The sequence below is a fragment of the Indicator indicator genome, chromosome 13, assembly GCF_027791375.1.
Source record: "Indicator indicator isolate 239-I01 chromosome 13, UM_Iind_1.1, whole genome shotgun sequence".
NCBI classification, from domain to species: Eukaryota; Metazoa; Chordata; class Aves; order Piciformes; family Indicatoridae; genus Indicator; species Indicator indicator.
Window position 1 is genome coordinate 24,992,383 of NC_072022.1, and position 284,946 is coordinate 25,277,328.

Consider the following 284,946-nt stretch of genomic DNA (forward strand, 5'->3'; position numbering starts at 1 on the left):
ATAAGGAAAACAGTAAAAGCGGAATCTACCTAGCTATTGCTGGCTATGGAGGGCTTTGGGCCAATTTCAAAGACAGCACAAAACTCTGACTCAGGAACAACGTGGACGTTGATAGGGCTAGGATGGCTCCTGAGTGAGAGGGAACAGGTCACACAACCAGATCTGACATCTGCATCCAGGTGGAGAAGGGTCATGTCTTGACCTGAGTATCCTGAGGTACATAAAGCAGATGGATGGCATGAAGCAAGACCAGGCCCTAGTGCTTCCTGATGCTCCAGCTTGGCACAATTTGGGTTCAGCGCCTGAAATTTGACAGCTTTTCCCACCAGACTTGACAGGCACAACTGGTCTGGCACTGGGGTATGGGTGCAGGTAGCCTGGATTTTTCTGCCGATGATTTGTCATGGAGGGGTCTGTGTGCTAAATAAACCCTTTGTGGGGCTTTGCAACGAGCTGCATCAGAACTGGAATCCTTCAGGACATACAGTATGGTTCTCAGAGGCATGGCACCTTGGTCCCAGTCAGTGCATTCCTCCAGAGCGTATGGTGCCACGAGTAAGCAGTACCCACTGCTGAACCATCCTCAGCTCATCATCGTGGCCAGCATGGTGACCACGGTGGATGCAGCAGCTGGCAATGGAGCCCCATCAGGCAGAGGCAGGGCAGGGATAGAAGATCGAGCCCATCAGGGCAGGCGCTGGGGCAGGCATTGGGGCAGGCAGGGTGAAGGACCGACCCCCTCAGAGTGGGCACTGGGGCAGGCAAGGCAAGAGGACTGAGCCCGTCAGGGCAGGCAACACAGCAGCAAGGCCCGAGACCCCCACGGCTGCCGGTGCGCTAAGCGCGGCCGCTGGGCTCTGCCCGCGGGGCTCTGCCCGCCCTCTGCCCGCCCCCGCCCCCTGGCGGCGGGACCCGGCGCCGCCCCCGCCCCGCGCCGCCGCCGCTGCTGCCGCTGCCGCCCCCTCCCCGCTCCGTGACAGACAGCTCCGGCGGCGCGCTCGGCCGGGGAGGCGATGCGCCGCCGCCGCCGCCATCCCGGCGCAGCCCGCGGCGTGCCCTGCCTGCCGGCAGCCCGCGGCCGACCTTAGCCGCGCTGCAAGGCGGAAGGGCAGGGGCGGCGGTGGCGGTGGTGGTGGTGGCGGCAGCGGCTTCTCCTTCCCGGCGCTCCGCATGCGGAGAGGCGTTAAATAGCGCCAGCGCCGCGGTGGCCGCCACTGCCCGCTCGGTGGCGGCGGGGCCGCCTGGCCGGCGGCGGAAACATGGCGAGCGATTCGCCGGCGCGGAGCTTGGACGAGATCGACCTTTCGGCGCTGCGGGTAAGGCGCAACGTGGGGTCGGGCCCCGGGGTGGGGGGATGCAGGAGCGACCCTCCCCATCCATCTGTCCATCCATCCCTCCCTCCCTCCGCGGTGTGAGGGGTGCGGTGGGGTGCGGGGGCTGCGGCTGTATGTGTATGTACGGCTGCACGTATGTAAATATGGGTATAGAAACGTGTGCGCAGGCATGTGCGTGCCCGCAGCTGTGTGTACGCATGTGTGTGTGCATGTGTGTGTGCATGTGTGCATGTGTGTGTGCATGTCTCCGCACAGATGTGTACCTGCCCGCATCGCACTCTACGCGGGCAGGTGTGCGCACAGGCACACAGGAGCCGCCGGGCGCCTTTCCGTGCGGTGCAGGCTGCCCGGGACTTGTAGGGGCCACCGGGAGAGCCGCCGGGTACGGTCCCCTGCAGCGGGGGCTGAGGGCACCGCGGAGCCCCCTTGTTCGGCGGTGGGGCTGGGCAGTGCCGTCGTGCAGCACGCATCGTGCACCGTGCAGCACGCATGCACAGACGGACGGGGTCGGTGGCAACTGCCGGCAGCGCCCCAGATCCAGCTCTTCCACCCGGGCGGACCCCGCAGCCTCCATCCATCAGCCCCCGCCGTGCCCCTTCGCTCTGCCTCCTCCTCACCCCCCGAGCCCCCGCTTGGAAATGAAGCTCGTCGTGTACCCTTGAAATGTCGGGCTCGTCAGAACGTGTCAGCCTCTGCGTGGGCTGTGGCCTGATGTCCCCCCCGGTCTATTTTTCCTGTAACTTTCTTCTTTTCCCCCCATTCTTCATCCTTTTGGTGGAGATAATAGCTATTTGGTAACGGGGATGGGGAGGCATTTAGAGAAACAACGTTTGGTGGGGAGGCAATGGCAAGGCTGCTTCTGTCAACCTGCTGCCATAGAGAAATAAATAAAATTAAGCAGAATCTGCCAAAGACTTGCACAAGAGTATTTTTAGAAATATTATTTTCTTAAGTGCAAAGAAAAAAAAGCCAAAGAAGTGTCTCTTGATTCACTTGCCCTACTTTCTTCCTGGTGAGTTTCTAGTTGATGAACAGTGTGAATGATTGCTCAGCAATACACAGTGTAGAGGAGATTGGAGCTGGAGGGGGACACCGCCTGCCTTAAAAACAGACCTGGAGCTCTTGTTTCCCCTCTTGGGTGCAAGATGCCTTGGTGGGGAGGTTGCTGAAGCTGGTGGAGTTAATCCAGGAAAGCAGTATCACTTCTCTCCTTCTCCCTCACCCCTTCAAAATAAGATTTATTTATTATTTTTAACATTTGTGCTAGGAAGTTTATTTGAACTAGGGCACTATTTTATTTTCAAACTGCATCCACACGTTTAGTTGTTTGTTTGTTTTCTTTTTCTGCTGTGTTTGTGGCTTTTTAAATAGCAGTGCACACCAGATACAGTCAGGGGTTTGTTTTCTCTTTAGGAGGAAATGTGTATTCCCTCCCTCCCCCGAGACCCACTGGTCTGCGAGCAGAGCCGTGCTGGCGTTTCAGAGTAACTGGAGACGAGGGGACCTGAAACCCTGACCAGTGGTGGGGTGGAACTGCAAAGCCATGTCCCCTTTTCCCAGCCATGTCCCTCTCTTTCCCAGCAGTGGCTTCTCTGGTAGAACCCCAGTGCCAGTGCTTCTGCTTCTGGGGCATCTGCCTCCTGTCAAGGGGAGAAACCTGCTTATGGTGCCTTCCTGTAAATGATGAGAGATGGCTTGGTTTGTAAGCGAGACAAGAATAGGAGCTTAATTTGCCAAGGTATAGATCTTCTTCTAAACTAAGCTCTTTTAGCACTTAGACTAATTGTTAAAGGTCATAAATTCAGCAGATAGGGCAAGAAGCGTGATTCATTCAATGGGGTCTGAATCAGAAATCAATAGTAAATTTGCTGCCTGAGCACAAAACATAGCAGGGAGGAGTAATTCCCCGAGCCTTGCAAAATTTCATTTATCAGAAACGAAGTGTCACATTGCAGCGGGTTTGTAGATGAGCCTGAGTGGGGGAGACGCTGCTCTTGTGCCTCCAATTTGAAGGGCTGAGGGATGGCTGTGTGAAGCCCTGGGAGCAGGTAGTGACTCAAAATCTGGCAGGGGGGATGATTTGTTCTCAGCAGCAGGGAAAGGAAACAAATGCTCGGGCCGCTTATCTCCAAGTTTGAGTCACTGAAACGTTCCACGAGGCTGAGTTTTATGAACAAGCAAATGCATATAAAAAAGGTGGACCTTTGACTGCTGGCTTGCCCCATCCCTTGATTTGGCTTCCTTCCTCCTGTCACAAGGAAGGAAGGAGGATTTGCAGAATGACAACGTGCCGTTGAGGCTGGGCACGGCTTGGCACACTATCATTCATGTCAGCTCGCCTCTGCCCACTAGCCTGCGGGGCAGAATTTGTGGGGCTGGGCTGAACGGGCACAGAGGAGGTCGCAGGAGCTTCTGCTCTTGCCACGCCAGAGTTTGTCTTGGCCACGCAGTTGAGCTCCACCGCAGCAGAGCATCTGCGTGGCGTGCTGGCAGCTGGGCCAGGAACAAAGCACTGAATTCTGATTAAAATGCACGGCCTGGTGCAGCGAGGAGAGCGCACTTGGGGCTTGCTCCTGCCTTCCTTCTAGTCGTCGTCATGCACCGTGCTCATTGCCACGGTACCTGAGTGTCCCTGCATCTGTGCAGAGGGCTGAGCATGTAAGGAAGGGCAGGTTGGTGCCTTCAGCATCAGAAGGATTCTTAAACTAGAGATCTTCCAGTGGTGGTGCTGGTAATGAGGGTTGTTAATGTTGCAGAAAACTGTAATTTAAAGTGACGAGGCCATTGAACAGGTAGCGCTGCATATTACACTGACAAGGGGAGAAGATAAACTACATTATAATGTTCTTTTGTACGGGCTGGGAGATCTTTTCTGCTAGTCCACTCAGCATGTTTAATAGCCGAGTGACCCGGCAGTGCTATTAGCAGAATAATGATTAACATGAGGATTCACATGGGATGTTGACAGGCATGTTTCAGAAGCAGATTTCGTGCAATAAAAGGAGAATAAGCATGAGGAGGGATGGATGCAGTGGGCCGTGCTCTGGTGGTAAATGCATAGCTGATCCCAAGCAAGCAGAGAGATGGGGCTGGGTTTGGGGATTTTTTCCACCCTTTATTTTTGTCTCAGAGAATGCGAGAGCCTGTCATCTCTTGCTGAAGGCAATGGCCTTGATCCTTCTAAAATATTCAGGTCAGTAGCTTTTCCTCTGCTGCATCTGTCTGCAGGGCTGGGCCTCTGGCTGATGGACCAGCAGTGGCAGGAGGCTCTTCTGCAGTAGCTGCCACAGCTGAGTGCATTTTGGGTGCTCTGCCAGGTGTGTATGAGGTGATAAAAGCTCTCTGGGAGGAAAGCCTTTCTCGGGAAGCAGGTAACCTCCCAGTGGGACTGACTTGGGGCAAGCAGACTTCTCCTTCCCACAGTTGCTCCATGTTTGCTGGATGAGGGATTCACCCTGGGTTTGAGCCCCAGTTGAAGGCTGCTTGCTTGTGAGGCTCCCCTGAATTGTACGGCTTGGCTGTGGGTTTCCTGCAACTGTGGGGATTGAAAAGGAGCATTTTTTGGTAAGGAGTGATTGTTTTCTTGTGTACCTGGATGTTGCCTTTGTTTTGAACTCATTAACAAAGCCCAAGCTTTTGTTATTTACTTTAGCAAAGTGCTGACCATGCACTTTCTGGAAACTGGATCCTAAAATCGTTAGTTGTTTTGGAAATGCCTGGCCCTTAATGCTCAGGCTTGGAGAGGAGACAGCACAGAATGAAGGAACTGGTGGGTATTAGCTGTTGCTGGGAAGAATTGGATGAAACCCAAAAATGTCACTACTCTTCCTTTAGCTTTGCTTTGTATAGAAGTGAAGTTTCAGGGACCATTTGTTTGCATTAGTTGATCATTGTCAATGAAGATAAAAGCTCTCTTATTAAAAAAACCACAGAACCCAAATAAACATGCTGGCATTGTCCTGTTTCCAGAACTTCAGCAGTTTATGGCATATTTCAGCATCATTAAAGATTTAGGAGAAGTTCTAATGGGGGATAAGCGCTGCAAGCCACCACTCAGGAGCATTATCCTGGCAGCAAAATGTTAGGTTTCTTCTTCCAGCACCTCTTAAAAAAACAAAAACAAACCCCCAAACTCTGTAGCTCGACAGAATTTGGGCAGCTGTTGCAAAGGTCACCTTCTTCCTAAATAGAAAGAGGAACAAATTTGACTAGAGAGGACTACTGGAGATTAAAAAAAAAAAAAAAAAGCTATGAAAAGCTTCTTTGTGCTGTGTTTTACATGATAATGCCCCCATGCAAAAATTGGGACATATCTCTGACAAATAAATATGTATAACCACAGTTCCTGAGGATGGACACTCTCAGGAGTCTTCCATCACTTTGGGACGTGGTTTAGTGGTGAACTTGATAGTGCTGTGGACTCAATGAGCTTAGAGGCCTTTTCCAACTTCAGTGGTTCTATGATTCTCTGACTTCTTCTGCCCTCTTCCAGTGTGATTCAGTGCATGTGTAAGCTGTGGACCATGACTCTGTCCATGTCCATTGTATATTTTTGAGCCTTTTTTTTTTTTTTTAACCATAAAACCTTGGCAGCACAATAGTGGTCTCTGAATCATCCCAAAGGGGAGACAGTATACAAATCTAAGCCTTTGTTTCTGCATCTCACTTCCGTTCCTTGAGCCAGGAGTGCTGATAGTGGTGCAAACATTTATCTTCTATGCATGCAAGCATATTCTTCTGTTTGTGCTCATGTAAAGTTACAGGAGAGGGGGGAGAAAAAATTCTGTCTGATTCTTCTGCATGGTTGATTATTTTTTTGGCTGTTTGGAGCTGTGCAGCCCAGATGCTGCTCCTCTGCAGTTTTCCATGCGTCCTTCCACACTGGTGCAGTGATTCCTTATCTTTGGAGGTCATAGACTGGTTTGGGTTGGAAGGGACCTTAAAGATCATCTAATTCCAACCCCCCTGCCATGGGCAGGGATACCTTCCACTAGCCCAGGTTGTTCAAGGCCTCATCCAACCTGGCCCTGAACACCTCCTGGGAAAGGGCATCCATGACCTCCCTGGGCAACCTGTCCCTCTACCTCATTACCCTCACTGTAAAGAATTTTTTCCTACCCTCCAGTCTGAATCTCCTCTCTCCCAGCTCAAAGCCATTGCCCTTCATCCTGTCGCTCAATGCCTTGGTAAAAAGTCCCTCTCCAGCTCTCCTGTAGCTCCCTTCAGGTACTGGAAGGCTGCTCTAAGGTCTCCCCTGAGCCTTGTCCTCTCCAGACTGAACAGCCTCAACTCTCCTAGCCTGTCCCCAGAGGGAAGGTTCTCCAGCCCTCTGAACACCTTTGTGGCCTCCTCTGGACCCACTGCAACAGCTCCATATCCTTCTTGTGTTGGGGGCACCAGAACTGGAGGTCTTCAACAATGTGAAAATGTGTGGTGATTTTAGAGGCATGGTGGTGATTTTATGGCTGGTCAGCTGTAAAACTTAATAATTTGGAGTGAGTTTATACCAAAACATGTGCTTGAACAGGTTGAAGTTAGAGCTCAAGCATTTTGTTGCATCAAGGTTTGAAGCAACAAAGAGCATCTGGTTGGTGTGCATGAAGTGTCTGATTTTTAATCCATGCAAGAAGGGGTAGTCAGAGGAGGCTTCTTTGCTGGTAGTTTTTATCTGCAGGCTGTAGTAGATATAGTGGTGCAGTTTGTATGGGGTGACAGGGGGAACTGTTTCCATTTGATCTCTATGTAAATCTCCTGAAATGAATCACCCAGCTTAAGGAAGAACTGTCCTAGGAAGTCATCATTCACGTGGGGCCAGGTTACATGAAAGCTATTATCACCTCCTGGGCTCCATCTCCCAGCTGCTCCAGGCAAACCTTCGCCTGACTCCTCCTAATGCATCCCCAGTCACTTTGCAAGGGTAATTATAGACATCAGCAGGAGTTCTCTGCCTCTGACCTGCAGACCAAGGACAGAGTATTGATCCCTGTCTCATTTCTTCATGCTTCAAATATAAATGGGAAGAATTCTGTTAGATTTCCCATGCTTCCCCCAGTAAAAAGCTACAAACAGGCAAAAGGGTGCATGACATAGAAGAACAGTGTTGGAAAAGCTGTTGTGTAGTGGGGTGGAGAGGATGGGGTTGAGAGTTCAGGACCTGTGTTCCAAAGAGAGCTGCTTCTCCAGGGGTACGTGGCACATGCCATTTCCCCCTTGCTGCCAGCTGCAGAGGAGTTCAGGAGTGTTGTGGGGCACAGCACAGACACGCAGCAGGGCTGTGCCGAGTCATCACCATTACCTCTCCCAGGGCTTTGACTGACTCTCCGTCACCACTGGTGGTGATTTCTGCCCCAGCTGCTCTGCAAGTACCCTGCTTTACCCACGGGAACCATAGAACCTGCATGATACGAGGTTTCCATTTGCTGATGCTCAGGCATCTTCTTTGTTACCTTTCACAGGGCCATTAAATCAGGATGCAGGTCAAAAGCCACTAGCCTAAGTCATTGATAGCTCCATTAAATGAGGGGTTGAGTTTCCCACTTAAAAAGCCAGTAGCTTTGATTTCCTTCCCCACCATCCCCTCCTCCTGTCCCTTTTTGCCACTTTGAACCATTTCTGCACATGGAGACCAATGGACTGTCTGCTCTGGCCTCAGGAAAACAATTTATGCAAGTGAGGTTTGATGTTCTCCATGTAAATCATTCATGATTCCTAAAGGAGGATTGTCTAAGGAACATGGTCCTTGGGAAACAGATTCTCCCTCTGCTGTGTTCCCCTTCCAGGGTGGTTTTAAGATGAGCCCTGTGAGGGGCTGAGCATCCCTGCAGAGGGATGAGGATGCTCAGCACGTAGGACCCCAGCCCTGGAGTGCTTCTGCAATGGCTCATTAGTGAAAGGAGAGGAGAAGCCACCAAGGTTGGAAAACACTGATAAGAAGTTTAGTGGAAGCTCAGTTACCTCTCTGCATGCCTGATTTTGTGTTGTGATGGCAAATGAGAAAACCTTTGATTGAGAACGGTGCTTTTCCCCTGTTAATTTTCTGTGGTGTTTTGCCAGAAGTTCAGGGTTGTGTGTTGATAGTAAATGATGGATGATTGTAATCAGGTGGGCAGCCCTGGAGTCTCCAGATGCATCTTGTGTGGCTGAGAACTGCCATTTCCTCCTTGCCTACTCGGTGAGCAAACAGCTTGTACTGCCCCATGCTCAGCTGCCGAGTTACCCTGCATGCAGCAGAAGGCATGCGCTTTGCTCTGCTGCAGATAACCACCTCTCCTCTGCAGATAACCACCTCTCCTCTGCTGCAGGAACCTTATTAGATATTAATGGCTTCGTGCAAACACCACCCACTTGCCAGTGAGACCCGAGTGGTGGATGTGGTCCCATCCTTCCTCCCTAACCACTCGGGCTGAAACCTGCCGTGGCCTCTGGCAAGCGCAGTAGCTGCTTCGTTTGTGCAGCAGGCTGTGAACGAGGAGTTGCTCTTCTGAGTAAAGCCTTAGCAGCTTGAGTGGAACATCCTCTTGGTTCTCAGCGCTGCTGCTGCAGCGAGGGTGGGTGGCTGTGTTTCTGTTCACGTGTGGTTTTCAGCTTCGCAGTGCATGAAACCTTTTGTTATGGTTTTTTTGCTTGCTTCCTCCAGCAGTGGCATTTCAGAGTGTAAAAAAGGAAAGAAACTGCTCTGAAATCAACACTTTTTAGAAGCCAGGGATATGGCATAGGGTGTGCATTCCTTCCTGGACTAACAAAGAATCAGAAATGTGGTTCAGGTGGTTAATGCTTTTCCCCTCTGCCTTTAAAAAACTCTTTGCTCCTAATTTTGAAACTCAGCAGGAAAAAGCCTGCTGCCAGCTGAGTCATGTGTTCAGTGCGTGACAGAAGTGACTGTTGGGGACCATGCCCCTAATCTGCTGGATGGAGACTTTAGGATGCATTGGAGGCCACAGAGCCTCTGCTGAGGAAGAGCTCTCACAGCTTGAATCTAATAAAATGTGTCTAATACCCGCTGTAGCATGCTGCAGAAATACAAGAGATCAAAGATTTAGAGGCATTTATTTTCATAATTTGTGGGTCAGATCCTTGCAGGACTAATTGGGGGCTGTTTGATGTCCAGGCAACAATAGAAATCTCTGTAAATTGGAATGTATTTGCCTTTTCCCTTCTCTTTTGCGCACAAGCATGGAAGCTTAGCATGATTTTGAGAGATGCTGGTAAAAGTGAAGGCACAGATCTCCTCTCTGCTTCACTGCCATCTTTCTTAGGTGTGTCACACTGTGGGCCTTAGATCTGACACAGTCACTTAAACAACTTGCATCTCCTTGTAGCTGGTGGACCTTCTGAGGTTGGTGCTCCAGGAGCTCTAAACCTCCTGGTTATTGGAACGGACTTCCCGGGGAGGTGGTGGAGTCACCATCCCTGGAGGTGTTCAAAAAAAGATTGGATGTGGCACTTGGAGCTGTGGTTTAGTTGTCAGGAGGTGTTAGGTAATAGGTTGAACTTGATGATCTCTCAGATCTTTTCCAACCTGGTTGATTCTGTGATTGCTTACCATGCTTCTGCCCTCCACATCATGAACTGAGATGAAAGCAGAGAACAAGCTTGGATGGTGCAGTTTGTAGGATCTCCCTTGTGGCTCCCTACTTGTGGTACCCAGGTAGTATCTGAGCTTTACCAGGTGGTCACCCCCAAAACACAGCAAATTGAATATGCTCTGTGCTTTGTGGGGGCACTTACAAAGTACTTGGATATAAAAATAATACACATCTATATATAGATATATAAAAATATATCATAGAATCAGTCAGGGTTGGAAGGGACCACAAGGATCATCTAGTTCCAATCCCCTGCCATGGGCAGGGACACCTCACACTAGATCAGGCTGTCTAGAGCATCATCCAGCCTGGCCTTAAACACCTCCAGGGATGGAGCCTCAACCACCTCCCTGGACAACCCATTCCAGGCTCTCACCACTCTCATGGTGAGGAACTTCTTCCTAATGTCTAGCCTGAATCTACCCACTTCCATTTTTTTCCATTCCCCCTAGTCCTATCACTACCTGACATCCTAAAGAGTCCCTCCCCAGCTTTCTTGTAGCCCCCTTCAGATACTGGAAGGCCACAAGAAGGTCACAAGAAGGTCACCTCGGAGCCTTCTCCTCTCCAGACCGAACAGCCCCAACTCTCTGTGTCTCTCCTCATGTATATTCCAAAGTGTGGATCTAACTGCTCTCCCTTGAGTGGAGCTGGGTAGTGTGGAGGGCTGCTGTGCCTGTGAATGGCACTGCCTGTGTCCCTGTACCTGCCACGTAGACCTTCAAACCATAGACCAAAATTTCCCCAATCTACTCATTTACATGGAAGGTGTTGAATTAGCCAGGCACCTGTTGTGCATGTGAAACATGGCTGGAAAGGAAGGGACACTGCACTTAAACTTGTGGTTTTTTTTTTTTTTTTTGTGTCATATCCTTCCACTGAATACTCACAGTAGGTGTTTGTGGAGGAGCTCCTCTCAAGTGCCTACAGATGCCACCATCTGGGGAGGAACAAACGATGGGTGTGCAAGGAAACCATAGTCTTGGAGCAAAACCAGAGACCCAGGCAACAAAATTAATAGGGCTTTGAATGCATTTTCTGGCTATGCAGACAAGCTGTCTTAGTGCAATAAATCTTCAGTCTTTACATATTGATTAGCATCAGCAAACAGTGTGATGGCTCTGCTCTTCCCATTGCTGTTCCATGGGGATGGGTGTGTTGGTATGGTGAAGAGGCTGTAGTAGCTAAATGGGATTCCAGCAGTGAGAGTAGCTCTCAAATGCTCTGGAAAGTGAACCTCCCAGCCAGTGTGACTCTTGTCTGGCTTTCTGTCTGCTGTAAATACAAACACAGTGTGCTCCAGTGGTGACCAGGCTGGAAATGGCTGTCTCCTAATGGGCAAAACTATGTGCCCAAAAGCCACTGTGCCCTGCCCTGGTAGTGCTGCTGTCTTCTCCTGGTTCTTTGGTTGGGGAGCTGTGATGGGTATGTTGTGTGTGGGGTGAGTGAAAAGAGCAGCAATGCAGTGGGGAGGCTGGAGTCCAGCTGACAGAGAATCATAGAATTGTTTTGATCAGGAGACACCTTTAAGATCAGGGAGAGAGAGCAGGGGAACAGGCTGCCCAGGGGGGTTGTGGAGTCTCCTTCTCTGGAGACTTTCAAACCCCACCTGGATGCATTCCTGTGTGGACTACCCTAAGTGATCCTGCTCTGGCAGGGGGGTTGGACCTGATGATCTCTTGAGGTCCCTTCCAGCCTCTGCCACACTGTGATACTGTGATCATTGAGTCCCACCATCAACCCAACACCACCATGGCTGTTAAACCACCTCCTCAAGTGCCATGTCCATACATTTCTTGAACACCTCCAGGGCTGTTGACTCTACCACCTGTCTGGGCAGCCTGGTCAATGCCTGACTACTCTTTCAGTCAAGAAATCTTTCCTACCATCCAAGCTAAACCTCCCCTGGTGCAGTTTCAGGCCATGTAGGACTACTTGTGTAGAAAATGAAAAATGGCTTGAAAAGCCTCCTTTCCTACCTGCCCTGCTCATGGCTTAGTTTCTTCATTATTCACATGTCACTGGGCACAGTTCAAAGTGATTTTGTTTGCTGGGCTTTGTCCCTGTTCTCAGAAGCAATGTGTTGTGGTAGACTAAAGGTGTCTTGAGCAAACCCCAGGGCCTTGGAAAACATCGTGATAAAGTATGAGGAGAGCAGGAAGGTAGCAGGGACAGCAGTGTGAGAAGGGGTGGAGAGCTGGTTTAACTACTGTATCTTAAAACCCAACCAGAAGACTTCCCAGCTGGACTTAGGGAAAAGATTGTTTACTGCAAGTGTGGTCTGGCATTGGAACATGCTGCCCGGGGAGGTGGTTGAGTCACCATCCCTGGATGTGTTGAAGAGCCATGTAGATGTGGTGCTTGGGGGTATGGTTTAGTGGTGGACTTGGTAGAGTAGGGTTGATGGTTGGAAACAACGATCTGGAAGGTCTTTTCCAACCTAAATGATCCTGTGATTGGCATGCTCACGTTTGGTGACAGCCTATAACTGCACAGTGCTGGAAAAGCTTTTGCAGAGGCAGTTTGGACCATGAGGTGAAATCCCAGGTTGCTCTGGAGACAAGAAGATGGAAAGCTAGGATGGAGCAGATGTAGAATTAGCATAACTATACCTTTAATTCAACTCCAAGGAAATAATTGAAGACTAGTTGTCGCTTATGCTGATGACCTCTGCCAAGATGACTCATGCTGCAATATAATATGAGTCACTTGTTAATGGTGCCCTGTTAAGGAGAAAGTGCCAAATCCTGGTAACTTCTTCCCTGTGCAATGTAAAAGCCAGGATGAAGAAAGGTGTTCAGGATATTATTGCCTAAAAATAACTGGTATTTAAGAGCACTGAAGCACCTTTACTTGGCTCTGGGGGACTCTGGAATGAAAAGGCAAAGGCCCTGAGCAGAAATGCTTGCTGCTTCTGTGGCTTTGCTTTAAAAGAGCTCCATGAGACGCTTTGTACATGTCCTCCCCCAGCCTTGTGCATTGACGTGGTGATGTTGCCCGAGGGTGGGGACCCTGATGGCTCTTCCTCCTGCCAGACAGCTGGTGGGTAGGTGCAAAGCTGTGCAGTGAGCATGGAAAACCATGGCCACCTTAGCAAAGGCTCTCTGGCAAGGGCTTAGCATGGGGAGGGAGGTCGTAGGGGCCACCTGACTGATTGGAGAGCAGGAAATAGGAAAAAAGAGCTTCCATGGGAAGACCCCAGGGGATGCCACTTGATGGGGAGTGCTGGAATGTTGGGCTGGAAACCCAGACTTAGGATGCTGGGTGGGAGGGAGGTGAAGATCTTCCCAATCTGTGTTGACCCCTGCAGCGAGGGCTTTGCCAGGCAGGATGTCTCCATGAAGTCATCTCCTCTGAGGTTTGCCAAATGGGTGCAGGATGAGAAGTTTGTTGTTTTGGTTTTTTTTTTTATGGCTGTAAGGAACTGGTGGTGCTCCTGCAGCACTTGACTTGAGTGCTCGTTAATCATCTACTAGCTGTCTTAAAAGCTTCCTTCTGTTGGCCTCATGTTTTCCCTCAGTAAATGGAGGTTTTGCTATCTACAGAAGAAAGCGAGAGCTTGGATGGAAGGTGCTTAGGGCCAGAGGCAGGAGCTCACCAAGAAGCCATGGATGGGCTAGCTCCTGGGCTCAGCCTGGCTGGTGGTGCCTCAACCATGCTGCTCTTTGTCCTTTCACATAGCAGAAGGACAAGAGGAAGGCACAGCAGTGAGAGACTTTGGTCCTGAGAAAGGGTTTCTAACTCATCAAAAGCCTGATGATCTTGGCTGTGGTTATGAAATCCTGTGAAGTCCAGACACCAGCAGTTAACTTCAGAGGGGGAGTATTTTTTTCCTAGCTGTCATACTTGTAGAGAAGCATGGAAAAAAAAAAAGCTTCCTAAAAGAACACAATCCAAAAGTCAAGTAGAAGACTCCAAGTCTGAGTGATGCACCCCAAGAGCTGGATATCCCTAGGCTGCTTCTGCCATGTTTTTCATTTGCTGGGTGAGAAGCTGGTGACCTCCACCATCCCTCACCCCTGCCATCTGCTTTAAGGTGTACCTTGACCTCTGGACCTTGCCTGCTTGCAGTCCACACTGGATTATAAGATCCTGCTATGTTATGCAGCACCAGTGTGGTCCTCAGGCAGATAGGAGGGTGGTGGTGAAGGGCTGTGGAGGAAGGTTGAGGCTTGAGGAGGTGAGAAGGGGAGGACCTGAAGGAGGAAAGCTTTGCACCCAAATGTTGCTGTCAAAGCAATCTGAAGAAACCAAAAGATACCAAATGTGTAAGTGGTTGCCTTGCAAAAAGCTGGTGAGAAATAGATCTCTCTGAGGGATAGAGGAACACCTCTTTCTGAAAAGAAACTGCAGTGGGATCCAAATCATTCTTTTGTTTTACTTATTTGGTAATTATCATCCTCTTCTTTAGCAAGTTCTCACCATTAGCATAGTGGTCTTGCAGCTGTGGCAGCTTTTGGGGGCTCTTCTTGTGCTGCTCTTGCCAACCTTGGCAGCCTCAGCACTAGAGGGGACACACAGTAAGAGGGGTTTTGCTCTTTGGTACAGCACACCAGTGCTGTTGGTGTTCACTGAGCAGCTGGATCCTGGCTGCCAGGTCCTCCTGGGGTAATCTTCAGACTGGCCCAGGACCTGAGGTGCCCTAATAAGACCATAATTTCTTTGCCATGAGTGGTGTTGGGGTTGCTGCATTGGGAAAGGCCAAAGAATGGGGCTGAAGGATGATTGAGTTGCATCTCCATCACTTCTTAGCCATGTTCAGGCTTAGGAATGCCAAATGTCCTTTACATGGAGACTTGTGTACCAGCTTGCACCCTCTGAGAAGTGGCTGGAGTAAAAGCATGACACTTTTTGAATAGGTAGTGACTTTATCCTGTGGTTCAAAGGGAGGGATGCCTTGTAGGTGGTCAGACCATACCCCCAAAACCCAAGTGGTGTGGTTGGTGAGGGAGGTGAGGCACAAGTTCAAAGCTGGAGTTGCTTCAAGACCCTTTCACAATAAGTTGTGGTTCTGCTTTAGCTGGTTAATGGTGACCTTTTCCATGCTGCTGGTGTAAAGTACAGTGCCTGCACAGAGGAAATGTCCTCAAGAGAAGATGCAAGAGCTCTGCTCATTATCAGAAATGAGTAAAACTGCTCCCAGCTAATCTTGCTGCCTAAAAATAGAAGTGGTGGTAGGGGGAGGGGCTGTCTTCTGCCTTCGCTTGCCCTTGATTTTCCTGACATTTTGCTGCTCTATATTATGTGTCTTGGAGGGGAGACTCTGTGTCCTGGTCACACTGGAGCAGTTCATGAGAGCACGTGCTCCTGTCAGAATCCACTGGGGAGGAAGGCTGAGGAGCTTGTTCAGGGTCTGGTAGCTAACTTGCAAAGTGCAGTTATTGAAGTTTATTCTCTCATTTTCCTGCTCCTTGCAGGGTCACAGGATCACAGGATGTTAGGGGTTGGAAGGGACCTCCAGAGATCAAGTCCAACCCCCACCCTTGGTGTGATCTCGAAGCCTCCCCTGGAGCAGATCTGAAGTGATTTTGACCAGCTGTGGGGTGGGATGGATCCCTGGTGCTGAGAGGTGGTGGGGGCAGGGGGCACCCATCATGTGTGCACCTTGCCAGAGAGGGTCATGCTTTGGCTGAAAGTTGTAGCAGTTAAGGAAAAAAAGAGAAAGGGAAAAAAAAAAAACCCCAACCAACCTAGAAACAAACAAAAAACACTAAGAAAAAACACTTTTGAGACTTAACTGCTGTGTTATTATTAGTCAGCATTTAAAGCCCAAGTTTCATAACTGCCTTGTGATATCAGCATTTATGTTCTTTGTCAGAATTATGCAAGCAGCTCACCTTGTGATCATGAAATAGTGATGTGTACTGTCTAATGCTGGCCCTCTGTTTCTCAATGAGTCTATAAAACCTCTTCTGCTTTGCATTAGTTGTGGAACAATAGGACGTTTTTCTCTTCTCTTTGAAAAAGGAGCTGAGCCTTTCCTCCCCCTCACCCCCCCCCCCCCCCCCCCCCCCCCTTCAAGTTCTTGGACCAGTTGCTCCTCTGAGACCTTTCTGTTCATGTGGCTAGACCAGGATGGACTTCACTTCTGGTCTTCATTACACTGTGTTTAGCCACTCGAGGGGAAGCAGGAGGTTTGTGAATCCATCTAGGAGCAAAGGTCTTGTTGTACTGGAGTAGTCCCAGCTGGTGCAGTGGCTATTACTGGCACTGGTAATGTGATCTACCTGCAAGGTTAGCTGAGGCAACTGGGAAGGATGGGAACAGGTTGGGGTGGGGTGACTTCTGTTCCTCCCCCCAAAAAGCTGAAATACTACCTTGTCTGTAGATTCTCAGTTATTTTCGAACTGGAAGTGTCTCTTAACACCAGAAGAAAGCCTTCCTGCATCCCACCAAGAGTGCTCAGAGTGTCCCCCAAAGGCTGCAGTGCCAGAGCCAAGCAGGGCAGGAGATCTGCTGTGGTTGAGGCTCAATGAGCTGGGCTCTGGTCCTTATCCGTGGGAGTGTCTGTGCTAGGGCTGGGTCTTTCCCCACCTCCACACCCAGCTTTTGTAGGACAGTAAGACTAGGCTTCTAGTTTTAATTCTGCCACTCAGTGGCATCCAGAGCAAGAGTGGGGGAAAGGGAAGGTGGTTCTGTTTTGTGGTGTTGGCTACATGATAATTCTGCAGGTGACTGGCTAGAGGTAGTGTGGTCCCTTGATACTTCATTGGAGGAATCTTGCATGATCTCATTGACTTCACAGAGACCCTGAATTTACTTTCTCCCTCTGAGCTTTCTCAAGCAGAAATAAATGGTCAGGGTTTTGTTTTTTTTTTCCCCGCATCCCTGTAGAAGGAAAGAACTGAAATGTTTCTGTAAGCACAGATGTGGAGTGCAGTGTGGTTGGGTTTGCCTGAATACCCTGCAGAGGATGTGTCTCCAGGCTCCCTGGCCAGCCTGCTTCTCCACTCTTTCAGCCTGCTTCCCATACACATCCGGAGCTGCAGAAGGCTTTTCAGATGCTAATGAGGAGTTTATAGATAAGATCCCCTGTGAGGAAAGGAATGCTAGGATAGACTCATAGCAGGGGAAATCAAGGTGAGAAGGGGTCAAGCATCTTCCCTAGATGCACTTACAAGTGATGCAGCCCTGGCAGAGTTGACAGTGGAAGTCAAAGCCTCTGGCCTCTCATCTTGTGCTGTAGCCATTAAACTGTGCTCTCCTAAGATTAGCTAATGTGTATTTTTGGTATCTTCAAGACTTGATGAGCAAATTCCTTTGAATAAAATGCTTTTCTTGTATACTTGCCAACACAGAGTGAGGTTTGGGATGTGAAGGAAGGGAAATAGCTCACAGGTGTCGGTTCTCAGGAGGGAAATCAGAGGAGGAGATAATACCCAAAAGGTCAGAGTTCTCGGGAGGACTCAGTGGTGAGGATCACATCCTGCATCTCTGTTTTAGAGTAAGTGATGTGAGGAACCCAAGGTGTCACCATGGTGTCAGCAGCCTGCTGGGAGTTTCAGTAGCACTGGACAATCTGGATCTCTGGCAGTGGTGAGACATGGAACTGGAGTTTGTTTGGGTCCCAGGATGGATCTGAAGGTAACAAGCTTAGCTTTATGCCTGAATGTTTGGGTTCTTGATGGATCCAGTTGCAGAACTCTGGCTTTCCATGGTGTGAACTGTAGTAGCACAGCACTTGGTGTCACCCCCACTCCAAAGTCCATTCTGACTTCAGAGCTCTTGCAGGCTGGGGAAATTCTGAGAGCTGAGCTGGTTTCCCAGTATAATGAAATATTCCTTTCCAATACATGAGGCCTTCAGGAGGAGGGAAGGATTACAAGGCCATCTTCTTCTCATAGTAATTTGTCTTCCTCACTGTAGCCTGAGGCTGTAAGGTGGACTGGAGCTCAGCTGAGCCTGAGCTGCAGTTGGCTTTCAGTGCTGCAGCTGCCCTCCTCTCTGACCAGGACAGATGGTGACCAGTACAGCCAGGTCTGCTGGGTGGAATGAGGTGATGCTGTCTGCTGGCTGACAGCTCTGAGGATTTAGGGTGGCCTGGTGGAGTTTGTGGTGCTCTTTATTGAACTTTCTGAGACAGTGATGGTGTCTAGTTGCTGAAGCTCTTGCATGGATTTGATTTCTGGTTATGAGCTTCTGTAGCCATTAGCTTTATGTCTTGCCTGTGTGGGAAGCTCTAAGTTATTTCATCCCAAAAGGCTTTTCTTATCAGCTCTAACACTTACCTGTGTAGAATTCAAGTGATTCTAGGAACTGTAAAAGTGGAGATGAAACTTGGGAATTACAGCTGAGAAGTTGTGCTCCTCTTCTCCTCATAGAGCATGGAGATGCCCATGGACAGTATGAATCTCTCCAGGGCTGAGTTCTTGGTGCTGTGTCATGCTGAGAAAGAAGCACCTGTCCTAAGACTTCTTTCCCTTTCCTTCCTTACTTTGTGCAGCATCATCAAAATGTTCCTTTTGGCCTTTCCAACTCATCAGTCTGCTTGTGAAATGCTCAGAAAAGCTTGGGCTGAGTCTGCATCACTGTCAGTGGGTTGCATCCTTTTGGAGTGGCTTTTATCTTGCTTACTCCGTGCTGAGTAATTTACACTCCTCTCACAGGAGCAGCAGCTTCAATGGCTCAGCAGCCCTCTGAGAGTCCTGGCCCTTGCAGGCTCTCTCAGTTTCTCCTACTGGTAGGCATTTAAATGGCATTAAAGCTGCTTATCTGATCCTTATGCTTTTTTAGAGTCATTAACACCTCTGCAAAGAAAGTGTAAAACTCTAGTAAGTCAGCTGGTGGTACTTTGCAATGGTTTGAATGGATACCCAGAGTGCAGGGAACAGAGAGCTGGGTTTCCCATACTGCTGAGGGTGCTGGTGGTGGCTGCAGTGCCCATGGGTGAGCAGCTGGTGCTTCCATGCATGATGGGCATCACCCCTGGGGGATGTTGTTCCCCTTTGGCCAGGGGTTGGGGTTCCCTTCTGGGTGTGAGATTAGGCATCCTATGATTTATTGATTCCATGCACCCCATTGTGCCCCAGGACTCAGAAATGTCCATCTCACCTCTTTGCTGTAAGGCACCTTCCAAGTGATGTTAGCAGTCTTCTTTTAAAGGATTGGTGCTGTTCTGTTACCTTCACAAGGAAACATTGCTGCTCAGGGGTGATCCTGCCATGAAGACAACTGAAAAAAATGAAGCTGGCTTTATTCTTCACCTTGAACGTTGTCCTGTGCAGCAACAGTGCCACAGTGGTTTGATCTTCCTCATGGCCACTGAGAGGTCCTATTCTTGCTCTCACTGCTTGGTCACAGTAGTTTGATCTTCCTTGTAGCCACTGGGAGGTCATACTCTTGCTCTCCTTTCTTGGTCACAGTAGTTTGATCTTCCTTGTAGCCACTGGGAGGTCATACTCTTGCTCTCCTTTCTTGGTCACAGTAGTTTGATCTTCCTTGTAGTCACTGGGAGGTCATACTCTTGCTCTCCTTTCTTGGTCACAGTAGTTTGTGATCTTCTTCATGGCCACTGAGAGGTCCTACTCTTGCTCTCATTTCTTGGTCACAGTAGTTTGTGATCTTTTTCATGGCCACTGGGAGGTCCTACTCTTGCTCTCATTGCTTGGTCTGTTGGGCCAGTTGAGCTCTGCATTGAATTATCATGACTAACATTATGCTGGTAGAAAAACTAATAGAGGTGAATTATAGCACCAGATACATGGAAATCAACATTCTTCTCCTTGGAGGCTGTAGATGTAATCCACTTAATATTCTGTGGAACACAAGATTAATTTTCTTCAGCATAATACATGTGAGGGCTTTTCTTTTGAGTTTGCTGGCAGAGGCCTCGCTGCATTGCTAAAGCTGAAGGCAGGGGATTAGGAGGGGGGAAGGATGCTGACCCAACTTCCAGAAGATTCAGGAGCAGCAAAATCTGGATAGAGGAGATTAAATTTCTCCCTCACTGGCAGGACTTTTCTGCAAGAAGTGTGGCTGGGAGTGAGTGTCTCTCATTGGGGTAACCCTTGTTGTGTTTGCTCCTTGGGCTTTGCTGTGTGGGTATCTTTCAACTCTCTGGTGTCTGAAATATTGGAGAATAGATCTGATTTGCCTGGACTGTGTGGTGAGGCTCTCCTGGTGTGTTAGCAGCATAGGAAACCAGCTCCAGCCTTGCAGTTGTCCTCCTTCACAACATACCTTTGCTGTGATTTAAACTCACAGGACTGCTCAGCTTTGTAGAGGTTCCTTTAAAATAACAATAAAGCAAACTCCCTGTTCTTTTTCTTCCACAGGATGGAAAGAATGCAGTGACTTGCCAAGCTTAAAGAGGAGTAGATAGAGCAGAAATAAATAAATCAAGTCCATTTGTTTTAAGTTGATTAATCTGATGTATCCTTAGTTTTCTAACAGAAACTCTGGCCCCAGTGAGTTTAGCAAATCAAATAACGAAAGTGGTAATTAATTTGGAAGTGGTTATGAATGTTTCCCATCCCCTTCTCATATCCCTACACCCACATGATTAATCTCACCACTTATGCCTGTGGGCCAAATCCTGCTTGGGGATGTGCAGTTGTCTCTTTGGAGTTGGAAAAGGTGTGCCTGAAGAGCTTCCTCCATGCCTGAGCATGGGGAAGAAGCATGGGCAGGAATGAGATGGGCAGATGGTGGATGCTGGGCTCCTAGGGCACACTGCTGTGGGGTGGGATTTTTCTGTTGAAAATCTGGGTGCTGTGGATTTCTTACAGAATCATTTAGGTTGGAAAAGACCTTTGAGATCATCAAGTCCAGCCACACTAGTTCAGCATTGTCAAGTCCACCACTAAAGCTCATCACTAATCACCACATCTCCATGTCTTTTCAATACCTCCCGGGAGGGTGGCTCCACCACTTCCCTAGGCAGCCTGTTCCAGGGCTTGACAACCCTTCCAGTGAAGAAATTTTTTCCTAATGTCCAACCTATACCTCCCCTGGCACAACCTGAGGCTGTTTCCCCTTGTCCTATTGCCTTGTTTTCCCATTTTCAGATTGGTTTACAGCAGGCTGGTACCTGTGGTCTTACAGGGCTCACTTTGCTGCTGTGTGTGTTGTGTTAATGTTTCCAGCCTGCTTGTGAGAGCTGATAGATTAAAGTGGAGCTCTAGCAAAGAGTGTTTTGCTAGGCAGAGGGCATATAATGTCATGAGTGGCTCCAGGGACCAGAGCTAGCAGAGAGCTCCCAAGGCAGGGAGATGTCACAGGGCTGTAATTTGACAGGGAGCTCAACTCATCTTGTAAATCAGAGAAAGGTGATGGTTGGGTTTATGGGGCATCATGGTGACTTGCAAAGCAAAAGCAGCACATTTTCTTGGGATGCCTGTGTGAGAAAGGTTCCTCTGTGATGCATATATCAAATGAGCTAAATTAAATCATCCTTGCCCCTACCCCAAGCTTAGTAACTGGAGGCACTGGCATTTAAAGTAAAAAGCAGCTTCCTGAATTTGCAAGCATCTCACAGCATAAGAAGCCACCAAGAAACCCAGAAGCCTTACAATGGGCAGTAATTTACAACCTGGCCAAAAGATTGTTGCAAATCATTTCAATGACTCTGGATTGTCTCTGACTTTCAGGTCATTTTCTTTTTTCTGGCATGCGTCAGGCAGGAACTTGCTTTTTGCTGTGTGTCCTTGTTTCTCCCCCTTGCCCCCTCCCAGTTTAAAACCAAACCTTCAGACTCCCTGCTGAGTCTGGCATTACTGGAGGCAGGCTGTGAAATGTAGGAAAAAGGTGAGAAGCTTTCCTTTCCCCTTCCTTACAACTTGCTAACTTTTAGGTGAGAAAGACCTTTCCAGATAGGAAACACACAAATTAACATGTGCTTGATAGTCTTTTAAATGATTTTGCTGCTTGTCAAGACAGTTCTATGTAAAAATGTGTTTCTAATGCAGAGTTTGGGGAGCTTGTTGAGTGTAGCTGTGTTTTTTGCAGTCTGTTGGCTCCATCTTGCAGAGTTCTGCACCTGGTTGAACACTCAACAATTCGATGTGAGTTGCTCCCCAGATTGTCCTTTTGCAAACGAATTGTTGCTGGAGGGTTCTCTGATCCTCCTCTGCTAACCAGTAGGGCCAAGTGTGAGGAGCTGATGACAAGTGACAGGCTGTGGGTAAACTCTGAAAAGCACTAAACCAACCATGTCCAGGTGATCTGTGAAGATCAGACTGGTGTGAGAAACTCAATCCAGTAGGAAGGTGATATTCCTCCAGGCATATCATAGAATTGTTAGGGTTGGAAGGGACCTCAAGGATCATCTAGTTCCAAGCCCCCTGCCATGGGCAGGGACACCTCACACTAAGTGAGATTGCCCAAAGCCCCATCCAGCCTGGCCTTAAAATCCTCCAGGGACAGAGCTTCTACGACCTCCTTGGGCAACCTGTTCCAGTGTCTCACCACCCTCATGGTGAAGAACTTCTTCCTGACATCCAATCTGAATCTCCTCACTTCTAGTTTTGTTCCATTCCCCCAGTCCTATCCCTACCTGACATCCTAACAAGTCCCTCCCCAGCTTTCTTGTAGTCCCCTTCAGATACTGGAAGGCCACAATAAGGTCTCCTTGGAGTCTTCTCCTCTCCAGACTGAACAGTCCCTAACTCTCTCAGCCTGTCTCCATAGGAGAAGGTGCTCCAGCCCTCTGCTCATCCTGGTGGCCCTGCTCTGGACACCTGGCCTCCTGTAACAGAGGCTCCAGAACTGGACACAGTACTCCAGGTGTGGTCTGAGCAGAGCAGAGGGGGTGAATCACCTCCCTTGCCCTGCTGGCTATGCTTCTCTTGATGCAGCCCAGGATGTGATTGGCTTTCTGAGCTTCAAGTGCACACTGGTGGCTCATGTTGAACTCCTCATCCCTCCTCATCCACCATATATAGGGACTCTGCCTTGTTTGCAACCCTTCTTTGTAAGTCATGGCAATCACTTTTAAACTGAGGTGTAATGGTTTTGAATGGGCAAGGATCTCCACTCAAGGTTCTCTCTCTTAAGACCAAGGTGTAACTCCTGATCCTGTACTGTGCAGATGGCATGGAGGGTTTCCAGCAGCTCCAGAAGGCCAAGCCCTCCTCAACCACAGTATCTTTGGCAGTAAGGATCATCTGCTGCTGCTAGTTGGACACGAATGGTCACGGCTCTTGCTCAGATGCCTCCTCAGCTCTCCCTTGACTTTAAGGATCTCTGAGGCTCCTTGGCGTGCATGCATACATGCATATGTTGGTTGTTGCACACATCCCTGCTGTTGAGGGCTGTGGTCTATAGGTTGTTGTTGCTGCACTGACACAACTGTTTCAATCCCATCAACTCCTGCCTGGTCAGCTCAGCCCATAACTTAAAAAACACACAGGAAAGTGGAAAAACATCCTACTTCTACAAAGCAAAGGGTTTTAAGATTTCTTGATTATTATTTTTTCCCCTTCTAAAGGCATCTGGAGGTGAGAGATTCTCCTCTTTTAAGGCGTTCCTTTGGCTACAGCTCTCATTATAAGGAAGGAGCAAGGCTGACCTTTTTTGACAAAGGCAATCCCAGATGGCTGATGCCAGCAGGCTCCTGTGAGAGCTGCAAGAGCTGGGATGTCCAGTCTCTAGTGACTTGGAAAGGTACAAACTGGCTTCTGAGCCATCATCCCTGCAGCCAGCCAGATGCCAAGCCACAAAGATGACCTGTGGTTGGAGACTGGATTTTGGCTGTGTGTGAGAGGCAGCTCTGCTTTTGGTGTGAGCTTGGCAGCGACCTTGCTTTTCAAAGTGTGCCTCTAGAAGTGCTATGTTAAGAGGCTATAGTTCTGAAACAGCTGCCTTGGTAAGTAATTAAACCAACTCCTCTGAGAGCCCATAAACCTCTGACAGCATTTACCTAGTAGGGAGCAATTTCAGCTGGGTGCAAACATTTGCTGGCTGAGGTGAAGCTCTTTATTTCACAGATTGCATCTGGCTGGGAGGGAACCTCAAAGGTCATCTTCTCTAACACTCCTGCAGTCAGCAGGGCCACCTCCAACTAGATCAGGCTGCCCAGAGCCACATCAAGTCTGATCTTGAGTGTCTCCAGGGATGAGCCTTCAACCACATCCCTGGGCAACCTGCTCCAGTGTTTCACCACTCTCATTGTAAAGAATTTCTTCCTTATGTCTAACCTAAATCTGCCCTGCTCCAGTTTCAAACCATTGCCCATGATATTCTCAGAGGGATGAGATCTAAACATTTAGGAATAATGTCTTACTGGTCTGAAACTGCAGATAAATGACTTCCAGTGAGGAGAGTGACCAGCTGCTGTGCTCTAATTGATGTCTGCATCCAAAGAAGTGTGGTACAATACTAGTAGTGACTTCAGATCTTCCGGGGGACTATAGATATGATTTATAATTGGCTTTGTGGCTTTTTTAGAGATGCTGAGCTTAGCCAAGCCTTTTATATATTGTCCTGTTGAAGTTGTGTGCTTGAATTAGGCGTATGTTGAAGTGGCAGCTTGTACTGGGGCTGCATTCATCTGACAGGGCGTTGAAAGCCTCGGGGTTCACTTAGCAGCAGTGCTCTTGCTGGTGCTTCTGTGCTGATTGACTTCTAACTCTTGTAGATGAACAGTTTTCTGTGAACTGCAAGGAGGGCTTACCATACAGCTGCAAACAATTTGTGGAGCCCAACCTGGGGGTTTGTGGGATGTGCTGCAGAGCTTTAAAAATGAGGGAGGATTGTCTGATTTGGAGGGATCTTCAAATGAAGAATGATATTGTCTTTGAGGGATATGGAATGTCTCAGTTGGAATCTTTCTGCCTTGGTGAGACTCATGGAGATCAGAGGTCAATCTTCACTAAATTCACAGAATCACAGAAACATTCAGGTTGGAAAAGACCCTCAGGATCACCAAGTCCAACTGATAACCCTACTCTACAAGGTTCACCCCTAAACCATATCCCCAAGCACCACATCCAAACGACCCTTAAACACAAGTCAGAACTTCCTGCTTCTTGCCTGAGTGACATCAAAATGGGATGGAGTCACCTTGTTATTAGGGATACTTTGGTCAGGCTTTTGAAGGAATGGAGGAGAGGCCTGGACACTTTCAGTTTTCATTTGCATGCATAGCTTGTGGGTGGCTTTTGCTGAGACTGAAGTGTTCCAGCATGCCCTTCTTGGGCAAGGTTAGCTTTATGTATCTCAGTGTAGTCATTGTTGACCTCTCCTGGTATCAATGCTGCATTTTGGGCTGTGGGACCCAGGGTCTGCAGTGGTACAAATGCATCATTGTGGTTTGGTCAATCTTTGTTTCTTGATCTATACATTGCTTACTGACTTGGAGCTCTGTGTTTGTGGAGAGTGTAGAGAATAGCTGCTTTTGCTATTGACATGCTAGGAAGGAGAAACTAGGTCAGTGTGTGTGCAAGTGCAAGTCTATGAGCAGGAATTCTGGAAGAGGTCAGTGTAGCTTCAGTGGTTTGGCCTCAGCAGGACCAAGTGGGACTAGGCTGTGTGTGTGCATGAGGAATTTCCCTTTTCTTCCTTCATTCATGCTGTTGGCTATACCTTTTCTGGCTGATGGCTACAAATCCACACTCATGTCCTAAGCTGGTCAGGTAATAGTTGAAAGAATGATCCAGCTTTTTATAGACTGAAAAGCCCAACGTGCTAATTAGTTCATATTTAATTTTGCTGTTGCCAGCTATTGGCAGGTCTTGACACTTTGGTTAGGGAGGAGGTGCAAGTGTGGTGGCTGGAACTTTACTGCAGCAAGAAGCTAGGGAGAGGAGTAGTGGAGATGCAGGAGAGCTGATTTATAGCTTAAGAAGAGGAGATGGGCAGAGCACTGAAGTGGCTCTCAGTAAGTGCTGGAAGAACAACTCCTTGTGAGATGCTGAAGAGGAATGGTTCAAACAGATTTGTAAACAGGCTTCTCTCAGCTGTCAACTGGAGAATTTTTTCTCCTGTTAACAACTTAGCCTTGACAACAGTTTTTCTTACGCTGTTCTTGCCTAACATCTTCGTTTAAAATCTGGAGCTGGGTGTTTGGGGGTGAGGGAGAACAAACTGCTTCTTGAAAATGAAAACAAACCCCTTGGAGAGTTCCTTATTACTCTTCCAAGTAGAGCAGCTTGTATTGCTTGAGTAGGCAGGAGGTGCAGTGGAAGATGGCATTGATGATAGCTTGTCTTGTGAGTCTTTGGATGGGTGGGCGACGGAGGGGAAAAGAACCAAAGCTAGGAGGAGAAGACGTGAGATTAAGCAATGAATGTAAGGGCTGACTAGCATCCAGTAGTCCAGCATGGTTCTACTCCAATACTTGGTTATAGCCAAGCAAAGCAAAGTGCCTTAAAGGAACCAAAACCAAGCCTGTGCAGCCTGTTGAGGTTTCTTTGCACTACTTTAATGCTTGGTTGAGCTTAGGGCTATGCCTATGTGATGGGAAGGCAGTGTTTGGAACTCAAAAAGGTAATGTTCTCAGTCTCTCTTTCCTGGAAATTCCCAGTGACTTGATCAATATTTTGTTGCCTTGGCTTTTGTCTTTCTGCTTTGCTTGCTGTTGTTTGCAGCTTTATTGGCAATTCTGGCCTAGCTTGTGAAGTCCATCTTCATACTCACAGATGCATCAGGTAGAAAGGGACCCTCAAAGATCATCTTGTCCAATCCACTGCACTGAGCAGGGACACCTGCAACTAGGTCAGGCTGCCCAAGACCACATCAAATCAATTCTTCACAGGGCTGTTAACTAGAAGTGTCTGGGAGATGGGGACACCTAGGAGATTACTAAGAAGTAACTGTGTCTTTAGGTATCAAACCCTCCACTTTTTTCTCTTCATTGCATGCCATTTGGGGTGACGTCCCCAAGGTGATTTAGACCTTGTGCTGTCAAATCATTCAAGTGCTTCAACTCCTGTTGTAGGAGCCAGTGTAAAAGGTATGGCAAAATGGGTGAGGTGATGTGTCTCCAGAGGGAATAGCAACTGGTGTTTTAGAGCTTGAGATTGCTCAGGTCCTGATGGCTGTCTACAGAGCTTCTGACTTTGCTAACAGGGATGTCTTCACAGACTATGACCCAGCTCAGGCTGGGAAACAAAATCTGAGCAAGTATATAGTGTGTGAACTAAAGGCTTGATCTTTTTACTCATTCCTCATAGTGATGGTTTGCATAATCAGAAGGACGTTACCCAGACAGCAATTTTCCATATTGAATTGAATTGCTGAAGGGCTTTTCACTCCATCCTGCATTTCTTGTGAAGGCTTTTCTCACACTCTGAATTAGTCATCTTCTTCTCCTGGCTGGAGCTTGATGAGGTTAGGACAACTTTCTGCAGGCAGTTGTGGATGTACACTACATCTCAAGACAACTGCTTGTGTTGAGAGTGCTGTCCACTGCCGTCATGTCAAGCTGTGTGATGCTGAGTGGGATTATGAGCTTTCTCTGTGCCATGACATTGCCATAAATTTGCAAGAGCCATCTGCTGCAATGGGAAGGACCCTTTGGTGCTTCCCAGTATCAAAAGTCTCTCCTTGGACTGCCAGGTCTTGCCTGAGCAAAGGCACCTGCTCACAGACAGAGCTCACTGGTCTGGTATTGAGGGTCATGAGTAACTGGCTTTGTAAGCCTGCTTTGGTTCTTGAGGTTGCCTGATCAGTTTAGTGGGATCTCCTGTTCAGGTTGCTTTATTGTGGTGCTGTAAGGCAGAGGCTCATAAAATCTTGATGTTTGGGAACATTAGTTGCACAGGGTTTAGTCTTAGTGGAAATGACAAAAACCCTCCTAGTGCCATGGAGTTGTTTCAGCTAGCTAGTGCCTGGAGGTGCTGCTCTGCTACTGACCCATAACTGTGCTGCCTCCAGTTGCACAGAGCATTTGCCTTTTCTAAGGTTATAACATTTGCTTTATGACTGGTTATCTCCATGAGTTTTTTTTGGCTGGAAGATGTCATTAGCAGCTCAGAGTTGAGGGACTAAGTGTGCAACGGTTGTAGAGGCTCTGATCTCTCATTTCCCCTCCTGTGCATCCACAGCAATCACGGTTTAATTGGTGTGCCACTCAGTTTCCCCCCCAGCACCTTTCCACTGTCTCCTCATGTAACCCTGTTGCATATCTTTGGGGCTGGAAGACAGAAAAATCACAGAATCATAGAAGCAACCAGGTTGGAAAAGACCTCAGAGATCAAGTCCAACCTACCACCTACCACCTCCTGACAACTAAACCAAGGCTGCAAGTGCCACATCCAATCTTTTTTTGAACCCCTCCAGAGATGGTGACTCCACACCTCCCTGGGCAGCACATTCCACTGCCCAATTACTTGTTCTGTGAAGAACTTTCTCCTCACCTCCAGCCTAAACTTCCCCTGGTGCAGCTTGAGACTGTGTCCTCTGGTTCTGTCACTGGTTGCCTGGGAGAAGAGACCAATCCCCACCTGGCTACAACCTCCCTTCAGGTAGTTATAGAGAGCAATGAAGTCTCCCCTGAGCCTCCTCTTCTCCAGGCTAAACACCCCCAGCTCCCTCAGCCTCTCCTCACAGGGCTGTGCTCCAGACCTCACCCCAGCCTCGTTGCCTTTCTCTGGACAATCAAGTATCTCAATGTCCTTCTTAAACTGAGGAGCCCAGAACTGGGCACAGTTCTCAAGATGAGGCTCAAAATGAGGCTCCTTCAAGGAAAACAAGCAAGTTTGGTCCACAGACTGTGTATAAATGCTGCTTCTTTGTGTGGACATCTGCATGGATGTATTTAGGGACAGCTAACTGGTGACCCACTACCTTGGTGGCCTCCTGATACACAGCTGCACCCCTCAGCCCTTAGTTGACTTAGCCCTGCATATGGCTATTCCCTAAATAGTCTCCTGAAGCAAAGTGTTGGCCCTTTCCTGCCTTGAACTCATTGAGACATCACAGTGTGTAGGTGAGGACATCTTTCAGCTGTAGTTTTGCAGGGTCTGGGTTAGAGCAGAGTGGTTTTAACCAGAAGCTTGTTCCTGCTCTGAGCCCTGCTGCATGCTGCTCACTGATAAGCCCTTCAAAAGGGATGCTTGTTTGGTTGCTGAATTTTGGATACTTCCTGCTTTATCACCCACATACAGAAGTCCCTTTTCTGATAATGCAGCAGTTTAAAATATACTGTTTATTGAAAGAAAATGGACTTTTTTTTTTTTTCCCTCCCCCATGATACTGCTGGAAGTGATGATGCTCTTGCCTTGTTCTGTGTCTCCAACTGGTTTTAGCCACTGAGACTTTAGTGCCACTGATTTTTTTCCTGGGAGATGAGTGAGGGCTATTAACAGTTTTCCCCTGGAATTTGAGCCTGTCCTGGCTGCAGCTGTGGAAGCAGGGCTGATCCCAGTGTGAGGACTTGGGTGCCAGCCTGTCCCTGGCCAGAGGACCACGGGGTCTGCAAAGCTCTTGCCATTGATGCTACTATATAAAACATTTCCCATCCCATGAGCAACTGAGAGATCTCCTTGTTGAGTGTTTCATTGTTTTATGAAGAGCCCCATGCCTGAGATTGCTGCTGTGTCTTCTGGCATAAGTTCAGAGTAACTTGTCCTCCTCAACAAGGCTTTGTGTGCTGTGGTGGGTGAGCTGGTGGCCAGTGGCACCTTCCTATAGGAGAAAGCTACAGCTGGGCCCTTCTGGGAGGGGAGTGCTGAGCCTTCACCACCCCTGAAAGCTTTGTTAACCTAAAAATAGTCTCATTATTTCCATAGCAGGAAATGGTCAAGCTGTGCAGCACTGCAGGTCTGAAATGGTTGTAGCTGGTGATGTGCAAATGTCTGCTGGTGTCCCTACAGCTCTGCCTGGGTTAGTGCTGCCCTTGCCCTGGTCACCCCTCCTGGAGCTGGTGTGGGGGTTGTGGATACTGCTGGTCCCTGTAGACCTAAGATGAGGTTAGTCTGGTGTGAAAGCAGCCCTGCCCTGCTGCAGTGCATGCATGGTGTTTGGGTCTCCCAAGCAGAGCCTCTGCTGGTGCTGGGTTTTGCCTCTGTCCCTGCCTCTGCCTTTCTGCTCCCCTCCTTTTCTCAGGCAGGAGTTGGGGGACCCTACCTTGGTACAAGGGCTCTTAGCAGAGCCCTGGTGCTGCTACAGACATACAAATCCTTTTCTGTCTGAGGCTAATGTAGGGCTGAATATGATTTGTGGGTTTGTCTTCAATGCTGGTCCTTCTCCCCCCATTTTAAACAGCACATCTTCTTGTCCCAACAAACAGATTGCCTCAGTGTTTTCCTTTTTGTTTGTGGCCTTGTTATGTAGTCCAGATGTTCCCAGCTGAAAAAAAATAAAGTACAGTAGTGTTTGTGCAGCCAGTCAGGGTGTGGGAAGAGGAGGCTGCCATAGCAGGGGGGCTGCAGGCTCACCAACCCTATGTCTCTCTTGGATGGGGAATGGGCATCACCAGAAGGTGGTAAGTGCTGGGCTGGAAGCAGCTTCATGCAATGAGCTTTGAGGCCACCTCCAGCGAAGTGCAGCCCAGTGTGCTGCTGTGAGTCCTGATCTGCAACACAGACTACAGTTGGCTTGGTCTGGATTGGTCCATGTCGGAGCTCTTCAGGATGAGTTTCTTTTCTTCTGGCTAACATAAAAGCCCCCATGCAATGTGTCTTCATATGTTCTTTTGCTGCCCATTCCAGCCTGCCCATGCTGCTGTCAGTGCTCTCTGGTATCATCCTGAAGCATCTCAGCTAGGGCTTTGTGGGCTGCAAGGTGCAGGTGTGCCCCTGGTACCAGGAACAGCAAAGTTCTTTGTGTAGGAACCAGTCTAGGGGAAGTCAGTGGAAAGAGGTTTGGGGTTTTTTTTACCCTATGCCTAACCCATCCTTTGCTGTGTATTTTCTGGAAGGGCTGTTAACAACATGTTAAACCTGGGCACTAACAGTGACATTGTTGAATTAAAATTAGTGTGGTAACCAGGACTTGGGCAGAGGTCATCCCACTGTGCTTGGTGTTGGTGAGGCTATGTCTTGCATACTGGGTTCAGTTCTGGGCCGTTCGCTGTGAGAAGGACATCAAGGTGCTGCAGCCTGTCCAAAGAAGGGCAGTGAAACCAGTGAAGAGTGTAGAGCACAAGTCTTGTGAGGAGTGGGTGAGGGAACTGGGGTTGTTTAGCTAGGAGAAAAGGAGGCTCAGGGGAGATCTCACTCTCTACAATTGCTTGAAAGGAGGTTGTTGAGATGTGGGGGGTTGGTCTCTTCTCATAAATAATAAGTGGTAGTTCAAGAGGAAATGGCCTCAAGTTGTACCGGGGAGGTTTAGCTTGGACATTAGGAAAAACTTCTTCCCCAAAAGGGTTGTCAAGCCCTGGAACAGGCTGCCCAGGGAAGTGGTAGAGTCACCATCCTTGGAGGTATTTAAAAGATGTGGAGATGTGATGTTCATCGACCTGGTTTAGTGGTGGACTTGGCAGTGGTGGGTTAAGGGTTGGGCTTGATCATCTTAAAAGCCTCTTCCAAGCAAAAAGATTCAGTGATTTGACTGCCTGCTGCAAGGGAAGAAGCAAGGCTGAGGATGTCAACATGACTGGGAGGAGAGAGATCAACCCCTCTGCTCGCTGAGGACACATTGCTGGCATTCCTGATGTGTTGCCATGGCTGTCCTGAGCTGGGGCTGCCGCTTGTGGCAGCGGTCAGGGCAGAAGTAAGCGCTGTGAGATGCCAGGTTACCTTGGCAATGCTTCTGGAGAAACACAAAGATGAAACAGGATGGAGGGGGGAACATGAAGCAAAGGAATTGCTTGGTGAGTGGGAGCTGCAGCAGGAGCTGGGGATGGTGGGGGAAAGCCCTCCTAGTGCACAAGCTGCCCCTGGCGAGCTCAGAGCTGCCTGTGCCACAGTGGGGTGGTGGCAGTGGAGGCAGGCATGGAGCTGGCAGGTCTGCAACCAAGTGATGGATGGTCTTGGATAAACCTGATGGAGCTGCACCACATCAGATATCTGCACATATTAGAGGAGTGAGAAGTGGCCTGGGATGGTGGGAGGAGGTAGTTTTTGGCTTGAGGATCTGTGGAAAGAGATTGGAAAATGTATCATGAAGAGCAGTTCTCTTTATCAGAAATGGCCAGCTGCATCCCTGAATGTTTCTCCAAACCTCCTGATCATCTGCCCTAGGCACAGCTTTCTTCTCCCTTAATCTCCTAGAGAATATTCAAAAATAGATATACTTGTAGCACTGGAAAAGCCTCTTTCAGAGTTACAGCACTGCAGAGAACAACCCTTAGGAAAGAAACTCAAGAAATAAACAGCTGCAGCTGCTGCCATATTCTCCCCCTACCTCCCTTTTCTTGCTCAGTTTGTGGAAACCAAAGTACCACTGGTTCCCTTTCCCATCCATTCTTGGCATTTCCCTGCCTGCTCCCAAGGCAGTGGGATGCCCACACCTGGCTGAGATGCTGCATATTCAAAGCCTGTTTTGCTGCAGCTTCACCTACAGTGCCTGACTGAACAGTTGAAGGTTAGTCGGGGTATGTTTGCATCAGAGCAGACACATCCCCAGTGGTCCCTGAGCCTTCTACGGTGTGAATTTCCTACTCTTTACTGCAGATGGGATTTCAGAAGACTGAGCTTGGGCTCCCAGCCTTGGAGCTCCCAGGGGCTTTCCACAGAGCAGCTCAAGGAAGCTGGGCATATGGCAGTGAAAAGGGCAGGAGTTAGGATGTGGTGCTTCTGCATGTATTGGGTGATCAGAAGGGTTGCTGTGGCATTGCCATGGAGGTGTGCTGAACCCTGGCTGGGTACACATCAGCGCAGGTTCTGGGCTAGGTGGAAAGCTGTCTCAGTCATGCCAGGACTTGGATTGATGTACTTGTGGCATTATTAATGTGTTGAACCTTGCATCTCAGCTGCTCACAAAGACCCAGTGTTTGACTTCTGGACCCAGAAGTCCTCTTGAGCTGATGCAGGCTTTGTGATGAATGAAACCTTTATGTCCATGGGGTGGTGGTGGGTGTCCCTCTCCTGTCTCCCAAGGAGTGCTCTTGCATGACCCTCCTTTGCCTGTTAGAGTTGTTAATCCAGCTGGCAGCCCCCTGCTTGCAGGGAGGCCAAATCGTTGGATACCTCCCTCCCCTAACTGGAAATCCAGCAGGGAGGGTGGTGGCAGTGAGGGACCAGGGTCACCCCTGCCGTGGGGGAGCGCAGAGCTGCGCAGACCTCCGAGGTGCTGGATGCCTTTGCATCCATCAGCTTCCAGGGGGATCACACTATCCAAAATTGGAGTGATGAGTACAGGAGAATGAGGAGGAGCGGAAGAGTATAAATAAAGCTTCTGGAAGGGGAAAACCCACCGAGAGGAGAAAATAGCAGCACTGGTTTATTCTTTCCCCACCCTCCCTCGTACCTCTCGGCTTGTATCATTTTTTAACTCTGCTGCCGTGTGCACTCCAGCTTCTGCACGTGTGTGCACTGGTGTAAGGCTGCCCTTCCCCCAGCTGGGCACACACACTGGCTGAAGGGGGCCTAGGGATGCTACCTTCCAAACCATTATGTCCTCACATAGCACTGCCCTGGATCCACTCATCTCAGCTGGCAGACCGGAGCGTCCAGGGCCAGGATGCACCGAACCAAAAATGACATTTGGGCCAAGTAGCACTGATGCTGCTGACCTCAAGAATAGACCTGAAAACCCTGGTTTGACCCCAAAGATGACATCTTGCCAGTTAGCTTGTTTTATTCCTACGCTGATACTTAAGAAAACCTAAGTTTTAATAGCACACAACTGCTGTTGCACTTAAAACAGACTGAGCATTTACATTTCCAGCAGATGACAGTTGAACAGATCAGTGCTCTTCCATAGGCACCTGCCCAGTATCTCTGGAGGTATCTCCTGGCATCTCTAGATGCTGGCAGCTGCCTATACTGGGAGGCCTCAGGAGGGCTACCACCAGTGCAGTGCCAAGCTGCTTTGACCTTCCAGTACCTGAAGGAAGCTTGCAAGAAGGCTGGAGAGGGACTGCTTACAAAGGCCTGTAGTGATACGACAAGGGACAGTGGTTTCAAACTAGAGAAAAGTAGATTGGATGTTAGGAACTTGCAAGTTCTTTACCATGAGGGTGGTAGAACAATGGAACAGGTTGCCTGGGGAGGTAGTTGAGGCCTCATCCCTGGAGATATTCTCAAGGTGAACTTTGTCAGGGCCCTGGGGCAACCTGATCCAGTTGAGGACTAGGTGACCTTCAGAGGTTCCTTCCAACCCAAACCATTCTGTGATTCTATGCTGTTCATTGTTGCTGTAATGCTGATCCAGGGGCTGCAAAACATTTGTCTGTGAAATCTTGATCTGCCTTTGTTGAACATTTGATTTTATAAGAAATTATAAGTACTGCTTAGTAAATCCATCTTTTTCTTCCTTTCCTCCTAGGATCCTGCAGGAATCTTTGAACTGGTGGAGCTTGTTGGCAATGGTACCTATGGGCAGGTCTATAAGGTAAGGGCTCCACCTGAGGTGTGATCCTGTTTGTCTCGACTGCGTGTTGGATGTGGAGCGTCCCAGCTCGTCGTCTTGGCTAGGCTTGACCTGTTTCAGGCCTGACAAGAAGCCTTGCTGAACTCTGGCTTTATGGTCTTGTGTGCAAGCACCGTGTAGCACACAGAGCTCTCATAATAAGCAATTCATATGAGTTCTGAAACTGTCACTACAGAATAAATTGCCGTATTTTTTTTCTCTTCCCCCAGTTGCTTTTTATTGATTATATGATGAGGAGGGAGTGAAAAGCCTGCACTTCAATAGATAAATCTTGATCTCTTCTAAGAGCTGGGTTTAGGGCTGCAATAGGCTGCCAAATGAGTTTGCTACAGTCTAATGCTCCGCTCGCACACGATCCGGCTGCTGCCTTTTCCACCAGCAGAAAAGCTGCTGCAGCAGGAAGAGTACCACAGTCAGTAGGCTTGCTGTGAGTTTCTGTAAATGCCTGGAAGCCGCTCTCCAGATGAGGATAGTGAGTGGACTGTAGAGAACATGGGCTTCTTTATGAGAGTATTTTAAATAGTCCACCCTCTGGTAATTTACATCACCTGTCCCAAACACCAAATATGCCATTTTGTTTGTCCTGTGGATGAGTCTTGTGGGGTTGTGGAGCCACAAAGATGATCAGAGCCTATGGGGATAGGCTGTGAGAGTTGGGGCTGTTCAGCCTGGAGAGAAGGTGGCTCTGGGAAGACCTAAAAGTGGCCTTCTGGTACCTGAAAGAAGCCTACAAGAAAGCTGGGAAGGAGCTTTTTACAAGGGCTTGTAGTGATAGGATGAAAGGGAATGGATTGAAGCTTGAGGAGGGCAGATTTAGTCTGGGTATTAGAAAAAATATTCTTTACAGTGTGGATTGTGAGACACTGGAACAGGTTGCTCAGGGAGGTCACGGATGCCCCATCCCTGGTGGTGTTCAGGGCCAGGCTGGATGAGACCTTGAGTGACCTGATCTAGTGTGAGGTGTCTCTGCCCATGGCAGGGGCGTTGGGACTGGATGATCTTTAAGGTCCCTTCCAGCCTGAACTGTTCTATGAATCTATGAAGTCTTTCAAAGTTTGGGTTTCTGTATGCTTAGTATATGGTGGGGAGGTGTTTCCTGAGCACAGCTGTATGAAGAATGTGACTGGGACATAATAGCTCCTCTGGGCCCCATTTTCCAAAAACTTCTGTGTAGCTGAGCATGAGTTAGTTAATGCAGAGTTTGATAATGGTTGGACTCAATGATATCAAAGGTCTTTTCCAACTAAAACAAGTCCATGCTTCCAGGTTCTGTATATGATATGTCTACTCCTCATGTGCATGTGTGCACACAGAGACCAAATCTCCCCATTGTGCCCATATTATCTTTTGACTATAAAAAGAATATATTCATGTGTTCTTTCTCTTTCACTTTGGAGGCACAGCTCTTGCCTGTCATCTGGTAACAGACAGCAAGGAGGAAGAGAAGGGCTCTTGCAGAGCTACCCACCAGGAAATGTTTATTCTGAGTTGTGGTTCCCCCATCCTCCTGCTGCTGTAGGCTAATCCGGTCAGTCCAAGGGACTGAAGTGAACTGAAGAGGAGCTGGAACTTCTGGAGTTAGAAATGTGTGAATTTTTGAGCTGGATTAAGTTTTTTTAAAAAAAAAGATATATGAAACAAAACCAAACAGAAAATAAAAAAAAAAAAAAAAAACACACCCACCCCAGAAGCTTTCTTACCAAGGTTATCACAGTGTATTAGAGGTTGGAAGGGACCTCAGAGATCATAGGGTCCTACCCCTCTCCCAGAGCAGGATCACTTATGATAGTTCTCTCAGGAGTGCATCCAGGTGGGTTTTGAGAGTCTCCAGAGAAGAGACTCCACAAACCCCCTGGGCAGCCTGTTCCAGTGCTCTGTCACCCTCACTGGAAAGAAGTTTCTCCTCATGTTGAGGTGAAATCTTTTATGGTCAAGTTTCAACCCATTGTTCCTTGTCTTATCACTGTGCACCACCAGAAAGAGCCTGGCCCCCTCCACTTGACACCCACCCCTCAGATATTTGTAGACATTGATCAGATCCCCTCTGTCTTCTCTTTTCAAGACTAAACAGCCCCAGGGCTCTCAGTCTCTCTTCATAGGGGAGATGCTCAAGTCCCCTAATCATCCTCGTGGCTCTCTGTTGGATTCTCTCCAGCAGGTCTCTGTCTTTCTTGAACTGGGGAGCCCAAAACCACCTATGTGTGGTCTAACCAGGGCACAGTAGAGAGGCAGAAGAACTTCCCTAGACCTGCTGGGGACACCCTTCTTGATGCATCCCAGGATACCATTTGCTCTCTTGGCCACATACCAGGGAACCATCCCCTCTGGTATGGGTTGTTTTTTCCACCATGCGCTCCCTGCCATGGGAGCTCCCTTCTGAACTGTTGGGTTTTTTTTTTCTTCTCTTTTTCTTCTCAGCTGCTAAAATAATGGTAGAGGGTGGGTGACCTAATTTTAACTGGTGCACATTTCTCACAATCAGTGGAAACTATGTGCCTTTAACAGCCTTTTGAAAGCGTTGTGTGTTTGTGGAGAGCAGAAAAGGGAAACAAGCTGCCTGGTGCTGGTGCTGCTGCTTGCAGGGCTCTGCTGCTCGGCTTTCCTCTTTCTGTGTTTGATTCCCTCGGTGCATCTGTGTATTATCTCAAAGCAGGAGCAAAAAAAACCACCCAGAAAAGTCCAAGTGTTGGTTTTCTGCGAGGTAGGCAGTTCTGCCTCCCCTTTTTTTCCCCCCTCCTGCTGTACTGTAGTAGTTTTAGGCTATGCCTTTAAAATCTTTTCACAGATACTTGAATAGAAAGTAGTAGAATGTAAATAAATCACTATTGGGTGTAAAAAGGAAAATAATGATTATTATAAACAATCCTATTGGAGATATATCTACCATAAGATTTGGTTCCCGAAACAATTTCTCTCCCTTCTCACTTCTTAGTTCTGGGAGAGACTAAGTGGATTACTGACCTTGGCTGCATTGTTTTGGCTAAGTCTTTTGTCTCTGCTTCTGTCTCTTGTTCCTTTTGTATGGGAGAGTAAGGTGAGGCAGGGAAGGGAGAAGCTGTTGCAGCTCCCCTAATCATTGTCCAGGGGGGTCCTTGTGCTGTTTGTTAATTGTAAATATCTGTAGATATTGTGTATTTGTACCTATTCATTGCATTCCGTTGTAGATTGTAGCTTTGCTTGTAAACACAGCTTTCATTTGCTTCCACCTGTGCTAGTCTGGCAAAGTTAATGTTGGGGGGGAATTTTCAACCCACCACATGTACAAGAGGGAAAAAAACACAAAAATCCTCCTCTTCACTGTTTTTAACTCACTGGAGTAATCGGATTGTCCTCGGTGTGATTCACTTGGTAGCGGTGCCAGACGGGATGACGATGATGGGGGTGGAGGGGGAAAACGCTGCTGTCCACACCAAACTAGTGAGTACTGAGGTATGAGTTCAGGCTAGGACTGACTTCAGAGCTCTTCTAAACTGCAGTCTTGGAGTAGCACCCACTCTATAAACAAAAGGAGACTTTGACAGAAAGCATACACAACTGGTTTTGGTGTCCCACTGTAAAACCCAGCGCCGAAATAAGATCTCTGTGATTCTTTTCCTCCAGATACCACTGCTGTATTTATCTCTTGCAGCAAAACAAATGGATCAACTTTCAAGACACACAGACCTTCTGGCTCCCTTCTAAAACAGCCTTTAAAAGTGGTCCATACCTAGGAGCAGTGTCCTCTATAATTAGGTGCTTGTTCCACCACCATGTCAAACCCATCCCAGGCAGGGCTGGGGTGCCTGCATTAGCAGAAGGGTTGGACTAGATGATCTCCGGAAGTCCCTTCCAAACCCTACCATTCTGTGATTCTGATTCCCACACCTCTGGGGAGGTGCTGCCTGAGGTGCACCATTGCTGTCCTCTTGGAGGCTGTGTTGGATTTTTAGATGTGGAATGAATGGTTGATTGTGGTGCCTGCTCTGGGGCTGGCCTCCCAGCCTGGGCTTTGCAGGCTCGACCCCTGTGTTCCTCTGCTGGATAACCTGGTCAGCATCACCTCCACTTCACAGGGCTGGTCCCCCTCTGAAATAAGAAGAGCAGCTCTCCCATTGGGGAGAGGCAGAAATGAGATGCTTATTCCAGGCAGAGGACAGCAACTTAGGTTTGTGTGCTGCAAGACTGTAAGAAACAGGACTGCAGCTCTGATGGCTCCCCCAGAAAACCTGACTTAGCAGCCAGCACTGACGGTGCTTCATGGTCCTATTTGTGTTGGAGACTACAGGTGTCCTGGTGGTAACAAGCTGGTCTGCCCAGGGACCTGAAGGAACCGTGTGCAAGGTTCAAACCTCCATGGGGTAAAGTGTAGAGTTGTATTGTTCTGACAACTGAATTGATAGCACAGCCTGACAGAATGGGCAGCCTGAGCAGTGCCAGAAGCCATCAGAGCCAACTTCAGGATCTGCTGTGTTGGGGAGCCTCTGCCATGGCACTTGCGTTCTCCTTCCTTGTAGGAGAAAAGATGTTTTGGCCAAGTCCAGCATACATTAAGAGCTCCCAAAGGGAGCACATCCCTCTGCCAAAGCGTGAGCACTGGGATGAATCCAAGTTGCTTTGATGCTGCTTTCTGGGTCATGATTTGAAGGTCCCTTTCAGGTAGTACACAACGTTTCTGTAAATCAAAGCCTTGTACTCTGAGGCAAAGGTAACTTGTTTGGATTGATCTCTGTGTTCTCAAGGAAGGGCCTTTCTTTGCTCAGGAGTGCAGGTTAGAGCAACACTTTGTTGTTTCCCAGCTCTGGCCATACCCCAGGGATGCCTGACTACTGCAGGAGCCCTCAGCAGCAAGCCACTCTGCTCTTTCTCCTCTAACCCCAACCACAAGCTCTTCACTTGGGCTAATTGCAGGGAGAAATAACATTCCTTGCTCTCTGCTTAACAATCTCTTGTGAATAGCTTGATTTTTATTTTAATGAGGGACTGCACTGGTGATGGTTTATCTCTCTAATTGAATCGGAAGCTTCTCTTTATTTCGTAATAATCCTGCATCTAATGTTACAGATTGTAAACTGGTCTTGATAAAAGGCTGAGAGCTTGCTAACTCTTGTACCAGAAATTGTTGCAGCAGTGGATTTTTGCATCCTTGGATTTTCTTTTCTTTATTTAAGGGGTTTAAAGAACTGGCTAACAGGAGCACAATGAATTGGAGTTGGGTAATTGAGCTGTCGCCTTGGTGGGGTTTTTGAGCAGGTAGCTGATGGCTGAGAGCAAAACTATAAACACAGAAACCACTAGGACCCTTTAGAGCATCATCTGAAGTGTGAGGAAATGCTGGTTTTATGTTTCAGAACATCCTTATTACTGTTTATCTCTACTTTGAATTGGAGAGCAAGCAAAAAGTCCTTCAAATGCTGTGTATGTTTAGATTGCCTGGATAAAGCCACAACATGTCAACACACCAGCAATATGCAAGTTGAAAGTCAAAGGACACCGAGTTACTCAGAAAAACCTTCCCAAAGGTCATTGCAAAGCTGAGGGAAGACTTGCAGCGAGCTACTTGCTGTGCACTGGGCATGTTAAAAGCCAAAGTAATCCCCTGGGGTTTTCACACCTAATGGGTGTTCACACATGGACCCATGTACAGCATCACCAAAGCTGGGCTTCGATGCAGCTTTTACAATAGTGGGAAAAAAAAAGGCAGTAAGTAGGTCAGATAGCAACCTTTGCCTCTCTCATCTAGTGTAGTTGTATAACATTGAACAGGGAAATAAATGAATTTGAGATAATACACTCACATGCTTCTTCCCAACCATACCAGGAGGACAACGGTCGTTAATGCCAAGTGCTGCTTTGCTGAGTGCCCTGAGGATGCAGCTCTCCATTTACAGCTTTTGCAAGGTTTTATTTTACAAGGTACAAGACAGTCCTGTGGGCTAACTCAGTAACTGCACAATAACTATTGATCGTTTAATTAGCTGGTAAATGCCATATAATCACTAAGCCATTACGCAGCATTATTCTGCGCTCTAATTTAGAGCCTGTGGGAGCTGCAGGTCTCATGGCTGTGGTTCCCCAGGGAGCTCCTCTACCACCATCTCAGGGTGGGACAGAGCAGGGGTCACCCCTGCGAGGAATCACCTTGAGGTGCCACCAGCCACCTCCAGGCAGGGCGTCTGGCCACAGGCTGTTCCTGTCCCCTGCCAGCCCAAGTTAGGCAGCTATTTGAAGAGTCATAGAATATGTCAAGTTGAAAGGCACCCATAGGGATCATCAACTGCAACAACCTGCTCCTTGCAGGATTACCTAAACCTAAATCATATAACTAACAGCATCATCCAGATGCTTCTTGAGCTTGTGACAGGAAGTGGGACTTTTTGCAGTTGCTCGTTATTGCACTGTTTTATCTGTTTGGGGTAGAAGAAGAAATGGGTCCTGAAGTCTTTGGTTGAGATTTATTTATTTATTTATTACCCGGCTGGCATGTCCCAGAAGCCAGCACTGATCCACCTGGAGGTTTGACCCAGTAGATGAAGATTTTTGAGGTGTGTGTGTATGAGAAGGTGAACAAAGCATTTGAAATCCAAGGTTGCAGGTTGCTGGAAAGCTGAGAGCAGCAGAGCTACTGAGACACTTTGGTCCCTGAGTCAAACTTGAAATATCTGGGGCACAAGCCTGTCTTTGGTAACCATCCTGAAGTTTGCAGATGTTGAACAAGGAGGGATAACCTGTGACCTGCACTGTGGGGTGCTGTTTGTACCCTTTCTTGCACAGCAAAATCCTTCCTGGCAGCATCTCTGGGCATCACACCACTGCAGGCAGAATGTGTTGAAGAAATGGTTTTGGAAGGTTGGGTTGCTGGTTTGTTTGTGGTTTTGTTTTTTCCCTTTTACATCTTTTTGCTGAGGGGGAGGTATGAGAAAACTCATGTGCAGCCTGTGCCCTGTTTCAGCCTGCCCAAGGTCTGGCTCAGCCAGGCTGCTGCTGATCCAGCACTGGGCCCTGGTGAGAAGAGAGACTCTGCAGGTTCCTGGGTCATTATTAGCAGTTCAGATAATGAGCCTGACTCAAGAATGACATTAATTGTTTTTAATAATCAGTTGGTTTATTGTCTCTCTTGCTGAAAGGCTGATGGCCACTAGTTTGGTAATTGATCACTGTTGCTTTTAGCTGCGTGGAAGAAGTTCCTGTGCTGCACACAATGAACATTTCCTGGGGATTGTTGCTGTAGAGAATGAATCTTGGTTTGCATCCACAGCTTTGGAAGCTGCAGGCTGCCTGCTGTGCCCTGTGCCACAGAGCCAGGCTGAGTGCATGCAAACCACATGCACTGCCCACAGACTGGGTCGTGTTGCTGGCCACCCCTTGTCCAGACACCTGTCCCGTGGTGGTGGCTTCTGTGTGGTGGTCATGAGCACGCCCAGGGCAGCTGCTGCCTGCTTCCACAGGCTACTGAAGGAATTCAGAGCTCCATTGTCTTGCAATCTAAACGAACAGCTCTAATCCTAGACAGCCAGCTGTTGCAGGTGCTTTCTAAACAGTTCCCTTTTCCCACCTTCTTGTTGTTTATAAGATGATGTGACTTGAGCCAGATAGGTTCTGCTAGCATCATATTCTTGGCTTTGAGTCCTTCATGTTGTTCTCTTCATCTTCAGTGGTGACTTATGCTGCCTGGCAGAGCAGTCTGGACAAAGCCACATATGAGTGTATGCATATGGCCATCCCATGCCATGGTCTGATGATCACTGCAGACCAAGGCCAACACATGAAGGGTTGGTCCCTTCTGATTTGGATAGCTCCTTGTTTTTTCTCATCACAGTATAGTGGGGGTTGGAAGGAAGCTCTGGAGATCATCTAGTCCAAGCCCTCTGCTAAAGCACCTGGAGTAGGTTGCCCAGGAACACATCCAGTCAGGTTTGGAATCTCTCTGGAGGAGGAGGCTCCACAATCTCTCTGGGGAGCCTGCTCCAGTGCTCCAGCACCCTCAAAGGAGAGAACTTTCTCCTTATGTTCAGATTGAACTTCCTGTGTTCCAGTTTGTGCCCATTGCCCCTTGTCCTGTTGTTGGGCACTACTGAAAGAATCTTGCCCTGTCCTCTGGACCCTGCCCTTTAGATACCGGTGAGCATTGATAAGATCCTCTCTCTGTCTTCTCCAGCCTGAAGGACTGGTTCAGTGCGGTGCCACGAGCCTGCTCTGTAGGGATGAGGTGGGGAAGCACTTTGCCTCTGCCCTTTGGGGTAGCCAAGGGGTTACCCAGCACTGAGCTGCTGTGTCCCATCCTGGGCTCTTCATTGCACCAGGATGATTTTGACAGTGGCTGGCACTGCTGACATCCGTGCCCAGATACGGACCCGTGTGGGCGGGCAGCGGCCACCCGGCATCCCCAAGGTCACCTCAGGGCCATGGGAGTGTGAATGGATTTACAAGACTTAGCAGCTGCTTTATAATCCTTCCGTATTACAAGCAGAGTATTAAACATTAAGCCATTGTTTCCGCTGGGATGGCTCCCTGGGATGGCTGCTGTGTGAGGATGCTCACCAGGATGGGGGGCTCGCTGCTCCCCTGGGCACCAGCCTGTGGGTGGGGCTGGGCTGTTATCAGCTCTTACTGGGTTGCAGGAAGGGGCTAGGCTGGCATACTGGTGTGTGATAACATGTGCTTGTGTTATCAGAAGGAAAAGGGGTGACCTCAATTTATCAGCTTCCCTGCGATGTTAAAATATCTCTAGAAGAGAGGGCCCTTCCCTTGCTGACTCAAATGGGGGGGGGGGGGTGTGTTTCTGAAACAGGGACTTGTTTTTGCCATGCAGGCAAGGAAATCTTGACTGGAAAATACTTAAAATGATGTTTCACTTGAAGGGGGGGAAAAAAAAGGGAAAGGGGGGGGAGAAAAAAAAGAAAAAGCTTTGTTACCAGAGCAACTGGTACATCTTGTGCTGCTTCATTTCTCTGAAACACAGAGAAGAGCCCTCAGCCTTCCCTCCCCACAAGAAAGCAGCCCACACACACCTACGCACCAATATGTCACATTAACTTCGCTGCTTTCTGAGAAATATGAGGGAAAGGTGCTTTTTACATCTCAGTCCTATAGAACACAGGTTACAAAAGGTGCTTACAGATATTCCTGTATTGCCTTTTAGTCTCGGTCCCCTTCTTTCTCCTCCAGTTTGTGATGAGAAAGGGCAGGGTGAAGGTCAGGAGGAGCAGAGCAGTGTGTCCATGAAGTGACATTTGTTTGCTCTCTCTTACATTCACAGATTGCATTGGGTTGGAAGGGCCCTTCAAAGGTCATCTTGTCCAAGCCCCTTGCAGTCAGCAGGGACACCTCCAACTAGATCTGGCTGCTCTGGGCCGTATCAAGTCTGATCTTGAAAGTCTCCAGGGATGGGGCCTTAACCACATCCTGGGCAACCTGTTCCAGTATTTCACCATTCTCATTGTGAAGAACTTCCTCCTTTTGTCTAACCTAAATCTCCCCTGCTCCAGTTTCAAACCATTGCTACTCATCCTATTGGTACAAGCCCATATAAACAGTCCTTCCCCGGCCTTCATGTAGGTCCCCTTCAGATATCAAAATGCAGTTACAAGGTCTCCCCAGAGCTTTCTCCTCTCCACATGCTGCTGGATGCTCTTATAAATTCTGCATAGTTTTGCAGGATTAAAAAATAACTGCCGTGGAACAGGGTGGGGGAAAGCTACCTTTGAAGATACTAAGGAATGTCAACAGTGTGCAGCACAGAATGGAGGGGCATGGTGGTGGGTCTTGCAGGTCTGTTTGTGTGAGTGCCAGGCATGGATAGGGATGGAGGGACTCTCCTTGACTTACAGGGTTTAAAAGATGCACTGTGCAAGTACCTGCTCTGCAGATGATGTGAGAAAACACTGTGTCTGGTACCACTTTCTCCTGTCCTGTAGGAATGACTTGACTGGGAACTCAGACCTGTATTTTCTCAGGTGTTCTGTGAGGACACTGGTTGGCTGTACAGCTCCAGTATCCATTGGTTTCATGGTTGTGGACTGGTGCTGCTGGATGTGTGGCCTGCTTTCTGCAAGCAAAGCTGCAGGAAGATAGTCTGGGATGACAAGGATGTGGATGTAGCTGTATTTAAACTGAGGTCTGAGACGACTTCCTGCCTGGAGGTCTTCAAGCTCCCTAGGAGAGATTGGTCCCTGTGAGTTGTCAGGCTTGTCTGTGCTTGTGTGGCTGCTCTTGAAGTTACTCAGAGTGCCTTGATTTGGTCAGGTGCTTTGGGTCCAATCGTTGTGATGTACCTGGGTATGCAGCTGCCATCTGTGCTGCAAAACCTGGTAGATGGGGGGTGTGGATTAGGGTTCTAACCCTGTTGGAATCAGGGTTACTGCTTGTGAAAGCATCACTCTTCCTTTCAGGGAGTGCAACTTCTTGTCCTATTGAAGCTTTCACTGCTCTGCCCATTATAATGAGCAGTGGTGTAGTCATGACCAGTGGGTGAGATGTGGATGCTGTAAGGCTTGGGTGGGCTACAAAAAGCATTTGCTCTTAGGATATGTTGATCTAATGCTGCAAAGCAGCAGGTGAGGAGCATCTTGCTCTAACTAGAGTCTGGTACCTGCTGATTTTTGTCCTTGACTTTTTATAGTATTTCAAGAGTATCAGGTGAATCATGAGTTGGAGCCTTGTGCAGTGTACAGGAAGCCTCAGGCCAAGTTCCTACTGTTGCAGACTTCTCTGGTACATGACTCCTCTCTTCTTTCCCATCCCTGTCCTCACCCCTCTTCCCTCCAGCAATGCTGAAGTATGCTGGGGGCAGGGGCAGAGCTGGGAGCTGGTTGGTGGTACCAGCATTAGAAGTCCATCCATGAGGAGATGGTGTGGTAGGTGCCCCTGTACCAACATCATGAAAGCAAAAGGTTGGGGGTGAGGTTGGTTCTCAGGGGAACAAAGAACAGCAGTAGTTAGCTGTTAGTAGGTCAGCTCAGCAAAATGATCTAAAGAAGCACTGAAAAGTAGGTTTTGGAGCTGGGAGGTCTTTTGTTCCTCTTGACTCTGAAGGTGCCACCTCCAGCTACGAAGGCAGGAGAGGATGTTTTGGAAGGTTCAGAGAAGGAGATGGGAGGAGCAGTAGCCTGGAAACTGGGCCAGGCATTCACAGATGCTGGAGTGTTTGTCTTCAGAGACATTTCTTGCTTGTCTGTTTTATCTGTCTTCCAGTTTTGATGCAGCTTGACTTGTGGCTAACCCTGAAGACTTGAAGGCAAGCAGTTCCTACAGGGAGCCAGTTGGAGCTCTGCATCTTCTCATGGTTAGGCTTGAAAGGCTCACTGCAGAGAGAAGTGCGACTCTCTTGAAATCTGCAGTTTATTCTTAGGTTTACCTGGGAAGCCCTTTACACTAATTACCTAAAGATGGAAAGTGCCAAGTAAACACAGCCTGCTTCCAAATGTTGTGGGGATTTTTCCTCCCCTTGCATAAGAATGGCAGATGGGTGTCATTTTTGTGTTTTGTTTTGTTTAGGTCTTCAATTTTATATATTTTTTTGGTGGGTGCCTTTGGGTCTCTCGGTTGTTGTGTTTGGAATGTGCTCATGGAAACGTGTGGCTAGGAGCCCAAATCCATCCCCACATATCCTTACCATACTGTGCTAGTCCTTCAGCCCCTCTCTCCCTCAGCTTGCTCCATAGGTGACCAAGAAGGAGGTCAATTAGGGCTTCAGATAGCACTGCAGTCAGACAGAGGGTAGCACAGGGGAACTTGAACCATCATGAGCACAAGCTGTGGCAATCCAGCCCAGGGGTGCTGTGTGGTACCAGGAGCAAGGCAAGGTGCCATGCCCACCCCTCCCTGTGCCCTGGTGGGAATGTGGGGCTCAGGCAGTTACCTTAAAGCAGAAGTGTTGATACATGCTCCTTTTTCAGATATCACTGTATTTTTACCAGCAGAGAGGATATGAAGTATGGGATGCATCCAGGAAATGTAGCTGTAGGCTACAAGTCTGGAAGAGGATGAGAAATTTAGGTGCTGGGTTGGGGCTGATGTGCTCTCTCTATGTGAACCTCTGCTTGTTTGTGGCAGTTAGACTCCGGGGCTGTTGTAGGAGCCTCCTGGATTGTTGGGTTACATCAGCTGCATAGCTGGGGGGGAATCACCAAGGGCCACAGCAAGAGCACCCCAGGCTGGGAGGAATGCAGCTCTGCCCCAGTTTCTCCTGGTTTATAGGAGTCCTTGTGGCCTGTGGCAGTGAGTCCCCAAAACAAATAGCTTTCTGCAGGTCATGCTATTTTATTTTATTTTATTTTGTATTCCACTGTGAAGCTGAAACTGATGGCAAATGATGCTTGAAATGACCTGGCTGTGCAGGGGCAAAGAGGGACAGGAAGGTAGCCCAGCCCAGTGTGTCTAAAACCAGGCGCTGTAGAGGGCTGAGCACCATGCAAAGGACAGAATTGGATTTCAGATGTCCACAGTTAAGTTTATGAAGCTACTCACAAGTCCAGGCTGGAAGCTATGCTGGTTTTGTCAGCTCTCTGTGGGCATTAAGGATGGTCAGAAGGACCTTACCCGGGCAAGACCCATAAGCATGACCTGTATCTCACACTGGAGGTGATGCTTCCCCTCAGCTGCAGGGAACAGGCAATGCACCACGCTCCTGTCTGATGGCATTGCAGGGGATGTTGCCTCAACTTGCTGTCATTTTTATTTCACCCTTTCCCAGCTAGAGCTGAGTGGGGAACATATATTTTTTTCCAAGAAGTCTGACTATTGAGTTCCAGACAGACAGCTAGTGTTAGCTCATTGCAGTTCCTCTGCTCCCTCAAGAAACAGTTATTAGCAGGGTCAGTGTGGAGAAATGTATTTGGTGTTTGTCTGCATGGCACTGAGATCAAATGAAATCAGGCTTGTGCAGGAGAACAGCTACAGTTAAAAAAACCTGGGTCCCTCCTTATAGTTGAAAGGTGGGATTTGTTATTCACACCTTGGCATGGTGTTTTCCTTGAAAGCTTCAGGGTGTCTCCTCCATCTGGGCAAGCAACCCTGGGGTGTCTGCAGTGATTCTTGCTGAGGGGATCCAAGATGAGGGGATGGGACAGGATGAGATAGAATGGCATGGAATGCCATGGCATGGAATGGGAGCCTCTCCTGTCAAGCTGTCATCCAAGCTCCTCCTCCACATACCCTGTTGTCATGGTAAATAGTGATCAGCGTGCCAGACAAAGGCTTGGAAAGGGACACTTGGAGTCATTTCAAAGATTCTTCTTCCTGTTTCTCCTTTCTCTTCCTCATCCTTGATTTTCCAGCTAGGAGTGTGGCAGCCAGGGCTGTGTGCCTGCAGCTGGGTCAGTGGCTTGTGTGGCAGTGCTGGTTTGCATTTAAAAAAAAAACCCCAAACTTCCAGGTGACTGACGAAGGGTCAAATGTGTTAGCCTTGATGACCAAAAAAACTCAAATTTAAGCAGGCTTTTTCTTTCAAACTTTTTTTTAACTACATGTGTTGGATCAGCCAGGACTGAGGCCTGGCTGCAGAGAGCAGTGCTGCACTTACCTCTGCTGTGATTGAAGCTGGTTTGCTTTGTGCCAAGGAGTAGAAAGAAAAGCAGGTCGCTGCAATGGGACATTGATGGTAGCAGTCCCATTTTCCATGAATTACTCAAGTCTCTGCCCACGTTTTCTAACACCTCTGTATCCACACTCAGACCTACTAGGTTTAATCCTAATACTTCACTGCTCCTGTATGACAAAGACAAATTAGCTACAAAGCATAGTGAGGAGCTGAGCCTTCAATTTATGGTGTGATCTTCCAAGTGCTGAACAGATGATGGCATCCATGGGAGTCAGCAGCACAGTGTGCCATCCTTGAGCTCCAACACCAGCATCCCTGGGCTCCAGCACAGTGCTGGTGCCAGTGTTGAGGTGCAGTGAGTAGAGGAGACCATCATCTCTTCTACCAAGATCTCTGGAGCCAGCCTTACAATGGCAGTGGTGAGATACATACAGGGAATCGTTTTGCCCTTCCATTTTATTCTTCCTTTCTTGCTTTGAGTCCCATTTTGTAAGGATGGGATGCTTCTGCTCCTGCACATCTTGCAGTTGATAAGTCTTTGTGCTGATACTTTCCTTGGTGTTGAATTTTGCCCCTGAGCAATACCATTAGTTGGGAATGTGATGTCTTATTAAGTGTCTGACTTGGAGCATTCAGAGGTCTCCAGCCAACCGCTCCCCTCCCTGCCAGGTACATAAAAAGCTCTTTTGAGTTCGAAGCTCATATGGACAGCATGAAAGACTGGAAACATGTTTTACAGAAGTAGAAATTCACATGTAAGGAACCATCAGAGCTTAGGAAGAACTGCAGATACCACTGGAGCTGCCCTGAGTCTCTTGTTGGAGCAAAGATGCTTGTAGCCCAAGTGGGCAGCGCTGCTGGTGTGTGGTGGGAAAGCCTTTGCCTTCCTGTGCTATGGAGATTTTCACTTCCACATTTTGATTCAGCAGGTCCAAGATTGAGGCCAAAGCTTTTCTTCTCTATGTAAGTAATAGAAAGACAGCCAATTCAGCAGAATTTCTGTAAATAGCCTGTTCCAGATGAATTGAGAATTGTGTAACTGAATGCCAATAGGGCTGACACCAAGGGGTAGATTGCAAAAGGAAATGGGAATCTTGTGGTAGAGGAGCAGGCTTCTGAAAAGCAACATGAAATTACACTTTTGGACTTTTTGCAAAAATATTGTTTGCTGTAGTCATGGAACTGCTCAAAATGCAGAAAACCAAAGCCTTGATTTCTGGTGCTAAGGGGCAGCATCCAGTGGGTGAATCCTTCAAAATGCTCAGCATCTCTTTAAAGCCCTATAGCAGCCAAGCAGTGAGCTGGTCCTGCAAATGTCTACCAAAAGAACTCCACCACTACTTTTTTTAATTTTAATTGGTAAAGAAGAACATCTGTTGGGAAAGAAGAGCCAGAGAAGGGCAGTGAAGCTGGTGAAGGGTCTGAAGAACAGCTCTTACAGGGAGTGGCTGGGGGAGCTGAGTTTGAGCCTAGAGAAAAGAAGGCTGAGGGGAGACCTTCTCACTCTCTACAACTACCTGAAAGGAGGCTGTTGGTCTCTTCTCTGTGGTAACAAGTGATAGGGTGAGAGCCAATGGCCTCAAGTTGCACCAGGGGAGGTTTAGGTTCGATGTTGGAAGAAACTTCTTCATGGAAAAGGTTCTCAAATACTGGATCAGGCTCCCTGGGGACGTGGTTATTCACCATCCCTAGAGGTGCTTAAAAGACACAGAGATGTGGTGCTAAGGGACATGGTTTAGTACCAGACTTGGCAGAGTTTTGGAGTACGATTTGGCTCGATGATCTTGAAGGTCTTTTCCAACCAAAACTATTCTATGATTCCTTTCAGGTAGTTGTAGAGAGTGGTAAGATCTCCCCTGAGTCTTCAGTTCCCCAGGCTGAACAACCCCAGGTCCTTCAGCTGCTCTTTGCAAGACTCATGCTCTACACTTTTCTCCTCTTTCCTTGCTCTTCTTTGGACATCCTTCAGAATCTCAATGTCCTTCTAGTAGTGAGGGGGCCAAAACTGAGCCTAGTATTTTAGGTGTGATCTCACCAGCGCCCAGAACAGAGGGACAATCACTGACCTGTTCCTGCTGGACAGAGTATTTCTAGTACAATGCTTTCTCCTAACCTATCCCCTTTCTTCCAGAGAGAACCCTCCCTCTGATACCTGGGGTTGTGTTGAGTGAGGACTCAGTATGTCACCCACTGAATTTAAATGCAGCACAGGGGGAAACTGAGGCAAGGGCAGTGTGTGAGCCCCATCCTGGTGCTGGCTGAGCCCCTGTAGTGGGATATTCCCACTGGTGAGGGTCTGGGAAGCCCTGGCTGGGCTGTGGGGAGGAGATGCAGCTCCTGGCTTAGCTAAGGCATTGTACCTTTAGTCTCTGCTAATTTCTGCGTTCAACCCTATTCCAATACTAGGGATCATCACTTGGGTTGTGTGAGCCTGCAGATATGTTGGTATGGGGGAGAAATCCAATGATGAGCAAGAGCAAATGCTCTTGAAAGCTCCAGCTTGCACCCCAAGCATTAGGAGCTTTTTTTATTCCCTTATTGGTGACTGTTCGCAACCTGTTTGGGAAGGCACTTGAAGAAGAAATAAGCTAATTACACAATTTAATGAAAGATGTGAGAGTACCAATCTAAGCATGCCAGCAGTGTTGGAAAATCTGGGGCTGCAGAACAGGACTTACCTTGCCTGGGAGAGATTAATCACATCAGCTCCTGGGGGACAGGGCTGCCAGAAAGGTGGTTGAGTTGGATGCACTGTGCCTATTGTTAAAATTAGGCTGTGGACAACAACTAATAAAAGCAGGAGAAAGGATTTCTAGCAGAAAGGGATCAATAGCTTGACAGCATTTTTAATTTAAAATTAGAAAAATGAGACCAGTTATGGGCAAGGAGAGTATATTAATAAAGGAAAATGAGTATTTGTTACTGCTGGTGCGAAATGAGATAATTTAAGAGAAGTGCTCCAAGTGCCTTTTGTCACAGTTAATGCCTTTTGTTAGATTTCCAGGCAAAATGGAGCCTGTGACTTTCAATTTCAGGGTCCTCAGATGATCAAAATACCGTGGGGCAGTCTGATCATCTCATACTTTACTGGAATGAGGTCATCAATAACTTTTGCCTGGGTGTGATTTACACAGTTGTCAGTGTCTGAATTGCCATAATATGTCTCTGCCTGGGAAAAAATGCTGCATTTGGAGGGAAAAAAAACACAAACCAAAACAACCCAAAGCAGTAGCTCTCTGGGTAGCTGGTTCACTGCTAATAATGGATACAGAAAAGTGATTACTTGAGATCCATTCAAACAGAAAGGCTCAGGCTCTAAAGCTGGAGGCATGGAAGCTGTTACAAGGTCAAGCAGTGTCCTTTAAGGAGAAATAGGTGGTAAATAGTGAGCTGCAGATAAGAACATCTGCAACATCACGAGAAGTACATCTGAAATTAAGATTAAAGGTGCTTTGCACTCATACAGAGAGAGGGGGAAAGAGAAGATAGAGGTGAAATCAGAAAAAAAGAGGATTAGCTTTTGGTGGGTGACAAGCGATAGCTCTGGCCAGGGAGAGATTTAAGCACCAAAGTGCTCAGTAACCTGGGGAATTATCAGAGGTTTCTGCAGCTGCTTCCAACTGATGGTCTTCAACAGCCTGAAGTTCTTTGTGTTCCAGCCTCTCTCTCACCCCATGTCTGTGTGCATTGTACATGCACATGCAAAATCTTGTCTGCAGCCCCATGTTAGGCTGGGAATCCAAAAAGCAGAGCCCCTGGTCATCCATGCTTGCAGAAGTCTGCTTTAATTTTAGATGCCTTCACTTACAGGGAGGCAGAAAAGGACCTGACCTTCAGCTATTCTGGTGGATGACTTTCTTTCATTGACATGTGCTGTGGGTCAGGGTGCTGAGAACTTCTGAAAACAAAGTCCTTGTGTCTTGGCAGACGTTTGCAAGTTTCTGCTTTGGTAAATGGGGCTAGGAAGCTTTGCTGAAGGTCCTGCAAGAGAAACTGTATGTCTTGACTGATGGATGTGAGCCAAAATTAGCATTTCTTACTATGTTGAAGAGGGTAATACTGTAAGTTCTGTCAGTCCCACCATGCTGAGAAACGTTTGTGAAAACAGGTTTTTGGCTATAACCTCTCTGAGGAGCAGAAGGGCTCAACACTTTAGAACCATGACAGTGTCTTTGCAGATGGGAAACTTGAATTTGTGCTCCAAATTTAGAGTATTCCCCAAGGAAAGCACTTGCCCTGAAGCGGAACAATCAAGATCTAAAGGGTCTAATGGGAAAAGACCACAGCCAACCAAAACCTGTGGAGTTTTTATTCAAGTTGGACTCTTCTAGGCAAACTTCATTCTTACAAAAACTTCCAAAAGGTTTGTTTTGTAGTGGAAAAAACCAAATTGCAAGTCTCTAGCATTTTGGGGAATTGCTGGTGGTGTCCTGGGGTCAGCAGTACCTAGGACCACATGTCTGCTTGATTCCTCTGTGGCTAGATGCTTGCTGACACCCAATTCATCATGTCTGTAAACACCCAGGCATCTAGGAGACCTTACTGGTGTCAGGGCTCTAGCTGAAATTTCATTGTGCTAGCAGAAAATGAAGGTTAACCTTCAGATGAGCAGACTGCAGTGAAGATTGCACACCATGCTACAGGATAAAAATAGAGATGGAAACTGGAAAGGGACAAAATCATATCTGTTATGTACCAGTGACCAGACCTCACCCTGATCTTGGAGAAGCTTTACCTGCATAAGAAAATTGTGTATGAACTGTAGTGACCTCTCATGTGTCCTTCTTGTACATACATGGACCTTGCCTTCTCTGTATAGGCTAAGCAAGGAGTGGCTCCAGAGCAGTCTTATGGAGAAGGACTTGGGGGTGTCAGTTGATGATCAACTCATCACGGGCTGGCAATGGTCACTTGCAGCCCAAAAGGCCAACTGTGACCTGGGCTGACCAGCAGGATGAGGGAGGTGATTCAGGTGGAGTCTCACAAGAGCAGAGTAGAGCTCTGGTGCCCTCATCTTAAGAGGGACATGGAGCACTGGAGTGGGTCCAGAGGAGGGCCATGAAGATGATCAGAGGGCTGAAGCCATCTCCCTTACAGGGACAGGCTGAGAGAGTTGGGGCTGTTCAGCCTGGAGAAACGAAGGCTCCAGGGAGATTTAGAGCAGCCTTTCAGTACCTGGAGGGGGCCTCCAAGAAAGCCAGGAAGGGACTTTTTACAAGGGCTTGTAGTGGGAATGGATTGAAGCTTGAGGAGGGCAGATTTAGACTGCAGATTAGGAAGAAATGCTTCACGGTGAGGGTGGTCAGGCACTGCAACCGTTTGCCTGGGGAGGTCGTGGATGCCCCCTCCCTGGAGGTGTTCAAGGCCAGGTTGGATGAGGCCTTGAGCAGCCTGGGTTGGTGGGAGGTATCCCTGCCCATGGCAGCAGGTTTGGAACTGGGTGGTCTGTAAGGTCCCTTTCCAACCTCAACCATTCTGTTTTCTCATCTGCCCCCAGCAGCCTTGTCAAAGGAGCAGAGTATTTAATCTGAGGCAAGCAGATTAAGGGTTTTGATAGTCTGGTACCAGATTCTTTCCATGTTTCTTGGCACGTAGTTATTAATGAGGCGTTAGTTTGGTTTGCTTTGGAACCCCCAAGCAGCTAGCACATGTGTGCTGTGCAAATTACTTGTGGTGTGGTTAAAATACTCTTTTCTCTAGGAAGGGCAATGACTGAAATTTGGAGAGGAAGAAATAAGTAAAGGTTAACCCTCTGCAGGTTGTTTCCTCCTTAATTGTTTTGGTTGTTTGGCTCTTGTGGTGGCATTGCACATGCCACCCTTAACAGTGATTTGGGGCCTCAGCTTGCATGGTCACATACCCCTGAGTGCTCACTTTGGGTGGCAGTGGTCCAGAAAACTGCCAGCCTCCTAATTAACACACTTTTTCAATGGACAATATTAATATTCATACTATTAGACTGCAAAATGAGTAATTTGAATAGACAGGATGTCTTGCACTCTCTTGATCTCTGGTGGATTGACCTACAAAAGGCCACTGGCACTCATTCTTTCAGGCCTTAATGGGTACAGAGTCTTCTCATGAAACTGTGTGGAGCAGGAGGTACCTAAAACCCTGTAGCAAATACAGTGCATCTGATGTGGATGTTAATGTTTTATTAGAGCAGGGAAGGAAAATGTGAAGGGAAATGTTTGTAATAGATGAGTACCTCTGGATGATGGAGGAGTAAGGCAACTCTTGGGGGCGACTGGTGCTACAACATCCATCTAAATGATGTCAGCCCAGCAGCAGTGATGCAGAAGTTCCCCAGCTGGTGCTTAAAGGAAAATAGTACTGAGAGGGAGAAAGGAAATATATGTTTGACTGGAAAACAAAGGACTTGACAAGCTGGTCATGTTTTATTGATGCCCACCATTAAGGGCTACCACAAGATGTACTCCTGGTTTTAGCAAAAGGAATGGAAGTGCCAGAAATGCTGTGAAAGGAAAGAGATTCACCCAGTGGAAAAAGCAGTGGTGCAGCTGAAGCAGAAAATGCTGCTGCATGTATTTAGCAATTAGGTTAAGAGGCACGGAGGCTGCAGGATGTGTTTGAGTAAGGACCAACTCGTTTACTGCAGTGCTCTATTCACGTGAGATTGGATTCATGCTTAGATTGGGTATTAGAAAAAAATTTCTTTACAGAAAGAGTGGTCTGGCATTAAAACAGCCTGCCCAGGAAGGTGGTGGACTCACCATCCCTGGAGGTGTTAAAAAAAGGGGTAGACGTGGCACTTTGGGTCAGTGTTTAGTGGGCATGGTGGTGTTGGGTTGGTAATTGGGCTTGAGGGTCCTAAGATCATCAAGGTCTTTTCCAGTCTTAGTAATTCTTGGAGATACATGCCCCATATGTACAAAACACATCTTATAGCAGATGCTCTCTTCTTCTCCCAAGATCCCATTGACCTTGAGTCCTCAGGGAAAGGGAAGCTGGCTTTGGGATTGTTAAAGAGGGAAAACCACTGCTGAAAAAAAAAATGGTGAGTCTCAACACATCTTGGATTCAACATTCAGTATAGAGTGGGCTGTTAGCTGGAGGGAGTGAGCTTTCCCAGTTACTCCATCCTCTAAAGAGCCTTTGCTGGTGCAGATAGTGCAATGGAAGGAGGCCCCTTTGTTAGTGGTCGATTTGGCTATGGTCCCTGCAGGACTTGAGCTCCTACAGGGATGTTGATCTGTTTTCAGCAGCAAAGGAGAAAGCCTGCTTGAGTGCAGAATTGGTGCTAACAAGTTGTATTTTGACTGGCTTGGCATAGGAACAAGATCAGATTGAGGAGAATCAGGGGGTACTTTGAAGAATTGATAAAAGGGAGCCGAGTGAGAGGGCAGCTGTGGAAACCAATTACCTGGACCCAGGATGGTTTCTGGTGGTGTCACATGCAGTCTGTGCATTTGCAGGGCCTGGCACCAGCTGTGGTCCCTTATGGAGGATGCAAGCATGTCTTAGATCTCAACAGGCAGAAGGCATCTGTGAAGAGCAGCATTTTTCTGAAGAGAAAGGTGACTCTGTAGTGCCACGAGGTTCACTGTTTAAAACTAATTTGGTTCATATGCAGGTGGCTTGGACTTCTGGATGAAGGCTTAACCATGGAAACTGGAGCTGCAGCTGCCAGTCAGAGCAGCAAACCTCTTTCTGCAGAGCCTTGCCTGACTCTGCTCTGGTGGTGGCACCTTTGTCTCTGTGCCTGTGGCCTGTATAGGCTGTTGGAATGGGACAAACCTCTCTTTTTCATCAGCCCCTCTGCCAGCAGCCAAGGTGGGAGACAAGACTTAATTACCCAGCTGACTTTAGATGCTGCCTGTCAGCTGGAGGTAAGAACTAAAGCATTTGTCTGTGTCTGCCTAGATTGTGGCCATCAGATGTTTAAAGATAGCTTCAAATACCTCTTTTTGTGGTGTACTCACAATGAGTGCTTACCATTGGTAGCACCCATGAGATCTTTCAGTAAACTGGGACATGCTGGGTCCTGTGCAAACACTGAACATGAATGATGTGCACACACCTTTGCCCTTTCAAACCCCAGCATTGTTGGATTGTGCATCCAACCACAATACCAATGGCTGCATTGGCTGACATTTGGTCCACTGTGTCCCAATTGAAGTATGTCCCCAGCCTGCCTCTTCCACAGATGTCATCCTGAGAAATGGTCTCATAGCACACAGATTTGCACTGAGCTGTGGTATCTGAAGAGCAACACTGTGAGTCTGTTCCCATCAACTTCCTACCAGCAGGAGTGCCACTGTAGGGGTGCTGAGTCTTCCTGAATCTGTGAACTTGGTTTAATAGTAAAAAATAAACCAAAATCTATAATAATTAAGGTGAGTGGAGAAGGAAAAGATTGTCCTTAACCTGTGGCAGAGGTTGCTTGAGTCCCTGCACAAAGGAACCCATGGGTGAGACTGGAGACTGCTTCCCATTAGCTGGGAGCTAATGGAAGACTTAGTGGCTTTTAGAGCCTGAGTCAGTGCCGTGAATCAAGCACTGAAAAGGTGCTTTGTTCTTGCAGCTTGTAGCACATCTCCTTCAAGGAGCTTCTGTGATTGAATGAGTGGAAAAGAAAAGTCTCCATCCCTCATGCTTCTTTACTGCAGCCATGGCTGGAGCTGGCAGGCTCCTCCATCAGCCCTGACTTGCGCTCTCTGCAGAGCAGAGGATATTTTGGCTAGCAGTGAAACAGCTGGTGAGTCAAAAAAGGGGGAGAGGGGAAAAAAACCAAAACAGCAAAGAAAGGAGAAAGGAGTAATAATAATAATAAAAACGATAGTGGAGCCAGTGGGAAGGGGAGGGCAGTGAGTGGTGCAGAGCTGTGACTCACAGGCAGCTCCGCTCCCGACGCGTGCGGAGCCAAGCGAACGCAATCCTGCAGCAGCTCTGCTGATGGGCTTGGCAGCTCCCCGGCAGCTGGGCAGGCAGTGAGGCCAGCGGCCTGGGCTGCTTTCCCCATCCACTTCATCCCTCCTCTGCTCTCCTTTCTGTCCAGTGCCTCCTGCCTGGATCAGCCCTTGCCTCTTCCCCGAGGTTGTCCTTTGCTCCAGCTGCGGTGAGCAGTGAGATCGAGGAACGGTGATTGTGGCACTGCAGTGAGATGCCTGTTGCTGGGTGGCACAGATACCCTCCTGCTGGGTCCCTGCATATGATAAGCTGAGCTGAGTTCCCTTGCTGCTCCTTCCATCTGCCTGTGTCTCTGCTGCCAGAGTTCATAGAAGTACCAAACTCTGTTTTCCTGCTGACGCTCACTGTCCTTATGTGTCCTTTGGTGAAGCACTTCCAGAGTAACTGATTATTTTTTGGAATTTTTGGAAAAGGTCCCAAAGAAGTCCTTAAAATAGAGAGATCATGTAGGTTTAAATATTCTCGAGGAAGGCTGGGAAAATATTCTGCAGCCTGCTCTGTGACCTCTTCATGTCTCCTAGGAGGCTGATAGCAACTTCCTTTTGAATAATCCCCTGACTGCATTGAAGAGATGAAAAATCCTCATTTGTATAGCTGTGTGGTTTTGCTTCAAGGTGACAGAGGTAAGGTAGGTCTTAAATGTATCGACTGCTGGCAAGCCAGGGCTGATGCCAAGAGGGTATCTGTGTCCAAGACACAGGGCATTTTTTGTTTTTATTTAATCTTCCTTATGAAAAAGCTAGGGTTAGCCAGGCCAGGCCTGAAGGTCAGTCTCTGCTCAGCCTAAAAGCTCGCATGGCATTTTATCCAGCTGAGCCTTAGAGGGGTTATTGCTTCATTTTCTAGGCCCAACCCAGAAATTATTTTCTCTTTTCTTGGATGAAGGACATTTTCTCCCAGATCCTTTTCTTTGGTGATGGGGGGAAGGAAAGTCTTCTTCTGGCAGAAAATATTCAAATCATGATTTCCTGGTGGAAAAATAGAACTTTTGTTTGTTGTGGGTTTTTTTTTTTGGTGGTTGTTGTTTTGTTGCGTTGGGATTTTTTGTTTGTTTATTTGGTGGGGTTTTTTGTTTGTTTGTTTTGTGGATGTGGTTTTTTTTTTTTGTTTTCCTGTCCCCAAGTATGTACATAACACAGTAGCTGTCTGGGAAGCGTGCACAGTTTTTGAGCTTTGCTTTGCTTTCTGGGATTTTGCTTTGTTTTTCATGTGTCTCTGCAGTGAGAGCTACCTCTCCTCACTCAACATGGAGACAGTCAATGAGAGGTCTTCCAGGGCTTCCCTTTCTCAGCCACATGCCTTTCCCTGGCCTGAGGTTAAGCATTTCAGCTCCTGGAGGAGCATAGGATTGTGCCTTCCAGGAGCAGCTAACTGCTGGTGGCTGCGGAGGTGCCACTGCCCTTCATCTGCCAGCTTGAGCCAAGCTGTTGCCCAGAGAGCACAGCAATGAACTGTGTCTTCCAATTGCTATTATTTTGGCAGATGCTTCTGAAGGGCCTGTAACCAGCCTCTGCTCTGGTAGAGGACTTTAGCAAGCAGTGGCTTGCTCCAGCCATGGTTGCAGAGAGGTGTTGCCCCAGTACAGCAGTCACAGCCTTTGCCAAAATCCTGTTTCTTACTCATTTTGTGTAATGCTGTGGGAGATGCTTGAAGCTGGGACTGAGCAGCCAGTGAAAACTGCAGCAGAGGGTTCCATGTGTTCATCCTTCCCTGCCCCATGGGATCTCTAGCTGCCTCAGGTCACGCAGGGAATCACAGGGGTTGGAAGGGGCCTGTGGAGATCTAGTCCATCCTCCCCACCAGAGCAGGTTCACCCAGAGCAGGCTGCACAGGAATGCATCCAGGCATGTTTTGAATGACTTGAGAGATGGAGATTCCAGAACTTATCTGTCCAACCTGTTCCAGAGCTCTGCCGCCCTCTATGTAAAGAAGTTCCTTCTCGTGTTTAGATGGAACTTCCTGTGTTCATGTTTGTGCCTGTTCCCTCTGGTCCTGTTGCTGGGCACCACTCAAAAAAGCCTGGTCCCATCCTCCTGGCACCCATCCTTTAAGTATTTATAAACATTAAGAAGATTTTCCCCCTCAGTCTTTTCTAGGCTAAAAACCCCGAAGTCCCTCAGCCTGTCTTAAGAGAGATGTCCTAGTGCCCTAATAATCTTCATAGCCCTTTACTGTACCCTCCCAAGCAGTTCCCTGTCCTCCTTGAACCAGGGAGGTGAGAATAGGGATGCTCCTTTGGGCTAGCATCTTTGATGTCAAGGCTGGCCTGTGAAAAATGTCAAAACACACATTGTTTTGAACAGATTGAGGTGCCTGCTTGCAGAGCAAGCAATTTCTGTTGGCTAACTTGAGCTCCTCACAGATTTTGGGCTGTGTAGAGGTGAGGCACCCAGCTTGGTGCTGCAGTAAGGAGAGGACATGGGCTCTGCAGTTACGTACCGACAGCTGGCTCGGTCTTGCCCAGGTTAGTTTCTAATGTGGTTATTTACACAGCATCACAGACCTTTAGGGGTTGGAAGGGACCTCCAGAGATCATTGAGTCCAACTCTCCTGCCAAAGCAGGATCACCTAAGGTATGCCTCACAGGAACACATCCAGGTGGGTTTTGAAAGTCTCCAGAGAAGGAGAATCTACAACCTCTCTGGGCAGCCTGTTCCAGGGCTCTGTCACCCACACCATAAAGAAGTGTCTCCTTTGGAGTCAAATGAAGCTGCTTAGGTGTCTTAAGGGTGAATACTGTGGGAATGTGTTGTTCCTACAAGCTTGATCCAAGGTAACCTTGCTCCTCTTTGTTTTACTGTCCCTTATGTGGTCAGGAACTAAAATTCTATTACATTTTTCTCCCAGAGAATGTATGGGTGTGTTAAGCTACAGCCAGGTACAGATGTACCTCAAAGAAGGAAGCCTTTGGCACAGGTGGTGGCCAGGGAGACCTTGCAAACCCCCATGCTTCAGTACAGCAGGGAGCAGATGCTTGAGTCAAAATGGAAAATCACTTTCTGCAGCATTTTATCCCAGTTACTGCTCCAGGACTAGTTGAGAGTGATGAAGAACTACAAGCCAGTGGAATATTTCAAATTCCATTTTTCCTCTGGAGACAGGAGAAAAAAAGAAGCCATTTTTAAGCTGTCAGGGCTGTGTCAATTACCAAAGAGTAAGACGGTGGGAGAGATGCCAGAGTGGTGTTACAGGGGCCCTGGCCCTGTGCCCCAGGGTCACATGCTTGACCTGTCAGAGCAAGCAAGCACTGACATCATTGTTCCTTTGTTGGGCAGGCAGGGATCCATGGCAGTTGGGCACCTGCAGGACATGCAGCTGAGTCACAGCTGCAGCAGGGGGATGCTTGAGGAGGAGGGAGCGTTGCCCTGGTCCCCACTTTGAGCTTCTCTGCCTGCCCTGCAGGGTTTCAGGTGGGCTCAGAGGGTGTTTGAGGACAGCAGAGAGGACATTACCTCCCACGATTAAGCTTTTCCTCCTTCCCATCATCGTTCAGTTCTGCAGCAACATTTACATTCATACCCCTTTTTTCTCCCTGGCTGCTGGGAGGTTTGTGCCAAGGGGACCTTTTTGGAGAATGCCTCTGACAGAAATGTGTTTTCTTATCCCTTGAAGCTGAAAGCCATAAAGCAAAGAACGACTTTAATGATCAGACCTTGCCGAATCACCACCTTGAAGCTCTCGCCGCTCATGTGAATCAAAACCTGCTGAAAGTAGGTCATATAGTAAAAATGAATTAGGTTTACTTCACATTTTATTGACTCTGCCAGTTTTTCATTCATAGAGGCTTATAGTCAGGGCTGTATCTTGTCTTTTTAATGCCAGGCTGAGGGAAAAGCGGAAAACACTGTTCTTGATTCCTCCCTTTTAGCTTGCGTGTTTGGGGTGGTCAGGTAGATGATGGCAGCGCTTTCTCTGTTCCCTGTTTGTCTCTTCTTTTATTCTCCTGCACTGAAGAACTGCTCAAGTGGTGATCAAACTCCCACAGTGCGTTCACAAGTTGGGAATTCAGCCTGCTCCCAAAAGTTTTTGCAACACCTGAATTCATCTTAAAACTTTGGTGAGGGGTTGAAGCAGCAATGTGGTGCCTGTCTGGAGGCAGGTGGATTATACTGCATCTCCTCCTTAGTGCTCCACTGAACCAGGGAGCCTTGCTCCATTTGCACCAGAGCTGTTTGTGGTCTCCAACACTGTTTATCTTGTTGTATCACAGTAGATCAGAGGTTGGAAGGGACCTCAAGAGATCATCAGGTCCAACCCCCCTGCCAGAGCAGGATCACTTAGGGTAGTCTGCACAGGAATGCATCCAGGTGGGTTTTGAAAGTCTCCAGAGCAGGAGACTCCACAACCCCCCTGGGCAGCCTGTTCCAGTGCTCTGTCACCCTCACTGGAAAGAAGTTTCTCCTCATGTTGAGGTGAAATCTTCTATGTTCTAGTTTGAACCCATTGTTCCTTGTCTTATCACTGTGAACCACCCAAAAGAGCCTGGTCCCCTCCACTTGACACCCACCCCTCAGATATTTATAGACATTGATCAGATCCCCTCTCAGTCTTCTCAGGACTAAAGAGCTCTGTAACATTGAGAAGATCCTGGGTGGCTGCACCAAGGTGGGCTGTGGGGGGACGTTCACAAGTCTAGAGGGTGCCATGTCTTTTCAAAAGGGAGATTTTCTTGTTCCCCCTCATTTGTATGACTCACTTTAATTATCAGGGAGAAGCACAAATGAAAATCATCATAGATGCTTGTTTGATGGAGCTGCAGGCTAGATTCTGCTGCATGCAAGGGAGGAAGAGGGACCCAGCTGTCCAGCCTTTGTGAAGGTTTTATCACCAGCACAGAAGCCTGTGGCAATCCTGGGAGTTAACCTGAAGTTTTTTAATTGGTATTTGGGCTGCATTTATTACAGTATCACTAATTTAACTCCTCTTTATTTGTTCTGGCAGTGTGGGGCTGCAGCAGCATGTGCCACTTCCCAGAAATCTCTGTGGGCAGGGTGAGGGAACCTTGGTGGTTTTGGGCACTGAACAGCTGAGTATTTGGGAATGTAAGGAGCATTTCTCTTGCTAAAATGCAGGACTTTCAAGACTGATCTGCCTGGGGTTTGGATTGAATGCTCTCACTTGTCCCTGTACCTTTGATAGGACAAATGTGACTGGTGCAGGCTTGATGTGGGAAGGGTGTGCCTGGTGGGTTTCAGATGACCTTGGTGAGTTTCAGATACCCTCTGTGCCCTGTTTTGTTGCCGTGTGATCAGATGAATTATCTTTTACTTGCAACATTAAATGTCAGTCAGTGTGGCTGGCTTGCAGTAGTGTGGTGGGATAACCACGTACAGGTGTGGCAGTGGGACCCACAAGTGAGTCGCTGTAGCTCAGACCCCATTCAGATGAATTCAGAAGGACTTTCTTCCAAGGCCAGTTGGCAGGATACATACCTAAAATAGCAAATTAAAATGGCAAATAACTCCTGGAAACATCTAGACCTGGCATTTCTAAATGATCCAGCACTGACCCCTGGAATTCTGAGTCTGGGGAGCGCGAACCGCGTTCCCATGGCAGTGCACAGCAAAGGGAGGGATGAGAGTTGGGCTGGAAAAGAGGGGATGCAGTGGAGAGGATTTTCAGCGTCCAAGCACCTTTGCCATGACTATTGAGCTTTGTTAGCATACTTGTAAAGTACTTGTACTCAGGACAAACTGGTCAGATTCCTCCCCGAACAGCCCAGTCCCTGTCCTTGTTGCTGTGGGGCCATGACTGGTAGGAACACTCATGGACCAGTTGAGGTGACTTTGGGAAATGCTGAGAGGAGAGGTGAAAACCACAGCACCATAGCTAATTCTTCAAGGGACTCAGCCAGTATTTGAAATGACATGCAATACATCTTGGAGAACATGAGGGATGGGTTTGAACTACCAAAGGTGGTGTTGAACAAGGGGTAGTAAGGATACAACCTTCTACTTAAAGGTGTCCCTGCCCACGGCAGGGAGCTAGATGATCTTTAAGGTCCCTTCCAAACCATTCTACAATGAACAACTCTGTCCTTGATACCTGTTGCTGGCAGGGCTTGGGGCTGGCCATACCTTTTTAGAAGGTTGGAATTAATTTTCATGTTTTAAGGATGATGAAGTGATTTAATGACATGATGGATGTTGTTGCCCTGAGATACTGCAGTGGAGATGAGGCAGGTCTTGACCTCCAGTGCTAGTGTGATGACAGAGTGCCTCTTGGGCTTTTACATTTTTTTTATGTACTAATTAGGATTTGAGACTGCAGCTCCCTAAGTTCATTTATCCATCGAATTACAGTTTCTTTTTGACAGGAATTCATCCAGGGAGGATGTTTGTCTGGTGGGAAACATAAAAGGGAACTGTAGGCCAGATGTTCACCTGGTGTAAGCAAGGGCAGTTGTGCTGGGTAGCACCTGCCTGCCATCCTGAGGCTGGGGAACTGTCTGCTTGAAACATGAAGGTGTGAGAGCTCACCTCAGTGTTTGGCCCCCCTGGGCCAGGCAACAGGCCAGTGTTGCTTGGGTCAGCATGGAAAGGTCCTCTGCTCCCAGCCTCTCCCCAGGTGGGACTGCCACCTTGTGAAATAGTTTTCTGATTTTGTGAAGTCCTGGGGTTTGGGGCAGTCAGTCAGACCTACCTTGTCATCTGGTAGATGATGGATTCTGCCCATTAATTTCTGCAGCATGAGCACAAGTGCAGGTTGGGCACTTTATTCAGATCCAACTTTTAATTCTGCTGTAAAGCCTTCAAGCATCAGCAGTTCCACTGCTCCTCCATTAATCCCTGCTGGTGACTAATTACTCCCTATTGAAAACAATGCACTTTATTTCCCATTAGACATTGTCCATCTTCATTTTGTAGTTGTTGGGTCTTGTGGTCTTTGTCTGCCAGGTTCTGCTCCAGTCTGGTACTGCTGCTGAAGTTTAATAGTCTGGTCTTAGCTTTAGCAAAATGTTGGAAGAGGATGGAGGGAAGAGCCATGAGGATTAGGGGACTTGAGCATCTCCCCTATGGAGAGGGACTGAGATCCCTGGGGCTGTTTAGTCTGGAGAAGAGAAGACTGAGAGGGGATCTGATCAATGACTATCAATATCTGAGGGGTGGGTGTCAAGTGGAGGGGGCCAGGCTCTTTTGGGTGGTTCACAGTGATAGGACAAGGAACAATGGGTTCGAACTAGAACATAGAAGGTTTCACCTCAACATGAGGAGAAACTTCTTTCCAGTGAGGGTGACAGAGCACTGGAACAGGCTGCCCAGGGGGGTTGTGGAGTCTCCTTTTCTAGAGACTCTCAAAACCCTCCTAGATGCATATCTGTGAGGACTACCCTAAGTGATGCTGCTCTGGCAGGGGGGTTGGACCTGATGATCTCTTGAGGTCCCTTCCAGCCTGTGATGTACTGTGAAGGTGGGATCTCGTGGCTTTGCATGTGTGGTGTTCTTCATTTAAAAGATGTTTTTAAGGGAGATGTGCAATAACACACAGCATGGAGCTTTTACCCTGCCTTTAGGATTTCTCTTGTAGCTGATGGCAAAACTGCAAATGAGGGCAGCTTCTCTAATGACTGAGGATTCTCACCCTGCCCCCCACCTTCCTATCTCTTCTGTCAGCTGTAGATGGTCTATACTTTGAGGGGGTGAAAAATCCCTACTGATAAATTAGAATTCATTTTGCAACCTTCTCTCTGCAATTATAGCTAACTGCTTTGATCTCAGCTGAAGACCTTTATCCAGTGGCAGAACATAAATCTCTACCTGTGGTTCCATACCTTGAATAAATACAGCCAGGAACAGTCTGGGTAGGAGGAGAGAGGGGCCCCACTGGCAGCCCCTGTACCAGGCTGCCTGGGGTGGGCACAGCAGAGAGTACAAGTAGCCTCTGTCCTTTTAGTGACTGTTGGAGAAGTCACACATTACCTAAAATCCCAGCTTGAAAAAAAAAATGAACTATTTAATCTTGCATAACACAATGTGACCTACAGACCAAGGCCTGTAAGTAAAGCCCTCTTCTGCTCCAGAAAAGACCTTTCATTGACTATTATGTGAATAATAAATCTTTCATTTTCTCTAAGAAACAGTAATTGCAGAATCTTCAGCTGCAGTGGGTCTCTCCTGCTGACAATAAAGGTCTGTCCTTCAGCACATCATTGGTATCTCAGTGATGGATGCTGGTGTGGACTACACTGTGGAGATCACATAAAATACTCTCTGTAGTATGTACTGGCAGCACCCCCCCCCTTTTTTTTTTTTTTTTTAAGCCTTGTGAGTACAGATTGGGATGGTGCTCTGTGTATCCAGGAACATGTCTTGTTTGTCACACTTTCTTTTTTTAACAGTTCCAAGATATTTTTGCTGTCTGGATCTTGGTTACTAGCAAGGAGCTCCAAGGAGATCAGCTCCACTATTTGGTAGGTAGGAAGCTGCCTCAGCAGTTGCAGCAGAGAGAGGGATGACCTGTTTCACTGCTTCACCAGCAAAATCCAAGTGGGAAACCAAGTGGATCAATGGGAGCCATAATCCAGTTTTGCAGCCTAGAACTGGGTCACAGGGAAGTGCAGGCAGGCAGGTCAGAGGCTTTGCTGCTGATCCTGCCTGTGGCTTCTGCTCCAGTGCCCAGAGCCAGCTCAAGGTCATGTTCAACTGCTGTTCTTTTCAGTCCTGATGAGGTCCCTTTCAGTCCTGATGAGCACCAACTGTCCTCCAAAGGGGATTGGTTTGTGTAGCAGATGAGGAGATGGAAAAGGAATTCTCTTCAATATGTCTCCTTTAGGGCTAAAGGCAAATATGAAGTGTCTCTGGCAAAGGACCTAGAGCTGGAGGCTTCATCTCTGCTACCATCATGCCTGCATCCTTAGGCACAATGTATTTGGTTGCTGAAAAAGAGAGACACTGACTCTGGATATTGTGGACCTAGCTGAACAACTTGACTGTAAGCAGCCAAGTGTCAGAAAATCAGCTCAGTGTGACTGTCTCCTTGCAGTAATAGCCAAGAGCTGAACTTCTGCACATCATAGAAAGGTTCCTGCTACTCAGTGTCTGCAGCTGTCACATACAACATTGGGTGGATTTATGTTTCTTAAGCACACCTCCTCATGCAGGCAGGGTCCAGGCAGTGAGTTGTGCTGGGCACTGGGGAGAAGCCTCTTTCCCTGAGAGACAGCAGTCCTGCTGTAGACACTGCTTGACACTTCCAAAAGTTCTCCTCAGGGTTAGTTCCTGATGGAGCTTGTTGTGATGAGCTGGTCTTGAGCAGAAGGAGAAGAATAAATGTGACAAGGTCCAGACAAGCAAGGAAATGTTGCCAAAACCTTGCAAAGTGCAGGTTTTAAAAATACATTCTTCAGCCTTAGTTGACCACCATGCTTCAGTCCTACTTCCAAACCATCCAGTACACCAAGGGCTCTCTGGTTTTAAAACTGGATTCCTTTTTTTTTTTTTGAAGGAAAATAACTAATATTTCTGGACATGGAATGCATTTAATCTGTAGCTCCTGAATGTACATACCCTTGAGACAAACAGAAAACCAGAAGGGATTTGTAGAGAGCATCATCTCTCAAATACTCTTCTTAGAAAGCAGGAGTGAGTCCCTCTTGGGTGCTCAGCTGGGTACCCTGAACAGCAGGGACCTTTGTGGTGGGGTTGTTTTGGCTTGGTGGATGGGGGACAAAACTCAGTGACTGTTTGCTTGAGCTGGACTCTGGATTTAATACTGAGAAGGATGAAAGGATAAAGGCCTGGAGCTAGGTGGGCTCTGCATCTATTTTTTAATCTCAGTCTGATTCTTGAGAAAATATTTCTTGAAGGGACTTGCAGCCTTGTGAAATAGCTGCAGATCTGAACTTCCTGACAGTTCTGAGATGTTTTATTTTGGTTTTGTTGGTTGGGGTTTTTGTGGGTTTTGTTTTTGGTTGGTTGGTTTTTTTACCTAGCTTTTAACATTCTGTCATCCCATGGGAGTTTGGTAGAAGCTGAGCCTCTTGTTTTGGAGAATGCCCAGGTAGATCTGATTTTGTTGGAGTCTCATTAATAGCAGAGCCTCTTTGAATCACCTGGAACTGGGAGTCAATCAGGGTCAGGAATCAGGTTGTTGCCTGATTTGGCTGTCACATCACAGCACAGACTTTCTCCACGCATGGTTCATATGCTTGAGACCTGAAACCATTCTGTTAAACATTGGGAGCTATGTGTGTGCCTCCATCAGTGCTGCTGGGGACTTTGGCCAAGTCTTGTCTGTGGTTCTGTAAGATTTAAAAAGACTGCAGCTGGGCAAGCAGATGCTGTGCTTTGACCCTGCCGTCTTCTCTCTCTCTTGCTCATAAACAACTGTGCAGTGAGCATGCAAGGGACACAACGTTGGTTCGAAGAGAGCATCAAAGCATTGAGAACCTTTTCTTCCCTGAAAGGGTTCTCAAACACTTGAAGAGGCTCCCCAGGGAGGTGGTTGAATCCCCATCCCTGGAGATGTTTAAAAGCTGCAGAGATGTGGTGCTGAGGTACATGGTTTAGCACCAGACTTGGTAGAGTTTGGTTATGGTTGGACTCAATGATCATAAAGGTCTTTTCCAACTGAAATGATTCTGTGATCAAAATAGGCAAATAGCCAACTCTTGTCTTAAGTAGTTGCTGCATTTCTTGCTTCTCTTTCCTCTTGTATAGTTTCTCTGTTTTTTTGTTTGTTTGTTTTGTTTTGTTTCCTTTGGGATTTGTTTTTTCTTTCCTTTTTCCATTTCTTTCTTTATTTTGATCTTTCCCTAACTGTAATTGCCCTAGTTACAGCTGTCAAGATCCTAGTTTTGTGGTGGTCTGATTTGGCAGCCCCTACTCCCTCATCAAACTTGCAGACAAACGGTGGCATTTAACTTGCAGCATCCTCTGGTTGCTCTCGAATGTCACAGCAAGATTAGAGTAATTCAGGTGAAAGCAGAAAACCCAACTGCCTTCTAGGAAGAAAGAACAGGAAGGTGGAGCAGTTTTTGCTGGAGAGCCAGAGCTCCTCTAGATGCATGCCCCTGTTTAAGCCATGTCAAGAGTCCACGGCTTCCTCGGGTGGTTTTGTGTCTGTCCTCTGCTTGTTTTATGGAGCCACCTCCATAACTGGGCACCATTTGATTGCTGGCTGGTTTAAATCCCAGGTTGAATTCAATTGTATTGCTCCTTGGAAATGAGGGGAAGTAACTTGCTGAGAGGGCTGCCTAAATAATTTACTCTTGGAGGAGCATTCTCTGTGTGCTCACTGAAGCAGTGATGAGGAAGGAAGTAGGACACTTCTCCTGCACGACAGCACCTTGAAAAGCATCTCCACTGCTTTTACAGTGCCTTGAACAAATCTTGCAGGCCATCTTAATGTTCTGCTACCTCATGTCCAGTGACTGATGTTTCATATTATCCAGTGTTTTTCTTCCTGTCTGGAGCAAAAATTGGCCTTGCCTTTGTGGCTGGTGACAGAGGAGCTCCTGGAATTTCCTGAGGTGACTCATCTCTTGCCATGTTGATGCATTTGGGATGACTTTTGGGTTCTTTGGTGGTTTGGTAATTAACTGGGCATCTTTCCCTTTTTGAAGGGAAAAGGGCTTTCAGTAGTGACTCCTCCTGATTTTGGTTTTTTGCCATTTTAAGTCATTCAGCTGTGGTGATGAAAACCTTTTGTTCGTGGAAAAGGGAACTTCTGGATTTTCCTTGCTGCAGGATTAGTCAGTGGTCTACAGCTTGAAAAGGGGCAGATGTATGTGGTTAAAGCACAGGACTAAGACTGAAGAGCTGAGTGTGTGTGTGTGGTGTCATGTGTTTGCAGTATGATCTGGACTGTTGACCTTTCTTGGCTCATCAGTCCCTCAGCCCAGTGGGGGACATTGCTCACTTGGTTACTTTTCATGGGTGATTGATACCAAACCCACATTTTTCCCGTCTCCCCAGGGAGTTGCCAAACAGGCTTGTCAGCTTTGTGAAGCTCTAGGTGGTGAGTCCTTGGGGTAGTGCATAGGGTCTGGTTAAGAAAGGAGTTGTGGAGTACCTGGGTACTCAGATGCAGCAGGTCTCTGCAACCATTTCTCCCTGCAGGCATTGGTCCCTGCAGATGTCTCTCAATGCAGAGCAGTGTGCCTGAAGCTGAGCAGGAGCTTCCCAGCTTTCAAGGGGCTGTTGACAGCTCTGAGCTCTGGCACTGGTGCTGCATTTGGGGGGAGATCACATCCCTCATGGAGAAGACTCAGTTTTGGACCCATTTTTGGCAGCGTAGATGGAGGCTTGGGTTTAGTGAGCAAATGTACTTGCTCCTGGGAGGGAGCAGAGGATTCTCTTGCTCCCATGGATTTATGGCACATACCCCACCACAGGAACAGGTTTTAAAACCCAGGAAGCGTGGCAGTGTGTTGTTTGGGGACAGACTTGGTTACAGGAGCAGCCTTGTGCTCTTCTGTGAAGCAGTCCATAAAGGAAAGGGTAGGTCTGTGATGAAACAGATGGATCTGGGTACTAGCATTGCACTAATTACCATGTGTAATACTCTGTTAGGGACCACATTACTCAGCCTCACCATGGCCCCACAGGGAGAGTGCAGAGGAGGAGGAGCAGCTGATAGATGACTGCGGTAGGAGCAAGGTGAATTTAGCTGGAGGTGATCTGGGAAGCACTCTTACAAAAATACTGACATGGATAGAAAAACTTTTGTGCTGGTTTAAATGGAGCAAGTGGGGTCAGAGCTGTCCCCATGCCCTCTACACAGTTGGTGTCACCAGGGTGGCTCCTGCTCTGTCGGTACCTGGGTGCATCACTGTAAGGAGAAGGGAGTCCTTTGTCAGCATGGCTTTGAAAGGTACTATTTTTTTTCTGACTGAATACCCAGGACTTAGCTGTGATCTTCCCAGAATGGCAGTTTGATTTGGAACCTTGGCTGTGCCACTTTAAAAAAAGCTGTGATTTTTGACAGAGGCTGGAGTTCGTGGAAATAATATGAGAATTCTGTTTATTGTTAATGCATGAAAACCCACGATGGAGATGAAAACTCATCTTACAAACTGCTCTTTAAATTACACTCATATGGTGTTTGAAGCATTCTACTCAGCCCTTAAATCCTAAACTCTTTGAGGCTTTGCATCCCTCTTTTGTTTCCTTGGCTGTTTGCTTAGAACATATTCCCTCTGTTGGGAGGAATGACTGAATTCTGCTGCTCCTTCATCTCCCAAACGTCCAGGGGTGTGTTACTTTCTGGAGATATGTGATAGTGTGGGTTTGCTGTAGAAGCAACATGATTTCTGGTCCCTTTTACCCACTGAACAGCAAAACCCAGTGGGTACCATGCTCTGACCCTGACCCATGGGTGGATTCAGCCATGGCCAGGTAAAGTGTCACCCAAAAAGCTTTGGGTATTACACATACTTCTTTCTCCTGGTTTGTTTTGTTTTTTTGGTTTGGTTTTTTTTTTTTTTTTTTTGCAAACTGGTCGCTTTTGGGCGAGGAGAAACTGATGTTGACTTCAGGGAAGACCATCATAGCATTGTGGTCATCATTCTTTTTGGTAAGCATCACTCTCCGTGGGGTTTTCTCCCCCTTGTCTGTAAGGGTAGGGTTGTTAGTAGCACTGTGGGTCGTGGTGCTTCTCCGAGTGCTGTCAGCATCGCTGCAGCAGGGTCCTTGCTGTCAGCGCTTGGAAAGCAGTCAAAGGCTTTGATGTGTCAGGTCAGCTGAGCTCAGCGTAGCCTGGGGCTTCATTTCTGCCACCTAAATAAACAGCATTTTACCCAGTCAGCTTTGCTTTTCCTGCCTGCTTTGAGAACAGCTAGGGAGGGTGTCTCTGAGAACAAAAAGGCAGCAGTGATGTGAATTGATGAATGAGTGACTCCTCTGATCGACAAGTGACCCATTGCAGAAGGACCTGGTGGTGGACCCTGAGCATTGCTGGTGTCTGCCCCTGATATAAGTGGCAAAGCCCTGCCTGTGAAGTTTTCTTGTCCTTCTTAATCCCTTGATCCCTGTTTTCTTCTCAGTACCTTGGGAATGAATGGCATCAGTCCCAGGATCGAGGTTCAGACAAGAACCTCCTGTAAGACAGGATACTCTCGTGAGCTTCGTGCATCTGTACTGTAGGACTAGGGGAGCAAGCAACTGTAATGAAAAAATGCTCAGATGAACCACCATGTTCTCACACAGTTGCAGGAGATTCCCAGAGCTTGTTCAATTATGTGCAAGAAATAGATGGGCAGAGGGGACTGTAAGTGGGATGGGTGCTCTTATATCACGCTGAAGGAGCGAACAGTCTCATACTTGATGTTCAGAGAGGCAGGATGCACCTATATTACAGCAGCAAATTGAAAAGTCATGGGTAGAAGATTAGGTTTACCAGCCTGGAGAATACCTGCTGGAATTTGGATGCAGTTGTGCCAATAACAGAGCATTAAAATTTGATAGCTCTTGGTTTTATTGAAAGTCTGTGTCTTCAGCTAGTTACTGGAGTATGCTGTTGACCTAGGGGAGGTGCTGGCTGGTGGAATGTCAACCAGCATCTCTGTGCTGCAGCCTTGCTCTCTCGTGTGGGTCATCTCTGGCACCTGGGTGGGGGTTGGACCTTGCATGTTTGAAAAAGGAAAAAGAGAGGGAACTGCTTTTGCCCATGAAGTCAGCAGGTGTGAGTAGCTCTGGCTGAGCAGACAAAGTCTTTCTGACCATCCACACATCTGAAGTGTATTACCAGCAGCAGCAGGCCTAGGACAGCCAGCTGAACATCCCATTCCTGCACTGTTGGTCCCATGGCTGGCCAGCTGAACATCCCATTCCTGCACTGTTGGTCCCATGGCTGGCCAGCTGAACATCCCATTCCTGCACTGTTGGTCCCATGGCTGGCCAGCTGAACATCCCATTCCTGCACTGTTGGTCCCATGGGATGCGGTACACGTTCCCCTCGTCACTCTTTCACCTATGGACGATGACCAGCCACAGGGAAGTGAAGGGAAGATCTTAGTGTCATGTCAGGCACCATCACCTTTTGCTGGCAGTGCTGGCCAGCTACCAGCCCCAGCTCAAGCCTGTGTGGTGTTTCCAGCCAGGGCTGGAGGTGGGAGCAGCAGAGCTGGCTGGGCACACCGCATGCCTGTGCTCGGCGCGGCTCAGCCGACTGCTCGCTTCGGAGGGTTTATTATTTTTAGACAAAGCAGGAGATGGGAATGTGCTGAGCTGGCTCCTCAGGCCTGCCAAAAAAAGAATGTCTTTCAGGACTGACTTTAACTGCCAGCCCTGTCTGGACACAAGGGTGATCTACCTGGAGTTGATAAGTGATATTACGTAGGGGTCAGTAAGGCTTCTGTAGCACACGCTCTCATGGTATGAAATACATTGTTAAAGGAAATCTGTCAGGGTAAGCATCAGGCTAGAAAAATAAAGCAGGGGTTTTACACTCAAAAAAATACAAGTACTGCATTTTGAGTACTAGTATTAAGTACTAAGCAAGTCTAAATTCTCATTGCTGAGGGATGAATTCTGGCAGCTGTATTTGCATTGGGTTGTTAATGCTCAGTGCCTGGCTGAAAGGCACACAGCCCTCTGAGTGAGGAAAACGGTGGAAAAAGCCAGCCTGGGGCAAGGACAGGCAGAGCTGCTGGCTCTCCTGTGTATGGGATTGGGATTTTCTTCATCTGTAGTTCCCTTAGTTTCATGAGTTAATCTCATGAGTTGTTAGAGTGGGTCCAGAGGAGACCACAAAACTGATCAGAGGGATGAAACATCTCTACTCTGAAGAAAGGCTGAGAGAGTTGGAGTTGTTCAGCCTGGAGAAGAGAAGGCCCCAAGGAGACCTTATTGTGGGTTTTCAGTACTTAAAGGGGCTGTTAGAAAGGTGGAATCATGGAATCACAGAATTGTTTTGATTGGAAAAGATCTCTAAGATTGAGTCCAACCATCAGCCTAAGACCACCATGGCTGTTAAACCACGTCCCAAAGTGCTATGTCCACACATTTCTTGAACACTTCTAGGAATTATGACTTCTCCACCTCCCTGGGCAACCTACTCCAATGCCTGACCAGGATGAGAGCAAGCATTTCAGCAGGACCTGTTGTGGCAGGAAAGGGGTGATGGTTTTAAACTTGAAAGAGGGAAGATTTAGCCTAGATGCAGGGAAGACATTTTTAAACCCAGAGTGGTGAAACATTGCCATAGTTTGCTCAGAGAAGTGGTAGAAGTCCTATCCCTGGAAACATTCCATTTCAGGTCAGGTTGTTTGGGGCTCTGAGCAACCTGATCTAGTTGAAGATGTCCCTGCTCGCTGCAGGGGGGGGATTGAACTAGATGACCTTTAGAGGTTCCTTCCAACCCAAACTGTTTTAGGATTCTGTGAGTTGTTTCATGCATTGTTCAGTGATGCTCCTCAGCTTTCTGAGCCCAGATGATGCTCTGAAGTTGTCTCTGCTCCCACAGAGCAGGGGGAGCCATGCAGGCAGCGGGCGTGTGCCGCAGCCCCGCCTTGTGCTGCAGCCCAGCAGCAACTGCAGAGCAGTTTGTGTGACAGGAGGAATGTGAGGCTTCCCTGGCCAGCAGGGCTTGGCATGACGTGCACCTTCAAATATGCTCTTTTATTCTTGGCCCTTGCAACCAGAAGATAAACTCCTGACTTATAGGGTAAGGAGAAACACCCGAAGCACACCCTTGAATTATCGTCTGTGACATTATTGCTGTGGTGAAGTACCTTGCAAGGACATTATCACACTGATCTGCTCCAGCAGAAGGACAGCAGTAGAGGGCTGAGGAGGGAGATGGCATTTTTGTGTTTCTCAGCCTGATAATTTGCATTCAAAGCTTTCAAGACCTGTTACATTAGGAGTACAGTTAAAATGTCTGGAGTAGAAACAGCTTCCCTATGTGAAACTTCTTGTATGCTTTATAAGCAAAGGTGCTCCATGTAGCCATGATGAACCAAGGACAGAAGAGAAGCCAGGTATGTAGGGAGAGGTCATGTCTGTTGTTAGAACAGCCAGCAGAGCTGCCTGAGCTTTAGGGCTGCTCAGTCCTTTCTTCAGTTTGGAAAAAATTGGTGGAAATATTTTCAGGAGACTGCAGGCCACGTTAGGCAGCGTCCCAGGTTGGTGATTCAGAGTGGCAAAGGCTGGTCCATCTGCCTGCAGGATGGATGAGATGAGATTTATCCACCTCCAGGAGGAGATCCAAGATCCTTGGGTTAATGGCTGATGCAAAATCCACCAAGATTAAACTTGAAGGCATTAGCAATCACTTGGGTTTGGAGATAGAGCCTGGGCAGCTTTATTTATGTCCTTGTCTGGCTGCTCCCACAGAAGACAACTTGCAGGTGTCCCTAGGAGGGGGAGAGCTGGCTGAGCAAGCTTAGCTTTCTCCTTGGCTATCAGTGCTTTGCTTCCATGAGTGAATGTTTTCTGCCAGAAAAATGTTCCCAGCTATTTTTTTTCCCCACTGGCTTTATGGAAACACTGTGCCTTTCTTCTCCTGGCATCCCAGCTGGTGCCTGCCCTTCCTGTGCATACCAAGTCCTCCCATCGACACTGATAGGGGTTGCTCAGACACTCTTGCTCAAAACTGCTTTGCATTTAGGGGAGGGAAACCCCCCCTCCCCAACACTTTAATGCAAATTAAAAGTTTGCTTTCTGTGGAGAGGCTTGACTTTGTTTTCATGTAGTTTGTTGGAAGGGAGGGTATGGAGTGAGTATGTGTGGCTGAAATCCAGAGCCTGTAGGTGCCACTCCCATGAGATGTGTCCCACGGCCAAAGATGGGCTCCTGATCCTCAGCAGCACCCTGCCTCTGAGTGAAATGCTTGGAATACTTTATGTGAAATCTTTCAGGATGTAAATTCCTCTCAGAAATGAATCTGAATGACAGGTTTTTTGGGGGGAGAGAGGGGGTGTTTTTGTTGGTTTTTTTTTGGTTTGGTTTGGTTTCTTTTTTTGTTTTTATGTTGGTTGTATTTTTTAAGCCATCTTTACTCAGTGCCAGCATGGAATTGAGCATGAAAGTGATGAAATTCTTTCTAGCTGAATTTCCTGAAGAAACAAAGCTGCTGCAGCTTGCATGGCTATCATTGAGACTCCTTTTCTGTCTCCAAGTCAGGGAGATTTCCAGCCTCCTGACTGATCCCAGCCAGATTTGACAAAAGAGTAGAGGTCTCTGAGACAGGCAGCTCCAGCAGATTTCCCAAGGGCAGGTAATCAGAATAAACAAGAGACCCTCCATGCTGAGGAGGCAACAGCTGCAAACACTAAGCTCAGCTTATTGGAAGGAGAAAAAAAAAATCCAAGAATTCATATTTATGAGTGGCAGAAAATAGGCTTCATAAAGTGTGGTGCTTGTTTCTTGTTACCTTTTTAATGAGCAGAACCACTCGTTTGTAAAAGATGCTTAAAGGACCCTCTGTGCACCACTTATTTAACAGCTCAGAGTGAGCCTTGATGGGAAAGTGACCTAGTTCAAGTCCCCAGAGGCGACTGCAATAAAAATGATTATGAATAAACCTACTTTTATCACCATATGGCAGTTTCAGGCATTGCATACACACACACACAGAGTCTGCAGTGGTTTTGTCCAGAAATGGTGAGTGTTCTCTTAAATAAATCTACCCAGCGAAGGCAGAAGAGGAGGGGTTGTCATTATTAGTATTCTTCCCTGTGAACTGGCTGCAAAAATCCTCAGTGGCTGGAAAGGGGAGGATGGGTTTTGTTCTGCAGGCTGCCCTGGATAACGTGCTTTGGGGAGCTCAAATCCTCTGATGGAACAGAATCTGTTTTGCAGGTGCAGAGCACTTTACTTTTTCCTTATAAGCCCAAGCAGAGATTTAATTGCTGCTCTTCAGAAGTGCAAAACAAGAGAATGTAATAATTAGAGCTGTCAGGGTGTCCTTTCTTTTATGCTGATGCTGACATTAGCTGGTTTGCAGCCTATTTTTAACCTCTGCAGAGTTGAAGCCTTACTGTGTATTTTCAGTCTGGCTTTATTTGTTTCAAACTTTGTAAATTGGAGGTAATGTAAACTGGAGGAGGCGGGGGGAAGAGCGAGGCAAAACTGGGTGAAAATAGGAAGGAAGGAGGAAAAACGAACCAAAATAAATGACAGACATGTCAGTAAATTATGTCCACCTTACTGTGAGGTGGTTATTTTTTTCTTTTTATGATCCTGCAAAATTCCTTCGAACTGGAAGCTAAAAAAATCTCGAAACATTAAGCCCTTGAGTGCCTGGTAAGATAAATATTGTGTTTAACATACCTTCAGACAGGGCCCTGGATACTGCAGACAGCAGGAGGACCATTTTTCTGCTTAAATAGTCATGGTTTTAGCAAACTTCACCCCTGACCCCTCTGGGGCTTAAGGTGTTGAGCCAGCAGCAGTAATATGCCTGAATGTAGAACAGGTGGAACGTGCTGTTGTGGTGCAGCACTTTGTGTCTGTCATATATATGTTCACATGTATAATAGATACATAGATGGATGTAGCTGGATAGTAAGTTTTGAGAGTGACTTGCTGCTCTCCTGCAGCTTTATTGAGGTAATGAGGAGCCACTGGTTTTTATTGGAGACTGGAGAAGGCTGAGCTGGTGAAGATGTACCCATGCAGGGTGCTGAGGACTTTGCCATAATGTAATGAAGGATTCCTCCTTATCCTGAGTGGATAAACCCAATTTGTACACTGAAGCTGGAACTTCTCGGGATGTTAGAAAGGTCACAGTCCTCTGAGGCTGGTCAAGTGTCTTGTTTAAACCAAGACAAGGATGGAAGAAGAGCCAGCACAGTTGTGTGGTGTCAGTCTTGCTTAAATGAGTGCCAGCATGGGATGCTCAGGCATTCTGACCACATGGCTTCATCTAGGTAGATTTAGATTACATGTAAGGAAGAAAATTCCTTAGGTTCTTCCCTGTGAGGGTGGTCAGGCACTGAAACAGGTTGCCTAGAGAAGTTGTTGATGCCACATCCCTGGAAGTGTTCGAGGCTAGGTTGGACAGGTCTCTGAGAAGCCTGGTCTAATGGAAGGTATCTCTGCCCATGGCAGTGGAGTTGGAACTAGATGATCTTTGAGGTCCCTTCCGAATGAAATGATTCTATGATTGTATGATACAGGGTTTTCCTCTAGCAGGCATTTAATTATTTTAACTTTTTTTAGTACCTGTCAGAGCTGTCAGAGTCTTCAAGGAGAGGTGGGAATGATTGGCCAGTGGAAGACTCCTCTTAGGCTTAATCCAATGAGGGTGGATTCTGCTACACTGCAGGGTAGGTGCTCAATTCTTGTGGCTGGAGCTGGAGCATCCCAATGAAGGCTGTGGGAGACTGCACAGAGGTGTGTGTTAGCCCCCCCTTGTGACAGGAGAACACAGAGGGTGGTGTTTGCAGCAGCTTTATTACATGTTTTTGGAGTTTCTTGGCATGGGTGGCTCGTTCTGTGTTGGCCCTGTTGGTTCCTCATGGATGCATTAGAGTGTCATTGTGCCACTGCGCCTGGCCCTTTCCTCACACGAGGTACTGACATCCAAAATACGGATTTCTAATCCTAAAATTACAACCTGCCCTTCCATAAAACAAAATTGCTTAGTTAATCTCCAAACAGTTCCCCAGCCCCTCGTTAATCACTTTGTGCTATTATGTTCTCAGCAAAAGCTTTAGCCAGGCACTAAAGCCTGCATGTTAAATACACCCACTGCTGGGCTGAGCCAGCTCTCAACCTGCAGACCCCAAACCAGGGTGAGGTAGCAAACTTATGGAGCTTTCTGCAGATGGAGTGAGCACAGATGGACTTAGTGCTGCCTTTGGGAGCTGGTGGCTTTACCTTCACCTCAAAGCCTATTGGTGTGCATTGTTACAGAATCACAGAATTCTTGAGGCTGGAAAAGACCTCTGAGATCATCAAGTCCAGCCTATGACCTAACACCATGACATCAGCTAAACCATGCTACCAAATGCCATATCCAAGCTTTTCTTAAAGACCTCCAGTGATGGCAACTCCACCACCTCCCTGGGCAGTCCATTCCAGTGCCTGATCTGCCTTTCTGTGAGGAAGTGCTTCCTAATATCTAACCTGAATCTCCCCTGGCACAGCTTCATACCGTGCCCTCTTGTCCTGTCACAAGTTGCCTGGGAGAAGAGCCTGACCCCCACCTGACTACAACTTCCTTTTAGGGAGTTGGAGAGAAGGATAAGGTTCCCTCGTGAGCCTCCTCTTCTCCAGGCTGAACACTCCCAGCTCCCTCAGCCTCTCCTTATCAGCCTTTTCCTCCAGCCCCTTCCCCAGTCTCATTGCTCTCTGCTGGACCCACTCCAGCACCTCAATATCCTTCCTGAAGTGAGGGGCCCAAAGCTGCAGACAGTACTTGAGGTGAGGCCTCATCAGTATTGAGTACAGGGGCAGAATTCCATCCCTAGTCCTGCTGGCCACACTATTCCTGATTCCTTCCATGCTGCTGGGGCACACTGCTGGCTCGTGTTCAGCTGGCTGTCAACCAGTGACACCCAGTGATCCTGACTTTCCTCTTTCATGGGGGAAAGTGAGACACTGGAGTCACGGGGAAGCACTGGTGTAAATCTGACGTGAGAACCAAGGCTGAGAACTTCTTCCCATGGGGCTGGCCCAGCTGTAGTTTGTGTTTTGTAACCACAGTTAAGCCAGAGCCTAACTCCCCCATCATGAGCTGGAGTTACTTGCCCATCATGAGTGCCCTGTTTCTGGAAGCTCTTGAGTTTTGGTTGGGTTTGTTGCTGACTTCTTCTGAAAGAACAAACTAGGACTGTGCTAGTAAGATTACTGATTATTTTTTTCTTATCCCTCCTCCAGTAATCACGAATGAAATGGGAATTTCTGCAAGCACCAGAACTAATAAACCTGGTTTCCTCTGTATTTATGTCTCTTGGTTGATTGAGTACTTTCCTAATTAAATTAGGATTCTATTATGTCTGCTTGTACCTATAGTCTCTCCTTCCCATTACTTTTCCTGGCAACACAGAGGCTTCTGTAATTGACTGGAGAAAGGGGGCCGATGGGATTAAAAGCTGTTGGAGATAAACCTCGTGAATGGCTGCATCCAGCATCCTTCACCACCCAGCTGCCTGTTTTCCATGAAGTGGGTAGAAAATAATTAGCTTTGATGTCTTTGAACCTGGCTAAGAGCATTAAAAACTCACACGCCTGCGTGCACCCACCTTGAGTGGAGACTCGGGGTCAGCTTCTTCCTGGGAAGGCTGGGCTGAGGTGGTGGAGGGTTGGTGTCTCTTTAGTCCACGCTGAGCACTCAGGATTTTGGGTTGTGAGCTTTGCTTCAGAAGGTAAGGAATGTGATCAGTCAGCACGTCAGAGCGTGGCTTGGCAGTCGTGAAACGGCAGCGTGCTCCGTGTGCTTGTGCTGCAGCAGCACTGCTGGTAAGGGACGTGGGCTGGCAAGTGAAGGCTGCGCTGGGTTTGTCTCAGCACCAGCTTCCCAGCTGGGCTCTGTACCCAGACTGTGCCTGAGCACCAAGGTAAACCTTCCTGATTTTGAGGCAGCTGAGAGGTGGTTGAGCCTGTGTGGAAGCAAAGCTGTTTCGCTAGGAGCAGTGTGGAAATCAACAGGACCAGAGGAGAAGAGAAGGCTCTGAGGAAACCTTATTGTGGCCTTCTAGTATCTTAAGGGTGCCTACAAGAAAGCTGGGGAGGGACTTTTTAGGGTGCTGGGTAGTGATAGGACTAGGGTGAATGGATCCAAGCTAGAGGAGGGGAGGTTCGTATTGGATGTTGGGAAGAAGTTCTTCACCATGAGGGTGGTGAGACACTGGAAGAGGTTGCCCAGGGAGGTGGTAGAAGCCTCATCCCTGGAGGTTTTTGCAGGCAGGCTGGATGTGGCTCTGAGCAACCTGATCTAGTGTGATGGTCCTTGAGGTCCCTTCCAACCCTGACAATTTTATGATTCTAAATGACCTCAGCTTGCACCAGGGCAGATGCAACTTGTGGTCATTATTAGAGAAATACCTAATCATAGACTAGATACTAGGGAGAAGTTCTATACAGAGTGGTTGGTGAGACACTGGAAAGCTCGCCCAAGCAAGTTGTGGATGGTCCTCCCTGGAGGTGTTCAAGCCCAGACTGGGCAGGGTCTTGAGCAGCCTGGTCTAGGGGAAGGTGTCTCTACCTGTGGCAGGGGAGTTGGAACTTGATGATCTTCTAAGGGCCCTTCTAACCCAAACCATTCTATGATTCTTTGGAATTGGGAAAAGTGGGATGTGAGAAGGGAAAGGAAAACGGAAAAATTAAAGGAGAGGAGGAAGGCAGTGAGGAGGCAGCAGGAGCTCGTGGCGCTTAGAAAGTTGGAAACAAGCTGCTGTCAGACAATGCTGCAGGAAGCCTGAACCTGTATTTTTAGGGACACTTGGTTTTATACTTTACTGTAAATAATGGGTTTGGGGGTGGAGGAAAGAAATGATTGCTCTTCCTGCCACCTGCTCCACTAGGCTTTGTTTCACTTCTCCTTTCCTTCCTTCTGACATGAGCATTTGCACAGCGAGAGGTGTTAGCATCCTCCCACCCCACCATTCCTGGCACTTATCCCCAGCATGGCAAAGCATTTCCAGGTGGCATATGAGCTGGGGAGCCATCACATGCTGCACGGGGTGGGCAAGGACCCAGCCTGTCTCCTGGGTGTCTGCTTTGTTCACTCAGTCATTTGTTACGACTTACCGCATCAGCCACCTCTTGACACTCAGGAGCAGGTTTGCTGGGTGTCAGAAGATTTTCCTTTACTTTTTGAAGTAAATGTTTGCGTTCCAAGAGGCTCTCAGCTCAGAGCAGAAGAGCCAAGGGCTGGTTAATCCAATCTCCATTGAAGTGCTCAGGAAAACAGGGTGCCTGTGTGTGGAAGGACGTGCAGGGTGGTTTTGACCTGTTCACTGAGCTTGCAGAAGGAGAGATGAGTTCAGATTTCCTCGAGGTGATTTCAGGCTGCCCAGGAGTTTCAAGGAAGACCAAGATCTTTTTTGGTTTTCCCTTTTTTCTGACTGACTCTTTAGCAGAACTGGGGCAGGTTTACATTAAATCACATCCTTGTGTGTTACTGAATATTTTGTTTAGGGAGGTTCTAAGAGTGCTTTGAAAAGACTCTTCCCCCATCACCATTTAAGACAGGCCTGTGAGGATGGCTTTCATTTATCATCAGCGTAAGCCTTTTCAGGGGGACAGAACCATTGCTTCAGAGCACATTAAGAGACTGCTACAGATGGTGTGTCCTGAGCAGGGGGATAAGGAGCTTTTCCCAGTCTCCCAAGTGCTACTGAAATATTTTATCCTTAACTCTCCTCCACAACCCTGAAATCCAACTCCTCCTCAGCCTTTGCTGTAAGGGACAGCCTGGCTTGACCATCGTTCAGGTCAGCTTGGTGGCTGACCTTTTCGGGTGGTTCTTTATCCACACCAAGATTCTTTATCCCCTCTTCATTGCCATTTATTTCTAGGCTAGTTTTATTAGCTGAGTCTCATTTCTTTCTGGTCCAGCACATCAATGATTTGAGATCATGAGGAGACAAAGATATCACAACAGAAATTGTAGGGGTTGTGTGCGGGGTGAATAGGGACTAGAGTTATTGAAGTCTCTGCTTGTTGATCTGAAAGGCACTGGGAACAGCAGCCTTCAGGGAATACTTCAGCTCATCTCTTTCAGAGATGGGTGGGAATTTAGAAATCTGGAGGAGGGAAACAAAATGTGAAAAGCTTAAAAACAAAGAAAAGAAGAAAGAGACTTTTATAGCACAGGTGCCTAATCCAGTCCAGAGAGTTGTGTCAGACGTTTTGATGAGGGCTCAGTCTTTTGTCTGAAATTACTCATCTTCCTTCTTTGTTTGAAGTGCTGAAAGCTCAAGGCTTGTAGGCAGTGCTGAGGACTTGTGGCTTGGTGCTGCTGGTAGTGCCAGTGACTTCACTCCTAGGTCATATCACCCATGTTAAGCATTAACCACAATTATTTGCTTGTAATTAAATAGCCAAGATGGATTTGTAACGGTGGTGTGGGCTCTCTGGCATGAGCTTGGTTGGAGGCAACACCTAGAGAAGTTATGTTGGGGTCAGCAAGTGTACCTGAGTGAAAGGCAGGAGCAGGGGGCTGGAAAGGAGAGCCTGAACTGGGGGACATGTCTGTGCTAGGTGTGCTCTTCACCAGCTGAAAGATTTCTCTCCGTACTTACATGTTTTATTTGTGAGAATTAGCTTGTGCACCTTTGAAATCCTCAAATAGTGGGAAGGAGAGGAGGAAGGCCAGATTGATGGAGGCCAGGTCAGGTGCTGAGGAGCACTTAACATCTGTCCTGAGTGGGCTTTGAAGACCATTTTGTTTGGGGAGTGATGGTGGTACCATAAATAACTGCAGGTGAGGAGACTGATAGATCCCCCATGCAGAAAGTGGCCCCAAACTTTACAGTGGTGTTAACCTAATCAGTACTGATCTGAGAGCTGCCAGCCTGAGGAAGAGGTGTGAGGACCCAGTGCTTGGTAGGGTGGTTCCTGCATCCCACATACTTCCCATTTACTGTTGTCTCAATTTGCATCAGGAAACACTTGTTTGAAAAATATTCCTCCTGATGTCTTCCCTCTTGAGGGTGATAATCTGAATACAGACAAGTTGGGCATGGGGAGGAAACAGAAATGGTCTGACGAGTCTGTTTTGTTGTCTATGTTGTCCACTGTCTGATCTTCCAGTTTTGTATGGCTTGCTGAATGGCAGATGGACTTCAGGAGTACTCTGCCATGCCCTAAACACAGATTCTGTCTTGCAGATCTGATTCTTGGGTTTGACTTTGTCTGGGTGCAGCTCTGTGTCCTTGTAACATGACAGAAATCTGCTGCTACCCATTTGCTTGTGCTGCACTTGGTGTGTTAAGAACCTGTGTTCCTGTGCAGCATGGACTCAACTTTGTGGCACAAAATAAACCTCTCTTGGAAAAGCTGTTTTGTTCAAAGGGATCTGCAGGGTTGTTTGTTTTTTTTTCTTTGAAGTGAGGAAGGGAGCATCTTTCATCTCTCATGAGGACCCAGGTCATACAAGTGCACTGTGAAGAACAGGAGCAGAGTGACCAGATGTAGAGACACGTCTAGAGGTTTAAGTTCTTGACCTCCTGGTGCCTTTCCTGTAAGTGTCCTCTGCTTCTGTCTCAACAAATGCAGCCCTGGCATTCATTACCCATTAGGTGTCTCTCAGTTACCTTCACCTGCCCAGGGTGGTCAGCTAGATGGAGGGGCTGTTGAGGAAAGCAAACAAAAGTCATACAAGGCAGCTCTAAAAGATTGGACTGCTCTAAAAGATGAAGAAACTGGAGAAGAGAGCCAGATTCTCAGCAATGATTTACTGGTGGGTTGCAAGGTGGTTCCTGTCTCATCTTTTGCAACTGGCTTGAGCTGATCTTGGGATCCCCTTGGGTTTAGGTAAGGACCCTGCAGACAAAAGTGCCCTGGACTACCATGCCCTGGTCCACTCTGCCTCCCCCTCGGTGTTTCTGATCCCTTCTGCAGGCAGGGACACTTGCTCAGCAATTTCTTTGGAGATGCTGGAGACCAGCAGGTCCTTGTGTCTAAAAGGGAGGGAGCCAGGTCTCTTGCATTCACTGTGGTGCTGGCACCCTTGCTGGGCTTGCCAGCTGTTTATGTTGAGGGTTTTAATTTGAGGCTTTGAGCCTTGCCAGGTTCTGTGGCGAAATACTTTCACTCTGTGACAAAGTTTCTCTGATTAAAATCTTTAATAAAAACAGTTTCCCTCTTTGCAGAGCCGCTGTCTCCAGTGGTGGAGAGGGGTTTGTTCCTTTGCTCTCATGGGTTGCTCATTTCTCCTCCAATGCCACCCAGAACTTAGGTGATAACAACCTCATTTTATCTTTTGCCCTTCATATTTAAGCAAACCTTCCCCTAATCTTCAGTAAACATTGGCAGCTCACAGTGTGCTGTTAGGAAATAACCATCCTGACTTCTATCAGCAATAGTGTGGCCAGCTGGGCTTGGGCAGTGATCCTGTCCCTGTACTTGGCACTGGTGAGGCCACTCCTTGAATACTAGGTTCGGTTTTGGACCCCTCACTACAAGAAGGGCATTGAGGTGCTGGAGCATGTCCAGAGTTAAGGGAACTGAAAGTGTTTAGCCTGCAGAAAAGGAGGCTTAGGGGAGGACTTTTCTCTCTCTGAGAGGAGGTTGTAGTGAGTGGGGTTGGTCTCTTCTACCAAGTAACAAGCAAAAGGACAAGAGGAAACAGTGTCAAGTTGTAGCAGGGGAGGGTTAGATTGGACAGGAGGAAAAATTTCCTTCCCAAAAGGGTTGTCAAACCCTGGAATAGGCTGCTCAGGGAAGTGGTGGAGACACCATCCCTGGAGGGATTTAAAAGATGTGTAGATGAGATGCTGAGGAACGTGATTTAATGGTGGCTTGGTAGTGCTAGGTGAACAACTTGACCTGATGATCTTGAAGGTCTCTGTGAACTGAAACAAATTCTACGATTCTGTTCTATGAAACTCTGCTTCTCTGGCAGACAGAGCTCTCTGAGGCTGGGGTTGAAGCCTGGAGAAGCCTGAGTCATCTCGTAAAGACCATCAGCTTTTTATTACAATTTCCAATGCACTTCTTAAGCAGTCTTGTGGAAATGCTGTGTAGGAGCATTTGAATTACAAATGTAAAGAAATTATGCCTTTTTTCTATAGCCCTCTGTTAGAGGGAAAAAAAAAAAAAGAAAAAGCCAAGAGAGAGAGAATAATTAAGAATTTATAGAGCACTATTGTTTGAAGGTACAGATCAGGGCCCTAATGGTAAGTATGGCTGCATGAGGAACAACTTTTCTTCCTAAGCATGCTTGTACATCTAGGCAAGGCTTTGGAGGCTTCTTGCACTACAGCATCAAGCATTGCATCATCTTTATGGGGTGGCTGCAGTACTATTTTATCCCTTTTTATTGGGGGACAAAGTTGAGTGGCAAAGAGCCTGGTGTCTCACCTGAGGCTGAGTGCAGCTGGTAAGGATCTAGGAACAGTGCCCAGCTGGTTGGCTTGGCCTTGGCCTCAGTTCTCAGGAGATTGGCCTATGCTGTGCATCACCAGCCACAGTTTCCCTCCTTCCTTCAAGTTTCAGGCTTGGTGGTGTACCTAAAAAACAACATTAATTTAATTAAGACTCTAATATAAAGGGAACGTATCCATCATGATAAGGATGTATCAATACCTACCTGCAGCTGTAGGGGGTTCAAAGGAGCAGGCAAATTGACAGGGGGATTTTTTTTTTTAACCTGGAAAAATGTGAGGAGGTTTTTCCCTGCTCCTATGCACTGATGGCCTCACACACGTTGCCTTTGCCAGCTCCATTCCAGCTGCCCAGACCCTGAATACCAAGCAGCAGAACCAAAGTGGTTTTGTCCTGCAGCCAGGTGTCTCAGTTGGGAGAGATCTTGAATTTTAATATGACTTTGCCTCTAACATGTTGGCAGCTCTTAGTGCTTTATCCTGCAGGGAAATGGTTAAAAGCCTGCAGTGGCCTTGGAGGGCTGGCCTGTGGTCCTGGCTGGATGGGATGGGCTGAGTGGGTGGCCTGAGTTGCCTTTAGGTAGGAGCAGGAAGCAGCTGGAAAAGGAGGGATGCTTATAAAGCAGTATCTTATAATTTTCTTAGTGCAGCTGAAATTGCAGGTCCATGGCACAAATCCGATGGAGCTCCTGGCCTTGGGGCCTTCCTGACGTGCCTGCAGCCTGGCATAGTCCATGTGGATTAGCTGTGGATGAGGTTTCACGCCGAGCCTTTCAGATTTCCACTGAGATCTTTATCCAGGGGAATAAAAGGCCATCACCCCCTGCCCATATGTGTTCTCCCTGCAGAGCTGCAGGCAGCCTGTGAGCTGCCCACGTTCCGGCAGGCGCCCTGCCTGCAGGCAGCTTTTCGGGCTGCGGGGAGAGCTTTCTCCTCTGCTTTTGTTGCACTTGGCAAACAGCAGCGAGTCAAATCCATAGCCTTCAGGTTTCACTTGAAACCCTGCGGCATCGATTTGTGTCTGTAGCAGTTATTTCTCTGTAAATAGGACCCTTAATGGCCAGATAGGCCTCCTGCCTTGATAACCACATCAGGCAGTGGCTGAGGTCCCTTAATTACCAAGTAGCAACGTGCTGCACCGGTGCTCAGCTGGTCCCTTGTGTCCTTGAGTGCGAAAGGTAGCAGGAACACTCGGTCCTTTCTGGCCTCCTCCCACTCATCCCTGAGCTGTATTGTTCCCATAAACCTAGTACTGGTTTAACCTTCCTCTGCTAAGCCCAAGTCCTCCTCCTCTCCTTCCTGCTTAAAAACTCTCTGGCTAAATCCCCTGCCTTGGCTGTGCTGTGATGCTGGATGGGGATTGTGTGTGGGGCTTCAGGGGGGCGTCTTTTGCCTTGTTTGTTTTTTTTTTTTTTTCAGGGCTCTCTCTTTTCCTAGAGGAGCTCTTACACCCCAGTTTCTCAATTTTGCAGAGCAATGAGCGCTGCTGAGCACTGGGTGTCCTGGGAGGAGGGTCCTTGCCAAGCAAGGGCAGCATATGCTGTTGCTGTGTAGGTGTGATGGGGTCCATGTTGCAGGTCTGTCAGGGAACACAGGGAGAAGCAGTGATCCACCTGGCTGCCTTATTTGTTAACAGAAAAGCTTTGTCCAGGCAGCACAAGGGTGAACTCCTGCTTGAGGTGGAGAGAGGCCAGAAAATTGAGAGGCTATAAAAGCGACACAATTTAATCTGTTGATCAACTCTGTTGATCTCAACCTGCAAGGCTGGCTTAGAAGGTGAGCCTCAGTGGGGCTGTTTGGCAGCAGAGGCAGAAATCCCACTTTTATCCCAGACAAAGCAGCGAATGCACGTGGTGTACATAAAGCAAACACAAGGATAAAGGGTCCACATGGCATTTCTTGGGCTCCCTTTTCCAATAAGTGGTTCTAAAATTTTACTACCCAGTAGTAAAGCAACTTACTTAAAGCAGCAATCAAGATGAAAGTCTTGGTGTAGCCCTGTGCAGCTGAATTAGTATGGATAGCACATCAGGTTGCTGTAGGCATGGCTGAGTCTTCTAAACCAGTAGAACACAGGCAGTGCAAAATGTTTATTGACTACTGACAGTAAGGGACTTCCAGAAAGATAGGAAGGACAGTAAGTTGTCAGGGCTGCTCAGGGCAGACAGAAACCCTGGAGGCAACTCTGGATAAAAGAGAGTGTGATGCCCATCTGCCCTCAAGTATGTGAAGTCTAAAACTGAGCTGACATAGATAGAGATGTGCAGTGCAGGGTCTGCAGTATCTTGAGTTAAAGCCTCTGGGCTTAGGGGAGCACCTCAGCCCTCTATAGCATTAGATGTGGGGTTACTTTTGTCATTTTAAGGTTTATTTTCCTAATGCTAAGACCTAAGTCACCCCAAGAGATGTATATGAAACCTTTTGGCAGCTGTGGCACAATGTCCTAAGCTCCATGAAGTGAATCCCTTTATCAGCTTAGTTCCTGCTTTGAGACAGGGACTTGGAGTCTTGCTTGTGAGTGATGAATGTATGGAGCCTGAAAGGACAAGCTGGCTTAGATACCAGTCAGCCTTGCCACATGGTCAGGAATCAAGGTGGTTAGACCTGAACCTGTTAGCAGGATTGGAGAGACTCAATGAGCAAGGCTGTAAGGATGTCTTGCTTAGAAATTGGTTGAAGATACCAGATAAATGTCCTGGTGTCTGCTGTGCAGGTTCAGGCATTGCCAGCAATAGCACTGGACACAAAACTTCTGATTTTGGGGCAGTAGGGTTGTTGCACAGAGGAACCTGGTGGGGTTTTGTTCAGGGCTCCTTTCTACAAGCTGAGAGACGTGGGGTGGGTGGGGTGAGAGAGAGGAGAGCTCCATTTAAGTGCCTCAGTGACCACTGCTGAAGTGTCTGCTTATGAAATCCGGAGAGATCCAAGGTGAGACCCCATGGGCTTGTCCTGGGTCATCATGTCTGCAAAGAAACACAGGACCATGCAGGGATGGGGGCAGCATATGCAGCTAGACCATGCTGTGAGCTGAGATAAAAGAAACACTGCCCTGCAGTTGTATGGAGAAACAAAGGGAATGGGGAAAACCTGGGCTAGGAAAGCAGGCTGGGCTGCTCAGCTTGGATAATTCACATGGACATGGACATGTGTTTTTATGCCACTGGCAGCTCAGTGAAATGTCATGGAAGCCCTTCATGGAAAACCATGAACAGCCATGAGTTAAATTTCCTGGATTAAATGATGGGGAAATCACAGGGAATAGATTTGGGCTTTCCTTCAATACTCAGTTTTCCTTTTATAGGGACAAAAAAAAAATCTATAGATATATTTATATCTCAGTCAACTTTCCATAATGGATGCTTCCATGTTACCTGGCTCCTGTGGCTGTCTCCTGGCAGTGAGAGGATGCTGAGCACTCAGGTTCATGAGAGGTGGTTCTCCTTGCTGTGTTTGTTGGTTGAACCACCTTGTGCTTTGCATGCCACCTCCCAAATTGGATCTTGCTACTATGAAACTAGAGCTGAACTCAAGCAGATGGCAGCGAAGAGGTATTTCAAGAAACCACATTTCCATCAGCATGTGCGGTGTTGTCTCTGCAAGGGCTATGGTTTTTTAACTCAGTTGCAGTTTGTGAGACAGTTGCTGATGTGGGACATGGCTTAAAGAGCAGGTGAAGCTTCAGGTGTTGCAATGCAGCTGTTTAATGTGTGACACAGGTAAAGGGGGTACCAAAAGCTGGTCGAGACTGAGGGCTTACCTGCATCTGCCCAGTGTTCTGCCAGGGGAGAGGCAGCAGCATGGCTTTGCAAGTATTGAGCCCCGTCTGCCCTGCAGCAGGGAGCAGGTTAGGAGCAATCTGCTTTGAAGGGATTGGGTTTTCTACAAACACAGGAAAATGAGCAGCAGCCCTGCCAAAGCACGTTGCGTGGTGGAGACTGGCTGAGGAACACGCTTCAGTGGTGGACTTGGCAGTGCTAGGTCAGCACTTGGACTCAAATGATCTTAAGGGTCTTTTTTTCAACCTAAATGATTCTGTATCAAGCAGCAAGAGTCTGGAGGGAGGTGTGAACTGGCAGGATATCTTGGCCCATCAGAAGAGGTTGTCTGTCTTGGGCAGCCCTCAAAAGCCGAGCAGCAACCTGCAGAGCACTGGGTGGTCCCAGCACACGTGGGCAGCACCGTTCCCTCCAGGGATCAGTTCAACCTGGTGCTGCTGTCAGAGAGGTGGCCTATGTGAAAGGATGCCTTGTGGGTCTCCTAAAGGGAGATGTAATTTTAGTTATGAATGCTGCAGTGTTGAATAGGCAGTGATGTGAAACAGAAGCACAGTGGGGGTGTTAAAGGATGGTAATAACATGGCTGTCATGAACTCGTGTTACTGGGAACAGGCTGTGCTGCCTTCTTTCAGCTGCAGAAACGTGCACTTGCAGAGGAGCAGGGGAGCTGGGGGCAAAGGGAGAATGAGCTGTGCTGGGGGGGAAGGAGCATCTCCAGGGACTGGCCACTGCCTTACTTGTCCCCCTGCGGGGGGCTGGGCAGTGGGCTGCTCCCCACCATGGGGATTGTCCCCTACACTGGGAGCTGCTGGGTCAGACCCGCATGTGCTGGGGTCCTGGAGCAAAGAGCAAAGCTCCTGGAGGGCCTGGGAAAGCTGCAAGGGGTCCAGCAGTACAGCACATCCCTTCTCTCCTCCATCCTGCTGATGCTCCTTTTATTCCTGCTGCCTTCAGTGTGGGTCCAGCTATGGGAATGTTTTCTTAAGGCACTCTTTGTCCTCTCTTTTTTTGATCATTGCTCTTAGAATCACAGAATGCTTCGAGTTGGAAGGGACCTCTGAAGGTCATCTAGTCCAACCCTCCTGTAGTGAGCAGGGGCATCTTTAACTAGATCAGGTTGCTCAGAGCCCCAGACAACCTGACCTGGAATGTTTCCAGGGATGGGGCATCCACCACCTCTCTGGGAACCAGTGCCAGTGTTTCATCACATGCATTGTAGAAAATGTCTTCCTTATATCTAGTCAAAAATCTTCCTCTTTTAGTTTAAAACCATCACTCCTTACCCTGTTTCAAGAAGTCTTGCTAAAAACATTGTCCCCATCTTTTTTAAATGCTGCCTTTGTGTATTAAAGACCACATTAAGGTCTCCCCAGAGCCAGAGGTTTTGAAGGCCAGGCTGGATGTGGTTCTGGGCAACATGATCTAGTGTGAGATGTCCCTGCCCATGGCAGGGGGGTTGGAACTAGATGATCTTTGAGGTCCCTTCCAACTCTGACAGTAGTATGATTCTCTTCTCCAGGCTGAACAGCCAAACATTCTTCATATGTCCTCACAGAAAAGGAGTTCTATCCCCCATCCTCTGTCCGTAATTCAACAGGTCCTTGTCTCTCCTGTGCTGAGGACTCCAGTGCTGGACCCAGCACTGCAGGTGGGGTCTTACCAGAGCTGAGTAGAGGGGCAGAATCCCCTCCCTTGACCTGATGCCCATGCTGCTTTTGATGCAGCTCAGGATGTGGCTGCCCTTCTGGGCTGCAAGTGCATGTTGTTGGCTCATGTCCAGCTTTTCATCCATCAGTACCCTCAAGTCCTTCTCCACAGGGCTGTTCTCAATCACATCACCCCCAGCCTGTGTTGAGAGAGATGCCAGGGACATCTCTCCTTAGTCCTTTGGTGCCTCAGGTTTCCATAGGGGACTCCTCAAACCCACTTTAGGTATATTTGCTGTCTCTCTCTGCTCCATGCTGTTACGCTTGGTCCACTCATCTTCAGGGCTAGACCTGTGCTTGTTGAGGCTTTGACCTCCCTTTAGGAGACCAGTGTTGGTTTCTGTATTCTGGGAAAACCCTGCCAGATGCAGGAACATCCTGAAATCTAGTCTGCCTCAAGGTTTCCTATGACCATGATGTGCTTCAAACACTTGTGGACAAAATCTGTGCACAGCCCTCTGTGTGAGCATGAGGCAGATACCCAACCCCCCACTACCCAACCCCACACTGCTGGTGTGCAGGGGGGGGAAGCACTTTCTAAACAGTTGTTCTCCCTTGGGGGGGCATGCAAGCCACATCTAGAAGAACTGTCTACAGAAACTTCTGGAAGGATTTGGGATCTTCCAGATACTGATTTAGGACTTCTTATGCAGGTGGTTTTTATTTGGAAGAGGGAAGCCTCTTCCTGAGCTGGAGGAGGGCTGGTGGCTCCAGGCTTGTTTGAATTAGAGAGAGGGGAGATGGAATAAGGGCAAGCATTGGTGTGAGGGATGGGGTTCCCATTTATGTAAGGGAATATAAGATGATAATGTTGCTCATTTATGTGCTCTAGTGAGTGTTACTTCTGGAGAAGAATGATATGCAAATTTGACAACTGAGCTTGTTAATCTAATAATCCTGCCTTCTGTACTTAACATCAGACCTGTTGTGGAGCTGCAGTACAATCGTAGAATCAGTCAGGGTTGGAAGGGACCACAAGGATCATCCAGTTCCAACCCCCCTGCCATGGGCAGGGACACCTCACACTAGATCAGGCTGGCCAGAGCCTCATCCAGCCTGGCCTTAAACACCTCCAGGGATGGAGCCTCAACCACCTCCTAGGACAACCCATCCAGGCTCTCACCACTCTCGTGGGGAAGAACTTCTTCCTCACATCCAGCTTTATTCCATTCCCCCTACTCCTGTCACTACCTGATATTCTAAAAAGTCCCTCCTCAGCTTTCCTGTAGCCCTCTTCAGACACTGGAAGGCCACAAGAAGGTCACCTCAGTGTCTTCTATCCTCCAGACTGAACAGCCCCAACTCTTTCAGTCTGTCCTCATAGGAGAGGTGCTCCAGCCCTCTGCTCATCCTGGTGGCCCTTCTCTGGACACCTTCCAGCATGTCCATATCCCTCTTGTAATAGGGGCTCCAGAACTGGACACAGTACTCCAGGTGGGGTCTCACCAGAGCTGAGTAGAGGGGGAGAATCACCTCCCTTGACCTGCTGGCCACACTTCTCCAGATGCAACCCAGGATCTGGTTGGCTTTCTGGGCTGCAAGTGCACATTGACAGCTCATGTTGAGCTTCTTGTCCACCAGCCCCCAACTCCCTCTCCTCAGGGCTGCTGTAATGGAATTGCAGCTCTCCCAGCTGCATGGCCCTGATCAGAACTCGGATTGATACCAGGCAGTAGAAGCAGTTCAGACCAAAGGTCAGCTTTGTTCGGTTGTCAGGGAGCAGTAGCTTGGCCCTATGCAATTAGAAGTGTCTGTGCTGGGAGAGGATTTCTGCCTTTCCAAGGGGAAGCTCTGGTTCTTCAATTCGAACTGAAGTATAAAGGAAAATGCCCAGCTGAGAAAAGGGGGAAAAAAATCCACTGTTTGTCTTGGAGATTTTTTTTTTTAATGTTTTCCAGGAGTTTACTTTTTTTAAAATGTTTGGAAAAGTTGACAGACATAAGGGAGGATTGACTTGGAGTGAAATTTCTGCTTGTTCTACCCCCATGAAGGTCTTCTGCTCTCCAAGTGCAGCCTAAGTGGTAGCTGTAGGCTGGTCAGAAGTAAAGATCTGTGCTGAAGTGAGCAATCAGCTTTCTGCAGGAGAGCTCAGGAGGACAGAGGAGCAGCTCTGGAAACATCAGATGGCTAGCAAGTGAAATTATAGAATCACAGAATTGTTAGGGTTGGAAGGGACCTCAAGGATCATCTTGTTCCAACCCCTCTGCCATGGGCAGGGACACCTCACACTCGATCAGGCTGGCCAGAGCCTCATCCAGCCTGGCCTTAAAAATCTCCAGGCTTCCACCACCTTCCTGGGCAACCTGTTCCAGTGTCTCATCACCCTCATGGTGTAAAACTTCTTCCTAACATCCAAACTGAATCTACCCTCTTCTAGTTTTGCTCCATTCCCCCTGGAGTCCTGTCACTACCTGACATCCTAACAAGTCCCTCCCCAGCTTTCTTGTAGCCCCCTTCAGATACTGGAAGGCCACAATAAGATCTCCTCAGAGCCTTCTCTTCTCCAGACTGAACAGTGCCAACTCTTTCAGTCTGTCCTCATAGGAGAGGTGCTCCAGCCCTCTGATCATCCTTGTGGCCCTTCTCTGGACCCGTTCCAGCACCTCCAGATCTTTCTTGTAACAGAGGCTCCAGAACTGGATGCAGTACTCCAGGTGGGGTCTCAGCAGAGCAGAGCAGAGGGGGAGAATCACCTCCCTTGCCCTGCTGGCTATGCTTCTCTTGATGCAGCCCAGGATGTGATTGGCTTTCTGAGCTGCAGGGGCACACTGGTAGCTCATGCTGAGCTTCTCATCCACCAATGTTGAGCATTGAATCTACCTTTTCATCTTTTCCATAGATTTCCCATTTCTGGTGTCGAAGTGCTGGAGTTCCAGGCTTGCTGCCTATACAGGGGGATGCCATTTGCAGAGGGTGTTGAAGCCTGCGAGGAACAGACGATGGTTTGGGTAGCCCCTTAAGCAAGTGGAGTTTGCCCTAGGTGGAAAGAAACAGCATCAAGTCAACTCTCGTGCTTTAGTGTCTTGAGGCAGTGGAGGTGCTCTGAAGCTCTCCCAGAGTTGCTTGTGAACCCAAGCAATGATGGAGAGGTGGAAGTGTGTGTATTGGAGGGAGATGCACTGCTGTTGTTCTCAAAGGGCAACACACCCTCCCTCTACAAAGGGCAGAGGTTTTGCTGCAGTGTTTGGTGCCAAGATGGGGCTGAGGACCTGGTCCCCAGTTGTTGTGCTGAGTTCCCACTGTTGAAATCTCCCTACTAGTAGCAGGGGTTAAGTGTGGGCTGGAACGATAAGGTTTGGCTGTGTTTTAATCAAACAGATACTTTACTCTTTGTTAAAATAAACATTTTCCCCGTCCTGTTCTATGACTCATTTTTTCTTACACTGACCTGATATTTAGAGTATCTGATGTTTTAATTACCTTCTCAGAGACAGGGATTTATTCCAGGTACCTTTTATAGAGATGTATAAACCAAGTGCGGAGCCAGAGAACAGAATTTATACAACAGCTTCTTTTGGAGATTGCAGGATTTTCACACTAGGATAAGCCTGGGTTTCCATCAATAAGTAGTTTTTAGCCTCTTAAATGAGTTGGGGAGGGGGGTGGCCCCCTCAAGATTGTTTTCCATGGGCAGTGCAAGATTATTTTCCATAAACATGCCTACAGTCTGTAAAAGCTGAGAACAGAGCACACCAGGTGCTATAAAATGGTCTAATTTACTGCAGCATTGGATGCACAGCTCCTGTTGGAAGGCAAAGTTCCTTCTCCCAGGAAAAAATGATTGCAATTTTCAGTGTGTAAGTGCTAAAGTGCCTTTGTGCTAAGAATCTTGGACCTAGTTCCTGAATTGCCTTGAACTACAAGGAAAAAAAAAAAAGGAATTGTCAGGGACCTGCATGAAGTTCTGGCCCATCCCAAGAGAGCATTGCTGTGGATGGTAGGTGATGGAGAAATGGAGTCCTGGGGAGGTGAGACTCCGTGGTGAACAGCTTGGTGGGGTGCCTGCGGAAGCAGGGCTTGAGAGAGAGTTTGTCATAGATAGCAGATATCAAAAATGGTTTCATGTAGAAAAATGTACTGATGATTTCTCACCTGTCACAATCACAGAATCACAGACAACATCCAGTTGGAAGAGACCTCAAAGGTCATCCAGTCCAACCCTCGACCCAGCACTGAAAGGCCAATGCTAAACCATGTCCCCAGGCACCAGGTCCATGTGCTGCTCGAACTCCTCCAGGGATGCAGCTCTGCCCTGGGCAGACCATTCCAGTGTTTGAGAACCCTTTCAGTGAAGAAATATTCCCTAACATCCACCCTGAACCTCCCCCAACACAGCTTGTAACCATTTCCTCTACTTCTGTCCCTTGCTACCAAGGAGAAGAAGCTGCCCCCTCCTCACTCCAACCTCCCTTCAGGTAGCTGAAGATCTCCCTTCAGGTAACTGAGATCTCCCTTCAGCCTCCTCCAGACAGAACACCCCCAGCTCCCTCAGACACTCCTCATAGGCCATGTGCTCCAGGCCCTTCAAGAGCCTCATTGCCCTTCTCTGGACATGTTCAGCACCTCCATGTCCTTCTTGTAGTGAGGGGCCCAGAACGGAATGCAATACTCAAGGTGTGGCTTCACCATTTTTGAGTACAAGGGGATCATCACCTCCCTGTTTCTAATCCAAACCAGGATGCCATCTCTGGTGTCCCACACTGTTCCTGTGGTAGGAAGGATATGTGTGTGTTGGAGCTGGTGGTGTCACAGTTGTGCTATCTAACAACATGATTCAAAGGCAGAAGCTGGCCAGTCGCTGGGTTGCTTGGCATCCATTTGGGTTTTTGACTGCAACAAACTGTAATGGAAAAAATAAGTTGGGAGACTTCTGTCCAGCCACAGTGGTAATATTCAGACATCTCCGAGATTTTCTTTTGTGATTTGTCTCAGGTTACTGAGATTTCTGTATGAAGTGAAGTGTTCTTCAGCTTATGCTTTCTCAGTGGTGAGGAGTGGTGGTGTGATCTGGCCTCACCAAGGCTGTTCATGTCAACCTCTCCTATGAGAACAGGCTGAGAGAGTTGGGGTTGTTCAGTTGGGAGAAGAGAAGGCTCTGAGGAGACCTTACTGTGGCCTTCCAGTATCTTAAGGGGACCTACAAGAAAGCTGGTGAGGGACTTTTTAGGGTGTTGGGTAGTGATAGGACTAGGGGGAATGGATCCAAGCTAGAGGAGGGGAGGTTCAGTTTGGATGTTGGGAAGAAGATCTTCACCATGCAGGTGGTGAGACACTGGAACAGGTTGCCCAGGGAAGTGGTAGCAGCCTCATCCCTGGAAGTTTTTGCAGGCAGGCTGGATGTGGCTCTGAGCAACCTGATCTAGTGTGAGATGTCCCTGCCCATGACATGAGGTTGGAACTGGATGATCCTTGAGGTCCCTTCCAACCCTGACAATTCTATGATTCTGTGAACATGTCTACAGTGCCTGGCAAGAGCACCATAATCTTGATTTAACATTTCTGTGTTACATGACTAAGGGCATTGCAGGATGGCTGGATCCCAAGTGCTTTGCCTTAAAATATCACACATGCAACAGGGTTACCCCATGAAATACCTACCCACAGTGGGTTTGGATTGCAGATGGGTGCCCTGGCTGGGAGATTTAGGAGATGATTCTCTGCCTGGCTGAAGGAAACAGGAGCTCTGCCTTTCTCAAGATTCTGGTTGTGTCCCATTGGTTGCAGCAGGTGCTGGGTCATGTATTTTGTTGAATGAATGGGAGCAGACAGCAGGGTGGGATACATTTCTGGGTACAGAAATTGCAGTTGAAGGTGAAATCTGTGCTTGTGCAAGCACAATTTTAAAAAGCAGCAATCAATCATCTTCTTTCTGTCCTTCAAATGTGGACTGGAAATTTGGGCTGGGCTATGCAGTTTTTGTGTACAAAGGCTGATATTGAGACCAGGTTTTATTTATTTAGTAAACAGAATGCCTGAATGCATCCATTGATGTTTAAAAGCATTTTCCAATGTTCCCATCGTCTGCCACTCCACTACGCTTTATGGAATGTGAGGACCACAACCTTTGAAGAAAAAAAAAAGCAACAAACCAAACTTCTGGTGCCTGCTTCATTTGCAGAAATTAGTCTTAATGCTTGACATTAGCAAGTTAGTGATAGTTGATACAACATTTTGGGAGTAATTAGGAGCATGAATTTATGCTCAGATGGAGGTTTAATTAAAAACGGTGGCAGCTTTGATGTTCACGCTTGAAGAATCTTGAGGCTGAAATGGGGGTTTACACCCAAGTGAACCTTGGCAGCAAATCTGGAGAAGGGGAAAAATAATGCTTCAGCAGCTCAGTTTTCCTGCTGTTTGTTTTACACCATCAGGCTGTCTGTAATGGTGGTGAACTGATGAAGGTGAAAGCAGACTGAGCAGTTCAGCCCAGATGTCGCACAGCCAAGTGCAAAACCTGCTTCAGGGAAAGGAGCAGGGAGGTGCTGGAGGATACTTGTGTGCTGGAGAGCCCTGGGAGCTGAACCCCAGGTGATGCTGGCAGTGATCCTTTGAACTTTGCAGTGCTTACTCTTGGAAGCCTCTTCTCCTTCCTTTCCTTGAAATCCTGGGGAGTTCAGTCACTGCTTGTGAGTGGGGAGGGAGAGGTAAAGCCATGTTGTGCAAAGCAAAGGATATGCCATGCAGGAGTTTGAGCCCTGTGGCAGCAAGGGGCTGGTGGTGGGATGGCATAAATTCACAGAATCCCAGGTTGGGAGTGACCTCAAGGATCATCTTGTCCAAAGTTGTCATGACAGCTTGGTCTCTGGGAGGATGCTGGTCCTGTTGCATCTCTCACTGTTCTGTAGGAGCAGCTGGGAGCAGCTCACCCACCACCAGCATGCGGAAAAGTCCTGAACAATGCCAGGAGGCAAAGAAGGAGAGAAGACAAAATGTTACAGATTGCTAAAGGGCAGAGCAGCTGCTTTTGCATAGGCAGGCAGATGACCCAGGGCTCTTGGCATTGATTATTAAGCAGCCAGGAGACAAGGAAGGGCGCAGGGAGCAAGAGTGGCTGCAAAGATTGTTGCTCCTCTTGGAATTCCTTCTCTCCTGACCCCAAAAATGGTGGTGGTGGTATGGTCTGAGGCTTGGAAGTCCATGCTTTACCATGGAAAGGAGTCCCATCCCTCTGAAAGCTTTACCTTGGGACAGCTGCAGCCTTTGCAGCATCCCCAGGGTGAGCTCCCAGGGACAGGGGCACCAAAAAGGAGGGATTTTGAAATAGCAGAAAATTTCTCTTGAAATTCTTTGTAGGCACCTGCAGTCTTTTGACCCACATCATTGCTGTTGGGGGAACAGAATCGACCTCAGGAGCAGGACCTGGACTTATTTGTTTAGGTGGTTTTCTAGTGGAGACCTCTGCTCTGGGTGTTGATTTGAAGTAAAAAGCCAGCAGGTTTTGGTGTGTGGAGGACATGCAGGAGGTATAAGAGCAAGGGCTTTCTGCTGCTTTGCTTGGTCTTGCTATCCCAATCTCATTTATAGCTTCTTCACAGCAGTGCAAGGCTCCCACTTGAGGATTTAGTGCTTGCCACACATTAATTAACAATATTGGCTTGCCTTGGCTGTGGCAGAAGTGGTTCTGCTGCCTGATCCAGCTGGATACCCTGGGAAGGCTGCAGGGGCATGGGCACTTCCACATGGCCAATGTGCAGGAGGAGGTTGGTGTCTAATGCCATCGAAAGGGCTTGTTGTTGCCATGACATCTAGGTTGGATGCTGATTTTTCTTCCTGTACTGGATCTATCACTCTCAGCTGTGTGTCTCTCCAGCCTCTCTGTGTCTGTACTGTAAACCCAAGAATGCCTGCAGTAGGGTGAATCTCAAGTGGCTTTTCTAAATATGTGCTGGTTTCACTGCAGGTATCAATGCTGAGCATTAGGTATGTTGAATAAAAAGGGACAGTTAACTGGTGAGGAAATGCCTAGTTTCCCTGGATGGAGATGGAAGTCTGTTGGGATGTAGCTCAATAATCCATCACTGCAAACAGACTTATACAAAAAGCAGAGTTTCGAGGCTGAATGACTTATTGGTTCTATTTCACTTGGTTTTTCTTTGCCTGGCTAAGTGTCTTCATGGCTTACGTAAATGTACATTTCAAAGTGTTTTGTTTTGGGAACTGCTTACACAATAGTGAGATTCTTACCTTCCTCTGTAAATGTTGAAATGATGTGTGGGGTAGTGACAGATCCCTGGGAGAGAAGGATGATGTGGGCACATGAGGCTCCTTTTTCCTTGATCAGAATCAGAGGTATGCAGCAGCACTCTAGAATCATAGAATTATCAGGGTTGGAAGGGACCTCAGGGATCATCCAGTTCCAACCTCCCTGCCATGGGCAGGGACATCTCACACTACATGAGGTTGCTGAGAGCCATGTCCAGCCTGGCTGCAAAAACCTCCAGGGATGAGGCTTCCACCACCTCCCTGGGCAACCTGTTCCAGTGTCTCACTACCCTCATGGTGAAGAACTTCCTGACATCCAATCTGAACCTACTCACTTCTAGTTTTGTTCCATTCCCCCTAGTCCTATCACTATCCAACATCCTACCAAGCCCCTCACTCTACTGCAGCAGGGCTGTGGCATTTCCTTAACAAACAAAACGAGGAGCTGATGTCTCAGATGGAGGTGGGTGAAACTAGCAAGGGCATGACTTGGAAAGCCTCATCTCCCTCCTCCATTACATTGAAGATGTAGTGTGCCATGGTTGTGTCTGAGCACATCCCTTGCTGGTGCTCTGTTGGCTTTAATTAAAGAGTCTGTGCATGTGGAGCTTCCTGGCCAAGCAAAGAAAGATGAATTTAGGAAGGGGGGGATTTGGTTTTTCACATCACACTGTCTAAATAGAGGGTGCCTAGTAATGTGCCACTCCTTCCCAGTGGTCACATCAAGGGGATGTTTCAGCTGCAGCCCAGTGCTGCTGGGCTGCCCTTTATTTTATGATATTTTATGTTGCACATTTTAAAATAAAGCTCTGTTTTTCCGCTGGTAGAACTTGCAGTTGCTCAGGACACATAAATTGTGTTAATAAACGAGTGAGGAGCCCTGGTGGGTGAATTGGCTTCCTGGAGAAGTCATAAATTTGGAGAGGATGATGCTGCCTTGCTCCACAGCCAGCACGTGGGTTTGGTTCCCAGCACTGTGCCTGGAAACTCAAAAGGCTGGGGAGAGGTCCCTCTGGTAATTTGGGATTCTAGCTGGAGGAGACAGAGTGTGAAAGACCATCTCCAGCCTGGAGGGCTGGGAAGCCTGGGCACAAACCCCAACTCATCAACAACCACACTGGCTGGGGGGCTGAGGGAGACTGCAGTTGAGGAAAATCTCATCTTTTCCTCCTCTTTCTGCTGTGCTTGTCCCCTCTCAGCCTCTGCTCTTCATCGTGTCCTTGGTACATTAATTCTCAGTGCTGCAGGGCAGGAGCTGCCATTCCCTGTGTGTTCCCCATGCTGTGTCTCATGTAATGGGGCCTTGGGCTGCTCCCCTAGTAGAAAGTGAAATAGGGATGCTTCCCTTAGCCTCCTGGCTCTCCTGCTAGGATACACATTTTCTGGTCTTCCTGAGGAAGAAGCATCTTTTCCTCTGACTCTACCCAGTTCATCAGCAGGGCACGTGTCCTCAGATGGAGGGAGGGGTGGAATGTTTTGATGTGAGCACTTTTGATGCAGTGTTGGATGATGCTTTCTGGAGACAGGAAGAAAAGCTGGGAGCTGGCTTGCTTGACAGCAGTTGTGTTGCTTTTAAGACCCCCATCAACAATCTGAGCTCTTTTATCGTTTTCCCCATCGCTTCCAGGCATTTTTCCCTTAGGATTAACATAGTCAAGCACTCTGCAACAAGAAGTTCATTGCAGTGGTTTGCTGATTTTTCAGTTGCTGCAAACCAAGGAGGCCATGTGTGTCAAGGAGCTTCTGTTTCCATGCTGGCTCTTGAGCATCTCCTCCAGACACAGGCTTGTGCCAGCACTGGAGGCAGGGGTGATTCCATAAGCCAAGGAGCAGATCTGATTGAAAAAAAAAAAAACTCTCTTGCCTGGTAACCAAGGCTTTTGCACAGGAAATAAATACGAGGGTAGAGTGTATAATGGTGCTGTGCAGGCTTGGAGTCCCTGGTGTGGCCTCAGGACCAAAGTGGAAGCTGTGTGGGTGCCCCAGCCAGCACATTGCCATCATCAAAGCCCCAGCAGATCATTTCCAGCCGAGTCATGCTCTGTGCTCAGGAGAGGCCCTGAGCTGGTTGTTTTTGCATGGCTGAGCATTAAAGGATATTTCCAGCAGTTGTTTGCCAGGAAAACAGAGCATTGAAGGCTCTCTACTAATTAATTGTAATGGCAGGAGGAAGGGAAGGGAATTGCTTTTTTCTCATCATGGCCACTGTGAAGATGCTCTTGAAAAAGCACGCAGAAAAGAAAAAAAAAAAAAAGGTGTGGGGGGGAAATGTAGATGCTGCCAGGATGAGGAGATTGTTTAAGGATATTGTGCACTGTGAAGAAAACATTGGCACCAAGCAAAACAAACAAACTTCTCCCTTTTCTTTTGCAGGGTCGTCATGTTAAAACAGGCCAGCTTGCTGCTATTAAGGTTATGGACGTCACCGGGGTAATGTATCCTCCTCCTCCTCCTCTTCCTCCTGCATCCTTGCATTGCTGATAAGAGGGGAAAGGGGACAGGGTGTGATAACCTGTGGGGGCTGGTGGAAGGTTTGTGTTCCTGAGAAGCAAATCTGATTTGCCTTAATGTGAAACGTGCTGTTAAGAGGGTTTGGGTTTAATGAATGTGTGAGGGGAAAATAAATCTGGGAGGGTTTTGGAGATTAAGTAATTTTATGCTGAAAAAAAAAAAAAAGGGCAACACCCAGTCCCAGCAGTGGTACTTTCGAATGTGGTCATGCAGTCTGAGGAAATTGTAGCAATACAAGCACAGAATGCTAAGGGTTGGAAGGGACCTCGAGAGATCGAGTCCAACCCCCCTGCCAGAGCAGCATCACCTAGAGTAGGTCACACAGGAACATATCTGGGTGGGTGTTGAATGTCTCCAGAGGAGACTCCCAACCTCTCTGGGCAGCCTGTTGCAGTGCTCTGGCACCCTCCCAGTGAAAAGGTTTTTCCTTCTGTTCACCTGACACCTCCTGTGTTCCAGGTTGCACCTGTTGCCCTTTGTCCTGTCATTGGACACCACTGAGAAGAGCCTGGCTCTGCTCCCTAACATTCATCCTTCATCCTGTATAAACATGGATGAGGTCACCCCTCAGTCTCCTCTGAGCTCAAGAGCCTAAGCTCCCTCAGCCTTTTCCTCATAAGGGAGATGTTCCACTCCATCATCTTTGTGGCTCTGTGCTGGAGCCTTTTGGGATGGTGCATTCTTAACACATTCTGGGTTTTCCAAATCCATGTTTTTCTATCATGTTTTGGTTTCACCAAAACTACCTGCAGATATTACAAAGAACAACTTGATCAGGCAGATGAAATGACTCCTGTCCATCCTACTGAGAAAGAGGGAAAAAAAATGCCCCACCCTGGCTGCAGAAATGTGGCTCTTCTGAGACTTGTATCAGGCTAAGAGAGACAAAAGTGTACAGGAGATTCAATGAATAACAGCATTTAGGGGAAAGAATGGTTTCACCATTTCTGCTGGAGAGAGTCCAACAGAAAGCCACAAGGATGACTGAGGGACTGGAACATCTCTCCAGTGAAGAAAGGCTGAGAGACCTGGGGCTGTTGAGTCTTAAGAAGAGAAGGGATCTTATCAGTGTCTCTGTCTGAGGGGTGGGTGTGAAGATGAAGGTGCCAGGCTCTTTTCAGTGGTGCCCAGTGAGAGGACAAGGCACACAGGTACAAGACAGAACAAATGGAACAAAGCTGGAAGTGGGTAGGTTCAGGCTGGATGTAAGGAAGAAGTTCTTCACCATGAGAATGGTGAGGGCCTGGAATGGGTTGTCCAGGGAGGTAGTTAAGGCTCCATCTCTGGAGGTGTTTGCAGCCAGGCTGGATGAGGCTCTGGCCAGCCTGATCTAGTGTGAGGTGTCCCTGCCCATGGCAGGGGGGTTGGAACTGGATGATCCTTGTGGTCCCTTCCAACCCTGCCTGATTCTGTGATTCTATAACACAGGAGGTTCTGTCTCAACATGAGGAGAACCTTCTTCATGGTGAGGGACACTGGAACAGGCTCCTCAGAGAGGTTGTGGAGTCTCCTTCTCTGGAGACTTTCAAAACCTGCCTGGATGTGTTCCTGTGAGGCCTGCCCTGGGTGATCCTGCTTTGGCAGGGGGGTTGGACTTCATGATCTCTGGAGGAACTTTCCACCCCCTAACATTCTGTGATTTCCCAGTGGCCATGGAATTAAAAAATGAGTGTAATGACTCTAAAAACCTACAGAGGTGCATTTAGGAGGCTGACATCAAAGTGCTTTTTCTTGAATAAAAGAAATTAACTTTTTAAAAATGCAGTATTATACCTCCCAAAGTTCCTCCCTACAAAAGCAGTGCCAGGTTTGGGAGTAAGAAGGTGTTTTGTTTTCTTTTCTCTTTTTCTCTTTTTCTCTTTTTCTCTTTTTCTCTTTTTCTCTTTTTCTCTTTTTCTCTTTTTCTCTTTTTCTCTTTTTCTCTTTTTCTCTTTTTTTCTTTTTTTCTTTTTTCTTTTTTCTTTCTCCTTCTCCCTCAGATAACACATTTCAAAATTTAGGATTCAATTCCAATCTACCCACCTTTTTTTTTTGTGAATTAATATTTTTAATTAGCTTTCCGGAGTTCAGCACATACAGAACTGACTCATTGTGAAAGCAGTCAGCTGGCCTCTGGAGTGTGTTTTGAAATCCTGTAGCTGGTGTGCCCTTGTGCCAAGAAGGCCAATGGGATCCTGGGGTGCATTAAGAGGAATGTGTGCAGCAGATCCAGGGAGGTTCTCCTTCCCCTCTGCTCTGTCCTGGTGAGACCTCACCTGGAATATTGCATCCAGTTCTGGGCTTCCCAGTGCAGGAGGGATAGGGATCTACTCGACAGAGTCCAACGAAGAGTTACCAGTATGATTAGGGGACTGGAGCACTGCCTGATAAGGAGAGCTGAGACCCCTGGGGCTTTTTAGTCTGGAGAAGACTGAGAGGGGATTTAATAGATGTTTATAAATATCTGAGGGCTGGGTGTCAAGAGGGAGGGGACAGACCCTTCTCCATTGCACCCTGTGATAGAACAAGGGGTATAAACTACAGCACAGGAGGTTCCATCTCCACATGAGGAGGAACTTCTTCACTGTGAGGGTCACAGAGCCCTGGAACAGGCTGCCCAGGGAGGTTGTGGAGTCTCCTTCTCTGGAGACTTTCAAGCCCCATCTGGATGCATTCCTGTGTGACCTGTGCTGGATTCTGTGGTCCTGCTTTGGCAGGAGGGTTGGACTCGATGATCCCTGGAGGTCCCTTCCAACCCCTAACATCCTGTGATCCTGTGTGGTGTTGATATCTACAGGATCTTCATCCAGGTTCTTTTTGTGCTAATGGGTGAAATGATGCATGGAAAGATGCCTGTAAACATGAATGAGATTTGTTTCTGTTTCCTTGCCTTAGCTACGAGAGCCATTTCTCTGGTTCTCGTGGGAAGCAGGCTCTAAGGGAATGGACAGACCCACCAAATGCAACTTCATGGCATAAATAGCAGGGAGATTCCCATGGGATGCAGTCTGAGGTTACAACCAATTTCGTCTGAGGAATCAAAATGTTGCTTTGAGGCCAAACTGGGGCTTAAATTTGAGTCTACACTTTGTTTGGGGATTTTAAAATATTATGACTTCCCAGTAAAGATGTTGGAGAAAAGGATTCCCCATCTGATCCTGCCCAACAAGTAATATTTCCAGCCAGCTCTTTAAGTAGACCACACAGGCTCACAGGATGTCAGGGCTTGGAAGGGACCTCTGGAGATCAAGTCCAACCCCCCTGCCAGAGCAGGAGCATAGAATCCAGCACAGGTCACACAGGAATGCATCCAGATGGGGCTTGAAAGTCTCCAGAGAAAGAGACTCCACAACCTCTCTGGGGAGGTTCCAGTGCTCTGTGACCCTCACAGTGAAAGATTGAGGTGGAACCTCTTGTTCTGTAGTTTATATCCATTACACCTTGTCCTATCCCAGGGTGCAGCTGGGGTGAGCCTGTCCCCTCCCTTCTGATACCCAGCCCTCAGATATTTATAAACATTTATTAAAATGCCCTCTCAGTCTTCTCTTCTCCAGACTAAAAAGCCCCAGGGCTCCCCAGTTCAAACTTGTGCCTTCCAAAGCAGGGTCTCACATCTCTGAATGTCCAAAGCTGTAAATCAGCTCTTTGGTACAGACTGTGTTGTTTGGATATTCAGTGATTTTTCCCCTTAAGCTGCTTTTAGCCACATTACACCACAGTGGTTATTTTTCTTTCAATATATAATATGCAAAGTTTTGAAGTCAGTCCTCTAGGAAAGAAAAAAAAAACCTGACTGAACTTCTGCCCTCTTCTACTTCTCCATACCCCACTGAATACCCTGTGTGGTGACCCCAATATTGCATGAGTGGAGACATAGCTATGTAGCACATGGCAGGAGGATCAGCTGGGGGGCAAAAGTGGGATGCCACTAGTCCATAGTCACCAACAGAAGGCTGCTCATGAAGCAAGACTAGGCTTGGGCAGAATGGGCAAATACCACAGTGAAGATAGAGCAAACCTCTGACATGGTAGTGGACTGAGTGTGCTTCATAACTGTTGATGCTGAAGTCAGATCTAGAGCCATGTCCTCCAGACACCACAGGAATGGTTCTGGGAGTCATTTCAAGAGGAATTTCTAAAGGTGGCATCTGAGTCATGCCTACAGACATGTTTGTCACCTGGACAGGTTCAGTGCAAAGGCTGCTGGTGAAAACCCAAATATGTCCACTCTGTTCCTTCACTACCTTCTGTTTCAGTTCATTTTATCCAAATCTTCCATCCCACCCATTTTTCCAGGATCTCCCTGGTGAAGTGTCTTTCAGAAGCTTACAGAGAAGAAATCTAGTGTGGGCATCCCAACCATAGCCATCTGCAGGTTCATGGAGGAAGTTTCTGGACTGTAAAGCCTCCATGTTTTAAGTGAGCTCCCAGCCAGCATCTCATCCTGACCACATGCCTTGCACTAAATCCCTCAAGGCTCCTGACAATGATGCTTTGTTTAACTCCTCTATGCTTTTGCTAATTATCTGTTGGGGAAGATTGCAGTTTAGAAGCCCTCAAATTACAGCAGTTGATCAGCTTGGGCAGCCACTCTCTCTGAATTAAGAATTCAGATTCATTTTCCTGGGGCTGGTCCTGCTTGCCTACATGACCTACTTCCAGCAATTGATCTAACAGAACTGATTGATGGAGGCAAAACCTGGTCTGTGGGTTTTGTCAGTTTGGAGGTTGGAGTAGTGACAGCAGCTTGCTATAATAATTCCTTTTTCTTCCCTCCCTTGCTGGGTTTGCTGGTGGTGCTTGTTGCCCATAGTCCTGCTTGGGAGCAGGAGGTTGGGCTTGGAGACCCCTGAGCCTGGCCATGCAAAACCTATCCCCAGGTGCCAGCCACAGCTCTGATGTTTTGAAGTGGCTCTTTTCCCTCATTTTGAATGCTTAAACCTAAAGAGAGACTTGAGATAAAACCTCAGCCCAAGTGTCCCTCTGGCTTGTCTCCATTTTTCCTAGAGAGCCAGGAATGAGGCAGGAGATTACTGAAGAACTGGCTTGTGGTAGCCAGGGAGCTGCTGGGGTTTTGCACTGGCTGCTCCTCCTTACTCCTAGCACTGTTAAGCATCCAGCTGCTTTACTTGTTGCAAAGGGCTTCAGTGAAAGAAATATCTCTGGGGCCTGATAAAGTGTTGTATTCCATGGTTTCCTGGGAAAATGAGAATAAGCAAGGTTGTGTTGCCTGCTTGAATGAAAGAAGTGACATAGGTCTTCCAGAATAGTCCCTGGGTTTTTCTTGTAACACTTGGGCTGGTTCCTCATCTTGTTTGGTGCTTGTGCCCTTCACGTTCTTTCCAAAGATAAAATTGGAGGTTGTTTTATACAAGCTCCACTTAGCTACTTCCATTTGTTCCTCCTGTCCTCATCTTCACTGTTCTTCCCTGAATTCTCTCTGGAGGACTGTAGTCATTTTCCATGGTAGTTTGGGCAGAAAGCTATGTTCCTGTCCCTGTTTTGTGACACTTGGTCAGGGAGCATCACTCTTCAAGAAGAGCTGCTCCTGCAGCTTTGCTGTTCACCAGGGTGTCTTGTCCTTTGCCCATTTGTAAAACTGAGGTCAGGATGAAGCAGGTGAGGGACATGAGTAATAAAGAAGGCTAAGGAAGTAATAGCCCTTCTGGTCCTTTTATAATAAAGCTCATTGGCATCCAGGTGCTAACTGCTCTCCACAGCCTGTGGAATTACAGCAGGCTGGGATTCAGTGGGCTTAAAATAAAACCAGGGCACATCTGATGGTCGTGAAAACAAAGAGCTAGGACATCAAAACAGGCCTTGGTACAGTTCCTCTGCACTGGCTGCTTCAGCTATGCCTGCTTTGCACATGGGACAGAGAATGGGTTGTTTTGGAAAGGACCTTAAAGCTAGGTGCTCCACTCCTCCTCCATGCACAGGGACACTTTCCACTGGACCAGGTTGCTCAAAGTCCCATCCAGTCTGGCTTTGAACATTTCCAGGCATGGGGCAACCACAACTTCTCTGGGAAACCTGTTCCAGAATCATGGTGACATGCACAACCCACCCGTGGGAGTGGTGCTTGCCACCAGGACCTAGTTAGTCTGGCAGAGAGCTTGTGGACTGGCATTGGTCCTGTGCCCACCACACCACTTGTGTAACAGTGATCATCGAATCACAGAATGGTTTTGGTGTAGTTCCAAACCCCTCCGATGGCCAGGGACACCATCTCCAGACATCAGGGTGGGCAGGAGCAGTCATTGGGCAGCTGGGGTGCACAGTGCAGGGACACTTCTGCCATGCAATGGTTTCTAGAAAACCACTTCCTGGGGCCTTTGATGGGTCTAGGAGGGTGAGCTGATACACTACAAGGGTAACACAGGTACTGCTGAGCTTCAGAGTGACACAAGACTGATGGACAGCATTATATGAGTTATAAAGGAAATAAAAAGAAGGAGGAGTGTCTGAACTGCTGAAAATATGTAACTTGGCTGTGATGTCAAAGTCTGGCACTGGTGCACTTCTGGGTGGAGAGCATGTCTGCGTATGAGGGCTCAATCCTGACCAGCCCGCCCTTTGCTTGGCCAGTCCCTCCTGGTGGGTATTGACACCTGTAGATAATCAGCTGTTTGGGAACCTTCTTGGGCCTTGATGCTCCCACCTGTGCTGCAGGGTTTGAAGCAGCACATAGGGATGGTGGATTCTTAAACCCATGTGAGAGAACTGTTGTCCACCTTAAACTCTGCCAGCACCTCTGGGATCCCATTCAGGAGGGGCTGCCATCATCTGAACTATTTGGGAACAACCCAATTTCCACATTGCCTGAAGATCTGTCCAGGTCAGGGTTCAGAAATGCAGCAGGGAGTGTGGCAAAGCATGTGCTTTCTCCTTAGCTTTTTGCTCAAGTGGCAACCCAGTAGTCTCCAGTCCAGACCTCAGACTCCCAGGGCTCTGCTACAGAACAAGTAACTGTGAAAAATGATGCCAAAGAACTTGGGAGAGGTCGGTCAGGAGTGGGGTGCTTAGAAGTTCACCCACGTACAAAGAGAACTGGGAGCCTGTGAAGTGCAGCCTCTGAGTGCCTTTGGTTTGGTTTTGGTTTTTTTTCCTCATCCCAGGATGAAGAGGAAGAGATCAAACAAGAAATTAACATGCTGAAGAAGTATTCTCACCACCGAAATATCGCTACGTATTATGGTGCTTTCATTAAAAAGAACCCACCAGGAATGGATGATCAGCTGTGGGTAAGTTGCTTTCTTCTCTGTAAAATAACTGGATTTTCACACAAATTATTTACTCCCTGTTGGCCTTTTACCATGACCTGTACTGCACAGAAAGCCCTTCTTCTTGCAGCCATCTTATTTTTTCAAAGTGGCTTTGAAAAGGCTCTTCCTGTGCTGCAAAATGCTCCTCCAGTGTTCCATAAAATCCTTGCAGGCTGATGCTTAAAAACCATTTTTTATTCCGAATTGTCATTAACAACATCTTTGTGACAGTATTCAATTGCAAATGATTTTTGTCCTATGAAAATAAATGCATAAAAAAAAAACCCAACAAAACCAGTTGGAGGGAGCTGGGAGAGTTGCTGGGAAGCTGGAGGCTGGGGGGGATACTGGCTGCACGTGATTCCTTCCAGCTCTCAGCATTGCTTCTCGTGTTTAATATTTCATGGAGCCAAGGCAGGCAAATCAAGAGGAGGGGGATGGCAAAGGGAGGGCAGGGAGGTCTGTGGCTGTTCAGCCATTTCAGTGAAGATGCCTCACGTTGCTGAAGGGCTGCAAGCTGCTTTGCCTCTCCATAAATCCTTGCCTGCCTTCTCCTGCTGCTTCCCTTGTCAGTGGCTTCTTGGTTATTAATTCGGCATTCCCAGACCGTGGAGGATTAGGGCAGCGCTGAAGGGAAGGCTGCCTTAGAGTTATCTTAAATATAACAACCTGGATGTTGGCCTGCAGTCTAAACAGTTTATTTCCTCATAGTCTTGTAAATGCAGTCAGTTCTGAGTTATCCACAGGTAGCTTCCAAAGCTTTTCTTTACCTGGGCAAGATTGCCAGACTCCAATTCTTCAAGGGTAGCAAATACCTGTGGAGGTCGTGGAGATGCTGAAGAGCAGCAGAATGTTCTTTCCTTTAGTTTCCCTATAAATTAGGCTTTGTTTTGGGAAAAGCTTTGGTGGCTTTTGCCCTTTTATCCACATGCCAGAGCATGGTTGTGGGAACCAAGGGGGTTTGGAGGACATTCCTCCATGTCACATGGGATGAACGTGGAACTCATGGGCATCTGTGCTGCTTTGTCATGCAAGGCTTTGTGGTAGATCAAATTATTGGAAAGACTTGGGGGCTTGGACTCCAGGAGCTTTTCTTCCTTGGGTGTAGGGGTTATTTTTGGTGGGAACTCTTAAAGAACATGTTCTATGCAGCTGGCCTGGGCTTCAGCAAGGAGAAAGCTGTCAAGCTGAGAAATGCCTTTGAAATTCCATTTGGCTTCAGCTGGTGTATAATCTGTTTTTTAAAAAAGTAAAATAGAAAACCAACCCACAACATTTCCCCTTGTGCTGTTGGAGTGCCTGTGGGGAAAAAAAGCAAAACCCACCAGCTGTGTGCCAAAGCCCTCAACAGCTGGAGGAGCTTTCTCCAGATCTGGGCTCTGCTCAGTGCCTTTATACTCCTTGGGTCTGGAGGTAGTACAGTGTGACCAGGGAAGAGGATTTAGTTTTTTTTCCTTTTCTCCATCTCCAATGCAAAGAGCTCTTGACATATATTACTGTTTAAAAATAATGATTTTTAAACAATATGCCCATCCAGAGCAGCCCAAACTTCCAAAGAGAAAAGCTCTATAGAAAATTCCTTGGATTATCATCAGTCCCCATCCTCATGAAACAGCAGAGGATGCTGTGTGTGCTGTGTCACTTTCAGGTGCCCTAAGTCAGGAGGAGAAACTGAGCTTTCCCCAGAAGGTCACCCAGCCATGCAAGGGGAGATCTTCATCACCCAGCTGTGCTTCTTGGCTAGGGAATCTGAATTCCCTTCCAGACCACTACCCTCACCTCTTGATTTTGGAGCCTTTCTCATGGGCTAGTGTAGAAAAAACTGTCGGGAAAGCTGCTTTTCTTGCACCAAAGAGTGCTGGAGCGTGAGGTTTATTTAAGTCTTAGCCCAGTGCTGAAGCTGGTGGAGTTATTCACGGGAAAGCACCCAAATCATGGAGGAGAGGTGTGCTGGTGTCACTGGTGTTAAATAGCTGTGGTTTCGGGATCTGATTGAATTAGGACTCGCAGGAACTCTATCAGTCTTGCCGCCCAGATAAAGGCTTGTTTATTTTTCATTGGCCCTTTGTTGAAATGAAACGGTTTCTGATAATGCCCAAGTAATTCTTTTTATCGACATTCAGGAGGCTGATACGGAAATAAAAAACCAGGGAGCTCTTTCAGTGGAGATTAAGATCTCTGGGAAAGGCGGCAGGCTTCTGACATGAGGCATTGTCGCCGCTTCTGCCGCGGTGATGAGCAGGTCTTCCGCTGCTGCTGCTCCGTTCCAGGGCAGCCACTCACCCTGAAAGATGAGCAGCTGAGTTCTCCTGACGTTAAAGAGCTGCAGGGAGGATATTTTGGCAGATGAAAGCAGAGGTGTGCATCGCAAATCTCTGATCCCTTAGGAAAAAAAAGGGCAGGTAAAGTCGTAGGGACGAACCTTTATGGAACGTTTGAAAATAAGCAGGAGGCTTCTCCCTGTGCTGGATCAAGTGTTGCTTTACAGTGGACCTTTGGGAGGCATTGTGCCCATCTCTAACTGAGTTAAGGGAGTCCTGCCTGAGGGTGCAAGTGGGCAAAGAGAGGGTGGGCTGCAGAAACTGGGGAAGTGGGCCAGGAGATGATGGAGACTCAGTTAATCAGGTAACTGTTGCTTTTCAGAGTTAAACTCATTAAATTCCCCTTGCTCGTCTCGGATCTAAGGTACAGGTTACCAGGCTACGCAGAACTCAGTGGGGTTGTTTTGAGATATTTTTGGGATGGGTTGGCAGTGGGAAACGGAGTATTCTTTAGGAAGTGTGAACTTGATGATAGGTGGTCCCATCTGAAAGGGCCCCTCCCCAGCACATCACCTTCCCTGATGGTTGTTGCTGGAAGTTGCAGGCCTTCTGCTTCATTCCCATCTGTTAGCCACTGTATAGATCCCCAGGACAGTAGGGGTGCTGCTCAGCTGGGTGTTTGTCATCTGCCCTTGCCATCCACTGAAGCTATGAGTGGAGATGCCCTGCCATGCATGGGCAGCGGGCAGAGCAGGGTTTGCAGAACAGGGGAACTGAGTGGTGGCTGGTAGCAACCAGAGGCAGAGCCCACTCAGGGCAGAGCCCACCCAAGGGCAGAGCCTGCTTGGCAGTGTGGTCCCTGGGGGCCAGCAGTGCTGACTGCCAGTGGATGATGGATGGCTGCCATGGCAACCTTGCCTGTGCCTGGAGCTGCATCTGTCATCAAATGGAGAAAAATTGCTAACAGGCAGGATGCCAAATACCTGCTGGTGGTGAGCACAGTGGGGTGGCCTCCAGTCTGTCCTCTGCAGCAGGCAATCTGGGGCAGTTGGGAGGAAGAAGGGATTGGGGTGATTTAAGGCCAGAAGCTATGTCGGGATGGCACCACCGCAGCCATGCAGCTCTCAGGGCTGTCACTGTGTAGCTGCAATGTGCTTTTGCGCCGTGTTGAGCTGTAGGGGCCCATTGAATAGCTGCAGGGTGGTACAAACAGAGTCATGCCTGGCATCTGGAGAAGAAAAATGGGGCCAGTGAGGCTCCATCAAAGCACTGGGTTGTACCTGTGCAGCTCAGAGCAGGCTTGCTCTTAATCTGCTTACAGGCACTGAAGAATATTTTTGAGTGGTTGCTGGTGCCTCACATCACAGGAATTAAATCATTAAAACACTTGAGAGGGGACAGTTTTCATCTGAGCTGTAATTCTCTCCAGTACTGCAGTCCTGAGAAGGTGTGGGGGGGGCAGAGCTGCTCCTCCAGCCCCCAGCTGAGAGCCTGGGGTTAGCAGAGAGGCTTTCTGCTGCTGTCTGGCTGAGTAAGCCAACGCTGTTTCCTTCTCACTCCTCTTCAAAACGATGTCAGTTCTGTAAACACTGCAAGGCTGTGAGCCTGGCTCCTTTTGCTGCCATCCCTAAGCCCAAAGCTTTCAGCCTGCTCACGACCCGTGGTGGCAGCTGCCCGCCGGCTCCCTGAGAGGCACAAATTACTTGGCTGGCCTGGATGTGCAGGGAGGTGCAGGCAGGGCACAGCCAGGAGAGTCATTTAGCTATGAACATGTGCAAGAGCAGTTTGATGCCTCCATCAGTGTGAGGAAAGCAGAGCAGTGCTGGCCCTGCTGCCCCCACCCAGGCATCCTGATGTAGCACCGACACAGGCAGTTAGAACTTGTGCTTATCTTTCTACAGAACATTTTAGTTGCTGCTAAATGCCAGTCCAAGCAATATTTCTGTTTCTGAAAGAGTCACCAGCTTTTCTGCTCATCCTCCAAGTGAGGGTCCCTCGTTATTTTTATGCTCCATCGCTGTCTTCACGTGTTATGATGTGTGCAATGAGGGAAGCTTTTGTGAAGGAGCCAGGCTGTGACGTGTGACAAGAGGCTTGGGTGGAAGGAACTGCATTGCACTTGGATTGTGTTTTCATACACAGCAGGACGAAGGATTTACAGCAGCACTTAGCCTGGGGGTGTTGTGTGCTTGTTTTCTGTAAAAGAGAAGTAAAATTGTTCATAGGCCGAGGAATAGGAACACAGAAGGATTTGGCTTGCAGTTGGATGATTTTGAGGGGTTCCTCTGGGCAAGGTGGGGCCGTTTACTGTCAGCCAGACTGAGGTTTATGTACTGGGGATGCTCAGGTTTGAGCCCTTCCCAGGTAATGTGCATCAGGAATTGGGACAGAGGTCTTACTAGCTATTCCCAAACTGTCGAAGGTGATGGTTGAATTGAAAGCTGCAAAGGCTCTGGAATCACAAAATTCATGCGACAGCAGGACACAGCAGTTTACAGCTGCTGCTTCTGAATTTGCCTTGCTTATGAAGCTTGCTGTCACTCTGATATGAAGAGCTCAGTAAATGCTAAATGAACTGTATTTAAAAACACTTCCTCAATAAATGGCCTTGCAAATTAAATTTCAGGAGATGATCTTACCTTTAGCCTATCTTGATGATAATTTTAATTACGTTTAATAAAAGTTCAATCTGCGTTTCGAGTTTATTGTCTTTCCCCATCATGACTTCATCCTTTAACAAGGTTGGTAATGATGCAAGTGTGTGCAGGAAAACCATCACCTGGAGTCTCCAACTACAATTCTTCTCTTCTTCCTTGTGGAAGAGGTAGTTCTATGGCTGGAAGGCTTATCTGACCTTGGTAAGACCTCTGGTACAGGTTTCCTATCATCCACACCCCCATCAGATTGGCTGCCTTCCAGCAGGGTCTCACATCTATTTCTCAGAGGCACCTGGAGGGGTGAGAGGTGGGCAAGGAGTGTGCTCAGCTTTGCCAAGGCCATGAACTTGCCTCAACTTACCCCTTTTATTTGGGCTCTGTCTTCCACCTGACAAGGGCAGGATACAGAGGCCCCTGGGTGCTGTCTGGTGGGTGCTCCCATTTCTCTTGCAAGGAGGGCAGAGCCTGGCTCCACCAATCTATGTCCCTCTCACACTCCCTTACAGACCTCAGCCTTTCAACCTCCTCTTTCAGCTCAGCCACCTAGCTGAGCAGATCATTTACCTGCTCGCAGTGACTACAGGTTTTGCTTCTGCAGCCTGCCATTGCCTTCAAAAGGCTGTGGCACTCCCTGCAGCCAGGGGCCTGGGCACCTACCTGTTTATGTGGATAGAAGACTTGATCTTCTTTCTGTACCTGTTTCAGTGTGCACTGACTGCTCTTGAGCTCCATCATCCAGCAGGACAGGTGTTACTGTAGATGAGATCTTACCAGGCCTGTTGCCATGACTCATTAGCCATCATCTGTGTTTCCTGTCTTTGGAGACTGAATTGTATGGGCTGTGGTTGGGACTTCTGTAGCATCCTTCCATCTGAGGAGCACAGGAAACTAAAAGCTTAAGGAGCTCACAGGGATGCTGAGCATTGCAGCAGCCAGCTTTCCTCCCATTCCATCCAAACCTTCTGGAAGGGTGGTTTTTCACATCAGATGTCCATCAGCTCTCCATTGCAGACAGAGATGCTCAGGCAGCTTTGCCATCTTTCTGCTGCTCATTTTCTTGGAGAGCTCGTGGCAGAGCTTTCGGGAAGTGCCTTGCTGTTAGCAGCACGTTCACACTGCAGAGCCCCCTTGGCCTCTGCCCAACTGGACCTGGAGCCTGTTGGTGCTGCTAGAGATCTGCTAGTGCTGGATAATTTTCTTTTAGATGTTGCTGGACTGTGCAACTCTTAAAAAGCCCAGTTGGAAACCCTCCTCCTGAGAGTTTCTTGTTCCCTCTCGCTTTTCCCTTTCTCTTTAATCTCCAGGAGATTTCACAATTACAGATTTGGGATACATCAGCAGGTGGCTGCATTACTCACCTCCTGGTGCAAAATTAATCTTTGCCCTGTGGAAATCAAGGACAGGGCAGAGGACCAAGTGAACTGCCAGCTCCATAAAGATAATCTAGCAAATTAATGGATACACTGTGTACTTTAAATGGGATTTCTTCCATCTCTTAAGCATTGTGATTGCTGTGCACAGCATAGCAGGCCCTTCTCTCTGCTCCACGTCCTGGTGAGAGCCTATGGATAAATTTCCATGGAAGGAAACTGGAGAGGGCAGCTTTTGGGTTGGAATGTGTCTGTGGTTGGCTTAGCTATCCAGGGTTTTTGTTTCTAAGTTTGCTGCTACGGTACCCCAAATGTTCATTTAATAAAAAACATGGAAATGCTGATATTCCCCTGTGGCAGTGAGAGAAGAAAGAGAGGAGAAGCAACTCTGAAACCAGGTGGTCCCTTGTTCTCCATTTGGTGAGCAATGACAAACTCCTGACTTAGGCTGTGTCCCAATGACCCAGCTGGATTGCTGGTGTAAGCTGTAAGAACTTGCCTTTGCACAGGGCAGGCCTTGGCCACTCATCTGTTTCTTGAAGCCAATTTCCTGATGTAACTGAGATAGACAAAGAATTTTTCACGTCAGTTTAGGAAGGGAAGAGAAACTCAGTATCAAAACCAAAGATAGGAGCATGGTCAAAGCCAGCTAAGGTATAGTCTGCTCAAGTATTTTATTTAACCTGAAGGTTTATAGCAGTGCTATGTCTGGATTTTGTGGTTGTTCATTTATGATATCTGAGCAATGTGATTGGGAGTAACCCTTTTGCAGTTTCCTTCTCTTCTTGGCCTATGAATTTAATTAAAGTGATGCCATTTGCTTGCAGGACATTAAATGCCATGTAAGCTTCATCTGATAAGAATCTTTCAACATGTGCATTGAAGGATCTGGCAAGGCACAGCTTGTAAGGGAATATCTTTTAGTAGCAAGCTGGTCTAATTGGAAGACTTGGGGTTTGCATCTGAGAGAAACTCATGCACAGGTCTTAGTTGTGTATGTGGGCTGTGCTTGCTTTCTGGAGCATGCTGCTGGCTCCTGCACTCCCTGGGGATCTGTGATGTGCCTGGGAGGCACACACACATCCCGTGCTATTTTTATAAGGTTTATTTCACAGTTCCTCAATGACAAGATGAAGTTTGGGCCTGGGTTAGATCTTTGTACTTCTACATTTGTTATTGTGAAGCTTTGGAAGTGGTACAAGCAGTGGTGCCCAGTCTCATTTGAAGCGATCTGAGCGGTAGGACGTCAGCTCTCTGTCTGCAAGCCTGAAGCTGCATGGCAAGCTTCTCCTCCAGGAGGGCTTGCTGGTCAAAAAGGGGGTCAAAACCAAAGACCTCCTGGTAGAAAAAGATAAAAATTGAAAAGTATACTTGATTCCCAAGTTTGTAGGAAACTTTTTCCAAGGTTGTAGGAAGCTTTTGAGTAGCTGTCTTGTTGCCTTCACATTTTCAGAGATGAAGATCTTCTATACAAGAGGCAGTTTTGCTTGCATCGCTGTTGATACTAAGCACTGATGATAAGTGTGAAGTAGGGTATGTAGCAGTGGGGTCTGAGATTTCAACGTTTCCCGTTTCTCCTGCTGATTTTCAGCACTGGAATGATTCCTGTTTCTTGTTCCCAGCCTTCTGGAGAGGAACAAGAACTTCGAATCCTTCCAAGCCTTCCACCCTTAATATGGTTTCATTTTTATAACAAAACCCACATGGATCTTAAAGCTGATAAGTTCAAGATTATGTCTCGATGGCTCTGCATAGCACTGTGGTGTCCCTGCCAGCACCAGGGTCCTGCGCTGGGGGTCAGGAGCCCTCAGGATGGTGTCCCTGCAGTAACTGCATTTTGGTTTTGTTTGGCAGCTGGTGATGGAGTTCTGCGGCGCAGGCTCTGTCACCGACCTCATCAAGAACACGAAGGGCAACACCTTGAAGGAGGAGTGGATTGCCTACATCTGCAGAGAGATTTTACGGGTACGTGTCCAGAGGGAGCTTGGCTTTGTGGGGTGCTGGAGTGTCACACTCTGTGCCTGGGGACACAGAAAGCCTTTGGCTCTGCAGCCTTCGTGGCTGCCGTGCTGCCATGGGCTGGAGCCTCTCTGGTGCCGGTGGGCATGAATGATTCATGTGCTTGCATGATGCATAATAAACAAGTCTTCTTTAATGCCCTTTAGCTCTTTTACCTCCTTGACTTTTAACCCTCGTTTGCCTCCAGCAAAAATATAATTTCCTTCAGTACTAATAGAGCAAAGATTTATTTGTGTTACAGCTGTATTTTCAATTAACAGAAAGGTGAGGACTAATGATGTCTGTGGAAAGAATCTTCCTGCTTAAAAAGCACCCTATGTGTTATTAAATCCACATGGCTCTGGCTTTAATGAGGATGCTGCAGCTTTTATACCCACAAGATAAATGTTTGACTGCAATGTCTTAAAATGGACAGTGCCAGAGTTTCATGTACTGGGAGGAGGCAGCTTCAGCAAGGGTTTGCTGGCATCTTGCACAAGCAAGGTCAGATGGTGTGATCATAATGGTTGCCCAACATTAAAAATGCTTCATGAACTGAGGTTTTGTACAAGAGAAAACAGAAATGTTGGGCATGTGAAGGAAACCTATAGAAGAGCCATTCAAGTGATAGGGCAAGAGGAAATGGACTCATGTTGTGCTAGAGGAGTATCAGGTTGGGTATTAGGAAAAATTTCTTGCCAAAAAGGTTGAGAAGTCCTGGAACAGGCTGGCCAGCAAACTGGTGGAGTCCCCATCCCTGGAGGGATTTAAAAAGTTGTGTAGATGTGGCACTTAGAAACATAGTTTAATGGAGTGCTGATTTAACAGCTGGACCTGACGATCTCAGAGGCATTTTCCAACATAAAAGATTCTATCATTCTATGAAAGAAAATGAAGCAAAATGAGTGCTCCAAAAGGTGGTGTCTGACACTGCTGCTGAGGCTGCCATTGGTGTCCAGAGGTGACACAGCACTTCTCTGTTGACCCTGAGTGCCACTGTCTGCTCCAACATGATGTGCAGAAGACGCTGGCACAGTAGTGAACCAGTTGTATGGACACTGTTTTCCATGCCAGAAAACCACAGTCACACAGGCTTGTCTTAAATGTATGAGCTCTGGGAGCCTACTTCCTAAAATAATCCCTGGCAGTGCGTCAGAACCCAGCCAGTGACTCATGTCCCAAGGCCACCATCGAGTGTCATCGCTTGCATTTTGGCTGCGTGTTGGAGTGCTTGCTTGGTGACCTCTGTAGGGTTTCACATGACGAAAGCTTCCCCCAGTTGTGCTGCAGAAGGTGGCTTAGTCTTGTTTCAGGTGTTGACACTTGCTTGTAATTCCAACATGAGGCTGGATCCCACATTATTTAAAGGATTTAATGAACTCCAGTGGAATTTTGGCTTTGCCTCCAGTGCACAGAATTGCCTCTAACCAGGATTAACATGGCTAAAAGAGAGTTCCTCTACAGATACAATCTAGTCCAACCCTAACAATTCTATGATTCTATTCCATGGTGGTGTCCCAAGGTAATGAGCATAAAATAACTAACAACTGCCAGTAGTGATAGCAGACACGATTTCCTTCCTCAAATATGAATGTTTAATGTGAAATATAAACCTAATGTAAAATCAGGTTTTGAAGTGATCCATATTTTTCCAGAGCTGGCAGCACAGGTGGAGGTTGCTTTGAATAAGAAATAAGAAGTAAGAAATGAATGAAATAAAAATGTAGGTGGCAAAAAGAAATTAATGAGCTAATAAAGAAAAAAAAAAAAAGAACAAGCACAACAGGAAAGCTGGTTTACCTTTAACCTTTGAGACAGGCTTTTTCATTTGAGCTATATCTCTATTAAGGGTATGTACAAGTGATGACATTTGTGTTTGCCATGGTAGCTTTTTATTGGGGGGGTTTGTTGTTTTTTTGTTTGTTTGGGGTTTTTTGTTTTGTTTTGTTTTGTTTTGTTTTTTTTATTTGTTTTTTTATTTTTTTAATACAAGCTTCTCAGTGGATTCCAGTCCAGCTTATTGGCCTGGTGTAACAAGAGAGTTGTTTCCTCCCAGTTTCTAGATGATGGAAATAGAGAAAGGAGACAAAACCATTCTATTAATTCTGCCACAGAAATGACTCCCCAAGGCGAGGGAGCGCATGAGGGGAAAATATGTCTAGAGCTACGGAGGAATTTGGGTTAGTATGGATTCCTGCAGGAGCAGAAAGAGTGGGTTTAATCCCTCTGGAATTGCTGGTTCTGCAGCGGAGGGCACCCACTGCAGCACGTAGAGGCCGTGGGTGGGCGTCTTGCTCGCCGGGCATGTCCTCCCAGCGTGTGACACAGGACAGTGCTTGGAACACAGGATGACAAATAACAACATTCTCCAGTGCTCGACTCCAACTGTGAATCTTTTAATTTCTGGAGCCTAATTGGGTGAGGAGGAATGTCAGAAAATAACATGCTTTGAACTTGGACTCCACTAACCTTTCTCTGCATTCTCTAGGGTTTGAGTCATCTACACCAGCACAAAGTAATTCATCGAGACATCAAGGGACAGAATGTATTGCTGACAGAAAATGCAGAGGTTAAACTAGGTAAGTGGAGGGTAGAGCCCTTGGAAACTGCCAGTGGGCTGGCTGGAGAGAAGGGGCAAAACTGACTTGTACATGACTTGGGGACAGAGGATGGATGCTAAGAGCTACTCTGTGTTTTGTCTCATGCTGGCCTCAGTAATGTGACCTTGGGTGTTGACTAAGTGCTGTACAGCCAACTGTCAGTGATTGGTGGCCAAATTCTGCATGCAAAGATGCACTTCCAGTGGTGTTTCTGTTCAGACAGATATTCTGGGTACCTCTGCCACCAGATATATTTCCTCATGCCCCAGACTGAAAATTGCCCTGTGTGCATCCCCAGACGTTATCGAAGGCTGTTCACTCTCAGCTCCATAGCAGTGTCCTGTAGGATCATAATCCATCCAGTTCAGTGTGGCATTATCCAAATTTGTTTTCCAAGCTAGCTTGGTGGAGAGAACTTAATTTGCAAGAACTCCTCTGAATTTCTTATGTGGTGTTAGTCACTCAGGAGAAGACCAGGCAGTCATGTGAAGATCATATGGAAGACAGCAGATGAGCACAGGTGATGTGCTAATATTCTCAGTTGTCCAGCACTGATGTCATTAAGGCTCTCTTTATGCCACTGGTAAAAGATCCCTTACACTGGTAAAGTGAGGTGCAAATCTTGTTTTCCCATGCCTCCCCTCTCTCTTCACAGCAGAATAAAACTCCAGCTTAACAGATGGCACCACCAGCTCATTTGGAATTATGCTGGTGAAGATTCTCCTCTAAGGGGAAATTCTCCAGGGTGAATCTCCAACCATTGTGTTGCACAAAGTGAACTTAGTGGACCGTAGAGTATTCTCTCACTGATTTGATTTCATCAGTTTTTGCTTCATTTTGCAGCTCTTTGCTTGACATTTCCCTGTGGGCCTGTGTCCTTGGCCCTTGGTTTCTTAAAGTCTTTTGCATTTCTGCCATTTCCAGCAAGAGTTTAGGCAGAAAAATGAAGCTTCTACCAATATTTGGCAGGCTTTCATTCAAATGAGAACGCATAGAACAAAGGCTGCTCCTTATTCATGTTGCTAACCCTGTTTCTCATTAGTATGAGGAGCTGTGATTTCTTTTCATTGCCTCCTGGCAAGGAGGAAAAGGCACAGGGTTTCATACAAAACCTGCACATCAGATGATCAGGTTTGTCCTTGCCTGACCTCTGCTGATCCCTGCAAAGACCAAACAGGAATGTCTCTGACCGCATCTTTCTTTCCCTGACCCTGCAGAGGATTCAGGCTGAATAAGCTCACTGTTTTCCATTCAAGAGCAGAGTGGTGCTCAGGTTTATCTCTGACCTTACCCATGCCCTCTTGTCTCTCTGATCCACAGTGGATTTTGGTGTCAGTGCCCAGCTGGACAGAACGGTGGGCAGGAGAAACACCTTCATTGGAACGCCTTACTGGATGGCCCCCGAGGTCATTGCCTGCGACGAAAATCCCGACGCCACTTACGACTTCAAGGTACCTAACTGAGCATCTTCCTCCTCTCCTGTGTGTCATTGCAGGTGGAAGTCTGCAAAGTTAACAACGTTTACTAATAAGGCAGAGAAGGGATGAAAGCAGCACTTACTGGTGCAGTGCCCCATTGCAGTGGGAGTTGTGATCATAAACATCTGAAGAAGGTGCTTGGTGTCATCTCAGCTGTTACACCCCAGTGCCATCAACTTGAGCACTCAGGAATTCTGTGTGTTCTTGCAGCTTTGAAGCATACATTGGCAAGCAGCATAGTCTGCTCCTGCTCTCTGGCTGTTGGATTTTGAGATGCCAGTTCAGGTCCAATGTGAATCTTTGTCGTGCAGCTCACATATCCAAATTGACTGTGAAGAAGCCTTTCCCTATGCCGAGAAAGGTGTCAGACTGAGGCTTCCTACCTGCTAGTCTGCTTTTCAGTGCTGCATGTTTAAATACTACAGTCAAACATGCTGTATTTGCTCTATTTACTCTGGAGAGAAGTCAGGTCAGGTTTAGAAAGGGCAAAAATCACATCTTCTGGCCTGCAGGCTGGTACTCGCAGGGAGATCTGAAGGCTGCCACACAATCAAACGTTTGGGGGGCTGACCTACTTTTCACATGTCTCTTTAGCCTGTTTGAAGTTTATTTTTGTATCAGTGGCAGCACAACATTGCTGCTGAGTTTTAGCATGGCACAGGGCCCTGTGCCATGCAGGAGGTCTACAGGGAGGTTATGAATCCCACCTGCCCGTTCAAACTACAATGAGGTCTGGTGTTTAAAGCAGGGAGGGCTTAATGTATTTTATTCTGCCTCACTGCAAGTCTCTGGAGACAGAGCTCTAGAAATTTCCCTTGTTTTTTTTAAAGCAGCCAAAACTTGAATTTCTAGCTCCAAAGCCCCTAAGGTCCACTCAGCATGTCCAGAGAGGAGAACAAGCCACTGACCCATGAGCTTTGGGTGGAAAAGCTCAGATATGTGTAAAGCTTGGTGTACCCCTCTGATCATGCACTTGCTGAGAGGTCACTTCACAAAGTTAAAGGACTTTGGGACCCTCTGGTGTGGAGCTTTCTAACAGCAGGACACTACAATGTAATGGTGCAGCAGCCCACCAGCAAGGTATGATTTGGGCTGCATTTACCAATCACTCAGAGCAATGGTTGAGGATGAAGGCTTTTCAAGTAACCAAGCGATGCTTTGTATTGCAGCTGTTTCTGTGCAGCAGTCAACTTTTGAACTGGTGGTTTTCCTGCAGCGATGTTAATGTTAATGACATGGAGAAATAGTTTAATCTGCAATTACTTAATACTCATTGATTAACCAATTACAACGGGTGTTTCCCCAGCCTTGCTGGGCGGCAGGGCTGCAGCCCATGCTAGCTGCCCTCACCCCTTCTTCACTGACAGCTAACAAATCCAACCCTCTCCTCCCTCTCCTCCCTCTCCTCCCTCTCCTCCCTCTCCTCCCTCTCCTCCCTCTCCATCCTCTCCATCCTCTCCATCCTCTCCTCCCTCTCCTCCCTCTCCTCCCTCTCCTCCCTCTCCTCCCCTCCTCATTATTAAAAGAGGAGTGATACCTTCATAGGCTACTTTCTACCCTCAGACCCCCCTGAGGTTTCTCCTCTTGCCAGAATAACTGGGGCACTTAGTATGCCGTTGCCTGATGCAGAAGCGCTGGGACCAGAATCCTCTCTTGTCCCGGAGGATCAAACGCTCGCAGCGAGCCGAGCTGGGCGCTTGCTTCTCTGGAGCTGGCATTGAGCATTTTCCCTTGGCTGGGGCCAGGAAGCAGAAGGCTGATTGCTGCCCACACACTCACTGCAGGGTGTTTATGGAGCTCGTGGTGATGTGGGAGCCGCTGGACATGAGTCCATACCCTAGATCACATCCCTGCACCTGATGCTCTCGCTTTGAAGTTGAGGGGTAGGGGGGATATAAATGACAATGATTTTTTTTTTTTTTTAAAGGGATGCAAATCAGATGCTCTCAGGTTTAGCTGACCAGCTTAAAGTAGTGGATACAAAAGAGGAGATTTCTAGGGTGAAAAAAGAAATCCTTTCAAACTTAATCTGTTGGACAAAAAAACCCTCTCTAATCCCACAGTTTTCTTAGCCAGAAAGAGATGCCTGTGTAATCTATGGAAGGAGGCAGTAAATACCTCCTCACAAATATAAACCACTTCAAAAAGAAAAAAGAACAAACAGAAACCCCACGCTGTTGAGCTTATTTGTTGGGTTTTCCCCCAGCCATTTCTCCTTTTTGCTTTAGAGATATCTTGTCAATAAGCTTAGAATCAAAACAAGGGGGGGGAAGGAAGCTTACTTCCCTTCCTGAGTCAAGACAATACAAATGTATTAGCACAAGGGACTGAAAAGCTTTTCAGACTCAAAAGAAGAAGAGAGACTGAGATCCCTGGGGCTGTTTAGTCTGGAGAAGACTGAGAGGGGATCTGATCAATGTGTATAAATAACTGAGGGGTGGGTGTCAAGTGGAGGGGACCAGGCTCTTTTTGGTGGTTCACAGTGATAAGACAAGGAACAATGGGTTCAAACTAGAAGATTTCACCTCAACATGAGGAGAAACTTCTTTCCAGTGAGGGTGACAGAGCATTGGAACAGGCTGCCCAGGGGGGTTGTGGAGTCTCCTTCTCTGGAGACTTTCAAAACCCACCTGGATGCATTCCTGTGCAGACTACCCAAAGTGATCCTGCTCTGGCAGGGGGGTTGGACCTGATGATCTCTTGAGGTCCCTTCCAACCTCTGATACACTGTGAGACTGTAATTCCACATCATTATCAAACATGTGCTTCCCTGCCGAGTTTTCTGCTTTCTCTGGGAGGCTTAGGGAGGTGATAATCCCTTTCTGTATGGCTCCAGCTTTAAGGTCTATTGGCTTCTCATATATAATACTGGGCACCTCGATATGGAAAAGACACAACTAGGAATTTGGAAGGAGTTCAGCAGCAACCCAAAGGGAAGGGCTCATGTGTGCTGAATCATGTGGAAAGACTGCGATAATTAAGTATGTGGCAGAAGTCCCAGCTGACCAGAAACAAGAGAGGAGTGGATGAGACTGTCCTGTGAAAAGGCTGGAAATAAGATTATTTTTTCTTTTTGAGAGAGAGAATTTTTAAATAGGTACAAAGATAACGTAGCAAGGACAACGTTTGTTAGGGAAGAGCTTGAGTTAATAATAAGGAAAAGTGCTTGGAAATTGAAAATCCAAGTTATCTGTCCTGGATGGTGTATGTGAGAAGGTGCTTGTGGTCCCTGGAGGTTCTTGGGCTCTGTACAGGGGTAAAAAAAACCCAAACTTTCTGGGATTTATTCACTAAATTGCAGCTTAGAGGTTTCAGGCAGTTTGGAAAGAGAAGCTCTTGAAATGGAGAGGAGAAAACTGAAGTGGGACTGCAGGAATATGACAAAGAGCAGGGTGAGACAGAGCAAGACATGAGAGCTGGAGGTGCAGGAGGAAGGGTTCTGCCTTCACCAGAGTCCATCCCTTCCACCCTGAGGTGTACCAATTTGCAACATTTACTGAAGTGCTAACCAGAGTTTAGCTGGTCTCCAGCAAGCATCAGCTGCACTATGCTTGTTCTGAACTCTTGTGCACCTGCATCTTATGCTCTTGCTGTTGTCACCCTCCCATTTCATGCAGGTCTCTCCCACCCCCCTGGGAGATGTGTCAGAGGCTGCACTTGAGGTGAAGGCTCCAAAGTGACTCTGGATCGTGTTCCCAATGCAGTGGGTGCTGGGTTGTGGATCATGAGCAGCCAAAGACATGGTGTCCAGAATAATGACTTATAGAATCGTGGAATTTTTAGGGTTGGAAAGGACCTTAAGGATCATCTAGTTCCAACCCCACACCTCACACTAGATCAGGTTGCTCAGAGCCTCATCCAGCCTGGCTGCAAAAACCTCCAGGGATGAGGCTTCTACCACCTCCCTGGGCAACCTGTGCCAGTGTCTCGCCGCCCTCATGGTGTAAAACTTCTTCCTAACATCCAATCTGAATCCACCCACTTCTAGTTTTGCTCCATTCCCCCCAGTCCTATCCCTACCTGACATCCTAAAAAGTCCCTCCCCAGCTTTCTTGGAGCCCCCTTCAGATACTGGAAGGCCACAATAAGGTCTCCTTGGAGCCTTCTCCTCTCCAGACTGAACAGTGCCAACTCTTTCAGTCTGTCCTCATAGGAGAGGTGCTCCAGCCCTCTGATCATCTTGGTGGCCCTTCTCTGGACACCTTCCAGCATGTCCATATCCCTCTTGTAAGACAAGCTCCAGAACTGGACACAGTACTCCAGGTAGGGTCTCACCAGAGTAGAGTAGAGGGGGAGAATCACCTCCCTTGCCCTGCTGGCCACACTTCTGATGCAGCCCAGGATGTGATTGGCCTTCTGGGCTGCAAGTGCTCACTGCTGGCTCATGTTGAGCTTCTCATCCACCAGCACCCCCAAGTCCTTTTCTTCAGGGCTTCTCTCAAGCCAGTCCCTGCCCAGCCTGTATCAGTGCTTGGGATTGCCCTGACCCAGATGTAGGACCTTGCACTTGGTCTTGTTGAACCTCATAAGGTTGTCATGGGCCCAGCTCTCCAGCCTGTCAAGGTCTCTCTGGATGGCATCCCTTCCATCCAGCATGTCTGCTGCACCACACAGCTTGGTGTCATCAGCACTTAGCCACCTTCTGCCAGAAAGCCAAGTTCAGCAGTGCCGTGAGGGACGGTGCTGCTTTCCTCTGCCTGGGCACGTAGTGTCTCTGCCTTGGCTGCTGCCAGGGGAGCTGAGCAGTCCTTTAGGGCTCGTTACCAGATCTAGAGGTACAGCTGTAGCTTGGGAGTGATTCTGGGGTGGGAAGGAGACACTGGAAGGGAGCTCACCACTGCTCTCTGGCAGGCAGATGGGGATACAAATGTCCCTGTCTGCAAGGGAGAAAATGGAAAGAAGAGTGATACCAGCATGAAATCCAAGAGTTTTCCAAATAGATGCATTCTGTGCTCTGATCACTCAGGAGACTCAAGCAGTCATGCAGGCAGGGTTTGGGGATGAGGTGAATAAGTGTCCATTTCTCCTTCTACTGGCAAAATGCTGTTTTTCAGGCTTCCATTTAGTGAGCAGTCCATGATACAAGAACCTCTGAGATCTCTGAAGATACTTCATGTTTTGACTCCGTTCCAGGCAGCCTGTTTTCTGTGGAATTGCATTAAGTCCATGGATGTGTATCACCCAGCATTAAGCAGGAAGCCAGCAGCCAGGTTTGCTGCTTACTCCAGCTGTGAAGCTGGGGAAGAATTTGTCACCAGCTCATCCAAGAGCTGGGGGTTCTTTTGTAAGTGCACAGGGCTCATTAAGATGCCCCCATCAAGCAGTGTCCTCACCGTGGCTACTGGGAGTGGTGGTCATGTCCTCCCACGCTGACAACATGAAGGTTTTGAAATAAATCTTGGGACAAACAGTGGGGTTGGGAGCCTCCTGGAAAGCTCCCACACATGACAGAAGGATAAGGCAAGTTCCCAAGGTGTAGACCCAGGGGCTTGCTGAGGGCACAGACACCTGGCTCACAGGGCTGAGCCCCCTGAGCTGGGGAAAGCTGTACTTCTCACCTCACCCAGTGCCTGCTGCTGTGATGAAGCTCCCCTCTCATGTCAGTCCCTCTGCTTTCTCTTACAGAGTGACTTGTGGTCTCTGGGGATAACAGCCATCGAGATGGCAGAAGGCGCTCCCCGTAAGTAGCTGCCTTGCTCTGCTTTGATTGCCCCTGGGTGTGACGTGCTGGGGTTTGCCGAGCACAGTTCTCCACAAGAAGCACCCTCCAAAAGTTTCCCAAGTAACCTGGGCTCACTGAGATGCAGCCCATGGGGACGTAGGCTGCAGAGTAGCATGGCCCAGGGGACAGAATGGGCAGTGAGTGAAGGCACAATACCATATGTGTCACCTGGGGACTCAGCTTCCCCAAAGAAAATCCAGATGGAGAAGGAGCTGAGGGCTGGGAGCAGCCTCCACGTGACATATGCAGGGACATGCTGGGTTCAGCAGGTGTGTCTGCACAGGTCATACTGCTGTGGTTTCTCAGCATTGTGCTGAGACTGTCCTTGTGTGCTGGTAAATGCAAATAAAGCAGAGTGTATTGGCACCTGCTGGAGTTGTACCATGCTCCTGGTAGGGTGCTGAGGACACACAACACAGGAGTGCAGCTGTCCCCAGCCAGCCCCAGCCCTGAGCCTGGTGGTGGTGGGGGGACACACTTGCTGCTTGGCTGGGGACATCAGATTTCACCTGAGCTCTGGGACAGGGGTTGTCTGTAGGGGTTCATCACTGCAAATCCTCTTCCCATGCACATCTTGTAGCTTCAAAGGAAACTGAGGTCTCCCCAGCTGGACGTGTAGCCTCTCTCTGGGGAGCCTGTGGGATGTTGTGCCGTGTTTAATGCCTCTCCTTGCAAATTGCAGCTCTCTGTGACATGCACCCCATGAGAGCCCTCTTCCTCATCCCCCGCAACCCAGCCCCGAGGTTGAAATCAAAGAAGTGGTGAGTCTCCTTCTCAATCTTCAACCACTCTAAAAGCATTGCTGGAGCAACTTATTTCTGCAGCCCAGGCACCCTGGGGACTTGGTGTTGATGTTTATATAGCTTATGGAGTTGGTGGTGGTCTCCAGCAGGTGAGTGCAGGTTTGGGTCTTGATCTCCTACAGAGAGGCAATTTGGAGTTGTTCCAAAGGGATGGAGGACTTCCTAGGTGGGCAGAGAGGGGAGTGCTCTCTTAACACTGCCATTTTGGAGCATGGAGTTGGCTTTCCCAAAGCACCTTGTGCAGCCTGAAGCCAGATGACACTTTGCTTGGCTCCTGTTTCTTTCCAGTCAGGTTCCGTTTTCAAGTGGAAACATGTATGCAGGCCAAAGAAAAGGATAGTTTATCTTGAAGGCCCAGGAATGCAGAGATTTGTACTTAGTTTGGGCTTTATTTAAAAAAAAAAAAATGCAGGAAAAAATACATCACTGTTTTGAAGGGAAAAAAAAGAAAAAGAAAAAAAAAAAGCAGGGCATGCCAATAAAAACTTGCAGGAAAAATATTGCTGAAGCCCAGCAGATGTTGTTTTGTTACTGTATGTTCTGTACCAGGGCAGCCAGAGTCCTTAAAAACTCTCTTTGGTTTGTGCTGTTTGCCTGCCCCAGGTTCAGCAGTGGTTTGGTCAGGAAAAATCTGCCAGATGTTAGAGAGACAGCACTGCCCCTTGCTCCCAGATAGGCTGAGCTCACAGAAGGAAGTTCTGCCTTATTCCTTGAAGTTATGCTCATTATCTTGTGGGTGAGACATTAAAAAAGGGAGAAGAGCCACTGGTAGGTGTTGAAAACACTGCATGTCACAGCAGCTGGGAGAGGAGCAGGAAGGGCTTGAAGTCCTCCCTACTGGATGCATGATGTTGGGATTTTAGGACCAGCCTCTAAAAAGTCACCCAAGCTTTGGCAGGAGGTATCTCACTTTTGTCAGCCTGATCATCAGCTGCTCCAGTACCAAATCAGGAGGAGAAGGACCTTTCCTGGCTGGCTCTGCAGAGGATGTTAAAGGTGCTCATGCTCCTCATGCAGCCAGCTGAGAAAACAGTTGGCACACGTTTTTTTTCTGCCAGATCACCAGTCTCCTACTTTGTTTTCCTCACTCCTACAACACAAAAAGGATTGTGAGACTTCAGAGTTTCTTTGTCATGCAGAAATGCTGTTTATTCAGCAAAGGCTTCCTCAGCCTCCAGGCAGAGGGAGTTGACTAAAGCAGGTTTTAAGCAGAACATTTCTCTGTCTCCTTAAAGCAAAAATGGAGCTGAGGTGGAAGTGGTGTTTCAGTCTCTGCTCTGAGATGTGTTTTGTGCAGACCAAAGTGTTTCTTGGCATCAGCCTCCCCTCAGGTCTGGTGACTGTCTCAGACTTGCATGTCTCATGATGATGAACCAGGTTGGAGTCTGTCCAAGGCTGTGCTCTGCCCATGCCAGGGATGTCATCCCAGGGACTTCAAGAGAAGGATCACCTGGGAAGTTGTAGCCTAATGAAACTCCAGCTTCAATCAGTGCAAGGGAGCGTGGTGCTCACCTGGCCTCTGCCACCCCTCCATGAGCTGACAGAGATCCCTATTGTCCAGCAGAGCTGGGACACATACCCCAGGCAGCTCAAACCTATATCCAGCTTCCAAGCTTTCGTTGTCATGAGAAGCTCCAGAGGATCCAGACAAAGCTCCATGGACTCCACTGATCCCTTAAGAGAATTATTTTTCAGTGGGACACCAGGCAAACTTGCTTTTCTTGGCTCACTTCTCAGCTGGAGATTTTGGGCCTGGCCAAGATGGGTCCTGGAGTTCTGCAAGCCCAACCTGAGAAGATTGGAGATGTTTGTCTGGGCTTTCACAGCAGCTTGGACACAAGAAAAACAAATCGAAGAAAGGTTCAACTTGAATCTTGAGTTTTGCCTTGCTTTTGTGCATGGTGACACACAGAAGCACACCAAGTGGGCAGACCCTCTTTTTGCTTAGAGGAAAGAAATAGTGAAGTGACTCTAACACCTATGAAGGTAAGCCAGGGGGGTTCCCCTGAGTGGGAAGGCAGGCATGAGAGCTGCCTCAAATCCAAAATCCTAGGCAGGAGAAGTTTACTAAATCCTTGCACTCCCTTTTAAAATAGTGCTGTGTTGCCATGAAATGAGAGTCTTTGATAGAATTTTCTTTCCCAGTTAAAGCCAGCCAGCAGCAAAGCTTTATTTTCTTCTTCCTGCCTTTCACAGGTGAAATGAACTTGAGCTTCAGTGATGTTCCCCTAAGCATTCCCCAGCCCTACCTTGTAAGAGATGACAAAACCTCTTTGTTAATGAGGTGATATTTGCACTGTGATACCACTTCTGATCCAAGCAGCTGCAAAGACTTTGCAAACATTGATTTAAGCTTTACAAAGCTCAGGAGGTGGAGGAGAGCATGTTTCATGGAAGTGGGCTGACCTCTGCCTGGGGAGGGGTTGAAATGTGTGACCATATCTTCCTGGATCAGAGCCAGGGAGAAAGCTCTTGTCTTCTCTAGCTCCTGCCACTGGACAGCCTTGATTCTTGGAGAGAAAGATTGCAGGAAAAAACAGGTGGTGTTCCCTGTCCACAGCTGCTCAGCCAACTCAAAGAGATGGAACAGTGTCTTAGGGCATCACAGGGCACTGGCAGCCCCATCCCCAGGAGATGGGCAAACCCATCATTTATTGGAGGATGACCTCTCAGCCACTTCACCCCAGCCTATTTGTGGGTGCTCAGGACCACACATGCAGGACTGGAGTCTCTCTAGCTCCACACCAACAGAGAAGAATCATATTTTAAAAGTGGATTTGAACATCACATGGATTGTCCCTTCTGGATACACTGAGACACTGGGAGCTTTTTGAGGCAAGGTGGGGAAGGAAGATTTCCTTTTTAGTAAAGCTGGAGGGAGGATTTAATTGGATCCAGTAGTGTATTTTATTTTTTGCATCTCAATTTGTATGGATTAGCACTTATAAGATAAATCACTTTTAGTCTGACAGCTTAAGAGTAAAATCCCTGAAAGCTTATTGTTTTAATTCCAATGCAATTCTGTAGTATCTGCTGGCTTCTGGTAGTAATTTACACACATTTTCCTATTTGTGTGTCGTGGGTTAACCCCAGAGAGCAACTAAGCACCACACAGCCCTCCCCACCCTGCCAGTGGGATGAGGAGAGTTGAAAAACAAATGGAACTTGTGGGATGAGATAAGAACAGTTTAATAATGGAAATAAAAAGATACCTGGTGAGACCTCACCTGGAATATTGTATCCAGTTTTGGGCTCCCCAATTCCAGAGAGACAGGGTTCTGCTGGAGAGAGTCTGATGGAAAGCTGTGAGGCTGATTGCAGGACTTGAACATATCTCCTTTGAAGAGAGACTGAGAGACTTGGAGCTGTTTAGTCTTGAGAAGAGAAGGCTGAGAAAGGATCTTACCAATGTCTATAAATATCTGAGGGGTGGGTGTCAAGATGAAGGTGATGGTCTCTTTTCTGTGGTGCTCAGTGATAGGACAAGGAACAACACAGGTACAAGCTGGAACCCAGGAGGTTCACCTCAACATGAGGAGAAACTTCTTTACAGTGAGGGTGACAGAGCACTGGAACAGGCTGCCCAGAGAGGTTGTGGAGTCTCCTTCTCTGGAGACTTTCAAAACCTGGATGTGTTCCTGTCAGGCCTGCCCTATGTCATCCTGCTTTGGCAGGGGGGTTGGATTTCATCTATGGAGGTCCCTTTCACCCCTCTAACATTCTGTGATAACAAAAAGAGTGGAACAAAACCCAGGAAAGACAGGAGGTACACAGTGCAGTTGGCAAACACCTGCTGAATGATGCTCAGCCAGTCCCTGAGCAGTGATCAGCCCCTCCTGCCCAAATCCCCCCACTTGATATACTGGGCATTTGGTATGGAATATTGGTCATGGAATATTCCTGTGGCTGGTTAGGGTCAGCTTTCCCAGCTGTGTCCCCTCCTAGCTTCTTGTGCACCTCCAGCCTTCTTGCTGGCAGGGCATGGGAAGCTGAAAAATCCTTGGCTTTAGTATAAACACCTACTTAGCAACAGCTAAAAACACCACTGTGTTATCAACATTACTCTCATACTAAATCCAAACCACAACATTATACCAGCAACTGGGAAAAAAATTAACTCTAGCCCAGCCAAAACCAGGACAGTGCTAAAGCAGCACAGAGTATAGTTGCTCGTCTTATAGATCTCTGTTCTCTTGGGTTTAGAGTGTGATGAATTTGGTGCCAGGAAAACTTTTGATACACAGAACTTGAGACCGATAGATATTTGTTTATTAAAGCTTTGGCTGATATGGTTTCAGCTGATACTGTTTCTGGGCTAGCAGGCTGTGAGGAGGGGATGGGCTCTGCCACCTGCAGCCACATTCCCACCTCTGCCTAAGATGTGCTGCCCAAAATGCATGTTCTGTTCATCTGGATCTGTGGTGAGGGTAGCCAAGGCTTGGTGGTCTCTAGGAGCTGGTGCCTCTCCCTGAGAAATCAGGGAAGAGCTGCAGGCAGCAAATATCACCCAGGGATTGTCTCAGCTTTAACAAGCCATGTAATGTTGGGTGATTAAAACTGGAAAAAGCATCCATCTAGCTTGTTCCACTCGTTTTCAGAGAGGTGAGTTCCTTGAAACACAGCCCAGGGCCGTAAAATAGGAGAAACAATGCATTAGGGAATTGTATTTACATGTATGTGTTGTCTCTCATTCCTACCTGCAGTTTCAGAGGACAGAGGGAAGGGAGGAAACACTCCCTTGGCTTTTCTTGGTTGCCATTGATGACTTGGTAATTCCCTGATCATGCTGATGGTTCCCAACTTCCTCTAGACTCAGCAGAAGGGTGGTTTCTCCTAGTGGCACCAGGAAGGCATAGATAGGAGCATGCCTGGGAAGAGTAGAAGAGGATGAAGTAATTGAGAGCTCATGTGATGACACAGCTTTGAAACAGTGCTGAACGTCCACAGAGAGGTTGTGGGAATCCTCTTGGAGGACTGTGCCTGAGCCAGAACTGCGAAGCAACCAATCTTCTCAAAGAGCCTACAGGCTGCTTTACAACAATCAATATTTTTACCTATTTTTTTTGTTCCCCCCCTCTACTTTTCTATCCTTGGCAGGTCTAAAAAGTTTCAGTCCTTCATTGAGAGCTGCCTAGTGAAGAACCACAGCCAGAGACCGACCACAGAGCAGCTGATGAAGCATCCCTTCATCCGAGACCAGCCCAACGAACGGCAGGTCCGCATCCAGCTCAAGGACCACATCGACAGGACTAAAAAGAAGCGAGGCGAGAAAGGTTAGTGGGGAGCAGAGAAGGGTTAGTGGAGAAGCTACACTAGGGACAATCCTTAACCTCTGCTTGACAGCCCCTAGCGTGGACCAAGGTGCACCCATGCGGGTGAAGCATTGGGCAGAAGGAAGAAAGGCAAAGGGTTGCTCTTGATCTCGGTACCAGATTCCCTTGTTCAGATGGCTGCATTTGTTCTCACAAGCTGTACTCTGCCCCAGTGAGGCCACACCTGGAGTACTGTGTCCAGTTCTGTGCCCTCCCAGTTCAAGGGAGACTGCAAACTGCTGGAGAGAATTCATTGGAGGGCTACAGAGGTGCTGAAGGGACTGGACCAGCTCCCTTATGAAAGGCTGAGAGATCTGCAGCTATTTAGTCTGGAGAAGACCAAGAGGGGACCTAATCACTGCTCATCAGTATCTAAAGGATGGGGAGCAAGGGGATGGGGCCAGACTCTTTTCAGTGGTGCCTAGTGAAAGGACAAGGAGCAACAGGCACATACTGGAATCCAGGAGGTTCTATCAGAACAGGCACATACTGGAATCCAGGAGGTTCTATCAGAACATGGGGAAAAATCTTCTTTCCTTTGAGGGTGATGGTGCCTTGGAGCAGGCTGCCCAGAGAAATTGTGGAATCTCCTTCTCTGGAGAGATTCCAAACCTAATGGGGTGTGTTCCTGCTCAACCTGCTCCAGACAAACCTGCTTTTAGCATTGGGGTAGAACTAGGTGATCCCCAGAGGTCACTTCCAACCCTTGCCATGCTATGATTTGGTGTGACCATGCTCCTTAGGGTTTTGAGATCAGAAAATTCTGTTTGATTTGATTCAGTCACCAAAACAAACCCAAATGCCTGTACAAAGCAGTCAGTGTTCATACAAAGCCTACAGATGACTGTGACTAGAGCTAACCAGTGTTTTAAATCTCCTTTTTTTTTTGCCCCTGGTGAAAAATGGTGTCATAGAATCATAGAATTAACAAGGTTGGAAAAGGACCTCAGAGATCATCAAGTCCAACCTATCACCCAGCACCTCATGACTAACTAAACCATGGCTTCAAGTGCCACGTCCAATCCTTTTTTGAACACCTCCAGGGATGGTGAAACCACCACCTCCCTGGGCAGCACATTCCAATGGCAGATCACTCTTTCTGTGAAGAACTTTCTCCTCACCTCGAGCCTAAACTTTCTCTGGTGCAGCTTGAGACTGTGTCCTCTTGTTCTGCTGCTGGTTGCCTGGGAGAAGAGACCAACCCCCACCTGGCTACAACCTCCTTTTAGGTCGTTGTAGAGAGCAATAAGGTCACCACCCCTGAGCCTCCTCTTCTCCAGGCTAAACAATCCCAGTTCCCTCAGCCTCTCCTCATAGGACTGTGCTCCAGACCTCTCACCAGCCTTATTACCCTTCTCTGGACACTTTTGTTGGGTTTTTGGGAGTGTTGGTTGGTTGTGGGGTTTTTTGTTTTGTTTTGTTTGTTTGTTTGTTTTTCCCAGGTGTTAATTTCCACAGGGAACATTGCAGCTTTGATTCATGAAAACCTGTGTGTAAAATTCCTGTCTGCACATACAGGTCCTGGTGTGTGGGAGGGGGGAGGCTGCTGAGTTTTCCCCAGCTCACGGATTTCGTGCCAAGTCTGTTTGATCTACGTGACATCGATGGTGCAGCAGTGATGAGCAGAGCTCTGCAAACCTACATCTAGATAAGACCCTTGCCCCAGAGCAATCCCCTTGACTAGGAGTAACCTATTAATCTGAATGTTGCCAGTGAACTCTCCAGGCCCTATCAAAGTCTTCTGAAAGGAAGATCAGATAGCCAAAGAAACATATTAAAAGTATTTAGCTTGCTTGTGAACTGAATTTTAATTTGAAAGCCCATTTGTAGAAGCCAGTAAATTAATATCTCACTATTTCTCTTCTTATTGGCAGCAGTATTAATTTTTCATGTGTACCTTCCAGCCCCTTGCAATAGATTTCACTGCAGTCAAAACAATAAGATGGGATCCCAGTGAAGTATTGAATGTGTTTAGCCTGGCAGATGGAGGTTGGGCCCTAGAGATGGAGAGTAATTGGATAAATGCAAGCCTTGCTTTTACTGTTGTTCCCTTCACCCGATAAAAGATTATATCCCAACAGAAATCACAGTCTGTAGCACAAGACTGCAGTTGGGCTTTTATGTACATGTCTTCATTGCCTGGAAAATACGTGGATTTGCATAGGGATAGTATATGTTTAGGGAGAGAGGAGCTGGTGCCTTCAGAGCTGTAGTCAAATCCCACCTTCCACTATCCGTGGCTCCAATAGCTTGGTGGTGCAGCTCCCTTTGAAGAACCCTCCTAAAGAAGAGGGTCACTCACTGTCCTTCCTTGCTGTGGGGAATGGATTCTGATTTTTCTGGACACCTCCTATTGTGGCAGGTTGAAAATTCCCCCCCAACATTAAATTTGCCAGGCCAGCTCAGTTGGAAGCAAATGAAAGCTGTATTTACAAGCCAAATTGCAATCTACAATGGAATGCATTAATGAGTGCATCAATTAATATGTACCAAATATACAGTATTTATAATATTTACAGGTATTTACAATTAATGAACAGCACAAGGACCCCCTGGCCAAAGATCAAGGGAGCTGCTAATAGCTTCTCCCCACCCTGCCACCCCCTTGTACACAAAAAGGGACAAGAGAAAGGAGCAGAGGGACATTAGAAATTAGCCAAAACAATGCAGCCAAGGTCAAGCAGAAGCCAGCAGAAGCACAAAGGTAGTATCTCCCAGAGCAAAGAGGTGAGGAGAGAGAGAGTTTTCTTAACTAAATCTTAAGTCCATTATTTTTCCAGTGGGATTGTTTAGAATTATCATTATTTTCCTTTTTACACCCAATAGTGATTTATTTACATTTTACCACTTGCTGTTCAAGATCTGTGAAAAATTTTAAAGGCATACCCTAAAACTACCACACCCATCCTTACATTGAGTGTCTGTGGTTGCTGGGGCTGTTGCCTGCTGTGCCCACAGTGCTCCAGACAGAACTGCATCCCTCTTCCCAGCCAGCACCCAGGAAAACCTCCCTGGCCTTGCAGCCCCCCCATAAAAACAGGAAATGCAGAAAAATAATGCTGCTTATTCTTTGTCCTGTAAGAGAAAGAGAATTGTCTGCTCTGCCTGTAGAGCTGTGAGGTTTTTCAACCACTAGAAAAAACAACAAATGAGTCCAGCAAAGGGCACTGATGAGCAATTTTGTTCCTAGATGAGACAGAGTATGAGTACAGTGGAAGTGAGGAGGAGGAGGAGGAAAATGACTCTGGAGAGCCCAGGTAAGAATCAGCATTTCATCTCTTGAATTCTGTGTAAAATCAGCTTGGATTACAGGCTAATGTGAACTAGAAATGAAAAAAGGACAGCCTGAGCACACAGTTGTGTTCCCTGGCACAGCAGATCATAGAATCATAGATAGAATTGTTAGAGTTGGAATGGACCTCAAGCATCATCCAGTTCCAACCCTCCTGCCATGGACAGGGACACCTCCCAATAGATCAGGTTGCCCAGAGCCACATCCGGCCTGGCCTTAAAAACCTCCAGGGATACTTTCCCTCTGCTAGATGATCTGTGGACTTAAACTGGAAAAAAATGTGAGGTGAACTTAAAGAAGAGTCTTTAAAATCTGATTCGTTACATCCAAGTGTTGCTCCCTGCTTCCATGTAACTTTTCCCCACGAAACCTCGCAGTGGTGCTGCGAGCATGGTAGGGCTGGGACTTTTCTCTCTTTGGTGATGTTTTTCAAGAGTTGTTGTAATTATCATCAGGTTATTCCATTGTTTCTCTGAGATAATGTAGTATTTTAATAGCTGGCAATGATTCATGCTGAATGTGCTTTGTGAACAGCTAAATATAGCCTGTGCCACTGCAGCACGAGGCTTTTGGGTAGAAACTTGATGTGAAGGAAACCTTTAGCAAATAAATTGCCGGGTTGGGGTTAGGGTTGGGGTTAGAATATGTCTGCTGCCTTGCCCCAACACTTTTGTCACCCCCATCCTTCCATCCACTGCTGCCCAAACTCCATCAGGTGTTCAGATGCTGTTGGGATGAATGGGAGAGGGACCATATTGGAAAATCACAGTATCACAGTATGTCAGAGGCTGGAAGGGACCTCAAGAGATCATTGGGTCCAACCCCCCTGCCACAGCAGGATCACTTAGGGTAGTCTGCACAGGAATGCATCCAGGTGGGTTTTGAAAGTCTCCAGAGAAGGAGACTCCACAACCTCCAAAATCAAGCAGAACACCCCTGGGCAAGAGGTGTGAGGATGCAGGGAGAGGAATCTTCTCTGATGCTTCTCTCCCGCGCAGCTCCATCCTAAACCTGCCTGGGGAGTCGACGCTGAGACGAGATTTCCTGAGGCTGCAGCTGGCGAACAAGGAGCGGTCCGAGGCGCTGCGCCGGCAGCAGCTGGAGCAGCAGCAGCGGGAGAACGAGGAGCACAAGCGGCAGCTGCTGGCCGAGCGGCAGAAGCGGATCGAGGAGCAGAAGGAGCAGAGGCGAAGGCTGGAGGAGGTAACTGAGCAGAGCAAAGCGATGGGCTGGCTTCAGGAGGATCAGGAGCATTTCTGGGTGCAGGTCCCAAGTGACTGCTCTCAGCCTGGCTTGAGAAGATCGTGTCCTGGCCTCTCTAGCTGGTAACCCCAAATCACAGAGTCACAGAATGTCAGGGGCTGGAAGGGACCTTCAGAGATCATCTAGTCCAACCCCCTGCCAGAGCAGGATCACCTATACCAGGTCACACAAGTACTCATCCAGGCAGGTCTTGAATATCTGCAGAGAGGGAGACTCCACAACCCCCCTGGGCAGCCTGTTCCAGTGTTCTGTCACCCTCACAGTGAAATAATTCTTCCTCCTGTTTCCATGGAACTTCCTTTGTCTCAGCTTCCACCCTATTGCCTATTGTCCTGTCATTGGGCATCGCCCAGCAGAGCCTGGCTCCATCCTCTTGGCACTCACCCTTACATCTTTATAAACATTGAGGTCACCCTCAGTCTCCTCTTCTCCCAGCTGAAGAGCCCCAGCCCCTCAGTCTCTCGTCGTTAGGAAGATGTTCCACTCTCTTCATCGTTTTTGTGGCTCTGCACTGAACTCTTTCAAGCGGCTCCCTGTCCTTGTTGAACTGAGGGGCCCAGAACTGGACACAATAATCTAGATGTGGCCTGACCAGGGCAGAGTAGAGAGGGAGGAGAACCTCTCTCGACCTACTGACCACAGCCCTTCTAGTACAACCCAGGATACCATTGGCCTTGTTGGCCACAAGAGCACATTGCTGGCTCATGGTCAACCTTCCATCCACTAGGACTCCCAGTGGATGTTCTGTTGTGCTGGTCAAACCCTCCTGCTCATCTTTTCATAAACCCATCTCCAGCTGCTCTTCTCACCACATTGTTGCCAGCTTTTGTGAAGGTAATAGAGATAGTTTGTTCTAAACAAACCCTTGAAATATCAAACTTAAAGGGATCCCTGGAACTGCTGAGCAGAGTTAGCCCATTACTGGGGTGATAGCTGCATTCAGTCAAGGCAGCAAAACTCTTATGGTCCAGACACCAGTCAAGTTCATGATCATTACTTGCTGCTGTGAACTGTTGCAGTGGAGAAGAAGCTGAAATGCTCCATCTGCCCTTTTCCCAGATTCATGTGCCACTTGTGTCCCCTTTCATCCCTAATTTGAACTCCAGTCTTTCCAGTCCCTGCCAATTACAATTTCCCTTGTGGAGGAGGGGCAGATGCCTGCCTGACTTGTGCAATGATCCATACGTGCCCCACAGCATAAGATTTCATTACCCTTGTCTTAACATACCAGCTACAAATACAATTGGTCATAAAATTATCCACCCCACTTAAAATCCAGCTGTGGGTGTCCCTGAGCTGCTTGACCTGGTCATGCACTCTGTAGGAAGTGCTCACTTTTGGTTGAGTTCCTGGTTCTTGGATTGCAGAAGTTTACAAAAAAATAAGGTTTTGCTTTTCCACTGCTCTTAGGTTTTTGATGGGATTTTGCACAAAGACAGCTGTTGCCTCACACTGAACTCACCCCAAGTGCCTGCCTGAAGTGTTCATAGTTAAGGGTAATTCAATTAGCTTTCTGAGTAGGTGACTGATATGTCTGAAAAAACAACTTGCAATAGATGGACTGTTAGAGCAACCACCCCCTTAATTTGCATGAGCCAGAGTGTCTGCAGGTTTAACCTGACTCCCCCTCTGCTGGGGAATGCCCCCAGGCCAGGGGCACAAGCAGGAAGGAATTTCAAGCAGCTGATGATAGTAATGATGGTGATGGTAGGGCCCCTCTTCGAGGTGGTCTTCTGAACCCCTGCAGGGCAAAACAAACTTGGGCAAACCCCAAGCCAAGCATTTTTTCAGTCTGGTAACTATGTTAGTCTGTCGTGGTGTCTGACCTTCACAGACCTTCACACATGTTCAGTACGTCATAGGTCAGGCATTGCTTGTGTCCTGCACCCTGCCCAGAGCTCATGGGCTGCACTGAGAGGGGACAAGGTTTGCACCTAGAGCACCCTAAAATCCCATGCCCCAGTGGAAGTTTTATCTGAGACCATCATAAGGAAGCCTGGCTCTGCCATTGTCCCAGTCTGCTTGCTGCCAGCAGTACAGGAGCAGAACAGCAGCAGAATAAAAGCAGACATCAGATTAGCTGCAATCCTGTAATGAATACAATGCTTGCTGCTGTATTAATATGTTCTCTTCAGATATAAGAAAATTGTTCCCTCTCTTTGCTGCTTCCTAGGCAGGTTTTGAATGGAGGACTAATCCCCTTGCTAAGCTGGTGAGCTCAGCCCTGAGCTATGAAGGCACTGTCTTGTGGGGCCAGGCTCTGCACAGACCCCCTGGGCTCTGCCAGTTCCCCCCATCCTTTCCCCCATGTCATTAAAAGCTAATGACACCATAACTAGGATTTAAAATCAATGCATCTGTTTATGGTGACTCTGATACCCCCCAGGGCTCTTCACCCATTGCCTTCTTCCCAGCTGCCTGACAGTTTTCAGACCAACATTGAAAGGGAGATGTCTGCTGGAGCAAAGGTGCTGAAGAGACATTTCCATGCTCTTGCCATGTCAGAGAAGAGGGGATAGACAGTGGGATTGTAACCGAGGGGCACCTTCTGCCCTCCTCTCTGTGGGGCCACTGCCATCATCAGCCCCATGGGCTCAAACAAAATTAGGGCAGAGCAGGTGGCTGCCATGGCCTCAACATCTTCCTGGGTGCCCATCTTCTCACAGAATGACAGAATCACACAAAATCACAGAATTAACCAGGTTGGAAAAGACCTTTGAGATCATCAAGTCCAACATATCACCCATCTAATCAACTAAACCATGGCACTGAGTGCCTCATCCAGTCTTATTTTAAACACTTCCAGGGATGATGACTCCACCACCTCCCTGGGCAGCACATCCCAATGGCCAATCTCTCTTTCTGTGAAGAATTTATTCCTAACATCCAGCCTAAACCTCCCCTGGCACAGTTTGAGACTGTCCTCTGGTTCTGTCACTGGTTGCCTAGGAGAAGAGACCAACCCCCATCTGGCTACAACCTCCCTTCAGGTAGATGTAGACAGCAATAAGGTCTCCCTTGAGCCTCCTCTTCTCCAGGCTAAAGAACTCCAGCTCCCTCAATAGCTTCTCATAGGGCTTATGCTCCAGACCCTTCCCCAGCTTTGTTGCCCTTCTCTGGACATGTTTGAGCAACTCAACAGGTCCATCCAGGCAGGTTTAGCTTCACTGGCATCTGCAACCCTGGAGCAGAGTGAACTCTCATTTCTATTAGACACTGTTAGTGTGGTGAGCAAGAAATGAGTTGCCATGGTGAGGATTAAAGCAAGAGTCCTTGAAGAGGTACAAACCTTCTGTTGCAAACACGGTGGGTTGCAGCAGGGACACTCCCTGGCACAGTTGGCTGTGGCTTTGCTGGCTGCAAGGTGTCATGTATCTGTCATGGTCTGCTGCAGAAAAAAACAGAGAAATAACAGAGGCAGAGATTAGCAAACAGAAAGGTTTGTGTGGCTGCAGGGAGTGGGATAGGGGAGCTGCACAACAACTTCGAGCATCTACCCCTCCAGCTCAGGGAGGAGCCAAAGTGTCCACTGTGGAGAGCGATGCTGCTTGTGCCTCTGGACACAGGAAGGGGTTTGTACCCCCGGGCTAGTCCACTGTTTCTAGCACAGCCAGCTAGTAGTGGGTAGAGTTTGGTCTTTGTTCTTCCCAGATATTTTAGAGCAGGAAGCATCTGATGGCTGGACTGAGGTACCAAACAGCAGCTGTCACTGCTGTGCTGAGTTTGATACCACAGCCCAGAGGCACCCAGCACGCTCCATCCATGCCACCACAGCTCTGCTCCCGAGAACAGTGCTGCTCCAGCTCTCATACCCATCACAACACCCCCCACCCCCTTCAGCAGCAGCCAGGCTGTTGCCTTTTGGCCTCTTTCCTTTTTCTTACGCCAGCTTTGCACTGACTTTGGTTGTTGGCTCATGGTTCTGGATTATTTTGGTTAAATGGGAACAGGGTTTCTTCTGTATTGCTTTATGGTCTGACTAAGATGGGGTGTGTCTGGAGCAAGCAGCACTGTGCTAGCAGATCTCTAGGGGGAGAGGTCAGTGGAAGGCTCAAATTACTGTATTCTTGACTTTTAAAACCCAATAGAACATCCAGGACAAATGAACTCTTGAAGCTGGTGGCTTTTGGGGCTACTAAGTCAGCCTATAGTACTGCCAGGCATGTTCCTGTGCTTATAGGAAGAGCCCTGACTCATCATAAGACACTGTAAAGGTGGCCAGGCTGAGCCCAGTGCAGCAGCAAAAGGATTGACTTAGGAGGATGCCAAGCTCAAAAATGCCTGGAGTCAATTTGTACTGGAGATGCACAGCAAGAAAAGCTGGGGAAAGGGCTGCTAGGGGGATAACTGGTCCATTTCTCTGCCAGTGCAGACTTTCAGGAGATACTTTTTTGTGTGTGGCTTTCCAGTCTTGTCTTTAAATAGTGCCAGGTGTTAGAGCTCTTGTTTCCTCACTCAGCAGAGCTCAAAATGAAGCAGTCCCATTTTTTTCTGTCATCTCTATCTTCCTAAACCAGAATTTCTGAACCTCTGACAAAGTACCTCTCATTTTTACAGCCTTTCTGGGGGAAATCCACCATCTCATAATGTTAGTCTGTCGATAACATCAAATGCATGTACCAAAAAGTCAAGTGAGGAAGTCTTAAGGTGGCCTCTTGATGCACTTCATGCTGCCCCTGAGGCCTGCTGCCATCCTTTGCATGCCTTCTTGCATCTGTCAGACAGTTGGGTCTCCTTTTTCAACAGCTGACCAATTTCCTTCTTTAATGCTGAATCTTCTTACAGGCAACCAAAGAGATTTAGATTTGCAGCTGTCTTTAATTGCAGTGGAAGTAAAAATCCCCCAGGCTAGCTTTGAAACTGGGACCTTTGTGGACATAGAGTTACAGCTTTGTTTTCCCATGGGCAGAAAGTTCATCCTGTGAATTCAGAATGTGCACCAAAACTAACCCCTAAAAAAAGCCCCAAACTAAGAGATTTAAATATCAATAGATCAAATAGCACTAAGAACATATTTATGTAATGCAGAAGGGTGAATAGGTTTTGAATATATTTCAATTTTTCCCTGTGTATACATATATTAGATATATATAGTTTCCTAATAAGCCCTCCATTTATTGCTGGCACAGAATGAGCCTTGCTGCACCAGTTTAACCACCAAAACTCCAGCTGAGCTGTAGGAATAACACGTCTCCTGGTCAGGAGCTTTAGGGATCCTGCAAGACAAATCTCTGGGCAGACCCCTTGGCAGCAGTGAGCAGCTGTAGTCAGGCAGGGCTTTATGTAACCTCATTTTTCTGCCCAGTTGTGGATGTTTTTTCCTTTCTAGGTATGGAAGGAAGGGGCAGATCTTTACAGGAACCATACAAGGCAAATCTCAACATCTTACTGTTTGCGTGTGAGGTTTCATTCAGTGCAGTTACAGAGCTGGATGTTCAGGGGATGAAAAATTGCTGCAGCTCTTTTCTATGTTAACAAGCAGAAGACCATCTACTGGAAGCTTATATAAAGCAATGAAAAAAATATCCAGTAGTTAATTATAGATAAGTTTAGGTTAGCTGAAATGGTGGTTGATATTTTCTTCACATATGCAGGTGTCACATAGCTTGTAGGAGCATTTTCATTAAGATGACAGCCTCCTCACAGTAGTATGGGCACACAGGGCACTGCAATGATCCTGGCAGCAGACCTGTATCTGTTTTCAAGAAGAGCTGCAGTACAGCAGCTCTTGCAGTACAGGTATGTGCTAAGCCTTAGGTCTCCCTCATCTTTCTCTGCTTAGAAAGCACATAGAGCTCCTGGTTTCTGAAGTATGAACTTTTTCCTGCTTGGAGCATCCATTCACAATGATCCCAACTAAAAACCTCCTGTGATGGTTTAGAGCATATCAGATCCCTGTTTGCCATGGTGGGAACCTCTGACCCAGTTTCTTTACCAGTGGGAAACACCTCTCCATGCTCCAGTGCTTGGTGTGTCAGGAAAGATGATGTTCCAGCCACAGTCACTCTTTCCCTGGTGCCTCAGATAAATGAGCCTGTCACAACAATGCAACCACCTAGAATATTTGTTTTCATTTGTCACTTGGAATTCCCCTTCTCTTTCTCTTCTGGCTCACGCTCATGTTTGGGAGCAACAGCTGAAGTTTCCAGGTGCCTCTTCTTGCAAGTGCTGGTGCCTCTCCCAGTTCACAGGGTGGCTGCAGCTCGCTGATTGCTCGTAGCCCTGAATGTGTCTGATCTAGGGAAGGGAGCTTGCTCCTTTGAAGTCCTTGTTTCATGCCAGGCCTCCAAGGGCCTTCTCACCAGAGGTTTTCCCTTCGTGTGTCTTCCCTCATCAATATTTAAAACCTGTCATTTCTGGTGCAGCGCAAATAAGATCCCGTTCTGGCTTACAAGAAGCTACATATAGCTTTACCTGCAGAGTTATATAAATGCAGTCCTAATTAATTGGCACTCTTGCCTCGCATGAATAATAGATCTGGGTAGTGTAAATACACAGTAGTTTCAGGCTTGGAGAAACGTGGGAAGTGTGCATTCACAGTGGGAGAGGGAGGGCAGAAAACAGGGAGAAAAGGAGGCAAATTTTTCTTTCTGTGAACACTGAATAGTGAATACATGCAGTTTTCTGCTGAGCTCAAGCCCTAATTTAAACAGGGTCCCAACCATCCTGGTGCTGCTCAGCATTGGCGTGAGCAGAGATGGAAGGGAGATGGAGTGTTGCTTGGAGGCTTCACCCACTGCAGTGCCAGGTCCTCTCCAGATGTTTGGCAGCTGTGCAAGAGTGGTCATGCAAGGGAGAAGGCTGAGCATGCCAGGAGGCTGGGGTGGCACCACAGTGCTTAGCTGAAGGTGCTCATAACGCGACTGTGACAAATGACTTGCTTATAATGTGACCTGACAACAATGCTGCTGAGCTGGAGGGAAGTGCTGTGCTGCTGGCCTCCATGGATGTATGTATTGCATCCCACTCACAGCTTCAGCCCCATGAGCCTGGCTGTGGCAGAGTGCAGGGGTCCTTTAAATAATGCAGAAGAGCATCAGGCCTGGCTTGGAAAGCAAGCTGTGCCTGGGCATCTCAGTTCCCAGTGTCTGGGGTTAAGTAGGCTTTGCAGTGCGGAGGTTAGATGCTGACTTCCAGGAGAGAGGCTAGAAGTGGGGCAAGCTCCCCAGAGCTACTGGGCATATAGTACCTTGAGAGGATGGTGGTACACTGCTTCCTCCCTGGGGAAAACTCTTTTCCCTCCTTCCTTGGAGGGATTTGGCTTTGCTTGCCTGCTGGACTGGAGATAAAGACCTGTCAGGTGGGTTTTGTTTAAGAAATAGCAGTGGCATTCAGGGCCTTGCCTCCTGCCAGCCAAGCCCAGCCTACACAACCATTATGTGCTTTTATTCAGCAGTATGCTACTTTAACTAAAATATAAAGCATTAAAACCCACTCCAAAACGAGTGTGTTCCACACTGTGATTGGAAGCTCAAGGCAACCTGTACTCAAGCTGCTAGTCAAAAGATCCATGCTCCTGAGGTCATGGGAGCAGTGACCATCACTAAGTAACATCATCTAAGGAGGTCAGGGAGCACTGGCAAAGCCAAGAAATCCCATGTATTGCTGTCCCATCTGCAGAGGCGACATCCTGGTGGCATGTCCTCTGCAGTCTCTAGCATGGAGTTCCATAACGCAGGGGCAGCCCTGGTTTTGTTGGGCTGGCCGAGGACGGGCGTGTGCTCCGCCGAGTAACACATGGCCGCCGCCCGCATGGGCAGGGCCAGCGACTGCGGCGGGCGTGGGACACACCGGAGTCTGGAGCTGCCAGGTTATTCCAGGTTGGATGTGATTTCCCTTCCCCGAGGCGAGCAGGGAGGAGCAGCGCTGATGAATGTGTCTATAGGTGGCACTAGAGCTGTGCTCCGGCTCCAGCATGAAGCCAAAGGAACTGATCCCTGTCCCTGTGCAGGGTGGCTGTGGATGTCACCTGAGGGTGAGGAGGTAGCAGCCAGACAGGCAACGGCTCCTCCCTGTGCTGAGATGTGGAGGTATCTTTAAATGTGTGTTAAAATACCTATAGGTCTGTTTATAGATGGATCTGTCTTTCTGGGTGTATGTCTATAAAAGACAGATGTAGATGGCTGTCTCTAGAGACATACAGGGAGAGATAAGAGACATACAGGGAGAGATATATAGAATAGAGAATGGCTGTGGCAGAGTGCAGATGTCCTTTAAATTCTCTTCTGTAGACTGTAGAACAGATACAGAATATAAATTTACTATCTGTCATACAATTGTGTTATCTATAATAGATATCCAACAGAGTAGATCTATTAGATATAGATAGTAGGGATCTATTACATAGATCTCTGTAGTAGCTATAACAACAATGCAATATCTCTAAGATATCTGTAATCTACTGTATTAGATGTAAATGTGTATTAAAGGTGAAACTTTTGCATTAGATATCTTGTAGAGATAGATCTATATGATTCTATAATATCAATACAGTATCCCTATAGAGATCTGTAGCCTGCTGTAATAGATCTCTTATGTATTAAAGATCTAATTGTGTTGGAGCTAATTATCTATTGTATTAGATATCTTGTAGAGATAAATCTACATACTTCTGTAGTATCAATGCAATATCTTTTTATATATAGATAGATATATCTAGGGATATATCTAGATATAGGTATATCTAGCTATAGATATTTATAATAGATATCTATAATAGATATCTAGATATAGATATTTATAATAGATATTTATAATAGATATCTATTATATACAAGAGATGGATCTGTTTTGTTAACTATTATAGAGTTAGATCTATATAGTATCTATAATATCTATGTATGTAATACCTCTACGGATATCTAGAATACTTCTAACATGTAATACTTCTATAGATGGTAGAATCTACTAGATATCTTATAAATATATATTAAAGTTTAATCTATTGTATTAGATATCTCCTATATATATATTAATGCAATATCTCTATAGATATCTATAATCTACTTTTATTAGATATCTGTTATATACATTAGAGATGGATCTATTGTATTTATCTATTAGAGAGATCTGTATAGTATCTACAGTATTTATGTAGTATCTTTGTAGACAGATATCTATAACAGGGATAGGCATCTCTATAGAAGCTATCTAGATAGATACTTATTTCTAGATAGCTGTCTCCTCTGCAGAGAGATGCAGATGTCAAATCCAGCCAGCCACCTAGCCCAGGCTCAGTGCGGAGCAGCAGTTCCAAGTGGAAGCGTCTTTGTCTCCGGCTGGCTTAGCCAGCTCTTCAGGCAGAGCCACTGTAGTCAGCTGCCAGCTTCAGCTCTCCCTGTGTCAGCTGCCAGCTTCAGCTCTCCCTGTGATTTAGGGAGAGCATGGCATTGCCAGCACCTCCAGTGCCTGCGCCTTGGCATTGGGGGGAAGAAAAAGGGAGGAGAGGCTGAGGTTTATGCTTCAGCAGGTTGCTCCCCGCTAGTGCAGCATGCACCTTGCTGCGCCCAGCCACGCAGCACTGATGGACTTCTGGCAGGCTGTGGAGCCCCAGAGCCAAGACTGGCTTTTGAGTGCCCTCTGCTGATGTGGCCCGGAGCAGCTTGTGGCTCTCCTGCTTCCATGGCAGAGAAAGGCAGCAGCTTGCTGTGAGGCTTCTGCTTCCAGGGTGGGAGAGCAAGGGTGGTGTAGGTGGCTGGAGGAGCGATTAAAAACTAGGGCTGCAGGTGTCACCTAGGTGCCCAAGACAGGCTGGATGGCTCTCAGCAGGCTGCTTAGGTGGTCATCACCCCTTGACTGCTGTCAGTAAAGATGCTATAGAGTGAAGCAAGCAAGGGTATCACCCAGAAGGGAGGTAATAGAGATGGCCTGAAGACTGTAAGAGAAGTCCCCCAATCCTGCTCATTTTTGTGTTTCAAAAAGGAAAAACCTTTGGATTTGGAGTCTTCTGTGTCCAGTGCAGGTTTCAGCAAATGGTGAAGGGATGCGTTCCCCTCTTAGCAGGTTTTAGGACCCCCAGCACCCTCCCTCATCCTTGTGGCTGAGATAGGACTTCCCTTTAAGCAGTGGGATCATGCAGTTCCTGGGTGCTTGAGACCTCACCAGTCAGACATGCTGGTCAATGGAAACCATGCACTGTCTGTGTGGTTTCATCTGCAAGAGGGAGAAGAAATGGGATTGTGTGCATGATTTGGCACTGGTTTGGAGGATGCTGTGGGCTTTCCATAGTGCTTGCTAGGCACTGGAGCCAGTGGGGATGAGGTGGGATCAGCAAGCCCCTCTGCCACCCTAAATGGACCTGCCTGCTGGCAATGCCTCTCCTTCAGCAGACAAGGATCAGTGGGTCAGTGGGAAAGGTGGCTCCCCAAAAATCATGTGAAGGACTTTGAGCTCCTGGGGAGAGGATCGGGGGTGCTGAGCTGTGTCTTCCGCCCCCACAGCAACAGAGACGGGAGAAAGAGCTGCGGAAGCAGCAGGAGCGGGAGCAGCGGCGGCACTACGAGGAGCAGATGCGGCGGGAGGAGGAGCGGCGGCGCGCAGAGCACGAGCAGGTAACCTGGCAGGAATGGGATGAAGGCCTCCTCCTCTAATCAGAGATTCTCTCACAGTTATTTTTTTGCTACTTGAGAGCAAATTGCTTAATTGTTAGCGCTGCATGTGTCACTTTCCACTGCCATCATTTATTTCCTTGTGGATCCACTTGCTGGCCCGCAGATGTGAGGACACTTTGAACAGATTTTTCCCACCCACTTCTTCTTAGGGGGTGGGGTTTTGTGGTGTTCTCAGTTAATGTTGGGAGTTTCCCAGTGGCTTGTACTCTTTACACTCAGAGGTGCCTTGCAGAGTGGTGGGCACCCTGGGCTCTTTGGGCAGGGACAGAGGGTGCCTGGGCTGGTTGATCAGTGCTGGCTCTCGGGCGGGGTGGATGTGGGTTCCCACCTCATTCTCCTTGCTCTTGGGAAATACTGGCTCTTTTACCTTCTCTCTCTTTTTCCTTTGATCCTTGCTGCCCATGCCTCCAGGAGTACATCAGGCGACAGTTAGAGGAGGAGCAGAGACAGTTAGAGATCCTGCAGCAGCAGTTGTTGCAGGAGCAAGCACTACTTCTGGTAAATGGGAAGCCCTGGCCACGCTTGCCGCTTTCTGCCTGTGTCATGTCCGCATGTGCCTGCGTGCACCCACGTCCCCCAGGTGCCTCCTGCCATGCTGAGACTTGGGGGACTCCACTGTCACGGCCAGACCCAGAGCCTCCCGCCCTGCTCTGTGGCTCTGAGCATGCCTCGGTTCCCCGCAGCCACTTCAGGCCGGGTGCCTCATGGCGCAGAGCTCTCTGGTTGCATCCCTTCTGTGGCATCAGCATGCTCCTGCCTTCGGGAGAGGAGCAGCCTCGTTGTTGCTGCATCATTCTGAAGGCTGTTTGCAGCATGTTGGAGTGTGGTCAAGCTGCTGTGGGCCTGCACCCAGCAAACCCACCCTGCCGAGTGGGGTTTCATGTTCCAAGTGAAGGCTTTTGTTTTCCTTTCCTCGCAGGAATGCTATATGTTCCCTCTTGTGCTGTTTGCATCCTAGATGTTCTCTTTTTTTAATTTAATTTGGGTTTGAGTTACCCTTTTTAATGCTGGTAGCTGTTACTGCATTGTCTTTTAATCCGCAGGGATTATTCTTCTTTTGCTCTTGCTACTAATTTTATTTAGGGAAAAGGAAAACCCTCACACAAGCCCTTGCCTATTAAAAAGGCCTTTTCCAAATTATTTGCTCATTAAACCTCACAAAGCCATAGGGCTTCAGAAGGATCACACAGTTGGCTCTGCTGTGCTGCCCTTCCCACAACCAGTGAACTGGGTTTACAGAGGACTTGGCTTCAGCCACCCTTTGTCTGACCAGATGATGTTTAGTACTTCATTGGATTGATCCTTTGTTTTTCCCATCCAAAAAAATCTGGGCAAAGTCCCTGGTAACTCCTAACTGGACCTCAGGGGATCTGGCAGGGTGTGCCCCCATCCCCAGCAGCCGGAGCAGTTCACTGGCTGCAAAGTGTGGGATCTCAACTCTGCATTTGTTGGCTCTGTCCTCCCAGCTATCTCTCTTCTGGGATGCTTTGCAGCTCTTTCAACATGAGCTTTGCTAGAAAACAGCCTTTCAGATACTCAGGCCCCATTTTCCACCCAAGCAGCCCTGGAGTTTGCAGCCTTGCGTTTCCAGGCTGGCCAGGCACCCGTGTCACTGTGCTTTCTTCTGGGTTAGGAGTACAAGCGCAAGCAGCTGGAGGAGCAGCGGCAAGCAGAGAGGCTGCAGAGGCAGCTCCAGCAGGAGAGGGACTACCTGGTGTCCCTCCAGCAGCAGCAGCAGCAGCAGCAGCAGCGGCAGGACCAGAGGCCGGCAGAGAAGAAACCTCTCTACCATTACAAAGAAGGGATAAATGCCAGCGAGAAACCAGCATGGGCCAAGGAGGTAGGCAAGAGCGAGGAGCATGGTGGGGCTCGTCTCTGCATCTGCAGGGCTTGGTGTGTGGTTTGGTCCAAAATACATTGGCAGATTGAGCTCTGCTGGGTCAGCCTCCAGCAGGTGCCATTAGCTGTGCTGGAAACACTCCCAGTTCAGTGCCATGTGTGTGCATCTATGTTTGTGCAAGCAGAGAGAGTGGAGGAAGGAGAATTTTCCATAAAGACATACAAGGAGAAGGATGGATTCCTCCTAGAGGGCTTCAGCCATAGCTGGGGACTTGAGGACATGCCAGGAGCTCCTCAATGCTCCTTCCTGGAACGTCCATAAGTCTGCTGGAGGTCAGGGGCAAATACGGAGGGTTCCTTGCTGAGCACTAATTCAGTTTCCCATAGTCAAACAGGGACCAGACAGTGTTTCCTCCTGTGCTCTGGGCTGTATCTCTTGGGGTTGCTTTTCTTTCATGATTCTTGGGAAGGCAAAGCCACGCTGCCAGTTTTCTTTTTCTTTCCAGCAAAAAGAAGGAACTGTAACAATTGTGAGATCTCAAATATTAATTATTGCCTGGCTTGAATAGTCTTGAAAAGATGAAGACATGCATTGTCTGCAGTGCAGTTTCAGGATTAGATGCAAACTCTTTCTCCTGAATCTCTTCGTGGTGGCTCTAGTAAGACTGCTGCCCACCCTTACTACTAATTTTTCTGAAGATCTTTGTGGTGAATTAGTTTGGTTTTGTAACCCTACTCCTGGGAACAAAGATCTTTCAATAACTTGCCTATTCTTCCTACTAAGCAGGATCACTGCTCTGCTGCCAAATGTCTGGCACTCTTTAGTCCTGGCAGAGATGTGATGTATCATCCAGTACATAGCTGTCTCCTGGTCTTTCCCCTAGATAGCCCTCAGCTGCATCCTCAATACCTGCAAGCATGCAAGGCTCAAGAAATTAAACCAGCTTTCCAATTAATGCTAAGCAAATAATTGAAACAGTTCTTAGCCATTTAAACCATCACAGAGATCGAGGAGGGTGTCAAAAGCTCTTTTCCCCTTTTTATGTTCCCTTGAGTTTCTCCCCCATTCCCTTCCCATTTAGTCTTCAGAGGCATTTGGTGATGTGCCAGATGACTTACTGTCATGGACTTGCAGCATTGTTCTCCAGCCCTCCAGTGGAAGAGGTTTGGTAAGTGGGTGTGCAGATGAGATGTTCCAGATGTGCTGAGCCACCTCTAACAGGAGAGGCTTCCACCTGGGTGGTGCCTCTGCAGTTTCTTGTAGAACTGGGTCTCTCTTGCCCACCTGCAGAAGTGTTGAGAGTAGGTAGCAAGCAGGAAAAGGGGACTAAACTCTCTTTCATTGCCTGGTTTTGACTGAATCCTCTAGAAAGTTGCTAAAGTACCTCTGGCACTGTCTTCAAAACTATAACAAAAGGTACATGAAAAGGAATCTTATTCTTTATCTGGGGTGAAGGAGAAAAGTGCTGGATTTAGCTTTCCATTTCAAACACAAAGGCCTGTGTCTTCTGTTCCGTGGAGGAGGTGTCTGGTTTTGATGCTGTCACTGGGAGCAGGGCATTGGGAACTGTACAAGGTGAATAAGAGCAACAGAATGTGGCCTCATAGCCTTTGCTGAAAGCAGATTGAGATCAGATGAGGTTTCCTGTTGCTGGGGAACATTTCCAGCTTCCACCAATAAGCTCTCCAAGCCATTTATTCTTTACCTGTGTCACTCTAGTTTCTAATTAAATGCTCAAAGCAGCAACTGTGGCATCTTTCTGCTTTTGGCAGAAGTAGTTTGATGTGTACTGCCTTGACACAACACCCTTGGGAACTTCCCCAAACTACTCTTGCCTCCATGCCCTGTTTTAGGATTTTTAGCACAGTTCAGCTGCTTTCAGCGAGGTACCAGCCTTGCTGGCCATGCAGAGAGTCTCATGCTAATAGAGTCATAGAATCAGTCAGGGTTGGAAGGGACCACGAGGATCATCTAGTTCCAACCCTCCTGCCATGGGCAGGGACACCTCACACTAGACCAGACTGGCCAGAGCCTCATCCAGCCTGGCCTTAAACACCTCCAGGGATGGAGCCTCAACCACCTCCCTGGACAACCCATTCCAAGGTCTCCCCACTCTCATGGGGAAGAACTTCGTCCTCACGTCCAGTCTGAATCTCCCCACTTCCAGCTTTATTCCATTCCCCCTAGTCCTGTCACTACCTGATAGCCTAAAAAGTCCCTCCCCAGCTTTCTTGTAGCTCCCTTCAGATACTGGAAGGCCACAAGAAGGTCACCTCAGAGCCATCTCTTCTCTAGACTGAACAGCCCCAACTCTCTCAGTCTGTCCTCATAGGAGAGGTGCTCCAGCCCTCTGCTCATCCTGGTGGCCCTTCTCTGGACACCTTCCAGCATGTCCAGATCCCTCTTGTAATACTTAGACTACTGTGGTTCTTGCTGTAGTTTAACAACATCCATACCCAGCTTGTGCATGCTAAGCTAACAGAAATACTGAGATACTGTTCCCCAAGGGAAACAAAGACAAGACAAGTCTGGTGCTTAGCCTACAGTTTCTGGAGGCTCTGCAGAGCTTATTGGGGTATTTCCTGAGAATTTTGCATGGTGTCCCACACCATCCTTGGGTTTTTGTTCTTTGCTTTCAAGTCCTCACTCTCAGGAGCTCGATCACCACAGTTGAGTTCTCCTTATGCTGTGTCACTCTGCTTTTCATATCTCTCCTTTATGCATCATTTTCCCATCTCACTTGTCTTCATGTGGTGACTCCATGACTCTGTAGATGTGGGGTAAAGCATCAAGGTGAGGCTGTGGCCACTCACATTGCAATTGTGTCCCTGTGTCTCCTTGTTAAGAAACTGGCCTGTTGGTGAAGACAAAGCTCTGGGTTAGGAACAAGGCTGTACTGCCCCTTTCATAGCTTCCCCACAGCACAGTCAATGATTTCTCTTTTATCTGGTCAGTGATAGAATTATAGGATGGTTTGGGTTGGAGGGGACCTTGAATATCATCTAGTACCAACCCCAACCTTCCATGAGCAGGGACACTTTCCACTAGACCTGGCTGCTCAAAGCCCCATACAGCACACATGAATGCACATCCCCATCTGCTGTTCCTTCTAGTCATCTTCTTCTGAGTGAAGATTTATCTGTGGGAAGCTACCTTGGGATGTGACTTGAGTGCTGTCTCAGACCTTCCCTGTTTAACTAGGGACATGTCTTCTTAAAATCAAGGACCAGCTGGGCCCTTTTGGACATCGTGTTGGAACCCTCTGGTGATCCAGTCAGGGACATGGCATTGGGACTCCTCCTCAGTATTACTGTAATTGGCAGCTCTTGCTGTTACTGACTCCTCTGTTTCCTAAAGCAAGTGGTGCAGCTAGCCTGGTCTCACTTCTCAGTGACAAAGAAGCTTGGTCAGCCGAAGGGTGGGCTTGGGCAGGTATCTGCCATACATGACCATGCACAAAGGAGGGGATAGGTTTAACCAGACATTGTCTGTGTCGTGGCCAAGCCCTGCGGTGCTTTCCCACATCTCAGAGCTTCCTGAGGGCGCAGGGCTGGGTTGTGCGTCACGAGTCGTGCTGTTCTCTGCAGCAACCAACATGCACATCAGCTCCTCCTTCATTCCCTGTGGCTTTATCCTTCTCTGCCTTTGAAGTGATGTATTAAAACATTAGCAGCCTTCCACTGGGACCGGCACAGAAGCTGCTAAGGATGTTTCCCGTTTGAGAGGAATCTTGAATCTGTTTGGAGGTGGCTTGAACTGGAGCAATGATGAGTTCCTGCAGGGTTTTGCTGCTTCTTCTCCCCTCTGCCTGGGTTTGGAGTCAATAAAGCTCCACAAAGTACAGTTGGAGAGTCCCAAGAGCATCCCTCTGCTTTGCTGGGGCAACAGAGTGCTAGTGAGGAGACTCTGGCAGTGGGAAACCAAGAGCCTTTTCCCTTCCCAGGACAGACATCCTCATTTCATCACCCTCCTGCCTTCTCCTTCACACAAGCTTTGAAGTCCTCCATAATTAGCTGCACATTAGGGCTTGGGGGTGTGCCAGAGAGTGCCTGTGCACAGCCAGAGGGCTCGGTGGCGGCACCATCTCTGCTTGCCATCATTTGTGCCTTGGCTGATAAGGAGATGTACTGGACCTGGCCTCTGACCCACTGCTTGTGCTGCCTTGTCCAGAGGGAGGTCTCCTCCCTGCCCTGCTCTTCTTTCCATCTGTGTCCCCACTTCCAAGGGCATCACTGAACCGAGTTCTTTGTGGCCTCTGTTAGCTTGTGGGCAGCACCTGGGGAAGCTGTGATGACCTCTCAGGACATAGCAGTGGCCTTTGTGAGCTAGAAAGGGAAGAGTCTATAACAAATGTCATACCCATTGACTCCTGCTGAGCAATCTAAAAGAGGAAAATACTAATTTTTATTAATAGCATGGCTCTTTTGTTTCCTGAGTATTCATTTACCTAAAGAAGAGCTGTGCTTTGTTCCAAGCAAAGCTGTTTCAAAGATTGCCTTTGGACATGACGTTGTAGGCGGTGGCATCAAGCCATGCTGAGGGCATTTAAGGCATGAAGGGTATGTAAATGAAAAGCTATGTCAGATCTGGAGGTATCTGAAATTCTGCATAGCATATGCTGCATGAATATCAATGCACACAGGCTGACTGCAGGAGCACCCAGGCTGTACCTATGACTGGCTTAGCTGAAACCACTCTGTTGCTATCAAGGGGAGCTGAAAGCAGTGGGCTTTGGCTTTATTTCTCTATCAGTAACAGAGGTTGTTTTTTCCCCCCTGCCATACATGACAAGGTGCCAGACTCACTAAATCTAGATCAAAGCCAGCCATTTTCTGGCTGCCATGTTGATGCTTTTATTCAGATCAAACAAAAGCACTCCTCGTGGTGTTTATAGTAATGAAGAAAAAAGGGGCTTCAAAGTACATTTGAGAAGAAGCAAGAGCTTTTCAGGAGTCATTTTCTAGAAACACCTCTCTGAGGCATATGGCCTTTTCTTTCATTTTACCATTTCACACTTAGAAATGAATTCTGTGCATAAGTACAAGTAGTTCTTTCGGTGTCTTTAAAATGCATTTCTTGCACAGTCTGCTGGCTACCTGGGTTCCAGCAGACCTCTGGGTTCCAGGGACCTCTGGAGATCATCTAGCCTACCCCCTCTGCTAATAGCAGGTTTGCCTAGAGCAGGGGTGGTACACACATGATCGTACAATATATGTGATGTACCTAAAGACAAAAGAGCTGCCAAGATATACACCTGGGGAAGTGTGGCTGGAAAGCTGTCTGGCAGAAAGGGACCCAGGGGTTCCAATAGACAAGAGGCTGAATATGAGTCAGCAGTGTGCCCAGGTGGCCAAGAAAGCCAATGACATCTTGGTTTGTATTAGAAATACTGTGCCCAGCAGGAGTAGGGAGCTGATTATACAATGCCCTGTACTTGGCACTGGTGAGGCCACAGCTTGAGTACTGTGTCCAGTTTTGGGCACCTCAATACAAGAGAGATGTGGAGGTGCTGGAGCCAATGCAGAGGAGGACAAAGCTGGGGAAGGGCCTGGAGAATAAATCTTATGAAGAGTGACTGAAGAAGCTGGGGATGGTTAGTTTGAAGAAAAGGAGGCTGAGGGGAGACCTCATTGCTGTCTACAACTACCTGAAAGGATGTTGTAGAGAGGCTGGTGCTGGTCTCTTCTCCCAGGTAATTAGTGATAGAGCAGCCTCAAGCTACAATAGGGTAGGTTTAGACCGGACATTAGGAAAAAAGATTTCCCAGCAAGAGTGGTCAGGCATTGGAAAGTGCTGCCCAGGGAGGTGGTGGAGTCACCAACCCTGGATGTGTTTAAAGGTTGTTTGGATGTGGTGCTTGGGGATATGGCTTAGGGGTGAACTTTGCAGAGTAGGGTCAGTGGTTGGAACTTGATGATCCCAGGGGTCTTTTCCAACCTGGATGATTCTGTGATTGCTCTGTGATACCTATAGGTAACAGAGACATACATATGCGCCTACCTGGGTTTTTAATTGGCAATGGCTTTTTCTGGGGTGTTCACCCTCTCTGTCGCACCACAGGTGGAGGAGCGCTCCCGGCTCAACCGCCAGAGCTCGCCAGCCATGCCCCACAAGGTGGCCAACAGGATTTCTGACCCCAACCTGCCTCCTCGCTCGGAGTCTTTCAGCATCAGCGGCGTGCAGCCGGCCCGGACCCCACCCCTGCTCCGGCCTGTGGACCCACAGGTAATGGTGCTGCCCCAGCAGGCTCACCTATGGAGCCAGGATGCTGGGGGTGCTGGTAAGGTTACAAGAAAAAGAGCCAATTCAAGGGAAATAATGTCTTGCTCCCTGGTGTCTCAGCCTTGAGTGCATTCCTGAGTAAGAGCAGCATCTACATTCATGAGTGTATTCCTCCTGTCACCACCATATGTTAGAAACATCATGCTGGTTTATACCTTCCTTTGAAGCATCACATACTAGTCACTGCCAGAAACAAGCTGGAGGACTGAGAGGAGCCACTGGGCTGGTCCAGTTGCTCTGTTCATCTTGGGATTTGGTTAATCTAGGGGACTAAACAGCACCTGGTACAAAAGACCTGGGATGCTCTGATGCTGAGGATCAGAAAGAGGGTTTGGTTTCTTTGCTGCTTTAATTCAAGGTTTTGTTTTGGTTTTCCATTGAGTTGACATCAGTCACAAACACATCTGGAGGGCATAGATCACCATGACCATGAGGAGGGGTATTGTTATTTTAAAGTTCCTCCCAGCCACGAGGTCTGTAAGTACTCTGGCACCCACCAAAAGCTGTAGGAGTGTCAGTGCTGGTTCTGGTCCAGACCCTGGAATTGCAGTCCCTGCAAACTCTACCAGGGATTTCAGAAGGAAGTCTAAAGCTTTTGCTTTGAGTCCAGCTTGAGCTTTCTATGGGAAAAGCTGCCAACTATGTGCCATCCATGTGTGGTGCATGCACCTGTAGGACAGCAGCACAATGCCAGGTTTAAACAAAATAGAAGCAGGAAAGCCCTTGCACATAAAGCTCTTTTTTGCCCAATGTACTCTGCAAATGTTAGGAAGTGGGTAAAACCCTGCTGCACTGTAATCTGCTTGACCAAATACTTCTCAGTGACCTTTTTGGTAACCTGTATTATCAACAGCTACAGAGAAAGATGCTTGTTTGGCAATAAAATACTAAGGAAAAAGTTGCTTGAAACCCAGAGGCTGCTGTAAATGTGTGCATGTGTGCACATACTCATGGGATACATGCACATGGATATGGAAACATAAAATTAAAGTTGCAGCCCCGTGGTATCATAGAGTCATAGAATGTTAGGCACAGGAAAAGGACCTCTAGAGCTCTTTATCCTGTCCAACCCCCTGCCAAAGCAGGATCACGTAGGGCAGGTCACACAGGAACACATCCAGGCAGGTTTTGAAAGTCTCTGGAGAAGGAGACTTTATTAATGCAGTGTAGCTCACAGGGTCCTAGGAAGAAGCTCTGATGTCACCAGCTCTAACTTCATGAATTCTTTGGCGTTCCCCAAACAGATATCAGTGTTCCTTTCACTCATAACCTTTAGGTCTATAGCGCTGATCAATGAGATGGGGACCACCTAGACCAATAGAAACTCATGCCTCAAGATAATTTTTTAAAGCCATCTATGCCTCAGAATTCTTGATGATTTTATTATTATTTTTTATTGTTTCCTTCTCTTTATTTTTTCCTTATTTTTTCATTTTAAACAGGGAGAATCCATGCCAAAGCTCATTAGCACAACCTGAGGAGCTGGAAGTTCAGCAGGCAGAGCATGGGGTGGGCAGAGAGCTGGCAGGAGGGAGCAGCCTGTCCCTGCCCAAGCCTGGGGTGATACCCACAGAGTGGTGCAATGCTGTGGGTATGAGCTGTAGCACCCTGGGCACGCAGGAGCAGCCAGGACTGGGGCAGGACATTGCCTGATTTTAAAAGGCTGAGCTGTGTGAGCGTGATTTTTAATAGATCTTGCGTTGAAGTGATAAAAGTCAGAGGTTCCTGAAACCAAGGCAGTGCTGATCTCAGACTGAGGGGGCTTTTTAGTTGCATCCAAAGTGCTAATTGCTTTTTTTTTTTTAACCAAAAAAAAAAAAATCAAATTTTAAAATATCTTTTTGATATTTTTTTTTCCCATTTTGTACTGATAGTTCTGTTTTGACTTGGTGCTTAGATTCCACATCTGGTCACTGTGAAATCCCAAGGAAGCTCCTTGTCTGGGTCTCAGTCACTGCATGAACAGCCTGCAAAGGGACTGGCTGGGTTTCAGGAGGCTCTGACGGTGACCTCTCACCGCACTGAGATGCCAAGGCAGAACTCGGACCCCACCTCAGAAAACCCTCCTCTGCCCCCTCGCATTGAAAAGTTTGACCGAAGTTCTTGGTTACGGCAGGAGGAAGACATTCCACCAAAGGTAACACTATCGCTCCTCACTTTCAGCACTCAAAGAGGCAATCCCACAGCTGAGTCCCTGGTGCTTTGCTCAGCACCTCCAGTCGCACACAGTGGGCAGGAGCTCACCCTTGTGGCTCCATGGCAGGTACCAACCTGCCCAGGGGCTGCGTTTCCTGAGGCAGGTTTTGCACAAGATGCTGGGAGCTGCACTTTTTGCTGCAAAATAGCATCGCCCTCCAGCACAGAAAGTTCTCGAGCTCAAACAGAAGCCAAAATAAATGAATATCTCCTTTCCCTAGGATCAAAACAACCTTCTGTTTAAATAGAATTGCAGGAACATAAAAATTTGTCATACTCAATAAGATGCGTCCTTTTCAGTCTGGTACCATGCCCCCAGTTGCAATCAATATTTGATGGAAGACTTGTAAGGGCTCCAGCAGCTTTATACATTCATTGACATTTTGGCAGTGTCTGGCAGTACCTCTTTAATTAAAGACTCTTCTGGAGCAGGATTTCGATCGTGTTGTTTATGCACCTTCAATTTGGAAGAATTAGAACTTGGCCATTAAAGTTCCCCTCAGAGTGAATCAGTGCTGATCCTGGGAGGATTTTTACAGAGGAAAAATGATTAGGAATTGATTAGTGACAGTGAGGCAGCATTTGTACCTGATTGAGAGGCATTTTCTCTCTGTGTTAACAAAGTGACTTGCCTTTTTAAGAGCAAAATCCCAGCTATCAGGTAAGCCTCCCTGTGCAAGGGATCTGTGGTGGTCTGACACAGGCGTTAACAATGTTCCTATTTCTGCTACCACCAAGCAAGAGGAGACATCTGTGCTCATCTAAGAGGAACAACAAGCCAACAGCTCCTGGAGCTGGTGGTATGCTTTGCTCCTTGGTAGTGCATGAGAGTGGCTGCCTGGTTTGAACCTAAGTTTGAAAAATCCCTGGAAATTTACTGCTGCCTTTTGCTTTGAGCTGGGCATCTCTTAACTGCAGCGATGCATGGTGAGACCACAGCACCTGCTCCTTGGAAAAAAAGCTGTTTTCCAGCACTGAGTATTTTCCCCTCGGCTGAGGGAACATGAGCTCTGGAAGAGGTCCCCACCAGATCACATTTAAGGCTGTCGTGTCAGCAGTAATACCCATGAGAAATCCAAATTCACATTTTACTGCTTGGTGTGTTTTTAAGTGGGAACAAAAGGGCTGCCCCATGAGGCAGGTCCAGCTGTCTCTATGGTCCAGGGTTTTGTTTCTGCCAGTGCTTATGGCTGGATGCTTCAGAGGAAGGTAAAAAACTCCCAAGTCCCAACTGCAGCATGCCCGACCTGGAGAGGAGGTGGCTGCTTACTGAGACAAGCTGGAGCTAGCGATGCCACAGACTCCGAAGCTCACTCTCTCTCAATCTTTCTATCTTGCCTAACATAACTGTGTCTTTACTCTCAAAAAGAAATGCCTAAGTTTTTTTTTTTTTCCTAATCCCGCTGAGCCCTCTGTTACCTGGTGCAAGGTACTGCACGGTGAGTATCATTGTACCTCTCCACAGGGGATGAGACCACCATTGCCTGCTGCCCCACGGTGATGCCCATGCTCCTGCTGGACAAGGCTGGGCTCCAGGGTTACCCACTGTAGCACGCCTGTGCTGTGCTTGGCATTGGGTTTCTGCTGGCAGTGCTGATGGGCAGCTGTCCTGCCAGCAGTGGGTTTTGGCAGTGGCATCTGAAGCTCAACAAAGGCCATAGTGTTTCATGCAAGTGTTAGGTGGATCAGTCTGCATCTGTCCAATATCAGCCCTCTTGTTTGTCCACGTTCTCTCTGCTGCCACATGTTGAAATAAATGTTCACATTCAGACTGTGTTTGGTTCTGGGCTCCTCACCACAAGACAGACACTGAGGTGTTGGAGCGGGTCCAGAGAGGAGCAACAAAGCTGGTGAAGGGTCTGAAGAACACATAAGGGAACTGGAGTTGTTCAGCTTAGACAAATGGAGGCTGAGGGGGAGACCTTCTGGTGCTCTCCAGCTCCCTGACAGGAGGCTGTAGTGAGGTGGGGGTTGGTCTCTTCTGCTAAGTGTCATGGTTTAATGAGCGGACAGGAATAAACTGCCACACTGAGTAACGAGCAATAGGAAGGGTAAGAGGAAACAGCCTTCAGCTGTGCCAGGGGAGACTCAGGATGGATATTAGGAAAAATTTCTTCTCTGAAAGGGTTGTGAAGCCCTGCAACAGGCTGTCGAAGTGGTGGAGTCACCATCCCTGGAGCTGCTTGAAAGCCATATAGATGTGGTGCTGAGGGACATGGTTTAGTGGTGGACTTGGCAATACTTAGGTTAATGGTTGGAATCAATCCTAAAGGTCTTTTCCAACCTAAACAATTCTATGATTATCTGAATTAGAGATGCACAAAATGGCTGCTGAAATTCACTTCAGTCTGAATTTTACCTTAAAAATTACTTTCCTGGGATTTGTTAGATATAAATTTTATGTGTGTGCACACATTCATGTTTGAAGAAGTGAATGCCCTGTTTGATGGTAGCTGGCAGCTCCTTGGGCTGCTCAGGGCTTCTCTGCCCAAAGCATCTCTGACCACACCTTACAGTTGGTTTCTGGCTCAGGCAATTCCTTCTGAAAGCCAAGAACTTTGTGTGTTACAGTTGCTTTAGGAGTTGCCTATCTCTGAGTGGGTAATCAGCTGTAAATCCAGGCTTGAGGCAGTGCTGAGAGGTGATCTCTCAGGTGTGCCAGTGGCTCCCTGACATGATGATGGGACAGGCTGAGTGACAGCAGATGTCTCTGTTCTTTTCCAGGTGCCTCAACGAACCACTTCCATATCCCCTGCTCTGGCGAGGAAGAACTCCCCAGGCAATGGCAGTGCCCTGGGGCCCCGGCTGGGCTCCCAGCCCATTCGGGCAAGGTATGGAGACCAAGGGGGATGGGCAGGAGTCATCCTAGCATGCTGCTGCCTGTACTCCTCCTGGTATCAGCCCAAACCTGGGCTGGGGTTTAGACCTGTTTTTGCTGACAGCTAACACTGGTTGCATTTCTTCTCTCATCGCTGGGATGAACTTTTGCGTTTCTTAGATTTTGTACTAGTACCAAAGACTCTGAGATTTTTGGATCCCTGGAAGCTTGGATCCCTTGGCTGAATGCATTCCTGGGCATTGCAGGGTTTGGAGGTGGATGCTGCCTCTGCTGCTGTGGGGTCAAGTGGGAATTTGGGCACTCCCTTCAGAGGAATTAGGTTCTGGTTCTCCTGTTATCACCTCTTTCAGATAAGGAGATCCAAATAAGCCAGAGGGGAGATCTCAGTGATACACATACCATCCATTTCCTATGCATCAGAGCAGCTTTTCACAGATAATGACTGAGGAATGTGCTGGGGGGCAGACACTGATACAGCTTGGTGAAATCTTCCTTAGATGTAGATCAAATGTGAAATTCCTAGGACTGCGGCCTTTAGCTTAGCCAGATCCAGCCCTCTGGCGTAGTGGTGTGCAGGGCCACTCTGTAGCATCCTGAGGGAGGATGCTGCACCACAGCAGCCATCTAGTCTGCTATGTCAGAGCCATCTTTGGGCACACTTAAAACAAGCAGGGAAGTTGACAGGCTCAGCTCAGAGCTGGACAGAAAAGACATGGATTAGTCACACGAGACCTTGTCACTGGTTTGCAGAGCATCGTGGGCAGCTCTGGACCTCAGACAGGCAAATTTCAGGGTAAATGCATGTTCCACATAGCCTTGAGTGATGGAGCTTCTTGGTTGCATCTTCCTGCCTTGTCCCTGTTCATGAGGTCAAAAAGCAAATGCTGGGATGTTTGTATCTCTGTGCTGTCCCCAATTTCAGCATATGCTTTTCTTTCCAGCTCATTGCCCCAACCATGCATCAGCAAACCCATGCACAGCAAGCAGCAGCACAGAGGAGCTGGCAGAGGTAGCAGAAGGAGGAGGAATCTTGGTTGTTGTTTTCTAAAATTAGAACAAAAAGAATCCTATCATGGTTGGTTCCTCTGTAGTGCTCAAGGCTGAAGCATTTTGAGTTCTAGAAAATGTTATTCTCTTAATTAGCTGTTGCTTGAGGGCCGATTTTAAATGTGGAGGGGCTACATGGTCCCAATAAGTGATGGGTTTGAAAGTATAAAGTATAATGGGAGTCTGGGATTCGAGTTGAAGGTTGCCCAGCATTTCCTCCAGCTTCCCAGTCCCAGTCCTGGTTGGCACAGGTAAATACATTAGTATCATTTTATTCAAATACATTTTATGAGGTAATTTAGCTGGGGACACATCAACCATGCAACATGAGCTGGAGGCCTTCGATTTGATGAGAATTGGAAATGAATAGGACGCTACCGTGTCCATTAAACTGAAATATTCGATGAAATTATTTCAGATTTCATTTCTCCTACAGTAATGTAACATTTGTCCAATTTTCCTTTTTAACCACCTCTTCTATTGGTTCTTGATTCCTCCCATGCATAAGTGTAAATATTATTAAGAATAGGCTTCCTATTATTTGTCACCCTGTGGTACAAATGAGGGGATATTTCCTTGTCCACAGAAAGTTACTGTCTTGCTTTCCTCGTTTTTACACCCACTGTGTCAACACAAGACAGCACTAGGCAAGGAGATAATATAAAAGCCATTCTATGCACTGTCCAAGTGGTTCTGCCAAAGACCCCATTTGGGCAGTGAGCTTTTGTGCAATTTGCACCATCGTGCTTGTTCTCCAAGGAACACACCACAGACCTTGCACTTTGTGTGCACAGCCTCTGACTGCAATTGCATTATGTCATGTGGCACTATTACTGAATCATTTTTATGTACATCAAGTCCTAATTGGACTTGATGGAGAAAGCTTTCTGTACGTTTTGAACAGGACTTTGAATCGTAAGATCACTTAACAGAAATACTGTATAAAGCCAAATTGCCTAACTCTGCACGAACATTTCATCTGATGGCATTGCAGTGCCAAATAGGAATTAATTTCCTGAAGGCATCTGATACCCAGAGAGATAATAATCACTCTTTGTGTATCAAGGACACTTTTTATTCTAGATGTGTGTTCACAGGACTGAGAGAAATCAAGGAAGAGGAGTGCATATCTAATGCAAGTTTGAAGTGATGCCATGAAAATTGGGAAGTGAGAATAAGTGGTAAAAGTCCTTGCCCACAACTTCAAGATCCTTTCTCCACTGAAACACTTCTTCCTCTGTCTTAATAGCTATTTGCACATTCCTGCTTTTATGATGAATATTGGTAGTTAGTTGGAGAGCTCCAGCATGGCACAGCAGCAGTCTGAAAGGGAGTCTGGAGCAAAGAGACTTTTAATTTTTGTTGGATTTGGCAAAATGAGAGTAGAAATCTTTTCTAGCCTGTTTTTCATCGTGGTTGCGGTGCACCTAAAGATGTTCAGTGCCTAATTCTAGAGTCCCTCAGTGGGCCTTGCAGAAGGGAAGACCTCAGCTCTGTCTTTTCCAGCAGAGAAGGTGGTCCTCACCTTTGCCCCTGTTACTGTGGGAAGGATCTGGAGCCCTGGAGGCAATTGTGACACTGGCTGATAGTGCCCCTCTGTTTTGTGCTCTTCCAGCAACCCAGACCTAAGGAGGACGGAGACCATTGTGGAGAGCCCACTGCAGAGGACCAGCAGCGGCAGCTCCTCCAGCTCCAGCACTCCCAGCTCCCAGCCCAGCTCCCAGGGTGGGTCCCAGCCTGGCTCCCAGGCTGGCTCCAGTGAGCGCAACAGAGTCAGAGGTGAGCTTCTCGGAAATGTCACTTTGCACTGAGTGTGCTTTCTGAGGCTTCTTTGGTAAGTGGGAAGGGTAAGAGGTCTGTGATCTCATGGATGCTTTTTAAAACAATAAAAATTAAAGGATTCATCATTTCTGATGTGCCTCTGTGACCAGCTGGCCTTCTTGCAAACAGAGATGCCAAGATTCCCTTTAGCCTGGGTGCTGACATTGGATCCCCACAGCAGCCTGTGCCAAGTAGCTTGTGCAGAAGGAGAGGGGAGTTATGCTTTAGGGTAGACAAAAAAAGTCCAGTGTGCTTCCTATCTTCACTGACCCAAGCTCACTTCTTTGTGATGGTTTCTTTGGAAGTGTGTTTTACTTCTGCTGGGCTGGCAGAAAGGGACCTGAGGGTTTCTAAATGACAGACAATTGAATATGAGCCAGCACTGTGCCCAGGTGGCCAAGAAAACCAATGGCATCCTGGCTTGTATTAGAAATGCTGTGCCCAGCAGGAGTAGGGAGGTGACTGTCCCCTTGTACTCAGCTCTGGTGAGGCCACAGCTTGAGTACTGTGTCCAGTTTTGGGCACCTCAATACAAGAGAGATGTGGAGGTGCTGGAGCCAGTACAGAGGAGGACAAAGCTGGGGAAGGGCCTGGAGAATAAATCTTAAGAAGAGCGACTGAAGGAGCTGGGGCTGTTTGGTTTGGAGAGCAGGAGGCTGAGGGGAGACCTCATTGCTGTCTACAGCTACCTGAAAGGATGTTGCAGAGAGGCTGGTGCTGGTCTCTTCTCCCAGGTAATTAGTGATAGAACAAGAGGGAATAGCCTCAAGCTGCAATAGGGTAGGTTTAGACTGGACATTAGGAAAAAAATTTTTCCCAGCAAGAGTGGTCAGGCATTGGAATGTGCTGCCCAGGGAGGTGGATGTGTTTAAAGGTTGTTTGGATGTGGTGCTTGTGGATGTGGCTTAGTGGTAAACATTGTAGAGTAGGGTTATGAGTTGAACTTGGTGATCCTGAGGGTCTTTTCCAACCTGAATGTTCCTGTGATTCTGTGATATTTATTTGTTTTGAGCTTCATCTTTGTGCAAAGCCTGAGATGGGAGCAGAGAAGAGAATTAGCCTCTAAGAAGCTCCCTCTAAAATGCTTTCTCCAGGCAGCCCTGCTGACACAGGGTTTACGTTTCTGGCCGAATAGTTTCCTCTCATCTCAGAGCCAGCCTTCAAGAGACTCCATTCCCCTGTTTAATGGCAGCAGGAGCTGCTGAAGCACACACAGGCCATACATCTGCATTTCTGGCACAGCCCCGCAGTGCAAATCCCCAGGGCCGAAGCGCATTAAAACAAATGCTGCCTCCATGCTCTGAATGCTTTGTGACTTGGCCGTAAGACGATGGGTCTGTTGTCGAACTCAGCACTCCTCTAGATAGTCAGTTAAAGGAGTTTACCACCAATTGTCCTGGTTTGGTTTGGTTTTGACTAACGAGGAATCCTGTGACAGATACTGTCCTCGCATTGTCAGATGCCGCAGAGCTTTTAGTTTGTCACATGCCCTGCTCTTCTGCAAAGTGAATTTGTTTCTTCAGTAGAAAAAAGGGCAGTGAGAGGGCTGTCAGTGGAGGCTGGGCTGGGTTATGGAGTTAAATCTGGTTGGTAGCTGGTCACAAGAAGAGTTTCCAGGGCTTGGTGTTGGGACCTGTTTTCTTTAATATAGTTGTCAATCATCTGAACAAGGGGATTGAGGGCACCCTTAGGAATTTAGCAGGTGACACCCAAGCTGAGCCAGGTGTATCAGTCTCCTTGAAGGTAGGGAGGCTCACAAGAGGGAGCTGGATCAATGGACCAAGGCCAGTGGTATGAGGTTCAACAAGGCCAAGTGTTGGGTCCTGCACTTGAGTCACAACAACACTTACAGGCTCAGGGAAGAGTGGCTGGAAAGCTGCCCAGCAGAAAATGACCTAGTGGTGTTGGTCAGCAGCTGGCTGAACATAAGCCAGCAGCCTGTCCAGGTGTCCAAGAAGGCAAACAACTTCCTGGATTGTATTAGAAATACTGTTGCCACTAAGACTAGGTCAGGGACTGTCCCTCATGCACTTGGCACTGGTGAGGCCCCACCTCAAATACCGGGTTCAGTTTAGGGCCCCTCACTGCAAGAAGGACTTTGAAGTGCTGAAGCATGTCCAGAAAAGGGTAACAAAGCTGGTGAAGGGTCTGGAGAAAGGTCTTGTGAGGAGTACGTGAAAGAATTGGGGTTCTTTAGCCTGGAGCATAGGAGGGTCTGGTGAGACCTTCTGACTCGCTACAACTCCGTGAAAGAAGGTTGTAGTAAAGTCAGGGTCAGTCTCTTCTCATAAATAACAAGTGATAGAATAAGAGGAAGCAGCCTCAAGTTGTTTGAAGGGATGTCTGGGTTGGACATGAGAAAAATTTCTTCCCTGAAAGGGTTGTCAAGCCCTGGAACAGACTGCCCAAGGAAATGGTGGAGTCACCATCTCTGGAGCTATTTAAAAGCAATGCAGATATGGTCTTGAGGAACATTGTTTAGTGGTGGACTTGACAATTCTGGGTTAAGGGTTCGACTGGCAGATGAGCTGGCCAAGCCTCTGTCCATCATTTTCCACCAGTCCTGGCTCACTGGAGAGGTCCCAGAAGACTGGAAAGTGGCCAGTGTGACACCCATCCACAAGAAGGGATGAACAGAAGAACCTGGGAACTACAGGCCTGTCAGCCTGACCTCAGTGCCAGGGAAAATCATGGAGCAGATTGTCTTGGGGGCAATCACTGCACACCTGAAGGATAGCCAAGGAATCAGGCCCAGCCAACATGGATTTAGGAAGGGCAGGTCCTGCCTCACCAACCTGATCTCCTTCTATGACCAGGTGACCGCCTGGTGGACGTGGGAAAGGCTGTGGATGTAGTCTACCTGGACTTCAGCAAGGCCTTTGACGCTGTCCCCCACAGCAAACTCTTGGCCAAGCTGTCAGCCTGTGGCTTGGACAGCAGCACTGTGCTGGGTTAGGAACTGGCAGGAGGGCTGAGCCCAGAGAGTGGTGGTGAATGGTGCTGGCAGCCTGTCACTAGTGGTGTCCCCCAGGGATCAGTGCTGGGCCCCATCCTGTTCAATATCTTTATTGATGATCTGGATGAGGGGATTGAGTCCATCATCAGTAAATTTGCAGATGACACCAAGCTGGGAGCAGGTGTTGATCTGTTAGAAGGTAGAAGGGCTCTGCAGAGGGGCCTTGACAGGCTGGACAGATGGGCAGAGTCCAACAGGATGGCATTCAACAAATCCAAGTGCCAGGTGCTGCACTTCGGCCACAACAACCCCATGCAGAGCTACAGGCTGGAGTCAGAGTGGCTGGAGAGCAGCCAGGTGGAAAGGGACCTGGGGGTACTGGGTGACAGCCGCCTGAACATGAGCCAGCAGTGTGCCCAGGTGGCCAAGAGAGCCAATGGCATCCTGGCCTGCATCAGGCATAGTGTGGCCAGCAGGAGCAGGGAGGTCATTGTACCCCTGTACACAGCACTGGTTAGGCCACACCTTGAGTACTGTGTCCAGTTCTGGGCCCCTCAGTTTAGGAAAGATGTTGAATTGCTGGAGCATGTCCAGAGAAGGGCAACGAGGCTGGGGAGAGGCCTTGAGCACAAGCCCTATGAGGAGGGGCTGAGGGGGCTGGGACTGTTTAGCCTGGAGAAGAGGAGGCTCAGGGGAGACCTCATTGCTGTCTACAACTACCTGAAGGGAGGTTGTAGCCAGGAGGGGTTTGGTCTCTTCTCCCAGGCACCCAGCACCAGAACAAGAGGACACAGTCTCAAGCTGCGCCAGGGGAGGTTTAGGCTGGAGGTGAGGAGAAAGTTCTTCCCAGAGAGAGTGGTTGGCCATTGGAATGTGCTGCCCAGGGAGGTGGTGGAGTCACCATCCCTGGAGGTGTTCAAGAGGGGATTGGACGTGGCACTTGGTGCCATGGTTTAGATAGTCATGAGGTTTAGGGTGACAGGTTGGACTCGATGATCTTTGAGGTCTCTTCCAACCTTCTTGATTCTGTGATTCTATGATCTCAAAGGTCTCTTCCAACCAAAACAATTCTATGATTCTATGTTGCTGTACTGATGGAGACTTGTTGCAGTGACAGTCAAGTAGAGAGAAGCTGGGAGGGGAGGCTTGGAGACAGCAGAAGCAATATGCTGATGAAGCCCCCATGCTACGCTGTCCCAGGTGACAAGAAGCAGTGACAGCTTTCAGCAGCACTTTAAATCCGGTCTCTCCGTTTGCCTTTCACCCAGGGAACGCCAAGCCCGAAGGGTCCCCTGTGCTCTCCCATGAGCCTGCCAAGGTAAAGCAGGAAGACAACAGGGACGTGACGCGACCGAGCCGACCCGCTGTGAGTCCTACATTATTTCCTGTGGGAATGTTGCTAGCCAGCTTGGCCACGTTTCCCTTCAGTGCCATAGCACAACGGCGGGGACCCCAAGAAAGAGGCTAGTACTGATGCTCCTCCAGCAGAGAGGCTGGAAAGCAGCAGTACAGCAAGAGCCCCTGGGAGATCTGAATGCTTAAGACTGCATGAGTTTGTCAGGAGCCCAAGGCTAGGGGAAAGCACTTAAGCCTGTGTTTTCACGTGAAGCAGGCGCTTAAGGGCTTTGCTAGCTTGGGCGCGGTGGTTGCCGATGGCACATGGTTGTGTTCTGTGCTGCATGTCCCCTCGCAGCGGCCCGGCGGAGGGATGCTCTGCTCGGGAAGGCTGGGGACAGCCAGCCCCCGACAGCCTTCACAGCTTAAAACCAACCCTGGTAGTGGTCTCTGTACAATCTCCTTCAATTACTCTGAGCAAAATCTCATCTGAAGTGTTTCCTCCTGGTTTAATGCTGTTGCCATTTGTACTTTGAAACCGCGGAGTCAGCCTAATAATGAACTGAATTTCCACTGCCTCTCTTTTATGATGTGTATTGATGTTTTGTTGATGATGTTGTGTTTTTTTTTTCTCTACACTCCACAGCGTTGAGCTAACAATTCTAATTTTATTTCTAACCTGCTTGCCCTTCCTCTGGCTTTTTCCTGTCCCGATCTGTTTCCTCTGATGCTGATTATTCTTCCTTTACCCACAGAGCTATAAGAAAGCTATAGATGAGGTTAGTGATATCTTTTCTCAGTGGGTCATGCCTATGCAAGGTTGACTAGTCAGTGCTTAATACCGAAGCGGGTTTTTCTTGGTGCTGATGTTGAAAAAGGTGGCAATGCACTCTTGGCTCGGCCAGGAGACCGAACCGTTGCGTTCCTGCCCGCGGGGAGGGGATCGGTGCTGCCGGCGTGTCCTGGCTGCCCCTAACCCGCTGGCCGCACCACTTGCATGGAGGCCATGGCGAGAAGCACCCTGACGTTCACACTCTGCCGGTGTTTGGCCTGTTTGAAAGAGAAGGAGCGAGAGCGGAGGTGTCTCGTGCCAGTGGAGGTGGTTTGGGCAGCCTGCACCGCTCACCGCATTCTGCTCTCAGCCACAGCCCCCCAGCTGCCCACTGAGTTCAGTGGGGCCATCGAGAGCTGATGGAAATGCGTTTTAATCCTAATTTGAACGAAGGTACTTGACAAATAAAGGGAAACAGAGCAGTGGGATGCAGTAAGTAGTTCATTCTCATGGACCAGACCGTCAGATACAAAGCCAGGGTCAGGAGAGCCATCTCAGATGCGATGGAGAATCATAGAATGTAGAGGGGTTGGAAGGGACCTCTGGAGGTCGTCTACTCCAGCCCCCTGCCAGAGCAGGTTCACCTGGAGCAGGCTGCACAGGATGGCATCCAGAGGGGCTTCAAATGACTCCAGAGACAAAGACTGTACCACCTCTCTGGGCAGCCTGTTCAGTGTTCCACCACCCTCAACATAAAGAAGTTCCTCCTCATGTTCAGATGGAACTTTCTGTCTTCTAGTTTGTGCCCATTACCTCTTGTTCTGTCACTGAGCACCAGTGGAAAAAAAAAGGTCCATCTTCCTGACACGCCACCTTTAAGTAGTTATACAGAATTCTAGTTTTCATCCAGCCTCTTAAAAAAACTAAAATGCCCAAATTACACCTTTTTCAAGTAGTATTTTCAAGTAGTATTTCAAATGTGTGTACATCTGGTGATGGTGAATGTTCAAAGGTTTGTGGGAAAAGACCAAGCATTCTTGATTTAGCATCTAACTTGCCTCACAGATGCATCACTGTGCACGCATTTGATGCCCCATCCCTAGAAATATTCAAGGTCAGGCTGGATGGGGCTCTGAGCAACCTGATGTAGTTAAAGATGTCACAGAAGCACAGGATGTTAGGGGTTGGAAGGCACCTCAACGGATCATCTAATCCAACCCCCCTGCCAGAGCAGGATCACCTATACCAGATCAGACACGAATGCATTCAGGTGGGTTTTGAGTATCTCCAGAGAAGGAGACTCCACAACCCTGCAGGGCAGCCTGTTCCAATGTTCCATCCACCCTCACACTGAAAACAGTTTTCCTCGTGTTTCCATGGAACTTCCTATGCCTCAACTTCCACCCATTGCCCCTTGTCCTGTCATTGGGCGTCACTGAGCAGAGCCTGGCTCCATCCTCTTGGCACTCACCCTTTACATCTTTATTAATGAGGTCACCCCTCAAGCTCCTCTTCTCCAAACTAAAGAGACCCAGAGAGCTCCTTCAGTCTCTCCTTGTAACACTCCTGCTTTTTTGCAGGGGTGTTCACATGGATGATTTTTCAAGGTCCTTTCCAACCCAAGCCATTCTGTGATTCCATGAACACTGATGATACTGGGAACTGTGGGGCTGTAATGGAAAGCACCCCGTTACCAGCAGCCTCTCCTGCAGCCTCTTGCCTCTAAAAATAGAAGATATGAAAGAAGGAAGATGTGCTGGTTAGTTAACTTGTTCTCTTGGATGAAACACGAGCAGTGCATTTTCTTTAATGAGGTGCTTTGTTAAGTGAAAAGCACATAAATCAGTGTCTAAAGAGAGGCAGCATGTGTGCTAATTCGAGTTCAATGAGCTATGTGATTCTGGAAACCAATCTGACTTGAGTCCAGCAACTATTAAATCTAAAGAAGCCATTGTAATTAAAAGTAATTAAAGAGCACTGATAGTGCTAGGTTATGTATTATGTCACCCTCCGTAATAACATTTCATACACATGTGGAACTACAGAACACTTTCTTTCTAGTTGTCAGATTGTTTTTGGTCCAAGAGCAGCTTGGTGAAGCCATTTAATCCTACAAAGTGCTCATTATTTAGAGAAAATGATAGCATCAAAGAATTAACCATCTCAAGGCAAAGCTGTAACTAGGAAATATGAGTTATCTGATGATACTGTCTGGGACTATTGCTGCTGTTATAACTTCCAAATTAGTCATTAAAAACTGCTTAGGCTGATTTTTAAAATAGAGTATCTTCTGCTGAGGACCAGAGAACGCACGTAGGGTGCTTTAGAATCATAGAATTGTCAGGGTTGGAAGGTACCTCAAAGATTCATCTAGTTTCAACCCCAGTGTCGTGGGCAGGGACACCTCACACTAGATCAGGTTGCTCAGAGCCATATCCAGTCTGGCCTTAAAAACATCCAGGAATGGGGCTGCCACCACCTCCCTGGGCAACCTGTTCCAGTGTCTCACCACCCTCATGGTGAAGAACTTCTTCCTAACATCCAAGCAGAATCTCCCCACTTCTAGTTTTGCTCCATTCCCCCTAGTCCTATCACTACCTGACATCCTAAAAAGTCCCTCCCTGGCTTTCTTGTAGCCCCCTTCAGATACTGGAAGGCCACAATAAGGTCTCCTCAGAGCCTTCTCCTCTCCAGACTGAATAGCCCCAACACCCTCAGTCCATCTCCATTAGAAATGCAAGGTGCAAAGTAGTAATTTTTCACAGTCCATGGCCATGATGGGGAAGCTTCAGTCCTAGTCCTTCACTGCAGGAAGTCCAGCTGCAATTTTAAGAGGCTCTTACACACTTCTAAAGTCCTGTTGAGAAGGCTCTAATCCAACTCAAAAGCAAGTGCTCAATAAAGAGTGTATTTGATACTCTAAATGGAGAAGGCATTGTTAAGCTGTTGGAATCATCATTGATTCTTATTTAGGAAGAGCAACAATCATATCATGGGAGCTGCTACAGAGCTAATTAAAATAATCAGTTGTCGTGACTGCGGAATTGACTCTGTTTCAATCCCAAACACATTGGCATCAAAAATAAAATCCTGGAATACCACTTTTCTCTCTTGAATCATGAGCAAGAAACTTTTTCTAAAGGTACAGAGAGCATTTCATGGGGAATATACCCATCACAGGTACCTGCTGTGGCTCTGGGATTGTTCCTTTTGTTAAAACCCCAGCATTTTATGGCATACTGATATTTACAGGTCTAATGCAAAGCTCTCTGACCTCCATGGGAGTCTTTTTTCTTTGTCAGAGGCCAGGCAGGGCAGACCTGGGAGCAGAATGTGGGGCTGTCCACCAGTAGGAGCCCGCCGGGAGGTGTGGGTCATCAATAACCAAAGTGCAGATTGCTTGCAAAATCTTCCTGCTTCACAATTGAGGGGGAAAAAAAAGAAAAAAAAAAAAAAGAAAAGAAAAAGGAAAAAATGGGCTTGCATCTCAGCCAGAGAGGTTTTCCATCATTTTCTTCACGTGTCGCCAGGATAGATTTTAAAAGGTCCCTTTGCAACCGTAATTAACGTTGTCGTAGCCGCCCTGCTGGAACGGTAAACTGGAAGTGCAGTAAATGAGAGTATGGCCATAAGACAATTGTGGAATTTAGCCTTTTTCAATGAGTTTCTTTCTCCCTAATCCTTTATCTCTGACCGAATGCACTGATGCCTACCTCGGTCACTAATATAGGGAGAAATGGTAAGACTGACAATTGCGATGCTTTGTTCGTCATGTGCATGTCTTGTGCAACAGAGTTCTCTAACCCATTCTAATTCGAGCTCTCATGCTTTTCTGCCCTACTGCTTCCCCCTGCATTGCTATAAAAGCATGTAAGATAACAACAAGTCTCTTTTCTACACGGTGCCTGCCATGTTCCTTGTTTTGAAATAGCAGTGTCTATTTTATATGACTGTCGGGTCTGAGACCTCATCAAAGTCATGGTAAACTGAAAAATTTCTTACTAGGCTTTGGGACTGCTCCTTTTTTTCTCCTTTCAAGGCTTCTTTTTTCTTTCTTTGTTTTTTTTTCTTTGGTTGTTTCGGGTTTTTTGTTTGTGTTTGTTTTTTTTTTTTTTTTTTGCCCTTAGCTTGTAGGCTGCCACATTTCACATAAAGTGCTTAATGGGTCCTGCTGAGGGATTTTTTTTTAATTTTATTTTTATGATTACTGTCTTTTTTTCTTTTTTTTTTTTTTTTATTGTGTGGCTGACTCAGAGCTGTGACTCCAAAGTCTGGCTGAGCTGGGCGCTTCTCACCGCCTCTCGGCAGCCACCCGACAGCGGAGACTTGCCTGGGAAGCAGCTCTCGACGTGGGGGGATTGCACCACTCCATGGGAGATGCTGTCATTGCTTCCTTCCCAAATGCATTTATTACAGAATGAACACAATTGTGAGGGCTCTTTGAGAAGTTTGGAAACCCTTGCAGGAGAAAAATTCTCCGAGCCAATCTTTGCCATGACGTGGTTTTCCAGTTTACTATGATGGTGACCAAACTTCACCTTTTCCAACCAACACAACTTTGTCGTGTATCTACATATGAGTGTGTGTATATCTATGCACATACACGTTCCAAACAGAAAGGAAAAAAAAAAAAGAGGTTGGCTATGAGGTGTTTTTTGTTTTTGTTTTTTTTTCCCAGTGAGCGTAAAAATCAGTTTTGTTTTGTTTAATAAATGCTACGTGCTACAAACATCGTCTTACGTCCGTCTCATGTTCGTAACGACTCCGTAAAGCTATTTCTCGTTGCTCGTGCTGTTAGCATTGGCTTTTGGAGAGATGTGCTTGGCCTTCTCCTTGCTCCGAATGTAATGGCGCCCACTTTCTTGTTTCCTTGCCCCCCATCCCCTCTAGGATCTGACGGCCTTGGCCAAAGAGTTGAGGGAGCTGCGCATCGAAGAAACCAATCGCCCCCTGAAGAAGGTGACGGACTACTCCTCCTCCAGCGAGGAGTCGGAGAGCAGCGAGGAGGAGGAGGAGGATGGGGAGAACGAGACACATGATGGGACCGTGCCTGTCAGTGACATCCCACGGCTTATGTAAGAAGCACTTTGTTTCTGGGGGCAAACCCTGGAACCAGGGAGTGTGTGGCTTGGTCTGGAGGAGCGGTAGCTGTCATGTGAGGCATGTCCAAAGCACATCAGTGTTTGGTCACTGGAAGTGGTGTCACAGTTCCAAGGGATAATCTACTCAGATGACTTTTTCCTGGTCCAAACTAGAGATGCATAAGAGGAAAAACAATTCTTTTCACTGCACATTCAGTGAATTTGGTCTCCAAGCTGACCTGCTCCTGCTGATCAGCAGGGATGGTTTTTGGCCAGAGTAGATGCTCCTGAACTCATCCACACCATGACTCCTGCCCACAGGGCTGGCATATTAAAGTTCTGCCTGCTCTTGAGCCTGGTCTTGCCCCAAATCAAATGCTGAAGTGCAGTACTTGGTGGCCTGCCCAGTGCTTCCTGGTAGAGCCAGGATTATAATAATCCTGAATTTTTATCATTGATTTTTGTCCTTGGCTCAGTCACTGTGCAGGAGGCAAAAAAACATGGGGGGCTCTGGGGTCTCTTTGCCTAGCAGCAGAGTCTGACTCCTGAGCAGAGTCTGACTCCTGCCCCTTTGAATTCACAGAGGAGTTGTGAGAAGGCTTTAGGGGATTGTTTGCAATCTAATCAGTTCATTTCCATTCTTCCTGCTAAATTGAATTTCATGATGGGTACACCTGGCTTCATAGTGGTAGAATGTTGAGCAGCAAGATTTAGGGGATCCATGTTATGTAGAGTGCCAAGCTCCTGGGTTGGAGCTTCCTTCCAGCAGCAGAAAAAAAATCAGAGCTCTTGGGGTTTGTTGGAGAAAATCAGGAGACAGAGGGATGGCAATGAATATGTGGCAGTCAGATGGGCAGTGTGCATGGAAGGACCTCAGGCTGTTCACAGAAGAGGAGTTTAATCAGGAGTGGTTAATCTGAACTGACATGCTTCCACCAAACACCTTGGGTTTGACACAGCACTTTCCAGGGGATAAAATACCCCCCTGAGGAATGCTTTGCAGCCAGATGTGTTGGACAACAGGCATGGTGATGAGATGAATGCTCCAAACGTGCCATTTGTCCATAATGTCCTGTCAATGAACGTGCCCCAGAGACTGAATGTAGAGATACAAACCCTTGGTGTTACAGTGAGGTGGCAGGAGCTGTGTCAAAGCCTTTGTGGGCATCTGTGGTCATGGCTGCCCTGCTGTGTGTCTGGGAAAAAGAAAGCTACTGCTTGGCTTTACACCCTCATGTCACAACAGGAGCCTTAACTGGATGCGGTTGGGTGTTTTGTTATCAGAGCTTTATTTTTCCTGAATTCAGTGTTTTTTGTCAGAAACTGAGTCCAAGAGAGATCATCTCATCTTCTCCTGTACCTTCTGAGTGGTCTTTGTGTCTTCTCTGGGCATCTTCCCTGAGCAGTGGGCTGCTCTTCATTCCAGCTTTGTCCAGGTCTCTCCTGCTATGGGATAAGCTCATCCATCACTCTGTGTCCCAGTGGACAGGAGGGACTGTTTGTTCCTTCTACCTCTGCAGATACCTGGTCTGTGATGACTCCTTTCAGGTCCCTCTCCTCTGAGCTGTGCAGGCCAGCTCTTGACCATGTCCAGGGATGACTCACAGGGTGGGATGTAAACTGTGCCCTTGGGACCTGGGGGCTGCCACAGCCATTCAGTCACTCCCTGTATGGTCTCCAAATTAACAGAATCTCCTTTGTCTCTGCTTTCTTATTTGTGAAACTGAAATACCACTCATTTTCAAGACTTAAAGGGACCTATAAGAAAGCTGGGGACAGACCTGTTGTGACAGGACAAGGGGTGATTGTTTTGAACTAAAAGATGGGAGAATCAGACTAGATAGAAGGAAGACATTTTTTACATTGAGGTGGCAAGACACTGGCCCAGGTTGCCCAGATGGTAGCTGTTCCATCCTTGAAAACATTCCAGGTCAAATTGGATAGGGCTCTGAACAACCTGATGTAGTTGAAGAGGTCCATGCTCACTGCAGGGGAATTGGTCTAGATAACCTTTAAAGGTCACTTCCAACCCAAAGCATTCTCTGATTCTCTGAATAAAACAGCAGTGGCTGCTCCCCACCTGTGACATCCACTTTCAATCCTAAAATTTAATGTATGTGAGAATAAATTCCAGCTTCTCTCTTGAGATAGGAGCACTGAAATTAACTCAAGGTTAAACCGTGGGTTAGGGCTACATGTTCGCCTGGAGAGCAGCAGAGAGCTGCAGGACACAGCTTGTACATCTGCCCATGCATCCTTCACATCTCATCCCTTCCCTTGCTGTCTTTTGTCATTGGATGCTGTGATGCACTGTTCCTTTCTCAGGGATCAAGATGGGGAATCAAGGGAGTGAACTATATTTTTTTTAAACTTTCTTAAGTAGAAAAACTGATGTTAAGTAGAGCAGGACTGCAGCTCCTCATTACTTGTTCACCAGGGCTCCTCTCAGGGCATCTTGGGCCCTTCTCTTTGGTCTCCCTGCTGTATCAACCTGCCCCTGGACTGTATTTCTCACCAATATAAATAGTTTCCCCATACTTTTCAGTGGATATATTTTCTGATTTCTCTTCTTGTCAGATGCAGAGCCTTGCCCTGACTGAAATAATACTGCATTAAAGGATTTTTCATCTAGTTCAACACAGGAAATAATTCACCATCGATACTTTTCCATTCTGTCCTCAGACCAACGGGAATTCCTGGAAGCAATGAGCCGTACAACCTGGGAATGGTGACAACCCACGGGATAGAGACTTCCCATGCAGATACGTTTAGCAATATTTCAAGGGAAGGGACTTTAATGGTGAGGGAGGTAAGTTGTAAAACCAGCATCTCCATGGAGCACCTTCAGGAGGTTTTGCCCATGTAAGCACCAGAACTAACAGTGCTGTGTGTGCGGAACACAAAATGCCTGAGTAAATTGTGCTCCTTGGCTCTCTCCTTAATGCAATTTGCACTCACTGGAGCAAATGTGACACGTGCAAATGTTTCTCAGAACTACAAACAGCAGTGAATAGTAATGCCAGGGCACACAGGGAGGGTGCTCAGATGAATGACTGCCATAATCCCACAACAGCTCCAGGCAACAGAAGTTGTCTGAAGTTTACAGCCTTTATAGTTAATGCACTTGGAACCTGGCACAAGGTTTCCCCTTTTCTTCCCAACCTTTGCCACTCTGTAATCCACAGAGGTGTGAGGTGTTTGTAGGCTACGTGGAAGTTTTTGCCCGGGGCTGCTCTGCTTGGAGAGCCAAGCCACCCTCCCCACCAGCCTGCTGTCCTGAGCTTGCTTGGGACACTGGGCATCCCACACACAAACAAGCCCCCAGTCACTGGCTTCAGCACTGCTGAGATAGGGCTGCAGTGGGAGCAATCCTAATGGATGCAGCCAGCCAATATGCTGGGTTGCATCAAAGTAAATGTGGCCAGCAGGATGAGGGAGGTGATTTTTCCCTCTCTGCTCCGCTCTCATGGGATCCCACTGTGAGTGTTGTGTCCACTTCTGGGGCCCCCAGAGTAACAAGGAGATGGGCCTGCTTGAGTGGGTCCAGAGGAGGGCCAGGAAGATGGTCAGAGGGCTGCAGCACCTCTCCTGTGAAGAAAGGCTGAGAGAGTTGGGATGGTTCAGCCTGGAGAAGAGAAGGCTCCAGGGAGACAGCCTTTCAAGTACCTAAAGGAGGTCTGCAGGAAAGAGAGGGACTTTTCACAAGGGCATGTACAGACAGGACAAGGGGGGATGGCTTTAAACTGAAAGAGGGTGGATTTAGATTAAGTACAAGGAAGAGGCTCTTCACTGTGAGGGTGGTGAGACACTGGAACAAGTTATCCTGAGAGGCTGTGAATGCCCTATCATAGGAGGTGTTCAGGGCCAGGGTGGATGGGGCTTTGAGCAGCATGGTGTAGTGGAAGTGGTCTCTGCCCATGGCAGCAGGGTTGGAAATAGACAATCACAGAATCACAGAAACATTCAGGTTGAAAAAGACCCTCAGGATCTTTAAGGTCCCTTCCAACCCAAAGCATTTTATGATTTTACAATGGCAGAATTGCAGCAGTGAGGCAGAGGAGGCATGTTTGGTTGGTTGTAGCAGATTTCCCCCAGTGTTTTTCAGCTTCCCAGTTGGCTGAAATGGGCTGAGATTACTGCTGGAAAGGCAGATGGGTAGCAGGTATGCTGGTGAGGGGGTAGGAGGCTCTGGCAGTTAGTAAAACAAGGGAGTCACTCTCCTGCCAGCATGTAAAGGATATGGATGGGAGAGGAGAAGGGAGAGGAGTCTGGAGCCAGCTATCATAAAGGAGGAATGTTTAGATCAAATGTAAACTAGACTTGAGCAGCATTTTAATTCTTAGTTTATATAAAATATTCACTTGTGAAGGGAAGGCAAAATGAATGCAACTTCAGAGAGGAAAGAGCTGGCAAAAGAAGTCACAGCATGTTTGCTGCCTTTTTCCACAAGTTTTGGAGGTGGGCAGCTGTGCACAGCCCACTGGTGTGGAGGTGCTTGGAGCAAAGATCCCCACAGTCTGAGTGGTCTTCTGCACGTCCTTGCAGCAGGGAAGATGATGTGGCTGAGCAGCAGAACAGTTCACTCCTGTATTAGGCAGCCATTTCTCAAAGGAGCTTGGTGTTAAGCATCACAGCTGTAAAAAAAATGCCATGCCTGGGAGACCAAAGGAGAGAACCAGTGGTGCAGAATGGTTAAAAGCCACAGGCAAGACAAGAAGCTGGAAAACCCCTTTGGGAGGAGAGAGCATGATAAGAAACCCAAACTGCTGGGCACCTATTGTTTGCTCCCCATCACTGATGTGGACATGAGAGGCCAGAGTCACTGAGGTCACTGGGCTTTGGGCAAAGTGGTTGAAGGCAATGGTGACAAATGCCATCAGGATGGGTCAGAAAGTTGGTGAGCCTTTTCAGAGGGAGCTTTCCAATAATCCCAGTTAATGAGCAAGTCTCTGTGATGATCTCATGGATGTGCTCCACGTGGGTAGGATTCATCCAGATGGTAGTTACCTCAAAATGATAAGGAAGGGAGAAACTTCCCAGCACCTGCCTTGCATGGGATGGGGGCGGAGAGGAAGGGGAAGCCCTGGGGGAGCCTTGGGAGCTTTGTGCAGAGAGCAGGGTGCCAGATGTTGTGCCGCTGCTGCTGCTGTTCACTGCTGGTTTGGGTGACAGAAACATGCGATGGGAGCTGTTGGCATTTGCAGGCAGGCCGCTGGCTGCCCGAGCCGTGCAGAGCCCTGCAGAGCCCTGCAGGCCAGCGCTCACCCAGGGCTCCGATTCTGCTGCTGCCCCGGGCCCTGTGCGAGGAGAGCTGGCCATGGGGTTTGCACCCATGGTGGCCAGAGCAGAATCTGCCCTACATCCCTTGTCTCAAAACGATGGTGGTCAGGCTTCTTTCGCTGTAACGTGGCTGATTACTCTGTATTGACTTTGGGATTATTAATCCTGCCTTTATTTCTCCTGGGGTGGGGGGTTGGTTTGCTGCTTGCCAGATTGCATGGGGATGGAAACAGAGAGGGTCCTTCTCCTGCCCTTGCTTTGGAACTGGGGGACTGCCAACGACTTGGTTTTGTTTGTTTTTCTTTTTTTTTCTTCCCCTCTTCTTTTTCTCTCTCTTTTTTTTTTTTTTTTCCCCTTCCCTTCTCTTTCTTCCTCATGCCTTGTGTCTCTGCAGACCTCTGGTGAAAAAAAGCGTTCTGGCCACACAGCCAGCAATGGCTTTGCAGGTCACATCAATCTCCCTGACCTGGTGCAGCAAAGCCACTCGCCGGCGGGCACGCCGACCGAGGCCCTGGGGCGAGTCTCCACGCATGCACAGGACATGGACTCGGTGCCTGAAGTAGGTGGGGGGTGGGGGGGGCTCCTCTTGCTTTCTCCTTTGCTTCGCTTTAAAACAAGTATTAACACCTCTGCCCCACCAAGGGACTTGCCTGCTCTCCTCCCTGGCTTTCTTGGCTCTTCTCTCTGTTCGTGGTCTCCGTGGGTGAGCGTAGTGGAAGTACAAGGGAATCTGCTGAGTTACTGCCCTGTGAGTCTGTGGCTGATGGTAGAAATGTGTATTAGGTCTTCTCCCAAGCCCACCAGGTGGAGTTTTGGTGGTGACGGCTTGAATGCTGCCAGCTGATTTTTTTTTTTTTAAGAGCTAGTGATGTCATTAACATGAACTGGGCCCAGCTTCCACCTGTGCAATCTCTTGGATACTTAAGTGTGACTCAGAAGGTTAGCAAAACCCAAAGGCAACAAACTTCTGGATAGTTCTTCAGACTAGAAAAAATCTGCACACCTTTTAAATAGTCTCTTTCCTGTCATGGCAAATTATTTCTCCCTGGTAGCTGTTTTATGGAGACACAACGTTGTGTTAAGGTATAAAAAAATCCTAGAAAGTACAAGATGTGACACATAAGCCAAGGCAGTGTCCTGCCTACCATCACCAGCTGTGGGAGCCAGGCACAGTTGTCTCTTTTCCCATGAGAAGTCGTCCCATTTGGTGCTAAATAAGCTGTTTTATTTAATGTTTTCTTTCCTTTTTGTTGGTTGTACATCAAAAGTGCTTATTTTACGGTGTGCTTTTACTAGCAGTATAAAAAATAAAAGCTGCTTGGAACTGGGCATTGATAAAACCTAAGAACAGATGGGGTGTGACTTGACCTCAAGATTTCATCCATTTCCTTGTTGCCTTTAAAAGTGCTGATGAGAGAGGTGGTCCTGAAAGTAACACCTTCCACGGTCGTTCCAGGACTGCCTAAGTGCAGGCAAGGATCGGGTTTAAATATCTTCATTTATAGACTACCAACATAGAAGATCTTTTCCATTTCTGAAACTGCATTTTTTTAGGGCTGACTGAGCCAAGAGTGGGTGTAAGTGGAAACATGGGGATCAGTTCACAGGCTTCCAGGTGACTCATGGTGCTGTGAGCAAGAAGGGAGCAGGAACAAGCTCACCCTGCAGCTTGATGCTGTCTCTGTAACCCTCCGCAGAGGTTTATAGGCGATTGAACAGGACTTGGAGGGAGATGAGGTCTTGATATTTAAATAATGGACATGGAGTTTACTAGAATGCCAGCTGCTTAGGAGAACAGCTGGATCTGAGCAAAGAAAGGAAATACTCGGGATGAGTACTGGGATGAGGGGTTTCTTCGTAATTCATTTGTCAGAAATCACTTGGCTCTCAGCTGGGAAGCATCCCTTTCTATCCTCATTTTTTTCTCCTTGAAATGTTGGTGGTTTATGGGGAAGACATCTAGCACAGAGAAAAGATTGTGTAGTTCCTGGCTATGAAAGAAGCAGGAAGCAGGGAGTCTGTCTGCCATACGCACCCGAGTACGGCTGTGCTGTGTACGTCAGTGTGGGCTCTGCTCCTGCAGCCTTGCCTGCTGCGAGCTGTTAGCTCCTTCCATGCCTCTTGGTTCTCACATACTTCTTGGAAATCCATCCCATTTCTATGGAAACTGGTGGGCTGTCAGGGGAATGGTGTCAGGAGGGAAACAGGATGCACAGGATGGTTTTGACAGGTGTGGGGCAGGCGTGCCAGTTCACCCATAGGTGCCAGCCCCAAAATGCTTGGAAAGTTCCAAGCCATGGGGGTGCTCCCACACCTGGTGGGGTTTTGCCCCTGAATCTTTCTGTGGGCTGCTGGAGGACAGGTACAAGCCTACCCCAGTTTTGGTACAGATGTTGCTGCTCAGTGAGTGGGGGAAATCATCTCCTTTTGCTTGTAAGAAGAGGTGTAGAGCACAGTCTTACAAGTTGTGGCTCAGGGAACTGGGCTTGCTTAGCCTGGAGAAGAGGAGGCTGAGAGGAGACCTCACTGCTCTCTACAACTCCCTGAGAGGAGGTGGTAGTCAGGTGGGGATCAGTCTTTTCTCACAAGTAACAAGTGACAGGACAAGAGGAAATGGCTTCAAGTTGCACCAGGGTTGGGCATTTGGAGAAATTTCTTCCCCAGCAGGGTTGTCAAGCCGTGGAACAGCCTGTTCAGGGAAGTGGTGGAGTCACCATCCCTGGAGGGATTTAAAAGCCACGTAGGTGTCATGCTGAGGGATAAGGTTTAGTGGTGGAGTTGGCAGTGCTGGGTTAGAGGTTGGACTCGACGCTAAACATCTCTTCCAACCAAAACAATTTTATTATTTTCATGTCTTAGCCTCATTTTCTACCTTAAGAAAGCAATAGATTTAAAGAAGAAGCAACATGGTGTTGCAGTTGGTTCCTCCCCAGATTCCTTTGGCAAAGTATTGGCTCTGGCATTCCCTGTGATACCTTCAGGTTAAGTTTTGTAGCTTAGAAATGTCCCTTACTGCAGTCCCACCTGAAGTTTAGAATGCTCCAGTGAAGTGCCAAGTGACCCATGCATTGTGGTGTGCTGAAGAGCAGACTTTGAGGGGGGGTTTCAAACACATGCTGTTTGAAAGCTCTCCCTAAAGCACCACACAGATCACTCTAAGCCTTCCCTACCTCCAGCACTCCAAATCCTCCTAAAACTGGAGCAGCCAGGTGAGCTGGGGGGCATTGCTGGGTCCTGCCTCAGCAATGGGTGTGAAGACCAACATTAACAGCCCAGCAGAATGCAAAACTGGTGTTTTGCTAGAGCTGACTTTCTCTGCTTTCCCAGGGGCACCAATATTTTGGGCTTAGCCCAACAAACCCCTAAATAATAGGTGGTAAAAAGCAGAGCTTAGGGCTGTATGACCTCTCCTCAGCTTTGCAAGTCCTAAAATAGATTTCCCCACCTATGGAAATAAAACCTTTGCCAGATGGTGCTAGTTAGCATTTGGCTTTGGCACACGGAAAAGCAACAGTCCCACCTTGTCCAGCTCTCTGCATTACTCTGGTGGTTCCTGATCCATGTCAGATGTCCCATGCCAGGGTGTTCCAGGGGCTCCCAAGCACCATCCTGCCAGCCATTGGAGAGTGAGAAAAGCAAACCCCTGCCTGCCTTTGAGGCTCTTTGAGGCAGATGTGTTAAACGGAGACAAGTTGGGTTTTACCTGCATTGGCTTTTGCCTCTGGCCCTGCGGCTTCTCCGCTAACCAGCCTCGTGGATGCGCTGTGCTTCTGCCTGTGAAAGGAGAGCAGAGCCAGACCCTGCTCCTCTCACTTTCTGTTGCTTGTGGGCACTCAGAAATCCAATTTAACGTTTTTCCTGACTGGTTATGGGGGGAGGAGGAGCAGATGTTCATAGAGGGCTTGAAAAAGGCACCTCAGGGGCAGGCTCTGTGTCTGCTTATTAGAAAGTCTGATATAAACATACGTGCACAGGATTCCTCTTAACTTCTGTGCTCTGAGCTTTCCCTTTGCTGTTTGTTTTCCAGTATGGAATGGGAAGTAGCACCAAAGCCTCTTTCACCCCCTTTGTGGACACCAGAGTGTATCAGACCTCACCTACTGATGAAGATGAAGATGAGGATGAAGAGTCATCTGCTACTGGTAGGAGGCAATGTGGTCAGTTTAAAAGGAGAGGTCCTCATGCAAATGAGGTTGTGGAGCCTAAATAACCCCAGTGAACATTTCAGTTGCTCTTGTCCAAACATTGCCTGTGTCTGCATCCTTGTGCTCCCCAATTTTCAGTTACCTGCTCCCCCACCAGCATAATGTCACCACAAATATCTAGGATAAAATGGGGAGCAGCAGCAATCCACCCACCTGTCCGCCTGGGCAGCCGGGAGGAAAAACTGGCAGTTGCCCTGGTCATTGAAAATGGCTGGATGTGGGTAGGTGGACAGTGAATAGAGCTCATCAGCTCAGTAGGCAGGGCTGGAAGTCTGGAGATATCACCTGCTGATGGATTTGGTGTCAGCTCCAAGCCATGAGAAAATCCTCATTATCCCTCTCCAAACACAGTAGCGCAGTGATGACTTCCCCACTGGGGAAATAAACCAAGTATTGTCTTGCTGTCCTGAAAAAGAGGTGGCAGAAGAGTTAATCCATCACTCCTATTTCCTTGCAAGCCCTGTTCACCAGCGAGCTGCTCAGACAGGAGCAGGCCAAGCTGAACGAAGCCCGGAAGATCTCGGTGGTGAACGTCAACCCCACCAACATCCGGCCCCACAGCGACACCCCAGAGATCCGCAAGTACAAGAAGCGCTTCAACTCGGAGATCCTCTGTGCTGCTTTGTGGGGTAAGCCCTGAGCACGCCGTGCCCTGGCCAAGGCTCCCTGGAGTGTGATGGAACGTGAATGTGTGTGATGGCGTAGGGGCTAGCTGCCTTTAAGAAGTTACAGACCTCCAGGAGGTCCAGAAGGTGTATTTCACAGTCTCACAGTATGTCAGAGGTTGGAAGGGACCTCAAGAGATCATCAGGTCCAACCCCCCTGCCAGAGCAGGATCACTTTCCACACAGGAATGTATCCAGGTGGGTTTGGATAGTCTCCAGAGAAGACAACTCCACAACCCCCCTGGGCAGCCTGTTCCAGTGCTCTGTCACCCTCACTGGAAAGAAATTTCTCCTCATGTTGAGGTGAAACCTTCTCCGTTCTAGTTTGAACCCATTGTTCCTTGTCTCATCACTGTGAACCACCAAAAAGAGCCTGGTCCCCTCCACTTGACACCCACCCCTCAGATATTTATAGACATTGATCAGATCCCCTCTCAGTCTTCTCTTCTCAAAATTAAACAGCCCCAGGGATCTCAGTCTCTCTTCATAGGGGAGATGCTCAAGTCCCCTAATCATCCTCATGGCTCTCCATTGGATTCTCTCCAGCAGGTCTCTGTCTCTCATTCCCATAATTCCTGCATCCCTATAAAACTGGCTGCAGAATCAGTTTTCTGCCCTTTTTCTCCTCTCTCCTTTTTCTCCCCCTCTCCTCCCAGGAGGACGCACAGGCTGTTACCTCTTGCTGGGGAGGCCTGGTGCCAACCTTGGCAATGCTGCCAATTAGGCCTGGAGCAGCCTAATTGGGGTCTGGAAGTGCCAAGCCAAATTTTAGGTGTGTCACAATGGTGTGGTATGAGGGGTAGAGAGGCATGGCAAGGAGTGGGGTGTGAAGGCTTGGGTTTGTTGGCCTGGTTTAAAGGGAGGTTTGTGTGAAGCTTTGGCTTAATGACCTTCTGTGTTAAGCCCAGACTATGGATTTTATGTATTTTATATGCTTTGTACTGTTGCATGTAGTTATGATTAGCATTTCCATTTAAACTTTCCAATTCTATCCAATCCTTGGAGAGTTCTTTTCTTTTGCCTCTTTGGGAAGAGTTAGAAGAGCATCTGTCTTGCTCTAAACTAAGACAATGTGGCATCACAGAATCAAGCTCCTGCCTGTGGTTGTCCCTTTCTCCGTCCTGGGCAAGGCTAATGTCCCTGAGTCCCTGCGCTGCAGAGTGACCTTCCGTATTCATGGGAAGATCTCAGCCTTAGCTGGGAACAGTCCCTCTCACCGTGGTAGCAGGTTGGGGTGTTGTCCTTGGGAGATGCTCCTTGGCTTCTGGTGCCCATTGCCCTCTCCTCTTCAGGTGTGAATCTGCTGGTGGGCACAGAAAATGGCCTGATGCTGCTGGATCGAAGTGGTCAAGGGAAGGTCTACAACCTCATCAACAGACGGCGGTTCCAGCAGATGGATGTTCTCGAGGGCCTTAATGTCCTCGTGACAATATCAGGTACAGCTCTTCTGCTCTCACCCCATCCTTCACCTTCTTGGCCATCTCTCCCAAATGGTTCCAGCTCAGACAAAACCCTGCCCACCAGCGTCAGAGGGGAGCTCCCAGGGGAGCTAGGAGCGGTTTATTCCAGAATCAAGGTGTCAGATCTTCAAGAATACCTCCAAGAGCAGTTTGCTCCCATCACCTGCCAGCCCTGCTTCACCTGCACTGCTCCATCCTCCTTTAGCAGGGAAGGCAAAGGCACAGGAGTGTACAGCAGGTACCCCCAGCCAGGCAGGTAGCCACGGCTGGAGAGGGCAACAGGCTCTGCTTTTGGGTCTGCTCGCCTTTAGCCAAAGGAGCTGTGAACCATGGCTTAAGGGCTCCAGCTTAGACCATGGCTGTGCTCAGGATACCCCAGGCATCATGAGGGCTTGTCATTGTCCCTGGGCTCAGCCACAAGCTCCAGAGTGCTCAAATCAGGCTCGTGGCAAAAAAGCAAAAGGTCTAGTCCAGGCTCCCAGGATGCTTCCAGCCTCCTGAAGCACACAGGTGGTAGAGACAAAGGCAGAGCCACCTTCTACTCATACCTGCCCCACAAAGCTCAGATGACAGCAAGAGAAATGCTTGTTAGGAACTTTGCTCGTTACCATCCTTCTGTTTACATCCATCTTGTTCAAGATCCCTCTGGGCTCATTCTGCATTTGCCTGCAGATTTCTGCTCCCTCAATTGAGATGGAATCACAGAATGGTTTGAGTTGGATGGGACCATAAAGATCATCTAGTTCTAACCACCCTGCCATGAGCAGAGACCTTCTACTAGAGCAGGTTGCTCAGATCTCTGTTCATCCTGGCCTTGAACACTTCCAGGGATGGAGCATCCACAGCTTCTCTGGGCAACCTGTTCCGCCACTCTCATGGGGAAGAATTCTTTCCTTACATCTAATCTAAATCTACCCTTTTTCTGTTTGCAGCCCCTACCCCTCATCCTGTCACTACAGTCCCTGATTAAAAACCCCACTGCTTTGTCATTTACCTTGATCTGGCAGCTCCCCTGTGGTTTAGGAGATAAGGAATAGTGTTTAGTACAGCTGGAAGATGAATGGGGAGGTAGCACTGCCCAAGGAGCATCATCCCCCAAGATGGTGCTGAGGACAAGCCCTGGGGACTTGTTTAAACCCATCAGCAGACACAGCCCCTGGTTTATGGTTGGGGTCCTCTCCCACTGGTCTCAGTGTGAGCAGTGTCCTGTCCTTGCAGCAGCTGGAAGGATTGCAGCCAGATCATGAGCAGCCAGACATGCAGAAATTTGGCAGCCCCTCAACATTGCACAGCCCAGCACCGGGTTTGTGGCAAAGAGGAAAGAAACCAGGTAGCTGGGTGGTTGGGTAAGCCCTGAGCTCTAAGAGAGCTGGGGTCATCCTCCCTCTGTGCCCAACTGTCTCTCCATGAACACTGATTTTTAGGAAAAGGAACACTGCCAGCCTGCAGAAGCAGGAGCCCAGCTCTTCCAGTACCCCCCTGCAGTTGGGGAGACAGAGGTCTGGGTTTTTCTTTCCGTGTGTTTTCTCCTAAGGAAAATCCAAAACAAACAACAACTAAATGCCTGTTTCCAACTTCATTGTAAAACAAAATTTCATTTTGTCACCTTGGGGCTGCAAATAAGCCCTGAAATCTCAAGAGTTTCCATGCATTCATGCTCTGCTCTGACAGAAATCTCCTTTGCCAACAGGAAAGAAGAACAAGCTGCGTGTGTATTACCTGTCCTGGCTGAGAAACAGGATTTTACACAATGACCCTGAAGTGGAGAAGAAGCAGGGCTGGATCACAGTTGGGGACCTGGAGGGATGCATCCACTACAAAGTTGGTGAGTGGCCTTTCTGGAGAAAAAAAAAAAAAAGTCTGAAAAGATGCAGTTTTGTTCTCTAGTCTTAGACCTCACCTGACAGTTTCTCTTAAAAGTGTGGGCAGGCCATAGCAACAAATAATTTGGAATTCATCTCCATGTAGTTACCAAATAATTTGGAATTTATCTCCATGTAGTTACCAAATAATTTGGAATTCATCTCCATGTATTTACCAAATAATTTGGAGTTCATCTCTTTGTGTTTACCAAACGAGAACCAACAGAGACAGCCTGAGGAGCTGTTTCCTGGAAATGAGTTGTTCAGTCTTGTTGGAAAGAAAGGGAAATATTTTTAAACTCAGGTTTGTTGTTTTTATTTTAGTGAAATATGAGAGAATCAAGTTCTTGGTGATTGCCTTAAAGAGTGCTGTAGAGATCTACGCTTGGGCTCCTAAACCATATCACAAGTTTATGGCATTTAAGGTATGTTTATCTTTTAGCCAAAATAAGCTCTGGAATTGCAAACACAGGAGATTCCTGTGTTGTGCAGAGCAGAAAGGCCTCTTGCTTCCATAGCTGAGCTCCTTGGGATACCTGGCAGGCACAGGAGATGGGATATCTTCTGCTTATGGCTCCTAATTAAGTGTTAATGTTAGCTTATGCTGGCAGGCCTTGCTTGGGACTGTTTGCAGCAAACTGACCAAATGTCCATGAGAAAAACTGAGCTGGGGTTTTTGGTGTTGGTTTGACTTTTTAACTGACTAATTTCTCAAATACAGTATGAAAACAGGTTGGCATTATTTTCCATTTTCATTTTGCAAGGTCCAATATGGATTCTGTTTCAGGACAGAAAGTCCAGGAGAGTGACCCACTTCACTCCTTCTCTCTCTTGTTTTTTTTCCTCTCCCTTTTCATCTGCCTCAGTTTCCTCCAGTGAGACCTTTCTCATCTATAACCTGCCAAGGGTTATTTTGCACTTAGTCCTTTAAAGCACTTTTCCTCCTAAGCTCTGTGCAGAGGCAAGTCACAAGAGGCCATGCCTTCTGGAGACATTCATGCTGAGTAATCTCCTTTTGCATCCTTCCAGCACAAATGGGCTCTCTGTTAGGTCACATTTGCTTTTCCTGAACAAAAGCCAGAATAAATGTGCTCAGTGACATGGAGAGCATTCAAATGGCCTGGGATCCAGCCTCTGCAGGCTCTGCTGAGGGTGCTGGTTAGTGCTCCTGGTGCTGCTTCTCCAGTCTGGGGAAGCTGAGCATCTTTTCCTTGCCTTATAGGCAGGGATCTGTTGGGCAAGTGGGAAATACAGCTCACTGATGTTCCCTGTCAGGAGTCAGGGTGCTCCTTGCATAGACAACCAAAAGCCCTTTTCTCTCCTTTGGGGCATTTCACTTTCCTGCTGAGGATCTCAGCCATGGAGAGATACTGTGTCCTGGATCAGTGCAGGCCAGGAAGCTGTTCCCAGCCTGCATCCAGAGAAAAGCAGATCTTGGCTGATCTAACTCATTTCAGCTGCCCAAACTGGAGCAGTGAGCCCTGCTGGGAAGGGAGGTGGGTGGGCACAGCTCTCCACACACTTTGCCCTTGTTACCCAGAGCAGCACCAGCACTGGAGGTCTCCATGTGCTGGCTCTCCATACTCATGTAAAACTGAGCTGTCACCTTGCCTTAGAGACCAAATCCTCAGGCTGCCCTCAAGCTGCTGGGGGAAGAAAGCTATGCTTGGCCAGGGTGAGCATTTACCTGCTGGGGTGGCTGGAGCCAAGTGGGTAGTACATTCTGAGGTATCTGACATAGGAACCAAAGAGACAGGTCTATAAATAACCAGGTATTTAGCAGGCAGCAGTCAAACAAATATGATTTCAAAACCATGCCAGGCTGCTGCTCTGGGGATTTGTTGGCTCTCTGTGGTACTCACTGAAGGGATTATAAAAGTCTTTTGCAGATCTCCAGCACAAGCCGCTGCTCGTGGATCTCACTGTAGAGGAGGGTCAGAGACTCAAGGTTATCTTTGGCTCACACACTGGTTTCCATGTGATTGATGTAGACTCTGGGAACTCCTATGATATCTATATACCATCTCACGTGAGTACACCGGGGAGTGCTGCTGCATGACTAACGAGGCTCACCAGCAAGGCTTGCACAGGCTTAGAAATGGTGACCTCTTAGGTGACACCTTGCCATGGATATGTGCCATCCACATTGATTCCTGCTCAAAGAGGACTCACACTTCATTAGCACAGGCTAGCACTATCCTCGTGCCCAAGCAGTAAGGTTTAAGGTCACCACATCCCACAGAAAGGAGAATCTGCCTGTACACTGTGTGGAGCAGCTCTCTGCAGGGCAAGATACCATGAAAGAACGTGCTGGGTTGTTAGACAGCACAGACTCACCATGGGTGCCCTGTCCCATTGCATGGTGTCCCCTATGTGCTCATCAACACTTGTTCCTGCTGCGTCAGTGCAGTCTGCCTAGGTGAAGGTTGCAGGATTAGGTCAGCCCAAATCTCAGCAAACCTGCCACTCAAAACTCCCAAACTCCCTGAAAGGAGGGTCTCATCACAGGACCCCTCTCAGGTCCATCAGATGTTTTAGGAGAGAACCATTGCTACAAAAGGTACTGTAGGTGAGGATTTTCTTCTTGGTTTACTTGAGCTCTATCCATGCTGCTGGCTTAAACAGCATTGGAAACTGGTCTGGAAGAACCTGTGTTACTAATCAGTTCCAGGAACTGCTGAATCTGGCCTGAGCAGCAAAGTCTGCTCTGTGAGAGCTGGTAGGAAGGGTAGGGAGAAATTCTGAGGCAGTTTGGGATGCCTTAGCTATGGAAGGACAGACATGGGTGGAAGTCACAGCAGCTGGCCTTGGAGCTAGAGACTGATTGCTAAAAACTGGGAATATTTCCTCCCTATGAGGAAACCTGTGAAATTCTTGGGTTTATTTGCCTCACTTGCAATGGGAGGTGGACTCATCAAGTCAGCAGTCACTTATTTGTGTTCCAGCCAAGCGCCAGCCATCAGTCTTGGGGGCGTTTGTGTTGTGATCTGTCTATAACTGCCAAACCTGTTTATCCTTAACACATCAGACAGCTCTGATGGTAGGGTAAACATTTCACTTTGTTCCCCTTCGAGCTTATCTCTGAAAGCCAATGCCTGTGTTTGGTGAATGGAGGGGTTTGTTCTCGAGTTTATTTGGGGAGTTGTTTTTGCAAAGCTCTGTTCCCTTCCCCCTTCCCCTTCCTCCATTCAATGCAATTCTGACTTTGAGGGTTTGTTTTAACTGCAGATTCAGGGCAATATCACTCCTCACGCCATTGTCATCCTGCCTAAGACAGAGGGGATGGAGATGCTTGTGTGCTATGAGGATGAAGGGGTCTACGTGAACACCTACGGGCGGATAACTAAAGATGTGGTGCTCCAGTGGGGGGAAATGCCTACTTCTGTGGGTAGGTCAACCCTTCCTCTTCACCTGCTTGAAATACAAGTGATAAGATGAGGGGTCAGGAATGCTGAGATGGAGTCATTTGGGCTTTTGTTTATCAAAGGAGATTTCTCTCAGCCAGAGAGGAGATGCAGCCTCTCATTTTCTGCAGTTTGGACCTTGGTAACAAAAGCAAGAGACTTCTTGAACCCTTGAGCTCTACTTTATCATAAGTGTAGACTAATGCAAGCTGTTGCACTGCTGGGGTACAGTATTGAGTGGAAGAGGGGCTAGGTGCAGAGCTGGGAGCACTCAGGTTGCTTTCCTGGCCCTGCTGTTGTTGAGGTCCACGACCCATGGAGCCAAGCCACTTCCCAGCTCCTCACCTGCAGAACTCAGGAGAAGTGATGCTTCTTCTGTTTAAATTACTCAGCAATTCCTGGATGAAAAGTGCTCTGGAAGGACTACTCTCCCTGTGGGCACAGGCCTGGCTGTGTGCACCTCCAGCAGCCAGAGCTCTGCCGTTGATCTGCAGAGGCTTTGAAAAAACAACTGATGAGAAATTTTTCTGCCCACTGTGTGATGTTTGGCTCCACACACGTTGTAACACCTCCCAAACGCTTCCTTTTTGACAGCCTACATTCATTCCAATCAAATAATGGGCTGGGGAGAGAAAGCTATTGAAATCCGGTCAGTGGAGACAGGCCATTTGGATGGAGTATTTATGCACAAGCGAGCTCAAAGATTAAAGTTTCTATGTGAAAGAAATGATAAGGTAAGTCCACTTCCAAGCTTGTATCCATGCTGTAAGCTACAAGCTGCTTTTAGAGTTTCAGACTTGAGGATAAGAAGTGATCTGAAGGTCCTGTTTAATAAGTGCTGCTCATAAACCCACTCCCAGTTAATTCTCTCCAGGGGATGCACACCTCAGCCTGGGGTGGGAAGACCTGCGACATCTCTTCCACCTCTAGCTGAGACCTGTGCTGACTTGGTTTGACTGTCTCCCAAGTCTTGCACCTGAACATTAGCTACAGAGGCTGCCCAGTAAAGACTAGAAGTTGAGAAATGGTGGCAGTGAGGATGTGTAAGGGGCCCTGATTTGAGCACTGGTGCAGAAACACTTTCATGCATTTTTAAATGCATTTTGGTGCATCTTCAGCTATTTTCTCCTTCTCTGGAGACTTTCAAAACCCACCTGGATGCATTCCTGTGCAGCCTGCACTAGGTGATCCTGCTTTGGCAGGGGGGTTGGACTCAATGACGTCCAGAGGTCCCTTCCAACCCCTAGCATTCTGTAATTCTATGATCCTCCTTGGAGCCCCATCTCTTTCTGTGGCCAGCACTGAGAAATACTGCTGGGGAAGGTCACGGGGGAGATGTGACTGTTGTGTAGATGACGCCCCACCATGGGTGTGTTGCTGATGGGCAAAAGGGCTGCAAGGAATGAGGGAAGGAGAAGTTGCTGGAGGAAGAGAAATATGGGAAGAGATGATTGACTGCCAAGGTCTGTTTCTGCTCTTGGTATTTCCTCCCCTTGCGAGGTTTCAGCAAGATAAATCAGGACCATGCAGCAGGGAGTTCTTTCATAACGAGCACAATGCTGAACCATGTGGAGAACCTGATTGCTGTGTCTCCAGAACAGGGTTTAATAACCTGCAATAAATAAGGTTTGAAGCCACAACCAGTTTAGTGAGCAGCACCTCATCTGTCCAGCATTGCCCTCCCTGCTACATGGAGCTGGGATGGAGCTCTGCAGGAAAAAAACCAGATCCTAACCTTGCAACAGAGTAAACCATGGGAGACTGCCCCAGAAACTGAATTTAAGTTGCCCAGATACTCCTAGTTTGTTCTTTTTCCCAGCTTTTGAGTACTTGACTCTGCAAGTTTTATACTGTTTTTTTGAAAGACTTCTTCTCCTGGTTTGTTCCTATTGATTATTTTTTCCTTTTCTAAGAAAACTGGAAAAAAACCCAAAACACCTCAGTCTTTCTAAAATACTAGAACCAACTGGTGGGTTTGAAATACTGCAAGGAGATGTTTCTCTTTCTGGCTAAATGGTTCATGATAAAAGTCATGTGAAGACAGAATAATTTGGGGGTTTAGAAAGGACAGAGGCTTCAGATTGTCCCCATCCATATTTGCAAATCATAACTCACTTCATTTTTAAGACATCCACTGGGGTCAAATGCTAGTGGCCCTCGACAGGAGTACCAAAACTCATCTTTTTCTTTGAATGTCCTGGTACATTTCTGTGCTTTCTGCCTATTAAAGGAGTTCCCCCAAGCTTTACTTTCAGGAACAGCTGAAATACCAGGACAAGCTTTTCCAAGGAAAACCATTTCACACTGAGGCAGATATTGACCCAAATGGTTAACCTTTAGCAAAAGCCAAACCACTGACAGCAGTCTTATTAATATTGCATAATAAATGGGGTTGTGGCAATAAAATGTGATAAACTTGGCATTCTTAAGGCATTCCAAACCTTGCTCTCTTTGGTAGTGATAGGGAGGGAGGTTTTATTGCTGTGCTTACTAATAAGTGGTTTCATTTGATCCCAGTCTGGCATGGGCCAGCCCCTGGCCCCTGAACTAAGAACTGGGCAAATGGGTTCATGCAAAATTCCTGCTGTCAGCTGGAGAAAAGGAGCAGGGAGGGGGAGGCTGAGGTAAAGGAAACCACAGGGTGTGGGCCAGGTCCTGCTTTCCTTGTTCACCAAGACAAGTAACAGATGATTTTTTTTTTCCCCTCTGTCTTTCTAATAACAACTAATAAGCTTTGCTCGTGCTGCCAAACAGGTATTTTTTGCATCGGTGAGATCTGGAGGAAGCAGCCAAGTGTTTTTCATGACCCTCAACAGAAACTCCATGATGAACTGGTAACAGAGGAGCACTTGGCACTCACCACCATGGCATTACTCCTAATTTAAAGGACAATTAAAACACGTGGACTAACACTGTAGAGGAGCCCTGAGGAACACCACTGCCCCAGCACCGTCAGCCCCCGGGGCGCAGGCTGCGGGCAGGGATGGACTTTCACGCTTGGACCCCCCGAGGTCTCCTGATTACGCTGTGTTATAGTGGGTTATGAGTTTCCCTTTGTTGGGTTTTATTTTGTTGTTGTTGTTGTTTTGTTTTCTTTTAATTTTTAATTTTACTTTACTCTTGTTTTTTCTTCGCACCCCGCTTTGTAAGAATGGGGCGGGGGGGGGAAAGAAACAAGTGTCAAACCAGTCTGGTTTTAATTCTGTCTGCCTGCTAGCATCAAATATATAGTATGTTGTAAAGTTACCAATTAAATCTGGTGAGAGACAGCACAATAAATGTACCTTTTATCTTTGTGATGAAGGCCATAACCATATAGCTGGGGTAATTTTAGGAATCTTTTTTGCCTTCACCGACATTTACGTGTTGCTTTTGGCAGCAACAGCTTAATGGATTTTTAAAGAGGAAGAAGAAGAAGAAGAAGAAGAAAAAAAAATAGTTGGTTGTTGGTTTTTTGGTTTTTGGTTTGTTTTTTTTTTTTCCCCTCTTTTGGGAAATGGATTTTAACTGGCTAAACTACTAGCCTTAGACTAATAAAAATCAGCTACCATTTTTGTCAAGTCTGTCAATCCATATTCCTATATGGATCTTCACATAGTGGTGTGTCTTGATAGGGACAGAGGTGGCATTTCTTGTTGCTCCGGAGGTGCCCGCCTGCCCCCCGGGGCTTGCCCGCAGGCACCAGGACCAGGGGATCAGAGGAGGAGGAGAGGACAGCGGAGCGGTCGGAGGAGCCCCTCGCTCGCCCCCCACCAGCCCCCACACCCCGAGGCGAGATTTGCAGCCGCAGATGGCTCCCAGGATGCCGCAGGCACCGGACCCCCATGCCAAAACCGGTGTGAGCTGTGGGTACTCATCCCCTGCCCCTGAAACACAGAGCCAGGCGCTGGTGTAGGGACCACAAAACGAGCCGCACGTCTCCGGTGCTGCTGGATTGGGCTTGTAAAGAGCTTAACAAAAAAATTAATAATAATAATATATATATATATGTGTGTGTGGTTTCTTCAGCTGAGGGTCTGAATCTCTGCTTGTTTTCCACACACCTCCGCTCCCTAGGAGTTAACCCAACATACAGTGGAAGAGAACATCCGTGCCGACCCGTGTGTGTGTGTGTGTTTAGTTCAGGTTCAATCTCGTGTCCTTATAAACTCTGCTCAGTTGATTTCCATTCTCGGTGCGTATTTGGGGTTTTCTTTCTCAAGTAGCTGCAAGCATGGCCGCCTGTGGTGTTGGGGTGTCGCATAACAAGGTCTGTGTTGCTGGTTTTAACCTACCTCGTTTTGGTTGGGGTTTGTTTGGTTTGTTTTCTTTGGTTTGGTTTCTTTTGGGTTTGGTTTTGGGTTGTGTTTTTTTCTTTTTTAGGGGGGGTGGTTTTGGGGGTGTTTTTTTTTTTTTATTCCGTTCCGCTGTCGATCACAGCGCTGTTACCTCCAGCGACGTATAGAGAGCTTAACTGGCAATCTTGGTGTACTCAGTAACGATGGCTTTATTAAAAAATGATTAAATCAACAGGACTTGCTCAAACTTGAATCTTTATCAAGGGTCAGAGGCGATGAGGGGGTGGCAGGGATGGGATGGGCTGGGCTACTCTCGCCCGAAGCATCATGGTTCGGTACAGTGGGATTTGCCGTGGGACCTGGCATCCAGAGGAACCTAGGCAAGAGGTGGTTTGAGGATGCCACCTTCTCCACCCACTGGGTCACTGCAGCCTGCCCAGTGCCTAACAAAGCACCCTACAAAGTGTAGGGATGGCCCTAAGACCACAGTACTAGACCAGGGCAGTCATGGATGCTCCTTCCCTGGAGGTGTTCCAATCCAGGCTGGATGAGGCCTTGAGCAACCTGATCTAGTGGAAGCTGTCCCTGCACATGGCAGGGGGTTGGAACTGGATGATCTTTAAGGTTCCTTTCAACCCAAAAACCATTCTATGAATTAAAACCCCATACAAGTCCCATCACAGACACTGATTGCCACCAGCTCTTTATATTCTCACTGTGGTTAAGACAGAAATAAAATAAAGCCCAGAGCTTTTTATTGCATTGCAAACTAATGGCTTGGGGGGGAGGAGGTGACCCTCTTGAAATGGCAAATACACAGCTTTGGATGAGGTTTGTTTTTTCTTTTTAATTGTGGGGAGGGGGTGTTTGAGTACAGTCACAAAATAGAAGGGAATGGTTGTGTTTAAACATGAGGTAGTTTGTGAATGTACTTTTTAACATCTTAAGAGTAATTTGCCACAACAACAACAAAAAAATAAAATCACAAAAAGTCAATATTAACACAGTCTTGTGTGTATGGACCTAGCATAGATCAAAGCATTTCTGGTGCCAACCACAATGAAACACAAAACTTCAACGTTAAGCCAAGCCTTTTTCTGTTTTGGTAAATCAAACCCTAACCATCAGCAGGTCATGGAGGTAAAGTGGCTCTTCAGGGCCTCCGAGTCGTGGTGCCCTTTGCCTGGCCTTATGAAAGCAGTGGGTTTGGGCAGGTTGAGTGGCGGGGGACAGGACATGTCCCCTGTGATGCTGCCTGGCAGTGGGAAGAGCCTGAGGGGTCTCTCAATGGTCCATCACCACCTGAAAACTTCTCACTGAGGGCTGTCTCAGTGAACCATCACCACCTGAAAACTTGTCCCTGAGGGATGTCTCAGTGAACCATCACCACCTGAAAACTTCTGTTCTTCTACAAGATCAAGCCATTATTATCACATCATAGAATTGTAATTGTATGTTAATTATTATTTCCCCTCCAAATATTCCTAGTTTTGATTTGCTTGTCTTTTGTTGGAAGGTAAAATAGGCTTGTGGTTGATCAGTGCTATCAGAAACTACTTCATTTTAAACCCTGTTTCTGGGACCTTTTTTTTTTTTTTTTTTTTTTTTTTTTTTTTTTTTTTACCCAGGATAGGAAATTTTATTTAATTCAGCAGGGTGCTGCAGGAGGACAAAGAGAAATATTTTCTGTGCACACAGGAGCCTGCTGTAGATTCAGTTATTTGCTGTGAAATATTGCATGAACTTCAGGGATGAGTCGTACCATCTGTGCTCAGTTACAGAAAAGCCTCAAGACCTGGTGCTGAGGTCCTGCCAGGCCACTGGTTGCTCCCAGCGTGCTGCAGACACTGTGGAGATGCTGGGTGCCATCCCCAAGGTAAAGGATGCTCAGAGGTAAGGCTGTGGCAGCTGCTCGTGGGAACTGAACGTCTCTAAACTTGTTTGATTACCAAATGGCATTTTTCTTGTTGTAAGGTGGTCTTGGGGTAGATCATGTTATGTATTTTGGGACAGAAAGGGGATGTTCAAGGTGACCCCAGCCCTGGAGCAGGGCTGGTAGCTGAAAATGGTTGAAGTTGTTCATCCTGCAGCTCCTTGTCTTGACCTGAGTCCATGCAGATCTGTTGCTGCCCACCCAGCAATTAGTGCATTGACATAACCTAGGCCAATGTCAGCATTGGGTAGGCCACCAGTGAGCAGCAGCAGGGACTGAATCTGCCTGTTCCTGAAGGTGTGGGGTGGACCTCCACACCATACTGTGCCTGTGCCCAGGATGATAACCCACCTGGGGCATGGCTGCTCTAAGGAGATCCAGCAGAGATGCTGTCAGCAATAAGGATGCTGTTCAAGGCATAGGATGTCTGTCCCAGTTTTTCTCTTCTGGGAGGTACTGCACCACCCAGAGCTAGGGTGGAAAGGGCCCCACTGGTGTAATGCCACTTGTTTTTACAGGAAAGGTACAAGGCCAGCACAGTCCTATCTTTATAACTGTGCTGTAAATGCACCAAATTCTCCCTCTTGGGTGTGTTGTGTCAGGCTGAAGCCCCTGTCCTGCAGCTGGCCCCAGCACTGCTGCCTGCTCTGTGTATATATAAAGAAATAACAAGCATCTATCATGTTCTATTTGTGCCAGCTTCTGAGGTGCCTCTCCTTGCTCTGCTCTTACATGCAGACCCACAGCCTTATGATCTGCATCTTCCTTTTTTTGTGTGTGTGTGTCTTTTTTGTTTGTTTTACATTTTCCTTCTTTCTCCATTGTTCTTTTTTACAGTCAAAGCTGCCTCAGAATGACCCAAAGGCAGTAAACTGGATGTGCAAATTACCACAGGGACAGCAAGGTGTCCTTATGGAATCTTTAAATTCCTTCCACTGAGGTGACAGCATGCTTAACTCTTCAAAAGCAAAGCCCAACCATAAATCTCTCCTATGAAGACAGATTGAGAGTTGGAGCTATTCAGTCTGGAGAATAGAAGGCTCAGAGGAGACCTTATTGTGGCCTTCCAATATCTGAAGGGTGGGTACAAGAAGGCTGGTGAGGGATTTGTTAGGCTGTCAGGTAGTGATAGGACTAGGGGGAATGGAGCAAAAATAGAAATGGGTAGATTCAGATTGGATGTTAGGAAGAAATTCTTTACCATGAGGGTGGTGAGACACTGGCACAGGTTGCCCAGGGAGATCGTAGAAGCCTCATCCCTGCAGGTTTTTAAGGCCAGGCTGGATGTGGCTCTGAGCAACCTGATCTAGTGTGAGGGGCTTAGAACTGGATGATCCTTGAGGTCCCTTCCAACCCTGACAATTCTATGATTCTATGAAACATCAGCCTACTGCTTCTACCACACAGCATTAGATTTGACAGCAGGCACAACCTGGAGCAGGCAATAAGCACAGCAGTTCTGTCTCACAGTAACATCACACATAGTCCCTGCACTTTGTTTTAATGATAAAGCACTAGCAGTGATGCAGACACTGCTGTTTGCAAATCAGGTAAATAATGCCCACCAGGAAATGTTATGACCCTGGCTACAAGGTGCAGTCACCCCAAGGAAGGAGCTGACTGCTCTTTGGGTCTCCTGGTATTTACCTGTCATGCACATTTGGGTAATGAGAAGCTACAAGAACAGTTTGGAACCGTTTTGTGCTGGGAACCCTGGAGAAAAGCCACAAAACCCTGCGCCCCTGGGCAAAGTGCTAACCAGGGCTGCAGTGTGTGCTGCTGGCCTGGACACTGAAACCTTGTTGGTCATCAGCTGGCTGAACATGAGCCAGTGTGTGCTCAGGTGGCCAAGGTCAACCACATCCTGGCCTGCATCAGCAATAGGGTGGCCAGCAGGACCAGGGCAGTGATTGTTTCCCTGTACTGAGCACTGGTGAGGCCACACCTTGAACACTGGGTTCAGTTTTGGACCCCTCGCTCTAAGAAGGACACTGAGGTGCTGGAGCGTGTCCAAAGAAGGGCAACAAAGCTGGTGAAGGGTCTAGAGAACAAGTCTTGTGAGGAGCAGCTGAAGGAACTGGGGTTCTTTAGTCTGGAGGAAAGGAGGGTCTGGGGAGACCTTCTTGCTTTCTACAACTCCTTGAAAGGAGGTGGGGGTGAGGTGGGGGTTGGTCTCTTCTCCTGAAGTAACAAACAATAAGACAAGAAAAAAACAGCCTCAAGTTGCTGAAGGACAGGTTTGTGTTGGATATTAGGAAAAATTTCTTCCCTGAAAGAGTTGTCTAGCCCTGGCACAGGCTGCTCAGGGAAGTAGTGAAGTCACCATCCCTGGAAGTGTTTGAAGGACATGTAAATGTGGCATGTGGGGACATGATTTAGTGGTGAACTTGGCAGTGTTGGATTAATGGCTGGCCTCAATTATCTTAAAGGTCTTTTCCAGCCTAAACAATTCTGATCCTGTAGTTCTAAAGCAGTCTTTCTACAGTGCTTTCCCTGGGACTGGCAGTGATGCCCTCAATCTGGGGCCACCTGGACCCACAGCAGTGCTGAGCCACTTGCACAGTGCATGTTTCATCTATGTGTTTCACCTCTGCATCACAGCACATTCTCTGAATAGCTGTGGGATGTACCTACCTGAGCCACTCTGCTGGCTCCAGCAAGGAAAAGCCCCATGTGGACGAGGGGACAGTCTGTGTAAGGCAGCCTCTGAGCTGACCAAAGGCTCTCAGTACCTTCAAACATCCAGCTTTTCTATTATTATTATTATTTGATGATGATGATGATGATGATGATGATGATGGTGATGATGATGCCTCCTGAGGTTTTGTGTCTCATGTTTTTCCACCATTGGCAGCAACCAAGTGAGAAGCTGAGCAGCACAGCTGGCAGCAGCCCATCAGGGAGTGGTGTGGCTGCAGGAAATGGGACTCCAGCAGCTCTTGCCTAGTGCACAAGGGGTGGCCAGGCTGCTGAAAATGGGGTGCTGAAGGTCCCATGCAGCCACATGAAGCACACATGCTCTTATCACCCTCAGGCATATCCAGTGATCATCTGAACAGGGAGAAGAGAAAGCACTGAGAAGCCCCAGGCTGGCAAACCTGGGGTCCCAGCAGCAAAGATGGCAGGGCTGGTTCTGCAGGGAAGATGCTACCTCTATCTCTGTGCCCTTGCTCAAATCACTTAGGTGCACTGTGAGGCTCACCAGCTGTGGGAAGAGTCAGTGTTGCTCCTGAGAGCAATGTGCTGGTACCTGCACCATACACTCTGTGCTCCCACAACCAGCTGTCACATGTGCAAGAGATTTGAAGGGCTGATACTCATCCTGGTGAGGTCAGGCCCAGTGCTCTAGCATGTAGAAATGGTGTGCTTCAGTTTTCCAAGCTAAAGTCAACGTGTGATGCTCCAACAGCTCTTTTGGGAAGTGAGTGCAGCTGAATGCAGATTTCCACACTGACCTTTCGCATCCCTGAGCCTTGGGACCAGCCTCGAGCTGGCCTCTGCTAAGCAGCACATCTGTATCCAGAGCTCCTTTCAGCAAAACACAAGGGCTTGACCCTGTTCATGTCCCTGAAAGCTACCTGGGGGCTCAAGCTGCCTGGGGTGATGCTCTGGCATCATCTGGGGGCTGTACGCAAGAAGCAAGGCAGCCCTGGCACTGCTCGAAGCACTGAGCCTGGCAGGGAGGGTAAGAGAGGCTGGGAAAGGATGGGAAAGCCCCAGGATAACTTCATGCCTTTTGCCAGCAGACCTGGCCAAGCGAGGATGGTAGCTGTGGAGCTTCCAGCCTTTGACATCCAAGGTTTCCATGGAGGTTGCCTCCCCACCACTTGCCCCAGCTGTTACCATCCCTGGGAAGCAGGATTAGGGAGGGTTCTACTTTGTAAGCAGGAGCAGGGAGGATATAATGGGTTGAGATGGCCTTTGCAACCTCAGGCTGTCTCCATCAGGCTGGGAAGTGTAGAGGGAAAAAGAAGCATACTCCCTCAGCTGGGAACTCAGGACAGGATGGGGATTCCAGAGGGAACATGGGTCCTGGCCCAATGTTTCACAGTGTCCAAGGGTTCCAGTCTATACCTTGGGCTGCATCAAAAAACAGCACGGCCATCAGATCCAGGCAGTTGGTTCTGCTGCTCTGCTCTGCTAAGACCCCACCTGGACTACTGTGTCCAGCTCTGGAGCCCCCAACATAAGAAGGAACATGGACCTGCCAGAGGGGATCCAGAGGAGGCCACAAAACCCATCAGAGGGCTGGAGCACCTTGCCTACGAAGAAAGGCTGAAAGAGTTGGGGCTGTTCAGCCTGGAGAAACAAAGGCTTCAGGGAGACCTTACTGCAGCCTTGCAGTATGTAAAGGGGGCCTGGAAGAAAGATGGGGACAGGCTTCTTAGCAGGGCCTGTTCTGACAGGAGAGGATGGTTTGAAACTAAAAGAGGGGAGATTTAGCATAGAGAGAGGGAAGACATTTTTTAGACTGAGGGTGATGAAACCCTGGGCCAGGTTGCCCAGAGAGATAGTAGACACCCCATCCTTGGAAACATTCCAGGTCAGGTTGTCTGGGGCTCTGAGCAACCTGATCTAGTTAAAGATGTCCCTGCTCACTGCAAGGGGATTGGACTGGATGACCTTTAAAGATGCCTTCCAAGCCAACCCACTTTGTGGCTTTATAATTCAGTCTGGGATACTGGGCCAGGGCTCTGATGTGTTCTGTGGCTCCAACGTGAGCAGCCCGTTAATGGCCTAACCCTGCCACCCACAGAGTGAAGGCATTTAACCACAGTGCAAAGAAAACAGCCTTGTAAATGCCTGGGTATCCACACACAGCGAGCAAACAAACCTGGTGGGCAAAGATCTCACCTGGAAGGACAAATATTGGGGAAAACTTCAAAAAGTTCAGCCTGGGGGGCCCCCTGCTCACAGCTATGCCAGCTCCAGAGCGGAATGCAGGTGCTGTGCCTGGAATCAATGCTTGCAGTAATGCAATGAACTTTTCTCCTCCAGTTAAAGTTTTACTTCTCTGGAAGAGGCCAGTGCAAAGATTAGTGGTCTTACACTCACTTGTTTTTTGTTTGTTTTGTTTTGTTTTTTTGTCTCTTCCTCTGTAGAAAGTACATTCTGTGCCCATGTGAAGTGTGGCTGACTGAGAGCATCATCCAGCTCAGCTGCTGACCCATCAAGGGCTTATCTGGAAGGCAAAGGCATTAATAAGCATTAATCACCTTCTGAGCTGATTCAGACTTTGGCACACCGAGCTGGGGGTGGCCACCATTTACTCCAGCTCCTCTTGCTGACAAAATCAAGGACAACAAGAGCTGAGCAAGACCAGCTCAGACCAGCTTCTGCAGATGTGCAAAGTTCACGAGTCGCAAGCAAGTCCAGCCAAAGGGCTGTGACATTTGGCAGCATCGATGGTGTCTGATAGCATTGCCAATGTTTGCCAGCATCAGCAATATCTGACAGCACAGTAATGAGCTGGGCTCAGTGGTCACACCATTGTGGGCTTCAAAGTAAAACCAGACATCATTGTCATCTCCTGGGTAATTTTACTAGGCAGTATCTCCCATATGTACGCTCAGCTATCTCCTCTGACTGCTCAGGATGCAGAGAATCAGAGAATCACTTTGCCTGGAGAAGATTTTTTTCAGATCATCAAGTTCAAGCACAGCTTAGAGGTGTGTACTGGCATTACAGCTACGTGTTGAGAGGGCTGTGTGCATGCAGGTAAGTATGTGCATGGACACACAGAGAGAGAGACAGAGACCTGGCTGCATCTGCATTTACAGGTGTTTGGCTCAATATGCTATAGCTACTCACCTATATATTTTAAAGCAGGTGCCAAGTGCTATCTAAATAAAACACTCTTAGTCATTTTTCTAGCTTCTTGGCTACCCATGCTGGGAAAGGTTTCTTCTTGCTCTTTCAGCAGGAGGGCTGTCATGGAGCAGAAAATCCCAGCAGAGAAGCTAAAAAATGTGCTGAACACCTTGAAGGCATGCTTCAGCATCTTCCCCAAACCCCAGCACGTCACACTGCAGACTGGTCAGTTGAGGGACAGCCCCAAACCAGCCTTTCAGCTGGATCATTGGAATTTCTCAGGTCCACTCTACATCTTGCAGGTCTCCCACTGTTTCATTTGTCCCCCCAAATGCAGGGATTGGACTAGTGGCTGTCCTGAGCCAAGCAGTAGCCAAACAGCACGTGTAAGGCTTTGGTTTCTCATTAACTCCAGAGTTGATATAATCCCATCTCTTGGCGCACCAGCCACTTTTGCTGCCTTCATCCCAGCCCTGCTCTCCCTTCTTTCCTGCCCAAGCTCCCACTTCCCTCCACATCCCAGACCAGTGACTGCTCTTGGGAGCACAGTGGAGAAGCTGCAAGATGGACAAGAGAAACAAAATGCAAGCGGAGAAGGTAACCATGGCTTGGTGGTATTTTTTGCACTAGAATTTCTGCAGGAGCCCAGCACTGAAGCAGTGGCATTTATTGGGTGCCAAGACCAAAAACAACAAGAAAAAAAAATTTCTTTTCCCTAATTACCTGCTCTTTGATGGCTGCATACTGAGCACAGATGCAAAAGGGGTCAAGGGATTATTTAAACTCTGATGGAACGAATTAATACTTGAGACAGCACTGCTGAAAAACACCATTTTGGACACTTTTTTACCTACCTGTTCTGCATCTGCTCCGGGATGGGGAGGGGGCAGTGAATGCTGCTGCTGCTAGCATAGCTGCCGCTCACCCGGGAACATCGGGGTGAGGACCGGCGGCGCAGCAGGGAGAGCCCCGGCACAGATTGCTCTTGGTGAGGCAACACTGCTCTGCCCTGGGAGCCCGATCCTACTCATCCTCAGGGAATTTGGAGCCAGCGAAAGCACCTGAGCTGCTGCAGCAGCACCCCTGGGTGCTACGGTCCTGGGGGACAGGGGTAGGGTGCAGCTCCCCCAGGTTCGGGCAGGGCTAGAACAGCAGGGTGAGGCTGATCTCTGCTTCCTCTCCCAGCACCTCACGGGAACGCTGATCCTCTCCGTCTTCACTGCAGTGCTGGGCTTCTTCCAGTATGGTTACAGCCTGGGTGTCATTAATGCCCCCCAGAAGGTAAGCAGAGCGCCCTGGAGCCGTGCACAGCTAAGGGACAAGGGCTTCAGGGCAGCCAAGGCTGGTTGGTCCGTTGCAGAAGCCCTCCGAAGGGCTCTGTCCCTTCCCGAGGTGCTATTTCTCACAGTACAAAGGCCCCATGGTAAAGCAGAGGGGTGAGAAAACAGCGGGGACCCCCACACTGCCACTCCTCAGGCTCTGCATGTCCTGCTGCTGTCCCTAGCACAGTGTCTGTGCCCAGACAGAGGGCTGGCACCTCTCCACAGGTGCCAAATTCAGGCACTGTGCTCACCCCATGCCCAGGAGGTGGTGTCAGACATGGGGTGATGCTCTGTGCCTGCCCTTGTCTCTGCCTGCAGCAGGTCCAAGTGCTGGGGAGCTGTGGGGGACCCAAATTTCACCCCTGCAGAGCCTCTGATGAAAAGTTGATCCTGGGGCAGAAAGAATGCCCAAAAGGGGGGGTTAGGGATGGTTATAGATAGGAGCTGATGGCAGTTTTCCTCTCTGCCCATCACAGGTGATTGAAGCCCACTACAGGCGTGTGCTGGGCATCACCCCCCTGGACAGATATGCCCCAAATGCCTCTGAGGAGGATGGCACCAGCACCATGGCACCCTGGTTTGGCACCGAAGGCACCCTGGCACCCCTGGATGACAGTGCTGAGGACCTTGCCACCTCTTCACACATCCTCACCATGTACTGGTCCCTCTCTGTCTCCGTGTTTGCCATCGGTGGCATGGTCTCCTCCTTCACCGTGGGGTGGATCGGCGACCGGCTGGGGAGGTGAGAGGACCTTGGGTGCTGTGACTGGCATGCCCCAGCCCAAGCCTTTTCGCTCCATTTCCTTTCCCTTAGAGCACTTCCCTCCCTGTAGAAATACAATGTGTGTGATTTTTTTTCCTAATTTAATGCAAAAAAGAAAACAACAACAACAAAAAAAACCCCATCCAAACCTCCAAAATACCGTTCCAGCCATCAGAGAGATCTGGCTTATTAAAATCCTCACTTATAAATCAGGGGGTTTATTGCAACTTTTAGCACTTCAGACAAGCAGCTGATGAGCATCCTTGATTAACTTCCAAATTCCATCCCCCTCCCCTCCTTTCCATTCCAAAAGGGAGAGGAATGGTGTTTGCACAGGATGTATGATATACTTTTAACTGCCCTGATTGCACCCCTGCCTGACATTTTTTTTTTGGTGCCTACGATCATTAATTCTTTCCCTGTAGTGCTGATTAAGTCACTTAATAGCTCTGAGTGTATGTTGTGACGGCTGCTTTGGTTGAGAGAGGTGCCAGAAAGAGGTTTGCTGCTGCTGCTGCCTTTTCAGGGTGAAAGCCATGCTGGTGGTCAACGTCCTCTCCATCACTGGGAACCTCCTGATGGGGCTGTCAAAATTTGGGCCGTCTCACATCCTCATCATCGCCGGGAGAGCAGTCACAGGGCTGTACTGTGGTAAGCCCAGGCAGGGTCAAGCACTGCAAAACAGCTCCATAGTGGGTGCTGGGGGCTGCAGCTTGGTGTTTCCTATATATTTTGAATCTTTTTTTTTTTTTAGTTCAGTAAGGGTCTTCAGGTGGAGGTTTCTCTCTTCTCCCTGTACTTGTCCATCCAGGCTGGATGAGGCTCTGGCCAGCCTGATCTAGTGTGAGGTGTCCCTGCCCATGGCAAGGGGGTTGGAACTAGGTGATCCTTGTGGTCCCTTCCAACCCTGACTGATTCTATGATTCTTGATCCAGGATCTTTCCTAGAAGCATTTCTGGCAGGGGGCGTTGGAGTTGATGATCTTCAAAGGTCCCTTCCAACCCCTAGTATTCTATGATCCTGTGATCATTTGGGTTGGGTCTACCATGAAATCAGTTTATTTTATGTTATCCTAGAAAGGAGTGAGACCTTCCTCTGCATCTCAGGTAATTAATGATAGAACAAGAGGGGATGGCCTTAAGCTGCTACTGGTTAGGTTTAGACTGGATATCAGGAAAAAAAAAATTCAGTAGTCAGGCACTGGAATGTGCTGCCCAGGGTGGTGGTTGAGTCACCAACCCTGGACGTGATTAAAGGTCATTTGGATGTGGTGCTTGAGGATATGGAACCTTGTAGAGTAGGGTTATCAGTTGGACTTGGTGATCCTGAGGGTCTTTGCCAACCTGAACGATTCTGTGATCTCAGGGCTCTGACTTGGTGGTGGCTGTTGGGACAGTATGTCATCAGCCAAGCTGTGTAACAGGTTCCCCAGACTGCAGTGCTATCAAGAAGATAGTAGAGGAGCACTGTACAGCCTGAGGATAAGATAGGGGGCAAGTAACATGGAATGACATTTATTATCACTCTTACTGCTACACAGGCACAATACTCTGTTCTGAAGGTTCAAGGCAAGTTTTAAGAAAGCTCTTTGCTGTGTAACAACTCCTCCCAGAGCATGATCTCTGCTCCATGCTTGAATGTGTGTGTCCAAGTGTAAAGGCTTCCCAGCTTGGGGCTCTCATCCAGGGATATCCAAGCACTTTTGCAGAGTGCAGGTGGTTCCCAGCCAGGCACAAGGGGCTTAGTGGGATGTGGGATGCAGCACATAGGCTCCATCCTCCTTTCCCAGTTGGGAAGCAGTTTCTGCTGGTTGCCAAGATGTGGTGTAGAAAAGGTGACACCTGCCTGTGCTTGGTGCAGGGCTCTCCTCTGGACTCGTGCCCATGTACGTCAGTGAGGTCTCTCCCACGGCCCTTCGAGGAGCGCTGGGGACACTGCACCAGCTTGCTATCGTCACAGGTATCCTCATCAGCCAGGTAAGAAGGCAAGTGCATGGGTCCAGGCAGAGTATTTCAGAGATCAGAGATACTCCAGTGATATGCTGGGGTGTCACTCACCCTTCCACCCCAAAACTGAAGAGCAGTGCAAAGCAATCTGCTCTGATGGGCTTAAACTCCCACCTTGAGTCAGAGGTGTCTTACAGAGATGACTTCTCATGAAATAAAAAGTACTTCTGCAAACAGTTTGTCCCCTCCCCTGGTCAAGCTTTTGTAAGCACCTCCTCGGAGTCAGCCTGAATCCTAACATGAGATCCCTGATATTCAAGGTGCTCAAAAATGGCTTCGTCAGATTAGCAGGGAGCTCAACATCCCTGTCAGCACAGCAGGAGTCCCAGCTGCGTGACAGGCTGGCACACAACTGTACCAAGAACCAACACATCCAGAAAAACTCAACATAACCACAAAGTTCATCTAAACTGATTTAGCCAAAGAGTGTGGACAGACGACAGGGGGAGGAAAAAGCTCACAAGGAAGGACCTGCTGGCCTCATAGGCTGTGGGAATGCAAAAAAAATGCTTTGCAGAGGGTTGCTCCGCAGCACCTGTAAGCCAAAGTCTCCCTCACGACATTTCACACCATCTGTTCATTCCTTCCTTGTAAGTGTGGATCACAACTAAAGAAATCCAATTGTTAGGACTGAGAATTGGTGTTTGCTTCTGCTTTGCCTCCAGGCTGTCCCTTTGAAATGCCACGCTGGTCAGCTCCTTTCTTTTCCTAGGCTCCAAAATAACCCATTCACACATACTTCAATTATTCCAGGTCCTTGGACTAGACTTTCTTCTGGGCAACGATGAGATGTGGCCCCTGCTCCTGGGTCTGTCTGGTGTGGCTGCTCTCCTGCAGTTCTTCCTGCTCTTGCTGTGCCCTGAGAGCCCTCGATACCTTTACATCAAACTGGGGAAGGTGGAGGAAGCTAAAAAAAGTAAGACACACATTCTGGGCTCCTCTGGAGCTGTTTTTACACTCTACATGGTGCTAAATGCAGCAGGGAAATCCTGGCTGAGGGCTCACACGTGTAGCTCCATCCCACACAGCACATTTGCAGGTGGGATTTTGGACACTGGCATATAGTGACTGACTAAGGCACACTCACTTCTGTGTCGCTGTGGGTGGTGTGAGCCTCAGCATGCCACTCCTTTCCATCACAGAGCTCACATCTAGCAGATGCCACCCCCAAACCCCCCATTCAACTGGAAGGGATTTCACCCAGGTGCAAAAATGACATCTTCTGGGGAACAGCTGATGTCTTGCTGCTATTTGCAGCTATACACCAAATCCACAGTGCTTACTGCGACCAGCGATGCACCTTCCAGCATGGGTCCAGCCAGGTTCCAGCCATGTCTGCAGGCAGGAAGAGCAGTCAATCATAGGACACAGCTGAAACTAAGAAGCTCTGAGGTGCTGAAGCATAAATTACTTCTGGACCAGAAACCATTTAGACACATGAGACACTGGAACAGGTTGCTCAGGGAGGTGGTAGAAGTCTCATCCCTGCAGGTTTTTAAGGCCAGGCTGGATGTGGCTGTGAGCAACCTGATCTAGTGTGAGGTGTCTCTGCCCATGGCAGGGGGGTTGGAACTGGATGATCTTTGAGGTCCCTTCCAAGCCTAGCAATTCTATAATTGTATAACTCTAATAAGCATTGCAGAGGGACAGGGCTTGAGTGTGGCATCTCAGAGCTTTCACAGATCCAATGTGCTGCTGCCCCTTGCCAAACAGACAAACTGTGGGACTTGGTGTGCCATAGGAGTCCTCAGAGGAAGAGGACATTACTGTCCATGTGGTTGGCTTCCCCTGCCTTTTGGCTAGAGAGGTTCTTGTCCTTACTCTTCCCCTTATCCACCACTGCAAATAAAACGTCAGTCTTTTTTTTTTGCTTAAGGTTTGAAAAGGCTCAGAGGAAACTGTGACCCGATGAAAGAGATTGCTGAGATGGAAAAGGAAAAGCAGGAAGCTGCTAGTGAGAAGAAAGTCTCCATAAAGCAGCTTTTCACCTCTTCCAAGTACAGGCAGGCTGTCGTTGTGGCACTGATGGTGCAGATCTCTCAGCAGTTCTCAGGAATCAACGCGGTGAGTCTCCCAAAAGCCTTGGCCTTTGGAAATCCACACTGAGCAGGAAAAGGCAGGCTTTGGCTCTGCCCAAGTCAGGTAGGAGTGAACAAAAAGCTTCTCTGTGGCTCCAATAAGTCTTGTGACCACCATCATCAGTGTTGAAGGCAGACCTCACTGCCAAGCCAGGCTATGGGAGGACAGGACAGGAGGGTGTGAGGGAGTTCAGCATGAAAGCAGCTGGCAAGGCAGAGCCACACTGAGTTCTCCTGTGATCCTCCTCATACCTGAGTTCAGCAGCACTGCACTCTGCTTAATGACCACCTGCTCACCCCAGGAACCACATAGTCACTGTCTTCCAGATATTTTTAGATAAACAGGTTTTGCAGCACCTCCTGGGATACCAGAAATCACCATTTTACACCTAGGAGCATGGAGCCTCCTCAAACCCAGCTAAGACTCACATTTTGAAATTCTGGTGGCAGGTTTAGAAAGGCTGAGGCTCTATCTCACAAGCTTTCAAAACTCTAAGAGCATTTCCACATCAAGCAGAGTAGCAACATGCAGGGATGCTCAGCGTCACAGGGCTGAGCTGGGGCTCAGCACCCCACAGAGCTGAGCTGCCTTGGCTTGAGGCCATTCCCAGTCCCATCCACCAGCCACAGGGTCAGCCACCCACTTACCTCCTGCCCTTGGAATTGCCTTATTCTTGGAGAAAGGGAGACATCTGAGTCATTCCAATGTAGCAAGAGTAATTTTTAAAGGTCTTGGTCTCCAGTGGTCAGTGCTGGTCACCTGGCTTCCAAGATTAAACCTGAGACTACATGGAAGAAAACATCTTTAAATGTGCAAATGCAGCAGGTCAGGAGGAGAATTTCCATGGGATTTTGAACTCCCTCAGGCTCCTCTGAAAGTTTCAACTGTAATTATTATAACAAGCCATTAGAAGTTGAAAAAAGAAAAACCAAACCCTAATCGTAATTAAATTACTTCACATCTCAGCCAAGCAAGGTGCAACTCTTCCCTCAAGAGAACAAAGAAAAGTTTCACCAGCCCAGTTGTCTAATCCTTCATCCTAACGTATTTTGATAGATCTTTTACTACTCCACAAACATTTTTGAGAGAGCTGGAGTTGGCCAACCAGTTTATGCAACCATCGGCGTTGGAGTGGTGAACACAATCTTCACTGTTATCTCTGTAAGTAAATACCTCTGCCCCCCACACCCCGGACTACAAGAACACATAAGCTACAACGTGCTTTTGAAACATGATTTGATCCTGCAGTTGGGGCTGGGAGTTGCAGTTTTGCAGGGCTGACCCTGAGCACCTCACAGGAAAAGTCATTCCCTGGCCAAGCCTTGTTTAAAAGAATCCAAGCTTGGCGGCTGCCAAACAGCACTGCTGGATGTCTCGGGGAGGGAGAACTGCCATCACCTCTGGTAGCTCAGCTTTTCTCCCCTCATCAAAGAAAAGTTGCCTTTGAGATTGAAATTCTGCAGGTGGAGCAGGCAGGGGATTGGGGTTGTGATGGGGAAGGCAGCAGCTCACAATCTGCCTCTTAGCTGTTATCTTTCAAGTGGTTTTCCTTATGCATGTAGCACCTGCACCAGTGATAGCCAAAGGCTGTTCCATGCCAATAAAAGCAACCCAGCACCTATCCTGTGGTATCAGTGTGGGACTCAGTGGCAATAAAAGGCTGGTTCCCTTTCTTTGTCTGAACACAAGCTCTATCAGCAGGCAATTATTTCTTTAATGTGCCATTAATAGAAGATCAGGAAATGCCAAGCTCATTTCCCTCACATCTCTAGGGGGACCTAAGGACTAGCTGTAAAGGAGAAAGACACAGCTCCAAGAGATCTTTGTCCAGGAAGTCTTGGGGTGCACCTGCTGCAGAGGAAGGCCACCACAGGTCCCATACAGAGGAGAAAACATGATGTTTATTGTGGAAAGAGGCATAGAGGCATGCAGCTGGAAGAGATCTTTCTCAGGCTTGAAGTGTCTGCTGCAGTTTAATCTCCACCCTGGGGCTGTGCTGCTTGCAGCCTGGGACATTTGCTCTTTGCTTCTTTTGGCTATAAGCACTTAAAAATTAGCTACATTTGTCAATAAATGACAGACCCTGATCAAAAGGCAGCAGCACTGACAGGCAGATGGACCTTGGCAAGGGGAGAAGGGAGCACAGAGCCCTGCCCTGTGCACCTTCCTGAGTTGGCAGGACGAAGGGCCTCCAGCAAGAGATGGTCCCTTGGAAGCACAAATCCCTCACTGTAATGACAGCAAAGGCTGCTCCTATAGCCAAAGGTGTCCTTTGAAGCAGAGGGGAAAGGAGCAGGCAGCCTCAGAGGTTAGTGCACAGTATCTGAGGGCAGGCCAGGTGTGCTGTCCTCTGGAGTTACCCACATCAGCCCACTGGGTGAAGGGACAAATGTTGAAAGTTGGGTGAGATGACTGGAGCACACCAAGAGGAGTTGAGAAGGAACAAGCTAGACCTTGTGGCTGCCAGGGAAGCAAAAGGAATCTGGAAGCAGTAGGAGGAAAAATCCTGACTCTGGGTGCTACATAACTATCCCTGTCCTAGGACAGGCAAGGTGCAGTGACCTGTGAAGTGACTTGAATCTTGCTACATTTTGAAGGCTGCTTCCAAACTAATGCAGACCTACTAAGTTTATTCTTCTTGAAAAACAAAAAAGTGAGAGAGAAAAAGTCCTCCATGGTCAGCAATGCATTCACAGGAGCAGTGGGAATCCCTGGGAGCCTGGCAGTGCATGAGCCCTGAGTATATGAGGTCTCACTTTACCCTTGGCAGGGTGACTGCTCAGTCTGGCTCCCCAGCAGCCACCAGCAGAGCTTCTCACACTTGGAAACCACAAGAGCTAGAAAACTAGGAGTGTGTTGTGTTAGTGGTAAGGGGTTGCTCACTGCTAGTACACCTGACTGAACCTCCTGAGAGCAGCAGTGTTAGAGACTGAGCTGCTGCACATATTTCTGCAGGTCTTTCTGGTGGAGAAAGCAGGCAGGAGATCCCTGTTCCTGGCTGGTTTGATGGGTATGCTGGTGAGCACCGTGGCCATGACTGTTGGACTTTTGCTCCTGGTAAGGATTTCTCTCCATCTTCTCTCCATGTCTTGCAAACCAGAGAAGACAAACCACCCTTTAAAGTGAATTTTCTGCATTTTAATCTCAGAGAAGTTCAGAGAACATTTGTTCTTAGAAGGGACAATTCAAAGTGGCCATAGTTGGAGCCATCTCTGGGCACAGCAGTGCCCAAGGACACTGTGCTCTTTTGGCCCCTGAGACACCCCAATGCTGCTAGAAATGACATGTCCCCTGCCCCCTCCTAGAGCCCACTGACAACCTCAGCTCCTTAGCAACTGTTCCCATGGCATAATCCCATGCCTGCTGAGAAAACCCAGGGCATGCCTCCACGAGCCCTAAACCCTCACCTTGCATCTCCCTGGCTTGGTGCAGGGATACTAGACTAGCATTTGTCTTTAAAAAAAAAGGGACAAATTATTCCTTCTGACACCCAGGTGAGGGGTCAGGCTGTGAGACATGGGGCAGAACAGGCAGAGGATGTAAAATCATAGAATGGTCTGGGTTGGAAGGGACCTCCAAAGGTCATCTAGTCCAACCCCCCTGCAGTGAGCAGGGACATCCTCCATGTCCTAGATCAGGTTGCCCAGAGCCCTGTCAAGCCTCACCTTGAATAGCGAGAGGGATGGGGCCCCAACCACCTCCTTGGGCAACCTGTTCCAGTGTTGCACTACCCTCACGGTAAAGAACTTGCTCTTAACATCCAATCTAAGTCTACTCTTCTCTAGTTTGAAAACATTGTCCCTTGTCCTATCACTACAGGCCTCAGTAAAAAGTCTGTAGCTGGACCCTGTCAAACTCAGTCCAAAGCACTGGTGCAAGCCACCATGAAGATGTAAAACCAAATAAGAGGTGGGCTTCCTTCAGTGGACACTTTGGTCATTAACAAAGACACTATTTTGCCTATTCCTAGCCATGCTGCAGGCATGGAGTGGGCTCAAATGTACAGCTGAGCTGACAGTTGTGAGTCCCGAGCCCTCTCCACACGAGGCAATGCTGGCACCACACACCCAGCCAACAGCCATCACGAGAGTTTAGAGCATTAATTATTCATGTCCAGGCCCCCCCTTGTCTGAACAGAAAGACATTTCTGAAGAGATGCCTGTGGTGGGTTGAAAATTCCCCCCCCCACAACATTAACTTTGCCAGACTAGCTCAGGTGGAAGCAAATGGAAGCTGTATTTACAAGCAAAGCTACAATCTACAACAGAATGCAATGAATAGGTACAAAATATACAGTATTGACAATATGTACAGGTATTTGCAATAAACAAACAGCACAAGGACCCCCTGGCCAAAAGACCAGGGGAGCTGCAACAGCTTCTCTCTCCCTGCCTCCCCCTTGGCCCCCTGTACAAAAGGGAAGAGAGAGAGAAGCAGAGATATTAGATTTAGCCAAAACAGAAGCGATGCAGCCAAGGTCAGCAAAGCCAGTTAGTATCTCCCCAGCGAAGAAGCGAGACGAGAAGAGAAGCAAAGAGAGAAATTGTTTTGGGAACCGAATCTTATCTCTCCAATGGAATTGTTTAGAAAAATCATAATTTTCCTTTTTGCACCCAATAGTGATTTATTTACACTTTACTAGTTTTCCACTCAAGATTGGTGAAAAATGTTATAGGCATAGTTTGAAACTATCACAATGCCTAATTAAAGTAATAATGACCACTAATGAGAGCTGCGCTGGGACGGTAACGCCGAGCGGTACATCCTCTTGCAGAAACAGTTTGCCTGGATGAGCTACGTCAGCATGGTCGCCATCTTCCTCTTCGTCATCTTCTTCGAAGTGGGGCCAGGGCCCATCCCCTGGTTTATCGTGGCCGAGCTGTTCAGCCAGGGCCCTCGCCCTGCCGCCATCGCCGTCGCCGGCTTCTGCAACTGGACCTGCAACTTCATCGTGGGGATGTGCTTCCAGTACCTCACGGTAAGGAATCATAATCATAGAGTTGTTAGGGTTGGAAGGGACCTCAAGCATCATCTAGTTCCAAATCCCCTGCCGTGGGCAGGGACACCTCACACTAGATAGGTTGAATCTGCCTGAAACCCAATGGCAGCCCAGTGGGACGTGCCTGTGCCTCGCACATCTCCATCTCCAAGCCTCGCTGGACGCCTCAGACACCTGGGGTAGGAAGAGGAAGTGTTTTGATTGGGAATAAATGAACAAGGCAGGAATTAGAAACACACAGTTACCTTTATTTCCCCCAAAACCCCACCCCAAAATGATATACAAAACCGGTTACCTTTTATTTACAGGTTCTGTTCAGTCAGGAATTCTACAAGGATGCTTACGGGCAACTTTAGTTCAATTTAGAGAATTCAGAAAATGGAGAAGGTGAAGCCACAAGATAGCTTTACCCCACTTAGGAAATCAGAGGCAAGCCAGGACCCTAGGGAAAAGCCAAGAGTGCCAGATGTTACCCATGAGGGTGAAGTAGGAATTTGGAGATGGTTCCTGGATCTCTCCTTGGTGGCAGGCTTCAGAACTGCAAGCTTTATAATCCAATTTGTGGATCACACGGCATAAATCCAAATAAATGGGACCCGCCAAAGTCAAAGTGTCTCCAGACACAGCTCCCACGAGGCAAATCTCATGGAGCAGCACAAGAGAAGCCGCACTGCCAGCGTGTTTCCAGCCAACAGCCGCAGTTTACAGCAGGCAGGGTCGCTCCAGCACAGGCAGGGAGCAGGAACCCAGGGTAAGCAGGTCTGGGGAGAAGCCAGGTCCAGGTGCTGCAGGCTAATCTCTCCAATTTCACCATGAGTCCAATGAATCCCAAAACGAGTCCAAAACAAGTCCCAAAACTGAGTTCGAGACCACTTTCTGGTCACTCTATTTAAGATTTCACTAGACAATGTGTCCAGTGCCAGTATAGACTGGGCACAAAGAACCCAGCCAGTCACAATTCCAGATCCTAGCATGGGCCTTCCCATGAGTGAATACACGTGAGGAACTGTAGCTCCCAGCGGGAAGAAAGGAGCCTTTTTTACCTTTCCCCACTGGAGCTCCCAGGGGGAGGGGAAATGAATTTCACACCTTTGTCTTCCCCCATTCAAACCTTTGCAGAGGGAGGTGAGGGAAGGGGGGGCTTGGAGCAACCTACAACAGGAAGTCATCCCTGCAGTGCTGATGTCCTCTGTTAATTCACTCATAAGAATGTGGTGGGTTGAAATTAACCCCCCCAATGTAAAATTTCCAGACTAGCTCAGTTGAAAGAAAATGAAGCTGTATTTGCAGGCAAAACCTACAATCTAAAATATGAAATGCAATGAATATGTACAAAACATACAATATTTACAATTTCTAAACAACACAAGAATCCCCCCCCCCGGAAATAAACAGGGGGTTAACAACAGCTTCCTCCTCTTCCTCCCTGTACACAGGACAAGAGAAGAAAGGAGAAAAGGAGAGAGTAGGCTGTTAGTACTTAGCCACAACAAAGGAACACAGCCAAGGTCAGCAAAGCCAGCAGAAGCACCAGCTAGAGGGAAGAAGCCAAAAAGAGAAGAAGTTAGTTTACATAACTAGCTTATGTTGGTAATCAGACCAATGGGATTTATTTAGACCTTATCATTATTTTCCCTTTTACAGCCAATGGTCATTTATTTACATTCTACTACTTTCTGTTTGGCATTTGTGGAAAATTTCTAGGCATCAGCCTAAGACTGCCACCTCTCACTTCTGCCCCCTGCAGGATCTGTGTGGCCCCTACGTCTTCGTCATCTTCGCAGCCCTGCTCCTGGTCTTCTTCCTGTTTGCGTACTTCAGGGTCCCGGAGACGAAAGGAAAGTCCTTTGAGGAGATCGCAGCTGCGTTCCGCCGCAAGAAGCTCCCGGCCAAAACCATGACTGAGCTGCAAGACCTGCGGCGCAGCGAGCAGGCATAGACATCATCACCCAGGATGGAGGGGGCTGAGCCAGAAGAGCGTTGGGCAAAAGTCTCATTTCACCAAAACCTTACAGCTGGCAGCCCAGGAGGATTCATCTGTCAGATGCCTTCTGGCTGCTGCAACTCACACCTCTGAGCCTCCAGTGCTAACCTGGTGGTTTACTCTGAAACACTTGGGTCAAGTGGGCTGTGGGAAGAGCCAGGGGAAGGATAGGAGGAATGTCTTACACCTGTGTTCCCAAGCCCTGCTGGAGGAGCCCAATGGGACAATGATCTTTACTAGTTGGCAAAGCAGAGTCATCACTCAGCTGGGATGAAGGAAAGAGGGGGTCAGCTGATGCTGTAGCTTCATCTTTTCACCTTTGTGTCCCATGCTTGCTGATTCCTTCTGCTCAGTGATCTGACACTTAGAGAAACCAACTGCCAGTGCAGTTGTGCCAACAGCACGTGGCACTGATCACCCAAGGAAGGCAAGGAAGGAAAACAGACTGGACAAACTCCCCTTTACTCTTGCCTGGCAGAGGAAGAAGGTGGATCCCACCTGTATCAGTTGGGATGTACCTTATTTGCTTTGCAACCCATGCATTATGGAAATGCTGTCCAGTCTGATACGGGTTTCTCAAGTTGCAATGTTTTTAGGAGAATCTTAGAAACTCTGACTGGGCTGATGTGAATTCTTTCCTCTTTTGTTTCAGCCAGACTATTTACCTCCTCCTCCCTCCCTTATCCCTGCTGCAGCACAAGACAGCACATCATCGACCACGCAATGGGCCTGGGCACTCCCAGCCCCCGGGGCAGGAAACTCAAGTCCCATGGTGTGACCACGACCAAGTCACTTCCTCTTGCTGCTGCTCCTTCCCCACTCCTCTTTTTGTCCAATGCTCAGACCCACAAGCTCTAGCTTCACCTGAGGCCTGGGCTCTCCATACCATGACAATTAATGATAACCCAAGGGTGAAGTGGGTTAACTGGAAGGGCACCCCACTGATCCAACTCCCACTTTGTACCACTTACAGGTTTGCTGGCTGGGTGTGTTTCAGCCAAGATCAGGAAGCCTGACCTGGATCAGGAAGCCTGATCCTGCAAGCAGGAGGTCATGTTGTTCCCATAGCCTTGTTTCTGCTCATTTTGCTTCTTTATGAGGTACTTTTATGTGACAAAAACAATTTGCAAGGATTTTTCTTACTTTTTTTTTTTGGGGGGGGGGGGTGGGGAGAGATACATTGGAATTGTTGTAAAATGCTGCTTGGTTTTTAATATTGCTATGTTCCTTGTTGTGATGGCAGGCTACCCTCTAGCAGCTTTCTCAGGATAGAAGCCTATTATTTATTCAGAGATGAAAGCCCAGCATTGCTAGGTCACCGTGAGCTCATCATGGCTGCCAGGGAAGCAGTGACCATAATGTAACAGACGAAGAAACATAACAAAAAGCAGGAGAACAGATGGGCCAAGAAGGGTTGCAGGCTGCTGCTGTTGGGTTGTTCATGCTCCTTTCCATGTGCCTGGACTTCTTTCCTTTGTAGACTTTACTCTCTTGGTATTAAGACTCTAGAGCAAACTCTGATCCCTTCCAAGTGACTGGAAGTGTAGCCACGAGGTCCACTGGGACAAGCGTCTGGCCCCGGTACGTGCACTGAAGCAGCAAGACTGCACCAAAGGCTTTCCTGGAGTGACTGCTGGGATTTAAGTAGAGGAGAACTGGATCAGTGCTGTCATGTGCTATAGCAGTGAGGGACCTGGGACTGACACAGGGCACGCAGGGTGTGTAGGAACCAGGGGGCAGGCTGCACAGAAGAGAGCAGCAGAGCTCTGGGTCAAACTGTCAGTGTGCTGCAAATGAGTCTCCCCCGGTGAGGTTAGCTGGCTCAGAAGTTCTCCAGGGTATCTACAGCAGTTAGTTAAATACTGTAATGGATTGTCTGAATGTAAAAAAAAAAAAAAAAAGAAAAGGGGGGGGGAAGAGATGGATTCTTGCTTTCATCCATGTTATCTATGTCTGTTACATAAAAGTGACAATGCACAACATGTACAGCATGTGCTGGTTTGCACTCTTCTTTTTCCCTCTGCATATCTCAGACCAACTCCAGGTGGGAGGTACTTTCCTGGCAGGACATGTTTGCTCCATTGGTGGTAATTGCCTTTGAAATGGATGTTCCAGAGGTGAGACCGGCTGGATTTGTGCAGGTATCTAATTCAGCTGTCCCCACTGCCCACCTGTAAAACCCACTGTAAAGCACACCTCTGCTTCCATGGACACTGGTGAAGCTTAGACTCAGTGCTGAGGCCTCTCTAGGCATGACAGGCAAAAGGAGCACTTGTGGAAAGAGAGTTCACAGCAGACTTGTCCCTGCTCTGAGGCAGAGCCAGGCTGGGTTTCCTTCCGGAATGGAAGAATGGGACAGCAGAGGCAAGCTGGCAGGGAGAGTGCTAGCACTGGGGTCCTGGATGTCCCTGCTGTGATCTGGCCAGTCTGCACAAACAGAACAGCTTGGGCTGTGGCCACACAACAGCCTTAGAGATGGTTTAACATGAGACAGGCTGTCGAAAACTGCTTCACTAAACTTCTGCTAAGCTTCGTGCTAGTGCCCCAGGAGCATCAGGCAGTGGCACTGTCTGTAACTCAGCAGTGAAGTGCCCCAGGGGCATCAGGCAGTGGCACTGTCTGTAACTCAGCAGTGAAGAGGTAATTTATTTAGCAACAGTGAGCAGCCAGCCTTTGTTGTCCTGTGTGTTACCAGGTGAATGATTGATCAGAGAGCCTGGTCCAGTTACCGCAGTGCAGCACACACACATCAGCTTAACAAAGCCCAAAGGACAACACTGCCCACAGCCATCTCCCTGAACTTCCCGGGACAACTGCCTGGGGCTCCAGAGGCACTAAAGTAAAATGACTCTGTGATAACCTGTGCATGTGTTTAATCAGCCTTTCTCTCCTCCTTTCATCCCACACCCCTGAGAAGCCTTTGTCTGAGCTGTAGTAGTAAAACCATCAAGTCTGGAGTAGGTCTCGCAGAGTTACCAAGCTTCACATGCCAATAATTAATTTTTTTCCCAGTGTGCTGCCAGCACAACTCAGCCTGCACTCCCTCAGTGCTGTGCTTCAGGTTGTGCTTCCTTGCTGCTGCATGGAAGAGAAGTCAGTCTTTGCCTTCCAGGCTGGGACCTCACACCCCTGCGACCTTCTTGAGGCACAAGTGGACAATGTGCCTTCATGCATTTTGCTGTTTAATTTATTTGAATATTCCCCTGGAGATGATGCTCTGCTCATTGCAGGATGTTTCAAATCACTTCTGCACATGGTTGCAGTGGGGTGGGCTTCAGCCTGGGACAGGAGGTGCAGAGCTGAATGCTGCTGAAAGCTGCAACAACCCCTGTCCTCACCAGAATTCTGGGCACCCCAGCTCAAGAAGGACAAAGAACTATTGGAAAGAGTCCAGCACAGGGCCACTAAGATGATTAGGGGACTGGAACATCTATCATAGGAAGGAAGGCTGAGAGAGCTGGGGGTGTTTAGCTTGGAGAAGAGGAGGCTGACTGGGATCTTATTAATGCTTCCAAATGTCCAAGGGGTGGGGTGGGTGTCAGGAGAATGGGGCCAGACTCTTCTCCGTGGTCCCCCATGGTAGAACAAAAAATAATGGGCATAAACTTGGACACAGGAAGTTCCATCTAAACGTGAGAAGGAACTTCCTTTACTTTGAGGGTGGCGGAGCACTGGAACAGGCTGCCCAGAGAGGTAGTGGAATCTCCATGTCTGGAGATTTTTGAGACCTGCCTGGGAGTCTTCCTATGGGATCTGCTTTAGGTGATCCTGCTCCAGCAGAGGCAGCCGGACTTCTGAAAGAACTTCAGAAGTTCTTTCCACCCCCTGCCATTCTGTGAGTCTGTGTGATTCTGTGATCTGCTGGGCTGAACTAGCACCAGAGCACTTGTACCATGTGCAGGCAGGCAGGGTCAGAGCCACTGGGGAAATCTGCAGACATGTTTACTTTTGTCTTGTCACACCAGGCTGGTAATGAGGACTGCACACTTTATCTGTCCTTGATACAGATGTGGTCCAGCCCAGGCTTGTTCTTGGAGTCACAGCTCGTTGTTGAATCATTATTTTTATCTCTCAGCGTTAACAGTTTGACCAAGTTGCTAATCATTAAGAAAATTTAAAAGCCTGACTCATACTTATTAGCTAAATGGTCACTGCACTTCAGTTAACATGGGAGATGTGCTCTCCTAGGGTGGTTAGCTAATAATGCAACATAATTAATAACCCCTGAGAAAGCATCTTGTCAGCAGGAGCTGGGGCAGTGTTTTCCTAATGTGCTGAGATGACAGCCATTAGGACTTTCCTCCTCTGCCAGACAAATGGATAACGGGATCCAGTTTCCCCACTCTCTAGGTGTAATTTTAAAATTAGTTTGACTTCCCTAATCCAATAAACTCAGGACATTTGGCCCCATTAACACTTTCCACACTCATTTATCACTGATTTTTTTCTGCCTGGCTTGGACTTGTTCAGCACTGAGAAGCACTGCGCTCTACCCCCTCCCCAAGGCAAACAGCTGGTGAGGATGAAGCTGAACCAAGTAGGGGCAAAGTCTTGGAGGTACAAGGATGCATTTTCTGAGGTGCCCAATGTCCTCATCCTTCAGTGAAATCTGAGCCGAGGAATTACAAGGCAGGACAAGTAGGTCTGGATCCGGCAGCATACAAAATCATGGCAGCATGAGATTTGATTTAAGGTAACTGAGCCTGGGTTCAAGTGTCTCACTATATCCTGAAGTAACACTGCCCGACCACAAGGCAGGCAGAGGCAGCACCGCAGTAGTTTTTAAGGCTCCCAGAACACGAAGCTCCTAATAACTGTAGGGACCATCCAGCATCCCAGGATTCCTTCCTGAAGTCTGATGCAAATGCCAGCTGAGTCCCTGGTGCTGCATTCAATCTTTGTGTGAAGGAGCAGGTGAGGGGCAGGATTAAAGCAGTGCCCAGAGCAGAGAGGGGTGTCTATGGCAAGGTGACCCCAGAGGCTCTTTAATCCGGTTCACGCTGCACTGAGTGATTGCAGGTAGGAGCTCAGCGGGTCTGCTGTCCTATGGAGGTGGGGATCATCAGTCCCCAGCCTCTTCCATGTCCTCCTGCTCCAGGCTGCTTCCAGAAGTCAGTTGAACCCTTACCCCCAGCAGCCAGGACACGCCGGTGGGATCCCAGGTAAGACAGCTCAGCAGCTGAAACAGAGAGGCTTTCTCAGGCTGGAACAGGGCTGTTTACACTGCTTTGTTCATGACTTGTTAGTTCTAATTTTGTGACCTGAACCCAGTCTTGCTGAATGAGCTTCTCTGTGCCTTCCCAACTGGCTGTCTCTTGGCTAGCCTGCAGAGCTTTCCTTCTGCACCCTCTTCTGTCCTCCAGGCACCCAAGCCACCATGCCTGGACATTGCAGGACACAGCTGTCCTCCTTGATGTTCCACAGAGAGATTTCTCACAGAAAATGCACCATTGGTGCACCAGACAAGTGGCTGGAGCACAGAGGAAACGTAAGTTAGGCTGCACCCATGTGGTGTGAACATCATCTCCTGTGCTCTGGTGGGTTTGCTGGAAACAAGGTGGCTGAAATGTGTGCCCTTGAGGCTAGGCTTTAATGAGGCCACCAGGCACATAAGTGAGAACAGACACCAATCACTTTAAACCTTCCAAGGGTTTTCTAATCCCTGACCACCTCTGCAATGCACTTTACATAAAAGGAGAACCAGAGAGGTTGTGGATGCCCCATCCCTGTAAGTGTTCAAAGCCAGGCTGGATGGGCCTTTGAGCAACCAGGTCTAGTGGAAGATGTTCCTGCCCATGACAGGGAAGCTGGAAGTAGGTGAAGTTCCCTTCCAACCCAAACCATTCTGTGATTCAAAGTTTGATAACATAGTCAGCCTGCTCAAAAAAAAAAAAAAAATTATGTGTGTGTGAGTCAGCTGTGCCACACAGGAAAGAAAATACATTTACATGTGAAAGGCATTTATAAACAAAAATCTCTGAACTAAAATTGCTGCTGTTGTATAGGAAAGTGAGATAATCACATTGCTGCCATGAAGAAACACAGTTCAGAAAATACAATTTGGTCCAGACAAAGGAATGATGCCTGCAGGCAATGACTGATGGAGCTGATTTCCAATACTTTATTGAATCTCAAATAAGGGCTGCCTTGGAGTATTTGTTTTGTGTCTCCAAAACACATATCATCTACTGCAGCACTTGATTTGGTCCAGATCTCTCAAGTTGTCCAAAATGAATCCGTTAATTGCAGAAAATCAACCAAATTTATAATCAGATACACAAGGGGAATAAAAAATAATTCAGTAGTGCTTAGCCTCAGCATGCTTCAGTTTGGATTCAGAGCAGTTGGTAGCTCTCTCACAAGGTATTTTATTAGAGAAAATAAAAGCCCTAGAATATGTACAACTGATCATATGCTTGCAGGTAAACAAAGATACATTGCACATGTGAAAACACTTAACAGAACGCTCCAGACTCTGCTTATCAACTGCCACAGAGGGAAAGTGGGCAGTTCCCCAGGGTTAAAGCATATCATCTGCAGAGAGGGCTGGGTGAGGCTGCATCCACCCAAACCCCCAGTAAGAGAAGAGAGGCACCACCTCAACCTGCTGGGGCATTATAAAGAGGTCTCCTGTACATGAAAGGCAAAATCATCTCTTTGGGTACATGCTGTACGGTTTGGAGAAGGATCTACGTAACCAAGGCTGGGGCTGCAGGCAAACAGCTCACACAGCTCAGCAGAAATTCAATAAAGCATTTTGTGGTGCCTCATTTTTAAATGCGATGATAAATGTGACTGTGTGTAGCAACCCCGTTAGAAGACAGATGAAAACCGCAGGGTCTCGAGGCGAATACCCCCACAGGAGAGCAAACTGCAGCCCCTGGTGCTGACGGCAGAGGCCAGGTCTGACAATGCTGCCACACAGCCTGCTGAATTTTTCTGTTTGCCTGGTGTTTATAGGTGATCCTGACAGCACAGTGCAGGGCCAGGCCCCATCCACCAGCAGCTCCACAGACTTCAGGTGAATTTGGTCGAACAGCTCTGTGGCTTGTGACATGGAGACTTTTAACAGAAAGAACCATTTAGCCTCATTTTGCTCGGCATCTGTCTGGCTTCGTGGCTGCGTTCACTGCCACACACCAGGGCAGGGGGTGAATGCCAGAGGCTAAGGAGGGCTGTGTCATTAGTGTTGCTGGGAAGGCACAGGGCACAGAGCCGTGCCTCATGTCCTTTAACGAAAACAAGCTTCCACCCTGCTTTCTTGGCAGCTTCAGGCCCTTTTGACCTGACCATTGTGCACCTGCCAAACGCTCGTTTCTGATTATTCTGAAACAGGAAACATTAAGCAGACAAACGAGCTCTGTGCTGACAGCTAAGCACACCTCATGAGGAATCACCAAATGTGAGCTTGGAAGGATCATCTCAGCCAAACTTTCTTGGGAAAACCACGGTAAGATTGCCAGGAGGGGATGAGGTTAAGTCTTATGGGAAACACCCATTTCTTCTCCAGTTCATTTAAAACCTAAGCGGTGTGGCCCGGAAGCCACCTGACCGCCCTGCGGGGGAAGCGCCACAGACGCCTCAGCCCCAAAATGGCGGCGAGGGTGAGCTCGGGAAAATATTCGCGGCGCCGCCTGGCGGCCGAGGGCGTCGCTGCGCCTTGCGCTTCGGTAGCAATGGCGCCGGCACCAGGCCTTGCCTCGGTAGCAATGGCGCCTGCGCCGCGCGATTGGCGCGCGGGCTCTCTGACCCCAGCTGCGCTCCGTAAGCGCGGTCGAGGGGCGGGATGAGCTCATGGAGGGTTGAGAGGCGAAGGCGGGAAGCGCCCCCGGCACGTGGTCAAGCGGAGGGGCGGAGGGGGCGCGGAGGCCGGCCCCGCCCCGTCGGAGGCCGGCGGGGGGCGCGCGGGCCAATGAGCGCGGCGGGCGGCGGAAGCCGGGGGGCGGGGCCGGGCGGGGCGCGCTGCGCGCGCTCCCCGCCGCCCGCCGCCCCTTCCCGCCGGCCGCCGCAGTGGTCGGGCGCGTGTGCGCGGCGCCGAGTTCCGCCGTGCCCCCGCCCCGCCCGGCCCCGGCCAGCCCGGCCTCACTGACTCTCCTCGCCAGGTAAAAGGGGCCGCGGCCGCGCTCGGGGACGGTGCCCGCGGTTACTGCGCGGTGGGGCCGTGGCGCTGAGGAGACGGGGAAGTGGTGGGGGGGGAAGCGAGGCCGGGTGCTGCCGATACCGGGGAGGGGCGGGAGGCCCCGGCACGTGGCGGCGCCCCAGCCGCCGGGCACGTGTGTAGGAGCGAGGTGGGCTCGGCCCCAGGGCGCCGCCATCGCGCTGTCCTCATCGTGGGGAGGTGGTTGGGTGTCGTCGTCCCCCGCCATCCTTCTCTGGCCCTTCTCGCCGTGCCCGACGCTCTCATTTCTGTGCAGCCCCCGCCACCAGCCCCCCACCGCCATGGCCGACGAACTCGACTTCACCACGGGCGATGCCGGCGCCTCCTTCACGTACCCCATGCAGTGCTCGGCGCTGCGGAAGAACGGCTTCGTGGTGCTCAAGGGCCGCCCCTGCAAGATCGTGGAGATGTCCACCTCGAAGACGGGCAAGCACGGCCACGCCAAGGTGAGCGGCCCCGGGCAGGCTCTGCAAGCCCCGATCTGTTGCACGGCTCCGCAGTTGGTGCTTCTGCGGCTCCCGGCCCTCCCAGCAGCATCCCTGCTGCGTGGCTGGCCGGGAGGGAAGGGTGTAGCGTTTCATCTGGCACAGCGTTCTGTACCCAGCCGCTGCTTCCCTCGCAGCAGTCTCATGTGTCTCCGCTCCGAGGGTTTCCAGTAATGTAAAGCAGGAAGGTGTTCGGGACAGGGAGGTGTTTTTTGTTGGTTTTTTTTGTTGTTTTTTTTTCCCCAACTTGTTAAAAAGTTGTTAAACACTGACTGATAACAAACCTGTAGTGGGGACAGGGTAAGTTCTGGAAGGGGGGCTGATGAAATCACTAGGGCGTGGTTGGATTGTGCTCTTGCTACCCACCAGGGCACTCCTGTGCCTGCCTGTGCTACCAGACTTTCACTATCGCAGCGCTCAGTGCTTACTAGAAGTGCCTGTGTTGTTATGTAATCCAGAAGGGCTCAGCAGACAATCCGTACCTCTGTGGGCCTGCTCTGGCCCTGTTTTGCTGGCTTGTCTTGCTGCTTTTTTCCCTTTTTCAGCTCTGAGTGAGGAGTACCTTCCCCCTCCCGTGTCCCAGCAGAGACATTCTTAGGCTGCTGTCTGAAGCTGCAGGCCTGCTGCCTGAGCAGCTGGCTTATGCAGCTGTTCAGAGCTTGGAGCAAGGCTGGGCACTCCATTCATTCAACAGCACTTTGTGGGTATATTAGAGTTTAGAAGCAGATCTGTTACAAGCTGGAGCACCTCTCCTGTGAGGAAAAGCTGAGAATTTGGGTTATTCAGTTTGGAGAAGTCTTCAGGGAGACCTCTTCAGGGAGGCCTTTCAGTACTTAAAGGGGGCCTGTAAGAAAGATAGGGAGACACTTTGTTCTGTTGCAATGTACCCTGCTAAAAAGGGTGATGGTTTTAAACTACAAGAGGGGAGATTCAGACTAGATAGAAGAAAGACTTTTTTTTACAGTGGGTGATGAAACACTGGCCCAGGTTGACCAGAGAGGTGGTAGAAGTCCTGTCCCTAGAACCCAACCCAGGTCAGGTTGTTTGGGGCTCTGAGCAATCTGATCTAGTTGAAGATGTCCTTGTTCACTGCTGGACTAGATGACCTCTAAAGGTCCCTTCCAACCCAAAATGTTCTGTGATGAAGCATGGACTACTTGGAGAGTTCTTAAGTTTCTACAGCCTTATATGACATGCATAGGTAGGTAGAGTATTTAGGGTTTGTCAGAGCTATAACTAGCCCTTGCCAGTTTTTCCCTTTCTCTCCTCCCTTTTCTTATGGCTTGTTTTACTTGGACAGATCCAGTTTTTTAAATACTGAAACAGTTGTGATAGTGAAAAGACCTGACAAGAGCAGACTAGGAGCTGGTAATTTGAGTGATAGCTGCAGTGGACAGCTGCTGCTTGCCTAAAGGGAGGTGGGAGCTGCTTTCATCTCTGTGCATGACCACCTCTTCTTTTCCCCTTAGCCTTCATGTTGTCACCAACACTGTTGTGTTTCTCAGAACCATTAGGACTTGAAGTGAACGTTTTAAGCACTGCATGCTCACGCTTGCTGCTGTAAAACTACAGAAGGCTGTGGAAGTGGCTGGTCTTTGTTCTCATCTAGTAGCGTGCTATGAAGGGATGTGAGAGGCCTTCTTCTGGTGCTTGGGCTGCTTTCACACCTCAAGCATAGGATCTAGGCAGCAAAACCAATGGCAGTGACATCCTGCTTCTCTAGGATCAACAGTAACTGATGTTCTTTCTCTTCTCTTGTAGGTCCACTTGGTTGGTATTGATATCTTCACTGGTAAAAAATATGAAGATATTTGTCCTTCAACTCATAACATGGATGTTCCAAATATCAAGAGGAACGACTACCAGGTGAGTTACAGTCACTGTGTCCTCCTACACGTTAAGAGGCTTTATACTGCTGAAATACCACACGTAAACTCCTCATCCCAAACTTGCCTTTCAAATAATGAAGTGCAGTTGTCAGAATTAATGGAATTTGCCTGCCTGGACATGACATAGCTGAACTCACAGCGTTTACTGAGTTGTTAAAACCACCAGAGCTCACTGATGATGAGCTCCTCACTGTACTGACAGCCTCATCATACAGCAGCAGTCTTTAGAAATGACAGGTAAAAGACATCATTCAGAACCACATTTTTTTCTAGCTCATGTTGTAAGGTCATTTGTTTATTCTTTGTGATGCCGACATCCTACAGAATCTGGAGAGAAACACCCCTGCTGCAAGTTGTTACTAGTTAAAGGATAATAGAGGTCTCACTTGAAGTAAATTTGAATTTAAGCATATAATGTCATTTATAATTTCACCTTACATAGGATAGATGAAGCCACAAGACAGTCTTGCATCTGCTGCCAGTTCTAACTTGGTGCAGTGCTTTCTGTGTGGAAGCTGCCTTTAGTTCTCAAGCAGTGTTGGTGCTCATGAGCTGTGCTCTGAAATGCATGTATGGAGACTTCTGTAGTGCTATAAATCTCTTAAAAGCAGCACATTTCAGATTCTGTGCTGTAACATATCTGCTATCTTCCTATTTTCTTGGGTGTAGTTCCCAATGTGTTAGGACTGCACCTGGACAGGAACTGATCCATCCACCTTAGTTGGAAAGCTGCAGTTGATTGACAAAGCCTGAGTTCAGAGGGTCAGCAACTCTTCAGGACAGCTGATGCTGTTTGAATTCAGTGTGACTACGCTGTCTTAGGGCTCAGACTTTCCAAGAGATGATTAATGTTATTTTGATAGTCTTGTGTTCTGGAGTCCTTGTTGCTTCTGAAGTTCCTGCCGTTTATCAGACTTGTTAGGGCTATATTTTGAGTTTAATGTTATGTGTTCCAAGTTCCCTGCCCTGCTCTGTCAAAGTAACTGTTCCCGTTAGTTCAGGCTTTCAGTTAGGCTGACAACAGTATTATAAAAGTGGTCCAGACCTTGGTGGATGTGGCTAATTTATTCATTAGCCTTTAATGCTAGTATCTCACTGTACAGATGTAACTATAGAAGTGTACAGTTCAACCACTGTGTACTATATAAAAGCAATGCTGTTCAGTCAACGCCATTCCAGTTACTGTTTCTAGTTCAAAGATGTAAAAAGCTGAACCAGTGAAGTGGAAGCAGTGAGTACCTTTTCTAAATCACAAGGATGGGTTTGTGGGAATTAATCATGAGGGTTCTGGTAGCTTTTCTTCTTGCTACAATTGCCTCAACTCTCAGCCCTTTCCACTGTTCTTAACTGCTACAAACACAGTACTAAAGAATTCATGTGACAGGTAGAGTTCACTGCTTTCTGCTTACCTTCAGCTACTGCCTGCTAGTGACTCCTTATGTTAAACTTGCTAAAAGTGAACCTCTCTTCACAGCTGATAGGTATTCAGGATGGATATCTCTCCCTGCTGACAGAAAGTGGTGAAGTTCGTGAGGATCTAAAGTTGCCAGAAGGGGATCTTGGCAAAGAAATAGAAGTAAAATTCAATGCCAATGAAGATGTGCAGGTAATCGCAAGCACAGACAAGAAGAGTTTTGGTTAATTCTGCTTGATTGTACAATGAAGGAGTCTTATTCTGATAGTGACCATTTACATCTCTCTATGAAGAGAGGGTAAGAAGCATATGGGAATTGGTCCTTTGACATGTAGAAAGACTTCTGTACTGGAACAATCAATATGGCACTAAAACTTAGCCCAGCTGACAGTAAGGTGATAGGGATGTCTCCATGTCTAGATAAATCCTATCGGTGTTGTCTGCAAAGCATGGAGTGGAGCTTCCAGGCTTCCTTCACAAGGATCAAGCGTAGAGCTCTGTGATGCAGCCTGAGCAGTCTGATCTGCTGTGTTAGCAAACCCGTCTGCAGGTAGCTCTGCAGACTGCAGTCTGTACTGGGCCACACCAGTTGCTAATGTGGCTCTACTGCAGCAGCTTGTTCCATCTTCCTTTGCTGTATGTACCTCAGGCTGCCAGCCAAGGTGATGTGGTGAAGAGCAAATTGATGGGAAGGGTAGATACTGTGGGAATTCTAATGACTGCATTTTGCCAACTTGACCTTCCTCTTTCCCTCCCAAGAGAGATGGGGTAGAGAGTAAAATGTGAAGGTCTATAACTTCTAGGAGTGTTTCCTCTGGCATGGGGCTGGAGCTCACCTGTCTGCCTTCTCTTCCAGATATCTGTCATAAGTGCAATGAATGAAGAATGTGCTGTAGCCATAAAGCCTTGCAAGTAAAGAGGATCACCAGGCTCGGGCAGCTGCTCAGGTCTGGACAAACCACAGATCTATAAATTTGGTTCTTATTGTCACCAAAGCTCTGGCCTTCACAAGCAACCTCATTTCTTTTTTGAATTGTTAAAAAGCAGTGCTGGATTCTGGATTAATGTTGCAGGCTAACTGGCAGTTTTCAAAATCACTGAGATTTTAATTCCTTAATTGTAACTATTTTAACATTCCTGTGGGTTTCAGCTATGGATCTGAGAAACCAATCAGGTGTTACTAGTGGATATATTTTTATTTGCTTGAGCAAAACAGTGTTTGTCTGTATGAACAGACAAAATACAGTATTCAGGGGCTTTTAGATAAGCTGGTAGATATCTAGGGTTATAAAGTGACCTAGAGCACAAATAGTATTTTTCTTGACATGTTTAGGTAGAACTGACAATAAAAGTAGCTTCTTTTTTTTGTTTTGTTTTGTTTGGGTTTCTTTGTTTGTTTGTTGGTTGGTTGGTTTGGTTTGGTTTTTTAAAGCTTAAGTATTTTGTGGATTGGGACTCTTGCAGAACTGTAGGTGCCAATCACAACTTTTAGACCAAGAAACTCAAGTGATCAAAAACGCCAGCTGGCTTGACCAAGCCCCAGTGGCCATGTGCAACTTAACTGTATTACCTCTGTATTCTTCTTTGCCAACTTGTTGGCTTATTGTAATGATAAAATGGTGTCAAAGCCTACCTGTGGTTTAGGCAGGCTGTTGGAATATTGGGTAGGTAAGACATAGATAGGTCAGGGGGACACAAAGGTGAGAATGGATGTTAAAGCTATAGACTTTCACTCGAGGCCTTTGTCAGACTTGAAAAATAAAATAGAAAAATGCAGTTCAATTGCTTTCCTTTATTGTATTTATCTTAAACTATAAAAGGGTGACAAACTCCATGGGAATAATCTGTTGCAGTGCTTCCAGCTTTAGGTTTTAATCTTCAGGTTCAGACCATACTTTTGTAGCACAGGAACCACATGGGTTTGTTTGTTTGTTTTTTTTTTTTTCTTCACAAAGTGGGACAAACTGTAGCATTGAGCCTAAATTAGATGCATGCCATTCTTTTTAAACCAATAAAACTATTGTATATCTTCAACGTGTAGACTTGACAGCCAATACCGAACGCCCGTGGCTTAACTATAAAAGTAAATAAACTGCTACATAGTTCCAAAAGCCCCTCTGCAGGGGAGTTCTGACTCACTGAAACACGCATGCATGCCTCTATTTAGTAGCTTAACAGGCAAACACAAGGCTTCACAGCAATAGTTAGGGAAGGATAACCAGCCTGCTCCTGTTTAAGGCATTCAGCTTGAATTCTGAGACTTCGTGACTCTTCGTGAGTGGGAAGCTTCCTCAATCCGTGGCTCAGACCTCTATTCACAGTTGATAAATCGTTTCATGAACTTGCCTTAAGCTTCAGTGGCTGTTAGCTAATGGAGGACAACTCATAAACACCTGGCATGCTGCCCTGGACAGCACGCACAACTCACACTCTGTTGGCAGCGAGAGTCAGGCTGCTGTTAACTGCTTAAAATGTTTGCAGCTTAGTAGGAAGTACTCTCTAATTCCCAAAGGGCTCATGGCAAAACTGCCCTTCTGCATACTGCAGCAGGGCTTAGCAGATCTTGGAGGTCTAATCAAGATGGCAAAACCATGCATATTCCGCAGACGTCCCATGACAGGGAGAGCAGTACAGTGAAGGTAAAGACAGCAATAAACATACTCTGGTAATAAAGCACAGTTACCTGAGACACCTGGCAGGGGTAGGATACTGCCACATGCTCTTGCTGAGCACAATACACATCACAGGTGAACTCTGTAAATAGCACCTTGACTGAAATGGCAAAACTGCTTTTCAAAGCAAGGCTGTAGATGCAGAGAGACTGAAACGTGTTCAGAACAGTGTTGAAAGTGCATGCTGAATAGTTCAAGCTAGCCTGCACTATACTCCTTTCCACCTCTCCATTGAACTGGTAGAGCTGGAAGACAGGTTTTGGTGGCTTGGGAGGTGACTGTGAAACCATTGATGATGATCTTGACATCAAGTTGAGCTGTGTGATGTCAGATGGGAAGTCATAGGTTGCTATGTCAAACTAATGCAAGTCCTAATGCTATCAGTGCATTATGAATACTTCTAATATGCTTGAAAACTACAAGACTGGGATTTGTCCTTCTAGTAGTGCTTTTCTCTACTTTCAGGTGCCTGTCTGTCCTCTAAAACCTTGTTGGACGACAGGTATTTGATTCCTCTGGCCCACAATCCAAGCATTTACTTAGACTGTAAGCTGCCTGGGACAAGGGCTGTTTTTTTGTCCTGTTCCTGCAAGTGGGGTCCTGGTCTGACTGGAGTTTTCAGGTACTACAGCAATCTAACAGATAGAGGTTTTATGACCTCCAGTTTGCTGGAAGAGCCCTCATTGGGACATAACATGTCCTTTTATTGTAACCTTCAGTTCTGCAAGATTTAAATGACTAAGTACTTCATTATAGGTTTTGTTCTTCTATACTTAGCTGTCTTTTGTGAAGCACTTCTAATGCTGTGGAAGTGCAGAGCATTGGCTCGTCATGCATGAAGTTTCCCATAGTAATACATAAAGCATGAGTCTTAAGCATAATCTCCTAGTTTCAGTAAGGTTAAAAGTTGCTTCTACAATAGAACATGTATTTGAGGCATTTCTTTTCAAAGTAAGATGTTTCAGTTTACTGTCAGAATCGTTTGCAACAAACTTTGTGATCAATAGTCCATGTAGATGTGTATTTTTAAGATCCCTAACCAAACGCTTAGGGGAAATTCTCCTTACATGGCTTTACTTTAAATGAAATTTTAACCAGTGTACTTGTTCTATAGTCTTGTCTTAACACTTAAACTGTGTCAAAACCTGAAAACTATAAACTTCTAATAGCTGATGGCGATTGCTTAGCGTAAAGGCTGTGAAAATGAGGTGAAGAAAAGTATTTCCACTCCAAACAATGCATGTTATTATGGCTCAAATTCATTGAGTTTCTCTTACTACTTCAGAGCATTGGAAAGACTGCAGTGTTTCCTGCCTCAAGCGTTGGCAAATAATACTTACAAGATTTCAATAGATCCTCCTATAATTTTTGCTTATAATGGTGGTTTTTCAACTAGGCTCTTGCTAGTTGAGCCGTGTTCTCAGGGCTGTTTTTTTTAAGAAGCTAGCTGACTTTCATTGTTTTAACCTAACTGCTTTCAAGCCTCTTGCAGGTTTTTCTAATCCACGATGTACCCAAAAATGGTGCACAGATTGTAGTTTAACAATACAGGTAATTTTACATCATCTGTAAAGAAGTCAAATGCGTTGACAGCTCAAACTCTTATGGTTACTGCAGGTCAGTCTCACAGAATTCAAAATTCAATAAACCCTACTTTTTTTTTTTTTTTTCCCTTCCCCCTCACACCCCCCCTTTTTTTTTTGAGTAATTTAGAATGTAGTTTGTTACAGTAGAATTAAACTTCAGAGGGGAAAAAAAAAAAAGACCTTCTTAAGGATATTTTAAGTATCTTGCTTATACACTAAGAATGTTTTGAAGGCATAGATCCTGGAGTTGTGGTTGTGGGAGTGGGGGGGAGCGTTCAGCATGGTACGCCAAGATGGTCAGAAGTCTCTCCAGCATCTGTGGTCTGGCTCTATGGTATTTGGCATCAGAGAGTAACTTGTGAACTGAAAACAAAATGTTAACTGTGTGTTGCTGTATCGCAGAAAACTCCTATGTCATGTGCTGTATATTGTAAGCATAATTGTTATTCGGTGCAGCTTTCAAAATGGGGGTGGGGGGGGTGAAGAAAAGTGATGGAAATGTCTCCTTTTACTGATAATATCAAAAACTAAACCCTGTCCATTATATGAACCAGGAACCATGGTCCTTGTGGAAGCTGTATTTTCAACACCACACAATGATTGGGGGGAAGGGAGGATTATGTGTTATTTTGCCTCAGAAATAATAAAGATGTCAGTGCTTTGGGGAGCTGGGTGCTGGTTATGATTACAGGGACTGTGGGAGAGTGTTTAATGCTTTGGTGACGCTGAATGGATCTGTGAGCTCCAGCTCCGACTTTTTGGTTGCTGTGAGGACAGCCTGTTGCCCAGGCAGTTCGTTCCCCCTGCTGTTAGCCAGCACCCTCAGCTTCCCGGAGGAGAAACACGTCACCGCCAGAGCGGCGCGGCCTATGATTTGTACGAGAAACGCTTGCGTTCCTGTCCAACAGAAATAAATAAAACTAAATAAAAGGTGACTCGTTCATGCTAAAGCCGTCTGTAGCTTATTTGTGCCTCTGGGAAAACATGGCGGCAGGAGGGGCAAGCGTCTCCCAGCGTGCCCTTGGTCACGCAGCGGCGTTTACCTGCCTCCCACGTCTGCGTGGTGGCGTCACCACGTCGCAGCCCGGCTATAAAAGCGTGGCCTAGCCTACCCTTCTTCCTTTTCCGTGTGTGCTGGGCGGGCAGGATGGCTCCGGTGAGTGCGCGGAGGGCACCGGGCCGGGGCTGCTTTAGTCCCTCTGAGGGACTATATCTGGTGGCCGTGGGGTGGTCAGGGCGCGGTGAGGTCGGGGCTGGGAGAGTGGACGGCTTTCTCGCCCCGAGACGGTCTCGAGTGGGTGGCGGCTGGCAGGAGCCAGGCCTGGGCCGGGGCGAAGCGGCTGCAGTGAGCCCCGCTCTCCAGGTGGGGTCGGCATGGGCCGGCCACACATATCCGCGGTGGTCCTCTCTGCCCTATATCATCCCCCCGCTTCCCTCTCAGAAAAGGTTTTCTGGTGTGGGTGGTTGTTGTTAATTTGGGGGTTTTTGGTGTTTTAGCAAAAGGATAGAAAATCCAAAAAGTCGACCTGGAAGTTCTGCCTTGACTTGACTCATCCTGTTGAAGATGGAATCTTTGATTCTGGGAATTTTGTAAGTCATGGTTTTGCTCGTACTTGTAGTATATAATGTAATAGAAACCTTGGTGCAGAAGGATAACAGTTACCGCTGAAAAGTTACATTGGAAATTAGTGAAATCAACAGCTTTTTTAAACTACCAGCACTTTAGAAAACTTCTTGGCTTTAGAAGGTTTCTAGACCTGGTGGTTCATACCTGTCTATGAATAGAACTGTTTTAAATTGCATTTAAGTTTGAACTTTTTAATCACTGTAAAATCTTTCTGCATTATAAATTCTTGCTGTCGGGACACGAGTAAAACGTGATTTTTTTTTAATATTGCTCTATGGCTAGGGTCCCTTCCCTAGTTCATACCTAGGGTGCCCTTCCCTAGTGTTCTACTTCTTGAATGTTGAAACAGGAACAGTTCCTAAAGGAAAAGGTTAAGGTCAATGGAAAAACTGGAAACTTGGGCAACACCGTTCACATCGAACGTCTGAAGAACAAGATCACGGTGACATCTGAGAAGCAGTTTTCTAAAAGGTTGGCAAAGGTTCATGTTGTTGTATTTGTGATAGTGGATTTTTGAGCAGTGCTGTGTTGAACATGATGCACCTCTGATAGGTATAGAGAAGGTGTCCACTCTCTAATCTTCATAGCTCTAGTAAATATTAGTGAAGGATGGAATTTAAACATTTATGATACTGCTTTTTAAAACTTGAGGCTTGCTTGCAAATTAATACTCCTTCTAAGGTAGGTGTAGTAATAGATGCTTTATATAGATTGTTAGACCTGTAATAAGGAAAGAGGCTTTTAGAAGCCATTCTGAATTTGTGTCATGGGGAGAGGCTGTTTTGTTACTTAACTGGTTGTATTAAAATGTTGTTGCAAAAGAACCCCATGAGTCAGACAAAGCCTTAAACTGCTTAGTGTGTCAGGGTCTGCTGCAGGTGAGGTGCTGGTTAGAGGTACAGTTCCTCCCCTGTGTCTCCATATTTGTTTGTTGGTACAGATATACCAGTTAGACCAAGTTTTAGAGCTACTTCTCAGTGCCTTTTGAGTTACTGACACTGTCTTATGCTATTGGTTAGAGAAGGCCTTGAGCAACCTGGTCTAGTGGAAAGTGTCCCTGCCCATGGCAGGGAGGTTGGTACTAGATGATCTTTAAGAGGACACAGTCTCAAGCTGCACCAGGGGAGGTTTAGGCTCGAGGGGAGGAGAAAGTTCTTCACTTGAGAGTTGTTAGACATTGGAATGTGCTGCCCAGGGAGGTGGTGGAGTCACCATCCCTGGAGGCCTTCAGGAGGGGATTGGACGTAGCACTTGGTGACATGGTTTAGTGGTCAGAAGGTCTTGGGTGACAGGTTGGACTTTGATGATCCTTAAGGTCTTTTCCAACCTTACTGATTCTGTGACCCAAACCACTCTATGATTCTATGATTGTTGTCGTTAACCCCAGCCAGCAACAAAGCACTGTGCAGCAGCTCATGGGTTAAGAATAGTTGAGTAATTGAAATGAAGATACCATAATAAAAAGAAAAATAATACTCATAATGAAAAGGAAGATAACAGAGATAAAACTAAGGAAAGACAAGAAAGATGCAGTGCAGTTGCTCACTATATGCTGACCAAGTCTCTGAGCAGCGATCTGCTCTTCCCAGCCAGTTTATATACTGGGCACAACTGGCCATCATATGGTATGGAATAGTCCTTTGGCTAGTTTGGGTCAGGTGTCCTGCCTGTGTCCCCTCAAAGTTTCTTGTGCACCTCCTTGCTGGTGGAGCATAGGAAACTGAAAATTCCTTACCTTAGGATAAGTGCTACTTAGCAACAACTGAAACATCAGTGTCACCAGCATTATTGTCACACTCAATCCAAACCACAGCACTGTACCACCTGCTAGTTAGAAATGTAACTCTATCCCAGGCAAAACCAGGGCAATAGTCAAAGAACATGAAATAACATCTAGAATAAAAAAACACACCAACTTTTATTTTTCTGCTACCTGTGATAACTTTTTATTTCTGGATATAATGGTTGTGTTGGCCTGCCAGAGCCGTGTCTTGGGTGGAGCACAGGCAGCAGTGAGGATTGTTAAGTGAGAAGGTTCTAAGGTATAATTACTGTGTTTAAGGTACCTGAAATACCTCACAAAGAAGTACCTGAAGAAGAACAACCTGCGTGACTGGCTCCGTGTCGTCGCGTCCGACAAGGAGACCTATGAGCTGCGCTACTTCCAGATCAGCCAAGATGAAGAAGGATCAGAGTCTGAGGAGTAACTGAAGCGTAGCTTTATGCTCCACACAGCGTACAAAAGACTAGAACATCTATTTATAACACCACTTAACTTATTGGAGAATAAAGACTTTGTACCCTGTTTGACAGAGCATGGTTAGTTCTCTAGCCTTTTCCTTAAATTCTGATTAAAAAACCAGCATGGGGAATCGTTTGATTGGCAGCTTTCCTCCTTCTGCTAGGAATCAGAGCTGTGCAATGTGGCATCCAAGCAGAAAAAGAACCAAGCCCTTCACCCAGTACAAATGTGATGGTTACATCACTGTTAAATCATAGCACAGGATGTTAGGGGTTGGAAGGGACCTCTGGAGATCTTTGAATCCAACCCCCCTGCCAGAGCAGGAGCACATAAAATATGGTACAAATAAAATACTGGTACAAATGAGCTTTTTATGATTAAAAGTACTGGCTCCCTCTGCTGATTTCTGTGAAGCTAATGACACAATGTTTAATACAAGTTGAATTAACTTCTTTAGTTAACAAGCAGGGTTGTAAATTTTGAAAGAAATATTCATGCGATTTATCTAAATTGTGAATTGTTTGCAGTGTTCCTCTCTATAACCACAAGTCAAGTATAGTAAGTAAAGGTTTATATTAAGATAGGAAGAGGAGATTAATTTCATTGCCAGCATCTAAGCTAAAACAACTTGAAGGAAGCTGTGAGACGTGGCAATGTTGACAGTGGCTGAATCCCATTAAATCCATCATGTTTATACTTTTATGATGGTTTATTTTATGGTTTTTGTTTTGATTTCTGGGGTTATTTCTTTAATACAAGTGTTTATTTGGTGTAAGTGGCAGGTTCTTCCTTGAAGCATGGAAGCACAAGGTACTCTAGATCCTATAAAGTGGTTTTGTTTATGTTGCAATACCAAGAGAAATTTTGATTAGCTTTCCCTGTGAAAAAGTGGTCTTAGTGAGCTTGCAGTTGCTATTGCACACATAAGCATTTTAATAGTGAGTTGTGTCAGGCTCATGGTGTGCTCTGCATGTGATTAATTAGAATTTACTCTTGAGTTCCACTGAACAAATCCAGTTCAGACTGAAGTATGCCTACTAAATTGTTTAATTTCCTGATGATTTCTTCTTGTATTACTCTATCAGCATTGTTTTTACTGGCAAACCCCTAAGACAGGCTATTTAGGGAGTTGTCAAAACATCAAGCAACACTAAACAGTTGCATGACACCCACTTGTGCTGCCTAAATCTAAATGAAAAGCATAAGAAGGGGTGAGGAACATTGTCAGCAGCCCTCAGATCTCGTTTATCATTTTTTCACTGTGCAGCTGTTCCTGAAGTATGGCCTGGGGAGATGAGATGAAGCAGCAGTGGAGTAACAGCTACTTGTGTAATCTTTGTCCTGTGATTTGTTTCATTTTGCTCTTTCAGAGCTAAGCAAAGAAAAGGAGCAGCTTGTGTTAAGTGGCTGCAAGGCTGAGGATTCTTTCCTAGCTTGTGTATGTTGAGCTTCAGATGCTTCTGTGGAAGTAATTTAAAACACCAGAAGTTCTGCTCCCTGACCTAAGGTAATGCCAGATGGAATTACAATGCTGCCTGGAATTTCCTATTTGAGGGAAAAAAAAAAAAAGGGCAGTTTTGAAGCAAGATTTAAAGGTTCTTCCTTTAAATGTTTAAATGCTCTCCCTTTCTGGGAGATCTAAGAGATTGCTGATGCTTTAAAACATTGGTTGCAATAGTTAATACTGTGTAGAACAAGCAATACTATTTTTCACAGTACAGCTGCAAATACTTGAAAACCTGTGGTCTATTTTCATTGCTGCACTACCTTAAACAAAGGGCACAACTAAGAGTTATATTTCAAAGGCATCCCCACCTGTGTTTGCAGAGTTGTGCTTTTCTGTGACAGTGTATCCTTTGCACCAGACTGACACAACAAAACTGTTCTGATTAGATAGATCAGACACAAACACAGTCAGCTAACAGGATCGTGCTGCTTTGTTATCTTTAAAGCAGGCTGGCAGCTACTTGTGTGGTTGTACAGCCTAGCAGATACAGATTGTCATTAGGCAAAAGATGGGGAAACAAGGCCTGGGATTTCAAGCAAAGCAACTTATTTCATAGCTGGGTTTAGAGGAAAAGTGCCAAAGTGCTGGTGTGAGATGAGAGCTTCTCTGCACTGAGTATGGAGTCTAGGCATTCCTTCCCCCAATGCTTGAAAACGTGGTGAGCTTACAAAAACCAAGGCTTCCTTTTTTTTTTTTACCCTGATAGCTATGATAAGTGTGGATCTAGAGTGCTTAATCAATTTAGGATTTTTTTTTCTTCCTGTTTAGCTAGCAGCCAGCCATGTTGGTTTTATCCCTGCCCAGGCTCTGCTGGCTGTACCCAGAGCCTCCTGTCCAGCTCTTTCCAGCATGCTGCCTGTTACAGCTTGTGCAGTTGGGAGCTTTATGGGATCAGTCAAGGTGTATATATGTCTGTTACACAAAGAGGGGGGGAGTTAAATCTAAATAGAGTGTGAACAAATGTTGATTGGTAAAGTTTCATGAAGAAAATAGCTGAAATACACAGCTGAGAAGCCAACCTCAGAGAAAGCAGCAGAAAAAGGGTAAGTCATAACTTCATGTATTTCACAGCTGAAGAGGGCAGCTGTAATGCAGGGGGTAGGCAGGCAACATTAGGCATTGTTCACATAAGGTAATTAATGCAAATTATCCAGATTAGAATTGAAGTGAGCTTTTTAAAAGCCAGAGGTCAGCATTTCTCTGATCTTTGTTGGGGTCTAACTCACTGAGATGGCAGCTCTGCTGCTCTGGAGGCTGCCAGGTACCTCCATCAGGGGACCTGGTGTACCAGGTGTTTTTTTTCCAACTAGACTCTGCTGTAAAATGAACAAATCTGATTATCTTTGTTTGGAAAGTTAAAAGACCCTGGAACAGCTTTGAAATGGACAGGACTAACTGTTGGAATTTTCCATATTTAGTGCTGGATAGGAGCCCAGAAAATCCCTGTTTGAGGGGAGAACAATCTGAGAGCTGCATCAGCCAGGCAGGAAGCTGCTGGGGAAAACAATGTACCCACAGCATGTCAGCTTCACAGGTGACCAGGGCTGCTGCCACCTTCAGTCCTTGTGGCTCTTCAGTAAGGCACTCAGGTTTCATAATGATACCCAGGGTGCTTTAGGATTTCCAGAAGCATTAAGCATAAAATCCATCACTTTGCCTCCACCTAGCCAAGACCCCTGATTCATCAAGCCGTAAGTTTGATTTGGAAGGAGGATTTATCTTTGCAAAGCACCAATTGTACTGGGCCAGGGCCAACACCTTTGAGCTCAGGAGAGCAGCAGCACCATTTAATGTGACCAACAGACACTCTGATATCTGCACAGATATTCTCCCCCCTTTCATTTCTGAACAGATGTTTCTCCCCTGCATGTCTCCAAAAAAAAAAAAAAAAGGCTTTGCTGCTGTCTTCCAAATCAGTTTCTGAAAGGCCTCCTACACATGGAAAATTTCAATGTCTGACAAATAAAAAAAGAAACAGATTTCTAAGCACAAGAGCTCCGTGGCTGTTGCCAGAGCAGCAGTCACAGCACTGTGTAGACAATTTATGTGTGAGCATACAGAGATACCATTGTTCTGCACCATCACTCTCTATCGCCTCTGCTGCAGCAAAAACTGAATTCCATTAGAAAAAGAGTAGCAAAGCCTACAATATTTCACCAATGGTAAGCACCAAGTCTAAATGTCCTTGTGTCTCTGTCTGCTTGCTCCCCCTTCAGAAGAGAAGCTTTATCATCTACTCAAAATGAGTAAGATCAGAATTAAAAAGAGGTGAATACTAGCAGGAAATACCTGAAAAATGTGTCAGAATTACTAATGCATACAGCAGAGCCAGGATGTGGCAAGTATTAGAGACACAAACTCAACATACTCATGTAACATCAGCACACAGTAATCAGAACCAGAGAGGCTCATGGAAAAATAAATACTACTCAATAAATGGCTTCAATGTACCCAACAGCAGGAAATGAGCTTCAGCAGTGGGATTGAGCTGATTACACCAAACACAGACAAAAATAAGGGACAACTGTTGCTGCATTTTAAAGGTAAGGATGGGGAAAAAAAAAAAAAAAAAAACCAAACACAAACTTCTTATTGGGCAGATCAGAAGGGACCTCCTCATTCTGCCCATGCTGTGATGCCCCACTGGGTTGCCACCTTACCCCATCCCTGACATCCCATCCCCAGCATGTCAGCACACCACCACCAGGTCAAAAAGTGCTTGGAGTGCATGGAGGTGAGTGGTAGTCCTGCTAAAGCTGGGCATGATGCCTTACCTCCCACAGTGAGAGTGATGTGTGCAGCGAGGTGAGCATCCATTGCCTTTGAGACCTTCTTCACCTTCCCACTGTTCTTGTTACTGGCTACCTCAGGTGGCCTGGTGGAATGCCCTAGAGTGGCACTGTATGAGCACCAGCCTCAGGGCCAGCACAGGGCTGCAAGGCTCAGCAGGGACTGGTATAAACACCAGCACATTTCAGCTCTAAATCCACTGGCCCTGTCCAGCTGCCAGCCTCTGGCTTGCTGCCCATCTGTCCTGCAGACACAGGAATACCCAAATTCCTGCAGCACAAACATTTCTGGTAGGATGCTGGGATAAAAGCCACTTGCTGGGATAAAAACCTCGGTGGCTGCTATTTGAGCCCTAACTCCTGCTAAAGCTGCTGCTTGAGGGACCTGCTGTTGCAGAACACAAACCATAGGGGGGAGGAGTGGCCCAGGGATAAGTGGCCAAGCATTGAAACATGCCCCAGACACTCTTTCAGCTGGATCTTAGGAAGCTCTTCCAGAGGCAGCTGGGGGAGCAGGGAGTGTTGTTTGCAAGAGGAGTGTTTCTGTGCCCTTAGCAGCTTTTTGCATCTGAATCTCCTTGTTCTGGGCTGGGGGGGAAGGGAGGCTGATGAACTCACAAAGTATCAGAGCCACCAGCTGGGAAGGATTTTATCATTGCTGTCCATCCATGCTGGATTTAAACAAGCAATTAAGAGAGAAATGCTTTGATATTCTGTTAAAAAGGAAAGAAAAATCTTTTAGTTAAGTAGTTTAATGTGGCAAGACAGTTCTAACATCCCACCCCCACAAAAGCAAATATTAAGCATAATTTAAGTCTGTTGTGTTGTAATGTTCTTGGCCATCAGGATAGAGGCTTGGTTGGGATTTTAAACTGGAATTAGGGTTTGGTTGTTTTTTTTCCAGCAGCCCATTGTCCACACAGTGGCATCACCAATCCCTATGTGGGATGCTTTGAGCCCAGCCTCTGTGTGCCAAAGCCAACAGCAGCAGCAGCATCTTCTCAATCGCTGGCACATGGGGCAGGGAGAGAAGAAACACAGCAGTGAAGAATAAACACAGCAAGGTGCACAAGCAGCAGAAAACTGAAAGGCAGATGGCTAAAATGCTTTGGTTTGATCCTGAAGGGCAAGCTACTCCTCAGGCAGGACAGATAAAGGTGTGTTCAGCTACCCCTGTTCCTACCTTGGTAACAGACTCCAGCAAAACTGCATTCATCAGGCCTCCTACTTCCAGCTCACGGAGAAAATATTTGCACTGTTGAAAGATAACAGCCCTGAGATAGGGGCAGTTCTGCTGACAAAGCAGGCTGGGAGTTATAAAGCTTCCACATTTCTTCCCAGCAGCTGTTCAGGGTTTTTTCTCCTGCCCCAGCCTGGATGCTGAGACAGCTGTCATGGGCATAGTATGGGGCTGGCAGAAATAACTTGCATATTCTGTGGGTGGCTATCAAAGGGGAAGAGAAAGGGAATAAGGGAGAGAGACTTATGGATTGAAAAAAAAAAAACCCAAACAAAAAACAGCTTTCATGAAAATAACAATTAAAATGTAATAATAGTAAAACAAATAATTAAAATGGCAAAATATATGCAAAACGAATCTCAAACCCAACCCTCTGATGGCAATGACATCACCATCATCACTGATGCTGTAGGCAGGTACTGGGAAGTCCCAGACTGGACTTACCAGCAGAGGGAACTGGATTCAGGAACACACAAGTCAGGATCAAAGGCAGAACAGAGTCCTCCTCGGACACCAGACATTGAAGAAGAGGCTTGACCTTGGTGATCCTTCAGCGTTACCCTGAAGATGATATAGAGGGAATGGAATCCCTTGTTGATCAGGTTAGAGCCACCTGTCCTGTCCACTCCTCCCCTCAGGTGTGCCTTTTTAATTTATGGCCTTTTTTATTTACAGCACCTCAGTGTGGTGCACAAGGTGTGCACAGGAGCAAGTCTAAGCCTTTCTGCACCCCTCAGCAGGAACTCTCCCCACCAGCATTCTCACTGCTAGAAGCAGTCCCTGGCTGTGCCAACCTGCCCTGATCTGCAGAAAATGCCCTCATTGAGGAGAGACTGAGCTGGAAAGTCAAATCATTGACCAGAATTAGTCTAGTCTAGCTCAAACCAGGACACAATCATGTACATTTATCATATCATATCATATCATATCATGTCATGTCATATCCTAGCTTACAATAATATATAACACCATATAACATAACATAATATAATAATATATAACACAATTTAATATAACAAACACAATTTAATATAACACAATTTAGTATAATAATATATATTGAAATACATGAATAAAAATTTATATTTATCTATATATATAAAAAATATATAACTGAAAAAAAAAAACCACCAAACCCAACTCTCTGGATGTATATGTATAATCCCCAGGGGAAGTGCCTCTCAGGGGACAGGGCTGACACAGTGGGGTGCAGACACCACTGCATCACATCCCCAGCTTGCAATGAGCACCAAGCCACTGTCACTCCACAATGACAATTTGCAGCCATAGAGCTAAAGCCATCTGTTTGATGGCAAGCCTGAGCACCACAGCTTGGGGCTGGGGTGAGCTATATGGCACTGAGAAGTCAGTGAGGAGAGGAAATCTGCTTTTTCTCAGTGACTTCTGACCTTCAAACTCAGCCTGGGTAGCCCTGGAGGGCTCTTTTCCTCTCCCCTCCAAGCACAGTAAAGAGGTACAAAGCAACCAGTGTTTTTGCAGGTGCAGGATAATCTGCTGGGAGAGCAAACTGCAGAGATCGTGCTATAAGGCTGCTACTTCTCTGCTCACCTTTGACAAGGAGCCTGTTTCCCACATCCACCCAGTGAGCAAAAAAAAAATCAATCAAGTCCATGAAATCAGAAAGTGGGCAAAACCCCTCAGCTTTTCTTGCAGTATATTTTGGGGGGGCTTCCCTGAAGCTTCTTACAAAGCAACACCACTAGCAGGGGTGCTCTGGGAAGGGTGTGCAGCACAGGCTGCCTCCCTGCCTGCAGCTGGGATGCTCTTTGCCAGGGTGAGATTGCAGGAACTTGGCACAGAGAGTGCATTTTGCTGCTGTAGAAAAAACATCTGGGGAGAGAAGCTACTGCTGTCGTTTGCCTAATTCCTTTGGGTCTCTTGTGTTGTTCATGGCAAAGTAAAATGATTAGAAGAGTATTTATCTGTGCTATAACTGAGCTTTTAAAGCCCCAGAAGCAGCTGGGATCCTAACAGTCTTTGAAAAAAGTGGCATTCCTGTGCCAAACTCTGCAGAGAGTTTTGCAAATGGACCTTACAGATAAGAGCTCAAAAACTGAGTCCTTCAGGGCAGGTCCAGCTGGCACCATTACTTTGCTCTGGGTAAAGAGGGAAGATACAAGCAATGTTTGCAGTGAAAGAGCTGACCCTAGGCTAGAATCAGGCCTGCAAGAAAGCTGGGGAGGGACTTTTTAGGATGTCAGGGAGTGATAGGACTAGGGGGAATGGAGCAAAAATAGAAGTGGGGAGATTCAGATTAGATGTTAGGAAGAAGTTCTTCACCATGAGGGTGGTGAGACACTGGAACAGGTTGCCCAGGGAGGTGGTAGAAGCCCCATCCCTGGAGGTGTTTTAAGGCAACCTGCTCTAGGCATGGGGATTGGAACTGGATGATCCTTGAGGTCCCTTCCAACCCTGACAGTTCTGGGATTCTATGATTCTGTGATGGAAGAACGAATCATGGGATGCAGCTAAGGTCCCCCCTGAGTTTGCCCATTGCTCTACTTACCAGACAGCTGCCAAGGTTTAAAGCAGAGTGTTTGAAGCTGGTTTTCATGAAAACTCCTTGCTGCAAGATAGAGGCAGAGCTGGCTGAGCAGTGTCACACCTGTCAGGGCTGCAAACCAAGCAAGCTGTTGGTGAACTGGTCACCAGCAACCCACAGGGCAAGAGTTAGTTGCTGAAATGCTTGAGTGAATAATATCAAAGCAATGCACTTGGAGAGCTGCAGTGGGCAATCCATAGGAGGTAACAAGGGCTGTTCATTTGTTACTTACCCTGGTATTTGGGACATGTGGTTCATCTTTTAATTTGGAATTCCTTGCAGAGCTGTTTATCTGAACTCAGAAGCAGAGGTTAAGCAATGCTGCATTCATCTTTCACAAAGCTTCCCTGGGGTGTGACAATGTAGCTGACCCATGTCAGGCTGTGATAAGGGGAGAGCTCACTTCCAAAATGCAAAACACAGCAGTAAACTCCACCTCAGCTGCACAGGGGGAAGATCAAGGGAGAAGCTCACATTTGGCTCCAAACAGCTGCAGCTGTGTCCTGCCTGGGACCTCCCACTGCAAGCAGGAGGTGACCCAATTCACACAGCCCCAGCCTAGATGGGCAGCAGCAGCAGCCATGGGCTGATGGTCCAAGCTGGAGATCCAAGACACCATATCCTCACTCATGCTGATACTCATCTGCACCAAAATATTGTCTCACTTGTAGGCTGATGGAGATGAGACACTGCCCATGACACTTGGGTCCAGCCAAGCACAGTTGTTCTCCCATCAAACCACAGAAACATTCAGGTTGGAAAAGACCTCAGGATCACCAAGTCCAACCTATAGCCTTACTCTACAAAGTACCAGGACTCCACAAAATCTACCAGAAGCATAAAGTGGTCTTGAAATGTGCAGGAATGATTTCAAACAATCCCAGTAAAGGGAAACCACAAAGAACTGGGCTTTGCCCAGCAATCAAACATCATTCCCAATAACAGCACACACACCAGGAAGCTCCCTCCCCCCATCAAGGGTAATTCAAATTAAATTGGCAATTCTCTGGGAACCAGTGGATTGGGTAGATCAGTAGTAAAAAAATGAGAGCTTGAGGGACCTAAAAAAAAAAAAAAGGAGAGAATTTTTTTTTTCCCTATCCTAAGTGTCAGCATAAAAACTTTTGGTTGAGACAACATCTTGCCAATGAGCACAGAAACACACCCTGGTTTCCCATGTTGTGTTCATCTCTAACTGCAACCAAGATGATGTACAACACATTCAAAAATTGACTGATTGATGCAAGGATTTGGAATCTGATGATAGTTTGGAAATCTTTTTTCTTCGTTTTAACTAGAAATGGCCTACAAATAAACTGTAACAATAAGATTCATGTCTTGCTGGAGAGTAAAGCACCATAATGTCTTGAGCTTCTGTGCTCTGATCCACCTGATCATGTGTCAGAGAATCAGAGCAGAAGGACAAGGTCTTTGCTAGGAAGCCTGTGTGACACCACCATGCCAGCTGCCTGCCCAGGTTTGAAGCATCTCTTGTGATTGATCACTCTGGAGTTTTAACATGAAGATTAAATGCTAGGGAAGACCCAGGTCTTGCAACAGGAAATGCTGAACACCAGATAAATGTCCATGCACAGTGTTTGGGGAGCACTCTGGATGGATACTAGCAGTGAGTGCTTGGATTGAAACCCAAGGCACAGGGATATGCAAGGAAAGAAGCTTGCAAGGCTGTGCTGACCCACCCTGACCTAAGTAACCACTGAAGGCTCTTCTTGCTCCTTCAGCAATCAGCTCTGACTTTTAAATGTTATTGCACCTCCTTCAGTGCCTCCATGGTGCAGAGCCTTGGGCAGGGGTACACCCGTCTTGCAAGCCAGGAGTTCTGCTGGGTGGCATGCAGCAGGATTACTTTAAGTTCTGTAACACTGCCTTGCAAATCATTTGAAATTTTAGTTTAGCAATTGGAAGTTCTAGGGTGAATCCAGGATTATGGAAAAGAGCTGCTTGCCAAGCTGGTGCATGATGTTCCAGGCATGCACAATATACTTTTTCAGCTGTGTGCATTACCCATAACCAATTCTACATTTCCCTGGGTATTTTTTCTCAACTCACCTCAAGAATGAACATGTTGGTATGCACATGCACATCTACTTGTACTTTCCAATTCCTCATTTGCTCTTTTTATTCCTGAAGAAGTGCATTGATTCTTACCACCTGGGTATTATTTACAATACCTTGAGGCCCAGATATTGAAGCTAAAACGTTTCAAGACCCTACTACTAATGAGCTCACACTTTGATTCGTTTCAGATACAACAATAACAACCCCATGAATAAAGCAGACAACTGAAAAGCAGAGGAGGGATGTGAGTTGGCAGCCACATCATGCCATGGGGGCCTGTTAACTGTGACAGCCCAGACTGGCACAGGCACAACCACAATTACTTTGTGCCTAGCCTTTAAAAACTGGCATCACATGGAAGAGATGAGATATGGTAATACTGGATCCCAAGTGAAGCTGGAAACTCGTAGTCTAGATCAGGGAGGTTGTGGAGTCTCCTTCTCTGGAGACTTTCAAGATCCATCTGGATGAGTTCCTGTGTGAGCTGTGCTGGATTCTATGATCCTGCTCTGGCAGGGGGGTTGGACTTGATGATCTTCCAGAGTCCCTTCCAACCCCTAACATCCTATGATCCTGTGATCCCCACAAAATATTTACTGATAAATAAGCTGATGAGATGCTCCAACTCACTTGATGAAGCAGCTGCCCCAAAGTATTGCATTTATGGAAAGTTCATTAGCACAGCCCAGGAGAAAAGGAGAGATGCCTGGGACCAGGAGCTGGGAGGGGAGGAAATTGTTGACAGACTATTTCTTGATTAATATTCCTTGGAAAATCCTCAGTTTTGATAAGTTGTTTATAGAAGTTGAGAAGGTTTCTTACCAAGGTGACTCTGGTGGGCAGCAGCCTCGAGGGCAGAGCAGGTTTGCTTTGCATAGATACACAAGGACAGGGTCTTGTGTCCTGGGCCTGGCCCTTCCAACGCGGTGCTTGGGCTTCCTTGCACAGCACTGCAAGTTTATGCCAAAGGAGCCATGGCCAGCAAATGCCATCACATCCAGCTCCATGCCTGGAGTTGGGGAAGATGCACCAAGAAACTTCCTTGACTTTGTCCTGGAAAACAGTAAAACACCACCTTTTGTTTAAAACCTCATCATGGTTAACCTATGAACTTCCCAAGCCTGGTTGGGCCCTGTCAGAGGAAGGTAAAGTGTGGCATGGAGAGGTCTGTGTGATACCCACATATACCCCTGGGTGTAGCAGCACCCCACATACAGTCACATGCAGGCTTAATTGCTAGAGCCAGAGCACATTAAATCTGTTTGTCTAACTGTGCACTCACCACTGAAGGAGCTGATTATGCCTCCTGAATCCAAGGGTCCAGAAAGAATGAGAGCTGATCACCCAGCAAAGGAATTTCCTAATGACCATTGCATCTCTGTGACTCCTTTCAAGGCCTCTGCCAGCACCATCAAGGGGGCTGCATTAACATGGACAAACAGAAGGCACCATGAATTAAGAAGCTTTGCCCTGATGAGGGAATATTTGTTGTAATTGGTTTTGCAGCCACTTAGCAAAAGCAGAAGAAGAAGAAGAGAAGAAGAAATGAGGAGAGCACACAGCAAAGTAATATGAAAATGGAGCTTCTGGCAGCCTCTGAGATGTACACTTTTGATACAATTAGAGCATGGAGTAGATGGTGGACCCTAGACCTGAAGAAGCCAAAGTCTAGTTGGTTTTTTTACACTGTGAAAGAAGCACTGATGTGTCTGCACCTCCTGGCTCTTCTTCCAGCCAGGGACTGCAATGGGAAACCTTCCAGCTCCAACCATCCTGTGAAAAATGGTAAGCCAGAGATCACAGAGCTGGAAGGGACCTCTGGAGATCATCTAGTCCAAGCCCCCTGGTTGAAGCAGGGTCACCTACAGCAGGTTGCACATTCAGGCAAGTTTTGAGTGTGTCTGGAGAAGGAAACTCCACAGCCTCTCTGGCAGCCTGTTCCAGTGCTCTGTTATCCTCCAAGTGAAGAAATGATCACCATCCTTGCCAGCAGTTACCAGCAAGTGGTCCCCTACTGCATGTCCCCAGGGACTTGCTATCCACCACCAGCCCTGGTGGTAGGAACACTGACATTGGCCTGGACCCAGCCAGGTCTCAGTGCCTAGTTCAGAAACCCCTCTCTGAGCCCACTGAGTGCAGGAGAACATGTCTGCCTGGGCAGGAGCTCTTGCCTGCAGGTGGAATTGCTCCTTAGCAGCCATTCTGATCGAGCCCTTTCTCAAAAAATGGCTTGTTCCCAAACAGCTTAATCTGAGCAGGATCTGTTTGGACAGATGGCTCTCAGATAGGCTGTACAGTCAGGACATGACCCACCATGTCTGACTTCCCTGCCAGTGCCAGCTGCAGCTCAGCTCCTTGTGCTGTCCTGGACAGTCTGTGTCTGGGGCTCAGCCAGCCACGTGCACCACCAGTGAAGGCAGCTTTGTACTCTGGTATCACAAAGGAGGAAGGGTCTGCAGGTAGGAGCCCTCTCCTTGGCTGACCTTGAACCAGGAGCCCACAGAGATACCTCGAGCACTTCAGCTACCACCCAACATTGTGGTGCAGCACCTGGCCTGCAGTGAGCGCTCAACTTCTTTGGAAGTTATAAAGACCCACAAGAAAGACAAACCTTGCTGTAGTCTGGACACACCACATCATGCTGGATGAAAGAGAACACAACCCCCACCACCTCCATCCCTATCTGAGCTGTGTCAGTGGTTAAAGGTGCAGGTCTGAGCACAATCTGTTCCAGAAGTGACTGGCAAATACTTCAGAGCTGTGGTGAAAATGGATTTTTCTTTTCTTCTTCACCTACTCTGAAACATGAATTGAGAAGTCATTAGCTAGGAGCTGCTGCAAAATAACATTGCTCTTAAAATATTCAGTAGCCTCCTGGCTCCAAAGGACCTTGGTTAACCAGAGGCAGAGCAGAGGGGTTTTTCATTTTTTAAATTGTCCTGGAAAGGATCATTAGAAATCACTTACAGTTTCTTTCAGAGGCTTTTTAATTCCCCTTTGCAGACTTTAAGTGGAGATGTGAAGAGTGAATCTGCAGCAGCCTTGAGTCATGAAGGAGAGGGTGCCTCCTGCTCTGCTGCTTGCAGAGGCAGGTGTGGGGAGGCAGAAGGAAAAGCATTGGGGAAAGAAAGTTGGGGCTGTGGTTTAGCAACATCTCAGTGGCCTCCTGTGGGATGCTCAGCAGCTTTACATCTCTGGGACCTGCTTAGGTTCCTGCAGGTCCACCCAAGGGCCAGTGCACTGCTCTAATTCAAGGGTTAATGCACCCCTGCATAACCTGCCTGGTGTAATGCAAGGGTAAATGTAAGATAAGATATAATAATCACAATGCATAATTGCCTTAGCTTAGCCTACCTGCAGGGAAAAAAAAAAAATGCAGTGAAATGCAGGAAAGGGAAAAATCAGCATGAACCAGAAAGCCATGACAGGCAGCAAGACCCAAGACTGCATGAGAGATGGCAGTCTGGGTATTGTCAGAAATGTGGAGCCTTTGCCCCTGGTAGGGAGGTGTGTGTGCTCCTGTGTGGGCTCTGCTCCATCACTGCAACATCTGAGCCATGTTCAGGGACCACCATGATCCACCAATTATGGGTCCAGGCAGTAGGAGTGGGATAGATGAAGAGGAACTGGGACTTTAAATCCTTCTTGCTAGTAAAAGTTCTCCATTGCATTGGCAGCATTTGATATTCCTGCCAAGACTTCATTCATCATTCTTAAGTCTTCTTTTCAAGCAAATGATGGACAGACCTACTGCTCCTGGGCCTACTCAGAGGCTGGTGTAAGCCACTAAACATGGGTGGCTGTACATCTATCTTCTCTGTCCAAAGCTGGGGCATGATCTGAGTCTGTGGCCAGGTCTCAGCTATGTTTTGGCTCCAAACAACCCAAAACTCCCAGGAGAACTAGGTCCATGGCATTAACATGTTACTGTGTTTAAGATCTGCTGGGGTTGTTATCCAGAGAGCCCAGTGGATCTGATGGGCACACTTCCAACATCATCATACAGTGGTAATTAAATGGCTGTATGATGAAGTGGACCATGCAAGAGTAACTCAGCACCATCAGAGCCAGAGCAGCCTTTGAAGTCAGCACTTATCACCTCCAGGAAGCACCCACACAATTACAGATAACAAAATAAACCTTTTTGTTTGTTTGTTTATTCCACAAAACAGTGGTTGCCAACACAGAGCATCCTCCACGCTTCTCTGCAAACCCACTACAAAGAGGACCCAAAACCCTTGTGCAGAGCAGGGACAGGGACACATTGGGGTATTTGGGGTCTCAGAGGAGGGAGGACCATGCTTGGGAGTGTCACATCTGCCCAGATTTCAAAAAAGTGGTATTTAAACCAGGAAGGAAAATGGGGAGAGGCAAGAGCACCTCCTGCTCAGCCTGGTCTGATGACACCAGGGGAGATACCAGGAGCACCAGGGACCCATGGATACTCATGGGCACCAGGCAAACCAAAGGTGTCAGCTTGGCTGCTCATAGAACAATTTATTTTCAAGGGCTTTGATCAAAAACTCAGAGGAGTAACATGATGGTTTCACAAGTACCTAAAAGAGGAGCTGTAATCTCCTTTCTCCTGGCTGCAGGTGAATTGATTTCCCTTGAGGCCAAGGAGCTCCAAATGTCCAGCACCTCTCAACAAGCAGGCAGCTGCAGGCTGAGAAATAGGGAATAAAAAAAAAAAAAAAAAAAAAAAAGAAATGTGTGAGGTCTTCTTCAAAGCCAGAAATATCTTCAAAGCTGTAAAGACAAAAATCTCCTTGAGCAAAAGAGTCTCTCCCACCTCCACTGTCTCTTGCTGACCTTTTTGTTTGGCAAAATGTTGCTGTCTGGAGAGCTGATAAAATTCTCATGACAAGTCATGCCTGGTGAAAAATCCTTGCTCATGGGATTTTGGTAGAAACATTATGCTTGTCTGCTCCCCCCTACCCCCTTAGAAAAACATTTGGTTTGAAAGCAGCCAATTAAAAAGAAGTTTCAAATTAATTCAAAAGCCAGTTGCATTTTTTGGTGGTTTGTTTTTTTTTATTATTATTATTTTGTTTGTTTGTTTTTTCAGCTAATTCCAAAAGAAAAATACTCAAAGAAAAGGGTAACTGATATCAGTATGGATATTGATTTCTGCTGGCATGGTACCTGCATGGCAATCTTTTGAAAATGGTAAAAAAAAAAAAAACAAAAAAACAAAAACCAAAATCCCCACCTGGAGAGCTTACAGTGAGGGAAAGGAAAACTGACAGCAGATAACAATAAAACCCAATTCCTTTTCCTTTTTTTTTTTCTTTGTTTCTGGAACTGACATTTTCCTGTGAAAATATGAAGTGAAAAAAATGTCTTTTTTTTTTTTTTTAACTGGAAAAGCAACTCAAGAAATCCAGTCCCTGCCAAGAAGTTGTCCCACCTGTCCCAGAGCTGGGCCATGGACTCTGCAGCAGGAGGAGGTGAGCTCAGTGTCCTGATGCTCAGCCCCTCAGCCCAGCTTAGCTGCTTACCCTTCCCTCTCCTCCAGAGAAGCTTTTTTTACCCACAGTTTGTTTTTATTTTATGTATTTACCTGAGCTTTACTTCCCAGGAGGACATATATTTTACACCAGCATGCTGATATCTATTACAGTCTCATCAAGCTCTTTCCTACCAGCATCCATCACATCTCCACCAGGATCATCCTTACTTACCCTGCAGGGCTCTAGAGTGTCTCTGAGCCCTCTGAAGTCCCAGAACTATCACCCTGCTCTGCACCCAGCTTTCCTGCAAGGCTTTTCTCTAGGGCATTTCCCCACCCACCTTTGCCACCACTGTTGGATTGAATTTTCCCAGATGCAAAATGCTTCATTTCTCACCCCACCTGTGCACCTACCCTCCACCAAGTTGCAGGGACCCACCAGTGCTGCACCACCAGTGCTGGGCTGCTTCTCCCCTTTGAGCATCTTCTCCCAGGTATCATGCATCTCCAGTGCTGAAGAACTGACATGTTTTGGATGAAAATCATCTCCTTTATGTATATTCATAGCCACCAACCATGGCAGATGCTGCATCTCTCAACACATTCAGTAAAGGGAAAGTCTCAGCAGCAGCTTTGACTCTCCAGATGCCAGCACAGAGGTGCCTCCTCCTGCTTGCTGGCCCTGGTGAAGAGGAATGATTGATTTTACAGTACCACAGCCAGATTTGCAGTCACAGAGGACAGCTCTGAGGAAGGCTTAACTGCTGACTCCTTGAGAGCTTTGAAAGATCCACAGTAATTATTTTTTCCTTAGGAAAATACATGAATGAATCCCTCTGCTAGGGTTGTGGTTAGTTTTCCTAAAACTGGTGATTTCAGAAAGCAAATAAGGCTGCAGCAGAGCACAATTTTTCAACATCATTGCCTGTCATGTATTTCAAACACTCTATCAGATTTGCAGAAGAAAATAGATCAGATTTCCAGAGTGCTCAGTGGGTGCTACTGGCTGCTAGAGGAAATGAGGACGTTGTCGTGGTACCTCCAAGGAGAGCAGCGGATTTTGCACAGCCCTAACACACCAGCAGTGCTTGCCAGATCTGTGCTCTCCCTCAGTTTTAGCTGCATTTTCTTGTCTGAAATGATTCATTTGCAGCTCCAAATACAAAATATGGATAAATCCAGAAAAAAAGAACAGGAGGTGGTGTTGGGCTGATAGTTGGACTCGATCTTAGAGGTCTTTTCCAACCTTAATGATTGTATGATTAAAACAACAGCAGATGAAGTGTCATGACGTGGTTCCCATGCACAGCCATCCTCCCAGTGCCAACAAACCAAACCACTCTGCTCTAAACCCCAAGAAAACATGAAAAAATACTCAGTTTTGCAACCTGCAGGCCCCATGACACAAGAAAGGTTTGGTGAAGGGGTTTGATGAGGGAGCTAAGGAAAAGCCTTACCTTTTCTGATGGAAATGCCTTCTGTGAAAGGCACTGTCCAACTAGCTGGCACAAACCCCACTCCAATTTCATTCCATTTAGTCTAAATTAGTTTCATCAGTGACAATTAAGCAGAGCTGCAACCCAAAAGACCTCTAACCTTTGAAAGTCAGCTTTGGACATCAGCAGTGTGCCTGGCTCTTCTCAGCAGCTGCTGTGCAGCTAATCAAATGGGCTAGCCTCCCTTCTGGGGTTATATGGATATAGAACCCCACATTTAGAGAGCAGGTTATTTATTGAAGCTTCTCTGTTTGACTTTATGAGCACTGAACACCTGGCAGGAGAAATTGCAGGCAAGTCCAAACCAGCAGAGGTTTGCTCAGCAGCTCCATGTAGCAGCAGAGATAACCTGGAATGATGCTGATCCTGATGGGGCAGTGTTCACTTATGGATTTAATGATTTTATTGTTATAAAGGAAAGAATACGCTTTTATGAGGAGACTAGAGAAGTCTGGCTTATCTAACTCCAAAAAAAAAAATAGCAGGCTGAGAGAGGATACAGCTGCTGTTTATACATATATAAGGAATAACAGCAGGAAAAGAAAATAATTAAGCTAACAACACAAGAACTAGTGGGAATGAGCTGGCCATAAATTATTCAGGATGGAAATGAGAAGAAGTTTCACACCATTAAAAGAAATCTCCATTAAAACATCATTTCTTGCCTCCAATTAGTCCACAACATCCTGGGGGAGTTGTTATATCTTCAAGCTGTGACCAGAATGCCTCCTCTCAAGCTGCTGAGCAGTGGTGGAGGACAAACCCCAGAGACACCCTGGTCCCATCTGAGCCTTGTCTGCATTAGCAAAGCCTGGAAGTGGCACTAGAGACCTTCCCTGGGAAGTTGAAAACTTACAGATATTGCATTCTGAAAACTTTCAGACACTGCAAGGCACACACCTGGATTGCTTTCTCTGGCTTAAACAACTGAAGTCTGTTTGCTGGTAAACAAGAGCTGACAAACGTTTCTCTGTGTTCTACCACATGTGGCCTGGCATTTCTTTTCTTCCCCTTTTCAGTGCCATTTTCCCCATCCCTTGGGTCAACACTGAATGTTACCATCAAGGGGCTAGGCTGCCAGTGGAAATGAAGCTGTGCCTCCAACCTAATGCATGTGAACCAGGCACTAAACTTCGGGCTCAGGCTTTATCTGGAATTATCCTCTACTCTGGCAAGCAAAGCTTCCTCACACAGTAATGCAGACCAATCACAGAGACTTGGGCTGCTTTGACATTTTTTTAGCAGGTCCTTCTTTTGTTGATGGCTCAGTCTACCAAAAGCCAGAAGGGCTTTGGGGCACATTCCCACTCCCACATGCCACTCAGCAGATGCAGCACTCATGTTTGACCATTGATGATCAATCCATCTCTGCACACCCAGACCATCCCTTAACAAGCTGCTATGGATCAGCCCCTCTCTGAGGTCAGGTGGTGCCAATTAAGCACAAGCTTGATAGAATCACCTTCATCCACCTCAGTGGAAGACCTGGACCACAGAAATGCCAGGCTTGCTTAGCTCAGTGGTGCCCAATGACAGGACAAGGGTTGAAGTTGAGGCATAGGAAATTTAATGTAAACATGAGGAAAAGATTTTTCACTGTGAGGGTGACAGAGCACTGGAACAAGGCAGCCCAGGGAGGTTGTGAAGCCTCCCTCTCTGGAGATATTCAAAACTTGCCTGGATGAGTTCCTGTGTAACCTGGTGTAGGTGATCCTGCTCTGGCAGGGGGTTGGACTAGATGATCTCTCGAGGTCCCTTCCAGCTCCTGACATTCTGTGATTCTGTGATTCTAACCAACAAGGACTCTCTCTGCACAGTGCTTTCTGTCCCTCTTGTCCAAACAAGAAACGTTTCTGTGTGAGCCAGGCAGCGTGGCCAGGAGTGGTGACCTCAGCCCAGAGATAGCATGGACACAGCCACCTCTGTTCCCTGGGAAATCTGCTGGTGGGAGAGAAGGTCTGATGGAGGGGAGCTGCTGTTTGTGGCCATTCAAACCAGTGCTGCTGCTGATTTGCTAGGAGGCTTGCTTTCCCAGGGTGCAGGACAGGGGAGGCTGCAGGGAGTCAGCGTTTTGTATCACTCTGCACAGAGTTTATCCAAGGGACAGGCACCAAGGACAGGCTGCAGACATACAGTGGGTGGCAGGAGCAGAAAAGCCAAGCACAGTGATAGCATAACATGCTCCCTGAGTCATTAGCTACAACTCATATCTTTACTCAGGCTGAAGAGACAAGGGCTTGCAAATAGAGGCTGTGGATAAATGCCAGGAGAAAAAGAGCTTCAATTTTACTCATGAGGCTATTGCTGATTAACTGCTTTGCAGCTTGGCTTGTACTGAGGGCTAGATCTGGACACAAAAAGCCTTACATTGTTTCTACTTCAATTGTGAGCAGCCAGGGCATCCTAAACTGCTCACCAGAGATCTCACCCCCTTCCAAGTCCATAGGGCTCTGATGCTGGCCAGAGTCTTTCAGGGTTGGGATTGAATGGTTAGGGACATGCACAGGGGTGTGGGTCAAGGCATACATTACAGGTTGACAGGAGCTAATTAGTGCCACAGATACATCCTCCTTCTGAAGATAACTGATCTGGTTAGTGATTTTTCATAGCTAAATGGCTTTGACAGGTTTTTCAAGACAGTGGAAATTGTTTAACTAAGGAGTAAAGATGTTTGAGTAGATCTAAGGAGAGATGAGCGAGGATGCATCCTCAAGACAAGCTCCACTGCACACTCAAAACTTGAAAGTCCCAGAACCCATCAAGGAATGAAAAGAACAATAAAGGAGTAAATAATAAAAGTAATAAACCATGGAACAAGATGCTGCATTTCCTCTCTGAAATGGCCCCAGTGCCCAGCTTGCTGTGGTGGGGTCCCTGACCACACACACACATTCCCTCCTCCTCAGCCATCACACCCCCCTGACTTTCTCTCCAAATCATTTTCCCCAAGCATTGCTTAGCAACTCATTTCTGGTTATCAATAAATCCAAGCAGCTCATCCTAATGACCATGCTCAGTTTTTCTTTTTCTTTCCTTCTCTTGATTCTTTAAATGAGGAATGGCAAGTTGCAGCAGTTCAAAAGCTCTGGCCATGGACAGTGTATCCAAAGGTCAACAAGTTCCCTGCTCTCTTTACTTTGTGGACCTGCAGGATGTTCCTGAGCAGCCAGCACAGCCTCCCTGTCCCAAAGCACCCAAAAAGCTCCATATGCCATCTCCACACACCTAGGAGTGCTGGTGGACAAGAAGTTCACCTTGAGCCAGCAATGTGCCCTTGTGGCCAAGGAGGCCAATGGTCTCCTGGGGTTCATTTAAACAAGTGTCCAGCAGGCTGAGGAAAGTCCTCCTTCCTCTCTGCTCTGCCCTGGTGAGGCCACCTGTGCAGTATTTTGTCCAGTTCTGGGCTCCCAAGTTCAAAAGAGACAGGGAACTACTGAAGAGAGTCCAGTGGTGGAAGGGCCATGAAGATGATCAGGGGCCTGGAGCATCTCTCTGAGAGGCTGAGACCTGAGAAGGGATTTTCTCAATGTATCTAAAGGGCAGGTGGCTAGAGGATGGGGTCAGACTGTTTTCAGAGGTGCTCAGTGACAGGACAAGGGCAAGAGGTACAAACTGGAACACAGGAAATTTGACCTACACAGAAAGAAAAACTTTCCTTTGAGGGTGCTGCAGCACTGGAACAGGCTGCCCAGAGATGTCTCCAGCTCTTTGCTAGAGACTTCCAAAACCTGCCTGGACACATTCCCATGCAACCTGCCCTGGGTGACCCCGGTTTAGCTGAGAGTTTGGACTAGATGATCCAGGGATCCCTTCCAAACCAATACCATTCTGTGATCTCTCTGTTGTGACCTATCAAAACTTTTTTATAATTGAAAAAAGTTTCTTGAGCACTAAATGCCAAACTGCCCCCCTCCCTTGCTGCTGGAACCATGGGCTGCCAAAATGAGCTTGCTCTGCCTGATGTCCCCACCCAGCCCCAGGCACAGGGACAACAGCCTTGCAGTGCATGCAGTAGGACTTCTACCTCCAAGGAAGGTCTCAGTACAGACCATCAAATGGGCTCCAGCACTTTTCCATGCTAGAGCAGGCATTAATCAATGTGCACATGCAAATTATGCTGGAGAGTAGTGTGAGAAGAGACTGTCATCCAAAACAGAAGGAAAAGCAGGAGCTGTCTCTCTAGTTACACAAATGTGTTCCAGCAGGGCGTGTGTCTGGTCAGATCATTAACTGCAAAGAGCCACTCAGACTGCAATCTGATATTCAGAGGTTTCAAACTTCTACTCGTGCCAGAGGAATATCTCAGCTCCTGCATCAATCTCTCTTCCACTCTCCTTGTCACCACCACAATGACAAGTCCCTTTGCATGGCTCGTAGCATCTTGCCAGATTCCTCAAGCAGAAAATTCCCCTTTCTGAGTCACTGTAGAATGTCACAGGCATCGGAGCAACCAGAGCCTCCCCCAGATTTCCAGTTTGCTGTACAGCTTTACAAAAGCTTGGCCCTAGCCTGAGGACAGAACTGCAGCCCTAGAAGCAGCATAAACACCAGGAGATGCCTGCTAAACCCTGCACTTAGCAAGCCACAGGTGATTGAAGCTATGTGCTGCTGGTCAAACCCATGGTATCTGCATGAGAAAAGGCAGGTCACAAGTGCTGTGGCTTCAGCTGCTGAGTTCAGGAGCCCATAAGGTGGTGTACATCCTATACAGGTGACCTGGGGGAGAACATGCATGGAGGACACAACTGTGGCTCCAGACAGACCAGGTGTTGAATTGTAAGGTCTTCCAAAACATGAAGACACCCTGAAACAGATCATCTCCATCCCAAAACTCAACTTCTCTGAAATCCAGATCTTGCACACACACACACAAATTTCCTTTACTGGGACAAAAGGATAAAACCAAAGAAACTCTATTTCTTTTTGAATTATCCTGCCTGACACCTCCAAGGAAGTGATAAATGAAGCCCGATTTTCCTGGGCAAGAAGGTCATGGCATCAAGGAAGCAAAGGCTACCCCAACACTGCTGTGCCACCCAGGTTGTGTGACTCTGCTCCAAGCTGAGAGCCTCAGCATCACACAGGAATCTCTGCTAGGCTATGCAGTAATTGCTTGTTTAATGCAAAACTGGTGGCACCCAGCTGATAAAATAACACTGGGAGCTTCCACACAGCCCAGCATTGCATGACTTGAGTGTAAGTTAGAGATTTCCTTCCCAAATGTGATCTGGCTCCACTGTGGCATTAAAATCAGGATATAATCCAAGAGCAGGAGTTATATATACTCAGCAGCACAGTGGGGACCCTCAGCAGGACAGTCACACTTGAACATCAACAGCTGCTGGTGCTTCCCTGCCTAGCCTTCACCTGCACCAGCACATAATGGGGAGTGATCCCTGGGCAGGACCTGCTATGCACTAGTTGTACAGTCTGGGGAAAAACGACTTTGTTTTCTTGCTTCCACCATCCTGTAACACCAGGTGTGACAGGTAAGGGTAAGAGAACAGACTCCCCAGGGGATACAAGAAAGAATTTGGTACCTACCTTGCGATCATACTCAAGAATAGCTGGCGTCTGGAGACAGCAAAACAAAGGAAAATTATAGAATCATAGAATGGTTTGGGTTGGAAAGGACCTCCAAAGGTCATCTAGTCCAACCCCCCCTGCAGTGAGCAGAGGCATCCTCAACTAGATCAGGTTGCTCAGAGCCCCGTTGAGCCTGACCTTGAGTATCTCCGGGGATGGGGATCCAACTACCTCCCTGGGCACCCTGTCCCAGTGTTCCACTACCCTCATGATGCAGAACTTGTTGCTAACATCCAATCTAAATCTGCTCTTCTCTGGTTTGAAACCATTGCCCCTCGTCCTATCACCGCAGCCTTTCCAAACAGTCCCTGAAATAACTGAAAAAAAAGACTGAAACAAAGCCATTACCCCTTTCTCCTTTGAAGGACATCTTTCTTTTCCCTTCTTATTATTTGATGTTTGGCACATGGAAACTAAAGAAGATGGGGAGCAGCACAGCATTAAAGCCCTGTATGTGCTCAGGCTTGTGTGCATGTACCTTGCAGCAGGGACTGCATCATCGCAACTGGCAGCGACCGACAGGTCACAGCCAGGTCCAGGTTACAAACCAAGCCCCAGAGAAGGAGGCCAAAATATAGGCAGAGAGCTGCAGCCATTTGATGAGGAGCTGCAGCCTGTGGTTATGTCAGCTAATGCAGTTGTAATCCTCTGAATGCCTGATCCAAAGATAGGTTACGGTTTTTGGAGAGAGACAGAAAGCGCTCATCCTGCTCCCGGGGTCATTCCCTGCCCTGCAGCATTCCTCTGCTTTCCAAAATACCACATTGGCCAGCAATGCATGGCTGCAAATGCTGCTCAGCTCAGAGGTAATTAGGGCAGGAGATAAATATGCATGGTGGCTGTTGGTCCCCTGCCATCAGGGGCATCTTGGGACAACACATCTTTTAGTGTAAAAATATTACTGCAATCTCCCCGCTCTGCAGCTTAATGTAATGATGTCTCTCTGGAGCAGAGCACTGGCAGATGCACAGCAGCTAAATGGATTTTGCAGGCTCAACCAGCCACCCAAACAGGGAAAGGAAAAAGCAAACTTTCCTGCAGTGCCACAGGGCTGATGGGAAAGCTAGCAGAGTCCAGTCAAGGAAGCTGGAAGTACACAGGGAGTGTTGGTGATCCTCACTGCCCTCAACGCACACCCTTGGGTGGGGGTCCTCTGTCCCTCTATAGCTCAGTGAACCAGAAGCTGCCTCCTGTGTTCAAGCCTGGGCTCCTCTGCTTGATGGCAACTACCTGAAAGAAGGTTGGATCCAGGTGGGGGCTGGTCTCTCCTCCTAAGTAACAAGTGAGACCCCACCTGCAGTACTGCATCCAGTTCTGGAGCCCTTATTACAGGAAGGATCTGGAGGTGCTGGAACGTGCCCAGAGAAGGGCCATGAGGATGAGCAGAAGGCTGGAGCACCTCTCCTGTGAGGAGAGACTGAGAGGGTTGGGGCTGTTCTGTCTGGAGAAGAGAAGGCTCCCAGGAGACCTTATTGTGGCCTTCCAGTATCTTAAGGGTGGGTACAAGAAAGCTGGGGAGGGACTTTTTAGGATGCCAGGTAGTGATAGGACTGGGGGAAATGGAGCAAAACTAGAAATGGGTAGATTCAGATTGGATGTTAGGAAGAAGGTTTTCACCATGTAAGGGTGGTGAGACACTGGCACAGGTTGCTCATGGAGGTGGTAGAAGCCTCATCCCTGGAGGTTTTTAAGGCCAAGCTGGATGTTGCTCTGAGCAACCTGTTCTAGTGTGAGGTGTCCCTGCCCATGGCAGGGGTGTTGGAACTGGATGATTCTTGAGGTCCCTTCCAACTCTAACAGTTCTATAATAGAGCAAGAGGAAATGGCCTCAAGTTGAACCAGGAGAGGTTTAGGTTGGACCTCAGAAAAAATATCTTCCCTGAAAAGGGTTGTCAAGCTCTGGAACTGGCTTCCCAAGGTGGTGGAATCACCATCCCTGGAAGGATTTAAAAGACATGGAGATGTGGTGCTGAGGGACATGGTTTAGTGGTGACTTGTCAGCATTGGGCTAAGGGTTGAACACAATGATCTTAAAAGTCTTTTCCAACTGAAATGATTCTATGGCAGTCAAAACATAATGGAAACACTTGGCCCTGATAGATTAATTTAAATGTCTGCAAACTGAGTAAACTCCAGCAGGAAATGAAAAAAAAAAAAAAAAAAAAAAAAAAGAGAAAGCATGAAATGAACCCTGAGCACATAGGGTATTTCAGCATCACAACATTTCCACTGGGTGGAAAGCCCAGAAGCAGATCTTGCACTCCAGCCACCCTTTGAGCCAGGCTGTGTGAGACCTGAATCTGTGTTTCACTCCTCTCACTGCCTCAGGCTTCCAATGGCTCTTCGAGCTCAAAGGCAGAACACTGCTAAAGGCTTTAAGGCAAGCAAATATCTTAGCAAGACTCTGAAAAGATGAGTGACAGTGTTATCCAAAAATGTCACATTCATTAGCTAATTAAATCATTACAGTGCAGTAATAATATATTTTAAGCCCAAGCCCTAAGGCAGTGCCTGGATTCCCAAGTCAGTTCATCTTTTCCAGTCTCAAAACAAAACCCTTCTCCAGCAGGTAGTGGCATCAGCACAGAACTTCACATGTATTCAGTATTCAAATGGCTGTCAAGAGTCTCCCTTATTTCCCTCCTGCAAACACTATCCAACTTTTGTGTTTCAGCTGGAACCCATCACCACACAAGCCTGATGTGGTTCACTTCTGCTCTTCAGAGCAGGCACACATTGCTCAAGCACACAGTTGGAAAGGCCACCTGAAAGCTGCCAATATTTTGTGAGACACTGAAATGGGAAAAGATCACCAGAGAGGACAAAGAGCTACATCCTACGCAAGAAAATTAAGCAAGAGCAGCAGTGGCTGCTCCCTGAGAGCAGGTACGGAATAGTGACATGGAAAACTGTTTGGACTCAATGTAGGGCACTGAGTAGAGAAAACAACTGTAAACAGGAAACTCTTCAATTCCCTTTTCTCCTGTTTCTCTAACAACACTCTTTTCTCTGAGAAGACCTGTCAACCCCCCTGCAGTCAGCAGGAACATCTGCAACTACAGCAGGCTCTCAGAGCCATGAATAACCTGACCTGGAATGTTCCAGGAATGGGGCATCTCCCACCTCTCTGTGCAGCCTGGGCCAGGGTCTCACATTTCTTCCTTCTCTCCAGTCTGAATCTGTCTCTTTTAGTTCAAACCATCACCCCTTGTCCTGTCACAACAAGCCTTGCTCACAACCCAAACCATTCTGTGACTCTATGAGTGTTACAGGCACAGCCACATTTTAGTGTCAGTCCCTCATCCACCCAAGCATCCCGGAGAGGCTGCATGCTGGCTAGTTTTTCAGAACCCTTTGTGGGTCTAATTAAAGCTTTCCTTTAAAAAAAAGTGACTAGTAAAGTTGTTAACTAACTGCCAGAAGTCATAGTGAGGATTCAGCATCTGCTGTACCTTTGTGCTCATTGGCTTCCTATAGTAGGACCTGGGTAGGGGTGGAGCAACAGCAGGGGCACAGAAAGGATGAGGGGAAAAAATTAGCAACATTTGGAAAAAGTATCAGCTCGGGAGTGACTTCAACCTGAATTTTGCAGGAGGGGAATGAAAATAAATAAATAAATAAATAAATATAAATTGGATATGCAAAGTAAAGTGCAACCCAAACCCACCATGCATCATCCTCTCTGTATGCTCCCCAAATGCAGAAGGTTGCAAAGGAAAAGGTAAAGATGAAATCTACTGTCCATTAAATGCTTCTGAATCCATTAACTTCACTACACATACTTCCATTGTTGTCTGATTCCCCTGCAACCCTCTTAAAAATAAATAGAGAAAGAAAAAGTATCAGATGCTCTCCCTCTTCACTAAAAGCCCTTTTAGTTCCCCCTCCTCTCCAATGTGCCAGCAAGCTCTGACATGGTGCAAGAGGGCAACTCCTGTTTAGATGAATCTTTATATGCCATGAGAGCCATCCTGTCTGTGCAAGCAACCCCAAATCCTGCTACCAGGATTATTTTTATTACTGATGCAAGGGATTGTTCAATAACAAGATCCCTGTGAGAGTGTAGGAAACTCCCTGTGGAGTACAGGAAAACATGCAACAGCAATTGGCCCCTCAAAACATGCTGCATTTGTATGATTTGTGGTAGTTTTCTGATCTATCATCTTAACTGGACCTGGTCACAGGAGGAGGATAGGGGTCTGGGGTAGCTATTCTCACAGGAAGTGCTGTTAGTGTTGCTGGGTGCACTCTGGGGAGAAGTCCAGCCAGGCTGGGGGGATACTTTTAATTAAGTCACATCCTTAATAGGCTCTTCTTGATGAAATGCCAAGCACTGGAGCACTAGATAATGAAGCAAGTGATTCGAGCAAGAGGTACAGCACCCAGCCAATGGAAATGACTAAACTGCCCTTAAGTCATCAGCAGAGCTGCTGACAGATCTGCAAGCAGAGAAGATGATGGCACAGAAATTCTGGGGTTTCTTTTCTCCTGGCTCTGATGACCTCTTGGAAATCACTGTGGGGCCTCCACTGCAGCCTGAAGAACGAGGGCTATCAACAAACCTCCTTCTTGCTCCTTGGAGACTGCCTTACTGCTGGGTAGGCTGACCCTGGCTGCCAGGATGAAGACTTGCCTTCAGGAGGTACGTTTCCTGATGCTCATTGTGGGACTGTTTCACAGGAGCTTAGAAGAAAAATACATTAGAAAATTTGACCATGGTTAATGAAATAATATCTGCCTGAGCAGGAACATGAGCAATCCATCACATCCCTCTGTAACACCAAATGAAACTGAGATGCTGCAGAAGAATCCAAGTGGTAACATTTCACATGGGTCCTGCTTTGGGCTTGCAGGGCTTCAGGGTGGTCTTTCAAGGCCAGATAAAGCCTTTTCCTGCGCATGGATTAGCTGAAGGTTTCCAACTCGCTGTTCACTTGGCTTCAGTTGTTGCTGAGCTGTTACATGTTGTTTATGCTTTGCCCACTAAGTGGAGCTGGGAACTTTCCCATGCTTCCCCTCCCGGGATGGTGCCAACACATTCATTTTCCTCCCCAGACAGACAGGGTCATCTGCTGGAGACGTGGCTGCAGACCTGTGCTGGCTCACAGCTTGCCCATGGGCAGGAAAGGGTAATGGTACATTCCTTGCTTTCCATCATGTGAGTTCCAGGTCTCTCCCTTTTTTCCTATAGGGAGGGTGTGGTTTTGAGCCCAACCGATGTAACACAAAGAAGGTCCACACTTTGGGAGGGTGAGGATTGCCAGTGCTTTAACACTTTCTTGCCTCAGCTTTTGTCACCAATTCCATTAATTAACCTTTCCAGTCTCTGCAGGCACTGAAATAAATGTCTTTTAACACAGAGGCTTTTCAGGAACCTCCTCATAATTTTGAGCTCTGTTGTGTTGGGTTTTTAAAAATCCGTTTTATATAAACCACCTCAAAATAACCTGCAGCATGACATGGCAGGTCAGCTACAAAAGTGCTCCTAATATCTGCTATAAAGAACAATTCAACCATCAAGGCAGGCCATTTGCTTTGCTAGAGACCATCCAACAGCTGCACAAGTTTACACATCCCCAGCCAGAGCTCCCCAGCAGTTTGGAAAAGCAGCTGCTGCTGAATTCATTCACACACCACCACCACCTTTCCTGCTGCCAAAGGTCATGTCAGAAAAGACCTCAGGGGAGAGCAGAGCCCCTCTCTAGAGAAAACAGAGGACGTGGAAACAAACCAGGATAGAATTACAGCTTTACAGAATTCATTGCATTACCCTGCAATGGAAAGATAATTAGGAAATTGGGTTTGTGCTAATGATTCATATCTAGCTGGGCAGGAGCATGACTTTAATTTGACCTAACACTGCAGGACCAAAATATGGTTTGCAGTAATTTTGTGCCCAGGAATCAGATACTGCCAGTGTACTGCCTCTCCCCTCACCATCCCTTCTCCCCAAACCAGCATCTGAGGCAAGGGCATTTGGAGATTACCTGCACAGTAGGAACAACAGCTGTTTGCCCTTAACGTTGTTTGCAATGTTGCAGGCTCAAACTTTAATGGTTGGGCTAGTGGCATTATTTTCCATCAACCTGACTATGCTTCTTGAGACTCACTTTATTACAATATGATCTTCTAATTGGTGAGGCTGCATAAAATCCATAAAACCACTGAAACCTCACACTGAGACTGGTCCATATGGCAATCTTATTTGGAGCAGTCTTTGAAATAAATCTCTGATGTTACTTCCAGTGTTGGAGTTTCCTCCTGAATGTGCCTTTCATAGATTTGTAGAATGGGTTGGAAGGGGCTATAAAGATCTTCTTGTTCCAACCCCCCCACCATAGGCTGGAACATCCTCTACCAGACCAGATTGCTCAAGGAGCATAAACTTGACCTTGAGCAACTGCAGGGAGGGGGTGTCCTGGGCAATCTGTTCCAATGTCTCACCACCTTCCTGTAAAGAATTCCTTCCTAATATCCGGTCTAAATCTCCCTTCCTCAATCTTCAATCCGTTTCCTCTCATCCTGTCACAACAAGCCCTTGCAAAAAGTCCCTTCCTGGCTTTCTTGTAGACCCCTTCAGGTATAGACCCTCTATTGTACTTCAGAGAGAAGCCAGTGAAAGTTCTCCCCAGAGCCTTCTTTTCTCCAGGCTGAACAGCCCCAACTCTCATAGCTTGTCCCCACAGGGGACGTGCTCCAGCACCTCCTGACAGTCCAGCAAAGTTTCTATTCAGTTATACCAAACCTTGCCCTACATTAAAGGAAATAACTGCATTCAAATGATGTCAGCACACTGACAGTGGCTTTCCAGTATCTTAAGGGGGGCTACAAGAAAGCTGGAGAGGGACTTTTTAGGTTGGCAGGGAGTGATAGGACTAGGGGAATGGAACAAAACTAGAAATGGGTAGATTCAGATTGGATGTTAGGAAGAAGGTTTTCACCATGAGGGTGGCAAGACACTGAAACAGGTTGCCCAGGGAGGTAGTAGAAGCCTCCTCCCTAGAGGTTTTTAAAGCCAGGCTGGACGTGGCTCTGAGCAACCTGATCTAGTGTGAGGTGTCCGTGCCCATGGCAGGGAAGTTGGAACTAGATGATACTTGAGGTCCCTTCCAACCCTAAGAATTCTATGATTCTATAATATGCAAAATAAGTCTATTTATGCAGCACATATATCTTAATGGTTGCCTCTTTCCAAGGGTTTTCTTTGCAGACAAAATATTTGGTTGAGAAAAAAAAATAGCTGCAATCCTTGATGGAAACGTTGCCCTTGGAAACCATACTACTGTTTTATGAGGAGACAGAAACACATTACCCATTGCTGCCTAACACCCTGTGCATGAGCAATGCACAGAAGGGATTGGTGTTTAGTTTTTCAGCTTATGAAACAAAGCCTACGTGGCCTTCAGTCATCACTACACAGTTACATGGCAAACAATGAGCTCTTTAGAGTGTAACCAATTCAGAAATATTTTTGATGAATAGTAGATTTCAGCTTTCCCCCTTCATTTGCATCCCAGAGCTTAGAGTGACTCAGTATCCCTTCCAAAATTATAATGGGAGCTTCTTTCTCAGTAGCAGTCTGGACCAGCACACAAGGCACAAGGATCGTGCTCAATCATCATTCAAGTTCATCATAAGCCAGGCCCACCTGAAATCTATTAGACACAGACTGAATATTATGTACTTAAGTAAACTAAAATGAGAAATATTCTTGTGATCAGTTCCTTTTAGTCTGAGAAAAGGGAAAAGGATATCACAGCCTGGGAAATTTGCTACTATATTGAAAGATATTGTTATTATTGCTTTATTGCCAGTTATCTCTGGGCTCTTATCAGCACATCCACTTGGTAAATGAATAAATCCTTTCATGACACAGTACTGGCACAAATGCTAGCTGCAAGATGAGATGACTGAGCAAAGCTCCAGGCAAGGCACAGGATGCCCATCAGGGACCCACCAGCAGGCATGTGTTCGTCTGGGCAGCACTGCTGTCCTTGGAGGCTTCATGCAAAGCCAGAAGATCTGGCAATTTAGAGACAAACAGGATCACATCCAACTGCTAACCTCCAGGCTCGCCCATATCAGCCAAAACCATGGCAGGAGCTGATGACACACTCACTGCTGGGGGTGACCAAGAGGGGACCCACACTGCTGGCTCTGCTCTTGAGGCACTGAGGTGGCTCCTTAGCTGCAGCAGAGATGCACAAGTATGTTCCTGGGTAGGATTTACCTTCAAGGGCTTCGTTCAGCAAGTGTCTCACTCCTGAGTAGATGCTGCATGTTAGTGAGATGAAGAACTTAATACAACACTGATGAAGGGGTCACAGCATCAAATGCATGGCTCTGCTCTTGAAGCACTGAGGTGGCTCCTTGGCTGCAGCAGAGATGCTGCACATTAGTGAGTCTTAAAAACACTGACAAGGAGATCACACCATTAAATGCAAGGCTGGTGGTGGTGGGCTGTGTTTTGATGAATATAGGGGAGAAAGAAACATTTACATGCACTTCCAAAATGCTTCAAGGGGATCTTCCCAGTTCAGCCTGCTCCTCTTTCACTCATATACACACACATGAACACATAACCCCAGCCTAAACGTCCACCAGGAAGGCAACTCTGTGCCAAGAAAGCGAAAAATCCCTTCACTGCAGCAACTCCCTCACTGTTTACATGCAGCCTGGGCCTACCTTTCCTGTTAGATAGGGTTGCCATAGCAACATTCCCTTTCTCACAGAAGAGGATTCATCCAATTAAAAGCGGCACCTTCATGTAATCGAAGCACAGGCAATTTCCCTGCTGTTTACATTCCTGCCAGCGAGGACACGCCAGTTTCAGGCTGTGCCTGGAAGATTCTCCACGGATCTTGGACAGAAAGTGGTAGGATGCAAATCAGTTACTATTGGATGTAAAAAAGGAAAATAATGATAAGCTCTAAACAATGCCATTGGATGGACTACTGCTGGTCTGTATAGTCTCGCTTTCTCTTTTCAGCTTCCTCGCTCTAGCAGATCACAGAATCAATAAGGTTGGAAAAGACCTCAAGGATCATCAAAGTCCAACCTGTCACCCAAGACCTTCTGACCACTAAACCATGTCACCAAGTGCCACGTCCAATCCCCTCTTGAACACCTCCAGGGATGGTGACTCTACCATCTCCCTGGGCAACACATTCCAATGTCTAACAACTCTCTCTGTGAAGAACTTTCTCCTCACCTCGAGCCTAAACCTCTCCTGGCACAGCTTGAGACTGTGTCCTCTTGTTCTGGTGCTGGTGGCCTGGGAGAAGAGACCAAACCCCTACTGGCTACAACCTCCCTTCAGGTAGTTGTAGACAGCAATGAGGTCTCCCCTGAGCCTCCTCTTCTCCAGGCTAAACAGTCCCAGCTCCCTCATCCTCTCCTCATAGGGCTTGTGCTCAAGGCCTCTCCCCAGCCTCGTTGCCCTTCTCTGGACATGTTCAAGTATCTCAATGTCCTTCTTAAATTTAGGGACCCAGAACTGGACACAATACTCAAGGTGTGGCCTAACCAGTGCTGAGTACAGGGCAGAATGACTTCCCTGTTCCTGATGCAGGCCAGGATGCCATTGGCCTTCTTGGCCACCTGGGCACACTGCTGGCTCATGTTCAGCTGCTGTCACCCAGTACCCCCAGGTCCCTTTCCACCTGGCTGCTCTCCAGCCACTCTGACCCCAGCCTGTAGCTCTGCATGGGGTTGTTGTGGCCAAAGTGCAGCACCTGGCACTTGGACTTGTTAAATGCCATCCTGTTGGACTCTGCCCACTTGTCCAGCTGGTCAAGGTCCCTCTGCAGAGCCCTCCTACCCTCTAACTGATCAACACCTGCTCCTAACTTGGTGTCATCTGCAAATTTACTGATGCCTGACTCAATCCCCTAGCTCTGGCTTCTGCTGACCTTGGCTGTGCTCTTTGTTGTGGCTGAGTGTCTTACAAAATAACTCTCTGCTCTTTTCTCTCCTTTATTGTGTGTACAGTGGCGGGGGGAAAGGGAGCAGGGAAGGGGAAGCTATTAGTAGCTTGCCCTGGTTTTATCCAGGGGGGGTTCTTGTGCTGTTTATACGTTGTAAATACTTGTACAGCTCTGTAAACATTGTATGTTGTGTCCATGTTCATTGCATTCCATTTTAGATTGCAGGTTTTTTTTTAAATACAGCTTCATTTGCTTCCAACTGAGCTGGTCTGGCAATTTAATGTTGGGGGGGAATTTTCAACCCACCTCAGAGGAGGAGCCACAATACTCCAATTCAAACCAGGATGCTGAGGATCTTTGCGACCGAACAAACAAGACATAAAGCTGTCAGTGTTTGCCTAGCACAGAACGGGGACTGGCCAGCTGCAGGAGGCATTGCACACAAAAAGCCTCCCAGTTTGGAGCATGAGATGCAGAGAAGGGCAGGCTGTGCAACCTGCTATTTGCATTCAGAGCTGGGGCCAGAAGGTTGGGATGAATGGCCTGGCGTTCTAGAGAGGCAGTTTTCAAGAGAAGACACAAGGCGTTGGATGTGTTAAGAGCTTTAACCCTGGTGTCCTGATCTGAGTGATGGAGAGGGCTGTATTTGAAAATGGTCACCTGTTTTCCAGGTGGATTGAGCTGGACATGTGTCCTGGCTTGAGCTAGAACAGAACTAATTCTGGTCAGTGATGTACTTCTCTGCTCAGTAATGGTACTTTCTGAAGTTCAGGGCAGGTTTGCACAGCCAGGGGCTGCTTCTAGCAGTGAGAACACTGATGGGGAGAGTTTCTGACAAGGGCTGGGGAGCAGAAAGGCTCTGACTTAAGACTTGCTCCTCTGCAGACTAAGGGCACTGCCACATCTTGTGCACCACACTGGGGTGCAGGATGTTAGAGGTGGCATCTGTGGGGAGGAGTAGATGAGTGACTGTAAACTGGCCAGCAAGGGATTGCATCCCATGGGTTGCATCTTCAGGATAAAGTTGAGGGACCACCATGGTCAAGCCTCTTCTTCAATGGCCAGCATCCAAGGAGGACTGATTCTGTTCTGCTTTCAATCCAAATCTGCTCATTCCAGAATCCAGTTCCAGAATCCAGCTCCTCCATCTGGTTCCCATCTGCTGCTGAGTCCAGTCTGGGACTGCCCACAGTGGTCCCAGCACAGCATCAGTGGTGATGGTGATGTCCTTGCTATCAGGGGGTTGGGTTTGATATTGGGTTTGTGCCTTTTCATACCCATTTCATTTTATTGCCATGTTCATTAAAGCTGTTTAGTTTTTTCCACAGTGTATCAGTCTCTCCCTTATTCCATTTCTCTTCTCCTTAGGGAAGGGAGAGGGGTTAATGAAGAACATCTGTCACTTGTCTAGTGGCCAGCCCAGTCCTGACCTTGGCAATGTAGTATTTGCCACCTGTGCCTTGCAAAGCATTAAACCTCTACTTTGCTAAAGACTGTGCAAAACTCATTCTTCCTGAAACTGCAAAAATTGAGTTCCCCTTAGAAGAGCTCAAGGATCCAAACCAATGCATCTAATCCTTTCCAGCTTTATCCAAGGGGTTTGCATTTTGGATTTCGCTTTTCCCTCTTGGTGTTTCAGGGGAGACCTGTTGCAGTCTACAACTGCCTGAAGGGAGGTTGTAGCCAGGTGGGGGTTGGTCTCTTCTCCCAGGCAACCAGCACCAGAACAAGAGGACACAGTCTCAAGCTGTGCAGGGGGAAGTTTAGGCTTGATCTTAGAAAGAAGTTCTTCACAGAAAGAGAGATTGCCCATTGGAATGGGCTGCCCAGGGAGGTGGTGGAGTCCCTGGAGGTGTTTAAAATAAGACTGGATGAGGCACTTAGTGCCATGGTTTAGTTGATTAGATGGTGTTGGGTGATAAATTTGACTTGGTGATCTTGAAGGTCTTTTTCAACCTGGTTAATTCTGTGATTCTGTCATTTCCAGAGGGTGGTTGCAGGGCTCACTCCCCACTTCATCCTTGCAATGCTCCTGGCTGTTCCAGTCTGCCACAGATGAAGGCAAACACAGAATTCAACCTCTCCTGTAATTGTTAGGGATCACAACAGCACTTTGAGAGCTACCACTGGAGTTGGAGCAAAAAAGGAAACCACAGGGAAAGCAGGATGTGGAAAAGCAGCCTTCTTCTGGGTACTGGAAGGTATTTTGCATAGAGAGTGGATTTCCTTCTCTGGTTCATCTGGCCATCAGGTAAGAGCTGATAGGCTGGAAGCAGATGTTTATCTTTGTTCTGAGTGAACAGAGAACCCAGCCAGTAAAAGGAGTTCAGAGAGGGCTGAATTAAATGATTCATTCCCCTTCATGGTGGTAACAGAAAAGATGGGGTCATGCAGAAAGCTGGATCTCAAGCTGCTTCACAGTGAAGCTAGATTCAACACCACAGCATTTTTGTACTGCTTCCAGTAAGTGCAGAAAGCCCTTCCTGAATTAAATCTGCATTTTAAGACCTTTGTTTCTCATTAATATTCTGTTTGAGTGGCTGCTATGGAAAGTTTTCTTGTTTGGAAGTATTTGGAGTATTAAAAAGTTGTTCTGAACTGCATACCTAAGGACACCACCTCTTGTTTACTCCACAGATGGAGACTGGAGGAGTGAGGACTTAAGCCACACTGTACAAAAGGCAACACTAACAGTCTGGGCTTCCAGCTTTCTTCATCCCTACTTTGAGATGCAGAGTTTCAGCATAGGTTTGGGTTTTGTCTAACCCTTGGCAAGCTTTGACTCCTCCCAGCAGCAAAAAAGGAAGGAGGAAAGCAAAAAGACAATTAAATGCAGACACCTATATCCCCTAAGCTTTGTAACAGTTGTGGAGATGAAAGAGCAGCTCACCCTCTTGGAAGTGAGATTTGCAGTCCCCATGATGCACAAAGACCAACCACACAGAGGGACTTTTCAATCCTCTTTGCCAGGTGTATATATATATATATAACAAGGAATTTTAGAAAAAAAGTTAGGAAAGGAGAGCTAACTTCCAGTATTTGGCATTTAACACCCTATCCAACTTTGCATGACATGGAACTGCAATCAAAACCTGAGTGCTCTGGTGACTGACAGGGGAGGATGTCATGCAGCTGAAAGTACACCAGCCCTTGGAAGTCCACTCTAGCTTCTAGAAGGCCATTCTAATGCTGTCACAGCTATTTCCATTGTAAATGGTCCATGAAGTCCATATGTGACATTGCCCTGGCCTTGCAGTGTTTTTGTTTTGTTTTTTTAATTGTCCTGGCATATCTTCAAAAAGATAGATTTGTTTGGGGGAAAATGAAATGGAAATAAATTTTAATGAAAAATGAATACAGAAGTGGTTACACAGAAGGAAATCAAACCAACACTGTTATGTCTGGCAAGTCTCCTCCACCCTTTGAATAAGCTGGTTGTTTTCCTGATTAAAGCAAGCCACAAGGAACTGGATGACAGGACAGCATCCATAAAACAAAGCTGTAACTCCAGCCAACACCTTTCACTTATCTGGGAAAAATGTTGATTTGGGGTTATTTGGAGATTTAGATGCTACCATGGAGTTTTAACGATGCTGACACTGCAAGCTAGCCCAGTGGGCTACTCAGCAGCTGCTTGCAAGGGCCTTGGGTTTGCACTGACTGGTGATGTCCTGGTGAGTCTGCCTATGAACAGCTTTAAGCTTGAGAAGGGCAGATTTAGACTGGATACTAGGAAGAAATTCTTTGCATTGAGGGTGGTGAGGCACTGGAACAGGTTGCCCAGGGAGGCCATGGATGCCCCTATCCCTGCAGGTGTTCCTGCAGGCCAGGCTGGATGATGCTTTGAGCAACCTGGGCTGGTAAAAGGTGTCCCTGCCCATGGCAGGTGGGTTGGAACTAGATGATCGTGAAGGTCCCTTCCAACCCAAACCGTTCTATGATTCTATGATCTTGCTTTGCATGTCCCCTAAACCAGATACTGCAGGCCGTGATGAAATGGAATCTATGAACCTATTCCTTACTGCAGCCTGACCTGCAGGCTGAATCTAATGCCAAAGCAAATGACTCACATGAAAAGAAGGCAGCTGCAGGCTTGGATGACCACCTCAGTATGGTTTTGAACTCATAAAACTTTTCTAAATGAAGAGATAGGAATACAATAATCTGCGTTTGGAGGACAATGAGGATGCCAGGAACTGAATGTTCAGTTCCTCGCTACCCTAAGGACCTTTGGCTCATCTGTAAATCCTCTGAGCAGGCTCTGGAGAGTTTTCACACTCTTACAGCAGCATTACACAAGCCTAATGGCCAGCAGTTCCAACCTCTAGTTATCACAAAAAAAAGATGACACATTCTTACAGGATAATAGGGGACTTGAGCATCTCCCCTATGAAGAGAGACTGAGATCCCTGGGGCTGTTTCACAGAATCAATAAGGTTGGAAAAGACCTCAAGGATCATCAAAGTCCAACCTGTCACCCAAGACCTCATGACCACTAAACCATGTCACCAAGTGTCACATCCAATCCCCTCTTGAACACCTCCAGGGATGGTGACTCCATCACCTCCCTGGGCAGTTTTGTCTTGAGAAGAGGAGACTGAGAGGGGATCTGATCAATGTCTACAAATATCTGAGGGGTGGGTGTCAAGTGGAGGGGGCCAGGCTCTTTGCAGTGGTTCACAGTGATAAGACAAGGAACAATGGGTTCAAACCAGAACATAGAAGATTTCACCTCAACAGGAGGAAAAACTTCTTTACAGTCAGGGTGATGGAGCACTGGAACAGGCTGCCCAAGGGGGTTGTGGAGTCTCCTTCTCTGGAGACTTTCAAAACCCACCTGGATGCATTCCTGTGTGGACTCCCCTGACTGATCCTGCTCTGGCAGGGGGGTTGGACCTGATGATCTCTGGAGGTCCCTTCCAACCTCTGATATACTGTGAGACTGTGATACAGACTTTGAGCACAGCATGTTCCCAGACCCAGTCAGACCTACAAGAAGTGCTTGCTCTCTGCTCTTGATGATAAAGCAACCAGAAGCAGCCATGTGTGCCCACACAGCAGTGGTGACCAAGTCATGGAGGCAGTAACTCCACCAAGGGGCACTAAGCCTCTGAGCTCTGAGTCCCTTCTCCATGCCCCTGAAGCATCACTCTACCAAAGGGCTCAACCTTACCAATATTTACAATGCAAACCTCACCTGCATGGAGATACTTGGATTAAAACCACAAACCACTTATTTTCTAGACATTAAATTTCAGTATAAAATTGCAACCCCCGTTGTGAGAACCACCCAATTGCCTGCCACAGCCGAGCAGTGCCCCTTAATGCTGCTGGCACACCTTCCTGCCAGGCTACACCTAATCATTGCATGCTGAGCTGCAGTACAACTACAAAAGCAGGAATTAGCAGAGCTGTGGTAGAGCATACCTGTGTTCTGCTGGCAATTTACTGAGAGCAGAAGTCATAAAGGGTACCATTGTCAGAGCATTTGAAAGAGGAGCTGCTTGGACTGTGGTAGTTCTCCAGAAACAGATTAACACTGTTAAGGTGGTCTTCTGACTTTCATACACTTTGTCCCAGGCATTGCTCCCAGCCCTGTCTTTGGCTTCATCTCTGCCTTGGCAAAGGGTAGATGCAGCCACAGAATCATAGAATCGTTTAGGTTGGGCCTTTAAGATCATTGTGTCCAACCATAACCCCAACACTGCCAAGTCCACCAATTTGAGGGCACTTTCACATCATAACACAATGAGATGTGGTTGCCTGAAAGGCTCCTGTCTAGTCTAAGACCCCTTTAGGTTCTTCACAGCCAAAGAGGGATGGCAGCACTTCCTGAGGACAGTGCATCTCACCTGCTCCAGACATCTGCCCTGCATTGGCAGAAACTCCAGGGATTCCTACAGAAATCTCTTGGATTAGACATGACTCATGGAGTGATTCAGGTACCTAGATGTGTCTAGTGACTCAGCTCCTAATTGAGCCTGCTGGTCATACATCCTTTTGCCAGCCTGTCTGGTAAAAGCTAATGTGAAGGTCATTCATGAAATGAAACAGGATTCCTTTTAAGGATGATTACTGGCTTTGACACTGCCCTATAGATTTTCCTGTTTGGGAAAATGCAGTGGCAACATAAAGTGTCTTTGAAACAAAGCCTGACTAATTTATCCACACAAACATGATGATCAGAGACAGAGGGTTGAACCAGAGTGGTTTCTTATCCTGTCCCAGCATTTCCTTTGAGCTTAGGCATGGCCACACTGCTCATGTCACCCTGCTTCCCATGGCTGTGCTTCATGTGCCTTCATGCTCCCTTCATGACTGTTGGAACAGCAGCTGCCTTATTTAAATCCATTTTCAAATCATACAGTTTCTCACCTCCCCTAACAAGGGAGACTCTTCCCTACTATAAATTAAGAACCAGCAGAGAGGAAACCCCAAGATAATTTGGTGTTACCTTGGAATCATAGAATTGTTTCAGCAGGAAAACACCTCTGAGATCATCAAGTCCAACCACTGACCTAAAACCATCATGACCATTAAACCACATCTCAAATGCCATGTCTACAAGCTTTTTTGACACCTCCAAGGACAATGACTCCAACACCTTCCTGGGCAACCTATTCCAATGCCTTACCACCCTTTCAGTAAAGATATTTTCCCTAATATCCAATCTAAACCTCCCGTTTAGGTCATTTCACAGAATTCACAGAGAATCACAGAATCAACCAGGTTGGAAAAGACCTCAGAGATCATCAAGTCCAACCTATTGCCTAATACCCAACTCCTCCTGACAACTGAACCATGGCTTCAAGTGCCACATCCAATCTTTTTTGGAACACCTCCAGGGATGGTGATTCCACCACCTCCCCAGGCAGCCCATTCCACTGGCCAATTACTCTTCCTGTGAAGAACTTTCTCCTCACCTCAAACACAGAAATAACCCCATTCCCCCTTATTCCAGGCTCCTTCACTGGGGAAAAAAAAAAAAAAAAAAAAAAAAAAAAGTGTGTGTATCAATAATTGTGAGATCTGTGTGGTGCAGGTGAGATGCACTGTCCTCAGGAAGTGCTGTCATCCCTCTTTGGTCAGGGATTGGAACATGCTGGGCAGGGAGGTGGTGGAGTCCCCAAGCCTGGCTGTGTTTGAAGGTGTTTTGGATGTGGTGCTTGGGGCTCTGGTTTAGGGGTGAGCCTTTTAGAGTAGGGTTGTGGGTTGGACTTGGTGACACTGAGGGTCTCTTCCAACCTGAATGGTTCTGTGATTTTTGCAGAGACAAAACCCAAAGGTGGGGTAGAATTGTGAAGACTCTTTCCTGTAGGCAGGGACAAGGAAATCCCCAGTGGGGAGCTGGGAGTTGTGATCCTATAGCATAGAATCACAGAATCACACATCCTCTTGCTCTGTCTCCTGACCAGGGAGAAGAGACTGAACCCCACCTCAGCACAATCTCCTTTCAGAGAGCTGCAGCCAGCAACATCACTGTCAGCAAGCAAAACATCACACAGAGGTTCTGAACATATTACAAATATCTTCTCTTAAAAAAAAAAATCATTAATAAATCTGGACTTAAACTATCAATGCCTCCACACTGAAAGCAGTCTACGGAAACAACAGTTCAGCTGGGTCTTTGCCAAGAGACAATTAATTTTATGTGTCATCAAAAAGAACACTTTTCACTCCCAAGAATAGTTTTAATCCTGTTCCTAATTCACATACATTAACACTCAGAAGTGATGAGAGTGGCAGGACAAGAAGTAATCAAGCCTGAGCATTATACATATCTCAGCAGTTTCTGCCCAAAGCAGAACATACCATCCACAAATTCGTTAGCAGGGTTGCCCTTTTGAGACTGTCAATGGATTTGCTGTTGAGAAAAATATTTCCTTTCTTCCCATGGTATTTGCCCAGTGTATTCCCTGGAACTCCAAAAGAAAGACGACAATAAAGAAGCTGCCTTCACAACCTTTCATACACAGCTTATGGGTTTGTGTGAGGCCCTCTGGGTCTTTTTTGCTTGGCTTTTTGACTCATCTGAACTAATTCACTTTGGGTGGAATCCAGAAGTCTTTACTGAGGCAAAGATTTATGGCCTTCAAATGACCAAATCTTGAAAGACTCCTCAGTCCCCAGTAAATAAACCATCAATTCAATCAGGCTACATCTCTGCTAACAAATTAAATATACTTGGGATCTTTATCTCATTTTTTTGGCCAGCTGGCACGGGATGATGACCTATGTCCATACTGCTGCACTCTCTCAACCTGCACAAACAAGAAGGTTGTGTGCAAATTGCCTACAGGAAGGGTTGACCCATCCTGACTTCTACACCATGCCCTGGGACTACTGCCTGACACAGGCCAAAAGCATGGCAGGGACATGTGAATGGTATCAAGGACTGACCTCCTGCACCATGGAGTACAGCTCCAAACTCTTGAACACGAGCACAAATGTAGCCTCAGGGACTGACTTGGGTCAACTTTTGCGGCTAAATTTGCAAATTCAGGGAATTTGACCTAATGATAGGTCTAATAAATCAGGAAAACTGTCATTGAATCCAAGCACAGAAAGTGAACCAAGGCTTCCAAGTTTAGCAAAATACCACACTGTTTTGTTAACCCTGGAAGCCTGAACTTGCAAAGTTTTCCAATTATGATACTTGCTGGATGCAGTTGCTAAGAAAACCTAATTCATAGATGAACCATCACATCACTGCATTTCTTCACTTAATTCCTCTCAGAGAAGAGTGACAGGAAGCAGAGAAGGATAAATTGACACTGACTATTGACAAAATGTTGTGAAATAATCCAATATGCTCAGTGTTGAACATATTGCTGCCCCTGAGCAGCAGTGAGGCAGATCTGGGCTTTGGCTGGCTTGGCACAGCACAGACACCATGGCATGGTGCCTTGCTCTGCTTGCCTCCTCTGGAGCACAGCTTTTGCCTAAGGAATGACTAATGCCACATTCAATTTCCTTAACGTGATTTTGCATTGTTTATACTGCAATGGAGACTTAGATTTGACTCTGAACAGGGAGAGCCTGTTCTGTAGAGAAGAGAAGGACAGCCAAGGCCGAGGAGGGTCTTGGGCTCACCACCAGCCATCACTTTCTTGATGGTGGCTCAGAAGTCATCCTCCCTGAAGGGCACCACAGTCCTGTTCAAGAAAGCACCTTTAATTTAATTCTTCCAAAGTATTTACTGCTTGCTTCAGTGTCTGCTCCCTCCAGAGATCTCAGCAAAGCCAAGGGGAGGGTTTAACGTGGACCCCAAGCCGCACTTTGCACTGCATTTACAGCCTCTATTTAGTGCTGCTCCTCTGGTGCTCACTGTACCTACTTAGTCTTTCTCTTCTCCAGGCCAAGCAATAACTTATAGGATGTCTCAAAATCCCTGAAGATATTTATTCCTATTGCTTGAAGTACTTAAAATGTTTAAGACATTAAATATTTTCTATTGTCCATGTGGTAAGGGAGCATTGCATCATTTGTAATTCATATTCAGGGAAAGAGAGGCAGGGAGCACTTAGATACCCAAAGAAGGACTAAAATTAAATGAAGCAATGGGGGGGGGGGAAATATCCACAGTTTGTATTTCTACAGTTTAGGATGACATGAAGGTGAAACCATTTGATCAAAGAACAAATTCCAGACTATTGTAGAACCACTTGGGTTTTCATAGAATCACAGAATCAACCAGGTTGGAAGAGACCTCCAAGATCATCCAATCCAACCCATCACCCAGCCCCATCCAATCACTAAGTGCCATGCACCCATTAATTTGGGTGTTGAGCTGCTTGCCAGTTCCTGAAGACATTTAACCTGCAAGCAGTGCTGCAGCAGCCTCAACAGGAAGGAGGAGCTGGAAGTTGTGTGCAGGTACATTAATCACCCAGTCATGGCTTCATGTGTGTGCCACCCTGCTGGGACTGTGAAGGCCAACTGCACAGATCTCTTTGGGACAGATATTATTTCTGTTTGCTGCACGTCTGTACCTTCTGGTCTGCAGCACAAGCAAAATGAAATCACAGAGGGAGTATACACCCCCTCCACCAGGCCCATTGGCAGGAGCTTACTGCAGGGACAAGACCACTGCTCCGTTGTGATTTGGCCAAAGAACAGAAAATGGAGACAGGGAAAAGGGCACAGCACATCTGTGCTAACAAGGGTCCCACTATCCCAATCTGCCCAAGCTGATGTGCTGCTTTTACCCCATGCTCCAGCACTCAGCTCTGCAAGCAAACGCTGCTCCATGGCTGGAGACACAAAGAGCAGCAATTCAATCCCTCAGCCCTAGACACCACCACAGGATTACACAACTGCAACTTCAGCATTAAAACGAGAAACTAATCTACACCTAGGTCTTTTCAAACTTAATAAAAACCTAAAGACATTCTGAAGCAGCAGGCTGGGCTGGGAGAGCCATGAGTAATAATGTCTGACCCCATGCGGAGGCTGTTAGAGGTGAGAAAATGGCTTTTTCTCTCCTCTTTTACCTATTTTAAGTACTTTGGAGTCCTTCACCCCTGTCACAGGAACTCAGAGTTATGTTACCAATCTCCAAACTGGCCCTCTCACTGCACAGCATGGTGTTGGAGCACTGTACCACAGTTCTATGTGTGTACAGAGCTGGCAAGAGACTCTAAGCTGCTAGAGGCTGGTCCTCCCAAGTATTAGCAGAGCTTTGGCCAGGGCTGGCCTTGTTTACAGGGCCCAAGATGTTCTGCATTGACACCACGTAGGTCTTTTACAATGTATAATTGAAAAAGAAAAAGAAAGAAATGAAATAATTGCATCAGAAGCCAGGAAGAACAGGATAGAAGGGAAAATATATCTACTGTAAATTCAGGGGAAAAGAGTGAGGGGGCAGTGAAATATTCCATCCTAATGGCTCAAAAGGAAAGTATTGAGTCTTTCTGAGAATGAAACTGTTATTATCACTAAATTCATATCATTATTATTTCAGAATGTTAACTCCATGCCCAAGAAGCATTTGACAGAAGTCCACTGGACTGCAAAGGGAGCCGTTAGGGTAGCAACATGTTTTGGATAATGCCTTCTACCATCTGCCAGTCCTGCAGAGCTTTCCAGCCCTTGGATATCACTGTTATTTATCCATCTGCAAGCACACCACCTTGTCTCCAAACATTTCTGGTTTCTACTGCCCCACAGTCCTTCTCCCTTTATAGTTACTCCTTCTGAGTCAGCTATGTGCAAGGATCTCCAGTGGATCACCAAGCCATAGGGTAGAGAAAACATTCCCCAAGCCACCTCCAAACCATCATCAAACATGCTTACTGAAGGGAGGTTGGGCTAGAAGACATGTAAAAGTCCCTTCCAACCCAAACCATTCTGTGGTGCTGTGGTCACTTAAATAACCTCAGGACGACAAATTCACCATGTTGCTCTCTTCTGATTATTTCACACTTGTTGCCTCCATAGCCCCAAGCCATGGTCTGCCCACTGTAGCCTTTGCCAAAGCTTGCAGAAGAATCACTGTAATCAGCTGAGAGATGTAGCAGATGAACCCTGCTACCATCAGTAGGGATTGCAGTGCTTTATTTGTCAGGGGTCTTGCTCTTCTGGAGAGCTGACCAGAGTCACTGGTACCTGCTTGCAGGAAAGCCTTAGGAGACAGTCACCCACCAGGTGACAGGTGCATAGACTTTTCACTTAAAGCCATCCTTGGAAACCACAGCCCTGTCCTAAACTTGTGCTTACATACAAGACTTCAGCTCCAATGCTACCCAACAAGGCCCCTTCACCTGCATGAAGTGACTCTCTGCCCAGCCCTGCCAGCCTGAGGGATTCATGGAGCACAGAACTGAACAGGGATGGGAAGTAAAGCTGCTGAGTTAGACAAGTCAGATAGACAGATCTTTTTCTTGTGTTTTTAGTGTGCTCAGTAACAAAAGTAACTGCAGGGAGACCTTGTGGATGAGTAATGGGTTAGCAGCTCAGCAAGACCTCCAGAAGAAATTCTGCATCATTCTCTTTTCCTCTGGAGAACTGTAATGCACAAGCTGATCATTCACCTCCTCCCACTGCTAAACAGAGCAGGCTCTGACCCAGCTGGGTTTGGCTTGCTCCTCATTTGCCTTGACCTTTCAGGAAGGAACAGGGTAAATCCCCACAAGGTATCACAGCAGGCTGTGCAATCAGACTTGGAGCTGCCAGGCTCTCCCCAAACGACCCATGACAGACCAGTGCAACCCAAGGGATGGTCATCACTGCACCATCACCTGAAGTCACTGTCCAGCCCCCTGCAAACAAGGTGGAACCCTAGGAGTGTCAGTTCCAAAGTCACAGTGAGAGCCTTGGGGCAGAGTTAATTTTCTTCTCAGTAGCTGGTGTGGGACTGTGTTCTGGATCTGTGCTGAGAACAGTGTTGATAACTCAGAGATGTTCCTGTTACTGCTGAGCAGTGCCTACATGGAGTCAGGGCCTTTTCTGCTCATCATCCCACCCACCAGCAAGCCAGCTAGGGGTGTGCAAGAAGCTGGGAGAGACCACATCCAGGACAGCTGACCCCAACTGACCAAAGGGATGTTACAAACCATATGATGTCATGATCAGCATATAAAGCTGGAGAAGAAGGAAGAAGGGAGGGGGGGGACATCCTAAGTGATGACATTTGCCTTCCCAAGTCACTGTTATGTGTCATGGAGCCCTGCCTTCCTGGAGATGGCAGAACACCTTCCTGCCCATGGGAAGTGGTGAATGAATTCTTTGTTCTGCTTTGCTTGCTCACATGGCCTTTGCTTTGCCTATTAAATTGTCTTTATCTCAGCCTCAAAATATTTTCTTTCCCCCATCCCACAGATGGGAAGTGGGGTTGAGTTGCATGACAGCATGAGACAGGAGCCCAGTGAGTTCTTTCTAGTACAGAAATGTTCAGCTAGAAAAAAAGTCAGAGGAAGGTGAGCTTTAAAATTAAGGAAAGAAAAAGCAACGTGAAGCAGTTAGTGCATAACAGAAAACCTGAAAATGAGACAAAGCACATCCCAGTGCTCTGCTATTACACACTGCAAGTAAATTGGTTCTGCAAGAGAAAAAGGCTTTTCTTCAGCCAAAAGAAAAGCAGAGTGGGGACTAATCAAATTGTGTGTTCCTCAGCAACATAAGGCTAATATCTCCCCCTCCAATGACATTTCAATCATTTGAAATGAAAAGTCAACCCTTTAACATGCATCTTGCTTTTCTTGTAAATGTTTTAAAGACCAGAGGGTCTCATTACACTGGTTTCATCCCACAAGTTCATCTCCAAAAGCCTCTTGGAAGTAATGAGTAAAAGGTTAACCATGAAGGTAGGGGATTTGGGGGATTTTAAAGATGATGGAACAGACCTGAAGGTCCAGGTCAGGTCAGGGTAGGGTAGGGTCTGGACCTCAGAAATGTTGTGCAGCCCCAGAGCAAAGCATCAGCTGTTCACTTGTTCCTTGCTGATATTGATACCACAAAAGTGCTGGTTGCTTTTTGCTGCTGGGGAAAGCGTGGCACCCCCTGGAGCTGCAGACTATGGGATGTGTTCAGCTTAGGGAAAAGTAAGCAGAGATTTTTAAACACCACTTCAAGTCACTAAGCAATGTGATCACTAAAGAAGCCCAAATGCACAGCTTCTTTTTCTTGCTTCCAATCTGCACTTATTACTTCTCTGTCCTTCATTTCTGCACGCTGTTTGGCTGAAGCTTACTCTATCTGGACCACATGGCTCAGCCTCTCAGGGAGAAGTGAGGTGGTGAGAGAAACATGCATTCAGATCTGGGTCAGGATTCTGCACATCCAAAAGCTTTGGGAGATTTCATACATTGTTTTAGGGTCTACCTTGCCTGTGCCATTTAGATCCACCCTCCTCTTAGCTCATCCATTGGGTGCTCAGGTGGAAGGTGAGGACAGCATCCATTAAACATCAAGAAAATGAAAGAAACTGCAATATTCTGGAAATGCTGATGCTGAAAAGGGAAATAAAGCCAAAACCAACACTGGCTTTCCACCCATAAGCAATTTACCACTGCCTAGCCATATTTGGTTGGGTTTTTTTAATGGCAAGAAGACATTTATAAAATCAGGTTTTACTTCCTCTGCCTAAAATTGGTCTTTTTTCCCAGCTCTTCCTTGTAATGGGTGACCTCCTTCTTCCCAGGGAAACAAAGGTGTGATGGATAAAAGCACAGCAGATTTACCAGACAAGTGAAATCATCACAGAAAATAATGTTATACACTCCAGACTTTGCCTTGAAAGCATCACAGATGTGCATATTTACAGTGTTAAAAACAAATAAGCTTTGCTTTAAAGAAGAAAATCTACTTCTTGGACTAGATAGGATTTCTTTTAAAGTGAAAATCAACCCTTGATGGTACTGGACTAGCTCTGAGGGAAGTCTGATCTGGCTGTAATGAAGCAGTTTTTCTCCTACAGTCACAAATGGACCCCAGCTCTCTTCTGGAAGGATGCCCTCTATATAAAAAAAAAAAAAAAAAAAAAAAAAAAAAAAAAAAAAGGAAAGTTGCTGAACCTCTATCAGGTTCCCAAGAGCCACCAAAAGTGCAAACTGGAGCCATTTCTTCAAGCAGTTTTGATGATGGCAGTATCTACCCCCTGAGAAAGAAGCTGAGCTGTCTCCCTTCCCACAGCACATTTCACGTTGACCACAAACCAGAACATTTGCTTGCAAAGCAACTGGTTTATAGCCAACTCCTGACTTTTTAATTTATTGGGTATTTGTTCCCCCTTGCCTGAAACTCCAGCAGCCCTTCCCTGCCAGAGCTAATATTTTTAAAATTGTGTATTTTAACATCATTTGCATAACTTTTCCAAAACACGTTATCTCTATCCACGTCCTCCTGTTTTCATCCTGCCTAAAAATCCTGAGGTCAAGGAACTCAATAGGAGCCCCTTGATTTTTCTGGGCTTTGGACAAGAATTTACAGACCCAACAAGTAAACTCTGCCAGCCAAGTGCTGCACTCACCACAAGCTCCCTCCTGTGTACATGGGACACTTGACAGCAGGACTGCTTTTGGTTTGTTTTTGTTCCTTCTGTGCCATGCATTTTAAACTTTCATCCTTGCTCAAAAAGAAAAAATAGCTAACAATTATGCTTGCAACATTCTTTTGTAAGGTCTTTTGCAGCTACCACAAAGTCTTCAGTCAAATCTGAGTAGCAGACAAAATTAGCCTTTTGCAAAACATTCCCTTCCACAGGAATAAAGACGCTGTGAAGCAGCAGCCTACAAGCACAACAACCTTCCTGCTGGAAAAGCTGCAGGAAACAACACACAAGCAGGAGTCACTCAGTTGTCAGCCACAAAAGTAGAGATGTGCCAAGAGGGACATCAAGTTTGGTAGAGTTAATAGAAACGCTCCATCTAGCTCCTCTGAGCCAAAGCCTATCCTGGCTGGATGGTCTTATCCTGACCCTGCTCTGTCAAAACCCAACAGTCTCCTCTAAATCCATCCCCACAGCCTGGGCTTCCTCACCCTGCTTACCTTCAGGACTTTTGGACAAAAGCAGATGCCCATTCCCCTTTATATCTTTACTAAGGTAGGTCAAGAGCAAGGAAGGGAGGTGACTGTCCCCTTGTACTCAGCTCTGGTGAGGCCACACCTTGAGTTTTGTTTCCAGTTTGGGGCATCTCAATACAAGAGAGATGTGGAGGTGCTGGAGCCAGTGCAGAGGAGGACAACGAAAGGCCTGGAGAATAAATCTTACGAAGAATAAATCTTATGAAGAGTGACTGAAGGAGCCAGGGCTGTTTAGTTTGGAAAAGAGGAGGCTGAGAGGAGACCTCATTGCTCTCTACAGCTACCTGAAAGGATGTTGCAGAGAGGCTGGTGCTGGTCTCTTCTCCCAGGTAATTAGTGATAGAACAAGAGGGAATGGCCTCAAGCTGCGACTGGGTAGGTTTAGACTGGACATTAGGAAACATTTTTTCCCAGCAAGAGTGGTCAGGGATTGGAATGTGCTGCCCAGGGAGGTGGTGGAGTCACCAACCGTGGATGTGTTTAAAGGTGGTTTGGATGTGGTGCTTGGGGATACGGCTTAGGGGTGAACCTTGTAGAGTAGGATTATGGGTTGGACTTGGTGATCCTGAGGGTCTTTTCCAACCTGAATGTTTCTGTGATTCTGTGAACACAGCTATCCTGCATGCTTCAAACCAACATCACTGCCATGCAGGCACTTAGCTCTCAGTATTGCCATTATGGTTGGGTTTGGTGCACATCTACTGTCCACACAGCTCAACAGCAACCTTTACCAAGCTGTCAGATTGGCTTATTTCAGTTTTCTGAGGTGCCCTTTTGCAGCCTGTTCTATAACTAACACAGTTATTAATTAAGGGTCTATAAGCAGACGGTTGACCAGAGAAGTTACCACTAGTGGCAGGTATGTACAGAACTGGTTTTTGTACCACATTACATAATGATGATAGACCTGTTGTATGTGTGCTACTCTTATTAAACAGTTCTACTCTGTCCTTGTGCTCCATTCAC

The 284,946-nt window shown here is 47.5% G+C and overlaps 4 protein-coding genes across 4 annotated transcripts; all 4 read left to right on the forward strand.

The window, feature by feature from the left end:
- The first annotated feature begins 3,930 nt into the window (after window positions 1-3,930).
- TNIK (TRAF2 and NCK interacting kinase) lies at window positions 3,931-194,017 on the forward strand. Its single transcript, XM_054385755.1, is given in 34 exon segments — window positions 3,931-3,952; window positions 34,191-34,297; window positions 100,781-100,837; window positions 108,016-108,141; window positions 116,305-116,415; window positions 118,937-119,027; window positions 120,369-120,499; window positions 126,152-126,206; window positions 126,931-127,009; window positions 132,149-132,324; window positions 135,554-135,620; window positions 136,654-136,858; window positions 147,358-147,468; window positions 147,940-148,026; window positions 149,162-149,368; window positions 155,429-155,593; window positions 157,548-157,787; window positions 160,571-160,677; window positions 163,348-163,511; window positions 167,778-167,875; window positions 168,600-168,623; window positions 172,347-172,355; window positions 173,507-173,691; window positions 176,380-176,506; window positions 179,372-179,536; window positions 183,005-183,119; window positions 183,641-183,811; window positions 185,140-185,283; window positions 186,998-187,132; window positions 187,494-187,594; window positions 189,049-189,198; window positions 190,398-190,557; window positions 191,168-191,307; window positions 193,328-194,017. Coding segments are annotated over 34 exon segments (4,116 nt in total). The 3' UTR covers window positions 193,412-194,017.
- A 9,141-nt stretch (window positions 194,018-203,158) lies between these two features.
- Window positions 203,159-215,702, forward strand: SLC2A2 (solute carrier family 2 member 2). The gene is made up of 11 exons (XM_054386370.1): window positions 203,159-203,191; window positions 203,780-203,875; window positions 204,393-204,658; window positions 205,206-205,330; window positions 206,540-206,655; window positions 207,439-207,601; window positions 208,562-208,749; window positions 209,821-209,925; window positions 211,720-211,821; window positions 213,539-213,742; window positions 215,511-215,702. The coding sequence occupies exons 1-11, from the start codon at window positions 203,159-203,161 to the stop codon at window positions 215,700-215,702; spliced, it is 1,590 nt and encodes a 529-aa protein (XP_054242345.1).
- An 8,484-nt stretch (window positions 215,703-224,186) lies between these two features.
- On the forward strand, window positions 224,187-229,600 carry EIF5A2 (eukaryotic translation initiation factor 5A2). The gene is made up of 4 exons (XM_054386020.1): window positions 224,187-224,351; window positions 226,152-226,256; window positions 227,754-227,885; window positions 228,550-229,600. The coding sequence occupies exons 1-4, from the start codon at window positions 224,187-224,189 to the stop codon at window positions 228,607-228,609; spliced, it is 462 nt and encodes a 153-aa protein (XP_054241995.1). The 3' UTR covers window positions 228,610-229,600.
- Window positions 229,601-233,091: 3,491 nt separating this feature from the next.
- On the forward strand, window positions 233,092-236,475 carry RPL22L1 (ribosomal protein L22 like 1). Its single transcript, XM_054385995.1, has 4 exons — window positions 233,092-233,107; window positions 233,449-233,541; window positions 233,928-234,049; window positions 235,641-236,475. Exons 1-4 carry the CDS (start codon window positions 233,099-233,101, stop codon window positions 235,783-235,785), a joined length of 369 nt encoding a protein of 122 aa, XP_054241970.1. The 5' UTR covers window positions 233,092-233,098; the 3' UTR covers window positions 235,786-236,475.
- The last annotated feature ends 48,471 nt before the right edge of the window (window positions 236,476-284,946 follow it).

Bases quoted from the DNA above. Each gene is read 5' to 3' on its own strand.
- SLC2A2 (XM_054386370.1), top strand. From the start codon at position 203,159: ATGGACAAGAGAAACAAAATGCAAGCGGAGAAG. The intron at 205,331-206,539 runs GTAAGCCCAGGC...TGCTTGGTGCAG, and splicing joins AGTCACAGGGCTGTACTGTG to GGCTCTCCTCTGGACTCGTG. The intron at 208,750-209,820 runs GTGAGTCTCCCA...GTATTTTGATAG, and splicing joins AGTTCTCAGGAATCAACGCG to ATCTTTTACTACTCCACAAA.
- RPL22L1 (XM_054385995.1), top strand. The intron at 233,542-233,927 runs GTAAGTCATGGT...ATGTTGAAACAG, and splicing joins TCTTTGATTCTGGGAATTTT to GAACAGTTCCTAAAGGAAAA. The intron at 234,050-235,640 runs GTTGGCAAAGGT...ACTGTGTTTAAG, and splicing joins GAGAAGCAGTTTTCTAAAAG to GTACCTGAAATACCTCACAA.
- EIF5A2 (XM_054386020.1), top strand. From the start codon at position 224,187: ATGGCCGACGAACTCGACTTCACCACGGGCGATGCCGGCGCCTCCTTC. The intron at 224,352-226,151 runs GTGAGCGGCCCC...CTTCTCTTGTAG, and splicing joins GCAAGCACGGCCACGCCAAG to GTCCACTTGGTTGGTATTGA. The intron at 227,886-228,549 runs GTAATCGCAAGC...CTTCTCTTCCAG, and splicing joins ATGCCAATGAAGATGTGCAG to ATATCTGTCATAAGTGCAAT.